This window comes from Thermobia domestica, chromosome 4 (genome assembly GCF_964235325.1).
Source record: "Thermobia domestica chromosome 4, izTheDome1.hap1.1, whole genome shotgun sequence".
Lineage (NCBI taxonomy): Eukaryota > Metazoa > Arthropoda > Insecta > Zygentoma > Lepismatidae > Thermobia > Thermobia domestica.
The window spans coordinates 297,998,956-298,287,313 of NC_137457.1; the positions used below are offsets into that span (position 1 = coordinate 297,998,956).

At 35.9% G+C, this 288,358-nt stretch overlaps 2 protein-coding genes and 2 long non-coding RNA genes across 5 annotated transcripts; 2 read left to right on the forward strand and 2 right to left on the reverse strand.

Moving 5' to 3' along the window:
- Window positions 1-53,873: 53,873 nt before the first annotated feature.
- LOC145684225 (uncharacterized) lies at window positions 53,874-66,427 on the reverse strand. Its single transcript, XM_081756315.1, has 3 exons — window positions 65,992-66,427; window positions 59,365-59,838; window positions 53,874-54,608 (listed from the first exon to the last, which is right to left on the reverse strand). Exons 1-3 carry the CDS (start codon window positions 66,176-66,178, stop codon window positions 53,962-53,964), a joined length of 1,308 nt encoding a protein of 435 aa, XP_081612441.1. The 5' UTR covers window positions 66,179-66,427; the 3' UTR covers window positions 53,874-53,961.
- Window positions 66,428-79,485: 13,058 nt separating this feature from the next.
- On the reverse strand, window positions 79,486-175,862 carry LOC145684227 (uncharacterized). Of its 2 annotated transcripts, XM_081756317.1 has the most exons (3): window positions 175,226-175,862; window positions 87,581-87,613; window positions 79,486-80,111 (listed from the first exon to the last, which is right to left on the reverse strand). In XM_081756317.1, coding segments are annotated over exons 1-3 (348 nt in total). In that variant the 5' UTR covers window positions 175,539-175,862; the 3' UTR covers window positions 79,486-80,109. The 2 variants fall into 2 exon arrangements, with proteins under 2 accessions (XP_081612443.1, XP_081612445.1); XM_081756319.1 differs by lacking the exon at window positions 87,581-87,613.
- A 308-nt stretch (window positions 175,863-176,170) lies between these two features.
- On the forward strand, window positions 176,171-203,752 carry LOC145684229 (uncharacterized). Its single transcript, XR_014131256.1, has 2 exons — window positions 176,171-176,283; window positions 203,471-203,752. It is a non-coding gene; the product is annotated as an uncharacterized LOC145684229 (long non-coding RNA).
- A 7,659-nt stretch (window positions 203,753-211,411) lies between these two features.
- Window positions 211,412-279,751, forward strand: LOC145683180 (uncharacterized). Its single transcript, XR_014130969.1, has 3 exons — window positions 211,412-211,585; window positions 219,048-219,190; window positions 279,649-279,751. It is a non-coding gene; the product is annotated as an uncharacterized LOC145683180 (long non-coding RNA).
- Window positions 279,752-288,358: the final 8,607 nt, after the last annotated feature.

Sequence of the window (288,358 nt, forward strand, 5' to 3'; positions counted from 1 at the left end):
ATGAGAAAAGTACCGATGTAAGACCAAGACTAAGACTAAGGGATGCAAGACCATGACCATGCCTGATTTCCTCATTCTATCGATACTCCACCGAAAGTCCTATCTCCTGAACTTTCCGCCAAAGGCATTTCTTAAAATGGAAGAAGCACCCACTGATTTCTGTCAAAGAAAATACTTGGCAAAGCGCTGATATTGCCGACGATTCAAAATCCACGTTCACTATTTCTGGTTTCCACTCCGGGACAGACTGAAGGTTGAGTTGAAACAAACAAATATCTGTCTCCTTATTCTTATTGGGTAATAAAGCAAAAACTACCGGATTGATGTTTCTTGATACGAACTGAAAAAATCTGCATGGATACTGTGAATCTGAGAAAACTGTTTACTAGAGCACTTGAAAGTACCACTCATGAAAAAATGATTAAAGCTTTCCAAGCTCTCTTTGCCCTTATCGCCACAAAAAATTATAATTCTATTTTCTTCTCCGCCATCAGCTAACAGAAAAGAAGTACCTCAAGCATCTTGAGTGTTTCTTCTTCTAACACCACTTCTTTAACTTGTTAGGCTCTTTTCTATTTCCTTGCGCCGCAGATCTCTGTCTCTGTAGAGTTCTTCTCAGTAGCGAGGAGGCCTATTTTCCCCCACGAAAACCTTTGGTGAAAGTAAATTTTAATAACCCACCACCGACCCTGTTTACAATGTCAGATTTCCTCGAACTAAATGTCTGACATTTCCAGGTCATTTTTTCCTTTAAGTGGTACGTTTTGTCGCGGATTAAATAACTGAAATGTTTTAATTAGTCCAGGACAGGTTGTCATTTATGACAGGTCGTCAAAAGTGGTACGTTTTGTCGCGAAAATTCAAGTGGTACGTTTTGTCGATGGTACGTTTTGTCGGGACACCGTTTGGGAGACCTAGACTCGTTGATCTTTCCCCCACGTGATCTTTCCCCTGTCATACAAGCAGTGGCGTATTTAAGGTGGGCTTCCGGGCTTAAACCCCGTCAAAATTTTATTAACTATTTTAAAGTAAATGAAATTTTTTGGTGAATTTTCACATTTCCAGGAATACAGTTAGCAAAGTCCTCCCCGTAAGTACGCCACTGCATGCAAATATTGCTCAATTTAGTGAAATGCATCGAATTGTATATGTTCCATTTGTAGACGTTTATTTTTCGTTGAGCACTAACAATATTGTAGAACTTCACTGATGTAATTTCCAGTACATCTCTGAATTTAAAATTTTGGCAGTTTATTATTATCTAGGTGGAGTATAATTGTGTAAAACGAGCAGCGCTACAAACTCGGGACGCTGTTGTCAACATTTTTCTCGTGTAAACTTTCTCTGTGTTACATTATGCATATTTTAGCATTATGTTTGAACTTGTTACAAGAACGCTGAACTCTTGTTTAGAACACAGAATAATCAGGGTTTTGACTAATATACAATTTTCTTTCTATATATATATATATATATATATATATATATATATATATATATATATATATATATATATATATATATATATATATATATATATATATATATATATATATATATATATATATATATATATATATATATATATATATACCTGCATTTTTTATCGTCTATAATGCTGAGAATTCATATATTCACACGAAAAGGAAAGTAAAAGTGTGTTTACCCTCTTAGATATTCAATTACCTTTGTACCCAAGTTCTCTCATTATGAGTTTGTAAATAACACAGTTGTTGATTGCTTTTGAACATAAAAAGAATATACACTTCTTAATAAAATTAATGCAAATGTGTATTTATTTTTCTAATGGAGAAAAAAATGCTTGAAAGTCACTGAGAGAGAAAAATTCCTGTTTCTTCTTCTTCTTTTTTCTGATGGCAGAAGGAAATGTTTGTTAGTTTTGGCTTCTTGACAAACTGTTTTTCTCAGTGACAATGTCTGTGAGAGGTCATTCAACAAGGCAATAGGAAAGATTCATAATCACACAAACAGATTTCTTTTTTTGCTTTCTTTCTTTTCTTTATGTTTCCTTTGTGTGACTGTTACGGCTATTTATTCCTAGCCTTCTCATACGGAGCGTCCGGTCCAGTCTCTTCATTGTCTCTTCATCGGAATTTCTAAACTCAAGTCAGCTCATAAAGAAAGTTTCCTCACACAGTAAACCTTGAAGCCGAACTTACTACGTTTCAGAACCCTGTCGGAGTAGAAGCTAGGTCAACCCACTCCTATTCCAACGAACTCGTATTTTCAAAATGATTGATGATGATGATTTTAGTTTAGCGTCCCTTTCATCAGCGAGGCTATATGAGAGGTGGACCTACTGATTAACGTGGAATCCGAACCACATGGGCTTCCGCCGGGAATCGAACCTACGGCGAAGGCGCGAATGCTAACTGCTTAGCCACGAGGGAGCACCTTTCAAAATGATTTCAGGATCAACGGCTCAGGGGCTGAGCCAGCAGTTTGAATCTCCGTAGCTCGGCTCCTAATTAACGTAGAGAGATGATTTAAGTGTCTTATCTCTTCAGGAAGGATGAAACTTTACAACGGTGTGCATTTCATTCACATCGGGGGTCCCGCAGCGGAAGGGTAGGGGAAAATTTTGAATGTTTTTAGTTCCCCCTCCTCCTCAGCATTTGGAGGCGGAAACTCTTACCCAAAGGAGCTACAAGCATAAAAAACAGTATCAATAAAAATAAATGAACATACTAATTAGTGATACCCTGTATATATGTAAGAACTTTTTTTCTTGCGTACGGCAAATACCAGTGTTGCCAGTGCCCCACAAACTTAAAAATGCATTCTTCCAAATATTTTAATTTTCTTCTTTTTTTACAGGTTAGGCATGGGGGCAAAAAAGTTACCACATTGGAATCTGTGTCCTATAAGCTTTCCAACAAGGTATGACTTTTGATAATTAGGGGCGTCGCTAGGGCTGCCAACGTCAGGGCAGACCAAAATATTTCGAAAAATATGTACAGGATGATTCTCGTAGGACACGCGTTCAGAATTTTTTGGTATTGAACTACCGCCCTTCATTTTTTTTTTTTTACATGATTGTACCCAATATACGGCGTACACGCGAAAATATTTTCTCCTGTGTACGATAAGTAACAGTATTGCCAGCTTCTCAGAAATTTCCAAAAACAAAAAATCTCATTTTTCTAAAAAAAAAAAAAAAAATCTTCTTCTATGGATTTGACACGGGGTACAGAAAAGTTAGCTTTTTTGAATCAGAGTTCCGTAAGCTTTACAACGAGGATTAGTTCATGTTCCTTTGACAATTAGAAAGGGTACTAGGGTCGCCAACGTAAAGGTCTATGATTTTCTTGAAATCCCTGTCGGTCCTGAAAAGGTACAGTAAATACATTGGATTCAGTGTTCATTTCAGAAAACATGTACCGGGGGAGAGGACACTCTAAAACTAAGTATTACATTTTTCTGAAGTACGCGCAACAAGACGTTCAATTGTTACTTATCTGTTCAAGGTTGGTAGTTACAGATATAAGGTACCACCTGAAGAAAAGAAAACCACCTTAAAAGTAAAGTACCACCTTAAATATGAAGAAAAGAAAACCAAAAACTTCAGCACGAGCTTCAGAACACTTGTAAAGTGCCAATATTAAAATATTTATTTATTTATTTATTGTATTCTTAAACTATTTATCTCCCACTGCTGCTACTATTCTAGTACGTATTAAGCTTATCTCCTCGGGAAGGGGGGGGGTCTGCTCCCAAGAAACAGGCCTGAAAGAAATACTGACTGGATTTTTTAGTAAACACACTGGAAATAGTTATTAAATACCGGTAATAATGTTCGAATAAAAATGCAAATTAATAAGAATAGCTGCCAAAACAGCAAAAGACAATCAAACGAGATGCTTTCACTGCAGTTTCCACTAAAACGAACTGAATGGCAAAACGTATGAGTGCCCGAACGCTGGGGAAACGTACTCCCATTGCAGTTTCCTCATTAGAAATACCATATATAACCCACTGTCAGAGTAATACAGCAAATAGGAGACATGGGCATATGCCCGAAGCTTCAACAAACACGAAAACTCCAAGGCACTGGAATTGGAACTGGAACACGCTAAAAAACTACAGTATAGGTGTATCTATATGATACACAGGAATTTGAGACGGCGGTGATATCCTTGCTATTGTTCTTATGAAATGAAAGATTTGACTGATTGCTGACAAATTATACAATTATCAACATTAGTACCTTAATGGCTTAATACCGTGCGAACTGGGATGTTACTAACAATACATACCACTTGCCATAACAGCCCATTTGAGGGCCTGAGGCGCTCCAACGCCATTTGTCATTCAGCAACCGGCTAAACCAAGGATGTTATAAAATAGAGGATCTGTCCTTACAACAAAATCTTGAAGCCATATGTCACAGTTTCGCCACCCCTACTCAGCACACTCCGACCAATAAATTCGCAATGTTTTGAACCAACAATCATAGCGGAAACAAAAGTAACCAATCAGACGATGGCGGAAATGAGAGTAGCCAATCAGACGTGCCGAATACTCGGTTGTTTTTTGGCTTCATTGATTTAATAGGATTAAGACACATATGGGTCGTTCCTCTATTTTATAACATCCTTGGGCTAAACTACGTCCAACCTAGCGACGAACACGTCAGCGCGCTGCGTCACCCTGTAACTAACCAGCATATCGGGAACGTTCTAGACCCAGTGGCCTCACGTGATTACCCAGTTTGCCTCAGGACGCTGGGAAGATGCTGAAAATTGGAAAATACCACCCGGACGTGAGTCCAAGGCTCTAACCACTATACTACGGTTGTCCCATACTAACAATACAAAGTTAAACACACACACACACACACACACACACACACACACACACACACACACATATATATATATATATATATATATATATATATATATATATATATATATATATATATATATATATATATATATATATATATATATATACATATATATATATATATATATACAACACTGACTGATCCACCTTAAACAAGAAAATTGTTTGCACTAAAAAACGTGGTCACGACGTGAGCAGTAACCAAAACAGCAAAATTTAAATTTTTAACATCCACATGGCCTATTGGTATTCTTATTTGTCTTGTACTACTACTTCCACAAATCTAACTGGTTGTTATCTGTTCGGCGTATCTGTCTTCCATGCTACTATACTCGTCGTTTTAAAAGACTGTTCTTGTGTAACAGTATTTACGGGAGCAGTACTACACAGAGCTACTGAAAATTGGACGAGTAATGACAACCCATTCTTCAAATCGAGAATGGAATGGCCAATGAAGAAAGCTGGAATAGACGATTAGCCAATCAAGATGTCCGAAACAATTCCCTATCTAGTCTCCAAGGCTTTACTCATATACTTCTATTTACTTTATTACTACGGTTCTCAGATCTCCTGTACAAAAAACGGAAACAAATAAACGAAAATCAACAGATTAACCGAAAGGGTTTCTCTAGAAATCTTCAATCAAGAATTCTATCAGTGCATTTGATTATTTTTGAACAATCAAATCCAGTATTTACTGAGATTGCGTAATGTTATAAATCAAGGGAGAGGTAGTCGTTTCTATGAGTGTTAGATATAGAAAACTTTTTCATTAACAAACATTACAAAAATGTTTATTTGTAAGTAAATCGCCTAATTGAGGGTTGTGGGGAGGAAGGGTATGTAAGAGGAATCACTGTTGTCTTCGTTATCTCTGAATTCCCAAAATCGTTCTCAACAACAATTCTGTCTCCATCGGGAAATGCTCCCTAATCATTATTAATATTAATTTTATTATTTATGTGGATATGAAATAACAAAAATAAACAGTTGTGTTTACCACAAACAAGTTGATGAAGGAAAAAATCAAAGAAAAGTAATGGCATTTAAAAATCAAGAAAGAAAGAAAGACAGAAAGAAAGAAAAAAAGAGAAAAGTACTAACTTAACTTTGCAACTCTATAGATGCTCTAAGCTGGTTTTGAATGCGTCTTTGCTTTTCTTCTGTTAAAACAATGCTGAATCTGTAATGGCGTCAAGAAACGGGAAATTGGAATTACGTAATCCACAAAATAAACCTCCGTTTTATGACAAAAACATAATAACTTAATTTCACACAAATGTTCATTTCCTATTTATGTTGTAGCCAAATCATTTCCAATTTGATTTTCCAGTTTTTAACGTTTTAAGCTGAATAGTATTTTTTTTTAATTATTATTATTCCAACAAGAAATAAGAGTGCGTTGCAAATAGAATATTTCTGGGCCAATACTTCAGGCTTACCAACCATACTATAATTTATAGTAATATACGATAATTTAAGCCTTAATGTTATATACGATAATCCCCTTGCGATAATAGGTGAATATACAATAATTTAAGCCTTAATGCTATATACGATAATTCCCTTGCGATAATAGGTGAATATACGATAATTTAAGCCTTAATGTTATATACGATAATTCCCTTGCGATAATAGGTGAATATACGATAATTTAAGCCTTAATGCTATATACGATAAACTCCTTGTGATAATAGGTGAATATAAGATAATTTAAGCCTTAATGCTATATACGAAATCCCCTTGCGATAATAGATGAATATACGATAATTTAATCCTTAATGCTATATACGATAAACTCCTTGTGATAATAGGTGAATATAAGATAATTTAAGCCTTAATGCTATATACGAAATCCCCTTGCGATAATAGATGAATATACGATAATTTAATCCTTAATGCTATATACGATAATCCCCTTGCGATAATAGGTGAATATACAATAATTTAAGCCTTAATGCTATATACGATAATTCCCTTGCGATAATAGGTGAATATACGATAATTTAAGCCTTAATGTTATATACGATAATTCCCTTGCGATAATAGGTGAATATACGATAATTTAAGCCTTAATGTTATATTCGATAATTCCCTTGCGATAATAGGTGAATATACGATAATTTAAGCCTTAATGCTATATACGATAAACTCCTTGTGATAATAGGTGAATATAAGATAATTTAAGCCTTAATGCTATATACGAAATCCCCTTGCGATAATAGATGAATATACGATAATTTAATCCTTAATGCTATATACGATAAACTCCTTGTGATAATAGGTGAATATAAGATAATTTAAGCCTTAATGCTATATACGAAATCCCCTTGCGATAATAGATGAATATACGATAATTTAATCCTTAATGCTATATACGATAATCCCCTTGCGATAATAGGTGAATATACGATAATTTAAGCCTTAATGTTATATACGATAATTCCCTTGCGATAATAGGTGAATATACGATAATTTAAGCCTTAATGCTATATACGATAATCCCCTTGTGATTATAGGTGAATATACGATAATTTAAGCCTTAATGTTATATACGATAATTCCCTTGCGATAATAGGTGAATATACGATAATTTAAGCCTTAATGCTATATACGATAATCCCCTTGTGATTATAGGTGAATATACGATAATTTAAGCCTTAATGTTATATACGATAATTCCCTTGCGATAATAGGTGAATATACGATAATTTAAGCCTTAATGTTATATACGATAATCCCCTTGCGATAATAGGTGAATATATGATAATTTAAGCCTTAATGTTATATACGATAATCCCCTTGCGATAATAGGTGAATATACGATAATTTAAGCCTTAATGCTATATACGATAATCCCCTTGTGATAATAGGTGAATATACGATAATTTTTGAACACACGCTGGTTTGCAGTTTTTGAATGTGCAAATAAATTGTAGATGTGGATTAATTAATTATAAAACACACACAATTAGATTTTTTTTGGCAGTCATTCCTGCTACAATAAATTAATAATGATTTGAGAATTAGCGAATGGCAATCCTGTATCCATTCTTTAAATTCAATTACGTTTAGGAGGGGATGCAACTATTATTGTTGCTCACAGTAGTGTTAAGTATTTTTTTTAATGGCGAGGACAGTGACGCCGATTTGGATTCGAAATCGAAGATCACTACAGACATTTATTATATATTATTGCCAGTGGCGTATTTACGATTTTGTTTCGGGGAGGGCTTTGCTAACTTTCGGAGGGGGGCTTTGCCTGAAAATGTGAAAATTCTGCAAGATATTTCATATACTTTACTATAGTAAGATTTCGGGGGGGGCTTAAGCCCGGAAGCCCCCTAAATACGCCACTGATTATTGCTATTATTAATAGTATTATACTTATTTCTACAATTATCTTGTACATAACGAATATACGATAATTATTTTTGTAATATACGATAATTTTAAAGATGAAAATCGACAATTTTGTTTTCCTGAGGTTGGCAACTCTGCAATACTTTGAAAATACTGTATCATTTATGAACCCCTTAACAGAGCTATGATGAAATAGATGAGCAGAGAATAGAGTAGTAGTAAAGTTTTATGTTTTTCTTATTGATCTACATTCCGCAAAAGTAAACTGAGTCCTTGTATTTCCAAAAACCATTGAGGCGTTTTCATTTCCAGATGCAATAAAATGTATGTACACATATCTTTGTCGTTGGTTCTACGGCCAGTCCTCAGTAATATGATGTGTAGTACGTAGAGGATTGATTTGTGTTGTTAAGAACGTAGAATACACTAAAGAAACACAGATTTTCGAGGGAATTTTTAACACTGAATTTTTAACTGCACCTAATAAACTATGGTCGTAGATGCATTGTAATTTGCATGATGTTGAATAGGATCTAAAATCTTGTGTTCAATAGAATCTAAAATCTGATGTAGAATAGGATCTAAAATCTGATGTTGACTAGGATCTAAAATCTTATGTTGAATTGGATATAAAATCTTATGTTGAATTGGATATAAAATCTGATGTTGAATAGAATCTAAAATCTGATGTTGAATAGGATCTAAAATCTGATGTTGAATTAGATGTAAAATGTGGGTTGAATAGGATCTAAAATCTGATGTTGAATAGGATCTAAAATTTGATATTGAATAGGATATAAACTCTGATGCTGAATAGGATATAAAATTTGATGTTGAATAGGATCTAAAATCTGATGTTGAATAGGATCTAAAATCTGATATTGAATAGGATATAAACTCTGATGCTGAATAGGATATAAAATTTGATATTGAATAGGATATAAACTCTGATGCTGAGTAGGATATAAAATTTGATGTTGAATAGGATCTAAACTCTGATGCTGAATAGGATATAAAATTTGATGTTGAATAGGATCTAAAATCTGATGTTGAATAGAATCTAAAATCTGACGTTGAATAGAATCTAAAATCTAATGTTGAATAGGATCTAAAATCTGATGTTGAATTGGATATAAAATCTGAGTTGAATACGTTATTGTCGCATGTCTATAAATATGTTGTTGGTGGAATAAATTTGATAACGAATTCGTCCGGTATTTCTTATAATGTTAGTATGTGTATATTTGGCAAAGACATGTATGTGGCAAATTTCATGTCAAAAGAGCAGTAAATAAGAACAATAAAACGGAAATAAAACATTCTTATCCATTTAGCAATATTTTGTTTTTATTCATTCCAATTTTCATATTTATAATTGTTTTCCTATGAAATTTACCACAAATATACATTTCCCGATTATACACATAGTATCAGTATTAAAAGTACTCTGCAAAATCATGATCAAATTATATTCTTACAAGAAGACAGTTATAGATATACGACAATCATTTTGGACATGACTGTACATATTAAAAGAAACTTCATACATGGATACACGTGTATGTGAGTTATAAATTTATCAAAGACATATCAGAATTTTTAAGTGTACAAGGGTGCCTTTTTTTCTTTTTTCTTTTTTCTTTCTTTCTTTCTTTTTTTTCTTTTTTTTTTTTTTTGGCAATAGTATCAATTACAAGAGATTTTATAAAGGTATTTTTCTGTTGAATGGAACCATGACTTTAAATTCTTCAATCACATCTTCAATATCTATGCCCACTGAAATTGACCTTTCAACAGAAAGCAACATTATGGAGTTGAGTCTATGTTGAAGCATAGTCGATCTTAGTTTGAACTTAACATAATTCATCTTGGAGAAACTCCTTTCGCACGAGGAACTAGTAACCGAAGATGCTCTGCCAACACATCCTAACTTGTTGCCAAAACGCTCTGCACTATTAAGCCTTAAGATCTCAAAAATAATCCCCTGTATGATAGCAAGTAAATTATGAGAGACTTAAGAAATCATTCAAATATATCCAGACAGGAGACAATAAATATATAAAATAGAAAGGATTATTGTAGGAAATCTGAAAATCGACGTTAATGTGGGTGCAGCTCCATCCACTGCATCCACTGTGGCGCCGCCTATGCTAAAATCTGATTTTGAATAGGATCTAAAGTCTGATATTGAATAGGATATAAACTCTGATGCTGAATAGGATATAAAATTTGATGTTGAACAGGATCTAAAATATGATATTGAATAGGATCTAAAATTTGATGTTGAATAGGGTCTAAAATCTGATATAAACTCTTATGCTGAATAGAATATAAAATTTGATGTTGAACAGGATCTAAAATCTGATGTTGAATAGGATCTAAAATTTGATGTTGAATAGGATCTAAAATTTGATGTTGAATAGGATTTAAAATCTTATGTTGAATTGGATATAAAATCTGTTGAATAAGATCTAAAATCTGATGTTGAATTGGATATAAAATCTTATGTTGAATTGGATATAAAATCTGTTGAATAGGATCTAAAACCTGATGTTGAATTGGATATGAAATCTGGGTTGAATAGGATCTAAAATCTGATGTTGAATAGGATCTAAAATCTGACATTGAATAGGATATAAACTCTGATGCTGAATAGGATATAAAATTTGATGTTGAACAGGATCTAAAATCTGATGTTGAATAGGATCTAAAATCTTATGTTAAATAGGATATAAAATCTAATATTGAATACGATATAAAATCTTATGTTGAATAGAATATAAAATCCGATGCTGAATAGAATATAAAATCTAATATTGAATAGGATATAAAATTTGAACTTTATACAAACTTCTATGTCTTCTGTCAAATATGGACACGTTTCCATGAAATAAATTTTAAATTTCTTGACTTAAAAACCAGAAGAAATTTTTGAGTATACTCTCACAAGAGAAGAAACAAATATCTGAATTACTCATACTGTCCCCCTGAAAAGAATAAATAAATAAAATGGTAATTTATTTGCTCTGATAATTTTTATCAGTATACATCTAAGAACTTACTCTTCCTGAATTTTTGAATATCTGCGATTCTAGAGAACATCTCAATTACAAGACGAACACATTACATGATCACACATTCTTCTATGTTTGTGTGTGTGTGTGTCCTCGCACAAGAGTGATGTAATTGTGAAAAAAATAGCAGTTGATCGAAAATCCATTTTGTTCCAGTTTCCCCATTTACAAAAAAAAAAAAAAAAAAGTTTTTTCTTTGTAATTTCTTTCTCTCTGTCCGACATGGAATGACGTCATAATTCAACCTTTGACCTTCTTACTAGTGCCAAGTTGAACCGTGGCCAAAATTCTCGGAAGTTGCTAATGTTGCACGTGATTCTAATTTATTAAAACCATTAGAATAAAAATAGGAAAAAAAAAGTTTAAAAAAGGAACTTACACTTCCCATTCAAGACATGAAATGAGGTAGGAAGATTTTGAGGGTGGCTTTTTTTATTATTAGGCCTATTATCATATCCACCCACAGAGTGGGGAAAGGGGGACAATTGCCCATTCGAGAATTTTTGAAGGGGGTTCAATTCTTCAAAATGTGGAAATATAAGTATTAAAAATTTTCTCATTTACAGTATAGTGTATTTACTGAAGTTATGCAAAGTGCGTTAAGTAATTGTTATTTATCATTAACTGTTATGGATATGTGTGAATCAAGGTGTGCGTGTGTGTGTGTTTGTGTGTGTTTGTGTGTGTTTATGCGCGGCTGAGCTAGTTTATCGGTCTTTCGCCGCCTCTGCCTTCCTTGCAAACAATTCTACTAGCACTACTGGTAATTATACTACCTGTAGTTCAAGTTTTATGTTTAATAACCTATTTATAAAAGGCAAACATGTCAGTGCGTTACGCTTATTCATTGTAGCAAATAGTTACGCTAATAGATGTCGCTATATGCGCTGCCTACGTCAATAGATGTCACGAGCGTGAAGGTAATTTGAAGATTTAAAACTAACCATGGCGTGACGCATATTTTCCAAATACACTCAGCCCTAGCCAGAAGGCATAAGGTTTGGGAACATCGCACGGAAACAAATGAGTGCTGAATTGCATTCTAATCCGTTCCTCCTCCTCCTCCTCCTCCTATTATTATTATTATTATTATTATTATTATTATTATTATTATTATTACTTTTGCTATGGATCTGTATAAGTACAAGGGCAAACTTATTTTAATAAAATAAGTTTAATGAACATTTTAAAATAATCGTTAAATCACTTTTTGAATATTATTTTAAATCTTATTTTAACGAAAGAAGTGTTATAAAAATTTTTAAAAATAATAAAAAAAAACTTTCCATAGGTAGGGTTTGAACCCACGCCAACAACGATTTTCCTTACTACCATGTTGTGCTAGTTTATTCGGCTACGAAGGCCGATAACATCTGTCCTTTGATTTGTGCTATATGTACGTCATGACTCGTGATCGCGATATAAATATCATTCATTTTTCCTACATTGTTGCCAAGTGTAACCCCATTCACAATGTCTTATGGCTAGAGTTCAGTGTATTTCGAAAATACGCTGGCGTGACAGGGGCCTGAGTCGCTCCAACGCCATCTGTTAGCGACCGGCTGAACAATGCCCAGCCTAGGGACGAACACCGTAGTCACTTTATCTCTAACAGATCTAGCTATCAGGAGCTATCTGGACCTATTGGCCGTCACGACTTTTATTCACGTGCCTCACGACGCTTGGTGAACGCCGAAAATTTGAGATGCACCGGCCGTGAGTCGAACCGGCGACCACGCGGACATAAGTCCAACGTTTGAACCACTAGACTATGGAGTCTCATCCAGATTTAAAACCATTGTGACAATTTATTTTGCAACTTGTGAGGGCCGTGATGACTCAGTAGAAGATTGTACACCTATGGTACATGAGGATCCTGGTTCGATCTAAACTCACGCCAAGTGGGCTTTGGGATTGGATAAATACCATGTGCATGGGATTTCATGATGTTCTCCCATTTCCTCTCACACTATTCGTAGGACGTTAAACTTAAAAAAAATGCATGTTAAATTTTATTGTTTCAAATTTATTATATATGAGAACGAAAAGTGATGAAGCTGAACATGAACGCTTTGCTGTTTATTTATTAAGAGTCTTCATCCCGGCGAAATTAAAATACCGCTAATTTTACAGTAAGTATGTGATATCTTCAAATAGATAAAAGATAATCGAAATGTGGAACAAGAGCGCCCTAGACAATATTATTTTACATGAGAAACCGTTATCACGACTCACTTATCTGCTTTAGATTTCGAGCCATTTTGAAAATCGGCATTTATTTTCGCGTTTCTAAACGGCTGAAAACGAAAAGCTACTAGGTGACTTGTGGTAACGGTACCTCATGCAAAATAACATTGTCTAGGGCGCTCTTGTTCCATATTTCAATTATCTTTTATCTATTTGAAGATATCACATACTTACTGTAAAATTAGCGGTATTTTAATTTCGCCGGGATGAAGACTCTTAAGACAAGGTCAGTAACCATATTTTAGATCGGAGCATTAATGTGTAACCGAATGTTGGATGCTGGGAAAACCAGGGAATTTTTTACACCCTCCCTGTGATAGGCGATATCCCCCCGGCAAAACAGGTCGATACCCCCTAAGGAGGGTGTACATTTTTTTAATATTATTACTATCATCAGTACCATAAGTGTAAAATATAACCCAATAAATAATCTCTTGGTGATGCTTTTCTGGTACCTGGCACGAAACTCAACAATTTAAATATTAGCTTCAATCTAAATATTTATTAGCTTCGATTTTATATTTTTATTTCTCTACTCACGAAATCGTCTGAAATGTTGCACTCAAAGAACTGCCATATAAACAATCCATGTTAGAACTGAAATCTGATACCAGAACAATATCAAAGCTGGCTCACTATAATCAGTAAAATAAAGGTGATTAGGTAACTTCAAACGAGCAGTAGGAAACTAAAAATCTGTCCGTGATAAGCTGGTGCTCTGGTGATGGCGCACGCAGGTTGTTTCATCAAGTGTAGCATTGTAAACTGCTCTTGTTTCATTCACTCGATAAATGAGCTTGAAACAAGAAATGGTGGTGTGAGAGCGTTAGTCTGTCAAATGAATGGGCGGAATAATTTTTTTTTTAAAAAAAAGTTCATCAGCGTTGTTAGTCCCTTTGTTTTTATATACACCTAAAGAACTTTCAAAAATGGCAAGAATACATGACAAAAGTAAAAACCATATATGTACGGTACAGGCTTCATTGCAAAGTGACAGTGTTGCTACTCAAGTCCATCAGCAGTTTAACATTCAGCGTGAACATATTTCCGTAGTAACTAAAGATTTGTTCAAAATCGCATATTTCCTGTTTTCCGAAGAAATACCACATATGTATATCCAAATAGAGACCCCTAGTTAGTGCAGTGGCATTGCTAGACTATTCAGGAACAATAAAGCAGCATATAAGAAACTCACCAGAGAATGCCTATCACTTGTCGCATTACTCTATTACTTCTATTATAGAATCATTTGGTGTTGTCATCATTGCATCTACAAAAGTAAAGTTCTCTAGAATTAGTAAATTCTAACTCATGGCAGACTAGTGCACAGATATGAATGGAAGAGAAATTCTGAGTACTTGTATATGTTACATAGAGGGTTGCAAAGTGAAGGAGACCTTCGTTTGTGCCATTCGAGTTCAGTCTACTACGGCAGAATGCATTAAAGAGATAATTATTCAAGAAATATATAAAGTAGGTCTTGGTACTGCAAAACTGACTACTGTGGCGTTTGATGGGCTTCAAATTTCAGCGGTGAAAAATCCGGAGTTCAGGCACGTCTCAAAGAAGTTTCGCGTAGATTCATTTTCCTTCATTGCAGAAGCCATCTTTTGCAACTGGCTTTCATAAGGGCGTGCGGGACTTCAAAAGATATCAAAAGGGTTGTAAATGTAGTGAATAAACTGTACACAGCATTTCATGGGAGTCACAAGCGGCTGAGATGTCTGTAGGAAGTGAAATCTTCAATAGACGCTAGTTCTCACAAATTGTGCAACCTGCTTCTACTAAGTGGCTTTCATATGAAGGTAATGTTTCTGTGCCAATCAAATATTATGCTGCAATATACATTGCGTTAAAGCATATCTATATTGATGAAGGAGATATGTCGTCAGATGCTGTTGGGCAGCCTCTTGCAAAATTAAGCAAATGTTTGCAGACATCAAGTGGAAATGATACGGTTACAGCACTGAAGTTGGTGGAAGATGTCATTGCACATTTGGAAGATATCACTTTTGAGGAAATTTCAGAACATGCTGAAAGTGTTGTAGGAAAGGCAAACTCTGGAGGTGTAAGAATGGAAGAAAACTTGAAACTTCAAAAACTGAAGGCTCTTCTCCCCAATTACTAATTAAAAAAATATCAGCAACATGAAGGAAAGGTTTGATAGTACTCTCAAACAGCTGTCTCACTTCTATGATGTCCTCAGAAACATCCCCGACTCACCTAGCTTAACTGAAGTGGCCAGCATTTGTAATGTCAATAAACCTGAAGTCGAACTAGAATATAAAAACAGTGTCATGTTCAGAACGATGCCGACTTAGCTGTGAACATATAAACAATTTAATGAAAACATGTATAGAAAGCTCATATATTCGCTCCGGTTTTGAAGTAGAAGAGCGAAGGCTAAATGAACTGATCAGATGAAGCTTGCAACATCTGGTTAAGGTTACTGTGCCCACCCCCTTGTCCTAGCACTTCGCCTTTTCGCCACCAGATGCTCACTTTTTCATTTAGCAATCACTGCTGGTACCTCTACTGGGAAGAACTGAAAGATCGTACCGCTCAGTTTAAATGTGTCCAGGATATCCACAATTGAAGTGGGCGGGGAGAGGAATCCAACAGTTTTTTTTTCTTCGTGCACCTGCAGTCAGTCAGAGTCTATTTTTACAAGCCGTGTTGTCCAGCCGCAGGGCAAAATCTCAACCATTGACGGGTAACAGAAATCTTTTCTTTTTGCAGGTAGGAATAGAGTTTTTGTACGAAAAACGTGAATTAGGTTGTAGAGAACTTCATTCGCATTGCGTTGACAAATTTTCTTTCGTCCGTTTATCACATGAAGCTCTTTTCTTTTTTTTTTCGATTATTACCAGAATATGAGATAAAAAACCTAAATGGTTCTTTGTATACAGAAAACAAACAATACCAATATTTTCTTACATATCAGTATTATGATTTTTTTTTCCTGAAGTGTATGATGCTTGAAAAATGGACAGAATGAATTTTGACTTTTCTATTTGTCCCTATCCTTCTGAGTAGAGAGAATGCTGCGGCGCAATTAAAGGGCCTGCGGCGCAACATTAAGAGGCCCAGAACAGAAAGAGGCCCATTTCAGTTTCGAAGTTAAACTTTATAATGTTAGGATGTTAAAAATTATGTGATGTTCCAACTATATCTCATTTTTAGCTGTGAAGACGGTAACACCGGAGCGATTATTTAGTAAATGCCAACAAAACTTATGCTGACCAGCGAAAACATTATGACCACTCGCTACTTTTTGAACGAAATCATTGTGCAGAGATAAGAGCTACAAGGCATAACACAACCGCGCGCCAAACGTGACAAGAATCTCACTCGATTAGTCAGTGTGGTGCTTGTGCCTTGAATGGGGAAGGACGACGATATATCAGGGTGAGTAAATGGCTAGGAGCTTCATTTCGGAAACAGCGCGACTTGTCGAGTTTTCGCGATCTGCCGTGCTTATGTATTTCAAAGGTGGGAAAAGGACAGTGAAACCAGCATCGAACCAAACAACAAAAAGTGGGGCGACTACACCTCATTAAAAATGTCGGATGTCGGAGACTCTCGAAGTTGGTACAGCAGAATAGACGAAAACTATAGCACAATATAATAATAATAATAATAATAATAATAATAATAATAATAATAATAATAATAATAATAATAATAATAATAATAATGTGCATTTTTTTTGCATATGAGCAAGTTGCGACTCACTAGATAGAACATAGAAAGTCAAAACTGTTCTCTGTAAATTTTACGTGACTCATGGATGTGGATAGAGGGGGTCCGTTTAACATTTTTGCGGGGAGGCCCATTCGTCCTTACGCTACTGAGAGGTAAGGTAAAATAATAACACCAATATATATATATATATATATATATATATATATATATATATATATATATATATATATATATATAAACTCCTGGCGCAACAGTCCCTTGTGATCTGAGTCTGCAGCGGGCTTATGTTAGTGGTCAGCACAACTACACCCAACGTATCCGGCTGTCTAGATTGAACTCCGCTATCTTTTAGTTTCCCAACTTTTTTCTCGATGTTTGGTCAACACAGCAATGTTTGAGTGCCACACCGGGAATTAAACCCTGGACGACGCACACCGTATCACTTTCGCTAATCTTTTGGTAAAATTCAGGTTAGGGTGGTACTGAATTATTTTTGGAATATGCCATTTCTCATAAGGTAAAGTTCAAAAGTATTGTGACATAATTAAAAAGCTCATTATCAACCACGTATTCTTGCCTCTAATATCACTAAAAGTTTTCGAGATATGTGTCAAAAATGGTTGAAACACTTGAAGTTAGTTTAGTAACTTGAAGAAGATAGTGGCCTTATACATACATAATTGCTTCAATTTTTATTTTTATTCTTCTTTCTCGTAAAGAAATACAAAATCATAATTTCAACCATCTTGGTACAATTTTCATAATTTGAAGGGCGAACAGCCGGTTTCTTTCCTTACGTTTTGAACTTGGGATTTATATTCTTCTTGTCACTTATCGTGAAAGTCATATAATGGCATGGGTCCCAAAGCTAGAATATATTATGCGACAGAGGTAATGACAATTTCATCTCTCAAGATCTATTAAATTTGACATTTATTGAACGATAGCGGTTTTATAATACGAATAAATTTTTCGCAATAAGGTGCATATAGTGGTCGTAAGAAATGACAAAAGCTACCACTGACCTTTATAGTTTGACTGATGCTTTTTCGATCATGATATTCCCCTTAAATTTTGTAAAGGACAGTATAATTTTAATTATCTTGGCCTAATTTCCTAAAGCCTCTCATTCGTACGCTAAAAGAAAGATTTCTATTTTTTATCTATAAGAATTCAGGGAATGAAAATTTATTCAAAATTCGTTTACAATTAAAGTTGGCTAAACAGATATTCCTTCGAGATTTCTGTATTTTGAAAACAAATTCACGATTTCAGTTCTTTGTCTTTACTTGTTTCCATGTTTTTTTTATATCAATATTGTATGATCAATTCCAAGAATTATTTTAGTTCCCCGGTAAATCCATTTATAACAAGCTCCAAATACTGCTATAATTTTAATGTGGTTTCAGGAGAATCTGCATATCTCATCCTTTTGTTACTCTCTATATATTCATCTACTATGTAAACAAACATCAGTGAAAGAAAGAGGCTGAGAGCTAACACGTGAGGAACGTTGTCATTCCATTTACTGATATATCTAGAGAGTCTAGTGTTGCCACGAGACAAGACGAAACTTCTGGCTGTGTCGTCTCGTCTAGAAAAGATGTGCCCGTCTCGTCTCGTATCAAATGGTTCTGTCTCGTCTCGTAGCAACACCAGAAAGGTTGAGGCCCACAAAAAGAGCTGTTATACCAAGTGGTTAAAATTACAACTTTTAACCAAGTTTTGTTTGGTAGCACAACACACAACACGACTGCAATCTTCCAGCAACGACTGCTTAGATTCGACTGAACCATAATTACTTCGATAGGAACATTTGTCAATACCGTCAGTACAGTCGAAAGGCAAGATTTCCCCATTTATTCTGATATCCTTTTTTCAGAACCCCTGGCGCCACTTCAACAAATAAGGAGGCCTATGTAACTTTCCCATTTAAAAAATGGTTTAGCTTCGAATAACATCATAAAACAATAAAAAAGATAAATTTTGTTGTCAAATCAGCATCTTTTCAAACCTCAGTATCGAGAAAGGCTGACACGTTTCTGTCTTGGTTTGGAACGAGAAAGACCATGAAACAATAGTTAGTTACTGATAAAATTGCCACTTCTACTTGTACTTCTAAAACAAGATTTTTATACGTAGATATCTCCACCAGCCCCCGGAATAAAATCTTCTAAAACACTGATGAACGCTTTACATTTGTATTTGAATTTGGAGCACTATCACAAAATAATTAAACTTGAATCAATTGAAAAATGGAAGTGAAAGCTGTTTGTAAGAATCATTTTTAAAAAATGCTTTAGGTATTCCCTGTTCTTTGTAGGATTTGAAACATTGAATCATTTCGATCATTTGAAATAATAAAAGATGGTATACATTTCGAAGGCAAATAATTTATTCCGAGTTAATAAATTTTTAAGCAAATTCAGAAACTGTGTTTGTATTTTTCGAGACACGAGACGAGACATTTCACAAAACGTTTCGTATTGTATCGTGTCTCGCTTCAAAGAGTCCTGTCTCGTCTCGTTGGAACACTAAGAGAGTCTTACGCATTCTCTTTCCAAGAAAGTGAAACTTGAAAAGCACATTCAGTCAATTGTTATCATAGAATATACTATGGGCATAGGCACTGATGTGTAGAAGGTGACACAGGCGGAATTTGTTCTTATGGAGCCCTTGGCGAGTTGGAGCCGTGGGTCTCTATTATTTGGATTGGAAACATTGGTTCAAAAATATTTTACATTTAGCATACATATATATATATATATATATATATATATATATATATATATATATATATATATATATATACGTACATGTGTGTTACATATACTTTAATTAATGTGTGGACCTGCGGACAATGTATAGTTCGCCCGCCCAAAAAGCCGCCTCTGGGGGGTGGGTTCGAAGCGCACTCCTGAAACATAGAATTATGCTAATCGTAATCTTCTGAGATAGACTACCCCCCGAGGAATAAGTAAATAAATAAATAAATAAAAATAGTTTCGGAATGTTTATCTTCCGTATACGAGTAATTAAAAAATTTTAGTGTCTCAACAATGAGAGCTGTATACAGGTGATCCTGCGTTCCTGGCAGAACTTCCCTAGTTCCGGCCCAAAATTTCACACTATACCCTCTTTCGGCTCTCTCCCCCACGGTAGTTTTAAGAATTTTTATCTATTATCTACTCCCTTGGAGTAACTGTTGCTCTGTATTTTCACGGGCTTGCAACCGTCAGAATGAATATCCTGGCTGCTTTCCCAGCTACCCATTCAGCATGCAATAGATACATGCAATAACAATCAAATCCCACACAAACTACTCTACCCATCAAATATTTTAGCATGGAAAGTTCTTTTACGCAATGTATTTCGTTTGTTTAAAATGGAATAGACCTAAATACAACTTTTTTTTAAATGTTCTTCTGGAAATTCGATAGCGAGATCGCTCACATCCAAAAATTGAGAGAATTAGTGCTCTGACAATCTGGTAGAAATACAACATGCCATATATAAACATTACTGTGATTACATTGCTATTTATTCAATGATTATTTTGCTTAGAGCTTTCTTATTCTCCAGGGAATTCTTCAAGGGTATATAATTACTCTTCACTTATGTCGCGAAAAAATATTCAGCTTGCAAATTTATTTCGAGAACTTCTCAATTCCCTAATACATGTATATTCTCTGAATTTGTACGTACAGCCGACAAACTTACATAGAATCTCAACAGAGTTCAAATGTGAGGTGTCTGCTGGGAAGCACAGGTCAGTTGTATGGGAGGGGCTTTTAGAGTGCAATTCTAGGAACACTGTGGGCTTTTAGAGTGTAATTCTAGGAACGCTGTAGGGGGCCATCCCGCTCCACCTGAGACAAAAAAAAAAATCTGGAGGCACACAACTAGTTCACACTGGTTATAAAACAGGCGCAACAAAGTTCTGAATGAAATGTGTTTATTTTTTTTCACTATTCCATTTTCCGAACAATAACATTTACCGATGACCTGTTAGCCCCTCCACCACAGCCACCATGAAAACAAATTCAATCGGAATTTGTCCAGCTCGTTTGATGTTTGATCACGAATAATTATCGTTTGATCCCAACGCATACTGATGTATTACACACAATTTGGCTAGGGCTTGTTAGCCCTTGATAAGCGACATGTATCATTCCACAGATATTTCAATCGTAAATAGGTAAGTAAAGTTTGCTTAGTTTCTGGTAGCAAGTATGGAAAATAGTTTACTGTATATTTAAAAATAGAGGCCTCCAACAATGAAACTAACAACAATATGAGAAATCGACATGTACCATTCTCTAGATATCTGAATCGCAAATATGTAAAGTTTGGTCAGCTTCTGGTAAAAAGTATGGAAAATAAAGTGAATCGTTTATTTAATAATGGTAGTCTCCAACAACGTAACTAAAACAATATGTGAAATCGACATGAACCATAGGATAGATATTTCAATCTTTCATAGGTACGCAAAGTTTGGTCAGTTTCTGGTAGAAAGTATGACAGATAAAGTTTATTGTTTATTTAACAATGGTGGCCTCTAACAATGAAACTAACAACAACAAGTGAAATCGACAGGTACCATTTCATAGATATCTAAATCGTAAAGAAGTGTGCTAAGTTTGGTTAATCTGTGGTAAAAAGTATGGCAGATAAAGTTGATTGTTTATTTAACAATGGAGAAATCCAACAATTATTTATTGAACAATGGTGGCCTTAAACGATAAAACTAACAATAATATGTGAAATCGACAAGTACCATTCCCAAGATATCTCAGTGGTAATCCGATGGGTGTGCCAAGTTTGGTCAGTTTCTGGTACAAAATATAGCAAATAAAATTGATTCTTTATTTAACAATGGTGGCCTCCAACAATGAAACTAAGAACAACATGTGAAATCAGCACGTACTATTTCCTACATATTTCAATCTTATATGGGTGTGCAAAGTTTGGTTAGTCTGTGGTAGAAAGTATGGCAGATAAAGTTGATCGTTTATTTCACAATGTAGAAATCCAAGGATTGTGTATTTAACAATGGTGGTCTTCAACAATGAAACTAACAACAATACGAGAAATCGACACATATCTTTCCCTAGATATTTCAGTCTTAAATGAGTGTGTAAGGTTTGGTCAGTTTCTGCTAGAAAGTATGGCAGATAAAGTTGATTCTTTATTTAATAATGGTGGCCTCTAACAATGAAATTAACAACAGTAAGTGAAATCGACACGTACCGTTCCATAGATGTCTCAATTGTAAATGAGTGCGCCAAATTTGGTTAGTAGTGGTAGAAAAAGTGTAAGATAAAGTTGATTGTTTAGGTAACAATTTAGAAATTCAACGATTGTTTATTTAACAATGGTGGCCTTCAACAATGAAAGAACAACAATATGTGAAATCGACACATACCATTCCATAGATATCTCAATCGTTCATGAGTGTGCAAAGTTTGCTTAGTTTGTGGTAGAAAGTATGGCAGATAAAGTTGATCGTTTATTTAACAATGGAGAAATCCAACGAATGTTTATTTAACAATGGTGATCTCTACAATGAAACTAACAACAATATGAGAAATCGGCACATATCTTTCCCTAGATATTTCAATATTAAATGTGTGTGCAAGGTTTGACCAATTTCTGGTAGAAAGTATGGCACATATAGTTGATTGTTCATTTAACAATGCTGGCCTCTAACAATGAAAGTAACAACAATAAGTGAAATCGACCCGTACCATTCCATAGATATCTCAATCGTAAATGAGTGTACCAAGTTTGGTTAGTTTGTGGTTGAAAGTATGGCAGATAAAGTTGATTGTTTATTTAACCATGGAGAAATCCAACGATTGTTTATTTAACAATGGTGGCCATTAATAATGAAACTAACAACAACATGTGAAATCGACTAGTACCATTAAGTAGATATCTCTGTGCAAATCCGATGGGTGTGCCAAATTTGGTCGGTTTGTTTTAGAAAGTATGGCAGATAAAGTTGATGGTTTATTTAAGAATAGTGGCCTTCAACAATGAAACTAACAACAATATGTGGAATCCACACATACCATTCCCTAGATACATACCTGCAATCTTAAATGGGTGTGCAAAATTTCTTCATTTTCTCGTAGAAAGTACGAAAGATAAACTTGATTGTTTACATAGCAACAGTGGCCTCTAAGAATGATACTAACAACAATATGTAAAATCGGCACGAACCATGCCATTGATATCTCAATCGTAAATGAGTGTGCCACGTTAGGTTAGTTTGTGGTACAAAATATGGCAGACAAAAGTTGACTGTATACTTAACACTGGAGAAATCCAACGATTCTGTATTTAACAATGGTGGCCATTAATAATGAAACTAGTAACAACATGTAAAATCGACACATAGCATTCCGTAGATATTTCAACTTTCAAGGGGTATGCAAAATTTGGTCAGTTTCTGGTAGAAAGTATGGCAGATATAGTTGATTGTTTATTTAAAAATGATGGTCTCTAACAATAAAACTAATAACAATAAATGAAATCGACACGTACCATTCCATAGATATCTCAATCGTAAATAAGTATGCCACGTTTGGTCAGTTTGTAGTATAAAATATGGCAGATAAAGTTGATTGTTTATTTAATAACGGAAAAATCCAACGATTGTTTTAAAATGGTGGTCTCGAACAGTGAAACTAACATGTGAAATCGATTGGTACCATTCAGTAGATATCTCTGTGGTAATCCGATGGTTGTGCCAAGTTTGATAAGTTTGTGTTAGAAAGTGTGTTAGATAAAGTGGATTCTTTACTTAAAATGGTGTCCTCTAACAATGAAACTAACAACAATATGTGAAATCGGCATGTACCATTCCATAGATATCTCAATCGTAAATTATTGTGCAAGTTTGGTCAGTTTGTGGTAGAAAGTGTGGCAGAAAAACTTGATTGTTTGTTTAATAATGAAGAAATCCAATGATTATGTATTTAACAATGGTGTCTTACAACAATGAAACTAACAACAATATGTGAAATCGACAGGTACCATTCCCTAGATATTTCAATCTTAAATGCGTGTGCAAAGTTTGGTCAGTTTCTGGTAGAAAATGTGGCAGACAAAGTTGATTGTTTTTTTTAACAATGGTGGCCTCTAACAATGAAACTAACAACAATATGTGAAATCGGCATGTACCATTCCATAGATATCTCAGTCGTAAATGATTGTGCAAGTTTGGTCAGTTTGTGGTAGAAAATATGGCAGATAAAGTTGATTGTTGTTTAATAATGAAGAAATCCAACGATTATGTATTTAACAATGGTGTCTTACAACAATGAAACTAACAACAATATGTGAAATCGACACATAGCATTCCGTAGATATTTCAACTTTAAATGGGTGTGCAAAGTTTGGTCAGTTTCTGGTAGAACGTATGGCCATTAATGTTGATTGTTAGTTTAACAATGGTGGCCTCTAACAATGATACTAACAACAATATGTGAAATCGACACATACCATTCCATAGATATCTTAATCTTAAATGATTCTGAAAATTTTGGTCAGTTTGTGGTAGAAAATGTGGCAGAAAAACTTGATTGTTTATTTAACAATGGTGGTCTTCAACAATGAAACTAACAACAATATGTGAAATCGACACGTACCATTCCCTAGATATTTCAATCTTAAATGGGTGTGTAAAGTTTGGTCAGTTTCTGGTAGAAAGTACGGCAGATAAAGTTGATTGTTTACTTAACAATGGTGGCCTCTAAAAATGAAACTAACAACAATAAGTGAAATCTGTACGGACCGTTCCATCGACATCTCAATCGTAAATGATTGTGCAAGTTTGGTCAGTTTGAGGTAGAAAGTATGGCAGATAAAGTTGATTTTTTATTTAATAATGGAGAAATCCAACGATTGTTTTAAAATGGTAATCTCGAACAGTGAAACTAACAACATGTGAAATCGATTGGTACCATTCAGTAGATATATCTGTGGTAATCCGATGGGTGTGCCAAGTTTGATAAGTTTGGGTTAGAAAGTGTGTTAGATAAAGTTGATTCTTTACTTAAAATGGTATGTTTTAACAATGAAACTAACAACAACATGTGAAATCGACACATAGCATTCCGTAGATATTTCAACTTTCAAGGGGTATGCAAAATTTGGTCAGTTTCTGGTAGAAAGTATGGCAGATATAGTTGATTGTTTATTTAAAAATGGTGGTCTCTAAGAATAAAACTAATAACAATAAATGAAATCGACACGTACCATTCCGTAGATATCTCAATCGTAAATAAGTATGACACGTTTGGTTAGTTTGTAGTATAAAGTATGGCAGATAAAGTTGATTGTTTATTTAATAATGGAGAAATCCAACGATTGTTTTAAAATGGTGGTCTCGAACAGTGAAACTAACAACATGTGAAATCGATTGGTACCATTCAGTAGATATCTCTGTGGTAACCCGATGGTTGTGCCAAGTTTGATAAGTTTGTGTTAGAAAGTGTGTTAGATAAAGTTGATTCTTTACTTAAAATGGTGTCCTCTAATAATGAAACTAACAACAATATGTGAAATCGGCATGTACCATTCCATAGATATCTCAATCGTAAATGATTGTGCAAGTTTGGTCAGTTTGTGGTAGAAAGTGTGGCAGAAAAGCTTGATTGTTTGTTTAATAATGAAGAAATCCAACGATTATGTGTTTAACTATGGCGTCTTACAACAATGAAACTAACAACAATATGTGAAATCGACAGGTACCATTCCCTAGATATTTCAATCTTAAATGCGTGTGCAAAGTTTGGTCAGTTTCTGGTAGAAAATGTGGCAGACAAAGTTGATTGTTTTTTTTTAACAATGGTGGCCTCTAAGAATGAAAGTTACAATAAGTGAAATCGGCACGTACCATTCCATCGACATCTCAATCGTAAATGATTGTGCAAGTTTGGTCAGTTTGTGGTAGAAAATATGCAAGATAAAGTTGATTGTTGTTTAATAATGAAGAAATCCAACGATTATGTATTTAACAATGGTGTCTTACAACAATGAAACTAACAACAATATGTGAAATCGACACATAGCATTCCGTAGATATTTCAACTTTAAATGGATGTGCAAAGTTTGGTCAGTTTCTGGTAGAACGTATGGCCATTAATGTTGATTGTTTGTTTAACAATGGTGGCCTCTAACAATGATACTAACAACAATATGTGAAATCGACACATACCATTCCATAGATAGCTTAATCTTAAATGATTCTGAAAATTTTGGTCAGTTTGTGGTAGAAAATGTGGCAGAAAAACTTGATTGTTTATTTAACAATGGTGGTCTTCAACAATGAAACTAACAACAATATGTGAAATCGACACGTACCATTCCCTAGATATTTCAATCTTAAATGGGTGTGTAAAGTTTGGTCAGTTTCTGGTAGAAAGTACGGCAGATAAAGTTGATTATTTACTTAACAATGGTGGCCTCTAACAATGAAACTAATAACAATAAGTGAAATCGACACGTACCATTCCCTAGATTTTGTAACGTCCATTAACCAGATTATATCCGTTTTTGCTTAATTTTTGAATTGTTCATTTTATTTTTGATTGTTTTAATTTTATTAGTTGTATATGTTAACATTGGTGACGGTGGCGCCATCTACCGTTTTAGACACAAACTATTTGGACGTAATGAATAACCTTAAAGCAACCTCACAGAAATGTGTAGATAACTACTATGCATAAAGATACGTGAAGAATGAACACAATGCAACTTTGGTAGAACAAAAGATATATATATATGAGGGCAAGTATATGTCTGTGTGCGCGTGAAATGTGTTCATACAATAGCAAACAATGCAATCCTTTGCCGAGGTTATGCTAAATTTATAATGTAGCCTATATGTAGTATTAAGCAAAGATGCGCTTAAAAACTGCTTTTTTTTTTTTTTTTTTTACATAAAACATATTACAATTTATACCCCCTCTTCAATTTATTACACGCCCCCTGAAGAAAATTTCTGGCAAATACCTTTGGGGAAACTAAAACAAATAAGAAAATAAAGAAAAACTAACTCCTTGAGTGGGACATGTCTCTGCTGGTTTGAGCAGGGATTTAAAGAATCACATAAAGATGGCAGAACTATACTAAACATAGATTCCAAAGATTACTCTCAAGACAGAGGACACACAAATCTTTTTTTTATTTTATATATATATATATATATATATATATATATATATATATATATATATATATATATATATATATATATATATATATATATATATATATATATATTATTAAGCACGTCTCTAGACATTTTCCCCGATTCAGCACTGTCTTCTATCGCGTCTCAAGATGCAAGGTTCCGTTAAAGCAGTTGAATTTAAACAATCAGAGCTATTAACCCCATGCGTACCAGTGACCTATGGGGATGTCCTGAAAATATATCCCTTGTTAAGGGTCGTATTAGTCCTGGAGATGATGAAATTTGTTAGTGGATGAAAGACACGATTTAGTTCTACTATTTCTCCTTAGGTGACAGCACTTTACTAACAGAAAAAAAAATGTTGTCTCAGTAGATGGTGGGCCTAAGGGAGCATTCAATTACAACACACATGTGTTTGTTTTGGCGATAAACAATTAGCAACTTCGAGATCGGAAAAGGAAATCCTTTGTCTTTAATCTTAGGTCAGTGTTGCCAACATAACATGAAGCAGCATAGAATCCCTTCAGAACATCAGATTTTCCCTTTTTCACAAGCCAAATAATTGTTTCTATCAGTACCGTGAATGCTCTCCTCACGCGCACACAATAACTATGCCCTATGTAAAGGTCTAGACCGTCTTTTAACAAGTAATTGAAACCAGTATTACAGAACTCACATAGGTAAATGATACGTGGAACGCAAGGGATTAATAAAGCACGATTTTAACTTATACAGTGTACAACGAGCCGAAGGTTCGGGGCAACAACTGGGAGCTCATGTGATTCGGATTCCACGTTAATAAGTAGATTCACGTCTCATATAGCCTCGCTGCTGAACGGGACGTTAAACTCACTCACTCACTCACTAGTTACAATAATTTAACATTTCATTGAGTGTGTTAAACAATCAAATCTGTTAAAATAATGTGGACAAAGCTGACACAGAATTTACTAAAAATAATTTTAAAAACTTTTCTCAACATTAAAAACATGTACGTGTATATAATAGACGAAATATACATAACATATATGAGGTACATCAACAATAATAATTTTTCCTGTTAAATATAATTTTCAAGTTTGACGTTTTCAGCACGAAAGCAATTTTAACTATACGTTTCAGCTGATTATAAATTTTCATTAATTAAACTGCCACTTGCATGTCTTAATTATAGAAATAGAGAGGGAGATATTTCCATCCTCTCTCTCTCTCTCTCTCTCTCTGTTTTCCATCCATGTCTTTTGCTTGTGCTTTTCAAAACAAAGCGTTCACAAGCTAATGACTTCGTAGGTGAAGAAACTGCCTGGGTGCTACATTAATTGGAAACGCAATAGCTCCGTGGAGACCAATCAGTATCCTAGGTTTTTTCTTGTATTATATGGTGTATGTATATATATATATATATATATATATATATATATATATATATATATATATATATATATATATATATATATATATATATATATATATATATATATATATATATATATATATATATATATATATATATATATAGAGAGAGAGAGAGAGAGAGAGAGAGAGAGAGAGAGAATATAATCACGTTTCATCAGCAGCACTGAGGTTTTTAATGATTATGGCAAGTTATTATTAAAAAAATCATTACCAACAAGGAAAAAGTACAATGAGTTTTTTATTTATTTACAAGTAGTAGGGGCGTAATTGTTAGGAGTGTCTGGGTCTGGTCACTACTAGAAGAACGTGTGTCACTGTTAGAAGAATGTATGTCACTATTAGAAGTATGTGTCTCACTGTTAGAAGTATACATGTCACTATTAGAAATATGTGTGTCACTATTAGAAGTATATATTTTACTATTAGAAGTATGTGTGTCACTATTAGAAGTATGTATGTCACAATTAGAAGTATGTATGTCATTATTGGAAGTATGTATCTCACTGTTAGAAGTATACATGTCGCTATTAGAAGTATGTATGTATCTCACTGTTAGAAGTATACATGCCACTATTAGAAGTATGTATGTATGTCACTATTAGAAGTATACATGTCACTGTTAGAAGAATGTATGTCACTATTAGAAGTATGTATCTCACTGTTAGAAGTATGCATGTCACTATTAGAAGTATGTATTATGTCACTGTTAGAAGTATACATGTCACTATTAGAAATATGTGTGTCACTATTAGAAGTATGTATTTTACTATTAGAAGTATATGTCTCACTGTTAGAACTAGAAGTATATATGTCATTATTAGAAGTATGTGTGTCACTATTAAAAGTATGTATGTCACTATTAGAGGTATGTATCTTACTGTTAGAAGTATGCATGTCACTATTAGAAGTATTATTATGTCACTGTTAGAAGTATACGTGTCGCTGTTAGAAGTATACATGTCACTATTAGAAGTATGTATGTCACTATTAGAAGTATATGTCACTATTAGAAGTATGTATGTTAATGTTAGAAGGAGACAAACAACAGCAGATACAATTCACGTAAGCAGAATAAAAGTGTTAATTATTATCAGCAGCAAACGAGACACTTTTCAGAGCCATAAAATTCATTCTTGGTCGATTTTCTTGAAAACTACTCATCAGAATTTTTTCACCTTGATTCAGCTTAATATGATCAAGCTGAAATGAAACTGAATATGATGACTTTGGCATGATCAAGCTGAATCAAACTGAATATGATTATCTTAAATCGGCTTGATCAGCCTGAACCAAACTGAATAAGATCAGCCTGAATATGATCAGCTTGATATGATTCAGCTTAAATCGGCTTGTTCAGTCTGAATCAAACTGAATAAGATCAACCTGAATATGATCAGCTTGATATGATTCAGCTTAAATCAGCTTGATCGGACTGAATCAAACTGAATAAGAGCAGTCTAAATATGATCAGCTTGATATGATTCAGCTTAAATCAGCTTGATCGGACTGAATCAAACTGAATAAGATTAGCCTAAATATGATCATCTTGATATAATTCAGCTTGATTTAGAATTTATTCATTTTTATTCAGTTTGATATGACAACTCTCACAATCTAGGAAAAAAAAACTGTTTCGTATATAGAACATACATAAGTTTTACACACGCTTACATTTATGGTCAATGTCATTATGTTGGTTAGACAATAGTCAGAAAAAACTTTAGAGGCAGGTTTAAACGGAATGCATCATGCAGGGGCGAAGCTAGTATTTTCTTGAACTGGGAGGGGCGCATATCTGGGTGTAAGTTATAAATGGTTGTGTTAGTTTCGAGATTTATAAATTATTCAATTCTCATGTAATATTATAATATTGTATATAAGTATACCTTCATTTATATCAATAATAATAATAAAAAGAATGTTTTAATAGTAACATTATGTCATAATATTACGTCAAATTTCAAGAATGTATCAAGTGACTGTTTATGAGAGAGCTTCTCATGCTTTTCTTTCATGTCGTGCTTTTTTTTAAAGTAATTTTCTTGAAAGCAATACTATTTTTTTATTCTTTAGTACGATTTTATTTTAAGGAAACCACGTTTTATAATAAATATTTATTTAATTTAATTTTTTACTTTTTATCGTAAATGAACACACTTTCTAATTTTGTAGATTTTTGTTATGTTTCCTTCCCTATATGCTTGCCGAGAATTGGCTGCTTTCAACACCGACACCCGTAATCCACATCAGCAGTTCTCAACCTTTTCGAGCTGAGCGCTCCCTTGAAGAAATGAGATTGCCCTGAGCGCACCCGTCCCCCTGTCTTTTAATCCGCCACCGACGCACAAAACTGGACTTAAGAAAAGGACGAAGCGGTCTGAGAACCAGAGAAAGGCTTTAGATCTTAAAGTCGGCCTAAAAGAAAATATATACGAGTGTACGTCCATAAAGTGACAGGAAATTTTGTTTCTATATTTTATCTTACATTACCCTTCTTTCGATCCCAGCTTGCGCCGTGTGGACTTTGTGGTGGACAAACACCGTGCTCATGGGTTTTCTCGGGGTTCTCCCGTTTCCTCCCACTTTTGTCATTTTACCATTTCATTCATTTCTCATCATCATCGTTTCCTTTAGCATAACCAACATAAGCATGGGACGTGAAACTTAAAAGAAAAGATTTTAACCTTCTTTTCACTTACTCGTAAATTTTCCTATACATCCTTTCCATAAAATGCCCGCTAAATAGTCTATCGCTCCCCAATCGGCCTTTTAGTTCCAGCACTTTCTTTGGAAACCATAGCCCCCTGGGTGGAGGACGTTAACCATGTTGAGAACCATTGGTCTACATGAGAAAGAAACTCAAAAATTCACAAAAAAGGGGAAAATTTTAAATATGGATTCAGTGTCCAAGAATAGCTTCCCTTGTCGTTCTTATCCTCTCTATTGCAACAGGAAGTGGTAGAAATATACATTTCCGGTTGCAATGACGATGGATATAGAACAAAAGCAAGAGGCACCTATAGAATGAGGCTTCACTGCCTTAACAATAAATCGTTTGTCCTTTCTTATCACAATACAGAAACCGGAAGTGCTTGAAATACAATTTCCAGCTTCCGACATTGATGTCACAAAGCAAAAATGATAATAGAAAGAAACTTCATTTTAAAAAATACAAAAAATTGAATGCTCCAAGAATTCACTTTTTGGAGCATTCACTTTTTATCGGTGGAACCAATGGCGGCCACTATAGACAGATTTCATTCTAGTTAACAAAATAATAATAATAATAATAATAATAATAATAATAATAATAATAATAATAATAATAATAATAATAAAATGCATTTGTACCGTTCCATCAAGAGAAATACCGTATTAAAAATAACTTATCTGGTATCACTGCTTGAAATGACTGCACGGAAGAGATAGAACAAGCATTGTGCTTGTGTGTGAGTACGGTATCCGATTTGGAAATGTTTTATGTCGTGTTCGCTGTCATCAGGAAATACTGCAACATGTCTGTTTACGACATATGAAATGACACTTCGTTGACAGTTAAAAAAGAATAAAATAAAATAAAATAAACACAATAGAAATATACGTATTGTTTTGATTTTTGTCCAGAACATGTAAGGTTATCTAGATACGTATGTAATTGAAAAGAAAATAAAGTTTAAAATATCAATAATCAAACACAGGGGACTCTTGATTCAGCTTTTCTACTCTCATTTTTCCCAGGATACTTTGAGGCCAGTGACGTCACGTGGAGGTATCGCGGTATTTTTCAAAATAAGTGAAATTCTGCATAAACAATAACACTACTGTTTCAAGATGGGGAAAAGTTATTTTACTTGTGCGGTAGCTCATTCTAATAACATAGGAAGCAATACAAATGAAATAATGTACATGGATTCCCTAAAAATGATGAACTTCGAAGAATATTGATTTCCCGCTGTAAGCGAAAGAAAACTTTTAATGTGGATAATGCACGAATGTGTTCTGCTCATTTTTCACCAGAGGATTATCAAAGAGTTTGAAAAACGAGCTTCTAAGTTTCCTGCAAAAGCAGTGTTTAAGATCTGATGCTGTTCCTTCATTATTGATACCAAACTGGCATGGGGAAAAATAAACTAGACACTAGTCAAGTTGAAAAACAGGTGTGTAACAACAATAATTAATTTTACTTTTATGATATTTGTTTCTGAGGGCCTGAAGCTTAAGAAGTTTATGTACGTAAAGCGAAGTGGAAGGGGGTACCAATGAGAATATAAATGTATACTCTCATACATTCTTTAGTTCAAATGATATTCGTAAGTTTTGTTAAGTATCTGAAACATTATTCTAGCAAAGTGCTCAATGTGCACTTTGAGCAGAATATTCATAGGAACCTATTACAAGCCGCACCTAACCTAACTTTACCTAATCTAACCTAATCTAATCTTGTTTAACCAAACCGTACCTGTTACGTACAAATCACATTGATTTTATTCCTTCTCGAATGCCACATCGTGTGACAAAATCATTTGTTCTGATCAAAATGCACTCTTACCATATTCTTATAATTGAAGGGCTGGCCGAGAGAGGGGGCTAAGCCACAAAAACTAAATTCCGATAAATCGAAGGGCAATGTTTAGGACAAATAACTGCAAATTATCCCCTGTAAAGGTGGTTCTTTAATGTATGTATACCACTCTATAGATATCTGTGCAACTTATAACCTGTAATACAAAATGTAAAATGTGTTATATTGAGTAATAAACAAATATTAGTAATGTAAAGGAAATATTTTGCAGTCAGGAGATCTGACAATTTGGTTAATACACACTAAATACAACGGGTTAGGTTAGATTTCTAACCTGATCTAACTTAACCAAACCTAATCAAATTAGGTTAGGTTAGATTCGGTTATATTAGGTTAGGGTAGATTAGATGTCTAACATAACCTAACCTATCCTAACACAACCTAACCCAGTGTTTCCCAACCGGTGTGCCGCGGCACACTGGTGTGCCGTGAATGAGCCGCTGGTGTGCCGCGGGAAAATCGAAACAAAATTATTAATTCTATGCAATCAAATTGCAAGACATAAGGGAAAATGTATATTCGTATTTCACATTACTATGAACCTCTAATGAATCTACAATTTTAAGTTTCATACCGTGTTACTCTTATGAATAATTTTAATGTTGAAAAAAGTATTTGTTATCATTGTTATAACCATTGTTGCTCCTTTATGTTGCAGACAATTTCGTAACCTGAAATTTTAAAATATCATTCAATACTTTCGACAAAGAAAATATGCATACAAATTACCTACATTTGTGTTTTAAAAGTAAAAGAGATTTGTTTGTCCGTTTGTTATTTAGTGATCTATCTTCTTAGTGAAAGGTTGGATACAGTTTTCGAAAAGGAAAGCGTAGTGTTGCAAACCTCAGTCCAATCATTGAATTGTTTTCTATTTTTAAATTAGAATGAAAAGTAAGCATAATGATTAACCACGAGGGAAAAACCAGTGATCGAGCTTTCTTCTCTGTGAGAAAGATCATTAATGACAGAAAAAAAAGCACGGTATTTTATATTTACAAATAATAATATATAAGAGTGTGCCGCGAGAATTCAAGTTACACCCGTAGTGTGCCGCAAGTTGAAAAAGGTTGGGAAACGCTGCCTAACCTAATTTGTTATTACATACCCGGAATCTCTGAAATTATTTAATAATGTTTGTTTTATGTATTTTACTACCTGAAATGTTCTTATTGAGAGGATTGGTTTATGGAAAGTATTTGAATTCCTTCCACCCTTAGAATTCACGTTTCAATGAAAGTGCAATGACAAAAATCCATAACGCCACCTCTTCCCCACGCCCAAAGAGGATGAAGTTGGTTTTAAATGGTATCGGAATGGTCACTATTCATTTCAATGACCCTGAAAATTATGGACTGGACACCAATTTCGGTTGTTTTTGATTATTTGTCACATCCTTCCTATCTCCTCTCATCCCGAGCGAAAAATGATAAGATCCTAAGTTAGGCCTGGCTGCATTAAAGTACCAAAAATCGTTAAAGTTGGTCGAGGAGAAGTTAGCAATCAAACATTGTTACAATGAATAGAAAATGCCCCCTCTTTCCCTTAAAACGGAAATTTTCAAAAACAATGGGACATTTTTTTTTTCTTTAAGCTTAATGAGGAGTTTATATGCCGAGTTTCATCTTTCTAACTTGATAGGTTCGTGAGATGCTGTAGTTTAGGTACAAATTTTGAACCCCTTCTACCCCTTAGGATTCGCCCTTTAATCAGAGTAATAAGGGCCAGGTCAACTCATGTACGGTACTAAAAATTATAAAAATCGATCCAAAGCTCTAGAATGAATTAGCAAGTAAACATTATATTAATTTTTATTTATATAGATAGTTAATCATTATTGACGGTATTACTGTCTCATCTGTGAGTAGAAATAACTCATTATTTGTATTTGGAAAGACAAGGAATATCATAATTATGTTTTGAATCCAGTTTTACGAATAAAGCGCGAAGTGTAACAAGCAGGCAAGCGAAAAAAATCTTCACCGATACCTCCACATGACGTCAAGGACAGGAGCCAATCAGAACGCTAATCGCGAACTGGGGCTACCTGTTATTTTATATACCTTGAATCAAACATTTTTTGATATTAGGTTATATTTAGAATTGCCATTTTATATACAAGATGGACCAAAATCCTGAAAATGTTAGTGTTGGCATCAGATACACCTAACCATCATTATTAAAAACAAACTTACCGTTAAATATTATTTATTATATCGTTAAGATAATGTTTAATCAACATCAGGGTGCAGGAGTAGTTTTGTCACACCACATTTTGGAAGATTTTCAGGAAAAAATTTAATCCTTTGAATGAAAAGACATATCTATAAGGAACAAATTTCTGCAAGCGACACAATGGCGGAGTTAAGGAAGGGCCAAGGGAGGCTAGGCCCCCTTGCTCAAATTCTTTGCCCCCCTAGCGGCCCCACACTCAGAGTGATACTGTTATAGGTCAACAGACGGTGAGTTGATAGTGGCACAAGTAACACTACTACCAAAACATCTCTCGGCAACAGAGTTACCAATTGCAGAATACCGTATGTTGCAATAGTCTGCGTTTCGAGTAAAAAGCTTCAGGCTCGTTTTTGTTTGTAGTGCAGCAAGATCTAATTCATCGAAATTTGTAAGGTGCATGCATTGACCTCACCATCTGAACGTTCCCTTTAATCTCTGTACCTATTCTGGTTATCTTCTTTATTTTCGACAAAGAATTAAAAAAAATCAAAATCAGACAGCATTCTCACTCGCATCAATGTTGAAAGTCATACAAAAATATGGGATGTTTACTTACAAATAGCATACACCAGGCACGTAGCCAAGGGGGGGTTCGGACCCCCCCCCCTTCGAGACCAGAAATGAAAAAAATTAAGGAAGGATAAAACAAAATGAAATGACAAAAAGAAGGATCAGAGTTAAAAATTAAAAAGAAAACTACAGGAAGCTTTTGCTTACTCTTTCTTATGAGGAGATTTGTATTACTTGCAATATGATGGCGAGGTAAGCGAGATATTCTGGAAGAGTCAGGGAATTTGAAATTTCAAGAAAAGTTATTTAATTCTCAGAATTTCTGCTACTAGTCAGGGATATTTCAAGCTTTCGAAATCATAGTGCCGTTGTGTAACAGCGTGAACATTTTAAATCATACTTTTTCGTCGTCGCATCCTTGCAGTATCAAACATGCTGTTTCAAGGACAATTTTCTATTGCTCCTTTAACCTGTCATTTGGAACCGACAATAGTTGACGGAATAATAAAAACAAAAATTTATGTTGAAAGAAAGTTCTGTTAGCATTTGTTTCAACAGAGAAAGAAACGCATATATTGTAAAACTAGTTGAACATACATATGCTTCGCACAGGGGCTGTATTTAGAAGTCAACATCTGTGGGAGTATCACCATGGATTTCAGCGACGGCGAAAACTATGAATTTGATACTAATATCGGTCATTTTAGGCTATTTTTTACATGTCTCGGTATGCAATCCCCGCTGACTCCCGGCCCGCATACAATTGTAACTAAATTTGCAAGTCATCGCTAATGGAAGTGTCACCATTGATTTCAGCGACCGCGAAAACTATGGATTTGACACTAATATCCGTCATTTTGGATTACTTTTATATGTCTTGGTATCTCACCCCCCTCCGGTGACCCCCCGGCCCGGAGCCGAATAGCGTGAATTTGGAAGTTAATGCAATCCGAGTTTCACCATTGATTTCTGCGACCGCGTAAATATGAATACGACACTAATAGCTCAAGTGGCAGAACGTTGGCTTCGTATTCGGGAGGTCGTGGCTTCGTATCCCGCTGCCGACCATCCTGACTGAGGTTTTCCAGGGTTTCTCTCAGTCCTACCAGGCAAATGCCGGGATGGCACCTACTAAACAGGCCCTGGCCGATACCTTCCCAAATCCTTTCCATTGTTAATGTTGTTGGATATCCAGTGTAAAATGACCTCTGAGCTGTATCTGGTGATTGTTAAATAAATAAATAAATAAATAAATATCGGTCATTTTCAACTACTTTTACATGTCCCGGTAAACGCCCCCCCTGAGACCCCCCTCATTCGAATTTCGACAAAAACGTTTAACTCTGGTCTGGAGCCTGGACCAAGGTATTCGTGACTAAAATTTGGTAACTCTCGGTCAATTTTTCTATTTCCCAAGCCGGTTCCGGTAAACGCCCCCCTGTATCGAAATTAAAAAAAAAAACACTTCGTCTTGACCTGGGACCTGGGCCAAGGTACCCCTGACCAAAATTTGGTAACTCTCGGTCCACTCGTCTGGTCTCCAGGCCGCACACAGACAGACAAACACACAAACAAACTTTTTATTTTATTTATATTAAAGATAGTTTACAAGACAGTATTGAGTATGTACTTTTTATAATAATTGAGGTCATAACGAAAATAAAATTGTTATATTTGAATAAACAGGAGAAGGACGTAAATATTGTAAAATCTTTTTCAATACTATTTTTTATTATTTTGCTCGAAATTTCTTCATAGTTTGTTATTAAAATACTTGCCAACATATCTTCATTTTATTGTCCTAACAAACCAATATATGTCGATAGTAAAGTAGTTTAGATTGATCGAGCTCCTGGGCCTTCAGAATTTCATGTTACCCCCCCCCCCCCGTTACGAAATCCTGGCTAAACGAACCAATATATGTTCCAGTAAAATACTTAAGAATGATCGAGCCCCTTTTGTGATGACCACAGTATTTCATGTCACGGACCCCCGCCCCTTCACGAAATCCTGGCTACGTGCCTGCATACACTGCAGTAAAACATTACACTTGTGTTGAACGAAAAAAGTCTTCGTATACTATTTATTATAATTCGTATAGTAAGTAATTAATTTCCATTGATTATGGCGACATAGAACAAGTGCATAGCCTTCATTAAATAATTTGGTATTATTATTATTATTATTATTATTATTATTATTATTATTATTATTATTATTATTATTATTATTATTATTATTTTCAAATAATCTTGATATCGAGTCGTCCTGCTTAATACACAGTAAAAGAAGAGAACAAAAGTTTTTATTATTTCTATCATTCTCTCTGTTGTTTGTATCCCAATCGTTCGAGAAAATTAAGATACTGAATACTACCAACACCTACTATTTGCTACTGGTTCTCCCTTTCGACTACTTTCTGATCTTCTCTCTAGTTCGTCTAGTTTCCTAACGCTCTTGGCCGTTGGTAACTCTGTAGAAACCTTCTGTTACGATGTTAATAAGCGATACTAGCAAATTCCAAGGAAAACTGAGTCAGCGCTTGGTGGACTTATACTACTAACTAGTCTGGGGAAATGTAGTAAAATCAGTGATTCTTTATAAATAAATCGTTCATAAGTATTTTCTTTTAAAAGATTTTAACTGTAGCTTAATTCCAAAAATACTACTACTAGAGAAATGTCGAAGTTTATCACAGAGCCAGTGCTATAATCACCTGATTACTATACAATAAGTAAGATACCGAGATGATACAACTTGGTCGCGGCAGTAATGCTATTTTGTGTAAAAGTGGTAGTTACTTCCGTGACCAGGTTGTATCATCCAGTTATCTGATGTTTAATAATCATATATATATATATATTTATATATATATATATATATATATATATATATATATATATATATATATATATATATATATATATATATATATAAGGAGTTTGTGGAACGGTCCACAGATATTCTATTCAGTAAGGTCAGTCAGTGAATACTCATTTTTATCACAGATTTATATTTGTTCTCCGTCAAAATATGCACTTCTGAGAAAATTAAGCATTTCTGAGAAAATTACATTGTAGCAATTATGCAGAACAGTAAATCAGTGGTGACATAAATTTTCAACAGGATATAAGAATTAATGCCCCTCCTCCAAATCTAATCTCAAAGCTAACAATATTAATTTACGATAGTAGCGTTAAGTTACTTCAACTACATATTTTAAGGCTTTGAAACATCCGAGGCTCAGATGATAGAAATGGGGGAAATGAGTCAACAGGGCAACAAAAATTTTCCTAGTGACACCGAGGAAGAATCATGGTAAACTCCTCAGTCGAAATATTTACTCACGAAGGACCGATCACACCATCTTCCGAATCTTAAGTTTATGTTCTACCGCTGAACTTTGGCCATTCGGTGTGGGTGTGAAGTGTTTGTGTATTTGAATTCACGTCAAATTCTAAAAGCTAGTGAAGGGAAACAAACGGAAGAAAGAAAAAGGCCACATATACTTCTTTTACTGTAAGGCGTCCCCATTGAAATGTCTGCGCTAACACTGTTTCAAAAAATTAGAAAAAAAAAAATCCTCTCTTTGCTTCAAACAGTGTTGACTTTTATCATTTTAATGAAGTAATGACTAATTGATTACTCAACTTTAGAGCTCAAGGGTAAAAGTAACGAAAAATAATTGAACTACGGCCAGATCAGAAAAGAGGCTGCAACCGGGGCAGTTGCCCCAGACGCCAGCAAATTTATCTGTGTGTTTATTGGTGTAGATGTAGATGAAGGGAGCACTAACAGCAAAATTTGCCCCGGGCACCAAATGTCTAGTTTCGCCACTGATTAGGCTACCATATTTTTAGAGCATGAAATCGGAACATTTTTCTGAAATTTTAAGAATACATGACAATTATTGATGACAATTTACTTTAAAGTGAAACTTAAGCTGCAAGCGCAAGGCTTAAAATTTTAAGTGGGCTAGGATGGCAAATCAGTCTCCTGTTGGAGTTCAGTTCCTGTTTCTATGCGACTTGTCCATTACTTTATTATTATTATTATTATTATTATTATTATTATTATTATTATTATTATTATTACAATTTATCCACCAAACAACTATTTGTATTATTATGTGGTATTAAACCAAATCTAGACTTGTGATATTTATTTACTTCCGTCATTCCATCCGGAAAATTAGTGTGATCTGTACAAGAGAGAATGTTTCCGGGCTGCTACAATTTGAGATGACTGCTGCCATGCTATAACTTTGAGCTTCTACTTATCGCAAGTAGATGCACACAGGTCGGAAGATTTGATTGTTGTAGATTCACTAGTTCAAACGCTGTCGAAGATGAGGTTTAGAGAATGTGACTCTCAACGAACAACATTCAAACAGATTTATCAAGAACGTTTGGAAATATGCAAAGAAAATGGTCTTGAAATTCCAGAGCCGGAAACAGATAGGCTATAGGGGTTCCTCAGGAAAACGAACTAGACATTTGCCATCGAAATATCACAAATTCATTTTGGATGCATCCCTTCCTTCATCGGAGGCAGAAAACGAATTTTCTAAAGATAATATACTAAGAGACATTTTTCTACCTATTATTGATAAGGCAATCAATGAGATGGAAAACCGCTTTGGATGATGTAACAAAATCATTCGATCAATCACTGCTCTACATCCAAAAGTAAAAACTTTCTAAATTACGAGATTGTTGAGCTTATGGCGCAGCATTATGGAAGTGATCTGGAAATATTTAAATTTGAACTCAAAATCCTCCCAAACACAATTAAATTTGTTGAAGACGAGAGAAAACCAAAGTTGATTTCTTGATGAATTTCATTGATCTTTTTTGTCTACAAGAACGCATTCCTTGAAACTACAAGCTAGATATCATCTCTGTGACTATACCAGTTTCTAAAGCTACATGCTTCAAGCATCATTCTCATGTTTGAAAAGATTAAAGACATTACGCTGATACTTTACATTAAGGAGAAAATAGCTAAACTGTTAGATCTTAAAGAAATTATTGAAAAGTTGGATACTGCCCACAAGAATAGAACAATCCTTTTTTAAGTAGACATGTACCTATAAGTTATTTTCTTTACCCCTGTAAAAGTGTATTTCTTTGCTTCCACTTAAATCAACCAGCCACACATATTTTAATCGAGATGATTAAATAACTACTTATTTATAATTAATAAATTCTTACAGTTTCACTGTAAAGGAGTAAAATTTTTTACACCCCCCATATATATGAATAAACATTTTCATTCATTGGAGATGGCCCCCTCAAAATTTTGTTGGGCCCTTCATTGGCCCCCTCCTGAAAAAATTCTAGCTACGCTACTGAAGGGACAGAATATTAAATACAAAGCAATAGTTATATTTTAGGTTTACAACTGTACACCATTACAAGTGCTTTACGACAGATAAAATAAGTGAATGCAAATAAAAGATGACTTTCTTAGATGTTATTTTCCACCGGTGGCATATTTCTGCATAATGTTCAGAATCTGTATTTTATGTTTACAAGTGTGCGTGGGTTTTCTCGGGGTTCTCCCGTTTCCTCCCACTTTCTTCATTCCGCCATTTCATTCATTACTTATCATCACCGTCTCCTTTAGCGTAACCGGCATAATCGTGGGACGTAAAACTCAAAGATTTCATTTCATTTTATGTTTACAAGTGCAGCGTTGCTAGTATGAAACCATGACAAGTACTACTGAAACTCGTATCATTGCCAAAATCCACTTCTTTCCACCATCCTCGCTAGTGCACATGCCCACCATCGATAACGCGCCTGCTCCCTTCGGACGCATCCCCGTGTTCATCAGCTTGGCATTCTCCTGACTCGCTTAGATACTATTCATGCTTTTAGTAGCAGCCTAGCACAGGTTGTTTGTGTTTTTTTGACAGTAGTTTTTATGCTACACATCCGGAAACCGTATTTATACGGAAATTGTAAAAGAATTGTAATTTTTCACCAATTACTTCTTGTAGCCCCCTCGAATTTTATTTATGACACGTTGGATATTTTCATGTCGTCCAGTGGAAACCTTTTAGGGGACAATAAGAAAAAAATTAGTAAAAGAATTATAATTTTTCAACAATTCTTTTTATTGGTGCGCCAAAAGTAAACCTGTACGCACCGTCAGAGTTACCTTTTGATTACTAGGGCCCGGCTTTTTCAAAAATGCATATGTACAGCTAATTTTTCTGGACATATCTTAAGGTACATTTTAAGATAATGATTTTATTATTCCTAACGTCCTGAATCTGTTTATATATATATATATATATATATATATATATATATATATATATATATATATATATAAACAGATAAATCCCTTAAAAATACATCTTTCTCCCATACTCTGGGTAATGGATTAGTCTTTTTTCAGTGTTTTTTTTTTTTCAAACAAAAGTACCCTTCTAACAAACACAAGTCAACATCACTACGCTTCAAGTCACTTGAACTTTTTAGGAAAGCAACTTGTTTACATTCTGTATCAGATGAAACTGGAAAAAAAAAAGAAAGAAAGAAAAAAGAAAGAAAAGAAAAGTGTCAGAGAAGTTGGTAAGGAACTTAGGTCAAAGCCAGAATCAGAAAAGACAGAGTTTATCAACTAGTACCTTATTGACCTTTCAGGTATACTTCCGGAGGAGCTATCCCCTCTTGGGAGATAAAATAAACCATGAAACTGTTTTGCATGTTAGCTCATCTGCAGGACACTTTCTTTAGGAAATAATGTCCTCGGAGAGGCCCTTACATTTTGATTTTGAACAGTCACTGAACAGCCACATGAAGTCTATTTTTTAATGGCAAGAATTCGTGACAAGTGGACACTGTTTTCATAGGAGCTACTTTCCCACACCACTAAAAGAAAAAGTTAATTTGCTCCGTCTTCAGACAGCTTAAATGTTATCGAATCAGGCCAAGTGGCCCCGCGTACCGCAGTCGCTAACGATCTCGCCTTCGGTGCGAGCGGTCCCGGGTTCGATTCCCGGTGAGGCACTCGGTCCAAAAAGAGTAAAAAGCTTTTTCAGTCCAGCCATCGTGAATGACGTTTTCCTGAGTTTTTCTCATTTACATCAGGCAAATATCAGGATGTTACCTAACAACTCCCAGACCGTATCCTTTCTTTCCCAATCCTTTATCCTTCCCTTTCTCAGCGAGGGACGTCATCCCTCAAAACATGGCCACAGATGCCGAAAGCCCAGAAATCTAAATCCAATCAGGTCAATTAATGTTGAAACGTCATTTTCGTCCTATAAACTTACTTAGCAGGTAATAATCGAAATTCAATATCAGAAAAATAAATAAATCTATATATATAAAAGAGAACGTACAATTTTTTGTCCGCTCATCACGCTAATACGGCTGAACCAATTTCTTTCATTTTTGGGGGGTTATTAGGATTTGGACCCTAGATGGTTTTTATCATATCACTTTAATTTTTAATTACCAGTGTCTTGAGATAATTGACCATTCAAGTGTCCATAACGTACAAATCCTTTGTTATTAGTTCATCATAGGTAAAAATAAACGTATTTATATGCAACCCGCATGACCGTGTCACTCGGCGGGTTAACATAAATGACAGGCGATATACAGCGGAAAATAGCTTGAATCTTCTGTTTAAAATTTTTTAATTGATTTGCTTATTTTTACAGACACTTTTACAATATGCCAGCACCGGGATGACCGCAGCGAAGCGGGGCGGGTTAAGATAAATGACAGGCGATATAATGTTAAGATTTACTGCAATCTTCTATGGTTTTTATCATATCACTTGAAAGCGAAAAAGTAAAAATTATCTAAGTAACAAAGTTTATTGCGTTCCGGGGTGACCGCAGCGAAGCGGGGTGAACGCTGCTAGTAAATAATAAATAGTAGCAGCGGCGTATTTAGTGGGGGGCTTCCGGGCTTAAGCTTCCCCCGAAATCTTACTTACTATAGTAAAGTATATGAAATATCTTGCAGAATTTTCACATTTTCAGGCAAAGCCCCCCCCCCCCGAAAGTTAGCAAAGCCCCTCCCGAAATAAAATCGTAAATACGCCACTGAATAGTAGTGTAATGAGGAAATTCATTCTGCATTCAGTAAAACATTGCAACCAAATGAACCTGAAATTACTAAATTGTTTTTTTAAGTGATTATTATTCTGTTTATATTGTATATTTTCTAACTTTTATGGAGCATATTTGCATGCATACTTTCCCGGGACCTACTGATTACAGTGAAATCTTCCACTTAGCTTAGCAAGACTTGTACTATTGATTAAAAATAGTAAATTTCTTGCAGTTTGATTTTTAAGCAAGAGAATCATGCTATGTGTTTAATAGAACTATGGTACAATTACAGGGCTGTTAGTTGTGGGAGGGGGGCAGGGGGAGCAAATGCCCTCCCCCAGAGAAGCTCCCGCTGATCGAGGGGGGCCCATTTTAAGACAAAATTTTCTTATTCCATATACGATACGAACATGAAATTAGAAATGAAGCATCAAACATGTTCACTACATTATAATACAAAAGATATGTGGCCTTATGCAGAGTCGTTGTGAAGTATGATTAGCATCATACTAAACGCCTAACTATTACAAGAAACATATGTTAGTCGAACTTTTTAGTATGACTCTAATTACGCATCAAAACGACTCTGCATAAGGCCTATGATAACTAAAACAAAAATGAGTCTTGGGCCCATTTTAGTAAAAAATACTACCCTTTAGGTATATTAGAAATAATCTTTATTCGTATGGCTTTGAGATTCCTCAATATTGTTCCCTTAATTAATTTATCATTTATGGAACGGGCCCAGGGGCGTAACTCACAGCCCTGCAGACCTTGCCGTGCAGAAGGGCCCACAGGCTCCAGGGGGGGGAGCATAAAGAGTAAGGGTACGATGGAAAAAGGGGCCCAAGAATTAGGAAAACAACTTTTCTAGGGGGCCCAAATACGTGTATTAATGCTTCCCCTCCTCCCACAGAAAAAAATCTAAGTTACAGTGCTGTACAATTAGCATGGAACAAATAGTATATTACGAACTTAAATTTTTCTGATCTGTTAATGAAATGACTGTGAGGGTTTTTTGTACACTAGTTCCTCCGTCCGTGACTGAACGTAACTTATTTCAAATTGTACGCATCCCTAACAAGTATACCTGAGGGGTACCCGAACGCCCGATTGGATTACAAGACTATCTCTTAATGTTATAGAGAGAATATATAATTTACACAACTTAACTTTTGCAATGATAACTATTACGGACATATATGATATTAAGTTCCTTTCCTTCGCGCTTACAGCTGGATGTACAGTATTCTGTTTCCTTGGGAATTGTGCACTACAATAATAACCTGTAAATAGATAACACGATTCTTGAAGATGAAGCAGTAACCTGTGTCCCTCTCCTACCCGCCCCCCAATATGGTAATTTCGACATTTTCCTTTTAAAAAACTGCCCTGCCCGTTTTCAGGGCTCTAAAAAGAAGACATATCCGGTAAAGAGGATATCTGACTATTATACTCTACTGTATGGAAGGGGCCGCGGTGGCTCAGTGGTAGAGTGTTCCCCTCTGGTGCATGGAGCTCTTGGTTCGATCCTAGTTCGTGCCAAGTGAGCTTTGTGGTGAACAAACACCGTGTTCATAGGTTTTCTCGGGGTTCTCCCGTTTCCTTCCACTTTCTTCATTTCCCCATTTCACTTATTTCTCATTATCACCGTCTCCTTTAGCCTAGCCGGCATAATCGAGGGACGCAAAACTTAAAGATTTCATTTCATTTTCTACTGTATTGAACTTTAGACCCCTACACACAAGTTCATTTGTTACTTCTCTCTCGTATACACATACACACAGGGCCAGATTTCCCAATAGGCCCGGGCCTATGGGCGCAAGCTCCCAGGAGGCGCACGACCAAGAGAAAAAAATATAAAATATCTAGAAATAAAAATAAATAGCCATAACTTGACATATTTTTTGAATTGATTAAAAGACATATTTTTTGAATTGATTAAAAACAATCAGGCTAAATAAGCATTCTGATTTTGAAGTTCATTGGAACAAATAATTGTTGGTAAAGTTCACCAATCTTTTGTTAATACATTAACGGTATTTTGTTAAGCCCAGAACCAAGTAAATTCCTCAAAAAACTTGCAATGATAAAATTGCATCGTGGAGTGGTGTTTAAGCAATTAACATATAGGCCTGATATAATTTTTTAATAAAGGTTTTTAGGAAAGTAACTTTAACCAGACTAGGAGGCGGAAAAAATTATTGGGCCTAGGGGCGCCAAAATGCTAAATCCGGCCCTGTATACACACTTTTTTCTGCTCGTATTGAATTGCATTGGTAAGCCCAGTTTTTAGTAAACCTATTTAAATGGGGCCATGATGGCTCAGTGATAGAGCGCTCACCGCTGGTACGAGAGTCTCTTGTTCGTTCTTAGCTCTCGTCAAGTAGTGGACAAACTGTGTACGTGGGTTTTCTTGAATTCTCCCGTTTTTCCTCCAAGTTTCTTCATTCCCCATTTTGTTCATTCATTATCTCCTTTAGCCTCGAAGCATAAACATGGGATGTTAAACTAAAAGTAAATAAATAAAGTATATATTTATCATTTTCCTATGTATGTAAACGTAAATTTTGCATGTGTTTATCAGCTGCTCATGTTCTGTTAACAAGGAAGAATTGGTCTGGTGCAAGCGTATTGTACCCAGAGTCAATTCAAATTGTTAGCTGAAATAGCTACAAATAACAACGATCTTCTAAAAATTTCAGTTTCAATTACGCGCATAATTGAAAAATACAGTATGTTTCCATAACATTGTTCTTAAATCACAGTGACACCTAACACGAGAAATATTGTTGATTTGAATTGATTTTGAATTTAGCGCCTTTCTCAGCAGAGACGCTATATAACACGTAAACTACAACTTCACGCGGGATCCGAACCACATAAGCTCGCGCCAGGTCTTCTACACCAAAACGCGTACGCTAACCGGTTCGCCACGAGGAAGCTCATCATTGATATTACAATAGCTATTCACTATTATTTATAATTTTGCATTATCAGAAAATGATTCCATGAAGAGAATAATTATGGAATTTTGCGGCCTGTCAAATGCTTTCAAAACCACAAGCTACTTTAATTACCTAGTAGCACACTTGATAGAGCATACGTTGGCTAATGGTTGGCAGTATGGAAAAAGCACGTTGGCCCAACGTATTTTAAAGTGTGTTGGCCAACCAACAATTCGCCGTCACTTATCCAACACTTTCGACCTCGTGTTTTCAATCGCATTATTATTATTTTCGTAGATGCTACGTTGGCATTTAAAATTCGTTGGCAAGTGCTCGGCAAAGCGACAACTTGTAACATAAAACCAACGATGGAAGTTAGTAAGCCTAACATTCCCAATATTGAACATCAATGTCTGTGCTGCTAAGTAATCATATTCAAATTTTCGCGCTACACTTTTCGAGAAACATGATCATGAAACAAGTTTCTTTATTTATTTACTTTCGTACAAAGAAAATATTACTGTTTGTTGAATGCTCAAAATCAATTGAGACTTCGAGACTTTCGACAAGGGACGGATTGAGAGGAATCTTTCTAGCGTAATCTGATGGTTGTAGTATATACTCCGACGAATGAAAATAGGCAGGTACAAAAATCAATGACAGAGCACAGCGAGTGGTGGACTGACTGACGTGGAGGTTGTATTGATGTTACGTTACGTGAGTGAGTGACTTATGCAACAGCAACGAACATTCTGTGTGTGTATGTTTGTGTAGATGGCGCTTTTTGTTGTCTTTTATGTCGAATGAACCAGTCAGTCGCTTCAATGTCAATTTCAAAGATGGAGTTAGACTGCTGTCACGAAACTTCCTCTATTGAAAGTAGGAAAGTATACGGAAAACAAAACTTTTGCATTATTGATAGAAACTGCATATATATATATATATATATATATATATATATATATATATATATATATATATATATATATATATATATATATATATATATATATATATATATATATATATATATATATATAGGGTGTTTCAAAATAACACCGACGTCTGGGAGGTAGTTCCTGACACCAAGCAAAGACGAAAAGTATAGACCAACCCGGGTGCACAAATGCTTCCTTTCGGAGTTATAGGCTGCCGAAAACATGAACAAATGAACTTTAAAGGTTCATTGCCCCAAACCTATGGGACCTACCGTAGTCAAATCAAGACTTCACTTATAGGAACTAATGTGGTACTATCGAAAAATACGTCTCATAATCCTAAGGTACTCATGCAACAAATTTTATAGAGGCAAGTTGCCTACGGGCATATAATTTGAAGTACTCCCCAACCAAGGTTATCTCTATAAAAATTGTTGCGGAAGTATAGCAGGATTCTAAAATATAGATATTTGGAGATGGTACATACTAGTTCCTAAATAAAGTATTGTCGCGACTACGGTAGGTCCCATAGTATTGGAGCTATGGAACTTCATTTTTCTCATGCTTTCGACAGCCTATTACTCCGAAAGGAAGCATTTGTGCACCCAAACGTTGTCGGTATTGTTTTGAAATAATATCTTATATATATATATATATATATATATATATATATATATATATATATATATATATATATATATATATATATATATATATATATATATATATATATATATATATATATCAGATACCGACAAACTACAAGAAGGGACTCATCACATCAAAATAAGAGAGAAACTTCAAATGACCTGCGGGTGAAAAGTGCATAGTTTCAGAACTAGGGCCGTCCAAAATCGTGGAAAATCTAAATTTCAACATGTGCTATTTGGAATTCGGGAAACCGTGGAGTGAGAGTGCATATCAGCGTAAAGCAAGCCGTACATACGCAATCAAAAATTTTAAAAAAATCATCAATATAAAATGAGTATGCAGGGGATTCTCTACAGTGTATAATTCCTAGACATTCCCTCAACAAGAATTTCCAGATATGCTCTGATTTTAAGGTGGATTCAAAGTGGGCAAAAGATAAGCTTGACAACAGTGAACACGGAATGCTTTGGCCGGAAGTCAGAAAGGTTAGAAATCGCCAGTTCTACGGTTCCTCGTGTTCAGAAAAACGCGTGCTGCGATATGTTTTGTCACGATATATTCCACGTATATTGTACCTTGTTGTTAAAACGTGTAAAGATTAGCTAGATATGTAACTAAGAAAAAAAAAAAGCTTCAAATATGAACTAATTTTTTTTCTTACTTTCTAGCGACAATAGAAGGTGCGAGAATAAAATCGTTACCAAAAAAGTGATTTTTCAGGTTCTCTCCGTCCTGATGTGTACTCACCTAGAGGCCATACCGTTCAACGTATCTGGCCCATATTTTAAACTTACAGATTTTTCTTAACTTCTCCAAGAAGAATGTTTGAAGTTTCTTTCTAACCCCCAAAATAAAGGTAGTTTACTGAAGGGTGAAAATAAAACAATGCGATTTTCTCGAAAGCAACGATTTTGTTTATTTATTTATTTTTTATAAATCAATACTTCATTTACAGCACTATAATATATAGTATTATAACTCGTCTCAGTTATACTGTACGAAGTGGCAGTTCATTTTGCGGCTGAATTATTTACGGATGATTTATTCAAAAACGACTCATTTGTTTCGCATTTCATAAACAAATGTTCTATTTATAAACCTAAAATATGATATAAGTAACTTTACACGAAAAAATCCACAAAGGGTAGTTTACTCTGGGGATGTTTTTCGGACGATCAGTTAATTTGTTTATATTTCATAACTAAACTTTTCATTAACAATCCTATAATTCATTAGTCATGAAAACGTCCACAAGGGGTAATTTATTCTTGGGAGTGGGTTCATTTTTCAGACACTCTTTCCCAAAAACTGTTCAGCTCATTTTGTACTTCGTAAATAAACATTTCATTGACAATCCTATGACGTTATAGCATAAATCATTATGTATGGGAAAGTCCCCAAGGGGTAGTCAGTGGCGCCCGAAGAAAAATTTTTAGGGGCCATCTCCCTGGTTGCTAATATTACGTTTGGTATTTTTTTTTAAATTTGTATTAAGAAAATCTTAAGAAATTTAGAAATGTACATTATACATTTTCGTGAGCCAGGAGGCGGCCCCCTTCCCCTATCTTCAGGCGCCCATGGGTAGTTTGCTCGTGGAGGTGAGATTTCTTAGATACAAAGTTTTCCAAAAACCTTTATTATCAGAGCTTGAAAAATCCACTCGTCTGCTCGCCAGTGGCTGGTAAAGTCCGATCAATCAAAGACGTGTTCTATTTCATGTCATTCCTTTTTATTATTATTATTATTTGTAAGAGACATGTTAATAAACAAAAAAAAAATGTATTGATATGTTTACTATGTCGCAAAGTGAGTTTTGTTTATTTGTATAAACACTGTGACTGCAAAATGGTCTGGCTAGTAGATTTTTTGGCTGGCGAGTACTTACGAACAAGTTTTTTCAAGCCCTGACTATTATAATATTAATACTGTTCATATTTGTAAATAGATATTTCCGTAATAACTATAATCCAATTTAAGAAGTACAAGCGAGAAAGTTTACTGCAGTGGCCCACGCCTTATAATTTATTTTAACTTCTCTTACTACGGCTGAGTTTGACACTTCGAATAAAGATAATTTTCACAGAAGTGAAACATTACAGATGTGATGGATTGACTCACAATAAAATGGCGCAGCGATAATTTCACAACGGGAATAATACATTTTCCTTTTCGTTTTAAAGGAATTCTGATGTCCGTTGCAAAATCTAACGATGAACTTGTAACATGCTGAAAATAAGATATTACTTAATTATCTGGAGCTCCATTGGAACCATAATTTAGCCTTAACCTCCTGAGACCCTACGTATTGCATACAATACGTTTTTCAAACGTCCGTCATGGCTACGAATATTTAAGAACATGCCCGAATCTCGGTTATTGTATTCGGGAAGTGTCGAAATTACCAAGGATGTTATAAATAGAGGATCTGCCCATATGTATCTTCATCCTATTAAATCGATGAAGCCGAAAAACAACCGAACATCGGCACGTCTGATTGGCTACTCTCGTTTCTGCCATTGTCTGATTGGCTACTTTCGTTTCTGCCATGATTGTTGGCTCAAAACATTGCGATCCTATTGGGCGGAGTGGGCAGAGTAGGGGTGGCGAAACTGTGACGTATGGCTTCAAGATTTTGTTGTAAGGGCATATCCTCTATTTTATAAGATCCTTGGAAATTACTGCAGAAAAGACAGCTGGTTTTTGTTTTTACCTACAGGTGGCTCTATTGTCTGCTGAAGGCGGGAAGAAGACAATTGGGGTTATGGACGCATCTGATCCAGGTACATTGATTAAATAATTTCTCAGAAAATAAAACATGACGAAGTAAATTTCAAGTTTAATGATTTACATATTTTATGCTTATATTACGAAGGGAAATATACAATTTTCCTTGTGTATTGTATGCAATACATAGCAATTTGAGATCCAAAGTATTGCATACAATTCGACCCATTACCGATCAATAGGAAAGTAGCGTAAAATGGTTTTTAAATATGTACTATTGGGTCTATTATTACCTAATATACAAAATTTCATCAAAAGTTCTTGACAAATAAATGCTCGGGTCTCAGGAGCAATGCTCGATGTCCGTTGAAGAAAAATGCTCATACAGTTTAATATTTGCATATTGTTTTCGAAGTTGAATTATCATTACAATACATAGTATGATGTTTCCTCATTGACTGACACTGATAGTGAAACAAAATGGCCGGCGCATGAATAACATTTCAGGTACAGAAGTCCATTACAATGTTATATTTCAAGTTTGAAAATGTTGCTGAAGTTCAATTCAGCGGAGGTTTGAGTTTGAAACAGAATCTCCTACACGTTTGTTACTTGTGCTCACGTGGCATGTTTGAGACGCATGGGTCGCAGCAACTGTTCGCCATTCTGATATGTGTCCGCTAACGGCAACCACTCGAGCAGCTTCAGTCATTGTATATAGATGCAGTAAACTTGTACTGTGCTTCATTGTAATATATATTAAACTTGTGGTGTAAAGGGTGTCCCAACAAAAGTGACGGACATAATATGCTTAATAGAATGACTTTTTGAAGAATAACGAACATTTCTACACAATTACAACGTGTAAATGCTCTTAAATCGGATTCTTGTAGTTTGTCTTAAAATTGGGATGCTTACACAAGCTCATGCCCACGGAGAGCCGAACCCCTAAATTTTTACTGGCCCCAAAAAATTTTCACGACAGGATTGCAAATTAACTATAATATGATTGGATCGGCCCCCCTAACTTCTACCGGCCCTCCATACATTTTTGGGCTCACTACAGGTCTGTATCTTACAAGTGACCTTATTGTGTTGATATTGGGCTGGTGGAATGATAAGATCGTACTTCTTTTCAAGATGAGGGTGGCAATGCCCTGACAGTTAGTGGAGAAACGGTAATAGTTACGTCAATATGATAATCAGTGTTTTGTAGCTCCGTTTAAACAGAATTGGTATGAACGTAAGTGGTTTTCACAGGATGACGCAAGCTCCCACGAGTCGATTGTCTGCCCAAGTCCTTATATATTTGAAGCGATGCCAATAGCTACCCAACTGTCATGTGACCTTACTCCTTGCTACTACTTCCTGTCGAAGCTTCAGAAATCTCCAAGATTAACATAAACAAACCACGAACAGTGCGAAAACTCAAGGTGGAAATTGAACGTGTTATCAGCTACATCAATGAACAAGTGTGTGCAAAAGTAATTATAAATTTAATCGAGAGAGTGAAATCCTACAGAAGAAGTCTGGGGGGACATATAACGGATGTCATCTTTCACTCTTAAATGAGAATATTGATCCAACGCAATTATATAAAAATATTTATAAATATACATTAATATATACAATACATATACAAGGGTGTTTCAAAACAACACCAACAATGTTTGGGAGGTGATTCCTGACACCAAGATAAGACAAAAAGTATAGACCAATCTGGGTGTACAAATGCTTCCTTTCGGAGTTATAGGCTGCCGAAAACATGAAAAAATGAATTTCAAAGGTTCATAGCCTCAAAACTATGCGATCTACTGAAGTCGGGTCAAGACTTCACTTAGGAACTAATATTTGCGCTATCCAAAAAATACATGTTTCAGAATTCTAAGGTACTCAGGCAACAAATTTTATAGAGGGAGTTAGGTTACGGGAATATAATTTGAAGTACTCACAAACTACCTCTATAAAAATTGTTGCGGAAGTACCGCAGGATTCTGGAACATGGATATTTGGATAGGGCACATACTAGTTTTTAATTAAAATCTTGACCAGTCTATGGTAGGTTCCATAGTTTTGGAGCTATGGACATTCAAAGTTCATTTTTTCACGTTTTTTGGCAGCCTGTAACTCCGAAAGGAAGCATTTGTGCACCCAGGTTGGTCTATACTTTTTGTCTTATCTTGGTGTCAGAAATCACCTAAACTTGTCGGTATTGTTTGGAAACACACTGTATACAGTAAACTTTCAATATTTTCTTAAGAAATTAAATCCATCGCTTTTAATGGAACACACTTTATAATAAGTTTAGGCCAAACATACACTATAGAGTTTTCTTTTGTTATATTTACAGAATATAGTGTTTGTTGTAAAATGTGTATGCATTTTTTAACAGACTCTGTGTATTAACACTTTCTACTACAAAACGTCGCCATCTGCAGAATCCTCTTCGCCTTCATCTTGACCTGAAGAACTTAGACTACTAGTCGTAGAAGAGTATATATTATTGGCAACCTTCCTATCATGGGAATTCTGTGGAAATACAGAATGAAATGAATTTTGCGGAGCGACAACGCCAGTAGGACAATAAGAAGAATTGGCATGTTGAGGAGGATTTGGATTTGACAATCTAATTTTCTTAATAATATTTAATACTTCACTTCTAAATTCTAATTTTTGGTCTATATTAAAACATTTTATTGTTGGTATTAACGAGTCAAAAAATGCTCTATCTTCATCAGTTTCAATCACAGTGCCATAGGCATTTGGATACGCCATGTTATCAACGACGCACGCTGGTTCGAAACTTCTTCGGTGTTTGGAATGCTGCTTTCTTCTTTTAAAACCACGGTGTAGAAGTTTTGATTCTACATCATATCTGGAAATATCTTTGTCTTCGTTGGCAGCGAAGTTTGACTGGATTGCTTCTTGATTATAAGTTTGCAGTAAGAAAGACAGATGTCTGGAATAAACGTACTGCTTAGGGGAATCAGACTGACTTTGCTTTCTGAGGCTCTTAATAAAATTATCTCGTATATTCCGCCATTTATGCAGATACTTCTTACCTACAAAAACAACACAAAATAGGTATTACCATAATGCATTTACCATTCACAATTCTAATATATATAGTGTATCAAAAAAACGGACAAAAAACCGAAATTTTACGTATAGCAAATGAAATATGTTACTATGTATAACCAAACAACAAATTATAAGTATAGTAGAACCCCTCTCGTCTGCCCTCGGCTGGTCTGCCACTCCAGTAGATCTGACTGTGCTCGAGACAAACTTGTCCCGACTCATCGACGATTCACGGGGTCCATTGTCGTTTACTGCCGTCGCGGCATTGTTGTTAACTTGTTACTGCATATCTGCTTTAGTGCTCCGTTATATGTATCTTGTATCGTTTCTTTCGTTGTGTATGTTTTCTGTACTGGGTAGCTTCTAGTGCTTATTTTTCGTTTGTTTTTACTGTAGAGAACAAAGCAATCATTTTTGAGTTCAGTGATTGTTTACTTTACTGCAAATCCATGTTGTTTTTTTTTTTCTGTATTTACTGATAATCTGACCTTTCTTGCGTTCCGATCGTACCCTCAGTCCCAAAGGTAACGGATTAGAGAGGTTCTACTATAGTTTAGTGAGTCACCAAATTTTTCTCACCGTGTTATAAGTGCTGTATGTGCCCTTCACCTGCCGCAAAGGTAACATCAAAACGGTAGCTGAATTCTTTCCAAACTCAGCACAGTGCCTTCTTCCACTGAATTCACTTCTGCTATGATTTTGCTCTGAGGTCATCCATATAGATTGGTTGGTAATAGAGGCACAAAAATATAGTTTTTCACAACCACAAAAAATAAGTCATATGGGTGATGTCTGGGGATCTAGGAGGCCAAGAGAGTAATGCTAAGTCTTCGGATCTTGTGCGACATATCGGAGAATGAGGCAGAGTATCATTTGAAAGTTGTCGAATCTGCCGGTGCAAATGTTGTAGTGCACAGTCTTACTGAAAAATGAGGTCATTGGACCCTTGAATAGGTTGTGGAAGAAGCTAGTTTTCCAGTATTTAATGGTAGATACAGCCATTAACTGTAGTTTTCTCGGAAATGAAAGGGTCATAAATTTCTCTTGAAGAAATAGCACAGAACACGTTTACTTTCGGAGAATCTGGATCTTGCTCTGAAACAGCACGGGGCCAGTCTTGTGAAATTTTAGAACAGAAAAAAGTTTTCTGCTGCGGAGTGACGTTTTACACAAGAAACCTTTCTTTCTTTCTTTCTTTCTTTTTTTTTTAAGTCCACAAAACCGTTTAAATTTCTATTCAATGAAAATTTAGCGTAATTGTTGCGTTCGGTTATTCAGCTATTGTTGCATTCGGAGAGACATCTAGGATAAATAATTTGAAACTCAATGACGTACGTTTTCAAGTGATACGCATGTCAATCACGGTCGACTCATGATTGCAGAAATTGAGCTTTGAAGGTGGGTCCTACCTTTTAAGGTGGGTGGGTGGATGCACTATATATATATATATATATATATATATATATATATATAGGATGTTTCAAAAGAAAACCGACAACGTTTGGGAGACCAATCTGGGTGCACAAATGCTTCCTTTCGGACTAGGCTGCCGAAAACATGAAAAAAAAAAAAAGAATTTTAATGATCTACAGCTCCAATACTGTGGGATCTACTGTAGTCGCTCAAGACTTCACTTAGGAACTAATATGTACCCTATCCATAAATGCACGTTTGAGAATCCTAAGGTACTCACGGCTTTTTTTTTTTTTTTTTTTTTTTTTTTTTACGAATGGAGTTTGGTTATGGGCATATAATCTGAAGTACTCACCAACTACCTCTATAAAAATTGTTGCGGAAGAAACGCAGGATTCTGAAACTTGGATACTTGAATAGGATACGCACTAGTTCCAAAGTGAAGTCTTGACCCAACTACGGTAAGCCCCATATTTTAGGAGCTATGGACCTTTAAAGTTCAGTATTTATATTTTCTGTGGCCCATAACTCTGAAAGCAAGCATTTGTGCACCCAGGTTGGTCTATACTTTTTGTCTTATCTTGGTGTCAGAAATCACCTTCCAAACGTTGTCGGTGTTGTTTTGAAACACCATATATATATATAGGCGCGGATCCAAGGGCTGCTATAGCCCCCTTGACTCTCAGGTATACACTAGATAAAATGGGCTTCAATCCTGCTTTACATTGGATATAGCGGCAAACTATGGTTTAGCCCCCTTGATTATATCCTGGATTCGCCACTGTATATATATATATATATATATATATATATATATATATATATATATATATATATATATATATATATATATATATACAGCACGTACACATAGTGCACTACTTATCTTGAAATGCCCTTTGTAACATTTAAACTAATACATACAATACGCTAAGATTTCGAACCATACAAATATCAATAGAAGGACATTGACATACGAGGTGTGTTCAAAAAGTATCGAACCTTATTTTTTCCCACGTAAACGAATGAAGCGCGGGAGAGTTTTTTCGCTGTAGATGTAAAGGGGATACTCAAGCACAGTTCTAAATTTTTTGCCGCCCGCGGAAAGCGTCAGTAGCTGACAGTCGGCTAACGAGTGAAGTGAGCGGTCGTCCGTTTTCACTTTTTTTTGTAAAAATACAGAAAAACTTGAGAAGCGTTATTCCATCAAATTTTACCAAAAGCTTGGCGATACCCAAACGCCAAGCGGAAACTTCAATCGGATCGGTACATTCAATTTTGAACGGGAATTTGGGCATGACGAGGAATGTCAGCGAAATGTACTTCAGGTTTTCATCCCAACCCCACCATTCCTGTGTGTCGTCAGGCTCCCTACTCACCCGACATGGCTCCATGTGATTTTTGGTTATTTCCCACACTGAAAATGCCACTAAAAAGGGCCTGATTTGAGTCAAGAGAAGATATCATATGCAGGGTGTCTATCGGTCACGAAAGTCACGAACGTCACGAAAAAGTCACGAAATCAGAAAACGGTCATGAAAGTCACGAAAAAGTCACGAAATTTAGCTTTTGGGTCACGATTTTTTTTTTAACTACAAATGTAAGTACAGATTGGAAAATTTTGTTCTACAAAACGTCAAAATTCACCACTAAAAATGTCTATGGTCGGGTTTAGACGCTACCAAATCGCAAGCAAATTATGTTTCTATTGCATGGATGAAAATTCGGCCTAATTAGCACCCGAATTCGCTCTTCAAAATGTTAGAAAATTTTATGATTTGGTAAAGAAAAGGTCACGAAAAAGTCACGAAATTTCATTTTGGAATTTTAGTAGACACCCTGCATATGGAATACAACATGGTTGCTCACCATTCCAAAAACTGCATTCCGAAAGTGTTCCCAACATTGATGGGAGCGCTGGGAGAAGTGTGTGCATTACCAAGAACACTACTTTGAAGGGGATTAGTGTTTCGAATTTCCAAATCAATAAATGTAATTTTTCCAACCAAAAGTTCAATACTTTTTGAATATACCTCGTATTCTGCAGTACCACCAGCCAACATAAAGTTATAATTTTTCCAATAGCACTGTGTCAAGTTATTACATACTTCAAATCTAAAGGTTAAACTAAAGCTTATAAAATCATATTTATCATTTAGTGTTACAAACTAAAGATGCTACAGTATCACAAATATCGAAAAACAACAGAACTTTATAGGCATCTACAACGGTATCTATGCGAGTGAGACGGATTGGGTAATGCAAATTGAAAGTATCCTAGTGTCAAACACGGGCGTCATTTGAGGAGGGGAAGGGGACAGGTGCCGCCCTTGAGTTTGAGAAATACATGCTTTTAATAAATCATATACTTACATGCTAAAAAAAAGAAGAAAAGAAAGAAAATGAAACCTTATGTCGGTCTAAAATATTGCCCCTCCTGAAAAAACCGGAAAGAAATGTTGACTCTACTGGTGTCAAACACCACAATCCCGATATAACGTAGTTCAAATAAATAGGGATAAAGTTACAAAGGATTGAAAAATTTGACATTTCTGAAAAGGAAAAATTTGACATTATTAAATAGCTTTTTTTTTCTCCATAAATATTATGTACCAATCAGTTTTTATTATGCTTAACCAAGAACTACTGCCCCGGACCAAACGTTATACCTGCATAACTATTTCAATTTAAGCCCTTGCACACAAACCTATCTACATAAGACTAATTTTCTTTGAAATTTCACTTAATTCCTTTACGATTTCCTGACAAAAATATTTATCTATTCTTCCTGACTTTAAAAAAAAAAATCATAACTATTTTATTAACAGCTATAACTCAGTTTCTGTTTTAAACCAAGTAGCAAAAATAAAATAAAATAAAATAAAAATAAAAAGTGAATGAAATCCAAACTAAATAAAAACGTTATTTTTCACCAAATTTTCCATCTGATAAAAAATATTGTATTTTAAAACACTAGTTATTTAAAGCATATAAAAATATCGATCGGTAAGGAACGGTAAATAATTTACCGTAAATTATTAATTATATGTAAACTTTGTTAATTTTAAATGACTGAAGCGAGGTAATCTTACGATAATGTTTTAAAAGCTGGTCATCTGTGGGGGGGATACAGGAAATCATTTTGGGGGCTTGACCCTGATAGGCCCCTCGTGGCTACACCCTGCAGGGGAGGATAAAATCTCATTCCGTAACAATATGCATTATACTCGTAGGTTTAGCAAAAATAATGTCCCTCCTTCTCAATTAAATTGCAAACACTCCAGCTGGCATTTTCAAAAAAAAAAAAAAAAAAAAACTACTTACTTATGTTATTCTTTTCCTCTTCAGATTTTTGATGAAAATCTTCAGTAAACTTCTCAGAAATTTTATTCCACGCTGCAAGTCTTTTGCTTCTGTCCGGATAATATTCAGAATTCATGTTCCACAATTCTGGATATTTCTGAACTTCTTGGATAAATTTGACAACATCTAATTGTTCACCTGCTGCTGATTCTTTATTACTCTGACGCTCCTGTGAGTCGTTAAGATCTTGAAATGGCTGACTATTGTCATTCGAATACAATTCTAAATACCGCCGAAGGTGTTCCTCCGTTAACTTAGCAGTGTCTTCATTACGAGTGCTTGGCTGTGTGGTTTCAGCATTCTCTTCTGATGGCAACAAAAAGGCCAGGTGCTTTGCATAGATGTACCGCTTAGCCGGATTCGATTTACCATACTTTCGAATAGTCCTGATAAAATTATCCCTCACATTCTTCCATTTATTCATTAACTTCTTAACTAAACGAGAAAGGAACAAAAACGAATTAATGTACTAGTAATTAATGACAATTGATTATTTTTATTTGTAGTACTATTGATACGAGGAAGAATAAGAAACTAAAGTTACAAAGTCGATATTTCTGGAGAATAGAAGAATGAGGAGTGTGCAGTAGTTTTAATACATGGAGTTGGCAACTGTGCAGAGTTTCATCCACTCGCCACCTACGGCGCTAGCTGTAGTTAAACACAAGTGGCGACTTGTTTGGAAAACTGTTCTCGCAAAAAAGAAAAAGCCCGCTCAGTTATTCGATTTATGTAGGCGAAACATGTAACCGCGGCTGAAATTCACCGGCAGGTGGTAGAGGTTTACGGAGAAACTGTAATGTCTTGTCAGCATGTTGCAGAATGATGTCGAAAGTTTGCGGCTGGTTGAGAAAACGTCACCGATGAGGAGCCCAGAAGACCACCACGCTGTTCAAGCAGTTTCGTTGGGACAGCATCGACCACCCTGCTTACAGCTCAGACCTCGCTCCAAGCAACTTTAACCTGTTTACGCACTTGAAAGAGCACCTAGCAGGCCGTCGCTTCAATTCAGAGGAGACTTCGTGTCAACGTGGCTCAACACCAAGTACAGGATTTTGACCGGGATAGAATCTTCAAACTCGTCCACGATGCGACAAGTGCCTTAACATATGGAGACTATATAGAAAAATAAGCTAATGTATGTACTATCTGTTGGCTGTATTGATTGTACGAAATAATATACACGTTTCATTCCAGGCTTTATAACCTTAATTTCTGATCACTCCTCGTATTTATATCAGAATATTCATTGATATACAATAATGTTAACTATTTTTTCCTCTACGAAAATTAAATATTAAAAACGAAAGAACCAGATTCTGTAATTTCCGGTTTCAACACAGGGATTAAAGTGGATGTGGAACCTACTCTTGGGACAATAAATTCACATAGAAAGTTTCTCACTATTACCGTTTTTGCTTTATCATCATCATCATAGGTATTCTTCCATTACTGGCAGGTCACTTGCCGCAGCCGAGAAGCTTCCGTGATTCACGGTCTTCCGCGCTAATCTCTTCTTCTTTTGATATCGTACATTAATTATAGTCTCCTTCACCCCTCCCTCTCTTTCCTGCCACCATACCTTCTAGCACGTCCTTCATGATACAGTTCCTTCTTAGTCAATGTCCCAACCAGTTTATCTTCCCCTTCTTAATAATATCTAAAATTGTTCTTTTCTCCTTCACCATTCCTATCCGCTCGACCCAGCTGATTCGCTTCATTCTTCTTCACGCCCACATTTCGAAAGCTTCCATTCGTTTTTCATTTTTACATAATGTCCATGTTTCTGCCCCATACAGTACAATACTCCTCACGAAGCATTTTATAAGTCTTTTTTCTCAATTCTTTATTCAAGGTCCCACAACATAGACTTTTCTTCCACCTAAAGGCTTATTTCGCCATGCCTATCCTTGCTTTTATTTCACCTTTACAATTCAAGTGATTCAATATATATAGAAACCGGAAGTGGCAGTAGTTATCTATTACTTCCGGTTTGAATAGAAGTAGAAACCGGAAGTGACCGTAGTTATCTATTACTCCGGTTTGAATAGAAATAGAAACCGGAAGTGGCAGTAGATATATATTACTTCCTGTTTGAATAGAAATAGAAACCGGAAGTGGCAGTAGTTATCTATTACTTCCGGTTTGAATAGAAATATTAAAGTCGAGATTGAACCTATTCTTCGAACTAAATTTACGTGAAAAAGTTTTACATGATCCATTGTCGTTTTTGCTCTATAGGAATCAATACTGAATCCAGAAGTGATGGTAAACTGCTACTTATGGTTTCAGTACAGGGTTAAGGGCGAAGACATCAATCTGTTTTGGGAATGCTGAATCTGCATTTAAAAAAAAAAAGTTATCTCTTACCGTCCTTCCTACCGTTTATAGTGATCAATATTGAAACCGGAAATGATATATTTCTTCCACTTTCGGTCACACATATGCTAACTGACATTCTTTACTTCACGAGTGATTTGGCCAGTGTATAGGATTTTTAGAGGGGGCAGTGAGGGGACTGAAATTATTTGGAGGCATGCCTGCCATAGGCGCTACAGTCACCCATCTTTACATATAGGCTATATAAATCAGTAAGATGTTAGAAAACTTGTGAAAAAGCTGTGAAGAATATGGGATGAAAATAAATGTGAGAAAGACAAAAACCATTGCGATTGGAAGGAAGCGATCAGTGTCTAATATAGAAATAGGAAGGAGAAAATAGAACAGGTGTCAAATTTTCGATATCTGGGTAGTTAGTGATGATATGAAGTGTGAAGGTGAAATAAAAGCAAGAATAGGAATGGCAAAACAAGCCTTTTGGAGTAAGAAAATACTATTTTGTGGGACCTTAAAGACTTGAGAAAAAAAAAATCATAAAATGCTTCGTGTGGAGTGTTGTACTGTATGGGGCAGAGAAAATGGACATTACGCAAAAATGACGAAAAATGATTGGAAGGTTCCGAAATGTGGGTGTGGAGAACAATGGAGAGAATTAGCTGGGTCGAGAAGAAAACGAATGAGAGGGTGTTAGAAATGGTGGTGGAGAAAATAACAATTTTAGATATTATTAAGAAGAGGAAGAGAAACTGGTTGGGACATTGACTAAGAAGGAACTGTATCACATATGGAACGTAGTAGAGGGTATGGTGGCAGGAAAGAGAGGGAGGGCAAAGGAGACTATAATTAATGGACAATATTGAAACAAAGAAATCGTACGTGAAGACGAAAAGGTGAGCGGAAGACCGTGGAGCACGGAAGCTTCTCAGTTGCAGCAAGTGACCTGCCAATAATGGCAGAATATCAGCGATTTATTTAAGCGGTATCTCATCGCAGTTTGCTACACAAAATTCTAGACACGCAATGCAAATGAAAATTTGTATCGCAAAATTGGATGCATCTATGATCATAATTTATTACCGAAGTAGGCTATTTTTGCAAAAGACAACAGCTTATTATCTTTCCTTTATGACAGAATGGTTCTCTTTCAATCTTACATACAGTTAAAGCTCAGTGATTAGTTTTCTTGGAAACAAGACATTTACCTTTGGTTGTCTGTTGGCTCTCAAGAACACAATCTACTACTGACTACAAATCAAGTTAATTTGAAACAGCCCGTAGAACTGATGACAGAGACCATATCCTCTTTGACACTTTATTCTATCTGTAAAGAAAGTGGCTCAATCGACTCTCCAAATCCAAGACTCGAGCTTACTTTTCAAAAATTAGATTACTATAGCTAAAATACGGAACCTTAGCAGTAGTCTTTTCTGCCCTCCTACTCTTCATATTTATTTCATAGTATTGGTCTAGAAATATATATGTATTACTATGCTCGCTTATTTTACATTGAAGTTACGAAAAAGAAATATAGGTTTATTTCAAGATGTTTAAAATATGGAAACGAATTGGATCCGAGTAGCAGTTGGTTACAATTAGAAACTGGACTTTGTGTGAAATAAGTTATTTTATTTTATAGTAAAAAATGAAGTTGACTTCGATGTGCGTAATTCCAATTACTCGTTTTTTCAAGTCATTACGGATTCAAAACTTTAGTTTATTTTTGGGATGAGTTTTTCCGGACAAGTTTTTGGAACACTGTTTAGTTGATTTTGTTGTTATGCCATAAATAAATATATGGCTTAATAATCCTATAAATTATTTTGCATGAAAAACGTCCTTAAGGTGTAGTTTGCTCTTGGAGTCTGTTTTGTTTGGTCCGAACACACCTATATTAATTCTATTCATTGAGAAGAAGAGAAACAAGCTGGTACATTGGCTACTAAGGAACTGTACCATGTGGGACGTGCTAGAGTAGGATGGCCAAAATTTTCCGGATTTCGGAAAAAAATTCAAATTTAGAAAATTCCGGAATTCAGAAAAAATCAGAGTTTTCCAAATTTCCGATTTTTTCGGAATGCAGAATTTTGCCGATTTTACTTTCCTGATTCCGTAAAGTAAAAATTCCGCAATTAGCCTTAACTATGCTAAAGGGTACGGTGACAGGAGAAATAGGGAGAGGCGAAGGAGATTACAATTAATGGACGATATCAAGACAGAAAAGTAGTACGTGAAGACAAAGAGGTTAGCGGAAGACCGTGGAAGCTTCTCAGAAGTCCCTTGCCAATAATGGAAGAATACCTATTATAATGATGATGATATTTCGTAAATGAATGTTTTGCTTTTAGTTTCCCCACCAACCAGCACCAACCAACTTCTCAAATCTAAGTATAGTTACGGCCTTGTTCTAATGATAATAAATAGCAAAGCATGTTCATATTGAACATCAGCACTATCCATTTTGAAATAATTAAATTGAAGTTCTTAAGTTACAATTAAATTGGCAAATTGCCTCCATGTTAGCGCCGTCTATTGACATTGCAATTAAATCGGCAAATTGCCTGCATGATAGCGACATGACATCGCAATTACTGGAAAATTGGTATTGACATCAACAGTTAAATCTGCAAATTGCCTGCATGGTAGCGACATCTATTGGCATTGCAATTAAATCGGCAAATTGCTGCTATGGTAGCGCCATCTATTGACATCGCAATTACAGGCAAATTGCCTCCATGATAACGACATCTATTGGCATCGCAATTAAATTCAGAAGTTAACTACATGGTAGTGACATCTATTGGCACTGCAATTAAATCGACAAATTGCCTCCATGGTAGCGCCATCTGCTGAGACATCGCAATTAAATCGACAAATTGTCTGCATGGTAGCGACATCTATTGGCATTGCAATTAAATAGGCAAATTGCCTCTGTGGTAACGCCATCTATTGACATCGCAATTACCGGCAAATTACCTCCATGATAACGACATCTATTGGCATCGCAATTAAATTGAGATGTTACCTGTATGGTAGTGACGTCTATTGGCATCGCAATTACTGGAAAATTGGTATTGACATCAGAGTTAAATCTACAAATTGCCTGCATGGTAGCGACATCTATTGGCCTCACAATTAAATCAGCAAATTGCCTCTGTGGTAGCGACACCTATTGGCATTGCAATTAAATTGGAAAATTGCCTGTATGGTAGCGACATCTACTGGCAGCGCAATTAAATCGCCAAATTGTCTCCATAGTAGCGCCATCTATTGGCATCGCAATTAAATCGGCATATTGGCTGCATGGTTACGATAGGCCTATCTATTCGTGCCCACAGTTGCAACGTTTTGTTGGTTACTCATACCCAAAATAAGTATACATCCATGAAACAATTTATTGGAGGTAACAGAAAGAAATACACAAGGTAGTGATTTAGTTGAAAAAAAAAAAAAAAAAAAGGAATGACTATCAGCAATCACACAGTTCACGAGCCAATTTGTTACTGAACTGCTGAATATCTGAAAACAAATATTTCCAGAACGACAGTCCCGGTCCAACTAAACCACTGTGCTCAGCTAGTTGGTGATTAGTTGAAAGGGAGGTTATGAACTACATAACCACTCAAATAATATCATCATTGGGTTGGCAGTGATTCCATTGGTATCAAAACGAAAAATCTTAGCGAATTAACAATATCGATGTCTCGACAGATACAAACTGTGGGTCGGAAGGGTAAAATATCATAAATAATATCTGTCGTATACTTTGTGTTTTGGGTATTCCGCCATATAATGCATCCTTCTTAAATATAATTCGAGATCCTAAGAAAATTATTCAAATTCTGGATGTCCCACTTACTTCAGGACAGCTGGCAACCCTACCCGCACGCAGCAACACCTATTAGTCACTGTTTATTATTAGGAATTAGCGCGTGTCATGCAGAGTGAAGAACTGAGAAACTTTCCTTCTAAAAATGTCTATATTTGCTTTTGTATTATTATTACTTTGTAATCTAGTGCTAAAAGCTAATCGTTGGCAACCCTTGCTTTGATACACGGAAAGGAAGTTAGTTCGCCTGCTCGCTTGCAACTCCAAAGAGAAGGTCTATTCTTTTGAAGACATTCCGAGTAGTGGTTAAGCTATGTAATCACTTACTGTTGCCGAAAAAGTAAAGTGTATTACAACACAGAACAAACTTGATCAAAATCTGGAAATATTCATTGAAATTAGATGAAAGTAGAACTACTTACCTATTTCGTTTTTTTCTTCTTGCGTCTTCTGTCCGAAATTATCCACAAACTTGTCACAAAGATTAATCCAAGCAGCAGTCTTCTTACACTTATCTCGATAATACTCGTAATTCATATCCCATAACTCTCGATGTTTTCGTATTTCATCAATAAATAATTCTATGTCTAATTCTAGTTCGCCTGCCATTGTCTCTCTTGCAGTACGGTCGACGATCAGTCTGTGAAACGGCCAATGGCTGCTCGCGTAACGTCAACGTGACGTTACGGTTGGGCGGTGCACGCATGTTTTTTTTTTTTTTTTTTTTCCTTTCTTCGCGGTTTTGCTTTCAAGTTTCAAGATCCAAGTACCAAAAGCAAGTCACCGCTTTTGTTTGTGTGCGATTGGACGATCACCCATCTTTCTCTTTCTCTGCCAGCCAGGTTCCAGTTCACACGGTCACATGCTGTGCAGCTGAAGCGCTTGGTAGATGTCGCCGCGGTACCGCACTAGCGGTAAATAACATTTTACACTAAATCAGGCTTAGAGAAAGCAGCGTCACAACGTGGCTTCTCGCGGCAGCAAATCCGATATTTCAAAGCTCTTAATAGAAAATTAAATTTACCATAATTATGTTTTATGATGGGAGACAAGACAGAGATCAAACCGGAAGTGGAAGCGTTGAACCCTATTTTCCATTTTTACAAACATCAAAAACTTTCTTATAGCATTTTGGATTTTGCTTCAGCAGAATTAATTCACCCATCTATTTTATCAATAAATTATTTATTGAAGTGCTAAACACATATGACAAAGGTCTTCATTTAAAAAAAAAAATAAATAAATAAAAATAGAATAAATATGCCTGAAAGCAAATTATTAAAATTTAATAATTAAGAGCCTCAGTCTGTGATAATGTGCTCACTTCTTGTGCGAGGGTTCCTGGTCCGATCCCAGAACAAATGAGTTTGTAGCAGTGGCGGATCCAGGGGGCGATTACCCCCCAGAAGAAGAAAGTTTTTTTATTTTTTTAATATATAAATTAAACCAATCCCTGAGTTTGGAGCTCTTAAAAGTAGCACTAAGTAGCAGTATTACAACCCACCGCCCTCCCTTTAGAAGTCCATCCTGGATTCGCCCCTGGTTTGTAGTGTACAATATCGTGTTCGTGGATTCTCTTTTCCTCCCATATTCTTTTCCCATCAAGATTCACTTGCGTTAATCATTCGTCCCTTTTAAGCTACAGGGAATTATCATGTGACACAAAACAAAGCTTTCATTGAGTCTAAAACTAATGGTGGCTTTAGGATTTTAATTTTGGGCAGGCCCGCTCCCTCGTTTATGGATACATAGGCCTATATACACATTTGATTGATTAATGACAGCAGGAAATTACTTTTACAGTAGTGGTTTGTGCTATTTGTTAAATAATTATCTACTACTAATATAAATGGTGGAAAAGTATTGACTCTTTATTGTACAATACGAATCAAAAAACCTGCAACATGAAAGTTTAAGTTCATTGTGAAACTACGCCAACAACATAGGCAACCAACCTAACGTCTTTGTGGCACTGATCACGCCAGGATAACCTTCGGCTTCGTCCCCCTGCACACTTCGTTTGGAGCAAGAAATGCATAGACCACGTGACTACAAACCACAAATTTCTCACAAGATGGAGTAATAGATTGAGGTTCTTCTCATTTTACATCCTCAGTTTTAAAGAGAGAGAAAGAGAAAAAGGTCAACGTGATAAAAACTAAATAAAGAGGAATATATGAAATATAAAGGAAAAGAAAACGTGCGCATATATTGACAAATGACACATGCACTTCAAAGGAGACCATCTCAAATTTTGTTATGAACCATATATAATAACTGTGAGAATCAGCAAACCACAAAGACATAATTACACACAGTAAGTGTTATACAACACATATTTATTTAAACAAATAAAAATGCTTGCAGAAAGCTGAAAATGTCTTTAAAATCTCAACCATAACTGAAACAAGAGATTACTTCTCTATTGTTTTTCTTCGTAGCATCCATCTACATGGAGAAATGAGAAAGAGATAAGATCTTAAGAGATTCGCACGTATACAATATCGGAAACTGCTAAATGGAAAAAAGTACCGTCTTTGGGTGGGATTCGAACCCAGAACCATAGTGTTAGAAATCCAACACTCTACCAATGTAGCTAGTCTGACAGTAATACCCTGTTCCTCCATCATTACCTATGAAAGATGGAATGGAGTCTGCAGAAAACTACGTCTAACATGTCCACGACAGACCGCCTATAACCTATGTCTAATTGGTACTTAAAAAAGCTAGTTCTACACGTGCATAGAAAAGTAAAATCAAATGAGTAGTTAGTACACATCACTTTGTCTGTCTCACTCTATCTCTGACTATAGAAATAGAGGAAGAAGAAAAAAAATATAGAGGTGAGAACACAGGAAGAACAAGCAAAAATATAAGTTGCAGGAAAATGAATATCAAGGAGAGAGAGAGAGACATAGAGACAGAGAGAAAAATAGAGGGAACGGAGCAAATGATTTAATATACATCGGAAAAGAAGATTCACAACTGTGCTATACATTTAATGTATTGAATACTCTGCAGGCCCGTATCCACGGGGGGGGGGGCTAGGGGGGCCGCCCCCCCTAAACTTTGGCTGGCCCCAATAAAGGTTTCACGATAGGCTTGCAAATAAACTATAATATGGTGATGAAGTATAATATGATTGGGTCGGGCTCCCCCTAACTTCGGCCGCCCCCCCCTAAATTTGTGGGCTGGCTACGGGCCTGATACTCTGTTTCTTCTAAATTGCTTGCTAGATGACAAATATTAATTTGTAAAAACGTAGCAAATGCCCGCGTTGTCTTGTTTTCTTACTATTTCAGTAATAGTGGAAAACGTGGTTTATGCAACATAATAAATTACTAATTTTCCCACAACAACCATGTAGATGTTGTTGATGATTTTGAGTTTAACGTCCGTTCAGCAGCGAGATTATATGAGACGTTGACCTACTTATTAACGTGGAATCCGAACCATATGAGCTGCTGCCGGGAATCGAAGCAACCATGTACTGTTGGTAAGAAATTACTAAGCAAAAGAAAAAAATGATCAGCAAAATACATAAAACGATAGTCCTGCAAACTATTACTTAAAGAGAATTTATTGTAAAATCAATACATCCATGTGGCGGTATATAGTCGTAAAGTGATTAGAAAACTTAATATTAAACTGTCGATCACATTGTTTTACTTATTTGAATTCAATGTCGTATAGATTCGGTTTTAGCTCTAGATTTCAGCGTTCTCACTTCGATTCTTAACTTGTTGGAAATATGCATTAATCGAAATTATAAAAATATACGAAATTTAACTAGCTAAAAGAAGAGAATAACATAAAAATCCGGATTAGAGTATTACAATAAACATGTGTATTTTCTTTAGGGTTTGCAAGTCATAGCTTATAGGAATTATAGAAAAAACGTTCGTTGTGAAAGCACAAGAAAAAAAAAAAACAGAGAATAGACACAAACCTCAGGTGGGTTTGAACACGAGAAGGCGGAGGTAGTAGACTACTCTACTAAACCGCTCGGCTATATCTTAATCCTCTAATACGTTTTGATAAATATTGTCTATAGTAGTTGCACTTTACTTGTTTCTGTTTTGTTGTTTGTCATATAATGTATACGAGTGGCGAATAATAGAATAGAACTGTTTTAGACGAGTATAAACAAATTTCCCGGACAAGTTGTAATCTTATATGTATCTAAATTGCACAAATAAATCAGATTAAATCTGTAAAGTGCTTCGTGGGTTTTGATGGAAGTTAACTGTTGCATAGTTACGAGTTTTTGTTTATGCCCACCACTCGATGGAAGTTATGTTCTTAAAAAATAGTAACTGCTACTATATTCTAATGTATTGGATTTAAAAAAATGGAAAATATTTTGTTACTAACAGTGAGTGAGTATTTTTGCGTGCAACAACAGTTGATTACAGGCACATCTACTTCTTCTACGCATGCCTTTCATAATACGACGTCATGTATAGCAATATGTTGCATTATCCTATATTCAAAGACGTTCTAGTACTTTTACTTTGGTGTGTAAGGATGGCGCAATATGATCATTCTGTACGCGAGAGTGTTATCGCTCTAATTGAACATGCGGGATTGAGTGTTCCTGAAGCAGGCGCTCGATTAGGCGTGCATCGTGCAACAGCGTTCAGGTGGTGGAAAAAATATGAGGAAACTGGAAGCCTAACTCGAAAATCTGGAAGTGGTCGGCCACGAGTGTCCTCACCGACACAAGACCAACGATTAGTTGATCAATGCTGTCGACAGCCTTTCATGTGTGCCCGAAAACTGCAACAGTCTACCGCCTTTCCAGGTTATGTAACTACAGTCCGACGGCGAATTCGGGCCGCAGGCTTAAGGTCCTTCCGGGCTGCTGTTAAGGAGAGATTGACAGAAGATCACAAAGTCGATAGACTGGCGTTTGCAGAGCTATATATTACTTGTCACTGGGACACTGTTGTCTTTACAGATGAAAAAATATTTTCCACTGGAAATTTTGGGCCAACACGTGTGTATCGCCCATCTGGAAGACGGTTTGATCCACAATATATGGCCCGTTCAGCGCGAATGGGTCATGTGACGATTCACTGTTGGGGATGGATATGCGAGACTACAGGTTAGGTGGTATCCATCGAATTATAGGCCGATTTAATGGTAAAAAAAATGTTGATCTTCTCGACTTTATGCTCCCTGAAATAAAAGCACATGTTGGCGACGACGTACTCTAATCCGGATTTTTATGTTATTCTCTTCTTTTAGCTAGTTAAATTTCGTATGTTTTTATAATTTCGATTAATGCATATTTCCAACAAGTTAAGAATCGAAGTGAGAACGCTGAAATCTAGAGCTAAAACCGAATCTATACGACATTGAATTCAAATAAGTAAAACAATGTGATCGACAGTTTAATATTAAGTTTTCATCACTTTACGACTATATACCGCCACATGGATGTATTGATTTTACAATAAATTCTCTTTAAGTAATAGTTTGCAGGACTATCGTTTTATGTATTTTGCTGATCAGTTTTTTCTTTTGCTTAGAAATTTCTTACCAACAGTACATGGTTGCTTCGATTCCCGGCAGCAGCTCATATGGTTCGGATTCCACGTTAATAAGTAGGTCAACGTCTCATATAATCTCGCTGCTGAACGGACGTTAAACTCAAAATCATCAACAACATCTACATGGTTGTTGTGGGAAAATTAGTAATTTATTATGTTGCATAAACCACGTTTTCCACTATTACTGAAATAGTAAGAAAACAAGACAACGCGGGCATTTGCTACGTTTTTACAAATTAATATTTGTCATCTAGCAAGCAATTTAGAAGAAACAGAGTATCAGGCCCATAGCCAGCCCACAAATTTAGGGGGGGGGCCGAAGTTAGGGGGAGCCCGACCCAATCATATTATACTTCATCACCATATTATAGTTTATTTGCAAGCCTATCGTGAAACCTTTATTGGGGCCAGCCAAAGTTTAGGGGGGGCGGCCCCCCTAGCCCCCCCCCCCGTGGATACGGGCCTGCAGAGTATTCAATACATTAAATGTATAGCACAGTTGTGAATCTTCTTTTCCGATGTATATTAAATCATTTGCTCCGTTCCCTCTATTTTTCTCTCTGTCTCTATGTCTCTCTCTCTCTCCTTGATATTCATTTTCCTGCAACTTATATTTTTGCTTGTTCTTCCTGTGTTCTCACCTCTATATTTTTTTTCTTCTTCCTCTATTTCTATAGTCAGAGATAGAGTGAGACAGACAAAGTGATGTGTACTAACTACTCATTTGATTTTACTTTTCTATGCACGTGTAGAACTAGCTTTTTTAAGTACCAATTAGACATAGGTTATAGGCGGTCTGTCGTGGACATGTTAGACGTAGTTTTCTGCAGACTCCATTCCATCTTTCATAGGTAATGATGGAGGAACAGGGTATTACTGTCAGACTAGCTACATTGGTAGAGTGTTGGATTTCTAACACTATGGTTCTGGGTTCGAATCCCACCCAAAGACGGTACTTTTTTCCATTTAGCAGTTTCCGATATTGTATACGTGCGAATCTCTTAAGATCTTATCTCTTTCTCATTTCTCCATGTAGATGGATGCTACGAAGAAAAACAATAGAGAAGTAATCTCTTGTTTCAGTTATGGTTGAGATTTTAAAGACATTTTCAGCTTTCTGCAAGCATTTTTATTTGTTTAAATAAATATGTGTTGTATAACACTTACTGTGTGTAATTATGTCTTTGTGGTTTGCTGATTCTCACAGTTATTATATATGGTTCATAACAAAATTTGAGATGGTCTCCTTTGAAGTGCATGTGTCATTTGTCAATATATGCGCACGTTTTCTTTTCCTTTATATTTCATATATTCCTCTTTATTTAGTTTTTATCACGTTGACCTTTTTCTCTTTCTCTCTCTTTAAAACTGAGGATGTAAAATGAGAAGAACCTCAATCTATTACTCCATCTTGTGAGAAATTTGTGGTTTGTAGTCACGTGGTCTATGCATTTCTTGCTCCAAACGAAGTGTGCAGGGGGACGAAGCCGAAGGTTATCCTGGCGTGATCAGTGCCACAAAGACGTTAGGTTGGTTGCCTATGTTGTTGGCGTAGTTTCACAATGAACTTAAACTTTCATGTTGCAGGTTTTTTGATTCGTATTGTACCTTTTAGCGTTTATGTATTTTTCAAAATTTTTAGGTAGGCCCGTGCCTACCTGGCTTACCCCTTAAAACCGCCACTGTCTAAAACTAGTCGTTAACAACAAAGATTTCGGCCTGCTGTACACTATAGACAGTGGCGGATCTAACCCGGGGCCGGGGACTCTAGGCCCCCAGTTTCTGACTGACAAAAATAATTGAAGCAATTATTTATCTATTTTGGAAGTTTATCATAATACACTTATGATAGTCTGGGTTCTGGCTCCCTCCTCCATTTTTATCTTCTAGATCCGCCTCTGACTATATATTAAAATTATTATGCTTAATTAAAAGCACTAACTTCTTACATTTAACAAATTTGTTAGAATCGCGCTAATGGACCTTGTATGTTAATAAATCCGTCTTTCTGTCGTTACTCCATAAAATAACTAGCACCGTCATTTCAAGTTTTGTCAGAAAGGGGGCAAGAGTGTCCATCTACACAAGTTTCATTTTTTTAAATAGTATATTATATATAATTTATTAAAAATCATATACTTTTCTACACAATTACCTGGGGCCGCGGTGGCTCAGTGGTAGAGCGTTCACCTCTAATGCTTCGGGTCTCGGGTTCAAACCCTGCTCCCGCCAAGTGAACTTTGTGGTGGACAAACACCGTGTGCGTGGGTTTTCTCGGGGTTCTCCGACTTTCTTCATTCCACCATTTCATTCATCTATCACCATCTCCTTAAGCCTAACCGGCATAACCGTTGGACGTAAAACTCAAAAATTTCATTTTTTTTTTTTTTTTTTTTACACAATTACCCTCTCCATGTGATGTCCTTGTTTTGAACGAAAGCGAATTTTTGTATTCTGTTTTTCGTAGTAGATAGATAGAGCCATTATCTAGGCCGAGTTCGTTACGAGAGCCAATCCGTTAATATGCTCACGGGTGACGATGATTTTAATGGTGACTATCCATAAACTCATTCAATCATAATTAATACAGTACGTTTCTCGTAACGCTACTATGCAAACCTCACAACATTTAAGAGTTCTGGGTTGCATAAATATCTAGGCGAAAACATTTAGATATGTTTAACCCTAATTACGTATAAAGGCAAGTCCATTCATTCATAACTGTAGGACCTAAGTCTTGCGTGATCCATTTTTTACTGTCTTTTATCAGGGTTTATTTATTTATTGAGTTTGCCCGCCAACTACTTCAAACTCCGTACCATGTTTTTTCATGCAGTTAAGGGGCACGGTGATTCAGTGGTAGAACGCTTATCTTTGGTGTGCGAGGTCCCTGGTTCGATACCCGACCAACTAAGTTTGTGTTGGATAAGACCGTGTCCGTGGGTTTCCTCGAAGTAATTCAGTTTCCTCCCACATTCTTACTCCACCGATGCTTCCATCATCATTCACTTGCCTTAATCATTCGTCTCCCTTAGCCTAAAGGACAACCTGAAAGAAAGATTTTTCATACGGATGCGCACGAGACAAGATTTGTGGTTGTCTCGTCTCGAAAATGTGCTGTAAAAGTGATGTCTCGACTCGAAAAATGTATATTTCTGTATTGAAAGAGCCGTGTCTCGACTCGAATTTTGTCAGGAAAATCCTGTCTCGACTCGCCTCGTGCGCATCCCTAATTTTTCATGCAGTTATTCAAAGACTTTGTCGTACACTACAATCTCGCAGTTAGCAATTCTATTATAGTCAGACTTGAAAGTGATAGTACACGTAGCGACATCTATTAGTGTCAGACAGCAAAGTGATAGCATCCGTAGCGACATGTATTAGCGTTAGAGAGGAAAGTGATAGTACCTACACATAGCTACATCTATTAACTTCAGACAAGAAAGTGATAGTACACGTAGCGCCATTTATTAGCATCAGACAGTAAAGTGATAGTACACGTAGCGACATCTATCATCGTGACTGTTTGCTATTAGAAATAAATAGCGTGGCACACTGAGACGTTTATCATTTATTATAAGTAACTTTCATTGTGTCCCTTATATTTCAACAACCAACATAACAAATCATTTAAGCAAGGTAGTATCCCATTCCAGGATAATATGAGCACAAACTGGCATGTTTCTTCTTTATAATTAGGATAATCCCATCTCTGAGTAATCTAACCCTATAATTTTGAGATCTTAATTCTTTACTCCAGTGATCGTCTAAGCATGTGACAACCATTATTGATTTAAATATGTAGCAGTACCGTAACAATGGGCGGTGCAAGCGGTGCAATACACCGGGGCCCCCAAGTCTAGGGGTCCCGTCGAGCCCGTTAATTATTCAGTAGGCTACTGAATACTTATATTTTATTACTCATTTCTTATGTGCGAGAGAAAATAATTGTCAATTTTAAAATTGCCGGCAATTTTAGTAATTTTTATTCCTATTTTTGGGGCCCCTAAGCCTAGAGTCCTCGCTGAACCCTTTTATTATTCAGTACTGACTGCTTATATTGTCATTCACTTTTTATATTGTTATTACTCTACTTCATCTTTTTTGGAAAAAATCATTGTCAGTGTTAAAATTGACAATAATTTTAGTTACATATTTCTTGTTTTGGGGCCCCCCAAAGCTATAGGACCATTTCTTATGTGTAAGAAATAATCATTGTGGTGAAATTCTAGATACTTACAACTTTCGTAACTTTTTTGGGGGAGGGGGTACCCAAGCCCAGGGATCCTCGCTAAACTCGTTTATTACTCGGTACTGAATACTTATTTTCTATTATTTATTTCTTATATGGAAGAAATAATCATTTTGAAATTTTAGATTATGAGTATTTTCGTAAAATGTTTTCTGTTTTTGAGCCCCCAAAACTAGGGACCCACTGACACCGTTTATTACTCAGTATTGAATAAGAACTTATATTCTCTTATTCGTTTCTTATGTGTGAGAAATAACCACTTTGAAATTCTAGATTATTAGCAATTTTGGTAACATTCTTTTCTGTTTTGGGGGCCCCGAAGCCCAGTAGCTGATGCTAACCTGATTATTACTGAATACTTATATTCTGTTATTTGTTTCCTATGTGGAGAACTATGAACATCTCGTTGGTAAAATTTTACTCAGCAACCAAATCGACATACAACGGTGCAAAGGGCAGAGATTTGATGAAGCATCAGTAATGAGCGGAGTTTATAGTGCTTTACAAGCAAGAATTAGTAATACTACTCCAAACGCTCCGTACGTTCATTGCTGTGCGCATAATCTGAATCTTAATTGCCGATGCTGCAAAAGTCTCCACATACGTTTCCATTATATATATATATATATATATATATATATATATATATATATATATATATATATATATATATATATATATATATATATATATATATATTGTAAAACTTTGTGTAGTTTTGTCTCATATATAAGGAAGAGGTAGAGCTGTTAATAAAAACAGCGTCCGGAATCGACTCCCACTACAAGTATTTTTATTATAAAAGTATTTTTACAAAAATACTATACAAATTGATTTCTCTAGAATCAGGGTGAGTATAGGTGGTCTTTGACCGTAAGGTCGCAGACAGGATTTCCAACAGAGCCCCGTAGCAGGCTAAGAGGAGTGGAACCAATGCTGCGTAGCAAGCAGAGGCGGGTTAAGTGGCCAACAGACCCCCGTAGCAGGCTAAGCCAGGAGATAGGATAGGCGTAGTCGCGTAGCAGACTAGAGGTCTCGGATTACGTTACTCCAAAAGTCCCGTAGCAGACTAAAGGAGGGTCACCAGAAAACTGGTACTGAGCTGGATTCTTCTGTCCAATTTATAGCGTCCCTTGGGTGGCGGTGGCGCTGGCGCTGCTGCTTCAATTTCGTCTTCTGCTCCGTGGGAGGGGCTAAACGTCGTCTGCAGGTGATTGCAGGTCCCCCTGGTGGAAGTTCCTCTTGATGAAGCACGAGGTGGTGTTTATAAACACTTGATGCGTGGATTTGTTTGTAAACAAGTTCACATAGGATATATATATATATATATATATATATATATATATATATATATATATATATATATATATATATATATACTCTTCAATATATTTTCCTTTTTTAGTTCTAGTGCTCCTAGATGGTCTCTTTTAGCTCTTGTTGATGAAATTGCTTCAAAATTAAAGAAAAAAACTAACAAAACAATGTATAACTAGGTGGGAAACAAAACCTGTTAGCTGCATTGAAGACGGAATTGCTGATGTTCAAAAATTCCTTACCGCATTATGTCTAAGTAAAAATAATAATAATAATAATAAAAAGACTTGAGAACAGGTGAGACATTAAAAAAAAAAGATTATAATATCAATGTATGTAACTTCCAAAAGTTTGCAGTCTTCTGGTATTGCTCTGCAGAGAAATCTGAAGAAATCACTTCAGCAAATGAAAGATCTGCGGGGAAAGTATGACGAGCTTGTAAAATCCACGAAAGACCTGTGCTCGGAATTGAGTACTTCAGAAACATTTCAAGAGAAACACAAAATGTTTGCAAAGAAATATTTTGATGAACTGGCTAAAGATAGTCGACTAGATGTATCGGAAGATATATTTCGTGTCACTGTATTTTATCCTATTCTGGTCTGGATGTATTGTTAGCACCCGTTTCCACGGAATGACTGAAGTGCTCAATAGCTTTTCTTTTCTCGCCCCAACAACATTGTTGTCTGTATCTGAGGAAGACCAGAAATCTTGATATTACTTTGCTACAAAGTACAGTAGTGATGTAAGCTCAGATTTTTCACGGGAAATACTGATATTCAGATATTATAATAGGGCTAAAATGGGTAACCTTCGAAAATAGCTTTCTTCTTAGTGGAGAATGTGTATTCTACACATTTTCCTGTTGTGCTTACCGCATATGTAATCAAGCCCGTATCTATATATTGTGCGCTCATGTGCTCTAAATGATTTGTAATTCCCCCACCCCGCACAAACTTATGACTCAAGCAAGGAAACAAGCCGTGATTTTGCAAACATATCAGCTCTTGTTGAGTAGCAGTTTAGGTATTACAACTTACAAAAGTTACAACGTAATTTTAAATGGCCTAATTTTCTCAATGATGATTACGATGTGTTCTGCCTGAAGGTAGGTGTTTGACCCAAAAATCTCTGGGGAAGGTGAACCCATGGTAGTTTACCGTTGCCTTTTATGGGATGATGATGATGTACTAAGGACGGGACCTACGGCTTAACTTGGGATCCGAACCACTTGTGTCCCCACCAGGAATAGAACTCGGCAACCCTTGATTACAAGGCAACGAATTTAACCACTCATTCATGGGGGATACATTCTCTCAACACTGACATGTAATTTATTCATGTAGGTTTTAATTTACTGTCCAAAGAAAATACATTCAATTAATTCTTAAGTAATTTTTATATTTTATAATTTCACTTGCATTATGATTGAATTTCTTAAATATTTACTCTTATCATTGTAATAATAAAATATGGAATTGTAAAAAAATCCAAAATTTTGCCGTCCCCTAAATTCTGCCGCCCTGTGCTCGAGCACAGAATAGCACTTACCTAAATAGGGCTTGTGTGTAATTTTTCTAACAAATCCAGTAAGTGTGGCTTCTGCTGAATGCTCGATCTGGAAATTCAAGTTCATAAAGATCTACTTGACTAGTAATACCTTACAAAAAAAAAAAAAAAAAAGTCAACAAATGTTGCTATATTAAAAGTAGAATGAAAACAAACTTCAAGACTGAACATAGACAAGATTGTTTCAGATTTTGCTGATGGTAAAGTTAGGAGAAAAAGCTTTCTGAAACGACTTTAAATTTTTGTTGTATTGTAAGGTACCTTGCATGTTTGAATATTTGAATCCATTACAATAAGTTTATTTTGAAACTGTTTCAGCAGTTGTGCAACAACCCTGATATTCCTTTTTATTTCTTAATCATGATGTTCGTCTCTGTAAATAACCTGTAAATACCATATTTCACTTACTTTGCACGATTGATATGGTATTGTGCTTTTTAAAAGCACTGTAAAATTATCGTAAATTGTGAATTCTATCTTATGTTATTCTATTTTTTAAGATTACTTTGGAGGGGGTTTCATGGGAGTCGCGAAGATAAGCGGAAGAGATAAATGTACTTATAATCTAATACCGGAAAATAATTATTATTTTGAATTTTGTTCTGATAGGCATATTTTTATTTTTATACATACTGTTTAGAACAACAAAAATAGGTCTATTAAATATCTTCAACAAGTGCAGAGTTGTTTAAAAATCAATTTAAATTAAAGAGGATCGGATTTGATATTTGTAATATGAGTGAACTGACCAAATTTGGTTTTAATCCATTCGCTCTTAGAGAAGTTACTGTATCCACTATATACCAAAAAAATGATCTCTACTATTATAGAAATAGATGGATATCATAAGATCTCCGCAATAGATATATTAAAAATCCCACACAAGCTTATTACAAACCAGAAAAAGGGGATCGTTGGCAAGAGGATGTGATAAAATGGGGATCGTGATAGGAATTAGATTGAGAACCACTGCTTTGAAGAAAAGTATTTCTGTGTAGTTGTGTGTTTGCAATATTGTTTGCTGCTTTTACGATTATATTGAAAAATTAGATCGCTTGTGGGGGAGTGGGGTGCAAGTATCCTCTTGCACCGGGACCCAGAAGAGTTTTGTTACGGCACTGATGTGTAGGCCTATTTTTTGGACAAGGTGAATATATTAACAATAAAAAACATTTCATTTAGTAGTACAGTATTTTCTTTAAAAAAACGTTATAATTATCCGACATATGTCAGTGTATATTTTTTTTAAAATTTCGTATTATTTAAATAAATAAATAAAAAGTAATAAGATCCTCAGTTGTATTACGTGTTTAATGCAAATAAAGAAATCCTTTTCCCATAGGTAAATGATTGGCTTCAGTATCGTTTTCACATTATATTTTCTAAATTTTGCGCCGTAAGATTTTCGTTTAACTTGTGGAACTGTCAGCAACCAGTAACAGATAAAGGTTTTAGCTTCATTCCTGCTTTTATTTTATTAAACCATAGATTTCAAAGTATTGACTTCAGGATCTAATCTTCTCCCTCGTCTTGCTTTTTCGTGAATCTTAAATCTGCCTTTTCTTCTGCATGTTCAGCAGTGGCTTCTCGGGAAATTTAAAACAACTTTCTGTTGTTCTCTTTTTCATTGGTAAAAGCCTCTACATTATAAATAAAGCTTTTTTTTTTTTTTTTTTCATTTCAGTTCCTGAATTCAGACAGACGATAGAACTCCCATCAAGTTTCGATTCGCTAACGAGAGAGAGCACTCTCAACCCACAGTTCTGGAAGAGCATAGCAATGTTGCAAGTTCTATACGATATTTTGCCAAGATTTCCTTTTTTTCAGCTAATATATCTTCTCTTTCCTCCTAAAAACAAACAACAAAAAAATTCTTTATCTATAACTGGATATTCGATCGCACTATATTAATAAAAAAGACATCAAAATACACAAAAACCACAAGAACTGGATGGAAATAAGCAATGAAAATATACTTTAAACCAAACATGTGATTATATCGCTAAAACAAATTTCTTCAACAATTCATAATTTCTTTAACAATAAAATCCACTAGAAATATGTGTACACTCTTTGTCACCCTGTATCAGGATACTAGCATTGACAATTGTTCTGAAATTTAAGTATGTTGTAGTGTTTTTTTCGGCCAACAGATGTCGACATTGTCAATTGCTGTCAGAATTACGTTATAGAACGGTTTTCCGCTCAACAGATGTCGGTACTGTCAGCACGGTTAGTGAGATAAGACAATGGCAGGAGCACTTGACGTTCGAGCAACGTAAGTACGTTTTGAAGTGTTTTTTATCAGGTTTGGGAATGTCATCGAAGTGCAGGATCAGTGGAGAGGGAAGTTTGGTACTAAACCACCAACTCGCCTAACAATCAAACGCATTGCTGATAAGCTTGAGGCGCATGGAACGACGAGAGGGTCGCTGCAACTACAGCGGTCAATGTATCAATGGAGACCTATGAACGTACCTCTGTAATCTTTTAGCGAAGGTTCTCGAGCGTCACAACTGAAAACAGTTCACAATGCCGACAATGCCGAAAAACCATACAACAACATACATAAATTTCAGAACAATAGTCAATGACGGTATCCTGATACAAGTTGACAAAGCGTATATACATTTTTCTTGCGGACCCTATTCTCAATGTAAATTTTATGAGTTTGTTTTGAATGTAAAACAAGTGATTCTCATATCGTTACAGATTTATAAATCTTTCTTGTAGTCTTATAGTCTCATAATTATTGCTCTTATAGTTTTATAGACCTTCCTTGTAGACTTGTAGTCATATAGATCTTTCTTGTAGTCTTATGGTCTTATATTTCTTTCTTATATTCTTATAGATCTTTCTCGTAGTCATATATAGATTTTTCTTATAGTTTTATAGACCTTTCTTTCAGTCTTATGGCCATCATTGATCACTTTTACATTTATCTTTCTTGTAGTCTTATAGTTTTATACGTATTCTTAAAGACTTTAGTCATATTGTGAAGTGACTGTGAAATAATGTATAATTGTGTGAATTATTGATTCAATTTGTTAAATTCAGTTTTGTTATTTTATCAAATTACGTTTATCCACAACTAAATTTTAACAGAATGATGAACTCTTAAATTCCAACGAAACAAAACTTTTATTTATGATGTACATTTCCAAACATGTATTTCTTAATGGTCATTATTGATACTGCTAATAAACACGACTAGTTCCCTTCCTGCTTTTGTGCATTCCCTTCCGCCTAGCCTGATGCTTCCTAGTTGACTGAATGTAAGACTCATCGTTTTTCTGTTAAACAAAACCACGGAGGACATATCCACAAAGGGGTATTCGTCATGAAGTTTGGATACGTGCAGGATCGTGAGAAACACAGCGCACTATAGGAGATCTTCCAACTCCATGTCTTGGAAATACCATTCTGTAGGTTCATCGACCCAGATTCACTTGAATTAGACACCTGACTAGTGGAATGGAAATGAAGGAGAACATCGTTGAAGATACATCGTGACAAGAGGACTCGACGACCCTGGCAGCACAACAGGATTGGGATCCAGTTGTTGGCTGATTCCAGCGTATCCAGTTTTTTCCAGGGAAATCCATCCATCGACTAGATGATGAGGACGACACTAGTCCAATATTAATATTCAGGATAGTGCTCATCCTTTGTTTCAAAGTTTAAACCTTTCTATCTCTCACCTCTCCTTCAACTAGTCATTCTTATAGAATTGAAACATTTGAATTTTATTTAAATTCAACCATAACTTTTACAGTTAAATACCGTGTTGGGCATCAGTTTCATTCCCAATTGTTACATTTATTTAAGTATTTAGAGATTATTCTGAGCTACAAACTGATGATTCCACGCCACGGCACATAGTGGCACTTCACGGCACAATATAGATCTTTCTTACAGTCTTATAATCTTATAGATCTCTTTATAGTCTTATAGATCTTTTTACATAGTCTTATTCAACTTTCTTATAATCTTATAGATCTCCTTGTAGCTTTTAGTCTTATAGATCTTACTTGAAGTTTTATAGTCTTATAGTATTATAGATCTTTCTTGTAATCGTATAGTCTTACAAAGATCTTTCTTATATTTTTCTTGTAGTCTTACTAGCTGAAATACCCGTTCTTCGCATAGGGAGGATAAGGTTTATCCAATATATCATATTTGAAGATGAAGAAATGAGTGAAGTAAATAAATAAGGAAGAGCAACGCCTTGGTGTTGCCCCTGTTAATATCAGTGAAATATATAAACAATGTTTGCACCACTATCAATATCGTAAAATAAATAAATAATAAAAACCTGTGTTTCCCCTGTCAATATGAGTGCAATAAATAAATAAATTCCGAACAGCAAAGCCTTCTGCGTGCCCCATGTCAGTTCCTGAATTAGCCGCCACGTCAATTCTTGACAAAATCTGGGTTTAAATATCATCGGAACTGTCACCAATCAGTTCAGCAACCCCCAAAACTATAAATTCAATACTAATATTGGTCATTTTGGACATGTTATATTTCATGTCCCTCCACCAACTACCATGACGATGGGGGCTTAAGTTGGACTTCAACGGCGTCGAGAGTTTTACTATTTATCTCCGCGATTCCGAAAAGTATTAATTTAATATTAATATCAGTCATTTTGGACATATATTACTTTTCACGCCCCCAACCCCTATGACAATGGGGGGCTAAAGTTGGACTTGAGCGTCATCTGGAGTATTCCTCTCAGCAACCCCGAAAACTACATTGAGAAGAAAATTGTATGTGGTGTACATAAAATCGTATGTTACATTTGTAATTCCTGTAGTTTTTGGTCTTAACGTACAGCAAATAATTATATAACTGAAAACGCATGTTTTATAATACTCTCTGTATAAGTGTTCCATTTGTACGTACTTTCCGTATGAAACAATATAGGAGGTCAGTACCGCACATACAAATAGACGTATATAACATACATATATGTATGTAATAGAAGGAAGGCTGTTAGATATCAGACATCCTGCAACGGCATGATGTAACACCTAAGGGCAGTGTCTATGTAGCATACGGATAACACGTGATCCGCACTGATTTCTGTAGTAAGCAAGAGGGAAAAAATGAAATGAAATCTTTAAGTTTTACGTCCCACGGTTATGCCGGTTAGGCTAAAGGAGACGGTGATGATGAAAGATGAGTGAAATGGTGGAATGAAGAAAGTAGGAGGAAACGGGAGTACCCCGAGAAAACCCACAAGCACGGTGTTTGTCCACTACAAAGTCCACACGGCGCGAGCTGGTATCGAACCAGGGACCCCAAGCACCGGAGGTGAACGCTCTACCACTGAGCCACCGCGCCCCCCAAAGTAAGCAAGAGGATTCCGTATATTTGTAGAATATACTGCTGTCCGGAGAACGGATTTTTCTCAGTGTATCAAATTTATATTAATATCAGTCATTTTGTACATGTTAGTTATCACACCCGTCGCCCACTAACCCCTCACGACGATGGAGAATAAAGTTGTGCTCGCACGGTATTGGGAGTGTTACTATTAATCTCAACGATTCCGGAAACTATGTAGTCGATACTAATATGTCATTTTCGATTATTTTTACATGTCATCCCCTTCTCGACCTGTAGAGGTGTCATACCTACACAGTATTTTTCCAAATTGTAAGTCAAATGAGTATGTCAATTTGTTTTTAGAAATGAAATTACATACCCATTGTTTGTAAGTCACCGTTGGCACAATATTTTCCAGAATGTATCTACAACCTGTTTCAAAAAGAATTGTACGTATTGCGAAGAATTATTTTGTCCAAACTATCGATCGCTGCGCCTCGGCTCGGCTATTGGAGAAACGAATACATAGTATAGTTTATATTAATAGCCGCTAGATGTCAGTTGTCTTCTGTTTTGCTTAGTAACCGTCATATGTTTAAAATGGCGACTCTGCAGCAGAAATCATTTTGTGTTCTCGAGTTTGCGAAGTGCAATTCTATGATTACAGTGCAAAGACGTTTCAGGTTGAGGTACCAAATTGATCCTCCGAATGGGTGAAACATTCGCAGATGGTATCGACAGTTTGTAGATACAGGATGTGTATGTAAAGGAAAGAGTTCTGGCCGCACTCGTGTTCCTGAAGAAAATGTTGCACGAATTCAAACTGCTTTTCAACGTAGTCCTTCAAAATCAACTCGTCGTGCCAGTCGGGAGTTAAAGTGCCGACAACAACAATTTGGCGTGTTTTGAGACGTCGGTTGGTTATGAATCCGTATACGTTACAGCTGTTACAAGCTCTGCGTCCTAATGACAAACGCAAACGTGTGGCATTTTGTAACGAGATTCTGGATGTTATTGACAATGATAACACTCTTGCACAACGCATCGTGTTCAGTGATGAAGCGACTTTCCGTGTTAGTGGTCAGTTAAACAAAAAGATGTTTGAATTTGGGGCCTACAGAACCCACATGCAGTCATTGAACATGTACGAGATTCGCCCAAAGTCAATATGTTTTGTGCGATATCCCGATCATTTGTTTACGGCACATTCTTCTTTAATGAAAACACGGTTAACAGTCAGTAGTATCTCGCTATGTTACAAAACCGGTTGTTTCCGAGGCTGCACAAAGACAACTTCATTTTTCAACAAGATGAGGCACCCCCTCACTGGAGTCGACAAATGCGTGAATATTTGAATGAAACTCTACTGAACCGTTGGATTGGTCGTCAAGGAGCTGGAGACTTAGCATGTCTCAGCTGGCCTCCACGGTCGCCGGATATTACACCGTGTGACTTCTTCTTGTGGGGTTTCGTTAAAGACAACGTTTATGTACCATCACTCCCACAGAACCTGGAAAAGTTGAAGAACCGTACTGCCATAACATCAGTGACGCAGGACATGCTTGCCCGAGTATGGGAGGAATTTGAGTATCGATGTGATATTGTTCGTGTTGCTGATGGAGGACATATTGAACATCTGTAGTTTGAACTTTGAACTGTAATTTGAACTTGAGAGGTTCGTAAATATGCGTGTAAAATTTCATATTTGTATGTCTTAAACTTTAATAAACTAGCAGCGTTCACCCCGCTTCGCTGCGGTCACCCCGGAACGCAATAAACTTTGTTACTTAGATAATTTTTACTTTTTCGCTTTCAAGTGATATGATAAAAACCATAGAAGATTGCAGTAAATCTTAACATTATATCGCCTGTCATTTATCTTAACCCGCCCCGCTTCGCTGCGGTCATCCCGGTGCTGGCATATTGTAAAAGTGTCTGTAAAAATAAGCAAATCAATTAAAAAATTTTAAACAGAAGATTCAAGCTATTTTCCGCTGTATATCGCCTGTCATTTATGTTAACCCGCCGAGTGACACGGTCATGCGGGTTGCATATAAATACGTTTATTTTTACCTATGATGAACTAATAACAAAGGATTTGTACGTTATGGACACTTGAATGGTCAATTATCTCAAGACACTGGTAATTAAAAATTAAAGTGATATGATAAAAACCATCTAGGGTCCAAATCCTAATAACCCCCCAAAAATGAAAGAAATTGGTTCAGCCGTATTAGCGTGATGAGCGGACAAAATTTTGTACGTTCTCTTTTATATATATAGATATATGCATTCGAAATACGTATATTCTTTTTGAAACAGGGTGTATTTCTGTTGGTCAACCGTTCACCAACACAGATTCAACCACATTTTTGCTGGGATAACCACTGCAATAGCTCCTTTGTATCCTTACAATTTCAAGAGAATTCAAAGCAATATTGTGAAACATTTGAAAATTGCAACAGGCATGCAGAACACGTTCTGTTTAAAGGTAATGACTGTTTGTATAAGTTTACAGATAATACCGGACTTTATAACCGCCATTATATTAAAAAGAAAACAAAAACACATCTGACAAATATAGCAGATCAAATATAGAACAGTCTGACAAATATAGAGTCCGCGACGACTTGTGAATCTTGGACTCTACATGAATCTAGGACTGCTTTCCCTCACGTGTGATGCATCGGAAGAATTGAGTTCGATTTGTGGAGCTGCCTTCCAAACCAGTGATGCTAGTTTGAGGGAAATCTTCCGTGGCTTAGGGTGATTTAGCAAAGACATTTTGAAGGAGGGAAAAAGGGAGATTTCACGAGTATGAGATAAAATGTAGGGAAATTTAGTTTTTCAACAAATGTTATGTTACTAAGCACTGCGGCTGTATGACGAAAGACGGTGGCATCTTACCAGAATTTCATACACAAAGTGTTATTTTTTTTTTCCTCGACCTGGCTTCAAGGATGTCATTATACAAGATAACATTAAAGTAATAACAGAAGATCAAAAGCATGAATGTATGTTGTGGAAATATGAGCACAATATAATAATCCGCAATAATACTCTCTTTAAACAATGATATTATATATATATATATATATATATATATATATATATATATATATATATATATATATATATATATATATATCATTGTTTAAAGAGAGCATTATTGCGGATTATTATACTGTGCTCATATTTCCACAACATACATTCACGCACGCTTTTGATCTTCTGTTATTACTCCAATATATATATATATATATATATATATATATATATATATATATATATATATATATATATATATATATATATATATATATATATATATATATATATATATATATATAATAGTGGACGATAATTAGGGAAATCTCTTTTTAAAAGGGAATTTTTGAACATTTTTAGGGAAATTTTAACTTGAGGACCTGGCATCACTGTTCCGAACACACATTTGAAGAAAAATGAAACAGCAGAAGTGCACCAACAACGTTGCAAAACGTACAAGACATAGATAACGAGCGAAAATCAATCAATCAATCAATCAAATAAAATAAAATAAAATAAAATAAATAACTAACTATAACACGAGTACTGACAATTATTCGAATTAAATGGTAATAATAATAGCAGCAAAAATATAAAACCACCACAACAACAATAACAACAAAACGAAACATAGTGGCAATTCGAGAACACTGTATCCTCAGGAGATGTTCTCCGTACAGCGCGAGACGACACTGGCAAAATGGAGGTTGATGATCGGGACACACCTTTTAGGTCAAGCTAGGACAATAGTACAACATCGGTCCTGTTAAAATTTTACCCTAGTATATTAATATTGAAAATTTATTTTTTTCTGTCTCCTAATAGAAGCATCGTTGTACTTTTAATTATTTGTTCTAATGTCAAAATTACGTCGAAAAGTAATTAATTCACGATTATTTAGATATTACAAAACAAGAAATCATAAATATTACTTACAGTACAAGTCGATTTGCCTAAAATATTGCTTACCTGGAAAGAAGAAAAAGAAAGAATGTAACATTAGTCATTTTATTTCCAAGATAACTACCCTACATTTGTTTTCCATTTATTTCCTTTATCAATACATTTACCTAGAGAACAAGATTATACATTTAGGATTTTTATTTCTGTTCTTTCGGCATCTATGGCAATTTAGCCCGTCACGTATAAGGGATGACGTCCCTCTGCGAGCACATTATCCAGGGAAAGGGAAGGAAGCAGGGGTTCCCATCCCCCCCAAAGCTGATGGCGCACTCCCCCCCAAAGTGATGCCACTTTTGAGCTGGTTTTCAGTTTACCGCAGGCCCTGGAAAATGTAATCGCACAAACAGAAAACTATACAAAATATTATCATTAATTCATTTATTATACATCATGTAGCAATTGAACAGCATTACTTATTAAGTGTCGTACATGGTATAAATAAGAAATAAATAAATGCTCCCAGCAGAAAATGGGTAAATTACCTACACAAAGCGATGAACCGACCAGCCCATCCTTTCATATAGCAACTTGCGCGGTACCGTACTTCATTCATAGTTTCTAAGCAGGGGGTAGGGGGATTCATTCTCGAGATGTAAAAAAAAAAAAAAATCGCATCGTGTTCCAATGTTATTCTGACGACAGCAAAATTACTTATTCGACATTAGAGTAAAATTCTTCCCCAATTTTTTTCTCGATGGCATAACTTGCGCCATTCATCCCTCCTGTGGGCGGCCCTTCTCTCTTAAAACGAACCAACCTTTCCTTTCATACGGCTATTTGCGCGGTACTTCATTCATCGAGTATCGAAGCAGGGGGTACGGGGGTTCACCCCGGAAAATTTTTGAAAATTAGCTTCTCAAAATCGTGTTTTAATGCTATTCCGACAGTAAAATTGCTAGTTCGAAAGTAGAGTAAAATCCCCCCCAAAATTTTTCTCAATGGGGCAGCTTGCGCCATACATCCCCCCTGTGGGCGGCCCTGGAAGGAAGAAAGGATTGTGGAAGGAAGGAAGCGGTCTGGGACCTATAAGTTAGGTACTACCCCGACATTTTCCTGGTGTGAATGAGGAAAACCTTATTCAGGATAGCTGCCTGAAAAAGTTTTTTACAATTTTTTTTGACAGAGTGCCTCCACCGGGAATCGAACCCAGGCAAGAGCGTTAGAGACTACGCTACGCAGAGCCCAAGATTACATATTTATACCTTTTCCTTATCACATATATTTTAAAGTCTATTCTTATATACTGCCTCCGACATTCCAAAAACATCTACACCAAACGTCTTTTCAATTAGCTAAGTCGAGTACTATATAGAGGATAGGAAGCACTCATCCTCTATATAGTACTCGACTTAGTGAGGATATTTGTTCTTGTCTTTTTGCAGTAAAATGTAATGTTATTCCCTACGTGGTTTTACCTGACGGTACATGCAATTGAATCTTCGAAGTAAGATCGGGACAGTCAATTTTACCATGTAGAAATTTGTGTAAAAATGAAAGATCCGTATTGTTCTTCGCTGTTTCAAAGTGTGAATGTTGAAATGTTTTGTACCATTTCTGAGTATGACTCGTATTTTGGACACACACCAGTTTTTCTCTAACTCTCCTCATATTGAATTTAACATCTGCTTTTCTTTTCAAAATTCTCCGTGCCATTCCGGAAACATTTTCATCTTGTTTCAATTTCAGAATCTACTAGGTCTCATAGGGAACCGGATGTGATGCGACACAGGGCAGAAGTCAAGTGGGAAAATCAAAATTACGTAGTTTATTTGTGAACTTGGAAAAGCATTTTGTAATCTAGAATGAAAAATAAAGCAGGGGTGCCCAGAAGGGGGGGCTATGACGCAAAGCGCGTCATTGAAATATTTGGGGGGGTTAAAAATCTATATAAATATGTTTGATGGGGGGGTAAAATTAATCGAAAAGAAGATTTTTTCATGGAAGAACACCTACGGATAGACAATTCGGGGGGTTGCGTCATGGACATAAGGGGGGTGGGCACCACTGAATAAAGTACAAAATTCTGAAGGAATTAAGAATAAATTTATATGGAGTCCTGTAATACAAATAACAGAAGGTAATAATCGAACTAAAAGAAGAGAAAGAATAAATAACAATTCAGAAAAGAGTCATACAAGGATACTCAATCTCACTGTCACCAATTTTGTTTAAATTCTGTATTGAAGAAGCAATACAAGAAATCAAGGACACTCACAGCCTAGGAATAACTGTTCATGAACAGAAAATGCACGTGATTAGATACGCGAATGATATCACCATGTTTCAAGGACACTCACAGCCTAGGAATAACTGTTCATAAACAGAAAATGCACGTGATTAGATACGCGAATGATATCACCATGTTTTAAGGACACTCACAGCCTAGGAATAACTGTTCATAAACAGAAAATGCACGTGATTAAATACGCGAATGATATCCCATGTTTTAAGGACACTCACAGCCTAGGAATAACTGTTCATGAACAGAAAATGCACGTGATTAGATACGCGAATGATATCACCATGTTTCAAGGACACTCACAGCCTAGGAATAACTGTTCATAAACAGAAAATGCACGTGATTAGATACGCGAATGATATCACCATGTTTCAAGGACACTCACAGCCTAGGAATAACTGTTCATGAACAGAAAATGCACGTGATTAGATACGCGAATGATATCACCATGTTTCAAGGACACTCACAGCCTAGGAATAACTGTTCATAAACAGAAAATGCACGTGATTAGATACGCGAATGATATCACCATGTTTTAAGGACACTCACAGCCTAGGAATAACTGTTCATAAACAGAAAATGCACGTGATTAAATACGCGAATGATATCCCATGTTTTAAGGACACTCACAGCCTAGGAATAACTGTTCATGAACAGAAAATGCACGTGATTAGATACGCGAATGATATCACCATGTTTCAAGGACACTCACAGCCTAGGAATAACTGTTCATAAACAGAAAATGCACGTGATTAGATACGCGAATGATATCACCATGTTTCAAGGACACTCACAGCCTAGGAATAACTGTTCATGAACAGAAAATGCACGTGATTAGATACGCGAATGATATCACCATGTTTCAAGGACACTCACAGCCTAGGAATAACTGTTCATAAACAGAAAATGCACGTGATTAGATACGCGAATGATATCACCATGTTTTAAGGACACTCACAGCCTAGGAATAACTGTTCATAAACAGAAAATGCACGTGATTAGATACGCGAATGATATCACCATGTTTCAAGGACACTCACAGCCTAGGAATAACTGTTCATAAACAGAAAATGCACGTGATTAGATACGCGAATGATATCACCATGTTTTAAGGACACTCACAGCCTAGGAATAACTGTTCATGAACAGAAAATGCACGTGATTAGATACGCGAACTATATTACCATGTGTACAGATAATAATAACAGTAATAACTAGTAGCAAGTATAAATGAAGTGCTAATCACCTCTTGTTTAGCAGCAAGTTCAACATGAAGATCAATAAGAGCAAAAAAGAAAAGTCATAAGATGTGAAAGAAATCACAGGAAAAATTAAGATTAAAATAAAAGAAAATGTTAGGAAAAAGGTGCAGGAATTATGTTCTTTATCGAGTCAAATAGCAAGTAATCTATTTTCTACATAAATAAAAATGAAAGTGACTATGTTTGTCACATGATTTTTATCATTTCACTTCAACGGTGCAACTTAGGATATATATAAAAATGATCGAAAATGACCAATATTAGTGTCGAATCCATAGATACTTTTCGGAGTCGCTGAGATAAACAGAAACACTTCAGATGCCGTTTAAGTCCAAATTCATCCTCCATTAGTACTCCTAAGGCGGGAGACGGTGACATGTAAAAATAATTGAAAATGACCGATATTAGTGTCGAATTCATAGTTTTTGAGGCCCCTAAGTTGATTGTCCAATATGAAACGTATTCTCCCCGTGTGAAGAGCGGTCATTCTGCTAAATACATATAAATTAGATTTAAAATGCAGAATAGTTTATTCAATTAACATATGCCCCAATTAATTTCCTCCAAAATCATGATACCCCCACCGTGAACATTTTTCTTGCTTGCTCTGCTCAATTTATTCAAAGGGTTTCTGACTGAAAAAAAAAAAATAATACACGTGAAAAACAATGCATAAATAAACTTTAAAATATGGCAAAATACAAACACAGAAATAACTAGAAAGAAAAAAGAAATAACTAAAATAAAGTCAAAATTATATCTTGTTTAAAAATCTGGTGACGTTTGTAACAAGATATGTATTTTTTTTAAAAAATCAACTGAAATACAGTAGACTTCCTGCTAGCCGATCACTACGGGACCGGGCTTTGTTAGGATAAAGGAAAAGTCAGTTAAAGAGAAACTCATTTCATATCCCCTAACTTGTATAGAATCTCTCCAATGGTTATAAAAATGGCTTACAAGTATTATAATTTGATAAATTTGACTTCGAAAAAGTCAGAAATGTCGACTGCAAGCTGTTTCTGTGACACTCAGTTGAACGAATATTGTATATTGAACAAAGTACACTAAAGAATCACACAAACCACATACTCAATTAAGGTGTATGTGTATTTATGATGTCGAAACAATATCAAGACAAAAACATAAACTCATAGCAATTACTTAAGGGATTTAGGATTTGAATTTCTGGGCTTTAGACATCTAAGGCCATTTAGCCCTTCAGGTTTTGAGGGATGACGTCCCTCGGCGCGCACACAATCCGGGGAAAGGGAAGGAAGAAAGGATTGGGGAAAGAAGGAAGCGACCTGGGACCTATAAGTTAGGTACCACCCCGGCATTTGCCTGGTGTGAATGAGGAAAACCCTCATTCAGGGTGGCTGGCCTGAAAAAGCTTTTTACACTTTTTCGACCGAGTGCCCCCACTGAGAATCGAACCTGAGACCAGCAATTACTTAATTTGTTTATTGTTGTATGATATATTGTTGTGGAAAACCGAGCGCAGTTGAGAACGAATTGAAATATGGGCTGTAGTTCGGATATATGCATCTCGCGGCCCGCCACTATATTACTCCGTGGTAAACTGTCCAATTTTGAAATGTTTATTTTCTTTGCAGATCCTCTGAGGTTCGTGGTTCCAAACAGTTAGCCTTGTTTGTCTAATCCGAAGTCCGACGCTGTTGAACAGTTTCAGTTTGTTTTTTCAACCGGAGTGCAGGTCGTATATAAAGAATGCCACCTTCTACGTGTGATGGCTCGAGCTATAAATAAGTCATCTTGTACTAAACACCTCCGATATCTAAATGGCCAACCAGAATCCTCATTTCAAACAATTGATAGTCGCTTGTCAACTCCACGTGGAGTCTTAGTTGCCACAATTCCAAATGCTGTCCAAGTCAGTGTTCGATTCCCTGTTCCCAAGACCACCTTTCTTTGTTCTTACATTCCCTGACATCTGTTTCATATTAGCCATAATATTGGGAAGAAAGAACAGACATAGTGGGTATTAAGACGTTCAACCCGCAAATATGATCAAAAGAGGGACGGAGGGAGACAGGAATACTGTTGTGAAATTCTGCATGGGAACTTCAAAGACATTTGTCGAATTGCACTCCTATTAAGTGAGTGAAATATCAGGTGTTACTTTTACAATGATATATTCCATAAAAGGGATAAATAGGTCCAGTGGCGGATCCAGGATATGATCAAGGGAAGGGCTAAAATATAGTTTGCCGTTTTATCCAGTGTAAAGTAGGATTGAAGCCCATTTTATCCAGTGTAAACCTGAGCGTCAAGAGGGAGGGGCTAGTTCCTATAGCCCCCCTTGGATCCGTCACTGAATAGGTCCAACAAAATTTAAAGAAGTATATATTCAAGTCCTAAATAACATTTACCAATATATATTTTGACAATTTTCAAATTTAATAGGTGAACCAATGTATCCCTCCCAAATTTTAAAAGGAGAGCACCAATGTATCTATATCCCATGAAAGTAAATTGACCCCTGTATTAAGCATATAATACATTGGAGCTTCACGAAAGATGATATAACAGGTAAAAAAAAAAACTCCCAATTTCGAATTTTTGACAATTTTTTACCCAAGGAAGGGGACAAGCAGTACCAATCAAATTTACAAAAATATATATTCGAGTCCTGGTGGAGAACATTTACCAAATTTCGTTTTATCACAGTTCTCAAATTTAAAGAGTGTACCAATGTACCCCTCCCAAAATTTAAGAGGAGTTCATCAATATACCTAACTTCTATGAAACAAGATAATTGACCCTGTATTCAATGATAAAACATGTTGTAGGAAAGAACATCCAAGTAGATGAAATAGGTCAATAACCTACAACATAGTAACATGAATATTTTGACAATTGTTTACCCACAGAAGGGAATAAGTAGAACCACTCAAATTTACAAAGTTTTATATTTGAGTCCTAGAGAACATTTATCAAATGTTGCTTGTTTGACAATTTCCAAATTTAAGGGGTCGTCCTACTTGGTACCCCTCTCAAAAATTTAGATAAGAACATTAATGTATCCATGTCTTATAAAAGAGAATGGACTTATATACACTCACTCATATAAGCAGGTAATAAGCCCTTAACAAACAGGATAAAATAGATCCAAAAGCTACCTAATTTTGAATTTTTGGGAATTTTATATCCATGAAAAGGAACGAAATGGATCATTCAAGCTTACAGTGATATATATTTGGGTCATAGATAACGTTTACCTAATTTTGTTTTTTGACAGTTTCCAAATTTAAGGGTTGGTCCTAAGTACCCCTTCCAAAATTTGAGGTGTATGTCAGTGTAGCCATGTCATGAATGAAAGAACATGAATCCTTGTACTTGCCTATAAAACCATAGGACAGAAACCTCCAAAATTTACATTTTTAATTATTTTTTACCCATGAAATGGAAAAAGATAGATCACCGAAATCAATAAGGGTTGGTTAACTACCCACAGAATAAGATAACAATAAAAAACTTATTAACACAATAAACTCAAGTCTTAATAAGATCATCAGTAAATACTTCAATGTTAACATCAAAAAAACAACTATAAGCTGAAAATGATAACAAACCTTTTTTCAAGCTTTGAGAAGTACAATATATGCCCCGGTTCTATACTATCATATCAAATTTTTAAATTTGATCTTTTCCAAAATTTAAGGGATGTAGTCTATGTATATCTCCCAAAATTTAGGGGTTGGGCTAAGGTATCCCTGTCAAATTTTAGAAGGGTGGTCCTACACACCCCTGGACCATGACTCCTGAGCAGGGAACCCAGGAGCTCAAAAGTTTGGCCAACTGATAATAATAATAATAATAATAATAATAATAATAATAATAATAATAATAATAATAATAATAATAATAATAATAATAATAATAATAATAATAATAATCTCAGCATATCAGAAAATTCGCAACTCGACATTTTGTATTTGGTCCTGTCTAAGGCTTTCGATTCTCTTCCACATCATTTTCTTCTATACAAACTCAGTTCTAGATTCAATATACATGGTAAATTACTTAGTCTTCTAGAAACATATCTCAGTAATAGGACACAACGAGTTTCAGTTTCAAGTTATTTTTCTTTCTTTATTCCCGTAGCTTCTGGAGTTCCTCAAGGCAGTGTTCTGGGTCCACTTCAATTTTTATTATACATGGACGATTTGCCTTCTTTGTTCACAAACAGCTCTACCAAAATTCTTCTATTTGCTGATGATTGCAAACTCTACAGACAAGTTAAATCAGAGTACGATGCTCTTGTTCTTCAGCATGATGCTTCTATTCTTCTCAACTGGTGTAACTCTCGGAAACTTAATTTAAACATCGAAAAATGTGCTTCTCTTATGATTTCTCCAAAAAAGAACCCTATAAAACATATCTACAAAATTGGTCATCAGAACATAAATCATGTCACCTCTTTCAGAGATCTTGGTGTTATCATTGACAGTAAGCTAACTTTTGCGGATCATTTAAGCACAATATCTTGTACTGCTATGAGAAAACTAGGACTCCTTTATCGCTTCACTGACATAAAAAATCCTAGTTCCTTAAGCTTATTCTATAAGTCATATGTTGCTCCCACTATTGAGTACTGTTCTCCTATCTGGTCTATGGCTTGCCCTACTCATATGAAAAAATTAAACTATGTAATTAATCTCTTTTTAGCCATTGTATCCTACCGAGTACCTCACCTTCGAATACTTCCAAAAAATGATGTTTTAACATTTCTCAATATCAAACCTCACCTAGTGAGAAACAAAATTTCTGACCTAATATTTTTGCATAAAATTGTAAATGGCTATATATCATGTGAACAGTTATTAAGTCAGATCAATTTTCGCGTACCCGCTGGAACAACACAATCTAGTGATCTCTTTTACACTCGAGCTGCGAGAGTTAATATTGTCCAAAGGTCCCTTCTAAACCAAATTGTTAGCTCGTATAATCAGATACAGAAACTGTAGACGTTTTTTCAAATGAACATACCTTCAGATCATCTATAAATAAACTATCGTTGTAATGTTGCCATTGTACTGTACTATCTTGATTTCAAATTGTTATTCTATTGTTATGTTACATAATTGTTAAAATGTTTCAGTGTAAAATGGCCTAGTGCTGTATCTGAAACCTATTATAAATAAATAAATAATAAATAAATAAATAAATAATAAAGTGTCATCTAATTTGCTAAAAAGAATTTTAAAAATTTAAGAATGTTGTCTACTTTTCCAGAAATGCTTTGTCCAATTATTTTAGTTCCACAAAATGTTCCTGTTTTTCTTCTCCAAAAATTTCGTCCTGCTATCGGAAAATTTCTTCAAACTTCCATCCCCTTAAATTGAGGCCTGGAGTGAGTGCTGTGTAAAGTGATTTCTATCGATTCCGTTCTGGATAGTATCGGTAGTTGTTGACGTCAAACAAAAAAGGAGGCAAGAGTTGGAAGTATGCAAGACTTGCGGTAAGGCGAGAGAGTTCCTTTTCATTTGTTACCTGTGCGCTGAGCAGCAGTGTGGCAGTGAGCGAGATTTTCCGCTTATTTATTTCCTTCCTTATTCCTTCCCTTTCTGACTAGATTCAGTGTTGTTGGTGTTGTAACAGTAAATATCTCGTTCGAAGACACGAAAATTTTTCGCTTAGTGTATGGTTAAATTTCTGATGCATTATCGAGGATGCGTTTCCGATGCGTTACCCCCGCAGCGAACGCGATCTAAGTGGCTATTCGGTACTTTTACTTTCGCCAGAGTTATAAATCATACTTGAGCCAAGTCAAGGTTTCCAGGCCTTACTGCCACACCCTTATTCTCATCCATGCCAATCACGAGAAATAATCCTATTACGTTACATAGATTTTTCTGTGATTAGCTCGTTTTTCGGAATTTCCTTGTATTTTTGTGAATTTTCCTTTGTTATACACGCACATACTTTATAAAAGCAGAGTTCCAATACTCTCAACAAAGCATCTTCCAAGCAGTTGTTTCTTGCTAAGATCCCCTTGCCTTGCAACATGTCTTTACTTTTTTTCCTTCCTTCAGACATCTTTTACTGATTCCGAAACAGCAGGCAGTCTATTGTTCCGAAACGCACCAAATACGCTCGATCCAACGTATTCTGCGCGTTTGCAATCCATTATGATTAGCCATCCACATTTAAATCCATGGTCAGCGTATTTCAAGCGTATGCAGAACCATAAAAACGCGTTGCGAACGCATTGAGTAGCACTGTACTTAGAAACAGAACTTCCCGTCAACTAAAATAGATACTTCTTCTGGTCATTGAAACAACAGCGATGAGTTGTAGTTTTTTTCTTTTTCTCTTCTCTTCTCTTTCCTTTACTTTCTTTTTTTCTTTTTTGCAAGGAAAGGAGTGAATAGTTGAAGGAAAGAATTATATATGTGGTCTGAACGGAAAATCGCGCTAGAAAAGTTGAGAATGTCGGAAATCCCTGTTTTCTGCCTATTTTTATTTTAAAAAAATCCTGTATGTCCATCTGTGAATTTTTCGTTTTATCTGGAAATTTGCTGCCACCTGACAACACTGACTGGATTGTAAGTACGTTGGCCCAAGAGCACCCTCCTCCATTCCACTTGATTCCACACCGTTGCATTGGAGGATATACAACCAGGGGAAGTCACGCGCATCGTATCTGTCACGTAATATCAATCTCATTTCGTCGACTCTTACGAAATGCTAGCGTGAGACCGATTAACGAATTCAATAATAATAAAAGAAAAAAAAAATACCACGTTCCTCTGACTGACCTAAATCTTTTACTTCACCTTTGCTGCCAAAAATTCTTTCTTAATTTCCGATCTATATAGAAGTGTCGATTACTTTCAGTGGACGGCATGGGATTTGCAAAACCCGAGGAAATCAAAACCAGAAGGGGGTATTAGATAGTCAACCTACAGAACTAAGAAGTAGAACAGAAGAACGTCGGAATGCTACTAATAGTATTGTATTGCCCATGAGATGATATATATATATATATATATATATATATATATATATATATATATATATATATATATATATATATATATATATATATATATAGTATTTCTTGGAGAAAGAAACGTACGAAACAGACATCACTAATATAAGATTCTCTTTACGTCTCTGATATTCCAGAAAAGTTTCGAAGAGCACGTTACTTATTGGCCCCTAATCTAAAATAAAGGGAGCTACTTGTTGACTCCCTCTTAAAACATAAATTTTGCCTTTCCACAGAAAACATAGTACAATATTCATGCACATACACAATGTTATTTTCTTCTGGTGGAGACGCTTACTGGGCCAAAGAGATTAAGTCAAAATCGCCATAGCCAAAGAGAGAGTTCAACAACAAGTGTCACTTCTATCTAACCAGAAACATAATTTACGGAGGAAGGGTGCAATTGCTACCCCTCCCCGTGAGCTTTAGAAACACATGATTTTTAAACCACTGAATACTAATATACTATTTAAAGAAACGTGAACTTTTATCATTGTAGACAATCTTGACCCCCACCAGGGGCGGATCCAAGGGGGCGATCGGAGCAATTGCCCCCCCCCCCAGAAGAGGAAACTTTTTTTTTATTTTATATATAAATAAAACCTATCCCAGAGTTTGGAGCTCTTAAAAGTAGCTCTAAGTAGCAGTATTACAACCCCCCCAGAAGTCCGTTCTGGATACGCCCCTGCCCCCACTCCTGGAAAAATCTGAAATGACTCTACTGCTCCTAACTAGCAGGCTTAACATTGTTCTAAGGAAGTAGCTGGTTAAGTGTTATATATGGAGTGTTGCAATGTATATTTCGGACACTTGGACATTACGGAAGATAGAGAAGAAATATTTAGAAAGCTTCGAAATGTGGTGTTGGGGGAAGATGGAGAAGATAAAATGGACAGAGAGAGCAACAAACGAAGATGTTTTAAAACGGATAGGCAAGAAGGGAACGCTTTTAACCAATATTCTTCGCAAGGTCAATTGGATTCGACACATTTTGCTTTATAAAAAAAAAGTCTTATTCGTAACACCATAGAGGGAAAGATGGAAGAAAGGCTAGGTGTACAAAGAAGATTAACATACTGATCAGTGATCTGAGAAACAGAAGAAAATCTTGGGAGTTTAAAGGGAAAACTGAAGATCGAGAAAAGTGAGAAAAAAATTTACAAACCCTAACGTAAAACGAAGGTTAAAAAAAAACTAATTACTTCCAGGACCTGCCAACAGGCATAATAATAATAATAATAATAATAATAATAATAATAATAATAATAATAATTTTTAATAGACAGCAAAAAGAAACACACACACATTAGAAGTGTCAATTTTGTCCGTTAGATGTCAACCGCTGGACGACATTTGCAGCTATCTACAATGACGTAACTAGAGCGGGCAAACGGGACTTGTGCACTGGCCTCCGGATTGGGAAGGTGCAAAATTGGGCAAATATTTGGGGGAGCGTTTTGGTTTGATTGGTCAGGAGGGTGCTAAGGCGAGTTCTTGCCCCGTGTGACAACTACCGTATTTACATCGCTGACTATCTAACGCCGAGAGCTTCTACTACGTTCCCCCCCCCCCAAAAAAAAGCAATATTCCGCGGTACAATTTAGTTTATTTGGAATCGAGCATCAATAGGCCTACTTTGGGATCCTCTACGCTAGAATTTTACAAGACTGTTCCAGATAAAACTCCATATTTATTATCTTCCTACAGCAATATACATGACAGTTAGTTACTTTTATTAATTACTTTCAAAATCTTCCTACATTGTCACATATTTCAGTCACACAGTTTTATTAAATACTTTCAAACTCTCATGTAAAATTTTCCTACATTATGGCATATTCCAGTCAGCAGCTTTTCCCCTATCATTGTTGATAACATTTAATTTTAAATTTTAGTCTACAGAAACATGTTCCTAATAATGACATTTTCTCAACAATGAAACAAACAATCAATATAGCGATTATTCAACTTGTTGGACGAAGTTTGAATGTCCGACTCTTGAATTTGATTAATTTAATTTGAATATTGTTGCTTCTTTCCAAATAAATTGGAACGATAGGCGACCACGGTCTGCTATCCATTGATTGGCAGCATCCTTTACATGCACCTTAACGGAAAAATTACAAGTATCGTATTTACAGTTCTTGACTTACATAAATAGAAGATTCCAAAGTTCTTTGCGTAAGTCGAAAGTTTACCATAACCTAAGATCTGTTGCAAACACGGGTAAAATATCAAAATAATAAATTAGGTAGTAATGTAATTACTCTATAAGTATAGTACAGAATCTTATATTTTTACAATTCTGATTAAAAAAAACAAAAGGCGCAGTTTTACAAAGGTGCATTGATTCATAAAATTTACAGTAATATTTCTAGAAGTAATAGAAATATGGTGTACACTTACCTCAGCGATTCATATTTACGTGGAAATATAGAAATTAAAGTCAAACCTAAAATGCACGTAATCTCCCATAAAGTAATTACAGATGGATGTATAGTTTGGGAAATGTTTATGATAAATTACAACAAATATTGTATTAGAGTAGTTTTTAAGCAATCGAAGTAGTTTATGTTTTTACGTCGAAATGGATTTGTACTTTAAAAAAAGTCAAAAGAAGTGTAACATTGTACACAAAGATTGATGTTGAGGCAGCCATAATGCACAATATATAAACTGATTGAACGTGAATCAGGGTATACGAAAAGCAAGCGTTAAGAAGCGGACCCATTGAAAGCGGACCCTGTTTAGATTTTTAGTGGTCACCTTGTTTTTTGTATAAATTATGATAAAGGTAGGAAACAACGAGCCCTGCGGGGGCGTCTAACTCCCCTTGTTTGACTATGTTTTATTAAGATAGTATTAGTTTTAGTGGCCACCTAGCACAGGTTGGTTGGTGTTCCGCAGAAGACCTGTTAAATTGAATCTGCACCCTGGAATGCAAGAGCACACCTCAAAAGTGAATGCTGAAAATACAGAAAGTGAAAGCAGAGAGAAAGAATTGTGTTTTCCATGAATTTCTGTGTGGATCCGTAGGCCTATAGCAAAACAGCACATAAAAAAGATTAACTAATTAATAATAATAATTAATTACATAATTAGTTCATGTCTTACTCACTAAATGGTCCTCAAAGTATAATTTAAAAATTAATGCTATTTCTTGCCTCAGATACAAATATAGTTCACAAACTTTATATACGTACTGGGTGTTAATGAACTATACCGACAAACTGTAAGAGGTGATTTCTTACATCAAAATAAGAGAGAAAGTGCATATGGACCTGTAGGGAAAAGTGCGTAGTTTCAGAGCTAGAGGTGTCCAAAATTGCGAGAAAGCCGAATTTAAACATGCCCTATTTCGAATTCCAGAAACTGTGGATGGTGGTTCTTAGCGTAAAGGAAGCCACGCATACGCAATCCAAAAATGCATATTTCATTAATTTTCAGTGGGTGTATAGAGTATTCCTACAAGGTGAAATTCCCAGACATGCCATCAACTGAATTTTGACTTTTTGAGATATGCTCTGACTTTATGATTGGTCCAAAGTAGGCAAACGATAAGCCTTGATAGCAGAGAACACAGAATACTTTTTCATGATGTCGGAATTGTTAAGGATCGTCAGCAGAACGGTTTCTCGTACTCGGTAAACGCATGCTGCAGTGTTTTCTATCACGCTTATAAGTGAAGGAAACATGAAATATACCATGAGGAAATACATCGCATCACACATTATTCCGAACACAAAAATACATGGAGCTGCCGGTTCTTAACACTTCCGACTTCCCTCCGAAGCATTGGATGTCCATTGTTGTCAAGGCTTACCTTCTGCCTACTTTGGACCCTCCTTGAAATCAGGGTATATCTGAAAACTCTATGAGAGCATATCTGAGAATTACACCCTGGAGGGAATACCCTGTATACCTATTGAAAATTGACGAAATATGCACTTTTGGATTGTGTATGCTCTCAATCTGCTTCCTTTACGCTGATGACTACAACCCACAGTTTCTGGAATTCGAAATAGGACCTGTTAAATTTGACTTTTTCGCGATTTTGGACAGCCCTAGCTCTGAAACTATGCACTTTTCGCCATAGGTCCATATGAACTTTTTCTCTTATTTTGATGCGAGGAATCACCTCTTACAGTTTGTCGGTATAGTTCATTAACACCCTGTATATCGGAAATGTCTTGGTAAGATTTTACGTTAACGCAGGATCTGTTTGTATATAATAAAAGAAACCTTTGATTGTCTTAAAATAAATAAGAGCACGATCTACTGTATAAATATAAGAACTTCTCAAACAAATTAATATGTTTTCCCGTTAACTAACTTAATTGGCATGTAACTCTTGTAAACACTGTCATGGTCATGTTTATCTCTGCAATCTGTCCACTTAAGACCGGATCAATACTTGCTATGGCAGCACTAAATAAATAGAAGAGGGTTTCTAACGTATTAACTAACGATATATGTTGCTATATTAACATTAACGGTGTTTCTCTGATTATTGGATTTTTATTATCTTATTACATTTAGTTATTGATTTTTGCACCTTTCTAACCGACTTTGTTTTGATTAGATTTTGATATTAATACTAGTAAAGAAGCCACAAAAACAATCGGTAATATGTTTATATCAGCAAGCACAAACACAATCTTATAATCACACCACCACGTTCTATACCGAGTAAACGTGATAAATTAAATATATACGAGGACCATCCAGAAAGTAACTCACGCCTTGGAGTAAAAAGAAGACAAGTAAAAGTAGACATTTTTATTATAAACATTCTGAAACGACATTCTTGTACTATTTTTCGACATAGTTCTCATACAAGTTTAGGCACTTATCATAACAATGAACAAATTTACAAAATTCATTGTCATAAAAAGTTACCGCCTGTGACTTCAACCATTTCCTGTACACTAGCCCAATGGATCTCAACCGATATGTCGCGACAAACTGGTGTGTCACGCAGCCCACTAAAGTGTGTCGGGAAATTATAGAATTTAATAATAATTAATTAAAACCGAGACAGAGTGTACCAGTCAACACCTCCAGCGGTAGCAATAGTGCTCAGTGCTATATAGAGTCATTACAAATAATTAATTTCACTACAATAATAATAATAATAATAATAATAATAATAATAATAATAATAATAATAATAATAATAATAATAATAATATTAAACAATGTGTCGCGAAGTACTCGACGTTCAGTAAAGTATGTCATTCAGTCAAAAAAGATTGAGAACCACTGCATTAGTCTGAAAGTCTGCGTCGTCATCAAAGTGCTGCGTTACTAACCAGATCTTCATGTGGGAAATCAAATGATAGTTACTTGGTACGAAATCCGAGCTATATGGCGGATGGTAGAAATGAAAGTCCTGTAGTAAGAGTTCCTGAGTCCGCTTGGACAAGTACGGGCGGGCGTTGTCATGAAAAAAGCAGGACTTCTGCATTCAGTTTTTCCTCAGCCTTTGTTTTGAATTGTTCTTCCCAACTTCTGTAATGTTTCACAAGATTTCTTGTTGGGGCTGCACCTCGTTTCAAAAAATTGAATAGCAGTACTCCTTTTTTTTTTATCCCAAAACAAAGTAGCCATAAGTTTTCTTGGAGACATGGTTTGCAAGATTTTTTCTTTTTGTGAAGTGGTGTGTTTTTATTTATTTATTTGCTTAAAACAAGTTCCACTCCCAGCAACGATAGATCAATAATAAAATCACCGTCTTTATTATAGGCCTCAAGGAAATTCAATATGGCTGCCATCCGCTGAATTTTGTGGCCCACTACTAAAATTTCCCGTTCCCATCTTGCACAAAACTTATGGTAGTCTAACTTTCGAGCCCCAACTTCATACAATAAGCTCCATGAAGTTTGAGGAAACTCAAGTGAAAGCTCTGTTAACGTACAACGACGATTTTCACGAATCTTGTCATTGATTTTTACGACCAGTTCATTTGTCACAGTCTTCGGTGGCCCAAATCGGTCTTCATTGTGAACGTTTGTGCGCCATCTTTAAACATGAGGTCTCAACTTCTCACTCTACTTTCACTACGATGTTTTTACCGTAAACTTCACACAGTTGTTGATGAATGCCAATCGCTTTAGTGTTTCTCGCCATCAAAAATCGTACAACCGACCTCACTTCACAATTGGCGGGATTTTCAATCGGATCACTCATGGTAACAATGTATTATGAACAGAGTAGAAGCGACATGAACTCCACACGCCCACAACTGTATGCACACTGTACGAGCGGAATTCCCTGCACAAAATGGCTACGCTTGTGCTTGTGCATAGGGGAATTCCCTGCCCCTAGCGTTACCCCACCAAAACGTGCGTGACTTTCTAGATAGTCCTCGTATTTTCTTTGCCAAAATAACATCTTTGTTGGTTATGACGAAAACAAAAAGCATAACAATGCGGAGATAGATACTGTGTCTTTCTTTATAAAAGAAGAATTGTTGAAAAACTGAGTAATCAATGACTAGAACAAACTGCTTAAGCTAGAAACTTGAAAATGTTTTGGGCAAAGGATTTGGACGTAAGTTACCACTTAGGAAGAATATTTAAAATGATAAAGAAGAGGGGAAAATGAGAATTGCTTTTATTATAATAATATGCCCATATCTGGGAAGTTTAGACATAGACTCTGGCATTTAAACTTTCCATTAAAAAATATAAACATATGTTTCAACGCTTAAAAAAAAATAGACCTATATGGGAAGAAAAGTGGATGGGTTAATTCACTAAGATGCCAATATCTCGGCATTCAATAAGTTTAAAGAAATGAAGTTCGGTCATTAGACATTTCATTCAAAATAAATAAGCACGTAGTTCAGCGCTTTTTTTTTTACTTTAAAAAAAAAAAAAGATACATTTTAGATTTATAGAAAGAGAGAACGGGGTGGAAGAAAAGTAGAACTCGATATGTTCAACCATCTCCAATCGCTTGGCACGGCAGAAAAGTTCGTCAATAATGCTTGAAATTTGTCATGAACAGCAACACACGTAGTATTCATTAAACCGTATTCTTCCCGTAAGAAGAACAAAGACTTCTACTAGTCATAGCTTACTAATAATACTGTGTTTTTCGTCTTACTATTGTCATAATGGAAAGGGAGTATCGAAATGAACTGTGTATACACCAGCATCAGTTTTAACTTAATATGTAACGTGGTTATCGTACAAAATCTATTTTTATGTTTATAAAAACTCTCGATTTTCTCAAAATCTACGCATGAGGATTTGCACTCACACACAAAAATTTTATTCAGTTTTATAAGATTTATCGACGATTGGTATAGTTCCCATACCTTTGAACATTTTTTCCTGGTTAAACGCTAATAATACGAGGGACGTGCACAAACTCTCAGATGTTTTGGCCTATCGCGACAGTAAGTGTGTGTGTGTGGGGGGGGGAGGCTGAGCCGTTGCCACATTCAGTACTACGCATCCAGCTGTGGTAGCGCTAAGACTGTGACGCTCGTACTGTACTTTCTATGGCATGTTACAATGTGCGCTGCAATTGAAAATCCCGCCTCTATGATTAGGTTTTTGTTGAAAAAAAAAAAAAAAGCAAATTGAAATCAATCGCTAACTGGTGAAGTGTACGGACATGGAATAATGAGTGAAGGCCGAATGAGGCACCTTCATTTGCACATGACCAAGCGAATTTAAGAGGTCTTGTATGGTTTTGGATGGGAGGTGTTCGATCACCCAGCATACAGCCGGATTTGGTGGCGAGCAAGGATCTTATAAAATAGAGGATCTGCCCTTACAACAAAATCTTGAAGCCATACGTCACAGTTATGCCACCCCTACTCTGCCCACTCCGCCCAATAAGATCGCAATGTTTTGAGCCAACAATCATGGCGGAAACGAAAGTAGCCAATCAGACGATGGCAGATACGAGAGTAGCCAATCAGACGTGCCGATGCTCGGTTGTTTTTTGGCTTCATTTATTTAATAGAATGAAGATACATATGGGCAGATCCTCTATTTATAACATCCTTGGTGCCGAGCGTCTACCACCTCTTCCCAGCAATGAAGACATGATTCGCTACACAACACTTTGATACTGACGCCGAACTGCATCCTGGTGTAAGGTAGTGGTTGAAATCAGGGGCGTCATTTAGGGGGCAGGGAGGGGCATTTGCCCCCCCCTAAGTTTGAGATTTATATAGATTTTATCAATAGAATAGTACTAATTCAGTGAAAAACGCGAAATTTTACTTATATCAAGGAGTTTTGCCCCCTCCCCACAAGCCAAATCTGAAATGACGCTACTGGTTGAAACTACTACGCAGGAGGCAGATTTTTACCGCGAAGGTATTGAGAAACTTGTGCCACGTTATGATAAGTGCCTTAATTTGCATGGCAGTTATGTGGAAAAATACCTTAAAAGTGTACCTTTCAAATGTATATAATACCATTTGGTTCATGCTGTTCTTTTTTATTTCAAAACGTCTATTACTTTCTGGATAGCTCTCGCATTGTAGAATTTAAGAAAATAGACTATAGAGATAAAATTGTATAAATCAACTCAAAGCTCACACTTTTCGACACCAAGTTTTATATGTATATAGTCTCCCCAACATGCTCTCGAACACGATGCTTTTTATAATTTACTCCCACCGAACTTGTATATCCTCAGCTATATAAACCCCAAATAGAATGACACCGCTCAGGCAGATCATGACATTAAAAAACGGATGGAATAAGTCTATGCCTCTGATCACGAATCCAAAGTGTTGGTTTTCGATACATCTTTCGTTCCATGTCCCTTCTTGAGTCACATAGAATACCATTCAAAAAGAAAATGCGAGAATATATATATTCCACACTATTAAAACTGAATTGTAAATTAGGGGGCGCGGTGGCTCAGTAGTAGAGCGTTCACCTCCGGTGCTTGGGATCCCTGGTTCGATCCCAGCTCGCGCGGTGTGGACTTTGTGGTGGACAAACACCGTGCTCGTGGGTTTTCTCGGGGTTCTCCCGTTTCCTCCCACTTTCTTCATTCCACCATTTCACTCATTTCTCATTATCACCGTCTCCTTTAGCCTAACCGGCATAACCATGGGACGTTAAACTTAAGGATCTCATTTCATTTCATTTGAATTGTAAATTATTCTAATTTTACAAAGAAGTACTTATGGTTGCTCTATATACAGTGAAACGACCGTTTAATAGACACCTGTCGAAAACGGATTATTATTTTTTTTTTCGGCAAAAATGTATGTATTATTAGAGGACAGAACCCTCCCTTTTAGGGACAACCTTCATTTTCCCACCGTTTTGCAACCTTTTCATACCGGATAGGATTTATTCTCAACTCATACGAATTTAGCACAGCAAACCAGTATTTTTTTTTTTCATAATACTGTAAGCAGGGGGAGGGGGAGCAGAGTGTAGATACTTGATAGATGTATAAACAGTTTGCTTGAAATTTTTAAAAATCCTATTTGGAACCCTGCATTTTACAAACATAAAAGTGAAAGATCAGTCAAAGGAAATGAAGGAAAGATCCATATTGAAATTGTTTTTATTTCAATCTTGTCTATTTAAGGCTAAATTTTACATTTACTAAAGACCTACAGTATACATTATTCCTCAGACGTAATTCTGAAGAATAATAGCTCTACCACACCCAGTAACTCTCAGCAGCAGGGCATAAATATTACATTAAAATGGTTGCTACATTGATTTTTTTTAAAGCTCATACATGGTTTCCCACCATATACGGGAGGATTAAATGAACACTGTTCGGAAGGAGAGATCTTGCACATATTGAGATGAAATGACGTTACAACGTAGATGCTTATTTTGTATTTAAGTGATCGTTATAATACATAAAATTTTTAATAACTTGTAATAATATATTTGTTACAGAGGATGTTTTTAGAAGAACATAAATTATTCTGAATAAAAATTTTATATAATCATATCTGCAATATTCCTAACAGATATAGTAATACAAAGATACAAATTTGATGCATAAAGGTTGTGCTCTTACAGTATTGATGGGCAGTTTGAACGATCTACCCTTCAGGGATAACTCAATTTACATGTATAGTCTGATGGTTTAGAAATGTAGAAAAATTCTTTTAAAAAATGATACGTGTATTAGATTCGTTCTATGTACTTTTCCCATATTCTTCCTCTAAACTGCAATTACGTTTTAAGGAGCAAGGGGGAGATGAAGATTTGACTAAATCTAAACTAGGGATGGACAGAAGCGGCTTTTAGAAAAACGAACACGGAAAACCGACATTTCGGCTTTGTCTGAAACTGGTTATGTTTTTCGTCGAAAACCGCCTTTTGATAGAAAACTGAATTATGCTGCCTTCTTACGTGGTCACTGAGTGACGTGACTTAGTTGCATTGCGTCACTGCTTATGAAAAGAAATACAAATCAGGCAACCGGCAGCAGATACCGAGGCCTCTCGTCCTTTTCTGTTTTTCCCTCCCTTTTATTGCCCAAATTATGTACGGTGTTGGCAGGACACATGGAAATACACGGAACACGCAGAAACACACATATAGCCATTCATGGTTTGAGATTTCAGTGTTCATTCGGCGACTGTCCACTTCATACGGTTCGTAGAATCATTTCTACCGTCTCAAGTTATTTCACTTTGAGAAATGGCTGTTAATAGTAAGCAAGCACTTCTTATTTTGCTGCTCAAAAAGAAGAATATATGTGCATCCTATACTATTATACTTTGTATCATGATCTGTGCGCAGACAAAATGAAATTCTTCAACTACTTCCGTATGTCGAAACCTTCATTTGATGAACTTCTGGAGTTATTACGGACATATAGGGATTGACACAGTGATGAGAACAAGTATTACGCCAGAAGAGAAGCTAGCTGTATCTTTAAGGTAAGAACGACGAACACAGACGACATACCATAATCGCTCCACATATTCATTGCCAAAACATAATATAAAAATTTGCCATTTGCCCAAGAGTAATCGTAGGAGTAACAGACGGACGTACTAACAGTACAATATTATATGTCCCGCTACGTGATAATAATAATAATAATAGTAATAAATGTAGACCTAGAAATGATTCATTTAGCATTAGTGGTGGCTGAAAATATGATTAATATAAAGGACTAATAGCCAAAGAACAAAACATAATAGACGACTAGGCAGGGTTGGATTTACCACTAGGCCCGGGTCTAGGGGCGCAACATTTTAAGGGAAGCAGTTTGAACGAAAATTTAATAAGCAAGACGAGAAAAGTGCAAAAGTATAATAATAATAATAATAATAATAATAATAATAATAATAATAATAATAATAATAGAAGTCAAATTAAACACACTTCAAATAATAATTGATTTAGCAAGTCTATTGGCTTCAATCATTGGTCGTCGAAGCTAAATGGAATTTTAACGTTACGAAGAGACCGGTGAGTATTGTGTACGTCATTTTCCTCGCAACCCTCCTGTGCATGTTCTTTCCTCAGCACCTTGTCATAATATCAATCTAGTTAAATTTCAACAATCCGATTATTTTAATTATTTTAATGAAATTCTTAGTGTTTGAATATTCAAACTTCTTTATTTCAATTATAAGTAGCAAAACTAAAGCTACATGATAAAAAGTATGACATATTTTCTTAAACATTAGTTATAGCATATTTGTTCCAAAATAAACATCGGACAGCTTGACAACAATATCTTTCGGGTCTTTAACGATTTTGAGCAAGAAAGTCAAATCTGTAGATAATGTTGCTACCACTCCCAAATTTACCGGCATTAGCCATGACTTCCTAGAATTTATATTTATCCAAACTGGATTCAAAACGTTCTTCATGAACATAGTCAAAGTGGTTGTCAGCCTCCTAGGATGTCTCTACTTCCGTCTCATTGTGTGGTATAGAAGAAAAATCTCGTCCAGTTCTTTACCAGGAGGTAATGTGCCTAAGATCGATGACACATTCCCGCGCTGGATGGCGATGCTGATACGTTGGAAAAGGAATGCAGTTGCTTGGGGGTCACCAGTTTTGATTGCTATTCGATGACCAACCTCATTAATGAAATTAGATCCTTCGTGACCCCAAGACCCACTGGTTTCTATTGCTACTGTTACAAACCAATATTTGTCCAATAGGTTTGAGTATTTTAGTCTTTTGTCTGATTCCCTGTGAGCGGCGACGAGACCTGCCTGAATTGAAGAATGGGATAAGTTGGAAGGAGCAAACGTATCGGAACATGTGAAATCCCAGACTAGTGCCTTTCCATTTTTCCACGGTACCAAAGTCATGCCATCAGGCCTTTTACCATCAGAGCGGCAACAACCATTTGGTTCTTTTATTGAAGGAACTCCCGCTGAAACGAGGGCTCTACAAATAATGTCGTTTACAATATGATGTCGAGATTGTCTTCCCGCACTTTTTTTTTACATGAAAGACCATGTAATCCTTTATTATCAACATATGCGTTGCAAGCAGGACAAAAGTGAGACTCACAGATATTAGCACCTAAGCGCAGAGCTGTAGCAACACGAAAGCTCTCATTAGAAAGGTGTAGGCCGAGTGTGTGAGAAGGTAGGGCTTGAAGCCATGCTCCGTTTTTGGAGGAGGAGACAGCTAACAGCCTGGCTTTGTCATCTGGGTATATTCAAACTATTATGGCCGAAAATTCAAATCGAATTTCTTTCATTATAGTACCAATGAATATTGTAAAACTCAAACTCATCATTCTCTGTAACTTTATTTAAAAAAAAAAAAAAAAAAATCGTGAATTTGCAGCAATTCAAGTCTTTCTTCACAAAATATGTAAAATGAAAATTCATTATTATTTATAGAAAAGACGAAATAAAGGTATTCATAAAATAAGTATTATCATTATTATTATTTGCAATTGTGTTAAAAATTTCCCCCATCGGGGAGGAGTGGAAAACCCGCGACTAGTACAGGACCAAAAGGTCTAGTGTGCACATTTTCGTCTAATCAGCATTTTTTAAAACATACATTGGCATCAACATACTCTGGCAACCTTGCGCAGTGACGGTTACTGCAGTGTCCCCACCCCATACGAAGGCTACAATTTAAAGCAATGCTTTTCCTCAAGTGACGGACACTGAGAGTTGCTCGAGACCAGTGATTCCAATTTAGCCTATTTTTGGTTACATCTAGCTTATTTGGAGAGGCATTTAGCCATACAAATCTACGAAGTGCTTATAGCCTTAAATATAGCTTATTTTATTAAACCCTTTTGCCATTTTTTACTTTTTATTAGCCGTTAAATTAATCCTAAAAATACTTTTTCTTTGAAAATAGAGTGTATTCTTTTTTTTTAAAAAAAAAAAAAAAATACGCTATTTGTCATTATACAGTATATTATCATATTAATTGATTTATCTAGACAGAGGGTGTTTTATTACGCAACAAACACTTGCTTTTCATTCTTCTTCTCTCTCCCCACCCACGGATTTACAACTACTTAACAATACTTACCAACTCAAAGAATTTTGATGTCGCTCCTGTAACGGCCCCGTTTGCTACTTTTTAATTATTTTAATTTTCGCATTTCATTGCAAGAATGAAAGTTTTCTAATACAAATTTAGTAAACTATTCCCTTCTTCAAGCCACAGAGATTGTTTTTTGTTTATTAAAGGAAACAAATAGGATATCTAATTAGTTGAAAACTCTCAATGCAATGATTATTCATGTGCGTGTACGGAGAAATAAGTGTTGGTAAGGACTATGACATGCTGAAAGAAGTTACTGAAAATTGGGACAATGACAGTCTACACAAACACAACTAATCCACAATCTAACCATGGTGCACCCAGTTCCAGCGCCTTGGCTAGCTGCGACGTCATTGACAATTACTTACTGTATTTCAATTCAAGTGATAATATGGCTGTTGACTTTCAGAAATTAGATGAGTTGTTGATGAATTTTATTGTTATTTAAAGTCATGTATGTTGCTTCGAATAAAATTCAACATTTCAAATTTTACTATAATTCACTTATAATCCTACACACAAAAAGGTTAGCAGTTCAAAATCTAGCCATTTTTGCGTAAAATAAGCTTATTTCTGAAGTTCATCTAGCCTATTTTCTTCAGAGGTTGTTGGCAACACTGCTCGAGACAGTTGCGCGAGAGCGGTCGGTGACGGCAGCCGTTTTAGTGACAGCAACTGCAGTTGCCTCGTACGAATACTACAATTTAAATCAATGCTTCACAAGCAGTTGTATCACTGAGTTGCGTCACACAGTGACTGCGTATGAATAAGCAGTTAGCTTTAAAATGGAAACCGGTTTTTAATAGGAAACTGAACTGGTTTTAAAACTATAACCGGTTTTAACAACTTCTTCTACTACTACTACTACTACTACTACTACTACTACTACTAATAATAATAATAATAATAATAATAATAATAATAATAATAATAATAATAATAATAATATACTACATGCTACATGAGAAGGCAATATGGAACCCTCCAATTGAGGCTCCTGCCGAGGCCCTATATCCTCTAGCCCGAGACTGCTCACGATGCTAGGTCATCACCGGAAATCAAACCGTAATCAAAGTTTTATGATTCGGCCACGAAATTTATTTGTTTATGAGATTTGAATTTATGCAATACAATATTCCATACTGTCTGTTGTCTTCTTTAGAAGAAGGATTACATCATCAGTGAACGATACATTGTAATTCTCCTCGATGCTAAGCTTCAAGGACTAGGGCTCCTCTGACGTCAAGAAAAGACCAACAACTTATATTGCTTTTAAATATTGAATGTAATATGGCAAACACAACATAATCTAATCTTTTGAAACTGGAGTTAACATACATTATTAATAAGTTACTGTAGGCTTTGAGTTTCAAACAAATTTGGGTATGCGATTTTTACAATGCAATTACGTCCCAGGAGAATAACTGTGTCAGACTGAAATAGCAAAAAAATGATTCTCAGTCCATTGTTGCACTTTTCTTTTAGAAAAAAGAAAGAAAGAAAGAAAGAGAATCTCACGGAAGTAAATGCAAGTACGCTCTATTTTTAGTGTTATCGTGTGATTCCATAAACAGGGAATTGATTAAATAAATTCATCTCGTCGATATTCTGCCCGCACAATGATAAATCATGATAAGTTTTTCTTAGAGCTGACAAGTAATGCACGACATCTCTCTTCTAACCAGCTGAATTGATGAAGTATAACGTTATTACGATAGATGAAGCTAAAATGTAGTAATGTTACTCGTTGCCAATAATAACCGATATTTTTTTCTGTTGGAGCAGATTTACTATTTATGTGTATATATAAGAAAAATATACGCTCTTAATTGTTGTTCGTCTTTTACTGACGGTGACACACAGTATATTCTGCTTTTATTAGTTCACAGTAGATTTTGTTCCTGACACCAGTATATTTTTCTTTTATTAGTTCACAGTAGATTTTGTTACTAACATCAGTATATTCTGCTTTTATTAGTTCACAGTAACTTTTTATTCCTGACATCAGTATATTTTGCTTTTATTAGTTCACAGTAGATTTTGTCCCTGACACCAGTATATTCTGCTTTTATTAGTTCACAGTAGTTTGTTCCTGGCATCATTATATCCTGTTTGTATTAGTTCACAGTAGTTTTTGTTCCTGACACCAGTATATTCTGCTTTTATTAGTTCACAGTAGCTTTTTATCCCTGACATCAGTGTATTTTTCTTTTATTAGTTCACAGTAGCTTTGTTCTTGACATTAGTATATTCTGCTTTTATTAGTTCACAGTCGATTTTGTTCCTTACATCTGTATATTCTGCTTTTATTAGTTCACAGTAGTTTTGTTCCTGACATTAGTATATTCTGCTTTTATTAGTTCACAGTAGCTTTTTATTCTTGACATCAGTATATTCTGCTTTTATTAGTTCACAGTAGATTTTGTTCCTGACATTAGTATATTCTGCTTTTATTAATTCACATAAGCTTTTGTTCCTGACATCAGTATATCACAATCGATCAACATTGCAATATGATCGAGATAATGTTGACAGACGAGAGCTAAGTTGCTAAAGTCAAATAATTCTTATTCATATGGCTGGGGTGCCAGCTAGTAGGAGGTTAAAACGGAACCTGTTACATATTTTTTATGTGAATACAGTTATATCGTTGGGTTGCGTTCTTAACAGTGTACAGGAAATCAGTTCCTGTGATAAATAAATAAATAAGTCACTAACAAAATCATATAAAAACACATTTTACGGGTAAAACAAAGACGTATAATGTCACATGTGCCAGAAAAACGTAAAACTTAGGTGGAAAATGTAAAATTTGGTTTTTGATTTGATTTAGTTTAACGTCGCACGATTAACCACTTTAGTCGTTCAACTGTACCCCCATCGGGAATAGAACCCAGGACCATGCGAACCGAAGTCAAGCGTACCAGCCACTAGATGAGGAAAACATAAGATCTGCAAACCCTAGAGATACAGTAATGCAATAGTGTAAGTAACGTAAGAAATTCAGACAATTTATTTTTCGTTCGAAATAAATTCTCAGTACGATTCTAAATGGAAGTCAAACACTGCCCCATTAAAGAAATAATTTTTACAAAAAGGGGGAGAAAAGGAAGTTATTCAGAAAGATTTATTAAGAATCTTTTGGTATGTACAGTACGAGTGCCTGGCAGAACGTCTTCCTGTGCAATGCAACACTTCGGAACTTAAAAGGAAATCTCTACAGAACAGATCTGTGATATGTCATGTGAGTTTGTTTGATTTCTTTCTTTTCATATGGAAGTGAATTACACTTGACATCAATATAGCAATTCAGTTTGAAGGACGGAAAAAGAAGAAAAAGAAGAACACGTTGTTACAGCAATATTTCTTCTTCCCTTGCTAACAACCCTGCATTCACCAAGAAGACAAACGAAGAAGGAAGAAGAAAAAGCAGGCGGAAAATAAAACAAAAGAATAAATCAAAAGCGCTGCATAGAATCATTTGTTCAGGAACGACCTACATCCGTCAAAATTGAGTTTTAAAAAATATTAATTTTTGCCAGTATTAAAGATCGTCAACTTTTTTTCTTCATCTCTTCCGTGCTACAGATCGAAATGACGCAAGCTCGCAGCAGTGTAAAGGGCTTGGTTTCCTTTCGTCTCGTTCACACACAAAACTCGGGAGAATGGTCTATATAGTTGGCCAGCGTTCTACATTTGCACAGCTCCCCAACGAGATTGTAGGCCAAAAACTGCAGCCAATCGATATCAGCCAACGAATGGGAGGTGGTGGACAAAAGGAGAAACTAACTAGCTTTCATCCACTTTATGAATACTTGAGTTACGATCACCATTTGTTACTCTTAGAATAACAAGAACTATATCTAAATTTCTTTTTGCGTGATACTCGAGACACGTTCAGTAAGAATGGAATGAGATACTATTCTGTTCAAGAACTTAATGAAAATCAAGATAAAGTGCGTGTTGGTCCCCTAATATGCGAGCTGAAACTAAGAAAGTTTCATTCTGAGAGGCTTTAATTAAAACTTGTTAAGACGAAGTTTTCTTTTCTTTTTTTTTTTTTTTTTTTTTTTTTGTCTCACCGTAATTATTAAAATTCATAACATTATTTTAGCCATTTTATTTGTTTCAGTAAGACCGAAAAGTTTTGTAGTTTCTATTATTAAATTTGTCATGAGACAAAATCTAAAGCCATCGTGTCTTTGGGACGAATTTATGAAAGTCACTCCAGCATGCTCTCTCTCACTGACATAGAGAAGGAATCTTTGGTGTAAAAACAAACCAGTGTCACTTCTCAACATAGTTTCCTTGAAATGTGGATGTAGTATTGCAATTGGTGTTTCTTTTCTCCCGTAAACTGAAAAAAATAAAAAATATGCAGAAATAGATCAGTTTATGTATTAGTGACGATTATGGGTGTGAAAATATTCCATCACCTTTTATTTTAATCATTAAAATCTGTTTTACACTCGAATTTTTTAAAAAAATGAAGAGCAGCTATTTTTACATAACTACTTGTATCTACGGCCACAGTGGTCATTTTGTAAGCCATCTGAAGTGAGGATTTCCTGTTTCCACAGTAGACAAATGGCAGGATGGTACCTAACATACAGGCCCCAGGCCGCTTTCTTCCTTCCCCAATCCTTTCTTTCTTCCCTATCCCCTGGTAGTGTGATCCCGAGAGAAGTTATCCTCATACGTGACAGTCTAACATGGCCATAGATACCGAGAATCCAGAAATCTAATGTCTAATCCTAATTACTGGTGTGGGGCAGGGGGCGCAGTGGCTCAGTGGTAGAGCGTTCACCTCCGGTGCTTGGGGTCCCTGGTTCGATCCCAGCTCGCGCCATGTGGACCTTGTGGTGGACAAACACCCTGCCCGTGGGTTTTCTCGGGGTTCTCCCGTTTCCTCCCACTTTCTTCATTCCACCATTTCATTCATTTCTCATCATCACCGTCTCATTTAGCCTAACCGGCATAAGCGTGGGACGTAAAACTTAAAGATTTCATTTCATTTTCATTTCCTAATTACTGGTGTATAGACTTTCAAAATTTGGGTGTATGCAATACAGTAGCATTTTTAGTTCCTAACACCGAATAATAAATCTGGTATTGAAAGTTTTTGTTTAAGTGTAGATATTGTTGAAATAGGGGTATATGTAATAATCTGACGTAGTGCTACTTGAAAAGGTACAACTTTGTTTTTTTTTTAGTTTAACGTCCTACGATTATGCACCGCCCTAAGGGAGACGGTAATGATGGGATGGATAATAATGGTGAAATGATGAAAGTAGGAGAAAACGAAAGCAGCCCCCCAAAAAAAACACACACACGATGTTTGTCCACCACAAAACCGACTTGTAGGGAGCTGGGATCGATCCAGGGATCCCATGCACCAAAGATCAGCGCTCTTACCTTTATGTTTGGTTGGTAACAGTGTTAATCTGGCAGTATTGCATACTAACCAACTAACCACAGGCATGACAGCTCTTATGGGCCTAAGCCGCTACAACGCCATCTGTTAGCAACCGGCTGAACTACTTCCAGGCTAGCGACGAACACGTGATCAGGGCCTGCGTCACCCTGTCTCTAACAGGCGAATCAGCCAGGAGCTTTCTAGATCTTGTGGTTGTAAAGTCTTTTGTTGTTCAGTGACTCCCCAGTTTGCCTCACGACGCTGAGTGGACGCCGAAAATTGAGAAGCACCGGCTGGGAATCGAACCCGGAACTACGCCCTCACCGCTAGACTACGGTATGCCTCACTGCATACTACGTCAAACAACTTTTTTTTTTATATATATATATATATATATATATATATATATATATATATATATTAGCTTCGTAAACGTGTCAAAGTTTTCTATTAGTTTAAAAGTTACAAACGGATTTAAAAATAAATGGTGCACCCTGTACATACGTATACACAAAAAGAAGAAATAAAGGAGACGAAATTATACTTGCTGTTAAAGACTCAGCATTTAATGTATTGCGTGCCAGCTTGTATTGCCGTTCCCCTTCTCTTTCTTCGTGTTGCGGCCTTGATTAGTAGTATAATATATATCGATATACATTGCATGTTGTTATCTGCAGCACAGAACCTATTCGTTAAAGGTAAAAAATACTCCGCTAGTATTATTGATTGATATTTGTAGTAATGTACTGTATATAGATAACCTAAATTCCAAGCTGCTAGTTTCTTTATATATTTCTGTGCAACTACAGAAATGGTGAATTTTACGTTGGAAATATATACAATTTTTACCCCTGTAGCTTATTGCTGCTTTTTACAGTTAAAAAATATTTGTTAGAACAGTCAAAAAATAAATGACGGCACATATACATATGCTATGGGACACATTGGCTAAGTGGGCTCTCTGGTTCAATGTCAGTCCATGAGTTTATGGTAAACAATATTCTTTCTCGGAACGTTCTCAGGATTCTCCCGTTTCCTCCTACTTTCTCATTTTACCAGTAACCGTTCTCTTGCATTCATCATTCGTCTCTGCTAGCAAGGGCGCCGATCCTGGGAGCCCGGGGACCCAGGTCCCTCCAAAGATCGTGTGGGCCCCATGTATTTTTATGAATATGTATTTTTATATGTATTTTTTCTTGTTATATGTATTGTTATATGCAATTGTTTATGAATCCCCCCTCCCAAAGTTACAGACAAATCGACGCCCTTGCATGTTAGTACGTAAAAAGGGAATGAGGCTTGTAATACAATAATACGAGTAATTATAATACAGTAACACGTGTTGGCCTCATTTTTGTGAACATTCATTTTCCCATAATATACTGTATATACATTATGTACCGATATATATTTGCCAATGCCCTGGCCATAGCCACACTGTAACACCATTTGTATAGTGTCTACGAGGGCTCGTGAAGCCTGCTCTCCCTCACGTCTCACGTGTGATACATCGGAAGAATTCGGCACGATTCGTGCAGCTGCCTTGCCAATGCACAGACGAGAAAACGTGAAACAAAGCACCATTCCCAGCGCCAGCAATGTTGCCAAACTTAAAAGACACGACGAATGAGTGACTGAAAAGCAGTACTATAACGCGAATACTAACAATAATTCGAATTAAACGGTAACAATAGTAGTAGCAAACATATAAAACAACTGCAATACGATAACAAGAAAAATTAACAAAACGAAACTTAGGGGAAATCCGACAACACTGTACTCTCAGTTTTCCGTATATCGAGAGAGACGACACTAAGAAAGTTTCATGGATGGGTGTTGACGATCGGGACACATATTCGCATTCTATTGGATGCTGGAATTAGTATATCTAGGTCAGTGGCGTAACTAAAGGCTTGGGAGCCCTCCCGCAGATAATGTGGACTGGGGTCCCCTTCTCTACGTCCCACATCCCGACTTGGGGCCCCCTGATGGCTTGAGGCCCCCCACAATGCCGGGTCTGCGGGGCCTTACTTACGCCCCCTGATCTAGATCAAGCTTCACGAAACCATGTGATCACTAAGCCAAGCAGTGCCGGGTATGGATCAGAGAAAGATAGGTATTCACCGTTCGTACTCACCAGATGGCGTTAGTATTGTGGTGTCCGCCCAGTGTTGCAAGGTTAATTGGGGAGCTATTTGAAAGAAAGAAGTACCGAACTCCAGTCGAGAAAGCCAGCATTCACGTCGAGGGAACCAATGTTCTGACCACATATCACCTCAAAGGCTGATAGGCCCTGACCCTCTGAGGATTGCTGCGTCAGGAGGTTTTCGGTGTAAAATCTTGCCTCCCCCTCCGAGCTAAACAATAACTGGAATGTCGCTCCTGATACAATAATAGCCCTATACGTGAGCTTTCATTTCTTACGTAATCTTTCTCGTTTTGGAAGAGTGACTTGTTCCAAAATACATTAGATATTGGTACAGTTTATTGCTTTTCTCTTGTCGGAGTGTGAGAACAGATTTGATATCATTCATATTCTGTAATTTCAAGATACATAAAAGTGTGAAATATGTTATGCAACGTTTTGGTTTCGGGAGCTATGAGCGGTCAAATTTTGAGTCAGATTTTCTCAAACAAAAAGTAATACGCCAAACTCATCTGATCGGGATCAAGATTGGCACAGGGGTGTGTCATAACTTGATATAGAAGCAAACTTTTGGTTCTCGATTTATGGGCAATCAAATTTGTCACATTTTCGAAAAGAACACCGAACTCATCCCAACGAAATCAGACTTGGAATGCTGTAGACTTTGACCTGGTTTATGTTGTGATGTGCAGTTTTCTGGTTTCTAAGTTATGAACAATCAAAATTCTTCATCAGTTCATTTGACGTAATAAAATCTTAATACTGTTTACACTGTTTAAAATGTATACGAGGACTCAAAAACAAACTGCATTAAAAGCGCGTGACCGTTCCTAAGCATAGTAGAGAATTCTCCTGCTAGGTGGATCTAAACGGCCTGCCAAACATCTTGGCATTTGAAGACGACGCTCCCAGTTCCCTTTAAATGCTGCTAGCAGATGAGAGTCCAACGGTATTGCCACATTTATTTTGTACACATCCACGTCTATCCTCTGCCACCTGATCGCGCTGTAGTTCGTCTGCTTAGCCATAGCTACACCCCTTAGCACTCGGCAACATCGCGTCAGAGCTTGCGTTTTATTCGTTTAGCTGAAATGCCAAGATGTTTGTCACAGGCTTTAGTACAGACATTCTCAAATGAGTTGCCCAAACTGCGTCTGGTAGGAGGTTAACATTTGAATGTAGTGTTGATTTTTCTCGTTTTTCGCCTACGAAATCGTGATGGCAGATTTAATGGAACAAAGAGTGTGTTTGAACTTTTGCTTCCAGCTTTTAAAAAAGATCGGCAACGAAAGCTTACCAAATGCTTCAACAGGCTTTCAAGAAGGATGCTATGAGCCGCACACAATTTTTCGGGTAGTTTAAGCGCTATAAACGTGGTAAGATGAGTGTTGAAGATCACACTCATTCTGAACGTCCTTCAACATCTCGAAACAAGGAAAACATTAAGAAAATCGTTAAAAATTCAACGAGGATCGTTGTTTTACCATCGACGAAATTTCAGAACAAACAGGAGTAAGTTAGAGCTCGTGTTAACAGATTTTGACTGAGGATTTGCAAATGTGGTGTGTTGCCGCTAAGTTTGTTCCTCACCTGCACACACAGGATCAAAATAATATTTGTCTGAATTTGAGCCAGAACTTGAAAAATCAGATTGAAACCGACGAAAACTTTTTGACCAAGGTCATTACAGGTGATGAGAATTCGTGTTACGAATATGACCCGAAACCAAGCAAAGATCTCTATCCAGTGGAGGGCTCCCAACTCCCCCTCCCTCCCCCCCAAAAAAAGCAAGACAAGTGAGATCGAATGTTAAAACGATTATGATTTTTTTTTAAGTTCGGGAAATTATACACCTGGAATTTGTCCCCCTGGTCACATTGCTAACCCGCACTTTTATTTGAAACCTTTAAGACGTTTGCGGAAGCATGCACGGAGGGAACGCGCTGAACTCTGGAGATTTGGTGACTGGTTTCTTCACCGTGACAACGCTCCTGTACACACGGCCTTGTCTGTGAACTGCTATTTGGGCTCTCAGGGTTTCCAGCCCTCCGTATTTGACAGACCTAGCTCCGTGTTTTTTTTTTCTGTTCCCGAGAACGAAAATGAAAATCTTAAAGGAAAGCGCTTTGATGAAGTAGAGGCTGTAAAAAGAGCTTTCCAGAGGGTACTCGATGATATCAAAGCTAAAGAGTTCCAGAGATGCTTCAAACAGTGGGAAAGAAGACTGAAGGAGTGCATCGCATCTAATGGAGAATACTTTGAAGGAGACTGAAAGGATTTTGTAAAATAATAATAATAATAATAATAATAATAATAATAATAATAATAATAATAATAATAATAATAATAATAATAAATTAATTTTTTAGAACAAAAGTCCGGTTTCATTTGAGTCCCCTTCGTATACTGTTTAAAGAGCAATTAAAGGTCAATCTTGGATAGAAAAAAATTAAAAGAAGCACGATATTTTACGGCTATGTGTATTTAATTTGTTATGAAAGATTTATACATATTGTGTGATATTTAAGTGTTTTAAAACTAAAATTTAAAACACTCAAAAAATATAGTGTTTTATGTAAATTTTTAGTGATAATTATTTGTTATTGCAGTAAGATCACTGTTTGATCGTTTTTCTTTAAAAGACGATCATTACTTTAAAAAAAATACTTTTTTCGAAAATGATTTTGCATTATTACCACACAAGTGGGAAATATTTTCAAGTTTTCCAATGGTGTAAGCATAATGTATACTTATGCAACCTTGAAACAATTTTATATGTCGCTGACTGAGCGTTGTATTTATGGCTGGCTACATCAGCTGGAATTAATGATAGAGCATAGCGCAAAACACAAGAAAGGAAAGAATTCACTGGACAAATGCCAAAATGAGAAAGATTAAAAAGAAATGTGGGGTCTGGAGAATCTCAGAATGTTCTCATGTCTGTGTCAGATATTACATGAAATCTTCTTTGCTGCTGGTAACATTTCAAGAGGGACAAACTAGTTTCAAAGTACATAAAACCTAAAACAGACACGTTTTGGATCCATTTTTTAAAATCCTTTCAAGCGCAGTGGCATCAGAGTACATGTTAACGACTTTCGTTCAAACTGAAGTGGCTAACTATAGTAGTAATACGCAGAAAACCAAAATACATCACTATGTAGTTTAGCTGTGTAATCACGATACCTGAATTTATAATTTGGTTCTAACAGAGATCTCACAGCAAAGGCGCACCCATGGGGGCTCCACCGGGTCCAGAGCCCCTACACTTTGTGACCCGAAATACATTTTTATACTTTATTGTAAAACCATAGAGCTCCCTCGTGGTTAAGCGGTTAGCTTGAGTTGATTTTGAGTTTAACGTCCCTTTCAGCAGCGGGGGTTAAGCGGTTAGCGTACGCGCCTTTGGTGTGGGAGACTTGGTTTCGATTCCTGGCGGGAGCCCATGTGGTTCGGGTCGCACATGAATGATAGAACGTACAAGCCTTTGTCCTGCCGGAAAGGATCTTCCGGAAGGAGTTCTGTACTCGAGCCGCTAGGACAGCCGGCAGGACACCTCCTCAAAGGAAAAAAATATGAGTTTGTTCTTCCGGAAGGACGGAAAAGTTCCGGCAGTGCGCATTTTAAAATATACAATAAACAATATAAGAATAGGTTTGGGTATAGTGTTTCCCAGTTATCACCGAAATTCGCTCTACTACACATATGATTGGTGTTTGGTGGATCAAAAAAGGAGCGTAAACGTACCCACGATCACGTTTGCAAAACATACCAACCACCATTACTGAACTATGATTTAACAGTCGTACCAACAAGATTCTTTTCTGCGCTAAAACTAGAGTTCATGCTCTTTCCACCAGAAGTTCATGCTCTTTCCAGGAGAAGTTTCTGTCCTGCTGGACATGTACAAAGTACTCTAACTTATAGATAAACATGGTAGGACTTTTAGGACTGTACATTCTAAGGTTAAGCTGTAGGTCCACGCCTCATATAACCTCACTAATAAGGTTGCCAGTTGCCAACCGTCCAGTATTTTACCGGACAGTTCGGTTTTTGATCTCCTTGTCCGGTGTCCAGTACGACCTTAAAACCTGATATTAAATGTCCATTAACTTTTCCTCTTACCAGTCCTATTTTCAGTTCTATTCAGATTATTTTGGAGTGACGAAAGGAATCATTTGTCAATGAACTAATTTAAAGCAGAGCTTATAATTGCCTTTGGTATCGACCTGTCGTGCGCGGAATCAGCTGAAGAGTTAAAAGACAGGAAAATTTACTGAGCTTATCAAAACTACTAAAGGTCAAGTACAATTTCAAGAGCACAGCTAGCACTGCTCCATCTTCAGCTACATTTTTCAATTAAATAATGCATCCAGATCCAGTACGCAAAAGTATGTAGGCGTTATGAGACATTATCAGCCCTAGCGAAGCGGGAAGACTTAATTTTCAAGTATATTTCGTGCATGTTATAATTATACTGTCAACTATATTTGCTTTTGTGTTTTAAATACGATGTATTATTGATGATAATCTAGAAAAATTATAAAAATTATTATTAAATTAGTCGATCAATTTTATGTGAAATAACTACTTTCAGCTTGTTCATAGTTTTGACGAGCGATGATGTTACAATCTTAAGAGTATACGTACTCCAGGAGGGTGTCGGGAATTTCCATTTTCAAACGTTGACAACGCTACTCGCTGATGAAAAGAGCGCTACACTGAAAATCAAATAAAACCAATAAAACTATACTTGTTTAGCAGAGAAATGATTGAGGTAACATAAAAATTTGATCTTATTTTAGGCATCCTATAGGGTATGTCCATGGTAACTCACGTTACGTAATGACGTATATTTTGAAGAATACTAACCACAAATTTAAAAGCTCCGCTTAAAAAAAAAGAAAGAAAAAGAAAAAGAAAAGCTGTCATATTTATACAGATAATTACCAAATATCGTCATTTTATATGATACAGCAAACATAGGAGAAAAGAAAATACTATAGTAACTCACGTTACAAATTTTTTTTCCCCTACATTCAGAACCTGTGATTTTTCAGTACATTTTCTTTTGTCCTGGCATAGCTATGTGCATGAAATTACTATGTAAGATAGGACACACATAATTTAATTATGGCAAAAATATTAAATTTTTATTTACATTTTATGACTATTTATTTTAGTGGAATATGCACAGAGTCGGGTAACTCACGTTACATTTGTCAACGACCTTTTATTATTAAGTATAAGCAACATACATTTATAATAATTTGAAATAAGCACAGTTTAATTAAGTTGAACATTGAACTTTACTTTAAGAAAAGGTTTCATCAGTTATATGAAATTTTACTTGGGAAACCGACAGAAAAAAATAAGACCTATGTAATCATAAATAAAGCTTGTATAATATAATCAACATTATATTTTTTTCAAAAGAACAACTTGACTAAAAATTATATTTCTTTCATGAATTTTTGTCCCTGTTTCCGTGGACATGCCCTATATTCTTCTTATAAAAACAATCTAATTCTATATTTTCAAATATGAGTAGTCAATCATTTAGAACATCTAACCCTGTTTTTAGGCTTGGTCCAATTTCTTCATTTTACTCCACCAAAAGAAAATAAAAACTTTTGTTTGTTTGTTTGCTTGTTTAATTTTCCAATATCTTTCTCAGGTAGACTATAGTGTCAAAAGACATTGAATCTCGCCAAGCATCGAGCATATATAAAGGGCAAAAATCTACAACGATAGAAAAGTATTTAATTACGACTAAAATGCTGAACATAAAATATGTATTTTTAAAAAAATGCTTTCTTGGAAATAAAATAAAATAAATGAACAAACGTACTAAAAAGTAAAAAAAAACGAAAATTGATTTTAAAAAATATTTTAATGCGTGAATAAAAAGAAAAAAACATGGGGAAACCCTCTCATATACAATCAATTTGTATATTATTTATTCTCATGTAATATTATATATAAATACCTTAATTTATTATATCAATAATAAGCCTGCCATACTCCCGTAAAAAACGGGACAATCCCGTTTTTAGAACGAAATATCCCAATTTTAGTCCCGTCTAGTTTCTGCTCTCAATATCAGCTTACCGTTATCAATATCAGCAAGATCTAACGTTTAGTGTTTAAGATAAGAAACTTATAATATGCAAAATTTCATGTACTAATTTTCTTTGTGTGAAAACCCCATTGTTATTATCACAATCATTTTTTTTTCTGTAAGAACAACACAATTCTCTTGAGTCATTCCAGAGTGAGCAAGTCCATGTAGGATATTGTAGGTTAATGATTTTCTTCCGTCTGCTAGATTTTTGAATAACATATTATTTGGGTAGCATTTTCAGATTTAAAAAATCTCATTTAAATATGTAGGATATTGTAGGTTGATGATTTTCTTCCGTCTGCTAGATTTTTGAATAACATATTATTTGGGTAGCATTTTCAGATTTAAGAAACCTCATTTAAATATGTAGGATATTGTAGGTTGATGATTTTCTTCCGTCTGCTAGATTTTTGAATAACATATTATTTGGGTAGCATTTTCAGATTTAAAAAAAACTCATTTAAATATGTAGGATATTGTAGGTTGATGATTTTCTTCCGTCTGCTAGATTTTTGAATAACATATTATTTGGGTAGCATTTTCAGATTTAAAAAAACCTCATTTAAATATGTAGGATATTGTAGGTTGATGATTTTCTTCCGTCTGCTAGATTTTTGAATAACATATTATTTGGGTAGCATTTTCAGATTTAAGAAACCTCATTTAAATATGTAGGATATTGTAGGTTGATGATTTTCTTCCGTCTGCTAGATTTTTGAATAACATATTATTTGGGTAGCATTTTCAGATTTAAAAAATCTCATTTAAATATGTAGGATATTGTAGGTTGATGATTTTCTTCCGTCTGCTAGATTTTTGAATAACATATTATTTGGGTAGCATTTTCAGATTTAAAAAACCTCATTTAAATATGTAGGATATTGTAGGTTGATGATTTTCTTCCGTCTGCTAGATTTTTGAATAACATATTATTTGGGTAGCATTTTCAGGTTTAAAAAACCTCATTTAAATATGTAGGATATTGTAGGTTGATGATTTTCTTCCGTCTGCTAGATTTTTGAATAACATATTATTTGGGTAGCATTTTCAGATTTAAAAAATCTCATTTAAATATGTAGGATATTGTAGGTTGATGATTTTCTTCCGTCTGCTAGATTTTTGAATAACATATTATTTGGGTAGCATTTTCAGATTTAAAAAACCTCATTTAAATATGTAGGATATTGTAGGTTGATGATTTTCTTCCGTCTGCTAGATTTTTGAATAACATATTATTTGGGTAGCATTTTCAGATTTAAAAAATCTCATTTAAATGCAAAACACTCATAAGAATTCTCCAGAAGCATAACCTTTCCTTAGAACAGATTGTACTACAAATTGATCCTTAATTCTATGCATCCATTTCAAATAATGCAATGAAAATGTTTCCATAAAATATATTGTGTTGTAAAGTTTAAGGGGGTGTTCAAAGATGTCCCATATTCTCATGAGAAAAATCTGGCAGGCTTATCAATAATGAAGAAAACAATGTTATGTTATAATAGTAACATTATATGATATTATAATACTAGGTCAAACTTTAAGAATTTTTGGGTCGATTTTATGAGAGCGCTCTTTATGCTTTTCTAAAAATCATGCATAAATAGCATTTTTTTTAAATAAAAAGAAGTAATTTCCTCGAAAACAGATTTTTAAATTTTTTAAGTACAATTTCTATCATTTTATTTCAAGGAAAACATGTTTCAACAAAAATTTTAGGAATGGTCCAAAAATGCATCAAAAAATGGCAATCTTGGCCAATAATTAGTTTCTGGATCACGGGCCACAAAATTCTTGAATGGCCCCTAAATCGAGTTTTCGTATTTTCTACGGAATAGGCACATCATCAGTGCCGTATATACGGTCTTGTTTCAGGAACTGCTTTGCTAACTTTATTCCTGGAAGTGTGAAAATTCTTCAAGATATTTCGTTTACTCTAAAATAGTAAATAACATTTCGGGGGGGCTTAAACCCGGAAGCCCCCTTAAATACAGCACTGCACCTCATACTGAGTTAAGTGGTAGTTTGGGTTTGGCTACACTGCTTGTAGTTCTCCAGATATAAGGCGTACAAGAACATTTTTTATGAAATATATTGGCTCTTTTGATTCAAAAAATAATTATTTTATTTTGTTATATGCGAATAATATTGTACATAGATTTTTTTAGTCAATGTAGTGTTTTAGCCTTTTGACATATATTTTCGCATTTTGTATTTTGCTGTTTGTCTCTCGGCGATAGTATGGCTGTGATTGCGAAGATAAAGAAAGAAAAAAAGACCGCTGTTAATGAGAGGTAGAAAACTACTATAGTATGTCATTTGATATTGTTCTATTTTATACCTTCCCACAACGCCATTATGACGAAATGCACTATAAAAGATTTGGCTTCACTTAACATGGCTCTGCCTACTAGCTTAGCTGTATCTAGATATTGAGTAACTGATTTATTTCAACTGTTTCCGACAGACTCAACGAACCAAAGTTTGTTTCTCTACTCGAACGAAAATAATTTGTGATTGGCTCCGCTTCCTCTTCGTTCCGTATTTCATAAAATGTGATTTCTCTGTGGGAGAGAGACCTGGAAGTGTGTAGGAGGTCGCTCGTCTGTTGATGGAATTCGAATCTCTTCTTGTTTTATATAGAAGAAAAGTCTCATCCCCCAAGGCTTGTAAAAGAAACTAACAGCAGCGATCCTTCCATGCTTGTGTTATCTGGATCTTTTCTTTCCTCTGCTGGAATATAACGAAGCCAAAAGCTGAAAATCGTAAATAAAATACGAAAATAAAATAGCTTCTTGTATATATTAAGCTGAACCAATCTGTAAATACTCTGTTGGTATTGGTCATAAATTATGATTTTTTTTATAGAATTAACTGTAATAAAGAACGTTCTGGAGAAGAATCTGATAGCATCGAAAGTTTTATACAGTGTTTGATCATATACGCTTATAAATACCTACTTAAATAAATCTAAACATTGTGGTATTTACAAGGAGTTTAGTTGATTTTAACGTTCCGTTCAGCGAGGCTATACGAGACGGGGACCTACTGATTAACTTGGAATCATAACCACATAAGCTCCAACCAGGAATCGAACCTAGGTCTCGCGGGCGAAAGGCGCGTACGCTAACCGCTTAGCCACGAAGATCATATTTACAAGGAGTATACGCATCGCTGTTGGGAATGTATGTATGTATGTATGTGTGTGTGTGTGTGGCATTATCAGGGAAAAACAAACAAAAGATGCATACTGATATTTAACAACATATACAGGGTGATCATAAATTATGCACTTGGTTTTAACCTTTATTTTACCCTTGTCAGTGCACTACCAGAAGAGAAAATCCGTTCTTTCCCGCGTGTCACTGTACTGACACAGGCGAAAGGTCTACTTTGACCCCTGAGCACACCGATTGAGAACCAACGTGTTTGGTTCCTTTCACTATGGACTATTTCTTCATACAATAAGGCGAATCATTTTTAAAAAAATATGTGTGCTCGCGGGTCAAAGTAGACCTTTCGCCTGTGTCAGTACTGTGAAACGCGGGAAAGAACGGATTTACTATTCTGGCAGTGTACTGACAAAGTGGTAAAATAAAGGTTAAAGGGAAATCTGTCAATAACGATTAGTACAATATGTTTGTGCTAATGACGAAATGAAAGAACATATTTGAAACTAATTTATCATATTCGGAACTTTCGGTCTTGGCGATAGATAGCAGCACTAGCTAGTTTTCAAAAGGGCATCTTTATAACGGAAAGAATTCTATGTTTTGCAGGGCCGTATTTCCAATTAGACGAACTGGACCCGTTCCTAGAGCGCAATTTTTAAGGGGGGCAATTTTTTAAAAATATTTTTTTAGTTCCGTGTAACGTGGGTTCCTGTCACCACGGCATGGCGCGTCCTCAGGTTGCGGATAGAGGAGAAGGCCTCTAGATATAGAGGTTAGCTGCGAATATACTGAATAAGCAGTCGCGGACAGACGACTAGGAGTGGTCCTCCAGCTTGGGGGTTTGGGTAAGGCTAACACCCTCATCCTGTAAAAAAAGGTACTTGTTCAGAAACATTCACAAAAGCCTCGGACAAGGACTGATAACTTGGCACGACATCAGCAAAAGAAAATGGACATGAGATTTGGAACATGGAATATTAGAAGTCTGTATAGGGCAGGCGCGTTAAAATCTGTAACGAGTGAGTTAGAGAAATACAGGATGGACTTAGTAGGAGTTCAGGAAGTTAGGTGGGAAGGAAATGGATCTGAGAATTCCGGAAATTTTACGTTCTTTTACGGGGAAGGAAATAAAAATCACCAGTTAGGAACAGGGTTTTTCGTTCACAAACGAATATTACCAGCAATTAAACGGGTTGAATTTGTTACTGACAGACTTTCTTTCATTACTCTTAAGGGACGGTGGTGTGATATTATTGTTTTAAATGTACATGCTCCAACTGAAGATAAGGGTGACGATATAAAAGATAGTTTTTACGAAGAAGTGGAACGGATATTTGACCAACTCCCGCGATATCATATGAAGATTCTATTAGGGGATTTCAATGCGAAGGTAGGACGAGAGGATATTTTCAAACCGATTATAGGGAACGAAAGTTTGCATAAGGAAAGTAATGACAACGGTGTTAGACTCGTGAACTTTGCAACATCCAAAAACCTAATCGTGAAGAGTACAAAATTCCCACATCGCGACGTTCATAAATACACTTGGACATCACCAGACGGAAAAACACATAATCAAATTGATCACGTTTTAGTAGATAGAAGAAGACAATCTAGCATAATTGACGTCCGGTCGTTTAGAGGGGCTGATTGTGACACTGATCACTACCTGGTAGTAGCGATAATAAGAGAGAGATTATCGTTGAATAAAGGTAATATTCAATGTCCGAAAACGGAGAGATTTAATTTAAAGAAATTAGAAGAGAGCCAGGTAAGAGAGGAATACCAGATTGAAGTTTCGAATAGATTCGCGGTTTTAGAAGATTCGGAGTGCACTAGTGTTGAGGATACTTGGATTGAAATTAGAGATAGCATTAAAAGTTCAGCAATAGAAAAATTGGGACACGCGGAAATACGTAGGAACAAACCATGGTTCGACCAAGAATGCATTAACTTAGCAGAGAAGAGAAAACAGGCAAAATTACGGTGGCTACAAAATCCGAATGAAACAACTATACAAAATTTCGCAGATATCAGGCGGGAAACTTCCAAAACTTTTAGAACAAAGAAACGGGATATTTTGAAAGCTAAAATTAAGGAACTTGAAGATAATAGTAAAAATAAAAATATTCGGGACATGTATAAGGGGATCAGCGAATTTAAGAAAGGCTATCAACCTCGTGCTTATATATTAAAGAAATCTGACGGAACAGTTCTCACCGATACGGATAGCCTCTTAAATAGATGGAAAGATTTCTTTGACGATTTGCTGAACACGCAGTCAAAAACTAATGTGCGTGGAGAAAAGGAGATACACACCGCAGAACCGTATATTCCAGAACCCAATCGAATAGAAGTGGAAGCCGCTATAAAGAAATTGAAGAAACACAAATCTCCGGGTGTAGATGAAATTCCGGCTGAGTTAATTTTAGCTGGAGGCGAAAAATTGTGGAACAAGATACACAAACTCATTCTCCTTATCTGGAAAAAGGAAGAATTGCCACAAGAGTGGAAAGAATCAATCATTGTTCCAATTCACAAGAAAGGCGACAAAACTGACTGTAATAATTATCGAGGCATCTCTCTTCTGTCAACATCCTATAAAATCCTTTCAAATATTCTGTTAGCAAGATTGACCCCATACGCAGATGAAATTATTGGAGATTATCAGTGCGGATTTAGACGAAATCGATCAACTATCGACCAAATATTTACCATTCGCCAAATACTCGAAAAGAAGTGGGAATACAATACCCCGGTACATCAACTATTTATTGATTTTAGAAAGGCTTACGACTCGGTTAGGAGAGAAACATTATACAACGTTCTTACAGAACTTGGAATACCGAGAAAGTTAATTAGATTAATTAAGATATGTTTAAGTGAATCCCAAAGTAAAGTCCGGGTAGGAAAATTTTTGTCCACGAGCTTCCACGTCGAAAATGGCCTGAAACAAGGAGATGCGTTGTCGCCATTATTATTTAACTTTGTGCTGGAATACGCCATAAGGAAAATCAAAGATAGCAACCAGGGCCTAGAGTTGAACGGCTTCACCAGGTTATGGCATATGCTGATGATGTAAATTTAATAGGGGATGATAGGAGAACAGTAGAAATAAATGCAGAGATATTATTAAACGCTTGCAGGGACATGGGCTTAGAAGTAAATGCAGAGAAAACTAAATACATGGAAGTGCGTCGGGACCGTAATACGGCAAATTGTGGAGGCGTTAAAATATTAAATAATGCTTTTGATAAAGTGGATACTTTCAAATATTTAGGATCAATATTAACAGACGAAAATCATATTCACGAAGAAATTAAATGTCGACTAAAAGCAGGGAATTCGTGTTACTATTCGGTTCAAAATCTGTTGTCGTCGCGAATTCTATCGAGGAATTTGAAGCTTAAAATATATAAAACGATAATCATGCCTGTTGTTCTGTATGGTTGTGAAACATGGTCGCTTACTCTGAGGGAAGAACATAGACTGAAAGTATTTGAGAACAGGATCCTGAGAAGAATATTCGGACCCAAGAGGAACGAGAATGGGGAATGGCGGAAGCTTCATAACGAGGAGTTACATAGTTTATACGGTTTACCCAACATTGTTAGGGTCGTCAAGTCTAGGAGGCTTAGGTGGGCGGGTCATGTAGCTAGAATGGAAGAAAGTAGAAACGCTTTCAAAGTCTTGACTGGTAGACCCATAGGAAAAAGACCATTAGGAAGACCTAGGCGCAGATGGGAGGACAATATTAAGATGGATCTCGCAGAGATAGGAATACAAAGTAGAAACTGGATGCAATTAGCTAAGGATAGAAGTCATTGGAGAGCTTTTGTGAACGCGGGACTGAACCTCCGGGTTCCATAGGCCATAGAGTTAGTTAGTTAGTTATTTTTTTAGTTAAAAATTTTGAAAGAATAAGAGCAAAATGGAGCAGGTATCCCTAACGTTTGATAGAAGAGTCGTCCATTTCGAATCTATGTAGTAACAAATACGAGAACAAATGCTCTTCTACATTACCATAGAGGCGCCCCGAATCTATGCAATGATGATACAGCACGCGTCTCTTTCTCTGCTAATTAGTTTGCGAACGAATGGATGGAGAAGAAAGGAAGAGGAGGTGATTGATTTGTGGAAGAGCGCCGATGGGAAAAGTGCCTACAGGCGCAGAAATCCTAAATGCGGCCTGGTGTTTTGGAATATTTGACATGTTTTTGTCTGTCTTTACTGTATAACATGGATCACCTTTTGATGCACTGAAACATCAGCAATGTTGCCAATTCAGTGTTAATTTATGAAAACCACGATTTCCCTAGTTCCTCCTTACAGAGGCCTCATCCGGTTAGTTATCAGTGGAAATGAAAAATTCTTTCTTCTGCTTCGTAGTTTACAAGTTATTCCAACTAAATAAACTGAAAATGAACGGCTGAACATCCATACGTATGAATTGTCAATTTACATGTTTTGCAAAAAAAAAAAAAAAAAAAAGTTTTATACCTTCAGTTACATCTGGCAACATTGTGTGGTTCCTGGTGCACTTCAATCGTTGCTGCCTAGTTTAAAAATATATGCATGAACAAAGCTTCATTTTGGTATAACAACTATTTGTGTGTCGCTTCAGGTTCAAAAGTTTTACTATCTCAAACTCCGGGTTGCATTGTATATTGGACACCCTTTACTATTAGGATTATGCAACTGAGATTTAAAAGTGTATTGTTAGTACGTCCGTCCGTTGCTTCACACAATAAGTTTTGAACGAAAGTGATTTTTTGAATTTTGTTTCTTTGTAATATATAGCTAAAGCGATTATCTCGACCGAGTTTGTTAATGGAGCCAATGCATTAACAGCTTCGGGTTCGATTCCCGGTGGGGACACTTGTTCGAAAAGTATAAAAGCTTTCTTCAGGTCAGTCATCTTGAATGAGGTTTTCCTGGGTTTTTCTCGTTCACACCAGGCAAATATTGGGATTGTACCTAAATAGGGTCCCAGACGGCTTCCTTCCTTTCCCAATCCTCTCCTCCTCCCCTATACTCGGATAGAGTGATCACTGAGGACCCGGGACCTTACACGTGAGGGCATAGCGTGGCCATAGATGCCGAAAGCCCAAAAATCTGATTAGTAATTCCCAATCCATTAACATTTTGACAAGTCTCGATGGCTTTAACGCTAGCTATTCATATCCCATTATTCACTTCTGAAACAAAGATGTATAATTATAGAATTCTACAAGTTACACACTGCGCCAATAGACGGCAACACACATACTCCAGCGGATGACATCTACCGGACGAACTTGATACTTCTGTGCGTGATCCCCTTTAATGTCTTTAGCAGAATTTATTATGTGTACAACCACAATCAAAACTAGTAATTATTTTCTAGAATGAAGAGGGGACGAAGTCGTCCTTCAACGAGTTTTGGCAAATGGTAACGTTGCTCACTGAATTTGTAGTTCAATGAATCCACAGCAGGCTTGTGAAATGCAAGGCGTGAAGTCAGCAGGGCCGGATTTCTATGTTTTATACCCATGGGCCCTAGCTAAATTGCCGCCCCTAACCACACCAACGCATTATTCTCCAAAGCTTTGATTCTCCTGGATCCAATTCTTAAAATATTACTTTAACGTTTGATCGTAATTTATAATTGTTACTATTACTAATTATTACTATTATTAAGTATTACTATTACTAGTTATTACAGCTGTAGAGAGAGGGGCTACCTAAGTACGTTTCACCACGTCAAGAATGTCTTATCTTTTATTTTAAAGAGCAGTGATTTAAATAAATGTAACTGACTTTTCTTTCCGAAGCGCAAATGGTGCTAATATAGGCCGTACTGCTTCAAACCGAGCAAAATAGCTCTGTTGGTAAAGGGTTTGGTTCGCATTCGGAAGGTCGTGGGTTCGATCGTCACCGCCGACCATCCTAGCTGGGGTTTTCGCTATTTCTTTCCCTTATTTTTTTAATACCCAGTGTAAAATGTCCTCCGGGCTGTATCTGGTATTTGTTGAATAAATAAATAAATACACGCCAATTTGTCAAAGTACGAGTGTCGAGTTGCCTACTGCCGCCCTTTTCAGCAGATTCACCGACAACTGATCAAACCACCATAATAATCAACTGCCTTATGACAATATTTGCTACGACTAATCTGCTACAATATTGTCCTAGTCACGACCATTTTTAAAAAAGATGTCTTTCGTTTATTTTAATGAGTCGTTGATGAAATATGTATTTTGAATAGTTTTATCGTTTTTAAAAAAAAAATTTAAAAAGCTGCCCCTCAAAATTCGCCGTCCTGGTCCCGGGCCCATGTGGCCCAAGCCTAAATCCGGCCCTGGACGTCAGATAAGGTGATCTTTAGCAAGTCAGATAAGGTCAGACAACAATATAGATAACAGTTATATTGCTAAAGGTTTGGATATCCATTCCAACAATCCAGCCATTTCAACAATGAAGAAAATTCTAAATAAAAAATCGGCACGGATTGTTGCCTTCGATAGGTTATGAAGTTCCTTCTCTAAAAAAAAAATTGAAGTCTCTAGGTAAGAGGAATTGTAAATTTTCGTGAAAGGTAAAAAATACATGAGAGATATACGAAGACTGTAGTGACATCTATTGGCAAAACTTGTCCCTTTACATCAACCTTAAAATATAATTTTAGCATTGATCTGATAATGAAAATTCACTGTCTATGATCTCAAATTAATAATGTTTGTTGTCATCACAGAAATTCAGTCACATGTCCAAACTTTATTATTATTATTATTATTATTATTATTATTATTATTATTATTATTATTATTATTATTATTATTATTATTATTATTATTATTATTATTATTATTTAATCGCTTTATTCAACTTGCTGGATACGATATCTTGACAGTACGCTCTGCTTTGATCCATCCGTTTTCCATTAATTCTTATTCTAAAAAGCAATTTAAATTCTTTAGTTCGTGAAAATTTTAACCAAGTTAAAATGGTACTTTTGATAGCCAATAACTCGTGAAACAAAGGTCTCAACAAAAATATTTCACAAGTCAAGCTAACCTTCTACACCAAGTTTCGTTCTACACCATTACTGAAATAGGGCTCAGATTACATTTATACTTCTTAGGAAAATATATTTTGTTTAGATAACGGGTGGACATCGGATTTTTATGCACTTAAAATTCACGAAATATGTATGCAACTATGCAGTTAAATGTGTTAAAATATGCATTTAGAAAAAATAATATGCCCTAACAATGAAATAAAAAGAATATTTTCAGACATGCAAGCATAGTTGTGGCAAAGCTTTGCAGGTGAAATATAACACCGAAAGTGTACTTTATCTTTCAGGGATTTCTCTTCAGAATTTATTTTCATGACATGCTCCCAACTTTTTAAAACACAAATTATGAGATTAAAAGAAATCCAGTGATATAAGAACACAATTTCTATTTTTTTTTCTTTCACATTTATGTCTTGGAGTTCATTTACTTTATACGAAATAATACCCGCCTCGCTTTTTACATGTTTCAACTGAAGAAAAACGTTTTAAGGATTTCCTCCTTGCTGTAATAGCATTATAGTATATCCAAGATGCTTCTCTTCATGTTTTGGTGACAATCTGGCTTGATCTGATATTTGTAGCCAGAGAGTCACCTGTCAACATCAATAGGTGTTACTGAACACTGTTTATAAAGAGGAGCAAGTTTAGTATATAAATTTCCTGACAAGTTAAAATTTAACCTTGAAGGTATTTCCAATGGCTTCAATTGAATCGTTGAGTTCGAAAACAGGTCATCTCCATTGAAGCTAATTTGCGAGAAGTAACAAACAGAACTAAATTAATCAATATGTACTGACATATAGGGTTATTTTCACTTTTGGAAAGTAGAAAAATGTCACTTGTACGGTCCGAAAATGACAATAGAAGAATAAACTTCATAAATAATACAATTCATATACGTTTTGTCACTTTCTTAACTCAGTTTAATATCCACTCATGAGAAGCGTACATAACAAGATGTCTATCTATACACACACTTATTTATTATGTTTCCATAGCAACAACTCTTTTTTTTCTAATTTTTGATTACAAAAGAATAATCTCTTGATATCTCTATGTATCTTTCTTTTCTTTTCACATAATACTGTTCCACTAATTCGCCTCTGATCGCCTTTTTAAAGCTGGCACAGATTGCCAATACTACATACAACAACATAACAACGTTATCGTTGTAGAATGTCGTCCGAACGGGACTTCTGTAATAGTTTCACTATGAAGGAAAGAACCCTGGGTTAATGTTCATGAAACATCTACCTTTTGAATAGCCCTCGTATATACTCAATATTATTTTTAATACAAATATTTTACTCTTCAAATATATAATATATTATAACATTACATTTATATATATATATATATATATATATATATATATATATATATATATATATATATATATATATATATATATATATATATATTAATATGTCGATTTACAATTATCATCAATGGGCCTATTCAAAATTGAAATCTAACTAATAGTTTCCTTCATGTTCAAACAACATTAATCACAAATAAAGATCTTTAAAATGTTAAATATTAGTAGGATCAGAAAGCATTAGAACATATAAACATATGAAAAATTAAGAGATTCGATATTCATTATTCATATTCTTTCCATAAGTTGCATCTGTTTTATATATCTGTCATTACCTTGATACGTTTACATTAAAATTATGATCTTTTATTTTTACATATTTATAATATTCATATAAGTAATTATGAGAGAACTTACAAAAGACATGAAACACAAACTAACATTTCCTCAATTAAAGCTATAAAAGGAAATTGCAACAAAACTGTAAGGTACAAATTCAATAATATTTTCAGTTGACTGCCATGAATTAACTTCGTCAATATTCCGTAAATGATTTGCTTTTTACATATTTAACAAGATACTTCATAATTACATATGCTTTCAACGTACATTTTAATAATAAATCGACTGAAGAACATATTAACCATAGACGTAAGCAAAGGTCAATTTAATACAAATCCATCGGACGCCTTTTTGATAGTTCAAGTTATACGTTCGAAGGGTTCATTTAAGCAACATTGTATAGCACAATCTTGTGTACATTCTTGTCTTTCATAGGATGATACTATATTTTGATTCCTATTTACAGAATTCCTGCCATCTGCAAGTTGATTTTGTGAGAATCGGCGATAATTATTACTCCTACTGAAATTCCTGTTGCTATTTCTAAAATTCCTAGCTCCATTTCTATGATTGGGTTGTGTTTGATTACCGGTACGATTATAAGAATTTATTCTATTATTAAAACTAGGCACATTGGAATTATGTTCAGGTTGTACATTTACATTACGAACAGAAGCATATTGTGGCTGATTACGTCCAGAATTACCCTGACCTCTATCTTGTATTCTATTATTCTGTATTGCTGACTGACTTTCATAGCTTTGAATAAGCATAAATAAATGGTTAAAGTTGATGCATTGTGCCGACATTGTAATCGGAATGTCGATCGATTACAATGTAATCGATTACACAGTTGTTGTAATCGGAATGGCAATAAGATTCTAATGGAAGCTATAATACGAGATTCCGGATGATTTGGATTTAGTGATCTCAACTCATTATATGTAGATACTACAAATTCCGTAATACTCCTATGCAATTTTGGATTTAAATGCTTTGTTCTCAAGATGGCATCTCTATTCGCTGTCATGAAATCATTTTCGTAATTGGATAATAGAGCATTCTTAAAATCAGAATATGTATGAAGACTACCCCTGATAGCCTTAAACCATGTTAAACAGGGTGGTAACAATATATGCGGCAATAATTTTAAATACTGCGATTCATCTACACCTATAAGCTCGCACTCATCCTCAAATTTTTCAAGAAACTCCCTAGCGGGTACATCTTCCAGTATGCCACTGAATTTGGTAAGTGATTTAACTTCACTGAATTGTATGGGTTTACCTGTTGTAGTCTTCATATACCTGTTGGAGCTTCGCCGGAGTGACTGCCTCACTCTTCTTTCCCTATCGATACTTTCCTCTCCACAACTTGAAGTTTCATTAGCTTCCAGCATCGTCCTAGGATGGCGACTAGGTTCACGAGTATTAAATGCAGGACCCACCATGTTCCTATATCCACCGTCTTGCGTTGCACTCTCGGAAACACAATTTTCTTTTATAAAATTAACCTCCTCCTGTAATAGCTTGGTGTGGGTATCATGGGCGTTTAATGTTGCCTCTATGAGATCTACAGAGTTTTGGAATTCCGTGACTCTCTGTGATACTCTCTCCATCTTTTCGTCATATTGCTCAAATTTGACTACAATATGCTGGTTCATCTGTGAAAGTTGACGTTGAATAGCTTCCCACTTGTTTTCGTTGCATTGTTCTAACTGTTCTAGCTTTTCTTCAAAATCCTTCGTTTGTTGGCTTATTTTCCGGTCTAGTTTTTCTTCAAGATTCCTAATTTGTTGTGCTATTTCTTCATTTTTTCGAGCTTCTCTTTCGTCAAGATTCCTAATTTGTTGTGCTATATCTTTTAAGATGTCGTTCGTCGTATGTTCGTTCTAACAACAGCCCTATATGTCAGATACATATTGATTAATTTAGTTTTGTTTGTCACTCCTCTCAAATTAGCTTCGATGGAGATGACTGGTTTTCGAACTCAACGATTCAATTGCTTTATACTCGGAGTTTCTCGCAAGAACATCCATCAATTTCTTTCCCACAGAGTGCCTGAATTTACCAGGAACTGACTGTAGCTCGTGTCGAACTTTTTCAACTAAAGCTAAAGCATTCACTGAGCAGCATTCCTGGCGTCTCTTGTTCTGAATTGATGTGGACACGATGTTACAATGAGTCTTTGTCATTAGCAAATTTCTCTTTAACATTTTGGCAATTGTAAGCATCTCTACTCTGCTGATCGGTTGCTAACATTATTGGTTCTCTATAAACTAGACATTTTTCCATCCTTCCATAAAAAAAGCTGCTCTGTTGCATCGACTTGTAAATGCATTGAAAGTACAAACTAAAATTGGATTTGTGCCATGCTATAAACCGTATATCAGAAATAGAAACTTATAGAATATGCTGAATATGCTCCTAAGCACTAATATATGCTCTAACCTTTGAACTATGCATTTCTATGCACTATAAAACTTCAAATTCGAGCTGTGTTATTCTTATTAGAAACACCTACCAAGTTTAACAGAAATGCATATAAGCAAACAAAATATGCATTTGCATAAAAATCTGATGTCTAATAATGGGGCAGCAGCAATATTTTAAATTATTATTATTATTATTATTATTATTATTATTATTATTATTATTATTATTATTATTATATTTCCTCTTTAACTCCGTAACGCCCAAATCTCTGAACCATACAGTACAATATTCCTTTGTCCTTCTTCCTTTGTCCAATATTGAGGCTGCTAGTTAAAAGTGATCTTTTCTTGTTGAATGTCCTTTAGCTCTGGCAATTCTTGACCTGATCTCTTTGGTGCAGTAAGCGTCTCTCGTCAAAATACTTCCCAGATACTTGAAATTATCGACCTCTTCAAGTTCTCTTTGCTCTACTCTGATCCATAACGGCGCGTTTCTACGTGATATTCTCGTGATTTTCGAATTTTCGATGTTGATTTCCATTCCCAGCGTTAACTATTTTCTCAGTATAGAAAAATTGATAGATTTTTAGGTGCTGAGGAAAGAAACTTAATATCTCCGTAATCTGAATATTGTAAAAGTTCAGTTGTATAAATTATACTTTTTTTACTATGCCACAAAGAGATTTTTCGAGTAATATAAATCTCTTTGTGAAATCAAAGTATCTCCTTTTTTTTAAGTCACTGATATAGAAACTCTAGTTTCCTCTTACATTCACATCCCACTAATTCTTTCCTAATCATTGACTTTTATTCGTCTCTTTTAACCTAAAGGATATAATCATGCGACATTAAATTGTAATAAAAATATACCAAAATATTTCTATATAATACGAGGAGAAATCAAAAAGTAAAGGGACCTGCAATTTCTCGCACTAGGCTTTTGTAACACTGCTAGTATCCAGCGCTAAATTAGTGTCGTTTGCAACACTTCTATGCAACGTGTCACTCCCCGCGTTAGTCATTGGAGTGTAGCAGACTGTTAAACATGGCAGCTCCATTGTCAATCTGCACCAAGGAGGAAATGAGGGTAGTGATTCGCTTTTTGTTTGCGGAAGGTCGCGCGAAGCAAGATGTACGAATGGATAGAACGTTTCAAACGGGGAAGAATTTCGTTATGCGACGAGGAAAGATCGGCCAGGCCATCGACGTCAACGACTGCGGACAATTTGAAAGTCGTTGAGGGTATGGTGATGGAAAATAGACGAATTACAATGGGCGAAATCGCCAATACTTTACACATCAATCATGGTTTAGCGTATTCCATCTTAAACGACAAGAAGATTTGGAACCGATGCAAAATATATTGATGTGGTGCAAAAGTGGCTGCGGGTGCAACAGAAAAACTTTTTTTTTTATTGACGGAATAAAAAAAAAACTTGTGAAACGTTGGGAAAAGTGTGTTGAAGTGCAAGAAGATAATGTAGAAAAATAATGTATGTTTCAGTTTTCTATCATTAGAATAAATGTACCTTTTCTCTGAAGTTCCTTCACTTTTTGACTTCTCCTCGTATTTTTTTTTTTTTTTTTAATTACAATGACAAAGCACTGGTTGTGTTGAAATTGGAAGTTGCTGCACGTTAACTACATGACATTTGTCTTCAGTTCGCGTCGAACCCGAGTCTTGTTGACACAGATAGAATAATAATTACAACACATAACAGAGGGACATACAAAGTATATAAGTCCAAGCGACAACTGGTTTCTCAATAGCTTAGTGGAGGCGTTTACCAAAAGAAACGAAAGTGGCCATGTAGTATAACATAACGTTTGTTCATGGTTTGCATGTAGGAGGCAGAGAACGCAACAAACCATAACAGAAAAAGATGTAAACATTAGTACAGCAATAAACAGAATAATGTTTAAAACACAAATATAGGTCTCTGGGACAAATTTTTTAAACAATAAAAGAAGTACGTAGAAACGAAACAAAGAAATGAGTAAAAACAAAAACAAAATAGACATTTTTATGGGCTTAGTCACATTGCCCTGTTTGGATGACTTCGAAGAATAAGTATTTGGCAATAGTGAAAAGAAAGAAACAAAAAAGTAGCAAATACATGGCAACTGGACGACCAGCGTACATATACCCACTCAAGTATTCTTGTCAAAGCAAGTTTTAAAAGCTTAATGCATGGGAGACTATTTGATGTCCTCCATAATAGGCAGTTTCTACTGGAACACGTTTCCGTATGGAGATGATAAAGCTCTTGGAATAATAGTTGAATAAAAGAAAGAAAGAAAAAAAAGCAGTGAAAAAGCAGAATGCATGTGTGGGCAGACAACAGAGACCTTGCTCGTCGCTGGTTAAGTGATGGATGCGATGAGTTACACAATTTTGTAACAAATAAAAAAGATCCCTTGATTGAAAACGTTGATAAGCTTCACAGAATTACATACCGTACATTAAAAAAAAAACTTTTTTTTTTTTTTTTGCTTTTGAACGAAAATAGGAGAGAAGAAAGTATGGTGATCAGGAAAAAAAGAAACCGAATTCGAGATTTCAACGTACAGTATTTACTCGTTCCATGACTCCTACACTCCTGTGTTTTTGAATGCCTGTCACCATCCTACAGGCCATAACCTTCAACTTGTCCAAGCCAAATTTTAAACGTAAAATTTCCAATAGATTTTCCAGAGAATATTGAACTTTCTTCCTACGTACTTTCTTCCTAGAAACCATACCTTAGGGGACGGTGGCTCAGTGGTAAAGTGCTTACCTCTGGTGTGTGGGGTCCCTGGTTTGGGAGTACTCCCATCTCCTCCCACTTTCTCATTCCACCAATCCATCATCATTCACTTGCTTTAATCATCGTAACTATATCAATAAACATATTTGCACAGAAAACTTGCCAGTTCTGTAATATTTATCTATTTCGTGATCCTTTGAACGTTGAAGGACATTATAGGTAAATTGAATGTAAAATGGGGGCGCGGTGGTTCAGTGGTAGAGCGTTCACCTCCGGTGCTTGGGGTTCCTGGTTTGATCCCAGCTCGCGCCGTTTGGACTTTGTGGTAGACAAACATCGTGCTCGTGGGTTTTCTCGGGGTTCTCCCGTTTCCTCCCGCTTTTTTCATTCCACCATTTCACTCATTTCTCATTATCACCGTCTCCTTTAGCCTAACCGGCATATCCGTGGGACGTTAAACTTACAGATTTCATTTTCATTTTTTAATATAAAATTTAAAGCAACCAGGTCAGAAGAACTGTATGTGTATATATAGGGTGCGGAAAAAGTCTCGAAACGGTCCAGTATCTGCGAAATATACAGATTAGCAAAACAGACAAAAGCACATGTTAAATAGTTTTGAAAAAGATAACGAATGATATCAAACGCAACCTCCTATTTACACCCTTTTTGGGAGTAAGGGAGTAACTGTAAAATTTTAAATGAGAACCCTCATTTCTTATTGCACATTAGGATTCTCCAGAAAAGGGACAATGATTTGACCCAAAATTAAATATAGTGCCTTCACCGATGGCGCTTGAATTGACATACAAAAAAGGGGGCACCAAAACATTATGAAAATGCCAATTGATAGTCCCGTACTCTGTGGCCATAGGGTTAGCGTACTGAACTTAGGAGTGTTTTTGTTTGTTTTCCTGATCTGTATACTTCAGAAGATACTGGTCCGTTCCGGGACTTTATTTGCATCCTGTATAATAAATTGAATGAAAAATTTAACGCAACCAGGTCCACACAAGTGTATATATAATAAATTGAATTAATGCAACCAGGTCCACACAATTGTATATATAATAAATTAGCATTAGTTACCCGCTTTACGGGGTTAATTTAAGAAAAAAATGTAATATGATCCGTTAGTCAGTCACTTTTTACTATTACTAAAAGAGCTTTTTGGCGTCGGTCATTTTCGATGATTTTCATACATGACCCTCCCCTCCTCATGTTGCAGGGCATCCGAAGTGTCATTGCTCATCTCAGCGACCTCAAAAACTATAGATTCGACACTAATAGCGGTCATTTTCGACCATTATTAAATGTCCCTCCCCCTCCTCTCCTTTAAGTTACACCGCCAAAGTGATATGACAAAATACATCTTAGGTTCGAACTTCATCTAGGTTGAACATTTGATCGAAATTGGTTGGGTGGTTCAAGACTTATTAAGTTTTATTTATTTTTATTTATCTCTCCCTTCCATCTCCCTCTCCTAAGTTCTACCTTCAAAGTGAATAGAAAAATACCATTATAGGCCCAAACCTCATATATGTGGAAAATTTGATCGAGATCGGTCGGGTGATTCTAGAGCGAGGAAGTTATAAAGACTTCGTCATTTTAATATTTATTTTTTACTTATATTTCCCCCTCCCTCTCCCCTACGTTGCACCGTCAAAGTGAAATGATAAAAAAAAAGAAAACATCCCAGGCACGAGCCTTGTCTATGTTGAAAATTTTACGAATTGGTTGTTTGGTTCAAGAATTATTAAGAGTTATTTATTTTTTATAACTCCTCCTCCTCCCTAGCCCTGAAGTTTTACCGTCAAAGCGAAATGATAAAAACACTCCCAGACCAGAACCCCATCCATGTTAAAAAATTTGATCGAGATCGGTCGGGTGGTTCAAGTGATTAAGAGTCACAAACAGAGTCACTTTCGATTTTATAATATAGATTGAATACAAAATTTAAGGCAAAAGTAAACACAAGTGCATGGTAATAAATTGAATGTAAAATTTAAATAAATCAGGTCCACACAAATTAATACAAATAATAAATTGAATCCAAATTTAAAGCAACCAGGTCCGCATTAATAATAAATTGAAAGCAAAGGCAGTAAATACAAGTTAGATAATGTAAATTCTAAAATGATAGCATATAAACAAGCTTGTAAAAATATTTTTCTTCTTTGAATTCAAGGGGCACTTTCACTTTAAAATCAATTCAATAAAGTGCACTCTAAAGAGATTATTTAGGAAATTATTCTTAGCTGGAAAATGCCCAGTGGAAGAAATTAGCTACTACATTTATCACGTGGAATTAGTAGGGAAACGATGAAGACAGTGGGATGAGGGAGAGAATATCTGTCTGCATGATCTAGTTTTACAGCAATGCAGTGTCGAGGTAGCAGAGAGTGGCTTCCCATCTCCCAGACTCCAACTGAAGCACTTTTTCTCCCATCCATTTGGTGAACGAATTCACGTCACAGCGGCGGGATGCTTACGTAGGATGACGTACTTTGGAGTCTCCCTCCCACCAAGATAACAACATGCTCAATACTTCTGTTTTTTATTTTCCATCTTTTGGCTTTGTATTTTTTTTTTTTCTCTCATTTCAGTTTCACTCTCACATATACGTTATTGTCAAGTATACACTCGTACACACATAGATACACATGACAGCTCACAAAGTTCCGGAAGTCATCTGTTTCTAGATAACATATTTCACGTGAATCACAACTGTGGTTGTTGAGGAACAAAATCCTATTGTTACGTTACCATAATTCCATCTCAATTGCATGACTTTTTACATTGTTTCTGTTGTTTTTTGTAATAGGCCTATTGTTGATTTTCAGAATTGAAGATATAGGTGTAATATTCGTTTCTAATTTCTTTATTATTTTTAGCCTTTGTTTAACTGTATTCGAAATATCCGAATTCTTAATTGTTAGGTAGACAATGATAGAAACGTTGTTGTATTAATATAACAACACACGAGTAGCCTGCACGAAGGCAACATACCTTTCTCTTTCTCCGGTCTTTAATATGTAGTACTTAAGATGAAGATTGAATGTTGTCACATTTATGCATACAGTAATATATTCAGGGGGTATGGGTAATGGGGAGTCCGAAACCACCGATTTTTTTCTCTAAATTTAGTCTTAATTATTTTATTGGGCCAAAAGATCAAATTCTTTATTTTACGTAATTACACTGTACAATACAGATTTTTGACAAGCAAACTACAACTGTAATACACCCTTCAACACGGAAAAAATCTTCATCACACGTTAATATACATACTTTTTCAGGAACTTTTAAAGAAACAGTAAATATCTGGACAGGTTTTTGGTACAAATATTCCTCTGTGCGTCTTTTAGTAGTAACACATGCAAATTTTAATATCGTTTTCCTAGCGATAGAAAAACAGCAAAACAGTAAGCAAAACAGCAAGAAATAGGGAACCAGACATGAACAATTTTACGCACAGAACCCACTTTGCATTAAGTCCGCTGGCAAAAATACAAAAGATTACATTCCTTGAACAGTGCACAATTTACATTTTACAGAATATCAAAATATAATTATCCACTAATACACGTTATTGTGATAAGCCTCGCAAGAGCATCCTCAAACCTTCGCCGAGATTACAGACAAAAGATCTCCTCCAGTTCCTTACCAGAGGGTAGCGTTCCCAAAACTGATGCAACGTTCCCTCTTTGTACTGCCATACTGATGCGTTGCAGTAGAAAAGAGGTTGCTCTAGCGTCTCCTGACGATAAATAAATGCGCTGACCAACTTCTTTTATAAAATTAAGGCCTTCAGGACCCCATGAACCACCCGATTCGACAGCTATAGCGACAAAAAGATCAAATATATTTCAATCAAAATTTTTCTTGTACGCCTTATATGTGGAGACTACATGTAGTGTAGCCAAATCCAAACTATCATGTAACTCAGCATAATGTGCTTATTCAGTAGAAAATACGTAAACTCGATTTAGGAGCCTTTCAAATATTTTGTGGCCCCTGATCCAAAAACTAATTGTTGGCCAAGATTGCAATCTTTTGATCCATTTTTTGGATCATTCCTAAAATTCTTGTTCAGGGATAATATTGCGACTTTTAGTATAATTTATCCTCATATTGAATTTTGACCCCGAAAAGCTTTGATCTTCCCGGAAATAAATTTCTGCATACGTTTCTGTACATGTGCATACATAATATGCCCTGGTTAATTATCACTACTGGTAGGCTGAACAATTAACTTCTCCTGTTACAAACAAAATTCTAATGGATGAAGTGCAATAATTTTACCAGCACTCTAAAGTAACGGTGACACGGTGGATAAAGGTGCCACAAATGCTATCTAGGATAGTGGTTTCCAACCGTTGCGTAGCGTATTTCTACAGGGCGCGTCACGAAATTCTAAAATTTAAAAATCATGAAGTAATTGAGTATTAGGTAAAATCAATCAATTTTGAGATAGACTGTACCAGTCAACGCCTCTAGTGGCAACAACAATGCTCACTACTTTAGAGAGTCACTACTTCATAGAAACTTACAGGTTTGCACTATTATAATTTATATTATAATTATTATTAATAAAAATTGTAAAAGTGTGCCGTGATGTCGTGGGCTTACAGCAAACTATGTTTTCAGTCAAACAAGTTTGGAAACCAGGATATCAGTTTTTCCTACATTAGTTTTATAGCGGACAAATTTGATTTTCAACTGATAACAAACTAATTTATTGTAATAAAATAATGTGTAACAATAACAACTACTAAAAAGCTGGGTGACTTCAAATATAAGTCTTTATTTAAAACAACTAACTTGATAACCTTTTTGCTTTAGAATTTTTTATGCTTATTTGACCGGCCCTAGGGAATTTATCGCCCCGTGCAATTACATCATTTGCCGCCCCCTTTCTTCCGAAAGAACAAATCTTAAAAGTCACGATTTTAAGTGTGTTACCTCCATAATGAATAACGAAGGGGAGAGAAAAAGCACCGACACTCAGAAAGACCTAAACACAATCTCGTTGTCTGATTTTATCTTTAAATAATAATCTATTATGTTAGTGAAAGATAAACAAACACGTCTGCAGAGGAAAGATGGTAATCCTTTTTATAGAATTCAATATCGAGCTTGAATCTCAATATATAAGTTTGCAATTCCAGTGCAACTAGCTCTTTTATCATTATTTCTTGATTTTTCCCATCTACATCTTTAAACCATTAAAAAAAAATGTTTCCACCTTCAATGATAAGGAACTTGTTTGTGATAAGGACAAGACTAGTCTCCATATCAAAACTGTGATAACTAACTAAATGGAACAGGTGTTCACTACTGTTCGAGAATTGAGTGTTTTGTATTTGACAACAATCGAGAAATTGCAACTTGTTTGGCCAGTTTCCTTAGCACTGTCCATGTAATATTAAATCAATGCAAAAGTAAACATGATTTATGAATGCAATATTCAAATAGAAAGTCAGCTTTTAACTATCATCATGACGTCTGTTTCCAATAAGAAATATTTATTTTAAATAATATAGTTATGACAGATTTTTTCGCCCTCGAACCTTGCCGCCCTACGCAAATGCATGTGTTGCACATATGGTAGAGCCCGTCCTGGTTCTGAGTTCATATCCAGTGGGCAATCATTCTAACTGATGTTTACCCATGTGGTCGGGCAAATGTCAGGATTGTACTACAATGCTGAAATGATTTATTAACTAAATGAAATGTCTAGTACACTGTTCCACGAATATGCCCTTTAGACTAAAGAAGACGAATGACTTACGACAGCGAACTTGTCTTATGAAAGAACTGGTAGAATGAGAGTGTCGAAGGAAACGGAAGAACCTTGAGGAAATCACGCTCATTATGTTGTCAATGTCATACTCATATGGCCTGGGATGGTGTCAGCGTGCGCTCTATCGCTGACATACAACGAAAAATAATAATTAAACTTATAACTATTATTTTTTAAAGAATTATATCAATTGTATATACATAACTGAAATAATTTTACGAGAGGCATGATGACTCAATGATAAATTAGTCATATCTGGTATTAAGGGATCTCTTAGTAGATTCCAGACGATATGACCTACAACTAAATTTGGTAGCAAAATTACAAAATTAGCAACTATGACGGCTGGATCTAGCGAAGGTAGACGAGGAATACTACACAAAGATAGGACTCTATAGAGAGATTAGAAATCTAAAGGCGGAATAAATAAAATATTATTTAAAAAATATAGATTTTGTTCAAGAGCTTTGCTTTGACACTCTTGGGCGACGTCTGATAATACTAGATGGAGACAGGAACGCCCTTTATAGTCAAAAGTGAACAAAAAGTATCTAAAGACTTAAGAAAAGATGACACACCTTTGCGATCTGTCTTCATGATTTCGTTTCTTTCTCACGTTTGGGTCGTACCTTGCGCGTTCAGCATGCGTAATACTCTGCGAGTGTAATGGGATTACTCAGTCTCATTTGATGTATGAAGTGGCTCGCCTTGAAAAGCATCAACACAGAATAGTGATCCATAAAAGTGTTACGATCTGTGATAACAGTCAAAACATATTTTGAATATTTATTTCGGAGGATTTGAACCCAATATCGAACCTCACTTAGCCAAATACCAGTTCATGAGACTGAGTTTGAGCGAAGATTAAAGTGTCAAAGATATCGAGGTTTAGTTATAATAATAATCCTTATCCTTACTAACCCATATTATAAAATTGAAAGTGACTATGTTTGTGACTCTTAATCTCTTGAACCACCCGATCGGTCTCGATCAAATTTTCAACATTCATGAGGTTTGGGGCTGGGAGTGTTTTAATCTATTCGCTTAGATGGTGTAACTTAGGGGAGCGGAAGGAAGGGGAAGTATAAAAATAAGTAAAACTTAATCAGTCTTGAGCCAAACGACCAATTTCGATCAAATATACGAAGCCATTTTTCGATTTTGGGTTGGTGGACTGGTGAGTCACACATTCTGGAGGTTCAAAAAATATACTCACTAGCCCTTCAAGATAGACAACCCGAATTACTTTATTGTGTTGCGGGTTGTATACATTTCAGTCGAAGTGGAAAAACTGGCACTTCTGCTAGTATAGAAGAAAGAAGTAGAGAATGATTTTAAAGTGGAGATTTAGCAGATGGTCTAAGATAAATGTTCTATGTTTTAACACAACGCAGTGATGGACATTTTTCTAAAGGAGGAAGCGAAAGGAGAAAGAAAGCACTTTACGCGAATCAATATTTATAATTTATTAGAAACAACATTGCCAACCAGTGCCTTCATTTGCCATATTAGGAATCACGTCGCGATTAGAACTTTCAGGACTGTAGTTTCCTTATTGTTACCCTAGGAGCACAAACAATACACCCAACAGTTGAAAACGGTAGCGAACCAACCATCAACCTTGGGCCTATCTCATAATTGGTCGCTTTGCCGAGCATTTACCCACCAACTCAATTATCAACTGACTGACCCATTAAAAGAAATAAAATTACGATTGGGAGTCGAAAGTGTTGGGTAAATGACAACAAATGATCGAAAGGAAATGAAATCTTTCAGTTCAACGTCCCACGATTATGCCTTTTAGGCTAAGAAAGACGATGATTAAGTCAAATGAATGATGATGGACAAATGGGTGGAATGATAATGTGGAAGGAAACGAGAGTACTTGGAGAAAAGCCCATGGACACGATGTTGTTCACCACAAACTTACTTGGCCGAGAATCGAACGAGGGACCTCACACTAGAAATAAGTGCTCTACCGCTGAGCCATCATATTCCCTATTCAAATGATTGGTTGGCTAGCGTTTCTAGGTATGCTTTAATGAACATTGGGTCAACTTAGTTTTCTATTTTATTCATGGAATTAGCCAACCGTGCTGATCACTATCCGAAGTATCGATGTGGACAGCTATAGATACCCAAGAACTCCCTCAGGGATTAAATGCTTAACACTCCTGTCATTGATAAAGGCAATACTTGCATTGTTCCATGTCTTCAGGTTTTATTGAGATGTTATAATAATGTCTCCACAAATCTGACTCCACAAATATATAGTACACTCTTTTTTCTCGACCGCGCGTTATGGCAAAAGTTCGCATGGAAGGGTTGATATGTTTATACGTATCAAACTAATATACGCCTAGAATAAGATTAATCCAAGGATATTGAGATGTCTCCATTTTTGTAGTGAACGTCCCATGGACAAACGTGTAGAAACCCGTATATCTGCGTATGTCCCAGAAACACGGCTTATAGTGGGACATTTCTCGACTCTTCGCGGGTTAATCCCAGTACGACTTTCGGAATCTAAGTATATTCCATTGAAATTTAAGGGAAATCCCCTGAATATTTCTATTATCCTTAACGTTTCTATTGTGATAAACACATCCCATTGAAATCCAAGGGAAATCACATGGATATTTCCATTATCCTTAAAGCTTCTACTGTGATAGATACATACCATTGAAATTCAAGGGAAATCTCGTGAATATTTCCATTATCCTCAAAGCTTCTACTGTGATAGATACATCCCTTTGAAATTCAAGGGAAATTCCCTGAATATTTCCATTATCCTTACAGTTTATACTGTGATAGACACGTCTCATTGAAATTGAAGGGAAATCTCGTGGATATTTATCCTTATAATTCCTATGAGCCTGAATATCCCGCCGGACAGATACGGGACCTAGATATATTGTGCTATCTGGAAACTGATCAAAAGATTCGGGTTTTATGTAACTCTCTCCTCTTGTCAGGAATGATATTCAGGTTAGATGTGGTTGGTTGTGTTGGAGTTTAGCTTCTATTTCGGCAGAGAGACTATTTGAGACATGGACCTACAGCTTACGTGGGATCCAAACCACATGAACTTCGGCCGAAAATTAAACCAAGATCTCCCTCGCCCAAGATGCGTACGCTAACCTTATAGTCACGAGACAACTCGGCTTGAGATTCAAGTCTGAGATATAATTACTTACTTATTCAAAGAAATAAGTATTTATAGTAAATAAATGTGACAGAAGTGAGGTTTTATACCGATACGACCTTTTGATTTCAACTCTATGATTAATACTTAGCTATAGAATTAGAAGAAATATTAAAAAGGCAAAACCAACGGCCATTTTTTAAAGTAAATTTGAATAACAACGAAATAGAATTAGCAGTAGTATCAGAGTTTAGCGCCCCTTTCAGTAGCGAGGCTATATGAGACATAGACCAACAGCTTATGTGGTGTCCGAAAAGGTGAGCTCCAGCCGGAAATCGAATCCGGATCTCTCGTGCCAAGGGCTCGTACGAAATTGGAAAATTATAATTTTGGGTAGTAGAAAGTTCAAACATATAAAATGCTATGAAATACGTAAGTTAACAATAAGTCAACCCTCTATAGTATAGAAATTTAAGTAGTAAATAATCACGAGTCATAAACTGTTATTATTATTATTATTATAAGAAAAGAGCTTAAATATTCAAATTATTGTATTTCATATAATGATGTAGATATTAGACAACAAAAAGTGGTTTGCCTAATAATAAGGCAGACAGGGGGCTCTGTAGGGAGCGCACAGGCTAAGCGTATCTTTGATGTTTGACTAAATCAAGGCTTAACAATATATTGGTCTGTCTGCTGAGTTGATGATTTGCATGTGTTTAGTAGGATGTACTAATCCTTACATATAGTGTGAACCAATGCAGAAATAGCTTACATTATTCTAATAATGCCTCCTTGCTTCCCAATGCTACAGATATACCCTTAAAAGAAGAAGAAATAAAAAAACGAAATGAAATCAAATCTTTGAGTTTAACGTCCCACGGTTAGGTGCTTTAAGCTAAGGGAGACCAGGGGCGGATCCAGGGGGGAACAATCCCCCCCAGAAGAGGAAACTTTTTTATTTTATATATAAATAAAACCCATCCCCGAGTTTGACGCTCTTAAAAGTAGCTCTAAGTACCAGTATTACAACCCACCGCCCCCACCAGAAGTCCGTCCTGGATCCGCCCCTGAGGGAGACGATGATTAAAGCAAGTGAATGATGATGGAAGAATTGGTGGAATGATAATGTGGAAGGAAACGGGAGTGCCCCGTGAAAATCCACGACCACGACGTTGTCCACAACTAACTTACTTGGACGGGTATCGAACCAGGGACCCTACGCACCAGAGATAAGCGCTCAAACACTGAGCCGCCGTGCTCCCCAAGACGAAGAAAAAAACAGAAAGAAGTGTGTCCCGGCGAAATTAAAATACCGCTAATTTTACAGTAATTATGTGATACCTTCAAACAGATAAAAGATAATCGAAATGTGGAACAAGAGCGCCCTAGACAATATTATTTTACATGAGAAACCGTTATCACGACTCACTTATCTGCTTTCGATTTCGAGCCATTTTGAAAATCGGCATTTATTTTCGCGTTTCTAAACAGTTGAAAACATAAAGCCACTAGGTGACTTGTGATAACGGTACCTCACGCAAAATAATATTGTCTAGGGCGCTCTTGTTCCATATTTCAATTATCTTTTATCTATTTGAAGATATCACATAATTACTGTAAAATTAGCGGTATTTTAATTTCGCCGGGATGAAGACTCTTAAGTGATGTATTCATCTCGACAATATTACGTAATAAGCATCTTAAGTTTTACATGGAATTCGAACCACGCAAACCTTTTGAAGGGAGATCGTATAATTACTATTTGCTCCAAAATCATGGAACCGTCGACGGTTTGGTTTAAACAATTTAGAAAGAGAAAGGGCATACGAAATCGCTCCTTTGCGTACAGTTGTGAGCGCATACAGTCTTTCTTGTCCCTCTCTGTAAAAATACGAACAAGAAATGTTGATATGATAAACTTTTCTTTAATGCGAAAGCGGCAGCCAAACCTTTTTAACCCTTTAATTGGCAAGCATTGATAGCAGTACCATTAAAATATTTAGTTTGCTTTATGGTTGAACCATGTCTTCCTAATCACAATTTCGTAATTTTTACACTATTTTTGTACTTTGGTTACAAAATACAGGGTGTTTATTTCAAAGCAACATTGCCATAAAATAGGTCTTATGTGTACCTACTGAGCAGCATTGCCCTAGATGGTCAAATATCGTAAGAATACTCTCAATAATTAGCAGCAGTTTCGTTGAAATATTTTCCTACAGAGCAAGAAACAGCAAATAAAAAAAATGAAGAAAGAACTTTCGCGAAACGTAGAGATAAAGTTTCTACAACACTAAATTTGACTGACCTCTGTTGACGAAGATTAGAAGTATCTAAAGAAGCAACCCGCAAAACATGTATATGAATATTGTATGAAAGCAATAGTACCAATTAAATTATCACTTGCTAATAATGCAATAGAATGTGATGTTGCTTCAGAGCAACAGTGCTAAATAAAGGGTTAAAATAGCTGATCTTTCAAGATTGGCTTAAACAAGTATAAATCATCACGTACTGTGTGACAAGATGGAAATATGACCTAAATTTGCTCTTGAAATCCATTATGCTTTTTTCTTTTCTCTTACTAAAATAACTACTCTTCGCTTAGCTGATGTTTCGTTGTGTAAGAAAGCTATTAGTACTTCTATGTATATACCTTAACGCGCGCATGTGTGTGTGTGTGTGTGACCTTGCTCCAATGTTAATAACAACAGAATCCATCCAAACCCATTTTCTGTCCGTGACTGTATTTTGTGTATCTACTGAGACAAGGGCGGAACGCTCATCCATAAACGTCGTAGGAAGCAATACCAAATATAACCTTGATAAATGCAATTTGAGGTGGAGTCCCCTAACAACCAGGAACACTTAGGAAGCTGCAAACCGTTACAGCAGTTTCTTTTAAAAAAAATAGGAAATCACGCCAACGTAACTGATTTTTGTGTGTGTCATGTACCCAGGCAGCAAAAACAAGTTGTCTTCTAATATAAATTGTCAAAACATTAATATGCGTTTAACACCTTGTTTCAGTGGCACTTAACACTTCCGTTCTTTTCTCTTGGTTTCCTTAGACAAACGAAAGCAAAATTTCCGCCATTTTGCAAATAACTAAGACAAAATCTCTGCAAGGATAATTATGTCTAGTTAAAAATATTAACAACAATAGCATTGTTTTTCTTTGTGTATAGATTTAACTAAAAACCAGTTGAGAATGCTCCAAGAGCATTGCCAGAACGAACTTAAAAAGAATGGAGAGATGGAGCGGGAAGGATAACTGTCATTGTTCCTAGATATAAAGTAGATCTTTTTATCCGCACCTTCTTCTCTTTCTCGCAAAAATTAGCAAAATATCATCTCTCTACGACTTACAGTTCTCGAAATATGGCTATATAAATATTTGGTAATTCGAACTTTATTGCCCAATATCTGGGGAGCGGTGGCCAGCTGGCCAGTAGACAGTTAACCAGTGGCCACCGGTTACTGTTTGTTAGCAAAATGTTCATCATCGTCTTAGATATTGATCAACACCAATATGATCTCTATGTGACTTCCACAGTGGCCACCGGTTACTATTTGATACCAAAATATTTACAATTCTCTTAGGTATTGATCAACATCAATATCATCTCTCTACAACTTATGGTCCCCGATTTATGGCTCTTTAAATGTCTAGAAATAGGCCTTTTTTGACCAATATCACGGGAATGGTAAGTCATAGAGCATGGTAAACATGTTGGTATCGATAATAATTGGCGGCCACTGGCCATTAACCAAACCAGTGACCAGTTGGATAGTGGCCACCGGTTATTATTAGGTACCAAAATATTTACATTTGGTACTGATCAACATCAATATCATCTCTCTACAACTTACGGTTCCCGAGCTATGTATCCTCAAATATCTAGAAGTTGGCCATTTTTGGCCAATATCACGGGAACGGTAAGTCATAGAGAGATGATATTGGTGTTAATCAATACCTAAAAGGATAGTAAATATTTTGGTGCCGATATTCATTGGTGACCACAGGCCAACTGGTCATTGGCCAAGCCAGTGGCCACCGGTTACAGTTTGGTACCAAAATATTTACCGTCCTTTTAGATATTGATCAACACCAATATGATCTCTCTATGACGTACAGTTCCCGAGCTATGGCTCCTTAAATATCTAGAAATTGGCCATTTTTTGGTCAAAATCACGGAAACGGTAAGTCATAGAGAGATGATACTGGTGTTAATTAATACCTAAGAGGATGGTAAACATTTCGGTACAGATATAATTGGTGGCCACTGGCCAACTGGCCATTGGCCAAACAATGGCCAATTGGACAGTGGCCACCGGTTACTATTTGGTACCAAAATATTTACCATCCTTTTAGATATTGACCAACCTCAATATGATCTCTCTATGACGTACGGTTCCCGAGATATGGCTCCTTAAATCTCTGGAAATCCGTCATTTTTTGGCCAATATCTCGGGAACAGTAAGAGTGACGCGAAAAATATCATCACTTTCTCTGATAGTTTTTGATGCTCTATCGTATTCAGGGTTCAACATTGAAAAAATCGCAAATAACAGACAGACAGACAGACATAGAGACTTCAGTAACAAACTTTTTAAGTTCGTTGAATATTATTGGTAAACTGTACGGCGAAGTAATCAGGAGTTCAAATTTAAGAGAATTTCAGTTAAGGGACCGCTGTTGCGGAGAAAGACATCGGTGAAAATTTAACTTTTATTCCTGCAAGCTAAAGGGAGAAAGATTACCCAATGCACTAGTTGCTGTAAAATCTACAATTTTCTGAAGCCGTATGATGTTCTCTTCTCTTCCCAGAGAGGGTAAGAAATGTCAGGGCAACAGGATGAAACACTCTAGGTGTCATTCGATAAAGCTCCTGATAGTCTACTCAAAACTACTTTCAATTTCATCCTATTCAGTTCCATTTCAGAGTTTTATCGAATCTTCTGGTTTATCTTATTTGCCATATAAAAGCTTGTCCTTGCTATTGTGAGATAGTGAACAAAAAAAGCTATGAAAAGTTCGTCAAGGACATATCAAACGAAACAGCATCAGAAGATTCTGAAAATCTTTTGTTTTCTTACCTCTGAGGTTCATTTATTGTCTAGGGAAAGTTGGCAGAGCGAATAGCCTTTGATAAACCTACTACGATTGAAAATATACCTAAGAACATGACCCCTGTCTGCCAGCCATGAGACGTGTTTGGTTTCGGGCCTCGGACAACCCATTTCAAACGACTGCAACTCAATTTGTATTTGAGCATTGAAGGCTTTCGAATATCTAACCGTACCAATGAAATCAATACGTTTTCCATTATTCACCGCATTATTTAGGCTTATATTATTATGCCTACAGTACGGCCTTCTTTCGGATGGATAAGCAGGTTTCCTTCACCATCGAAATTCGGTTTTAAGATTGGTGATAGCCTTGTACGTGTTTGATTCTCATGGTGTAAGAAATACTTTTGTCTTACAGTAAAACGTAAATGATGTTGGAGCCATTTGAAATAATCTTTCCTTTCCAAGGACCGAAACTATACACGTCCCATGGCTGGGAGGAAGGGATCATAAATTCTTTGGTATGTTTGCAATCGAAATAGGTTTAATCATCCCACTCTGCGAACTTTTCTTTGTAAGTAAATAAACCCCAGTGATCAAGAAAGTTTCGTAAGTTTATTTCTTCACAATCCCATTAGTAGTAGCGGCAAAGACAATGTTTTATATATAAAATAAAACAAACCAGAAAATTCGATATAATTTTGGATTATTGAATCTTCTAGTGAAATTTTCTCTACTTTGTAAATGGTGGTCTTTCCACGTATACAACAATCGTGTACTCCTAGAAAGATGCATTTCATTATGTGGTAATAATAATAATAATAATAATAATAATAATAATAATAATAATAATAATAATAATAATAATAATAATAATAATAATAATAATAATAATAAGAAGAAGAAGAAGAAGAAGAAGAAAGTTCTAACCAGTTTCAAAAAGGAAACTAATCAGGTCATAATTTCTAATACCATTCCATAGCAAAGACATAGTACAAAGTAATTACATAAGTTTCCTTTTGGTTGAGACAGAGGCGCACCAACGTGGGGATCCATTGGGTCCGGCCCCTCCCCCCAAAAAAAAATCGTAACTCAACATACACTTGTACACTTTCTTAGTAAAACTATAATTTTTTGGCAGAGAAATGATTGATGCAGCGTAAACATTTGATCTACATTTCATCTATACTCTTTCTTTTCTTATAAAAGAATCTAGTTTGTATGTTTTCTTCTGAGAATATAGATATTTAACTATGGTACTTGTACCGATTATGGCCCAGGTCCCTAATATGGGTTGTTATTACTAGATGAGAATATAAACTATGTGCTCTGAGCCGCGCAAATATGTATACGCTTTTCATGGGGACATAGTTTATATTGTCATCTAGTAGCACCAACGTAAATCTGCAGAGATATGGTGGGTGGGCCATATTAGAGACCCGGGCCATAATCGGTACAAGTACCATATTACCTATCGTCTTTGCCTCTCTCTTCCGCAAAAACTTTGGATCCCTTCCCAACAAAATGTTTCGGGTGCGTGTCTGGGTTAACGCAACATAATTACCAAAGCTAATTACCAAAACTTGTACACAAGTACCCTTTTTGCTCCTGTAGAAGCGCCGGTGTCGGTGGCAATAGCAAGATGTTGGGTGTTAGGCTTCGGATCATGAAACGCAATCCACTTGAGATTCGACTTCCTTTGAGGAAAATCTTATCTGAGGATTTTTATCTGTCCTCGATCTTTCTATGTTCTTGTCCCTGTCATTAAGGTTTGATTTGATTTGATTTTGGGTTCAGCGTCCCTTTCAGCAGCGAGACTATATGAAACATGGACCCATAGCTTAACATCGGATTCTAACCACGTGAGTTCCCACCGGGAATCGAACCCGGGTATCCCACACCAAAGGCGCGTACGCTAACCGCTTAGCTGTGAGGGAGCTCTGCTGTCGTTAACGTAATGGTAAAAAGTGAACTCAGTAAGAGTGTGGTAATTAGGCAAGTACAGTAACTGAGAAACGTTCGGTTAATCAGTTTATTTTTTTTAAATTATGATTTCGGTGCACAGGTACTTGGATTCAATTCCCGGTGGAAGGGCTTTGAAATATTAACACATTATGGTGGTTCCACCTTAAAGTCCACGTTTCATATATAGCTTCGGTACTGAAAGGGACGCTAAACTTCAATCTAATTTTAATCCAATCTAATTCTACATAAATACCGTCCAGTAAGCAAGAAAGGAATTACATTTGTTTCTTTCTCACACAAACACATTTGGAACCGAATCGTGGGTGAAAGGTGGGTCTTTGCCAAGATCTCAAGAAAGGAAGACATCAGATGAAAGTGGGGAGTATTGTGGCATATTGATTCTCCTGCATACAAGGCAGAAGACAATAGAGCTTTAAAGTTCGGTCTGCAACACAACTTGACTATTTCCCAGGAATTTGCTAAAGAATTAAAGCTTATGCTACTAATGAAAAGTAGATTTTTAATTGCACCTTTTATATTAATTAGAAGACGCTGAATCTAATGCAACTATTTTCAAACATATCTGTCCATGGAGTTGCGAGAAAATATCCCCAAAATTTAGCTTATATTCCTTTATATAATAAGTTTAAATTGTGTGTGTGTGTGACCGTTATGGACGGACGCGTATATAAAGGACTGATAGTTTCAGGTAGAGTTGATTTCCCCCCAGCCACCTGAAAGATATGGGCCTGATGTATATTTAAAAAATAAATAAATAAATAAATAAAAATAAGCACCCATGAACATAACTTGTTACTCTTCCAAAAGTATAGTTTAATGCTATATGAAACAGTATGATGTAAATTTTAGAGAAATGAAAAGCAGCAGACCTGCCGATTTGTCTTGTCAAAATGGCGGGTTTTTCTTTGTTCGACAAAGAAGCTTTGGTTTTTCTTTGAGCTATTCAGTATGTGCTATCTTTAAACATTTTTCTGCATATATTTACATTATATGCAGATGAATACGATGTGTTGACAGTAGACAAACAAAAATGTGTTCTGAATATTACAAGCATTTATCATTAGAAAACGATTAGGTGCTGCCATCTTACATTACATAAGACGTTAATGACAAACTGCAAAGTGTATAATGTGAAATATTAGGGCGGGGAATGAAACAGAGACCAGAATTTAAGATCATTATAACCTGCGCTCTTGACTTTTTTATTATGCACCAAGGAAAACTGGTTGTTGCTTTGAACATTAGAGGGCGGTTACAGGTTGTCAATGAACGACTTGCGTTATAAGGAAGGAAGCAGTCATAAATAAATATACACATCACGTTCATTGTACAGTATGTGTATGCCTTATGAAGGTTTTCTTTACGTTATTTTGACTAATTTTAAGGTCAGTTTATTCGTAAGCTATGGACATAAGGAAACTGAATGTAAATACCTATATCAAATGTGTTAGTGTTGTAATTTTTCCCGCGAATACAATATTGTGACGACGCCATAGCTTTCTTCCTCGTTACGTGTCTGCCTGAAAAAGTATATTATCATGAAAATAACAATGTCAAGGTCTTCTAAAGCAAGGTTTCTAAAACTTTTCTTGGACAAAATAAGAAGAATCGCACAGTAAATGACTTGGTTATTCAAATAAAAAAAATAAAAAATAAAAAACAACAGGGTTACAGCCTCGAAAGGGGTCGCATAAACTGGTACAGTACCACAAAAGTATAGTAAAGCAATCCCACAGTGCATGGGCGCCCGAAGAAAATTTTCTAGGGGGGGCTCAAATCCCTGGTTGCTATATTACGCTTGGTATTTTTTATTTGTATTTAGAAAATATTAAGAAATTTAATACATTTTCGTGAGCTAGGGGGGATTTGGACCCCACTCTGCCCTCCCTTTCGGGCGTTCATGCCAAGGTGCTATGTTGTTATTTGTAGTGTGCACAAATTTCAACCTAATTAAAGCAAGCGTAACCAAGACTACCATATCTTTTGACTCAACATTTGTTTTTATACATTATCATCAGTCTGTCTACCTGTCTTTTCCACGATATTAACTTCCATAAAATTTCTATGGCATTAACTTTGGTGAAATTTATGCCATTTTAATAAAACTTGGTGTGTGTCTAGAAAATTCTGAAATATTGTTAGCGTGTAACGTAATAAATACCCAAAGATTATACCAGGTGGTCCACTTGCGCCGTACAATACGTATATAACTTGTACTAACCATACTTATGTGAAAAAGCAGTTGCCTAGCTCTACGGCGAACCTAGGTTGCAAATAATAACGAGAGTAATTGAAACTGTGTGTGGTCGCTAAATGGACCTTCTTTATTCCTTCTGATTCTTGAATAAAGATATGGTAGTATGATAGTCATAGACTACACTAGTATTGGTAATGAATAGTAACTGACTTCATTTGTGAGATAGCTGGTGTTGGAGATGTTTTTACGAGAAGTACACGGACAATATTCTTAGGCTACTTTTAGACGGAAGCGTTTATCGTAGCATTTCTCGTAGCAAAAATCGTGTCATCGATATCCTACCGTGTACAGATACATGTTGTACAATATGCATGACACATTTTTCAAAGTAGTACTTTTTCAGGAATATACTTGTTTTGTTGCACACTTCCACTGCATGTTTAACACACTGGAATACGTTGATGAATTTGTTCCATTCCGTTTGCGTTAGATACATCATGTTGCGAGGGACATGCAATGTACTCTTTTTAACATCACCATCTTCTCTTCAAGGACTGTATGCAACACCACTTCATGATTTGAGCCTAATGATTTGACTATGGTCACATTTAGCTCACCATGAAAATAATCAAAAAAAAATTCAAACAAAATTCTGAAACAAAAAATTCAAACAAAAATTTGAAAGCAAGAATTTTCAAACAAAAAGTTTCAAACTAAAAATTTTACGTTTCACGGTTAACCGTTAAACTTTATCCGGTTTTTAACTATTCGATTAACAAATAAACGGTTTTGATCATATTTATCAGTGAGTGCAAAATGTTGAACGAAACCAAGATTTTTAAATGTTAAACAAAACTTAAAACTGAATGCAGCAAAGATTTGAAAATCATCAACCAATCAGATTGCACGAAAGATAGTGATCAACCAATCAGATTGCAGGAAAGACAGTGATCAGCCAATCAAATTGCATTAACAATAACTTTGCTAGTGTCAGATTACATCACCTTATGATTAAATATCAAACTGTTGTAGCATGTATTGCCTTTCGTCTATGAGTCATAAGATTCAATAAGGTTAGCTATCAGATTTCTAAAGCTCAAGGTCAAATCAATCACCACCAATGATCTTAGACTATGAGCTGTGACTAAAGTTCAATGTATTGTTTCAAATTTCGCGCCTTATGTTAAAATTCCTTTTATCACCATTCCCAAATTTAAAGAATACTTCTCTTGATATATCTAAGTCTTAGAGTTAATCATATCATTATATGTTCAATAAGGTCAATAATGTCCGTCAATTGTTTACCTGAGTAGAACCAACTGCTTTCTAGAAGTGCGTGTACTCAAACTTAAGAAGTACCACAACAAAGGAAATGAATCCCTGTACACTACCTCATCAAGGACAATCACGTGGTACAACGTCTTGCTTACGTTTATATTTGGCGTGAATAATCAAAACCAATGACGTAATTTCATTTGACAATTCTCAAATTATCCTACAAAATTTCAATGTACCAATGTCCTGGACTCCTAATCCCATCATAGGTCAATAACTGATCACGTGATCATACTCATATTTGACAATGATTTACCCAATGAATGAGATACTATCCAATTTTAAGAACAATTACCAATTATTGATACGACAATAAGAAATGTACTCCCTCCCAAAATTTAAGATTGGTACACAAATACACCTGTGTCTTATGAAAAAGTAATAAATCCTGTACTTATTCAATAATAAAGCCGGTCAATAACATTTAAATTTTGAATATTTGGCCATAAGAGGAACACCAACATCTACAATGGGTCCTAGAAAACGTTTACCGAATTTTGTTATTTGATAATTCCCAAATTTAAAAGGGAACATAAACATATAAAGGTAATAAACCTCTGTACATACCCATATAACGTGCTAAATTCTTATCAGACGGGGTCAATAACCTCCAAAATTCGATTTTTGGTAGTTCTTTACCCATGAAAGGGAACGATGTGGACCATCCAAATTTATAGTGGTACATATTGAAGTCCTGTACTATGATACCAAATGCTTATATTAAACAATTTCTAAAACCGAGTGGATGAGCCAAGATACCCCTCCCAAATTTTTAAAGGGTGCGTCAATGTACCCATGTCTTATGATAAGAAATGAACCCATATACATGACCATATAACCATATAAGGTAATAGAACCTCATCAAAGGGGAGAAATTGGGCCAAAAACCAAACACGTGGTACAACATATTGCTTATGTTTATATTTTAGCAATTTTTACCCATGAAAGGGAACAAGTTGGACCACCCAAATTTATCATGATACATGTTGAGGCATGTACTATGATACCGAATCCCCTCCCGGGGTGCATCAATGTACCCATGTCTTATAATAGGAAATGGACCAATATACATGACCATATAACCATATTTGGCAATTTCGTACCCATGAAAGGAAACGAGGTGAACCACCCAAATTTATACTAATCTATATTATGGTCCTATACTATAATACCAAACATGTAAAAGGGGCAATTTCCAAAATTAAAGGGGTGGGCCAAAGTACCCCTCCCGGGTGCACAAATGTACCTATGTCTTATGATAGGAAATGAATCCCCATACGTGACCATATAACGATATAAGATAATAGGACCTCATCCAATGGAATAAATTAGGTAAAAAACGAAACACGTGGTACAACGTATTGCTTACGTTTATATTTTGGCAATTTTGTACTCCTAAAAGGGAACGAGATTATAGTAATATATATTAGGGTCCTATACTATTATACCAAATGTTTAAATTGGGCAATTTCCAAGATTTAAGGGGTGGGCCAAGGTACCTCTCCCAAATTTTTCAAGGGGTGCATTAATATACCCATGTTTTATGAAAGGTAATGAACCCCTGTATACGCCCATATAACCATATAGGATAATAACGCCTCATCAAAGGCGATAAATTAGGTCAAAAGACCAAACACTTGGTTGTACTAAAATTTGGCAATTTTGTACCCCTAAAAGGGAACGAGGTGGACCACCCAAATTTATAGTGATACATACTAGGGTTCTATACTATTATACCAAATGTTTAAATTGGGCAATCTCTAAAATTGAAGGGGTGGGCCAAGGTACCCCTCCCAAGGGGTGCACCAATATACCCATGTCTTATGAAAGGTAATAGATTCCTGTATACGCTCATATAAACATATAAGGTAATAGGACCTCATCCAAGGGGATAAATTAAGTCGAAAACCAAACACGTGGTACAACGTATTGCTTACGTTTATATTTTTGGCAATTTTGTACCCCTAAAAGGGAACGATGTGAACCATCCAAATTTATCATAATACATATTAGGGTCCTGTACTATAATACCAAATGTTTAAATTGTTCAATTTCTAAAATTTAAGGGGTGGGCCAAGGTACCCCTCCCAAATTTTTCAAGGGGTGCATAAATGTACCTATGTCTTATGAAAGGTAATGGACCCCTGTATACGCCCATATAACCATATAGGGTAATAATACCTCATCAAAGGGGATAAATTAGGTCAAAAACCCCCAAAATTTGACTTTTTGGCAATTTTTTACCCATAAAAGGGAACGACATAGACCCCCAATACTGATAGAGGTACATACTATGGTCCTAGGCTACCATACCAAATTTTTAAATTTGGTAATTTCCAAAATTTAAGGGGGGTGGTCCTAGGTACCCCTGCCAAAATTTAGAGGGGGTGGTCCTAAGTACCTCTAGGTCATTGACCCTGGGCCAAGGTCATTGACCTTTGACCTATGACGTCACTAAAATTTTTGCTGACTCGGCGAGATATACGGGGACCCCTACTACTATAAATAAAACCGTTTATCTTTGATGTGGTTTTGTAAGGACGCCTTATGTAAAGGGCGCACTGCATCTTTCACGGGTTCTTTACTAACAGTAACACTATGTATTCATTGTATAGAACTGTGCTATACAGAAGAATAAATAAAACTGTTTATCACGGGTTCTTTATCAATAACTGTAAGAATTTATTATAAAATATGTAGGCCTACCTTTATTTATAATGTGATTCTTCGGAGGGCGCACCGGGACATGTCCCGGTGTCCCGGTGGGCCAGCACGGGCCTGCCGTCCTATCAAGTGGTACGTTTTGTCGCCTGTCATTATTTGATGGCTGATTGGCAGACTCTTCGCAAGTAGCCCTCCAGGCAAGTGGTACGTTTTGTCGCTTGTCATTATTTAAAATGTTTTTAGAAAACCCTTCATAAGCAGCCCTCAGGGTAAGTGGTAAGTTTTGTCGGTGGTACGTTTTGTCGCGTATTCCGCATAGCTGCAGTCCTGCAAGTGAGTATGTTTAATAGTGGAGTATTTTGTCTACAGTTGAATAAATTTTTAATATTGATGCAATTTTTAAAGCATTATTTTTTAAAAAAAAAAAAAAAAAAAAAAGAGAAAGTGTTTAATGTACAAAATTAATTTCATTTACTGTAATGGTTTACTATTTTGAGATTGACGTTATAAGAAGAAATGAAATTAAATCTTTCAGTTCTACGTTCCACGCTTATACCGAGGGCGCAAAAGGAGATGGTGATGATGACAAATAAAGGAAATGGTGGAATGAAGAAAGTGGGAGGAAACAGCAGGACCCCGATGAAAGCCACGCACACGTGTTTGTCCACCACAAAGTTTACTTGGCGCGAGCTGAAATCGAACCAGGGACCCCAGGCACCGGAGGTGAACGCTCTAGCATTGAGCCACCGCGACCCCTGTTATAAGAAGAAAACAGGAGAACAGAGTACTGTTCAAAAATCACGAGATCACGCGGGCTGCCTAATGGAAACTATCACAGTAATCGAAACCTCTAAGAAGAAACCATGTGCTTTTTTGATCAGTGTTTTCAGTACAGACAGCATAAAAATTTCAAGAACAGGAACATAACTTGAAAGAAACAAATATTGTTCCTTTGATCTTCGACCTGTTACCACCAAGAGATAGTGTGTTGGAAAACATATTTTTTGAAAAAAAAAAAAAAAAATGGATAAGACAGACATACACTGAACTGTGTTATTCAAATCATATACTATTTCAGTGGGGGAATGTGTTGGAAAACAGATTTTTTGAAAAAAAAATGGATAAGATAATTGGTGCTTAAGTGAATTTTAAGAAGGTGAACTATTAAAATGTTTTTGTTAAAATAATTTGGCCTAAGGGACAAAATTAACAAATGAACAAGACCTCTTAATTGTTTAAAGCGTAATAAAGTTGAAAATATAAGGAGGATCCAGGCTGGCGAAGGGGTGGAACGGAGGCAGCCATAACAAGTGAAAAAGTCAATCAGCCATGTGGGTGAGAGGACTCCACACATTCATGTAAAATCATTTCCTATTTGTAAAACTTAACTTAAAAAAAAAAAAAAAAAAAAAAAAACTCTAAGCAAAGAAAGTTAGATCTCCTTACAAAATCAATTTGGTAACCAAAATTTATATTTTATTAATGTTCTCTCATTTTTTGTATATCTTAATAATTCATTCTGTGTAAATAAAATTAAAAACTAAATATTTTTTTGCTAAATTAAATTCTTTTACTAACTTCCATAAAAAATTAAAACAAATCCTCAATAATTATATAACAGCGTAAAATACTATCTACCAATACCTCAAAAAAATTTGTACTATCATTTTTATTAATCAATAGTAAGACATATCAGAGTTTTTCAGTTTGGTGAAGGGTATTATTAATGATTGGAATCCGAAATTAATCAAATTGGATTTCGAGCAAGCAGCAATAACATCTCGAAGAACACTGTTCCCACTGGAAACGCACATTACTATGTGTAATTGCCATTTTAATCAGTGCTTGTGGAGGAAGGTTAAGCAATTGGAACTTATAAATGACTATAAATCAGTTCCAGAGGTGAGGCTCTGCTTTAGAATGTGTTCTGCCCTTGCATTATATGTTACTGTTATATGTTTATCTCTAATGTGCTAATTGAACTCTATTACAAATCATTAAAATGAATTACTAATTCATTAAACGTTAAACTTGACTTTGTCTCTTACACTTATTCCGAGCTAGATCTAACCAAAAATCCTTAAATATGCTCATAACAATGAATAACTGTGTGCAAAATGAGTGACGTGATAAATTACTCCGCAGGCAAGTTGTTCTTTGTATAATTCCGTAATACTTTCTCGTAATTAGAAATATCTCAATATGTTGAAAACGAAGAAAAAAATATATTTCAATTTTGAGTAAACACAAGCAAATAGATATTAGAAAACTGTTAATGAAACCTATGAAAGAAAACTAAAAATATAAATATTTCTAGAAGTTCCCTTTAAATATCATGGACGGGCGTTTGACCAACCACGGATAAGGATTTGTTTATATTTTTTTTTCAGTTTTTACCAATCACAAATAAGCATACGTTTACATCTTTAGGATGTGTCTACCATGTATTCTAGTAATTGTTTTTTCACTTTTCTGTATAAGTGATCCTTATATTTGGGTTTACCTGTTTTCACAAGGGAAGATCTTATATTGAAAGTAGCATTATCCAATCAACCAATGCGCAATCGATAGAGGAGTGAAGAAAAGTGAGAAATTCAAAGTTTTACGGGCCGACACCCAGAAACACAGGAGATACAGAGGAAAGAAGGATCTAGAATAATGTGAAGATAGCACTGCAAAAGATACAGAAAGAACTTCAAAATGATTAAAGCAATCAAAATGACACTTACACAACAGAATAATAAGCAAAAATTTTACCCACAGTCATGTTCAATAACATCATATGCAGTGCAGTGTTGCCAACTGAGCACAAAATGAAGTTATATTAAATTGCACGGATTATAGCATCTAGCAAATCTAGATGTGAAGTCGTGATATACAATGTTGCCAACGTTTGAAGATAGGCCTACATGAATTCCTATATGAATCTCGGATGTAGAAGAGTACGTACAGTACACGATTGAAACTAGTTGAAACCCGTATATGAGATCACAAACAAGAATATAATCACTGAAGTACTAAAATAACGGACGAAGTACAGTGTAGAAGCAGTTTTGTCAAAGGAAAATGTCAGAATGCTACCAAAACACAGCACATGAGCTGAACTGAGCCATCCCTTGGATGACCAAGTTGTCCGTAGGCTCGCAGCTGGTGCACATGTTCGATTTCCTATCCTCAAACGTTGGCAACATTGTACATCAAGACTTCATAGGCATGTCTCTACTCATAATTAGATTTGCTAGATGTTATAATTTGTGTTCTGTGCCACTTAACAAAACTTCATTTTGTGCTCAGTTGGCAACACTGCATTACATATGATGTTATTGAACATGACTGTGTGTACAATGTTTCCTTACTATACTGTTGTGTAAATGTCATTTTGATTAATCATTTTGAAGTGTGTCTTTTGCATTGATATCTTCACGTGATTCTAGATCCTTCTTTCCTCTGTATCTCCTGTGTTTCTCTGTGTACACCCGTAATTCTTTTGATTTCTCACTTTTCTTCACTCCTCTATCGATTGCGCATTGTTTGATTGGACAATGATACTATCAATATAAGATGTTGCCTTGTTAGAGTTTCTGAGAAAAGTTTGTACAGTACAACCCCTCAAATCCGAACTAATTGGGGATGAAGCCTGTTCGGATTTCTGGGGGTTCGGATTACCCGGGAAATAATATTAGTACTTATTTCGTCACTGAATTGGCGGTAAAACAACGACTGAGGTTAGACAGGGTGACCCAGTGGTCGAAAGGGCAGTGACCTTGACTGGCGGGTGTACACTCATGTCCAAAATGATTGTCGCATATCTATAACTGTCTTCTTGTAAGAATATAATTAGATATTGATTTTGAATAAGCATTAAGTCTAAAAATGTTAAAACCTTTAAAAAAAACTAAATTTGTGTGATTAAATATATTTTTTTTTATTTTCCAGCTGTAGTTATTTTTTTTTTTTCCTGAGAACGTGTTCGGATTTGCCGGGTTTTCGGATTTCTGGGGTTCGGATTTGAGGGGTTGTACTATATGTATGTGTGGTAAGTTAATAATGGTTTTATATTCTGAAAGAAGGTTTTTAATCTCATTTTAGTATGCAAAAAGGCCTCAAGTCCCCTGAAAAAGTTATGTTATTCTCCTCTAGAAAAACTTACTTGCTGCACCAATGTTGTAAAATTGTTCTTCGTATAGCAATTGATACTGTGTGCTTATCCTCTAACTGAGCACCCGGAAATATCCTATCTTAACTTGGAGAATGAGAAGATATTTTGAATAGTACCGCAAATGTCCCAGTAGTATAAATGTCGATAGTCGAAGTATCGCAAATATCGCAGTACCGCAAATGTCGATATCGCAAGTGTTGCGCTTTCAAATGAAAGAAACCGTGTACGTGGGTTTCCTCGGGGTTTTCCCGTTTCCTCCCACTTTCTTCATTCCACCATTTCATTCATTACTCATCATCACCGTCTCCTTTAGCCTAACCGGCATAATCGTGGGACGTAAAACTCAAAGATTTCATTTCATTTTCAAATGAAAGAAAAATAAAATTTAAGTGAACTGCATACCATACACTATAGTTGAGAATTTCAAACAAACATAGTCATATAATTACATAATTTATTAACTTAAAGATTAAAATAGAAACATCTTCTAATAGCTTGTATAGATACACAAGACCGCCCATATTGTTGCGGGCCTTATTTTGCGTCCCCCTGCGGCTTTCATATTGTAGTTATGTTTTTGGTTTATTTATGAAATTTTATTTGGGATGTATTGTGAGAGGTTTTTACTAACCTAAATATAACTAAACTTGTTTTCAAACTTTTGATAGTAGAGTTTTATGATAATTAAATTTGATGATTGTAAGAATGAATAAAAGATTAAGCTTTAATGTGTAATTAATTTAATGATTTTGATTGTTTGTTGTTACGTGTTGTTTGTGAATTGTTTATGTAATGTGACATGCACGGCAGAGTGATTGTCTTACAACTTGGTTACCTTTAAAGCACAATGTTAGTACGAGTATTTAATTTAGTAAAAATTTGTACAAAAGACTGCTGTTTATATTAGTAGTAATTGTTACCTTTTTAGAGTTTAGAATGTAATTTTACTTCTACTGCGATATTAAAACAATGAATAATATTGTTCTAAATTATTTTGAAAGTATTTTAAAGCTTTATGCTATTACTTTGGTTAAAGTTGTTACCCAAATTACCCATGGTTATGACTTAGAAACATGTGCTCGAAAAACTGATCTAAAAATTTGGGTTTATGTACATACAAATTGAAATTTGGTTTAGGCGACGAAGTCTGTCAATGCAGGATTTATATTTTAAAAAATATTATATAAGTTAAGTTGTCTTTGGCTCATAGAGCAAATTTACAGACAAAATTACACAATAATTTTTAACATTTTATAGTGGATTTTTTAAAATATAAAATTATGTGTAGGAATCTTTTTTTTAAAAAAAATAAGTAATATTAAGTTTATAATTAAAGTACAATAAAAATAAAAGTTTATAATTAGCTGGTTAGAATACAGAATTCGTCTGAACAACTCGAAGTTTCGCACGAAATTCGAACACCTCGTATGGGCGTATCTTAATAAACCACCCCCACTCCCTTTCTCTTTCATTCTAGGACAAATATCAAAAAACTTGAAACACTTGTTGAATTATTTTAAATCATAAAGTTCAAATACCAAATATATGTCTAGCCTTAAGAGATTCCAAGGTATGGAAATGTTATTATAATAATTGCAACCTCTTCTACGTCGAGTTTCCAAAAACCTTCCTTTGTGGTGCATTAGGTCTGCACATCGGAATTTTATGCAAATGCATATTTTATTTGCTTACATGCATCTCCGTTAAACTTTGTGGAAATTTCTAAGAACAATAATATAGCTCGAATTTGAAGTTTTATAGTGCATATAAATGCCCATTTCGAAGGCTAAAGCATATATTAATACTTAAGAGCATATTCAGCATATTCTGTTTTTATTTCAGATATACTTAGAGTATGTATTAAATTCTATTTTAGATTGTATTTTCATTGCATTTAAATGCCTATGCAACAGAACGGTTGTTTGTGTGGGAGGGTGGAAGAAATGCTTAGTTTATGAAGAACTAACATTGTTAGCAACCGATCCGCAGAGTGAAGACGCTTTTGATTCTCAAGACGTTAACAGAAATCTGATAATGATAAAGATTTATTGTAATATCGTGTCATCATCACTTCAGAAACAAGAGACCAGTGGTGGATCCTAGGGGAAGGCGATCGGGGCGTTCCCCCAGAAAAGAAAACTTTCTTATTTTATATAATATAAATAAAACCAATCCCAGAATTTTGACCTCTTAAAAGTAGCAGTATTCCAACTTACCGCCCCCCCCCCATAAATCCGTCCTGGATCCGCCCCTGCAAGAGACACGAGGAATGCTGCTCAGTGAATCCTTAGCTCTAGTTGACGAAGTTCAGCACGAGCTCCAGTCAATTCCTGGTGAATTCAGATGTTCTGTTAAAAAAAAAAAAAAAAAAAAAAGTCGAATGTTCTTGCCAGAAACTCCGACTGCAAAACAATTAAAGACATGGGAAAATACGTTGAAGGTTTATATTCCAATTTGCCAGAAAATATAGATACTGATCTTGCACCTCTCTACAAATGTTGTCCAGTAATATCTGTTTGAAGTTGGCAGGCCATTTTCTGGTTACAAACGTCACAAACTGACAGCAGAAAACAGAAAACGTATAGAGATCTCGTGATATATTGTAAGAGTGATTACGAGAAAGAATAAATCCTTAAAAACAAAAACTTATTTTCTGTACATGGTATGCATGTAGAAAAGTGAGGCTCGTATTGTTTCGTGTAAAGTAAATTGACTCTAAAATATAATTGTGAGGAAAAGATAGAAATTGTGTTATCATAACATTGTGTTGATTTTAGTCTCATAATCTGTGTATACTTCTAAAAATTTAGGATGTGTAAGCTATAAATATAATAAATTCTGAAGAGATGTCCCTGAAACGTAAAGAATAATTTCCGTATTATATTTCACTTACAAAATTTCTATCACAACTTCGCTGCATGTTTGAAAGTGTTCTCTTTTATTGTATTGTTAATGCATATTTTAACACATTCAACAGCGTAGTTGCATGCATATATCATGAATTTTAAGTGCATAAAAATCCGATGTCATGTCACAACACCTATGTGGTATCGGAGTTTCAAGTTCCTAGCGTAAGCAGTTTGGCCTAGGCTTTAATAAGTCAGCCAGTTAGGGCTTCTTTTATGTAGAGAGTTATTAAATAATTTCCTTGATAGCCTGCAACTAGCTATAAGGGAATTCACTACAGCGAAATTAAACTACCGCTAATTTTAGAGTTTTTCTGTAATATCTTCAAAATAAATAAAAAAAAATATAAAAGCAGAAACGTAGTGAACTAGACAATACGATTTTGCATGTGATACCGTTATCACAACTCACCTATCTGTTTTCGATTTGCAACTGAAGATAGATTTAGCATTTTTTGCGGGTTCTGTAAATAGCGGTATACCAAAAACAGATAGGTGAATTATGGTAAAGGTATCACATGCAAAATCGTATTGTCTAGTTCACTACGTTTCTGCTTTTCCAATATTTTTATTTGTTTTGAAGATATTGCAGAAAAACTCTAAAATTAGCGGTAGTTTAATTTCGCTGTAGTGAAGACCCTTAAGAGAAACTAAAGTGTTTCCTAAATGCTAAAGTATTAGCTGAAATATTATAATTGTTATCCATTTTCTGTGAGATCCTGCTTTGTGTGTGATCCGTTACCTTCATGGCCTATCTAAAGTCTGTTTTTTTTTTTTTTTTTTTTTTTAACAGGATGTTCTACTGAAACTCTACACATGTCACACATACTGTTCTATTCTCTTTAATTGACAATGCTGTATATGGAATGGTTTCTGAATATTCCGATCAAAAAGAATTTTCCACTCTGATCTGATAGGATTTGGCAGTAACGCATGGGATTAGGAATTAGGAATGAAATTACTGGACTTTCGGCATCTATGACCATGTTATCCCGTCACACATAATGAGGGATGACGTCCCTTGTGGAATGGGAAAGTAAGAAAGGAATGGGAAAGAAAGGATGCGGACTAGGACTATAACGTTAGAAACCATCCCAGCATTTGCCTGGTGTAAATAAGGAAAACCCAGGAAAACCTCACTCAGGATGGCTGGAATGAAAAACTCAATACACCTTTTAGACAGAGTATTCTCACCGGAAATCGAACTCAGGACCGGCAGTAATGCATGGTTAAAAATAATGTATGAAACTTTTACTTTAAATCTTTAAGTTTTGCCCTGTGAACCAAAGGAGGTGAGTAATACGTAATAAATGCATAACAGTGGCGGGTCTTGGGGAAGGTCACATCGGTAACAATTTAAATCTAAAGGAAGAAAAGTTCATATAGTTTCAAAGGTTATGTAAAAAATTAGGCAAGCTCTCTTTCTTTAGTGCGTACCGATAGAAATAACATTTTTGCCAGTAACACTTTTCTCAAGCACTGTCAAACCACTCCAACTAATTATACAACTCCTGGAATGAGAACGTGATAGGAATCAGAAGAGCCCCAAGCAAACCATCCATGTTCACCACAAAACTCACACGAACGGCAATCGAACCAAGGCTCTCTTCGCGTCAGAGGTGAGCGTTCTAGGACTCAACCACTAGTTCTCCTCAATGTTCAGAGTAATACAGGTCGTAACTCATTATGTTATGTAACAACTCTTTCACTGAAAAATCATAGTTATTTGTGGTCATCTTGATGGGAAAGCCATACTTCTTGGCTTATTGCTTTGTCAGTTCCACGTTCAAACTCTGCTGTCTTTTAATACTGAGGTTATTCCTCAGTTGCACTTAGTGATCATGTCAGAGGTGTCCAGCGCCCGTCAGTGGCGATGTCTGACCCTGAAGACATGATTATTTTAATGTAGGTCAAGTAATATAAAACTATATCTTTTTCGGTATACAAAAATATTGTTGTTTCCTAAAACGCCTCTACCTTTCCGCTTTCCCCCCACAAGAAATTAAATCTGGCGTCGTTGCTGGCTCCGTTAGGTGGATATTCGGATATCGTCCTCAAAGATGGGTCACGACTTACTTACTTCTACTTTTTTCTTACTGTTATTATTATCATCACTATTGATTTATATAATAATTGTCCTTGCAGACATTTTGGTAATTAAATAATTAATATCATGGCTTATGCAAATACACTGAAAAAATCCGTTATTCCAACAACGGTATATTGTACAAATATACGGAATCCATATGTTTACTACGGAAATCTGCACGGAGCATACGCAACCCATATGCTGCACACGTACTGCCTTTTTATCGCTTAGATGTTACATCATGCCGCTGCAGGATGTCTGATATCTAACAGTCTTCCGTATATTACATATGTATACGTATAATACATACGCCAGCCATATGTTACATATGTAAATCTGTATGTTGAGATTCTTACCGCTGATACACAGTTCTTTTTTTCATACGGAAAGTATTATAAAACATACGTTTTCAGTTATCCATTTGCTGTTGAATGTTATAGTTGTAGGTTAAGTCCAAAAACTACTGGATTTACGCATTTAACCTACGTTTCTACGTACGACATATGCGTTTTTTCTCTGTGTATGAGAAAGCTATGGATTATTTATTATAAAAAATTGACGAACCGTAGTTAATTAAGCCAATACAGTATCTATAGAGACAACAACAAGTACTACTACTACTACCAATAATAATAATAATAATAATAATAATAATAATAATAATAATAATAATAATAATAATAATAATAATAATAATAATAATAATAATAATAATAATAATAATAATAATAGGGAATACAATAGGAAATGAAATGAAATTTCCAGCTTAATGTCCCACGTTTTTTGCCCTTTAGCTAGGCCTACATAAGGGATAATTAATAAAAATACATGATCATGACAGAATTGGTGGAATGATAATGTGGGAGGAAACTGGAGAAACCCGAGAAAACCCACGGATACGATTCTGTCCACCACAAATTAAATTTGCTTGGGTTCGAACCAAGAGCCCTCATACTAGAGGTGAGCGTTCTACAACTGAGCTACCGTACTTGTACTACTTTTAAAGTAATTGCTTTTTTTTTTTTTTTAAATAATTCTTATTTCCTAATTTTTGCTGATCGTAATTTATTGTATTCAGTTTAATCGAGTCCAGTATTAAATCTGACTATTCCAGTGAACCTTATTGATTTATCACAGGAAAATTTCTTACTAAATTTGTGTCACACAAAGAAGCAAGTCAAAACATGTTTTAAAAGGGCATTGAAGTATATTTTACGAGTAAATTTTGAAAACAAGTAATTACTTATCATATATGTATGTATGTATATGTGTGTTAGTAATCTGCTTTCACTTAATTTCATAAACCTCATGCTTTCATTTAAAGGTATTGAAAAATATTGGTTAATGTTTTCTAAATTTTTGTCAGAGAAACAAAGAGAGAAAGAGAGAGAGAGAGACGAAGCTAAAATCATTAAATCTTTTTTTTAAAAGACCATGGAAGAATGTAGTTAATAAAAAGAATGCAAGTACTTACCGTGAGTTAGAATGTTGATGGTCTCGTTGTGTATGTAGAAAAGGCTAATGATGCTCCCCCACACTGTAAGCATTGGCCTGTATCCAGTGAAAATATACGGGTTGAATTGCAGATGGGGCGGCATGTCTTTCCACTGCAAGAGGCTGTTCGAGGGAGATGGAGATAGGCGATCAGCATGGATCTTCCTTGGATTCAATCCGTCAGAGGCACAAAAGTCATCATCGATGTTGTTGCATTTGGAATCATTACAGTTTTCCTGTAACAACAACTCCCGTTGCCTCGCAACGGAAGCATTGTTTGGCGATTGAGGCATTTTTTTTTTTGTTTTAAAAAAGGTATATATATGTATTTTATCCTACAAAAACATCGATACACTTAACCGGTTATTATTATTATTTTAAATAAAAAAAACACGAAGCGGCCTACATTTTGTCACCGGGCGATAATGGTTTCCATTATTCTTATTGTATAGCTATAATGTAACATTATCTATTAGAGTCTCCTGAAATCTAAACACAGCCACACATTACAGTATCGGGCTTTTTGCAGTACTAGTGTAGACGTGGTTGGTGCAGCGGGACGATTGAGGGGGCTGCAGCACCCCCCAGTGTCTAGAGACACCACGCCGCTAGCACTAGCTCCGCTTACTGAGAGAGATTCGCGTCGGAGCCATACTGGCTACGTCTATGCACGATGCCGACGCATGTTTCTCAGCTTAGGACAGAGGTGAAAAAGAAAAAAACATGAAAATCTGTTCCCATAGCAACGATTATCGATTTATGTTATGTGCAAAACATTTGACGTACATGGAGAAAATTTTCAGTTTATGAACAGTTTCCACATAAAAAAGAAAACTATTTAATTTTATTTCTCAAAATTATGAACTAATTTTAGGGAATATTTATATATATAAACAATATAAATTTAAATTGATAATACACTGAAGAAAATACTGTATATTATCTTTGCGCTTGCGCGTGTACATGAATGGGGTAGTTCTTTACACGAAAACATCACACATTATGGCGACGAGAAACAACACTGCAGGTCGACGAGAGGTAAATATACCTTTAATTCCTTTTACTTTTTGCACACGGATACAACCACACAAGCTTTGTTACACAACAAGCAAAATAGAAGTATACGTTTGAGTACGGGAATACATTGTCTGCTTTGGCAAAAGTCCCTCTAAACTGAAGCCAACCAACTTGTTCCGTAAAGAAGGAACGAATACTTTTTCTCTCGTCCAGTTTCGTCTTCCTGGTAAGATTTCTTATCTGTGTTCATAACTGACAAGCATATTTTAACGCATGTATTCTAAAAATATCTTTCGAATAAATATTCATAATCATAATTGGAGTTAATTGCATAAGCATAGGTGAAAGAATTACGTCAGTCGTCTTAGGCGTATTTTAACGTAAGTTTTACTGCATTGCTGTACAGTACAAACACCTTGCATGTTTATAAATAAATTTCGTTCGTTTAATTTTAAAAAGAACATGTCTTATGACCACATAAGTAGATAGCATACATTTTACATAAAATTTATTTTACATGTGTTATCATCGTACCTATTGCACTTGCTTATATACTTTTCCCTTTTAAAGTGTATAACTACAATTAATTTCTTCACTTTTCTAGAAGTTTATCAAAATTGTCATACCATTTTCTTTCTTTGGTAGACCACATGCTGGATATTGTTCTTACAAATAATAATCTATATACCCCGTATTAAAATGCTAGGTTTATATGTTTGTGGTCAGGAAAAGTTTATATGTTTGTCTTCAATCCTTTCGACAATGAGATCTCGAAAACCACAAGTGCTAGAGAAACGCGTCGTTTTTACTGATCGATTCCAAATTTTGTATAGATTGTTCAGTTCTAATTGAATAGTTTTAAAATGGCCGTTATTTCTTTATTACTTTCTTTAGGGATACACTGGAAGTATTGAAATAAAAAAAAAAAATCATATCATATGAGTTATACATCCCAACACCACACATTTGTATGCAGTTAGTATATTTCTCCGGCGTTTGTTTCATGGCCAAATGATAATGAAGAAACGAAGGATAACCATTTCTCCAGTCTAAGATGAATCTTTATTGTTTGAGTTTTACCCAATGAACACCATATTTCACTGACATTATAATTAATTGTGTATGTAATGTATTTGCAAAATTGTGCATGCTTATTACATACTGCATGCAAAAAGAAAGAAAACACTGATCATACATGAATTAGAAACTCCAACCGGAAGTAGGCTCAAATCTTGCAAACGGTGCGAGATATTGAAAAAAATAATAAAAAAATCTCCCCTTTATGATACCTCTTGCCGATTTTTTTTTAAAATCAAGATGTGCTTCACTTGTGTCTGTAAAGGGAGATGTACAGATATTGTAAGGAATGACAAGGAGATTCATACTAATATGTAAATGATACGCTGTGTAGAGAGCGCAGGTTCAACCAATGTTACTGAAAATTTAAGGTGTGTATACAATTTATACTCTGCATTTCAGCTCTGACTGTATAGTAGCACAGCGATATAGCCAGTAAATTCGCCTAATCGGGATTGGGAACGTGCTTTTACATGCTAAAACCGAAACGTTTTATAATGATGAATGATTTAGAATTTATCATCCTTTTAACACCGAAGCTACATGAGACATGGACCTACAACTTGTGGTATTCTAACCACATGAGCTCCTGCCGGGAATCGAACTCAGTGAAGACGCGCACGCTAACAATATAACCACGATAGAGTTCTACCAAAAATGTTGTATCAAAAATGAAAGCATTTAAAGCTAATCATACACACACACCTACATTTCCCCACACACATTATATATACTTACATACATATACCAATAAACTATTCACAAATAAACAAAAATAGTGTATATAATTTCTTTTGTTTTACTTCATTTACATGGGTATGAACGGTAAAATAAATAAAATTTTGAAGGAAGAATAATATCAATCTTAGGCAGTGTTATGAAATTAAATAGTTTAGTTTTAACGCCCCACGGTTATAACATTTAGCCTAGAGAAGACGGATAATTAATGAAAGTGAAATTAATTTTTTGTGCTCATCTATCTGGAATCGACAACTGGACAACGTGCACCAAAGGAACAACATTGAGGACTCATATACTGTTACACAATAGTAAGAATGCATTCTGTGCAAAATCCAGGTAGGCAACTTGGGTATACATTATATTTCTTTTATATTTTATTAAAAACATTCTTCATTTCCTGTAAGTATTAAATTTTTTTTAAGAAACACATTTGGGGGGAGGAAAGATTTCATTTGGGAGGGCAAGTCCCTATTTGTGCCCCGTGGCTATACTCCGTCATAGAAGTATAAGTAAGTAATGTCGCTTCTTAGAATCTGACCTGGACAAAGCCGGACAGGGCCAAACTGTAATTTTCTGTGCAATATTATTGCAGAATTTTAAAGTCGATTAGCGATATCAACTATTAGAGCTCGAATATTCGTATATTTGATATTCTATGAGGCATTATTTCTTAATCAAGATGCTCTGTTTTGAATATTTCAAATATACATTCATGTTTATTTATCTTCCCATTTATTATTATTATTGATATCGATATAATAGTAGTAGTATGTTTGGATCTAGAGTATTGCTTAAATTTTACACGAAATGTTTTACAGACTTGCTCACCTAGACGTTATTTCTCATAACAAAAAATTAAAAAAAAACAACAACAAAAAAAAAAAAAACATATACAGCTTTTATATTCTGTCATTCTCACGGGTGTAGACTATAACAGCACTTGCAGCCAGGGCGTACGCGGGAATTTATTTTTAGGGATGTCTAAAATTTTCCAAAGGACCAAATTCAATATGCGGATAACTTATATTAAAATTTGTAAAATTGATCCTAAAATTAGACTAAATTTACAGAATAGTCGGGATTTCGGATGGGGATTTGGACTCCCAGGACCCACACCTTTTCGTACGTGCTCGCAGTTATATTTCACTAGAATACTTGACAGACACATACGCACACAACAAAAAAGTAATGATAAATTTAGTGAGAAGAGAAAGAGAGAGAGAGTATCATGGTAGTTAGAATTGCGTGAGAAAATCAACGTTCTGGCGTATGACGAAGTTTCATAGTCTCTGGATTACATCGAATCTGTCCAGGTCACTGGCTTATAGTACTCGAAGTATAATACGTTGTTATACCCAGTGCTGGATTTACGTATAAGCTAAACAGGGCCCCACTCGCTTGCGGGCCCGAAAATTTAAAGAAAAAACTGATTGTAATGTAATTTCCAAATAAGAAGAAAAAGCAAATAAGATAAAACGCACATACAACAATTGTATTTTGTATTGTTATGTACTAGGCTTTTATGAGGCAAGTAATAAGCCTCTATTTCTCAGCCCCACTTGTAATGAGGCCCTTGTTATCCAGCTCCGCTTATAATGGAGCCCATGTTTCCCAGCCCTGCTTGTAATGGGCCCTTGTTTCCTTTTGATAACCATTAGGTCCATATTTTTAGCATAGCACATATTCAAATCTAAAAAACAGCAACATTTTGTCGCTGAAAAAGAAAATTTGACGCATAAAGGGCCCCTTTCAATAGCTTAGGACTCCATCAAACCTAAATCCGGCTCTGGTTATACCGGGTCTGTTCAGTCAAGTTCACGACTCGTTCCATCAGTGTCACTAGACTTTGAAAATCGGTTGAAGTGCTCTAATTCATAGCCACAGCAGGCTCCACTGAGGTATGGGGTACCCCTAGGCTTAGCTGTGGGTCCTGAGATCCTTTCTCAGAAGATTTTGAAAATTACCACTCTGAAAATGCAATTTTAGATATTCTCTAATGAAAACGGAGGTTTTTTTTGTTTCTATCATTTTTTTTTTCACAGTGGAAAATACAATGACAGTATCGTGACGTAACTAAGCAGATTGAAGATTCTAATACTTTATCTTTGTTCTCGTCATGTCAATTAGAACGTTAACCTTTTAGATCTACAAATTTTACAAGAAAAAAGAAGCAAATAAAAGTTTAGATTTACACACATCTAACGTCATATTTCTGTGCATTTCCCTGAAACATATCTTCAGGGAAAAGTCATCCTTATAAAATTTTACTCCAGAACTGCAACCTTTAGTTTTGGAAAGAAGAAATGTTTCAATTTCTTTGAATTGAGTCATAGACAGAGTTGGCGTGTGTCAATGAGAACTTGACCCTTTGACCCACTGACCTACCACTCACCGTGACTCAGGACCCCATGAACCCATGACCCACCGTGATCCATTCTGACCCAACCACCAACCATGACACGTCTGACTGATCATGACCCATTCTGACTTACCACCCACCAAAACTCATCGTCATTAACTCTGACCCATGATCCACGTCCTCCTCTCCACTGACTAAAGAGTTTACAGTTGTAATAGGAGAAGGCTGTGAAATTATCACTAATCGGTATTTCAATTTCTACGGTCAATCGCTCAAGCACTGCTCTGTTACAATAAGGTGGATGTGACCTTTACAATATAAAATGGTAAAGAGTTTGTCATGGGCAATATTACGATGAATTTCAATTTAATTATCATATATAATTAGGCCTATTTCCTTGTATGAATTATAGATACTTTTCAGTGGAAATCAGGATGAATTTTGAAAGTCTGAAATCAAGGCAAAGTAGGCAAACGTAAAGAAAGAAAGAAAAAGAAAGAAAGAAAAAGAAAGAAAGAAAGAAAACTAAAATCGACTGTGTCTTTAAAGCCAAGTAGTAAGTGCTATTGCTATTATGAAAATTACAAATATCAATACCCGAAAGTGCCTGAAGTTCTATTTTTCACTTAGATATACTCATCTCAGGTAAGTAAATAGAAACGAATGAAAAGAGAAGAAAAATTGAGACCTTAAGAGTAAAACGTATAGACTAAGTGTTCAGAGGATGCTGTATGCAATATACTGAACAGAATGGTTCGGTAGATCAGAGTAGATCGATGGGTCAGATTGGTTCATAGTTGGTCGGTGGTTCAGTGAGTCATGGGGGGTGGTGGGCAAGGGCGCCGATTTCTCTGTAAATTTGGGAGGGGGCATTGAGATGCAGAAGGCATATATATGAGAATTTTAAAACAAATTGCATTCAAATTATGCAAAATATTGTATATTCATAAATACAATGCGGGGGCCTACATTAGCTTTGGGGGAAGCCTCGGCCCCCCAGGATCGGCGCCCTTGGTGGTGGGTTACAGTGGGTCACGTCCTGTTGATCCACAACCCACTGACCCACTCACAAATCTTGACCCACTTGATCCACGACCCACTGACCCACTCTGGTCATAAAAGCTTTAGACAATGAATCATCGAGACCAGGGTTTAGGGATGCGCACGAGACAAGATTTGTTGCTGTCTCGTCTCGAAAATGTGTTGTAAAAGTGATGTCTCGACTCGAAAAATGTATATTTCTCTATTGGAAGAGCCGTGTCTCGACTCGAATTTTGTCAGGAAAATTCTGTCTCGACTCGTCTCGTGTGCATTCCTACCAGGGTTGGCTGGTTTAAACCAGGTGTTTTTTTAAACAACTCGTTTTACCCCCCCCCCCCCAATTAAAATGCTTTAAATCGTGTGAACTTCATGGTGACGTTTCCACATATCAAACCATCTACATTAGTTTTGTCTACTTTTCGCCTTTTAATAAAGGGGTCCCGTGTTTAATTCTTAGCCGAACCACAGCCCTTTTTTCAAGTGTAAACGAAGTAGTTGTCCGGGTGTCCCTTTAAGCGAAAGACTTCTCCTTGATAACCTCGGTATTTCGTAAGTATGTTAAGCCTAAACATACGAAACGAAACCAAATTGTATATTTCTGCTTGCCTGAATGCTTGTTGTTTTATAAAGAAGCCAAAGTTGCTTAAATATATTGATAGAAATTGGCAAAATTTATCGACCGACTACGTAACTTCCAACATTAGCTTGGATTGGACTTTGTTTTAATTTGATTGAATGATGTCTACATACTAAATTTGCAATTTAATACCTCAGTTTTTGCGTACTGATTATGATGCGTTGACCGTAAAATTTTACATGCAAATAGCCTACATTTAAAGCAGGGATGCAAATAAGCAACAAAATTTTACTTGCCCAAGAAAAAAGCTACTAGCACATATCCCACAATAGAAATCATTTACTTACCTTCGGTAAGATATTAAGTACTCGCCCGCAACAATGAACCACTCGCCCCGGGCGAGTGGTTATTTGCATCCCTGATTTAAAGTAATAACAAGATTTTCCCAATGGAGTTTCCCGATTTATATATAATTCTGTACAATGTTTTTACTTGTGTAACTGTTTATCTCTTTGTTCTTCTGAAATGACTTTTGAGAATTATATTAACAAGTAGGCCTACGTACAGATCAGTACAACGTATTTTTGTCAGGAGTCATTCGTGAGTGAGTCGGCAGACTCATCGCATTTGTGGCTAATTAGTCCCGGTTTTGTGTTCAAATGGACAATTTCTCTTGGATGTAAGCGGATGAAGCGGTTTGGATTCCGCTTTAAGCTTATGTGACCTCTTCCCTGTTGTTGCATATAACACCAAGGTTAAACAAACTTATTACTGTCCATATGTAATATAAATACATAGAGCAAATTATTTAAACCAAAATATCTGATTTAAACAAAAGACGTTTTTTTTTTTTAATAAAAACTGTTTTTTGCCAAACCTGATCGAGACAGTTAGGGATGCATTCGAGTCGAGTCGAGTCGAGATTTAAGCCTGTCTCGACTCGTCTCAAGAAAATGTTGTCTCGACTCGTGTCTCGACTCGAAAATATGTTTCTGTCTCGACTCGTGTCTCGACTCGACAGTCTCTGTCTCGACTCGACTCGAATTCGAGTCGAGACGTCTCGAAATTCGAGTCGAGACAAAATGTACGAGTTAAAATATACGCACACATCAGCCAGACCATCATGACTACCTACCTAATTGTCAGTATGTCGACTTTTGGCATGGATAAAAACGGCGACACGTCTTGGCATACACGCAATGATCCTTGATAGGTCGCTGGAGAGAGCTGGCACCACATGTGCTCACTCAGGTCACCTAATTCCCGTAAATTCCGGGAAGGGGGGCGATGTGCTCTGACGTCACGTTCAATCACATCCCACAAGGGACATCACTCAAATGTCCGGCTCCAATTTCAATGAAACTTTTTTTTGCTGATAGAAGGCATCTATGCATCATTACTTGTGATGTCAAATTTTTGCCATGGTGCATGTTTTCTATTTTTTTTAATAACTTTTAAGAGTTGTGATGTGGTTATTAGAGATTACTACAGAAGTCCCTTACTACCCTTTGTAAACGGAGCGTTAATGAAGAAAAGTGAAGAAAAACCATGTGGATACATATAAGTCCTGGGGGAAGTCGTATGGTAGATATGACCTTGATGGCAGCCATCTTGAAATCCACCATTTTGAATTAAGGTCAAGTTTACAAAATGGGAATAGGGTAATATGATACATAATTTCGGGCTAGAATTTAATTAGAAAAATAATGGTGAGGTTAGTTTTAAGATACACCCATTTGGGGGAAAGTTACAGGCATATTAATTGTTTTTACTTACTGTGTGCGTAAGTCCCTTCTTACTTTCGTCTCAAGAACTGTAAATCGATCGCAACGGCAGAGCCCGGTTTCGCACTAGTGTTTAGAAATCTTTAAACTCACTTGAGGCAATATTTGTGGATTATTGTATTTTGCCATTAATTAAATTTGAACCCACTTCATGATCTTGTGTAAAGTATTACTAAAAGAGAATTTCTGTTTTTATGGAGAACGTAAGCATGGCAATTATAAAAGGTGAGTAAGGTGCGTATGTATTTATAAGAAAGTCTTTTGTGGTTAAGCCAACATATTCTTTAGTTGTTTTTTTCAAAATACTCATATCTAATAAATAAAAGAGCTATTACAAAATCTCTTACCACTATTCTTTAATACTTATAAAATTTTATTTATTGTAAAAGCACTGGCGAGATATTTCTTAACGCCCACTAAAATTATGGTGGAGCTCCTTCGTGGCTAACGGTTAGCATACTTGCCTTTGGCGTGGGAAACCTGGGCTTGATTCCCGGTGGGAGTTCACGTGGTTCGGATTCCACGTTAATCAGTAGGTCCACGTCTCACATAGCCTCGCTGCTGAACGGGACGTTAAACTCAGAATCAATTTAACTCAAAATTATGGTTTTGACTTTATTATGATGTCATTAGTTTAAACGCCCAACTGCCCAGTAATTATAAACATTGACTACATTATAAAATTGTAATTTGTGACGACTAAAATATCAGAAATTAAAGATTATTCTGATACAACACACCTTTTGGATTTGTCATAACATGTCTTACATAGCTTTGGTTCGATTCTCAACACGGACTGCAACTACCCGTTAAATTGTGCATCCGAAAGGCACTCTTTGTTAAACCTCGCTTATCACCGCTCATCTTAATAATATATATAACTTCACCGCGAAGCAAATGTTGCATTTCTCTCTTTCATCCTAACACAAAACAAAACTAACCACAGCTGTGACACGAAGGAGCTATTTCGAAAAGAAACAAGCTGTGCTTCATAGAGATGTGTACCAAATGATAGAAGTATAAAGTATTGTTTTCTTTCCTGTTTATTGATATCAGTTGGTGTTCTTAATGAGTTTACTCATTAGTTTAGAAAGAGTATATATGGAATTTGGACATATGTTGTACGTATTCTCCTGAGAAATTGATGAGACCAGAAAAGTTATAAGGACAGATGGAATAGGTTTAAGCGCATCTACGTGACTTTATCAAATATTTATTCTCCGTAATGGTACCACGCGGAAAACTTGGTATAGGCCTACTTTTATCTTTGCCTCCCTCTGTTAGCTGTTTCGTATCATATATATCGGATGGTTTTGATATTTCTTCTGATCATTAAAACGACAATGGTACCTGTGTGTGTGCAGAAATGCAAAAGCACAAGGTAACTTCCTATTTGTTTTGGAAACAACAAACCCATTTCACGTGTGCGAGAGAAATTGAGCACAGCGAGATCGGGTATTTACTCACGATCAGTTCGCAGCAGGAGTCCTTGGTAAAAGATTTGGCTATCTCGAAAACACTCGCCAAACCTTACAAATACAAAAGACTGCGCTTCAAAGAAAGTTTAGACACAGATGTTTCAATTTTCTTTTAGCATCTTTCTTCAGCAAAAGAGTCGGTTCATTGTATTCGAAAAAGGGAAGGGAGAAAGGGTGAATTTATATTTTATGTGGGGGGGGTAACGTTGTAAGTAGTATAAACAATACATACCGCTTCCGACTCTGTACTGAAGCACTTCCTTTAGCGGTATATCACTAGATCTATCCTGACCCTCATCCCACCTCAAGTTGTAAAGTAGAAAGGGACAGAAGTATTTAACATGACTGCGCACTTGTGTTTCAGTTCACAATACGAAAACCAGTGAGCAAGTAAACAGTCTTTTGTAGGATCGTGTTTTACTTCTTGAATTTATTTTTGAACATTTCTGTAAATTCAACAACAGAACGCAGTAGAAATACGGACTAGTTTTTACTCCAACCATTACTTTCGCTCCAACCCAGGGATGCCACATTTATGATTTCGTACTAGATTTAGTGATTTTACTATTGAACTAGTGATCTAGTACGTACTTTGGGTAAATAGGCACATTCTAGTGATTTTTTGCATTTTTTTCTGATGCAGACAAATGAGAAGGAAATGGTTCTTAAAATAAAAGGAAGAAGTATATTGCAGTTCAAAACAAATGTAGAAACCTTAAATTATTTTTTCTTTTCCCTCTGACTGAATGAAACCTCTGCTGTGTAACGACCTTAGGTAAACAACGGCTATCTTTGGTCCGCTACCTTCTTTTGTTAGCCGACATGAGATGGGTTACTTTTTTTCTGGAAGAAAGTGAAGAAATAATTATCCAGTACATTTACGTTTTGTCAGGCACACAGGCGCAGTCTGTACTTGTTTCCTAACGAATTTTAGCAACATAACATAAATGAAACATATGTACCAGAAAATAGAGGCAGTACAAACGTAAATTTTCATCTGTGACACATTTGATGAGAAATATAGTTAGATGTCACGTGCAAGCAATCTAAACATGTCCTATCCTGTAATTCTATTCGTATGTTTATGTAGGTGAGACTGAGAAATCGAGAAACAATAATAACTGGTTTTCTTCCAGGGGAAAAATCTAAATGTGAAGGGGTGTTACACTGGGACTTTAATTGCGTCCTTTGTGCAAGATTAACAAGTAATAGCAATTTTTTAATTTATTTTAGTTCTTGGGGAGAGGAAGATGGAAGTGAACCCTCGTAAGGACCTCTGCAAGGAAACATGAATACTATCCGCCACTGTTAGTTACATTACACAAAATAGTTTTATATATATATATTGAGTTTTAGTCAGGGTTTTCATTCTGCAGGAAAGGGGGGATAGTAATACCTGACGAACATTTTCTATTCTCAGAGTGTTGCAATGATAGCATTTCCTCCATTATAACTTGGCCAAGCTAGTTGCATTATATGTAAGGATTAAGTTAGCCTAAAAAGCTTAAATTTCTATGGCTGTTTTACTCTGTACCCATGTTTCTCATTTTCGGTCTACGGGACTCTGTGTCCGGAAATTTTCGATGGCTTCCAAGTCGGAAAATAAGTGTATCAAAGGCATATATATTATATCTATGGTTATATGAGGCATGGATCTACAGTTTAAAGTGGGATACCGGTAACAACTTCATGAGCTTCCACCGTAAATCGAACCAGAGTCTTCTGCGATCAAGGCGTATGTGTTAACCATACAGCCACGAGGAAATTCACATAAGCACACACACACATATATTGTTGAGTTGATTTTGACTTTACCGTCTATTTCAGCAGCGAGGATATATGAAATGTAGACCTACTGATTAACGTGGAATCTGAACTACATGAGCTCGCGCCGGGAATTGAACCCGAGTCTTCCACGGCAAAGACGCGTACACTAACCGCGGAGTTCACACACACACACACAGAATCAGAGTCCTCACACATCAAGGGTGAGAGCTGTGCCACTGAGTCACAGCGGCCACGGGGCTAGGTCGAGTCCACTTTATGTTCATAGTTTCTTAGTACATAAATGTTACGATTATAAAATAGATTTTCCTTAATGAGCTGCATAAAAACAAAAGCTTTCGAAATGCATTAAACAATTAGCTCGATTTGAGTGTGAACTTAAAGCTATATCAGAGTGTAAATACGGATACGCACCAAAGCTCGAAAACTTAATACACTATTTCTCCTATATAGTCAGCATGTATCAAGCAATCGTTCAGCTTTCATTTGAGAGGATGGAAATCGAAGGCCCCTGAACAACTATGTTACTAATGTGCGGAATGTATTTATCTTACAGTGAACTGCTTTGATGCCAAGTGGCCTAACTCCAAAATTGAAATTTTCCAGGAGTGAAAGTTGAAGTTCAATATCTCATGAACAATCCATATTTCTTTTATGTTGGGAACCAAAACCATAACTACTGTATGTAGTTCATTGTTTTATAACTTAGTGTTTACAAAAATCCTTTTAAAAAATACCTATTCATAGAAGTGAATGGTACTTATCTGTACTAGTTCTTGGCATCCAAGCAGTCCATTTATTGTAATACTAGCTTAATATACCCATTCTTCGCATGGGGGCTGTATTTGGAAGTCAACACCTGTGGAAGTATCACCATTCATTTCAGTGACCGCGAAAACTATGGATTTGACACTAGTATCAATCAATATGGGCTATTTATACATGTCTCGGTATTCCTCACCCGCTGACACCCGGCCCGCATACAGTAGTAGCTGAATTTGCAAGTCATCCCTTATGGAAGTGTCACCATTGATCACAGCGACCGTGAAAACTATGGATTTGACATTAATGTCGATCAATTTGGATTACTTTTACTACATGTCTCGCTAAACGCCCCCCTGAGACCCCCTGGTTCCAATTTTGACAAAAACGCTTCGCCTTAGACTGGGACCTGGACCAAGGTATCCGTGACCAAAATTTAGTAACTCTCGGTCAACTTGTCTGGTCCCCAGGTCGGTCCCAGTAAACGTACCCCCCGAGACCCCCTGGTTCGAAATTAAAAAAAAAACGCTTCGTCTTGATCTGGGGTCTGGACTAAGGTACCCGTGACCAAATTTTGGGAACTCTCGGTCCACTCGTCTGGTCCCCAGGTCGCACACAGACAGACAGACAAACACACAAACAAACTCTTTATTTTATTTATATTAGATAAGATATACTATGTAAAATAGTCTCGTATCATAATATGTGATTTACAACAAATGTTACATTATATATTATCCGTAGCTCGTGATATGCTGCAACATATTAAAGCCTCAGAATAGTTGGGAAAGCGAATAATCCAGAAGTTACGTAACCCTATTGCGTTCATGGGAACGAAAACACAATAATTATAACTATGCTAAATTACTATAGACTACCAACTGCTCATTCAGAGAATTTATGAAGTTCACTTTATCGCAATAGTTTTATACAAACTAGATTTAGACTACGGATAATAGTTTTATACAAACTAGATAATCAATTATTATTATTATTATCATTATATTTGCAGTACAACCAAATACAATGACATTAACTATTAGTTCTAATTAACTGAATTGAGCTGAAAATTAAATCTTGATCTTTAAAGATTAACTATTAATTTTATGCGTTCTGTACCTTTCTGAAGGAATAAAAGCTGGAATTGGTTTCAAGGCTGTTTCTGAGTGAATAGTTTCTTCAAAATAATATTAAAAATAATAGAAAGATTTTCGAGACATTCGAGTCGAGTCGAGATTTTTAAGAGCCGTCTCGACTCGACTCGTGTCTCGACTGGAAAATTCGAGTCGAGAAATACGTTTGTCTCGACTCGTCTCGAATTTTACAAAGTGTGTCTCGACTCAAATCTCGACTCGAATTCGAGTCGAGTCGAGTCGAGATTCGAGACATGTCTCGACTCGAGCGCATCCCTAGAGACAGTTGATCACAATATCTAAAATATCGGAATAAATTTCCCGGTAATAATCACGGGACTGGAAAAAGCGAAGAGTTGAATGTCTTCAAGTCTTAGAGGAATTCTTCGAACTTTTCGAAGTTTCGAAAATTCGACAGCAACATCTTTTGGTCAATCCCAAACAAGAGCTCTAAATTGCATTAATGTTTATCAGTTCGAGATAACTTCTCGGAGACTGTCAATATGTCTCATCGCTCTTTGCGCCTTTAAGGAGGAACTGCAGAAATATTCAAAATTTCGACTGATTAAAATTTGCCTAAAAAGCTTAGTGACATTTAAAGAGTACATAAATTTTAGGAAACCATTTTCAATTAGGACCGCCATTATATTTTTCGAGTTCAGATTCCTCAAAGAATATTACTTCTTCGTAATTCTGAAAACTCACTTGTGATGTAAGAAGTGTGAAAATTCTGACAGAAAATAGCGCAGAGAAACGCTCATTCAGTTTCTCATTTAAAAAGGAATCGTTGTCTCGTTGGCAGAGAGAGAAAAAGGATTTTGCCACTTTTGATCCTCAGCACCAATATCAAGAATGTTATAAAATTGAGGATCTGCCAATACAACAAAATCGTGAAGCCATTCGTCACAGTTTCGCCACACCTACTCTGCTCGTTCCGCGCCACTAAGATCACAATATTTTGAGCCAACAAACATGGCGGAAACGAGAGTAGCCAATCAGACGTGCCGGCTCAGACGATGCTCAGTTGTTTTTTGGCTTCACTGAGTTCATAGGATGATGATACGTATGGGCAGATCCTCTATGTTATAACATCCTTGACCAATATTTCTGCATTTCATATATTTTTCTCCCTGGTAAAGTATCTTCCTGCACTATATTTTCCCTCTTCTTTGCTCTAAGAAAAAATCAGTCTATGTCATAAGAAGTATGGCGAAAGATTAGAATTTTACCCTTTTTCTTTCTTTCTTTTCCTTTTCTTCTTTTCTTTCCTCTTTCTTATTTTCTCTCTTTCTGGTATGGGTACTGAGTACCTTAACAAAAATTCTGGGGGTGCTCGAGCACCGGAGCAGCCCGGACTCGGCACTCCTGCGTTCTATCATTGAAACATAAACACACACATACACTACGAGACTTCGAATAAAGTTTCGTAAATGATAGCACATGATCTAGCGGACTAAGGCATTTGGCTGGCGATCATAAACTAATTCCTTCTTAGTTATTAAAAATGTTTATTACTTACTTCTAGTTATTAGAAATGTAAAATAAAAGGGATGATTTTAATGTGCTTCATTCTAGTTATTAGAAAATAATTACAATTCTCTTAATATCTAATGTCTCCGAGCTTAACATTCTAAATCACCTTAAAATTACTTAATCGATAATCACAAGGATGGGTTTGGGTTTTAAAATATCTCTACCTGCACGTTAAAATGGTCTTGAGGAAAAAAAAAAGCGTAAGCGTCAGAATATTTTGAATTATTGGCTAGAGCTGATGAAATAACTAAATTTAGCCAATGTAGAACCATTTTTCTGGGACCGAACAGTGGGCGTAAGGAACACAATAAACCTCCACCATGTTAAGCTACATGATTTACATAGAACGGGACATACGGGAGAGGTATCTTAGTCATAGCAAAAATCAACTTGTTCCTGGAAATGTAGTCATTGATAATTCTCACACCAATATTCATGATCATTCTTTTCCTATTGAAATGAAAGAAAAGAGTTTTGGGGGAATGATTTTAATGTGTGTAATTTTATGTTCATTCGTGTGTTTAAACTTCCCAAGTACCAAATCATTACTAAGCATTAACAAATATGAAACGAGTACCTACCTTAAATTTATAGATGATGGTCTAATAGAAGTCCAGTAGATGATACACTTCTGTATATCCCTAATGTTGAGATTTGCTCCAAAGTTTGATACGGAATCCTCTTCTTGTTAGTTCAGTGTCGCAACTATTCCCGACTTTGGAAAACTAAGTAGTTTTGATTCTCGATTATTCTAAAGTCATGCACTTCCTGTACTCGTTGTGAAATCGTAAGTACGCATACCTACGAATTAGAGACCTGCACGGGCCGAATTTTTCGGCCCGAGCCCAATCCAGCCCGGACCCGAAACGTTTTGGAGATTTTCGGCCCGAGCCCGACCCGACCCGATAATTTTTTTAAATTCTTGGCCCAAGCCCGGCCCGGGTCCGATAAATTTTAAAAGTTTCATTTTGTAACATTTTTTACGGACACACTTCTTCGTTTGCCTATATTCTAATTATCGTTTAACGAAAGTCAATAATTATCAAAGAATTGCAATTAATCGGCCCCGGCCCGGTCCGGCCCGACCTAAAGAGAAATCAGTGTCGGTCCGGCCCGGCACAAAGAAATAACAGAGTCGGCCCGCCCAAGCCCGGCCCGCGGGCCGGGCCGGGCTTCGGGCCTCAGGTTGAGCCCGGTCCGTGCAGGTCTCTACTACGAATATATTCTCTCGTCATATTTGTTAATGCATGAACTTATATGATGATTTGTGTAAGATAGATGACTCCAGTACTTGAAAACAAATTCAAAGACAGAACTACATAGCAGTTTTTTTTTTTCAGATAAAGAATTCATAAGTTAATAACAATTAGTCTTGAAATATCCAAAGTTTGTTTCGCTGTTCTTTGTAAGTCATTTGAATAGTAATGAACTAGAAGTACAATCACGGACAAAAGTTTAATAATTGAGTTGAACAGAGTCTGTGGCATTAATGATAGGCATTTCGTCTGCCGGATATACGGCTCTGGCGGTTAGTAACTTATGTCGTTCTGATATTTCTACATATCCCCCCCCCCCGAATCCATTCTAGGCTATATGTCTACCAATTTTTGAACTTCTGCTCAGTGAGGTGCCATGGAAAATCAGCGCCCGGGGCGAGAGTCTATGACGGCGCCCCCGTACATATGAGTGAGGTTGACAGACCAGCCGCGAAGCACCAACATGACTGGCGCGAAGCGGAAGAAAATTTTCAAAAATAAACCCTGCTTTTCCTTGATTTTGAACACTTTTATTACTTTTTTCCTTCTATTTTATATACAGGGTGTCTCAAAAGTCCCTGACATAGGGTAACTGTTATTATCAGTTACAAGAAAATGTAAGACGGTAAAATGTCTCGAAAATGATGTTTTCAATCTAAAGTGAAGGATTTTTTTTTAATCGGACGAGCCGTTTGGGCTGTATATTGTTTATGGGCCCAATGTTAAATGAACTTTACATTGAAAACACCATATTTGGAGACGGTTTTCCCCTCTTACATTTTGTTGTAACTCTGATAATAACAGAGTAACCTTATATCAGGGGATTTTTGAAACACCCTGTATATCTTTTCTTTTCCCTCCCGAATTTTACGCCCTCTTACTTCGGCGCCCGGAGCCGTCGCTCCCATCACGACACGGTACTGCTATTGCTGCCGATATCTAACCCCCAGAAAGCAATGCTAATTCTCCCACTTCTTGCCCTCTTTACAATGCAATCTGGCGAATAACGAGTGCAATTGGGACGCCACAGATGGATGATAGACGAAATAGTCAAGTGAATGATGAAATATTCAAACGCGAAACGCAAAGGAAAAAAAAATCAAAGTGGGTATACCGGATAAAGGAATTTGTTTTAAAATTGATTTTCGAATAAATAGAATCTTCTACTTTCTTTTTTGAACTTGTATCAACTTTTTTATTCATATGAAAATGTTTGTTTAAAATTTTGCAGTTACATATGCATCTCGAAGTAAAGAGAGCACAAGCAGTATTAGTAAGTTATTTTCTTTATTATCCTGTGATAGGTTACGGGTTCAATTTTATGTAAGATGGAAATATTGACCAAAGATTGAATGAAAATCTATTGGCAATTATGCGAAGCAATGTATTCTACAGATTTTCACAGTTGTTTTATACGGAAATCATTTAAAAGTCTGTATCATAACCAGTTGACAAAGAAACATACAGTTTGCACTATATATTCATTTCATAATTCATTTTTCTACTTGCAAAAGACAGTAATTTATATACTAATACAATATACAATATTTCTAGGTAGCGCGTCTGGTATTGACAACATTCCCAGTGATGCGAAATGTCATATTATCGTCTGTAACAAATTGACAACACCACGAACTGCGGTTGGAGAAAACAGCTTGCTCAAGGCCACGTAACTTATCACTTCAAAATAGCTTTTTAATATAATGCCAGTTCTGTTTACTGCTCCATAAATTGATAATAAACGAATTGACGTTCCAACTCCAGTGGCTCAGTAAGATTAAACGCTTATTTTTAGGAACTCATAATGACTTCTGGTATTCAACAGTTTAAAAGACCTATTGTACGACTTATAAAAGTGCCGTCTCTAATTATATTGCACAAATGTCAATTTAAGCTACCCCATATCTGGGCTCCGTTTAACTTGTAATTTTCTTCTAAAGTTTTAACTAGGGTTGCCATATTTCAAAAAAGCAAATCCGGGACACTACTAAATTACAAGAATCTTTGAAATGCTTAAAATGAAAAGAAGTGTTATATACTCGTTTATTTTTTTCCATTAGATACAGTTGTTCAAGTATTACGTCATTTCACATATTTTTAGTCATTTCACTATACCTTTTCCCTAATTAAGCACACATAAGTAGATGATTTACTTTCTCTCCCTAGTAAGCAAAGTTTTTTCCCCCCTCAGGATCTGTTATGTTTTGTGGTTTTCAGAGTCTGTTTCAGCCAATGTTTCTTTCAGAAACTATGTTCCGGGGGTAACACTTCGTATTCCGGGGGACACTGCTGGTACTATTCTACATATAGACGTATTATTTTGGTCTCCTCCGGGGAGCAAAGCCCCTCTAAAAACATACCTAGAAGAAAGCTCATTCAAGGTATGTTTCCTTTCACACGTTGTATATTTTTTTTTAATATATAAAACGGTTAATTCATTGGAAATATGTTCTGGCGGAGTTTGTTATATTATATTCCCTTGTAAGCAAACTATAATATTCCCTTCTTTTCTTTTTCGCTGAAATCAGGGACATTTAATCGTCCCGAGAAATATTTTCGGGACGACGGAACGCAGATCTCGATTCCATGACGATCCTGGATTTTCCGGGACGAATGGCAACCCTAGTTTTAACGTGTCTTCAGGAGTATTTGTGATATAGTAAATGGAATTGCGGTTTGTCTACCAATCATTATACCAGTTGAAATATCCTATGACTGTGATCTTCGTCCTATTTTTCTCGAACCTTTCATGAAATATTGCAACTATTGTCCTTCTCTTTGTTCAGTATTATGTGAAAAAAAAGTCTTTCGATATCAACCGAGTTCTATGTGCAGAAAGATCCCGGATTTCTTAACATGTAATAATTTTTAGAATCTTATTTTCCTTCTCGAACTATTTGTAATATTTTAACATATCAAATGGGTATGGATTAAGAATATTGAAATTTATCATTTGAATATAGGACATACTTTAATATTACTATGTTCAATGATAAACTTCAACGAAAATGTACCTATATGTTTTATCAGTGTTTCTACATTTTCCAACGTCCATGAAACTAATTTTATTTTAGTTCAAGCACAACACAACAGGCTCTAGGCCCAATAATTGTGTTGTCTTTGACAACGAAATACATAACAATACAAAACAGTGAGATATATAAATGATTAAAAGAAATACACATTACAAAATAGACAATTTAAAAATACACATTCATATTGGCTTTAGCACATGTGCTCTTTATATGCCGTTTCCAAAACATGCCTGTTTAATTATTCTTTTGTACACACTTTCCAACATGCTAAATATATCAATATTGAAGTCTTTCTCGACCTCATTGTGGAAAGTGCTTATCCTCCATATAGGAGATTTCCGAAGGATATTTGTTCTTGCCTTTCTTTGATAAAACGTAGATGTGTTTCCTATCCTCGTTCTGGTTGATGAGACTTGGAAACAAAACAACGAACGCAGCTCAATAGAGTCAATCTTATCATGTATTAATTTATATAAAAATATTAGATCATTGTATCTTCTTCTTTGGTATAAAGTGGGTAGTTGATAATTTTCCAGTAACTCTCTGTAAGATTCGTATTTCGGGTAAAGCCCAGTTTTTCTGTACGTTAGAAGTCTTAGGAATTTTTTCTGTATTCCCTCAATCATATCACAGTATTTTTGCATATATGGTGTCCAGTCCACACAACAGTAGCATATTCTAATTTTGACCGAACGTAAGTGAAGTACCTAATGATATCTTCACTTGTTTTAAGTTTTTGTTTCTTAATATTCACCTACCTCAATAAATAATAATTTCACCTAGGTATTCTCCTGCATATTATATGCTGCTGATATTATAGAATTTCTCCTACATATATTGCCCACTATGTCATCAGTGGATTTGAATCAAGAAACCAAAGAATCAAATTCAAGGGTATACTTATACTATATAAGCACACTCGACATGTCTGAATTGTAATTACAATCAACTATTGAGGATCCGAAATGATATCATTCGACCAAAACTATATTTTATTATCAACGTACATGATCTGGAGTTTGACTCCTGAATTGATTGCCGTTCAATTGGACAGAAGGCTAGGATGTGCGGGCAAAGGCTTCAGTAAAGCTGATCGTAATTGGAATCTATTTATACTATAAAAAAAGGTAGCCAAAACCAAGTCAAGAAATGATGTGAATAATTTATTTATCTGGAATGCTTAAATGCTTCTTGCATGCTTAGTTGGTGTTAATTCTTATGTTAATGTTAACTTCTTGAGCAGTACTTATCTTATGGAATAAAGATGCTTTAGGAGCGCCCACTTGCAGGATTGTGGAGGATTTAGCCAATCTGTATAAAAATCCACATTACATGGATAATTATTTGTTTTTTTTTTTTTTTTTTTGGTGAAAGTCATATTCTCAATTGCCACATAAACAAATAAAACATGTTTTTCTAGTAATCATGTAAAAAAACAAAACGGGCCTTTGCAGAGTTATTCTGACGTGTGATTAGTGTCATACTAAAAAGTTTCATGTTTCCTGCAGTCGTCAGGACTTTAGTATGACGCTAATCAATAATCAAAACGACTCTGCATAAGGCCCAACATGTTTTCCCAGTGATCAGATAAACAAACAAAATACTGTATGTATCTAGAGTCTCGATGAGTGCACACAAATACCACTTCATTCCACAAAAGTAACAATATGGATGACGATTTCAAATTATGGTGTCATCGGACCCTGTTTAATCAAAAATAGTCAGATTTCATGTAAATTTACAGACATTCTATGATCTGCATGATTTCGTTTTCAATCAGCGAGTTTTTCAACAAGACAGAGGCATCATCCACACAGACCAGTGGAATTAAACTGTTTCCAGAGGGACTGACTTTTCCTCTTTTTCCTAGAAGTCCAGTACTAACGATATGTGATGCTTTCCTGTGGGGAAGGTCAAAAGAGAAATGCTTCACGTCTGTTCTATGAACTGTGGAAGATCTTCGTGAGAACATTCAATCAATAATTGAGGATATAACCTCTGAACAGTGTTCCCGTGTGTTGTCAGCATGGAATATACAATTAATTATTCATGACGAGCGGCATGTAGAATATATCATTGTGGAATAAACATAAATAAACTAAATATATTCTATACTGTAACTATTAGGGAATACCCTCCTTGACCCTATAAATGAGAGTCCTAATTCAATGGTACTTCCGAAACTTTGGTATCGGTGCACAAAATGAAGTTAGTTCAAAATTGATTTTTAGAAGTTCGTGCAATTTAACTTGACCCATTTGACACGACCAACTGTCTGCATATACAGGCGCCACAAAACAATTGTGTTATTCAAACATACAACAGCACGACAGTAGGCTACTAGGTTGTTCATTACTGTAAAGAATGCTGTCACACTTTTTCCAACATGTTTACTCCATTATTCTGTAATTCTTATTTTAATAATTTTTGGTTTATTGGAATTTTTATTCCTACTACATCCGTCACCTGTGTAGCTTTTAATTACACAGGTGAAGTAGTTTGTGCTTCACTCCTACGAGCACTCTTAGGAGAAAATAGTTTGCAATATATAGTCTATATGAGATCATATATAACAGTTTTCTACCTAGTCGTGCACCGGTAACGTTTATGAATACAGTATTTACCAGTGTTGCCAACAAGTTGATAAAAAAGTCGCTAAATAGGAGATGAAATGACTCCAATTTTGGTTGAAAAGTCGCTAAAAAAATTTTCGTGGAGTTTTGCCTCCTTATATATATATATATATATATATATATATATATATATATATATATATATATATGTGTCTGTATATAAAATACGTGATCAATTCAAGCCATAGTACTATATACGCTAAATGAACGTATATGAAAGACTCATATACAGGGCCGGATTTAGGGTGGTGCAAAGGTGCACGCGCACCCCCCTCCCTTCGTTGTAAATATACACTACCTAAAGCGAGAAGGTAGCAGTGAAAATAGCAACACTTTCCAAAAATTTCTGCTGTCATGTTTCCGTGTGGTCTTAAAACAAAGGGAAGTTTTGCAAAATCGATAGTTTAAGTCAATTTTCTAAAAGTTGAAAGAAAAGAATTTACCGGGAACAGACACTTAGTATTTCCAGGGCATTTCCTCACTCACACTACAGATGCCTAAAGGCATTTAAAAAATTCCAACTCAATTCAAATGTACTGGTATTTATTGGCACATTCCCCCTCAGAAAATCCTAGATCCGACCCTGCTCATATATAACTAACAATAATTTCACACACACACACACATATATATATATATATATATATATATATATATATATATATATATATATATATATACAGGGGTGCCCACAAGGGGGGCTATGACGCAAACTGCGTCATTGAAATATTTGGGGGGGGGGTAAAATCTATATAAATATGTTTGAGGGGGTGTAAAAATTAATCGAAAAGTCTTTTTTTCATGGAAGAACACCTACGGATAGACAATTGAGGGGGGGTGCGTCACGGACATGAGGGGGGTGGGCACCACTGAATATATATATATAAAACTTTATGATCAATTTTGCTTCAACAAAATCAAAAATAAGATTAGAAAAACGAACAAAATTCAAGGTCTAGGAAAAATCTTACTTCAGTTCTACTCACGCTTCTACAGATAATCTGTTTGCTATTGGGAATGTATTATTTGTGCCTCTAAACAGAAGCTCTGTAAACTAAAGGACATTAACAGCTGGAGTTAGTTCCCGTTAGAAGGTAAGAGATAACAGCAATCAAAGCGGGAATATAGAGATAAATATTATGTACTTTCTCAGCTCGTCAACATCTGCACTGATTCAAATAAGCAAAAGGAAAATAAACATATATCTGAACTCATTCGAGCTAATAGTAGGTACTTATTTTATGACAAATTGTTCGTAGTACAAAAGTCGCTAGATTTGTAAATAAGTCGCCAAATCGTCATTCCGAAATCACCAAAAAAGTCGCTAATCGGAAAAAATATTTTTTGTCGCTATCCTGGAATGCGAATCCCCTAGATTTAGCGACTTTTCCCCCAAATTGGCAACACTGGTATTTACTTTCAGGGCAACAAGGATAGTAGTCCAGTACCTTATGATAACAAATGTTGTCGTCAGACGTGTTTAAACTTGTTTTCTTTATGCTGTTAAAGAGATAAGTGAGGAAGCCATAGTTAATGGAAGTGTCTTTAATTTCCACGAATAAGGAAACAAAGTTTAAAAAGAACAAAAATAGTTTAATTTATTGAAATAATTATCGTAGTAAGTTTTGGTAGTTATTAAAGTAAGTTTAATCGAACTGGGACCGCAATATTAAACTGTTTCTATATATGTGTGTTACATGCAGCTTCTACAATCTGCTACTTGACAACGAACGGAGGGAGGACAACGAATATATTTATACGGGGGGGGGGGGACGAATATATTTATACGGGGGAGGGCAACGAATGACATCCCTTTTTGTGTCATAAAAATATTTTTTCTAGGTTTTCTTAAAAAATACCCGTGAGATTTTATCCGCAAGCATCTCAACTTATTTCAACTCATGTGATAATATGGATTGATGCATACTTTTTCTTTACCAATAATGTAATTATAGCTATATATGGCGACGTGTATCAATGGACATTATAACAGAGGGGAGAACAATATATCTTACCGTGCACCCAGACATTTTTGTTGGAAGCAGGAGTATAAGTGCGGGAGAACGCGGGGGGATGCCGTCTCCCAGTTCCTAAAATGTTACAATGGGCAAAAATAGGCAGGGAGACGGCGGAACGTCATGCCGCTACCTACCGTCCCCCTACTTTTTCAGATCCACTTTTACCCCTGGTTGAAAGTAGTTCAAAGTTTGGGGGGCGTCCAATACTACAAGTCACTATGTAGTATTGAACCCAGGTAATTCAACACCTGAAAACTCAATAAGTAATTGTTAAGAACTGGTACCTATATTCTGTAAAAGAAAAAAAAAATAGTAAAACTAGATTGCTTCTATAAGAAAAGAAAGACGGTGGGGTATTCGGTCGAAGAAGTGTTACAAGCTTTTTCAAGTCAGCCACCCTGAATGAGGTTTTCCTGGGTTTTTCTCATTCACACCAGACAAATGCCGGGGTGGTACCTAACAAATATGTCCCAGGCAGCTTCCTTCCTCCCCCAATCCTTTCTTCCTTCTCTTTCTTCAGATAGTGTGCTCGACGAGGGACGTCATCGCTCAAATATGACGAGCTAACATGGCCATAAATGCCGAAAGTCCAGAAATCTAAATGCTAAAATCCTAAGAAAAGCAAGAGTACATAGTGAAGAATAAAGTCAAATCTTTGTTATATCTATAATTTCTATTCTAAACAAGTATAGTTCTACTAGCATATATTACCCGCTTCGCTGGGTTGAAATAAATAATTTAAATGCACACTGATACTGCTCATTTTGAATCATTTTAATGTATGTCACCCCTCCTTCAGGGCTGAAAATGGACTTAAACAGCATCAGAAGTGTCACTGTTCATCTCGGCAACCGCAAGAACTATAGATTCAACAAAAATATCTGTCATGTTTGACCTGTATATATATATATATTTCCCCCACCCCCATGTTGCGGGCCATGGCATCGAAAGTGTCACCGTTCATCTCAGCGACCTCAAAAATGTGGATTCAGCACTAATATCGGTTATTTTCGATTATTTTTAAATATCTCTTCCTCCCCAAAGTTGCGGGTTTGAAATTGGATTTAAACGGGATCGCAAGTACCACTGTTCATATAAGGGACCCAGAAAACTATAAATTCAACACTGATAGTGGCCATTTTCGATCATTTATATATATATATATATATATATATATATATATATATATATATATATATATATATATCTTTCTCCCCCTCCCCCAAGTGGCGAGGCTGATTTTAGATTTAAATCGGATCGGAAATGTCTGTTCATTTGAATGATCCCGAAAACTATGGATTAGACACTAATACTGGCCATTTTCGATCATTATTATATATAGCTCCCCCTCTCCTTCCTCCTTGCTGCGGCACACGGCATCAAAATTGTCACTGACTCCTAAAAATATGGATTCAACACTATTATTAGTCATTTTCGACGTTTATGCCCCCTCCTCTACGTTGTACCCTCCCCTTCCCAACCATCAGGGCTGAACTTGGATTCAAACAGTATCAGAAGTGTCAGTGTTTCTCTCATCGACCCCGAAAACTATGGATTCAACACTAATATCGGTCATTTTTGATCATTTTGAAATTTCTCTCCTCCTTCCCCTTCCCTACGTTGCATCGTCAAACTGAATAGCCTAAAGCAATCCCTACCCCTAAACTCACGTATGTTGAAAATTTGATTGAGATCGGTCGGGTGGTTCAGGAGTGATGAAGTCATTTTAATTTTAATTTTTGAACATATATCTCCCCCTCCACATCCGCTACGTGGCTCGTCAAAGTGAAACGATAAAAAACACCCAAGACCCGACCCTCATATATGTTGAAAATTTGATTGAGATTGGTTGGGTGGTTCAAAAGTAAATAGGTTTTATTAGTTTTTATTTATACGTCCCCCTCCCCTAGGATCTACAATTAAAGTGAAATTGCAAATATGTTTTCAGATCCGAACCTCATGTATCTTGAAAATTTGATTCAGATCGTTCGGGTACGTAGTTCAAGAGTTATTAAGTTACAAAAATAGTCACTTTCAGTCTTATATAAATTGATTTTTATATATCTCCCTCTACTTCTTCTCCCCTACGATGCTCCATCAAATTTAAATCATAAAAACGACGCCTGAACCTCATCTATGTTGAAAACTTGATCAAGATCTGTCGAGTGATTCAGGAGTTATTAAGTTTTATTTATTTTTTACACCGCTCCCTCTACCCCACCTCTCAGTCCTACCACCAAAGTGAATAGCCTAAAACCAGCCCAGCCTCAAACCTCATTCCTTTTTTCAAATTTGATCGAGATCGGTCGGGTGGTTCAGGAGATTTACAGTCACAAACATAGTGATTTTCAATTTTATATATATAGATTAAGTAAACGTATAAATGCATGTTGAGTTTCAAAGTATTTTTGGAGAGTAAGGAGCTGGTGAACCTCCATGGGTGCACCGTTGGTCCTTTAAATCATACTTGCACTATTATTTTGCAAGTGTCAGAATGAAAACTTTGATAAGAGTATCAGTTTCAACTTCATTGATAACATTGTGATCGTACAGCATGAATTTTTAGAATTGCAAACAATCCATTTTTCGATTTTCTCGTAAACCACACATGAGGTACACTCAGGGCCGGATTTAGCATTTTGGCGCCCCTAGTCCCAATAATTTTTTCCGTCCCCTAATCTGGTTAAAGTTACTTTCCTAAAAACCTTTATTAAAAAATTATATCAGGCCTATATGTTGATTGGTTAAACACCACTCCACGATGCAATTTTATCATTGCAAGTTTTTGGAGGAACTTGCTTGGTTCTGGGCTTAACAAGATACCGTTAATATATTAACAAAAGATTGGTGAATAACTTTGGTTTTGTTCAATTTAGCCGTTTGGGAAAATAAATAAATAAAAAAAAACTCTGTAATACATTATAAAGTAGCTTTAATCTCAGAAACACAGCTTACATGAAGTATTTTGATAACGTGGCACAAAAACTGTGTTTTAAAGTAAAACTAGATATTTTGTATGTACAAATAGTAAATTGTACTACGCTCAACGACATCCCTACAGCCAGTTCTCCCGTGTTTGAGATCAATGTTGTAACGAAGTTGATGCATAATGTTGAAAAATAGTTTAACTTTACCAACAATCATTGTTCCAATGAACTTCAAAATCAGAATGCTTTATTAGCCTGATTTTTTTTTTAAAAAATATGTTAAGTTATGGCCATTTATTTTATTTCTAGATTTTTTAATTTTTTTTTCTCTCGGCCGTGCGCCCCTTGGGAGCTTGCGCCCATAGGCCCGGGCCTATTGGGAAATCCGGCCCTGGGTACACTTTCACATCATTTTGTTTAGTACAATGAAATCCATTGAATTTTATAGCTATCATCTTTGGGCAACTATTATTATTATTATTATTATTATTATTATTATTATTATTATTATTATTATTATTACACGCATGGGGAGGGTCCTTGAGGTCTGAACTCCTCCAAATCCCGACTCTTCTGTAAATTTAGTCTAATTTTAAGGGTGATTTTTATATAATACATAATATAATTATATATTATATTATTATATATTTTTAGTATTATTTTAATTGTATTTATTTCTCAAAATTAAATTATTTTCAAAACTTGTCATTACAAACTACAAATATCATTTTCGTACATACCACTTAACAATTTGAAATTTACAAATTATAGAAACAAATAGAAATTTGAATATAACGTATTCACAACAATTAGTTATCCATTTTTTGATGAAAAGGCTCGGCTGAATATATGATTGTTTACAACTTGTTAAAATAATAATAATGATCTTAGTGGCACAATAAATAGACTATAGAAATAGAAATAACATAATGGAATCTCTAGAAATATAAATAAAATGGAGCATATTTGTTTTGGATTATGTTACAAGAATTTTGTGAAATCACTTTTACATTAAAAATGTACTTAACACTTGTAATTATGATATTGTTCCTTGTTTCTGTTATACTAGAGAAGAAATATCTCCTCCAGTTCCCTTCCAGGCGGCAACGTACCAAGAACTGACGAAACGTTGCCACGTTGGACCGCAATGGATATACCGCAATGGAAAGATGCTGAACGAACATCTCCAGAAACGATAGATATGCGTCTGCCTACCTCTCTGATAAAATCAAGGCTTCTAGAACCCTATGCTCCACTGGTCTCGATGGCTATTGGAGCAAAAATAAATTTGTCGAGGAGATTGTTGTATTTCTTTTCCTTTTCTGTCTCTCTACGTCTAGCAACTTCTCCAGCATTCATAACAGTAAATGAGAGGCTTGAATGGGCAAATGTGTCCGAACATGTAAAATCCCATAATTTATCCTCATACTTAATTTGCACCTTCCCCAATAGCTTTGGACCCCCTCCCGAATTAAATTCCTGCATATGTGCCTGGTTGTAGCTTTGAAATAAATTTATTCGAACAGCCATTCAAATAATGGTTTTGTTAGATTAAATAACGAACATTTGAAGAATATATTGTTCGAAAATTCTGAAATTGAATTTGGAATTCATTGTTCAATATTCATGTTTCTTTCTGAATTTTCCATTTATTATAGCTTTAAAAGCTTGGATAAAAATGTAAATCATATTGTAGAACTAGCTGAAATACCCATTCTTCGCATGGATCAGATAAAGTATCTATGTAAACAAACTGAACAACGAAAGGAAAAAAATATCGGTAATTTTCTACTACTTTTAATGTCCCGGTAAACGCCCCCTCTCCCAGAGATCCCTGGTTCGAATTAAAAAAAAAAAAAAAAAAACGCCTCTGGCTTACAGTCAATGTGGCTGTATTTGGAAGTCAACACCCGTGGAGGTATCACCATTCATCTCAGCGACCGCGAAAACTATGGATTTGACACTAATATCGGTCATTTTGGATTATTTTTACATGTCTCGGTAAATCCCCCCCGCAGGTGATCCCCGGCCCGCATACAATGGTAGCTGAATTTGAAAGTCATCGCTAATGGAAGTGTCACCATTGATCTCAGCGACCGCGAAAACTATGGATTTGACAGTAATATCGGCCAATTTAGATTATTTTTACATGTCTCGGTATCTGCCCCCCTTCCTCCGTGACCACCGGCCCGCTGCTTAGTGGGGTGAATTTGGAAGGTAATGCGATCGGAGTTTCACTATTGATCTCAGCAGTAGCGGGAACTATGAATTTGACAGAAATATCGGTCATTTTTTACACTTTTAAATATCCCGGAAGTAAACGCCCCCCTGAAACCCCCGGTTCGAATTAAAAAAAAAAACAAAAAAACGCTTCGTCTTGGTCTGAGGCCTGGACCAAGGTACCCGTGACAAAAATTTGGTAACTCTCGGTCCACTCGTCTGGTCCCCAGGCCGCACACAGATAGACAAACACACAAACAAACTCTTGATTTTATTAATATTAGATAGATGTGTCCAGGTGCCTAGTAGAAAAATGAAATAAAGTTTTACGTCCGACGAATATGTCGTTGGGGTTAAGATTAGGAGTTAGATTTCTGGGCTTTTGGCATCTATGGCCATGTTAGCCCGTCACGCATGAGGGATGACGCCCTTCGCCAATCATACTATCCGAGAAAAAGGAAGGAAGGAAGTGGCCTAGGACCTGTATGTAGGTACCATTCCGGCATTTGCCTGGTGTGAATGAGAAAAATCTCACTCAGTATGGCTCGAATGAAAAAGCTCTTACATTTTTAAGACTGAGTGTCCCTACCGGGAATCGAACCCAGTATCGCTCGCACCAAAGACGAGAGCGGTAGTGACTACGCTACGCAGGTTCTCTCAGGGTTATGTCGTGTAACCATCGTTAAAGGAGACAGTGATGATCAGAATTAATGAAATGGTAGAATGAAAAATGTGGGAGGAAACGAAAAACCCGAAGAAAAATTATGCACACGGTGTTTGCCCACCACAAAGTCCACTTGGCGCGAGCTTGGATCAAATTAGTGACCTCCAGAGGTGAACGCACTACTACTCAGTCATTGCAACCCCAAGTCAGTGGCGGCGATACAGGCTGTTTCAAAACAACACCGAAAACGTTTTGGAGGTGATTCCTGACACCAAGATAAGACAAAAAGTATAAACCAGCCTGGGTGCGCAAATGCTTTCTTTCGGAGTTATAGGCTGCCAAAAACATGAAAAAAAAAAAAGAAATTTGAAGGTTTATAGCTCCGAAACTATGGAATCTAATGTAGTCAGATCAAAACTTCGCTTAGGAACTAGTATGTGCCCTATCCGAATATCCAAGTTTTAGAATCCTGCGGTACTTCCGCAACAATTTTTATAGAGGTAACTTGTGAGAACTTCAAATTACATGTCCGTAGTCAAACAGCGTCTACAAAAATTGTTGCTTGCGTATGGCTTAGGATTCTGAAACATGTATTTTTGGATAGCGCACATGTTAGTTGATAAGTGAAGTTTTGACCCGACTACAGTAGGTCCCATGGTTTTGGAGCTATGGACCTTCAAACTTCATTTTTGCAAATTTTTCGATAGCCTATAACTCCGAAAGGCAGCATTTGTGCATCCAGGTTGGTCTATAGTTTTTGTCTTATCTTGGTGTCAGAAATCACCTCTCAAACGTTGTTGGTGTTGTTTTTAAACACCCTATATATATTGAGAGTGGGCCTCATCAGGGATTCCTCCCTCCTGCCCTGGCCAGTCCGAGCTTGATAGTAGTGAAAACATTGTTCTTCCTTTGATTTTTATTTTTTGTAGAACTTAGGAACGAAAGATCTACATATATTTCATAAGCTTGCAGAGCAAGTCCAAATCGCCGCTTTTGATCGCTTTTGATTTATTTTTAATCAACCCACTACTAATTGCCCACATATAGATAGTGCCCCCATAAAAGAAGATTTAAAAAAGTGCTAGGACACGTTCTGTTTCTTTTTATAAAGAGTTACACCGAATTTCAACTCCCTAAGTGGAAGGCTTCATGGGATATTCAATTTTTCTCAGAAATTTCGACTCCCATTTCCCCCTTAGGATATGTATTATAATGAAAGCATATGATAACACCCCAGTTGGGATTGGGGCGTAACTATATATCAAACGTCATTTCATTTGACTCTGCTATTTGGCCGTGATGATCGCGCACACATAGTTACATTCATTTTTTTTATACTGTACAGCGGGGGACACTTCTAAATGGTACACCTTAGCCGTAAATCTCCATATGGCTGTACCATTTAGAAGTGTCCCCCGCTGTACAAGTATACAGTACAGTAAGAACTCAGAAAGAACTTCAAAATGATTAAAGTAATCAAAATGGCACTTACATAACAGTATAGTAAGCAAACATTGTAATCACACACATGCTCAATAACATCATATGTAATGCAGAGCACAAAATGAAGTTTTGTTAAGTGGCACGGAACACAAATTATAATATCTAGCAAATCTAATTATGAGTAGAGCCATACCTGCTAAGTCTTAATGTACAGTGTTGCCAACGTTTGAGGATAGGCCTATGTGAATTTCTATATGAATCTCGGATGTAGAAGAGTATGTACAGTACACGACTCGAACTAGTTGAAACCAAAATATAAGACCACAAACAAGTATATAATCACTGGGACGAAGCACACTGTCGAAGCAATTTTGCCCACGTGAAAAATCAGAATGGTATAAAACTAAACACACAAAACTGAAATGATACATGCGCTTGGATTGACAATTGAGTAGCAGGCTCACTTTTCTGATGCACGTAATATTGTATCACCTCACATATTATTAGTTTTGTTATAATTTATGTTCCATGCCATTTAACGAAACTTCATTTTATGCTCAATTGGCAACACTGCATTACATATGATGTTATTGAGCATATCTCTGGATACAATACTTACTATACTCTTGTGAAAATGACTTTTAATTATTTTAATCATTTTGAAGTTTTTTTTCTGTCTGTGTATCTTTTGCATTGCTATTTTCACATGATCCTTCTTTGCTCTGTGTCGCCTGTGTTTCTCTGTGTCGGCTCATAAAACTTTGGTTTTTCACTTTTCTTCACTCTTCTATCGATTGCGCATTGTTTGATTGGACAATGCTACTATTAGAGATGCAAGGGCTCGGAAAAAAAACGGCTTTTTGGAAAAAAAACTCGGTTTTTTCTGCTTTGCTTTTTTGCTTGGGAAATTTTTGGGCTTTTTTCAAAATACTGCTTTAAATTGATAAAACAGACTTTGTATCGCTTCTCTATAACACAAAAAATCATTTAATTAGTGGTTGATGCTGATAATAATATAACACATCGAAAATGAACTATGAATTTCAAAAAAATATTTCAAACAATTTTTCTTCAACATATTTACATTATGAATTCCACAGGATTAACGAATGTATATAATAAGAAATTTTTAACCTCCTATATACAATAGTAAGCAGAGTTGGCGAGAACCGTGGTTGTTTTTGAAAATGCCAAAAACCCGTTTTGGGGGGGATGTTTAAACCAGGCTTTTTTGGTTTAAACCAGGCTTTTTTGGTTTAAACCAGGCTTTTTTGACTTAGATTTTTTGCTTTATGTATTTATATTACATATTCACAGAAATAAGTTTGTTTCGCCTTGATGTTATTATGCAACAGCGGGGTTATGCCGGAAGAACTCCCATAAGCTTAAAGAAGTGCGGTCAGTAAATTTCTTAAGTTGAGAATCTCCCGCCCTAGCCATTGGGAAAGTCCCGTCATTACTTGAAATGTAAGACAATAACGGGAAAATCCTGTTATTGCTTTGCATGTAAAATTTAAAGGTTAACGTACCATAATCAGTACGCTAAAACTGAGGTATTAAATTACAAATTTAGTACCGGTACGTAGATATCATTGAAAGTCCAATCCAAGCTAATGTTGGAAGCTACGTAGGCAATCGATAAGTTTTGCCAATTTCTATCAATATATTTAAGCAATATTGGCTTCTTTATAAAACAACACGCATTTAGGCATGCAGAAATATACAATTTGGTTTGTTTCGTATATTTAGGCTTAACATCCTTACAAAATACCGAGGTTATCAAGGAGAAGACTGAGTGATTAGCTTTTGAGGCTTAAACTGACATCCGAACCGCTACTTGGGTTACGCATGAAAGAAGGTTTGTGGTTCGACCGAGAATTGAACATGGGACACCTTGATTAAAAGGTGAAAGGGAAATAAAACTATTGCAGGTGGTTTAATATCTGGAAACGTCACCATGAAGTTCACACGATTCGCATTTTTCATTCTTTTTATTTTTGTGGTTTAAACCAGTTATTAAAAAAAAAAAGTTGGTGTAAACCAGCCATCCCTAAAAGTAAACACTTTTTTTTAAAGAATACACAAATAACTAGCAAAATAGTATGTAGTATTTTTACTTCAAAATATTCCATACCCTCTATTTGAAACAAAATAAAATTAAAATAAAACATAAGAGAAATACTTAGATTTATATGATACACTTAAAGGCTGCACATCTAGAGCTTTTGGTTCTGTATATTCTTGAAATTCTACAGTTAAATTTTATAGAACCACCATCACAGTTTACCCAATCCTCAAGTTTTCTGAATTTTTAACAAGAGGGATTCAACATATCATTACGGAACTCCCCCCTCCCCCCAAAAAAAGACTACGGAATATATTTAAGTTAAGGTAAATACAACTGCACAAGAAACATGACTGAGTGATTAGCTTTTGAGCTTCTATCGGGAAGTCCGGGATTCAACCAGCATTCGACCATTCTGACAAAGCTTTTCTTTATTCCATCTTTGAATGTAGAAATAGTGCGTATACTGTGAGTTGGCCGACTTCCTTTCTTATTGTTTTTAAATAGTTATTATTACTAATTACCAGCAGTGACGGTTTTGCGAAGGTTAAGGGGGCGGTCTTTCGGACTGAAGCCCGTTCCCCAAAGTTACGGAATGTCTGCAACAAACGAAATATCTATTATTTATGCCTTTACTCATAAACTTTAAGCTCCCGTCAAATAAAAATTACGAATGTTTATAAAAACTAAACATTAGTAAGAAACCCTTCCCAAAATACTTTTCTAAATCCGCCACTGATTCTCAGTATGAAATGATTTTTAAAGTTGTATCCGGAAGATTATTGCTAAACATATAAAAGAAACGAAATATTAGTTATGCCTGTACTCATAAACTTCAAGCACTTCCCAAATAAAATTAGGACTTTTTAGGAAACGAAACAATCGGAAAAACCCCTCCTAAAGTACTTTTCTACATCCGCTACTGATTATTTGTATAGATTGGTATTCAAGGTTGTGTCAGGAAAATTATTGCTAAATCACTTCACAGCTACAGTATAACAGAAATGTGGAAGTACGGTGTGACGGATATATTGAAAAACGTACGCTTTGACGGATAAATAGAAAAACGGGCAAGTTTAACTTTTGTGCTAGAAGCTAGAGTACTAAAAGCTCTTAGAAATGAAACACGGATGACAAACTAAAGAAGAAAAAAGATGTCGATAACTCAAAAGTTAAAATAAAGCTAAATAGCCTCTAAAATTACCCTCAAATACTACATTCTTCATGTTAGCTTTAATTCGTAAAACATGTGCTCCATCCATCTTGATGGTGAATTTCAGAGCGAAATATCACATTCAGGTCATGGAATTCTTATCTAACTATAGAATATACTATAAGAAAGCTATTTAGATAGAAAAATCATGAAGTTGAAAAAAGCCAAAATTTCCAAAATTCTCGTTTTTTTCCCAAAAAAGCCGGCTTTTTATGTGAAAAAAACCATAGATTCAAAAAAGCCGGCTTTTTTGCATCTCTAGCTACTATCAATATAAGATGTTCCCTTGTGAGCAGAGTAAGTCGGTGGGTCAAAGTTGGTCAGTGGGTCAGAGTGAGTGGCGGGACACTTTATGTTGATCCACGACCCAGTCCATCTCAGATATTTATCAATAACGGAGGTGTGATGTAATTAAATACTTCTGATGTAATTACACGAATTCATTATATGCTTTCCTGAATAATAATAATAATAATAATAATAATAATAATAATAATAATAATAATAATAATAATAATAATAATAATAATAATAATAATAATAACAATAATAATAATAATAATAATAATAAAACTGCATTTGTAAGTATCCCACCGGAAATACGAACCCGGAACCTCGCGCGTTTAATCACTTATGCTACACAGGCTTTGATAATTTCATGTTTTTACCAAACGAGAAAGAGTTTTGGAGGCAAACTTTGTCATCTTACATTCATTCATACAAACCAACGGACATATAAAAATTTCGGGACGCTTAGCGTTGTTAACGTCAGAAAGGCAAGAGAGGCGAGAGGTCCCATGACGGCTACGATACCCTTAGTATATATGCTTTTCGGTGCACAGAAAGTAACTTTCCTTTAAAAATATCTGCCCATCCGCTTTCCCCCCATAAATTAGAGGTGGCGGAGTCGTTATCGTCCTGACACTGCGCTACGGGCCCGTTTATAAGGTTTACACTAAATAAAACGATCATATTCTATATAAAGTAGAATTTCTATTCTTCTTTTTTAAAAAAATAATTCCTTTTTCGTTTTTTAATTGCCCGTGATTCAACAATATTACTTTCTCTGAATAAAGAAAGCATTGATTTATGACGAGGGGACCGTACTTCTAGATCTTGTAAATCCAAGGTACGAAGCAGATAATTACTTATAATTTTGAGTCACTTGTCACTTCGTTTCAATTTTATTACTTGTGAGACTTCATTTGAAAGTTTTAAAAAATCGTAGTTGCTTGTTACCTATTATTTGTTTTTGTTTCTTTTCTTTCTTTCTTTCTTAAAAAAAATCGAGTGAGAAGGAAGGAAAGCACGTATTTATATTGGACAAATAACTGGGGAACGGAAAATAGGTGAATATTGCTTTTTGAACAAGGAACGTTCTTTTGTCAAAGCATCCACCATCTTAAGGAAACTTTACGCGAAACAGCCAATCAGAGGCAGTGTTACAATGACCTACGTTTGCATGTTGAGCGTTGCTTGACGTAGTTGTGTGAGGAAGCGATTTTTAAGTGCAGTAAAGATATTTTTGAGCATTGTGGACTTTATTTGGAATAAACTAAGCAGTTTGAGAACATTAGCTGTGAGTATAATATTTTTGTGCGTGAAATATTTAATGAATCCTGTTGACCGAGAACAAATACAAAGATCTCGATACAATTTTGTGTAATTCATTGATTGCATTTCAAGATGGCCGTTAACGGGCATGTGCATTGTGCAGTAAAAGTAATGCGATAAATATGATACACAGAGAAACAGTACTATCCTAAAGACTTTCCAATTTTACGTACATACAAAAGACATGTATATTACTTTACGTGTCAAATGTAGAAGTATATATATGAATTTTAGAATTGTGTCATCCAGGAAGTCGACATTTCTAGAAATTCTTAATAAGAAATGATTGCAATATTTGTCAAATAATAAATACTTCATTCGTTTGAATTGTGAATTGAATCTACTGTGAAATGAACAAACACAAAGCATTGCAAGTTCAAATCGTACATGTAAAATCCATATCAAAAACTTGTATTATTTTGGGTCGAACTAGTTACTTTAATAGGAATGCTAAACGCCATTTTGAGTAACAAAATGCTGGATTATAATCCATAGGTTCAAATTACTAAGAAATAGCCTAGCTTAATGAATATAGATGTTTCATCATCTCCATTTTAACCATGACCTTGAAATTATCAAGCATGCGGAACCATTTTAAGTTTTTGGATTAGCAGTAGTTAATATACAAAAGTGTGTTCTGGGAATATATTTGTTCAGTTATTTTACTGAAGTCAGTACTACACATGCAGTGTATCTCTGTGCAAAGAGCGATTATTCGCTTTATTTATCTTTCTGTACGATAGGTTAAGTTAGTTTCGAACATTTTATTATTTAAAAAAAAAAAAAATTGGGGTCGTGCTTTTTTGTGCAGCATGATAGGCTACAAAGCTAGGGATGGTTGGTCGGTTAAAGTCAAGTGAGTACACTAATTCTTCGTAAATTCCACGAAACACTTAAATTCAGCTCTGAAATTGCTCAGATGTTTGTTGTTCATTTTTGAAGTTACTCGTTTCTATTGTTATTGATGATTTGCTGCAAAATAGTTTGGGTTAAGTGCTGTATCGCCGGACGAAATTTTACCGGGTTAATTCGGGAATTTATTTTGGTTTGTGAGGAAGAGTTAGTAAAATAGTTAAAGTGAGGGGACTTAGTTGAGGTTAAGAAAGTTATTGTTGTTGGTTGTTTTTGAGGGTTAAGTTCCAAAGTTGGGCGTCCGTTTCCATGAAAATTTTTAAAATTTACAGGAAAGATATGGATAATTTAATCGTTTGTGTGCTTGATAATATATAAGGGTCTCGAAAAATCTTTTTATTTGTTATATATAAGCGGTTATAAACATGGGATTATACGGCGAGCGGAGGAAACTACTTGGCGCAAGGTAACCGAACAGTTGCATTGTGGGAAAGTAACGAGCATTTATGTAATCAACATGGCGAATGTACAAGGGCAATGAAGTAACAGTTTTAACATTTGTGAAGCAATACGTTGATAACGAGCAAAATCTTTTAAAAATTTGTGAAGAGCACGGATTAATGAACCTAGTAACAAATTGCAAAAAATGTAGAAAGGAGATAACAGCGAAAAAACGTGACGAAAGCGGACGCCCAACTTCGGAATAAATGCCGTTTTTGATATAAGCAGCGCTATGTGAATACGTAAGGGACTGTTTAGCGGAGATGTACACTTACGATTTAGTCGCGGGAAAGGCAGTTGGAAAATTACATATAGGCTTACAAGATTTTCTTCTCAAAATTGGAAAATTTACACGCCTCTATTTTGAAGGTTTGTAACCTAACCAAATATGACCTACCGATAATTTATTAAATTTTGGTAGGCCGACATTGGATGACATTTGGTATCTTTCCGAAAGCCACATTTACCGGTAAGGTGTTTTATGCCACACACTGTTTCGTGCTATCCTCGTTTATGTGTATAACCACCATCGCTTACCCGCCTGCTTTCTAGGGACGCACCCTCTCGCTAATGTTAAGCCCTCCTGCTGCGCTCCTGCCCCGACTTAGTTTTCGTGCTTTTAAGTGACCACTTAGCACGAGTTGGTTAGTGTCTTTTGCACAGTAGTTCTTGTCGCGTACAGGCATTGAAGTTGTCCTAAGGTGAATCTGCGCAGAGGAATGCAAGTCCACATCCCCATCGACGCCTCCAGAGCTAGTACTTAAGCCAGTCATTACGAAGTAATTTGGGGAGGAACTAAATAATACCCCACTGGAAAGTTTACACGGTTGTGTTTTGAAGGTCTAACCCAATCTAATATAACCATATTTAGTACATTTCTTACCTAATTTCATACATTTACATCAAAGTGGAAAATTTAGGCTTATGATTAATGCGTATTTACATTATAAGAATTGGGTCATAATTGTTTTCGATACTATTCCATCGGAAATCGAACCCAGGACCTTATCACACTTGGTTATTCATTTACGTACCGGTACCCAGTATATTCATTCAGCTGTTAGCTTATTCATTTTCGTTTACGTACTTGTACATTAAAGTAGGGGTATGTTGGGTTTTGAGGGAGCAGCCTTTTTTGCGAAAAAGTGTTAAAATTGTTTTAATTTTAGATTCTTTTGTGTACGTTAAGTTTAACCATTTTCGGCCAGTACTTCACGATTTGTATAAATCGGACACTGCCTGTAAAAAAGTTGTGTCCGATATTCTGCTATTGAACCGAACATCTGAATAAATACTCAGGCAAATAACTCTCCATGTTCTTCATTTTTCCATAAACAAGCTCAGAATACTTCGCCCAACGCCACCTATCAATTGTTTGAGTGTGGACAAACACTTGTTCCACATTTAATATTTCCTTGTTCTTTTTGTACACCTTTCCACTTTCTTAACTGTATACAATTTTGAGACAGTCCCTACTGCCTTTCACATATCTCACTTCCATACATTGCATTTTTGTTCCATTGGCCTTTCATATAGCATACGAATCAATTAACCTTATGTAACAGCAACTCGTTTCTTCTGTAGGCGCCGAAGTGGCTCAGTGATGGAGCGTTCACCTCTAGATCATGAGGTCCTTCGTTCGATCCCAGCTCGAGCTTTGTGGTGGACAAACACCGTGTGTGTGTTATCTCGGGGATTTCCCGTTTCATCCCACTTCCTTAATTCCACCATTTCATTCATTTCTCATCACCGAGTGCTTTAGCCTAGCCGCGAGACGTAAAACTTATGGATTTCATTTTTTTTTAAATTTCTTCTATAAACTTTTTTTTTTTTTTTTTTTTTTTAACTCTCGGCAAACAACCCTTGAAGTATAATAAGCAAAATACGGCTGTTGAGAAAAAGGGCGAATAGTAAACTTTATCTATCTAATCTAATGTTTGTAGATGAAAGGACCAGCGCTAAAGAATCATGTTTGGTAAGAATCTTTAAACCAATGGGACCTCCATGCTCATCTCAAGTTGTGCTAGTGACGGTCATTGCTTAATGAACATTATTACAAACAAATCTTATGTAGCCTACAAAGAGTTGTCCGTCCTATATATTGATCTGAAAGGAAGTAATCTATCTCCCTTTGACTAGCTTCAATATGTTTCGAATTAATATGGAGATTATGATGATTTATGAAATGATCATTTGTTTCTTTTATATATATATATATATATATATATATATATATATATATATATATATATATATATATATATATATATATATATATATATATATATAAAACCATAAGGAAGGCTACGGGACTTCTATTATCTTCGCTGCTAAGTTAGACTTGAACGTACGGTTTTAATTGAATTCGAACGGCCGTAATGCGTTTAATGCCTTCCCACCGGGAATCTAACTGGGGACCCATGTACTAAAAGGCACGCGGGCTAATTTCTAGACCAGTTAGGAGAAGAAATTACTCTGAGCAGATAACCACTTAAATTACAACATATTAAACATTGTTACCACAAGTTAGTCATTACAACGCAAGGTAACAATTGACGAAGATAAGCTATTTTCACGCGTATTAAAAGTATAAAAAAAATATGTTTATCTGATTCTATCTGGTATTGTACTCTCGAGGTTGTGTAACGCCCATAGTCTGGCGGACTAGCTATATCTGGTCATCCCGTAATTAATGCATTTTGCACTATGAGGAATAGAACGATATCTTACCTGAAACCTGAGGAATAGAACAGTGTTTACTACCATTAGTGAGGAGGATGTCTTCATAACACATTGCCATCCGTGCCTGCACTGAAAGAAGTCACCGGTTATGGGGGCGAAGAACTACATAATTAGTTGTCACACGTCATCATCTTGCATTGTTTTGCAGGAAAGTGGTTTTTCAGGCTGCGAAAGAGTAATCCGTTGGTGCAAGATCCAGTGAAAACGCCGGATGGGAGATTTTCTTCCAGCTACATTCCTCGTTCTTAAAAGCACAGGTCCTTGTATGTGGGCGCACATCCCTGTGTATGAGCACACCCTTGTGATGAACCGGAGCAGGATGTTTCTCAAACAGTGCAGTCCGTAGGCGTTCAGGCTGCTGACAGTAGGCATCTGCATTGATCGGCTACGTGGCAGGAGCTCAGAATCTGTTTTCTCTTAGGTACCCACTGACGTTCGTGTGTAATGTTATGGTAGGGAACCCACTTTTCATCCCATCGTTCTGTCCAGAAGTGACTCACGTCTGTTACAGATGAGCAAGGAATTGTAGATTTTCAATCGCTGCTCTGTCTATTGATGCGTTAACGGATAAGTGTTCGTATTTACCAAATTTCGATGCGTACCCAGAGTCTTCTAGATGATAAACTGTCGAGTGGGGAGTTTGCTGTCCAATTTCTCAACAGTTTGGATTAAATTTGCGTGCACGTCTCCTCGCAGGGCATCGTTGTTCAGCTGCACAGGTCTCGCTTATAGCATATCGGTGAGGCTGGTGTCTACTGATGAAAATTTGAGAATTTTCCGATTCATAAAAGTGCGTGATATAATTCCTAAAGGCGAAGATAATCTTCATATTCGTTTTTTTAATTAGTATTATTATTAAATAAGTGACATTTTTTTAGTATTTGTACTTAACATTGGGGGCGCGGTGGCTCAGTGGTAGAGCGTTCACCTCCGGTGCTTGGAGTCCCTGGTTCGATCCCACCTCGCGCCGTGTGGACTTTGTGGTGGACAAACACCGTGCTCGTGGGTTTTCTCGGGGTTCTCCCGTTTCCTCCCACTTTCTTCATTCCACCATTTCATTCATTTCTCATCACCGTCTCCTTTAGCCTAACCGGCATAATCGTGGAACGTTAAACAGATTTCATTTCATGTACTAAACATTTTTTAAGGTATCAGTTTTCCAATATAACTATGAAAAGTGTTGAATTATATTATGGTCGAAATTATTATTAATACTATAATAGTAATCGGAGCCTGCGTATTTCGTTGGGCAAAAAACGAAATTCAGTTACACCAAAATGTTTGTTCATCCGAGAGCCTGATATACTAAAAATAATACAAAACTTACCATTTTTCTTTTGCTTGGTTTCCATAAGTGAAAGGAGATAAAGAAATGCAACTTACTACAATCATAGATAAGTTATTGTACAAAAGAAAATACGATCTGGAAGAGTTTTCAGTGTTGTCTTCCGTAGAAATTACAGTGTTTCCGGGATAACATTTCCCCCAAAATCTTAAGGCAGCAACTAAAGGAACGAACTTAACTGCCTTTGATTACGTATCATGTTTATATTGGTATCCTGTGAACTACTTTTTAAATAACATTTAGTTAATTTTAATAACTGTATGTTCAGATTATTTGGTTTATTACAAACTAAATACAACTATTTTTTTAAAAGTAGTTCACAGGCTTGTAGGATTACGTATGTAATAAGACGCATTTGAGTTCGTTCCTCTACTAGCGGCTTAACTTAGATTTTGGGGGAAATTTATTTTGGCAACACTAATTTCTATGGATGGCAACATAATGAAAATTCTTCAGGTACAATGACATTATCTATGATTGTGGGAAGTTTCATTTCATTAGCTCCTTTTGTGAAAAAAAAAAAAAAAAAAAAAGAAAAATGGTAAACTTTGTATTAATTTTAGTATGTCAGGCTCTTAAGTCTCGTTGGCTTGTTAATGGAAGTGAATACTTTTTTAGCACATTGATTTATATGGCGAATTTCCTTTTTTTTTTTTTTTTGTATGAACTGGAACTTTAATATTTTATTAATTTCTTAGTGTAATCGAATGAATTTACTCATTTGGCCTAATTCCCATTTTGCATAACATATTATTAGCTATCAATCATAGGTAAAAATCACATCCACTATTTTAGGTGAAATGCCAATTCTCGTTTGGCATAATTCCCATTACGCCTAACAATCATATCACGGAGGAAATACCCCTATATAGAAGATGTGACAGTGTTTCCATACTTGACACAAATGAGTGAACACTTTTGAATCACACATGCACATAATAACGTCTATATAAGAAAATAAAGAAAATTCTTCGTTTCGTAATCTGTCTTTCAATATATTGATCCTGTCATTCAGCTTTTTCCGCTTTCGTTCTGGTGGACCCCACGATTGCCAACCTCCAACAACTACATCGTTTTCTCATTTTCCATCTGCTCCGACTGCATTTGCTGAATAAACGTGAATATATTGGTGTCTGGAAAAGCGCTTGTTCCATTTGGACTTCCCGTGGTGTAGCCACCAAGTAGTTTTAGTAATTTCTTTGATGTAAGTTATTTTTTTGTAAGAAATAATGTTTACATGTAGAAGTGTGGAAACACTGTCAGATCTTTTATATAGGGGTATTTCCTTCGCGATAAGATCGTTAGGCGTAATGTGAATTAGGCCAAATGGGAATTGACAATTAACCTAAAATGGCGGATGTGGTTTTTATGTGTGATTGACAGCTGATAGTGTTAGGCAAAATGGGAAGTCACCAGTTTAATGTCCCTTGGATTTTCAAAATTAATTTACATCATATATAGTTTAATATTACTTCAGTTTGAACATCAAGTAGTGAAATTATGACAATTTGATTTTCACGAAATGAGGAACATCTGAAGAAATCAATAAGATGAAACCATTGAAATACCAGTTCATTTTGAAGAAAACAGAAAAAATAGTTATCCATATAAGTCAATGAGAAAAAAAAAAGATGGCGCATGCATTCAGTTTCATTAGTTAAGTCGTTGCATTCAGGAGCGTACAGGAAACTATTAGATCTCAAAGTGTTTTATTTATTTACGGTATATTTCTCCCTGAAAATTTCCTGAGTAGATACTTCGATGTTATTTATCAGGCGATTAAAATTAAATAAAAACAGCGATCAACATGAAGCACGTGCTATATTCAATTGGGATTCAGTGGATATTTTGGTGGTCAGTTACCTCATCTTATAATTTAGTTACTAAAGTAAAAGAATAAAAACTGTTCAGTTGTTTGGGTGATGCTATTGTAAACCTCTGGTTACTACTTTAGTTATATTTATGTAGATTATTATTATTATTCCAGATGCCACGGTCAAGAAGGCGTCACCGTACAAGATCTCGATCACGCTCTCGTTCCAGAACCTACTCGTACAGTAGGGACATAAAAAGACGACGTCTCGATTCATATGACAGTTATCGTGGAAGCCCATATAAAGCATCGTACAGGTGAGTTTTTACAGTGCTTTTTTTCTCCTTGTTTTACTACAATGTGAAATCATAGCAAAAGCTTCTTAAATCCGATCAACCATTTCATTTGGTCAGGTAAATTCTTCGCACTTGTGCCTTTGGATATCAAAAATATTTATAAATGTTCGCCGCAGCACCTTCAATTTGCGCATTCAAAATTTCGAAGAATTTTATTTACGTTATTTACAGACAGCGAAGTATAATACTCTCGCCTGTTCTTGCTACAATCGTTTGACGGAAAACATGCGTTTTTTTGTAGACGCTTACAACGTTCCGGTATGTATTATGAACTGGAAAGCCAATAAGAGCGAGGACTACGGTTAGAGCAATCAGATTCTTTGTTCCAACCTGCTGTTATTGGCATATGGTAGTTTACCTACTTTTCTCGTTGTATTTCCTGAATATCTCATTTTTTACTTACACTCTTGTACCCCTGGAGGAAATGTAGCTAGCCACCGTACTTGGTTATCATTGACCCCCATCTTCGTTAGTGGAAGAAGTTACAATGTATCTTTGGACAGAACATTCAATACAAGATTAAAAATCGTCCCTGGTTACCACAGATCTATAGAGTTAAATGGATTAATCAAAATTCGGGAGCTGTTAAATGGTATGTCGTCACTTAAAAATAATCTTCAAAATTGCCATGCTTTAAAGTAAGACCCATTAATTGGAATTCTTCTGTGCCGAATGTTTCTTTTAACATTGGATGCCAACTCATTATTAAGGACTAAAACTGAACGCCCGTTCTTCGTATAAGGGAAATAAGTTTGAGAAATATTTGAAAAGTATGAGATTTCTCCCCCTCCCTCTTAGGAATCGTATTTTGGTGGAAACGGAATTGTGAAAATTCAGCTCGACCTAATATGTAAGTGTTCTAAAGTTCATTTTAATTGGAAAGTTTAAGCATTATCTCCCGTGGGATAGACATTTCAATCAAGGTTTTCAGATTGCATTGGTGTTATTATTGCTCCTCTGTAATTTCTTTCCCCCTGGTTGCTGTCATTCTTCTTTCTCTCGTTGTCTAACCTCTCCTGTGTGATTTATTCCTCCTGTGATATTTCAAGTCTGTCGTTGGACATAGCATGCCTGGTTTTCTTTTAAATTTGTTCGTCTTCTCACGGGTATTATAATTTTTTTCTTAATGCTTTCGGGTTATAAATGGTGAAAGTCATAGTAATTGAAGCCAATTTGACTATATCACTGAGATTGATATACAGAAAAATTAAAATTGGACATAGTTCAAAAGTTGCAGCATAACCAAAATGACCCGACATGAATCAAAATAACCTGTTTTAAGTTGTAATGTTTAAACTAGTATATTATTGTTAATGGCACCTGACACTTTAAATTTGCGCTATGAAATATAAATTTCATAAAATACTAATTGTGTAAAGTAAAAAATATTGTAATGTATGAGAAAATTGAAATTGGTGGTAGTTTGACTCTCTAGCAGGTAAATCATTGATCCCCTCACGTCCCAGAACATGGACAGCATCACTTTGGGGGCACACTTTTGCTTTGCACCTTTGCCTAGATGAGGGAGGAGGGATATTTCCATTGCATGTTCATTTCCGTTGTTTTTGGGTCATAAAGTTATATACCTAACTTTAATCCATTGTGACTAGTCGCCCGAAAAAGTTTTAATTTTCCTCACAGGGATTCATCATTTCGCTTGACTTTCCCTCTTATTCTCTTCTGGAAAGGGATAAGCAGAAGTGATATCCACTGCACTGACTGTTTCTGAAGATACACTGGTTATGAATTATATTCCAGATGGATCCATAACTGACAGAGGTTTCAGCCAAAACCTTTCAGTGGTTATCCTCGTGTCTTCCAGTATGATCTTCACTATGTCCGTCATGACGGTATCATCTATGAAAGACGGTGGCCCATATATAGCGGTTTCTAAAGTGGTTAAATGTCCAGTTTAAAATTGACGTTTCCATTTGAATACTATCTCATAGGATAGACATCCATTCCATAAATTTTTAATCTTCTCGTGAGTTTATTGTAATTTTCCCTTGAGGAACGTATCATGCCTGAGGCGTGTCAATCATTGCAGATTTGAGTGATTTACGTAAAAGAAAAAAAATATTTTTGATACATTCTCGTACAATGGATTTATTCGAATCAAAACAGTAAAGCATTAAGTATAAAATTACGTGCAGAATGTATAACAGCATATTAGTTACGATAGTAAAGTAATTAAGTAAAAGAGAGGTAGAATGATAGATTAGTCTTTACTGGAGTCACGCGCATTTGCAACCTGGCTGTTATGAAGTGGATAAAGTAATTTCTACTATCGTGGTACGTTACAACATAAGCAGGCAATTCATTTGTTTAATTTTGTAGAACTGGCATTAGGATTTCTTAACGACTGTTTGAATCGGAAAAGATATTTATACCGTCTTTCGTGGTTTTGTGTCAGTTTGTTCGAGGTAGCAGTTCGCCCGCAACTTCGGAGTTGCATAATTAACGAAAGCTAAATGGCAAGTTACATTACGTTTAGGTATGAGTACTTCGACTTTAGGGAACACAAGTGGTGCTTTATAGGCATTGCACGGACAGTGCAATTTTGAAAATCCAGGAAGCCTCGGGTCGAACCTATGGCTCTGACCGTAATGTATTCTGTTCAGTCTGTTAATTATAAAATTCATTACTTTTTTGATTTTTCTCCCGATTGTCTACGAATGGTGGACCAACTTAAAAGTTTCCCCTGTCAGGACTTCCTTTTTAAATTGTTGCTTTGTAGGTGCTGCTTATTGAAATGAAATGAAATGAATTCGTTCAATTTTACATCACACGGTTATGCCGACTAGGCTAAAGGAGATGGTAATGATGATGATGATGAATGAATGCAATAGTGGAATGAATGAAGTGGAAGAAAATGGGAGAACCTGGAGAAAATCCACGAATTCGGTGTTTGCCTACCACAAAGCCCACTTGGCGCGAGTTGGGATCGAACCAGGAGTCCTACGCACAAGAGATGAATGCTCTATCACTGAGCCACCATGCCTCCAGGTGCTTCGTGTTATTCAGCTAGTTGAATAAAAGGTTTGATGATTTGATTAATTTTTTTAACAAGGAGCATTTTATTTAATATTGTAAGTAGTAAATATGCTAAATTTTAATATTTTAATGGAATTTAATATTTGCCATACTTTTGACGCCTTCAGACGAACAGATTTTTTTTTTTTTTTTGAACAAACTGCCAATTCTACAATATTACTAGGGCAACCCAAAAGCATGGTACCTTGAATATGGTTGTGGTTGTCTAAGGGTCCAGAAAAAACTAATTTTAAAAGCATAATTTTAGAAAGTAAAGCATAATTTAAAATATATAGCAAAATTCTTGGAAAAACCTGCTTAACTGCAAGTTTAACATACTGTGTTTATATTTTGCATTGTAATCAATATTTACAATGCAAAATCATTGAGAACATAACAATGCAACAATGAAAACCCTATTTTTATTTCTGTAAACTTTTCTTTGTAATCCTTTAATGTGGAGAAAACGAAAAAGGAAAAGAAGAGACCGTTCCGCGAACAATAAATAATACACAAAAACTCCACGCTATTGTTACGTGTACCTGTTGAGCACTTTCTGTACTTTTTGATGGCATCTTTTACTTTCCCTTTTTATATATATGCACCTTTAAAGCGCACACAGGTGCTAAAAAAACTGACTCGAGTAAAGCAAATCTGTTTCCAGTCAATAAAGTAGAAAGTTCATTAAATATGAAAGAAACTGGTTGCATAAAATATTAATAGATAGATCAAGATATTTAGAATATTTAATGTGTAGTAAATATTACACATTATACACGATTAATGTAAAACAATGATTGAAATTAACAATAAAGCATAATGTTGGTTGTTCTAAATATTACATTAGCATTCAACGAAAAAGAAAAAAAGTCCAAAGACGAGTTATATACTAATCAATAGATGAGTTATATATACTAATCAATAGATGAAATTGAGACGAACGAAACTATATATATGTAACCCACGCTACCTATTAAGGTGAAACTGATGCTGAAATATACCTTCTTCATTATGACTACCAAGACGATAGTACATAGTATGGTTAATGAGAGAAAGCCTAGAATTATCCTCAACTTTTTAAGCTGTAATTTGTGTTGAAATAAAATATTTGCCAAAGGTTAGTTGATATATAAGATCCAACTGAAAAGAATGAAGTCATGAAGTCAAGAAAGTCTAGGAAAATGAATTTTTATTGCACTAAAGAGCATGTCGGTCGTTGTTTACCTGATGATGCACTTGATAGTTTTTATTTTGTTGAAACATATTATTTATTGTGCATGAAATATATACACCGTTAACGATCGGATTGTATCAATTGTTCATCGTTCATCTTCTATCAATTTGATTCACATAGTAAATGAGTACTTCAATCGAATATAAGAAGCTTTTGTAAGGATTTATATAAAACAAGGGATATATGAAGTTAATGAAAACATTTGCTCACTTACTTTGCGCACCCTAATTTTTGAAGAATTATTTTGAACTTTATTTTTGCTTCATGTATTTTACGCGCTTTCTTCTTCAGTATAACACGAATTTTTCATCTCTTAAGTAACTGTATCTAAGCAAATATGATAAGATGGTTGTTTTGTGTAAGATTATAAAATAATGCATATCTATATATATTTTTGTGAATAGGGCATATAAGGAATAATTTACATGTAGTGACAAAAGTACTATAGTCTTAAGAAAAGTGGCTTATCTTGTGCCTCCGTGTGTTACTTCGCAACTGAATATTTCTTCTGGAAACTTTACTTCAAAAGTTCGATCTAGACACACTTCCTCCATTTGAAGTTAAATTGTCAGTTGAAAATTATTTTGCAACTTCAGACTTGATGCCAAGAAAAAAAGTATAAAACTAACTTTAATTAGAAATCTTATTGACAATCTATACAAGCCAAAATAAGTATTCAACCACCTAAAATTCTCAAAGTTTGTGAAGTATTAAATCTGAGTGGAATTAATGTTCATAACAGCCAAAAATGAATTTAGAAACAACCACATAGAGTAATAAATTAGACATTGTGAAATTTCGCATAAATTATCAGTAGAGGCCAGATGTTCAGGCATGAAAAACCTGGAAAATAGGCACTAAAGTGTAACTCGAAATAGTGAAGATAAATATTCAATACAATACAATAAACAAAAATAAAAATAAAATAATAATAAAAAAAAAAGTTCGTCATGGATGACGTTCAAGAAATATAGAAACATACCTGTTCGTTAATATCTTCTTTCATTGTATATATAAAAACGATGCGTGACATGTATTCCATATATATTTGGTAAGTACATTCTCTACACTACTTTATCAACACATAAAAGTCCAAATTTTATACACTTGATCAGTACATACACCAGTCTGAAGTTTTACATCTTATCGCTACAGACAACATTTATGTTTGTCGGAAGAGGCAGAATCCTAAACTAAACTAGAAAATTTCCCCCCATAAAGTCTTATTTTGAAGAAAATGCATAAACTAGGTAACATTAGGCACTAAACCAATTGTTTAGACAGGGATGGGCGAAATAGGCAGAATAGGCAAAAGAAAATTGGCTTAAATTGAATTGTAATTCCCATATAAACTTCAAAACGTTATTTTTTTTTATCATATCTTTAAAGAATAGGCATTTTGCGTAACATCCAGTCTGATTATCAGCTACATCAGGTATAATCCAATAAACCTCTCTTTTTAGCATGACAAACGTCAAAAACAAGAGTAAATAACTAACATTCAGTATATAAACACAACACATTAAAAATGGAACAAATACATGTTAACACACTACTTTAAATGTGTTTATTTCTCACACAGTTCTGTTTTGCGGTCTCAAAACAGAGATAGAGATTCCCAACAGTTCCTCATAACACATTTTAGGTACGTTCATTTAACTTTAGCAATATAAGTAATGTAAAATGTACTTTGCGCTAATACTACCAATCTAAAGAATACTCCAAATTCTCCTTAATCGAAAAAGCTAAGTTTCAAATTTAATTTTAAAGGAGTTGATAATATCAAAGTTGATAATACGAATAGGGTTTTCAGGAACAGTTATTAAGGGTAATCCAAAACCGAAATTCTCACGGAATACTCTGCACTAGTTGTTCGTTAGAAAAAAGAATACAATGAGAAATGTAAAAACAAGGATCCGTGACAGTAATGAACATGGAAACTCTAGGTAAGTCACTTTTGTTATGAATATGTGCTCTGTTACTTGTATAAGTAGATACTGTGGTCTGTATTGCCATATGCTAGAATAAACGAGATCAGAACCTCTAGTAGAAAATCAGCATACTTTACTCGCGTTCAGTGGCCGAGATAGGATTACAAAGATGCGCAGATTGTGTGAGCAAATTCAGTGTATATGTAGTGTCGTGAGATTGTGATGTTCAGTTATATAATTTGTAGAGAAATATTGTAGGATGATGCAACACTGTGTGTAGATTTTCTGTTGAGATTGTTCCTAGCCATTTCGGACTTAGTCTGTTCGGTTTATATGGGAAAATGTTGTTCTCTGTAATGAGGACAACATAATTTTCAGATAACATAAATGCGTTTACTCTGTAATGCAATGTAAGTAAATTTGTTAGACAATATCTGTACAATAGATCAGGTTAAGAAATTGCAGTGACTAAAGAATAACAGTTCCTCTATCGAAATGTAAATCTTCTTAGGAATGTTGTAGTTCTAAACCTAGCTTAATCTAAATTTTTTGTAGATACATTCGTAGTCACGTGTACTTGAGCTATGCAGGTAACGAATAGGGTTTGGACAAGAATGAGTTTAAAATTCAATGAACATGTCTATGTCATCTAAATGTCGTGAAGATTTTCAAAAGATAAAACTGAATGTATCAAAAACATTTTAAAGATGTAAGCTTAGCCTTACTTTCGCTATGACAACTTGGTCATTTGCCTGGACGTGTTTCTGAAGCTATGAAGAAAAAAAAAAAATACCATGTTATACAATGCTATATGGGACTACGTTACTTTGAAAATTATTGGAGGAAATTAAAATTAAGTAATAATGAAATAAAGTGCAGTATGTGGCATATACAAAACATTTAGGGTTTCAAAATTTATTATTATTTATAGCGGGAACACGGTGGCTCTGTAGTAGAGCGCTTACCTCTGGTGCGTGGAGTCCTTTGTTTGATCCTTGGCCAACTAAGTTTATGGTGGATAATATCGTGTCTGTGGGTTTTTATCGGCTAGTCCTGTTTCCTTCCACTTTCCCATTCCACTAATTCAATCATTCACTTGCCTTAATCATCCGTCTCTAGCCTAAAGGACATAATTGTGGGACGTTAAACTAAAAAATTTCATTTTTCACACGGTAATTAAATTCATTACAGATTTGATATATCATGTGCTATGCTATCACGAATTACCTGGATGGACGTGGCAACAAGTGCTTGTGTCGGTAACAATTTCCCAGAAAAAGCATTGTGCACAAAACTCACGTTGCATTATAGTCATAAAACACCTCAAAACGGAGCACAGAATGCCTTCTTGTGCTGCAGTAGCTTATTCAGGGTGTCTATTTTTCACGAAAGTCACGAAGTCGTCACGAAATCAGAAAACGGTCATGAAAGTCACATAAAAGTCACGAAATTTAGCTTTTGGGTCACGATTTTTTTAAACTGTGCAAATGTAAGTACAGATTGGAAAATTTGGTTCTGTAAAACGTCAAAATTTACCACCAAAAATGTTTAGACGCTACCAAACCTCAAGCAAAGTACGTTTCTATCGCATGGATGAAAATTAGGTCTAATTCGCTCTTGAAAATGTTAGGAAATTTTATGATTGGGTAAAGAAAAGGTCACGAAATTTCATTTTGGAATTTTTGTAGACACCCTGTTATTGAAAACTGGCCCCACAGTATGTATTACCAGTTTCCCCTTTCGTTCATCATTTTGCTTAATATGTTTTGCATGCGTGTTAATTCTTTTTTGAATTATTTCGCGTGCGCATGCACGGCTTTCGCAAAAATACTTGTCCTGTGTTCCTTTAATTTCGTACGTCAACATTAGTGTTCATGTCTATATTGCATAATATGCATTCAGCGGTGTTGGACAGTTTCTTCCTTTGAAAATGAATGTACCGATACGGACATAGAACAAGGGACGTTACGATTTGTCCTGAATTAGATAATACATTGTTGTATCGTATGAACAAAGCGTGAGTGTAAGAAGAAATTACTAACCGGAACTACAGTTAAACTGACGATATCGGTTAGAAAATATCGAGAAATTTAGTATCCAAATGGTGGTGAAAATTAATCATGGAAGCATTTCAAAAATAATAGTGTGACTAAGATTACATTTGTGGAAAATAATGTAAATAAATGACAGTTCTGGCTTTATTCGATGTTGTAGTCCAGTTGTATTAGTTGGCCTGTATTTTATGTAAGTGTAGAATTGCTTTAGTGAAGAAAACTACGGGAATTTAAAGATGATATATATAAAATAAAAATGGCCGCCAGAGAATAGAAAGTTATCCCACAGTTTGTTCCCTTCGATTGTACCCCATTATATGTTCCACTTTTGTCAACAGAAGTATTTTCTCGAGGTCTGCTCTTGTAGTTCCCTTAGAACAAATAAAATAATGATAATAATAAAAACTACATATTACGCAGTACAGTTGAAACTCTCATATAGATTAAACAAATACTGTATTGTACAGTTTAATGAAGATCATACAAATTCTATAATTTTTATATAAAATATTCTTAATACCCTAAAACTTGAGAAAAATGTTCTTGATAAAAAAAAAATCTTGTAATTTGTCCCATTAATACCAATATAAAATTAACGTAATTATAATTAGTACTACCTGTAAGTTAAAACGTAAGCATACTGGTTATGTAGTCAAAATGTTAAATAATAATAATAATAATAATAGCATCATAAAATGTGAGAGCAAGTGGAGAGTACCGATGTTCAGAAAGGTGGTCCCACGTAGCGTAGTCGCTAACGTTCTCGTCTTTGGTACGAGCGGTCTCGGGTTCGATTCCTGGTGGGGGACACTCGGTCAAAATAGTATAAAAGGTTTTCCAGGCCAGCCATCTTGAATAAAGTTTTCTTAATTCTTACCAGTCAAATGCCGGGATGGTACCTAACTTATAGGTCCCAGGCCGCTTTATTTCCTTTCCTCAGATCATGCGATCGCCGAGGAACGTCTTCCCTCATACGTGACGAGCTAACATGCCATAGATGCCGAAAGCCCAGAAATCTAATTCCTGTATCCTCCTACAGTGTTCAGAAAGTGGCTTATTACCAGTCATGGTAGCTCATTGTCAATGGCAGCCTTATCAACTGATGTCTAATGTTGAATTGTAGGCTGGGCATACATCTTCGGCGAATTACCAAAATTATTATACATCATAGTGATTTTTGTAATATACTGTTTATAAAAGAGAAGATTTTGTAATATAAACTTGGTGGTGAGAGAAAATGATCCAGACGTAAATTTGCTCTATGTAGCGGTGACTGAATTATAGCAGTATGGCTGAAGAATTTATTTATTTTTTTTTTAAGCTGAGTATTTAAAGAATATAGAAACACCATATTGTAGGGTGACCAGACGTACTGATTTTCGCAGTACAGTACTGTTTTTCAAAGAGCTGTCTTGTGTGTGGCGAAGAGGTCTAGAAAATCGAGAAATGTCCTGAGTTAACTTCCATTCTTCTTCTGAATAATGAACTGCTGTGTTTTTTAATACCTCTCAAAAGATTAGGGATGGAAAACAATCAACAAAGTACTGTTTTATAATACATTCTTTTTACTGACAAGGAACGGCTATGAACGTATCATCCGGACATCCGAATCAAACCAAGTCCATTCGATAAATATAACAAAGATATGTTCATGTACAAAAAATTAGGTGCCATAGACAACAGAGTAACCCTATTAGTATAAAGAAAGAGTGAAATGGCTATTGCATTAATACAGAATTGGTAAGAGCGGAAAGCGTATATTGGTATACAAGCTTTTCCCTATTATCTATTCCGTCTATCAATACAAAACTTGGTACAGTCATTTCTTATCCCCTATAGTATTTTTGAGATACATTTGGAATGTGTGCTTTTACCCGGGGTCATTCCCGAGTTGATGGGAGGGATTTTTTCCGACCTTCTCCCAATTTTTCCTGTTCAAGTATGTTCAAGTATACATAGAGACACGAATTTTTGGTGACACGCGAAATTTATCAGTTTTGTATGTAAAGGTTGTGTACCCGGAATATATATATTTTTACTATATGTTAGGCCATATCATGCTCGCGATTAAACGCGAAATTCTGTAGAGTTAGCTAAATTTGCAACAAGTCTCGATATTCCACGAAATTGACGCAAAAGTGACAATTTTTCGACGCTTTTATGATTTATTCATTACCATTATTTGCTAATTATTAGCAACGTGATGAAAATTCCCATTTTTGAGAAAACAGATCACCATGAATTTTTGAAATTTTATATACAGTTACAAAATGAGCTCCAAACGGTATCTGCTGGTGAAGTGGGTAGTGTGGAAGGAGTATTGCGGGGCATGTTAGATGAGCAGTCAGAAATCGCTAGAAAGTGTCTCAAATTAGTGTACATATCAGTTGCGAATGTTGATGTGAGGAGGGCCTCTCTCTTACAATGACATACTGACAAAAGAAAAAAATTAATACAGAAAACATTAAAACAATACTTACGGGTTATTTGCATAACTAAACTGCGAACACTAAAGTTACTTTTTTCTAATAATGTTCTCTGTGTGTGTTTCTACTTTTATTCAATGAGGATGCTTAGTGTTTTTTTTTTTTTTTTTAACTCAAATATTGTTTAATATAGTCATGCTATGAGCTCATGTCATGATGATTGATGAGTGAAAATTAAGGTGAAATAAAAGGTAAGTAATTGTAATTGCTAAGGAAAATAGTGTTCTTACAACGAATTTTTGTTCACCGACTGTATCCCGCTTTATACATATTTTTATAACGAAATTACGAATTCTTATTTACCACAAAATCGTGTCTACCAATACATAGCATCTTTGGAAATCCTGTTTCATGTTGAAGAGAATGAACTATAAACCATGACTTTCCAATAAACAGTCAATGCAATAGCTATTTCACTGCGAGTCCACGATTTTCTTTATACTAACAGGGTTAATGGGCCCCAGGGACTCACTCCGTTGTCCATAGCATCTAATTTTTTGTGCATGAACATAATCTTTGTTACATTTATCGAATGGACTATGTTTGATTCGGATGTCCGGATGACACGTTCATATCCGTTTCTTGTGAAAAGGGCTTGTTGAGATATCGGTAAAGTAGGGAAAGTTTCTTTTCCAACTTGTGACAGTGATGCTAACGAAGTTGAGTAGAAATTCCGTCGTGCCGGTTTAAATTTTCTCTCATTCTTTAAAATATATCGCGCCCCGAAAATCGATAAAAAAAAAAAAAAAAAAAAAAATATATATATATATATATATATATATATATATATATATATATATATATATATATATATATATATATATATATATATATATATATATATATATATATATATTTATATATTTATATTTATTTATTTATTTATTTATTTATTTATTTACCGGAACACGGTTTCACTGTACGTTGATAAAAATAAACCACTTTGTAATACATCAAAGCATTTGGAGATGTGTTGAGTTCCTGGACTACTTTTGTTCAGTACTTTGCTTTTTAACAAAAATGAATTAAGGTTAACGTTAAATGAAATAAGGACATGCGTATTGCCGACGCAGTAAACTATCATATACTATTATACTTGTCCCCTCTTTTCGCTTGTCAGAATCTGATCACCCTACTATATTGGGTATTTAAACACAAATGTAACTACAGTGGATAAGAAGAAATTTACCAGCATTAAATAAAATTCTGCACGTGGTTTTACACCTGGAAATTGTTCTAATATTTAGAATTTTAAGACGTTTTCTGGAAATGGCTATAGGAGCTTCAGTGGTCAAAGTGCCTTGCTTAAGGCAGTCTTTCATCGATATTGGGTATATGAAATCTGTAAAAATGTGATCTGGATTGAAATTAAATTAACGTAAAACAAAAATAAGGGCTGTAGAATTATTAGAAAAGAACTGTTTTATGTATACGAAGAGTGTGTCAACTCGTTAAGTTGTTTTAAGATACTTTCTACAGCTGTTTCTACTGTAAAGGAAAAAAAAAAAAAGTAAGATTGCAACAAAGGCTCGAACGAGGAATATTGAAATTTGAATATTACGGTGGTTCGGATTCCACAGTAATATGAAGGTCAGTGTCTCATATATAGTCTTTGTGCTGAGAGGGACGCTAAACCACAGTTCAAGCAACGAATGTAACGAGAACAAAAGAAAGAAAAAAAAGTGTTGAATATAGAACTTAGAAAATGTTGAATATAGAAAAGTATTTAAAAGTAAAGGCTACATTGCTCCATTTGTATAGTGCCGTTGATATATACTATTAGTTAACAAAACAGTGGGTACACCCACGTATTACAATACGTAATATTTGTGAGCTATATTGAACATTCGCAATCTGTGATTGTCTTCTGTTAGTTTTGTCGGATGATAGCGATATGGTGTAATATGGATTAATTTATACGATGGGTCAGACACTCGTGATGCAAAATGAGAGACCTATCTAATTTTCAGGGAGTGGATTTGCAATAGTGTAATCATCATCTGGAACGATCTGTTTCTCCTAGAACAGTCCGATGAGAGCTACGTAACCTCAGAATGTCTGAATGGTGCCAAAAATATGAAACCTGGGAAAGTCAAGAAATTTTAAATACAGTTTTACTACTAAGAACCAGTTGTTTTGCTACAGCAGCCATTTTTTATAAAATAAGTGCCTGAAAGAGATGGCGATTCTTGCAGTTAAAGCCCGTGGTTTAATATTCACACACTTAAAGAGGGCTCTAGATCCCCTCTTCAAAGCCAGAAATGAAGAAAAAAAAAAAGGAACGATGAAACATGGATAGAGAGGAGAGAGAGAAAGAAAGAAAAAAATAAAGAAGTTACAGTGCATGGTTTTCATAGATGGTATCCATAAACTTATTTACTTTCGTGTTTCGACATTGGAATGTGTAGTTACTGATTTTAGGCCTGGAAATGTTTCCTCCACGTTTTTCGATCTTCAGCTTCCTCTTTTAACTCCCAATATTTTCTTTTGTTTCTCAGATCATCTATAAGTTGTGTTGTTCTTCTTATTCCTCGCTCTCCTTCTATGACGGTATGAAGAAGACAATTTCTTCGCAAGACGTGTCCAGTCCAGTTGTTCTTCCTACGAAGGATGCTGGCTAGAAGTGCCCTCTTCTCTCCTATCCGTTTTAAAACATCTTCGTTTGTAGCCCTCTCTGCCCATTTTATTTTCTCCATCTTCCTCCAACACCACATTTCGAAGCTCTCTAAATATTTCTTTAACTTCCATAATATCCAAGTCTCCGAACCATACAGTCCAATCATATATATATAAACTTTAGTCCCAGGACCTGCCGAAAAGCAGAATACTTATTATTATTATTATTAATAATAATAAAGTTACGAGCCTTTACATGCATTATGTTGTAGCGACAGTTCTAGAAGTTCGTGAACAACATTATAGCGAGCAAAGCTCTAGCAAGGTTTGTGTCTCAGAGTGGATAATAATGTGAACCGTTATAATTCGAAAATTGTACTTTCCCCCCCTTTTTTTTCCCTTTTATAACAATACTTGAATTGTAGGTCTACTAGATTTGTTTTTGCCTGACTTTGCAATTTGGTAGGTGATATTTTATAAAATAAAATTTGTTTTGCAAAACTTCTCTACCTACATGCACAAGGATAGTAGATAGGAGCTAATATAGTTGCTTGTTGAAATACAGACGTCGAAAGGTCAGGGAATTCGTTCTCACCAAGTAAGTGGGAACCCTGCACTAGAAAAGTTAAGTGGATTCCCGGCAGGAGCTCATGTGGTTCGGATTCCACGTTCATCAGTAGGTCCCGTCTCATACACCTCGCTGTTGAAAGGGACGTTAAACTCAAAATCAACTCAACTAGAAAAGTTACGTGGTTCGATCAGCTACCTGTCATTATTTCCAAGTAGGTCGATTTGTTTATGACGAATTTCCAGTGAGGCTTATGCACCACTACTGAAATTCTAGGGTTTTGTGAGGTCGCAACTTTCATGGTTTTCTGTTTGTCCTGTCATTACACTCAGACGAATAACTGCCAGTGACTGTGTGGATATTTTAGGAGAACAGATTCATATTATGGTACAGATATTCCCTAACAAGTCACAACCCTCGAAGGTCAAATGCTATTAAGTATACATTGCTTGACACACAGTGTACAGGTACCGGTAGTATAGCCGACTGGGGAGGAGTGTATGGTTAGACGGCACAATGTCGCAGTTCTAGCAACGCGTAAAGTTCATTCATGTGCAAATTGGGGAAATATACTTCAGAGACTTTCATAGCCTTAAAAACGGTTTAGCACCATCGAATGTTTTTCTTTTCCCAAAGCCAAAAAAAGGCCTCAAAGTTAACCGTTTCGTCACCATAAAAGATATCAAAACCCACGGGACGACTGAACTTCAGAAGATACCAAAAGGGGAAGTCATCGGTATTCCAGCAATGGCAGGAGCGGTGGGGCATGTGTGTGTTCCGAAGGTGCCTACTTTGAAAAGACCTACAACAAAATTCCAAGAACTTTTTGACTGTTCCTCGTATATATATATAGAATAGGGAAATTGGGGTATACAAAATGGGATAGTTCTTCTAGCATAATACATTTTCTCTTTATGAAATTGTGGAATCACGCTGAGAAATTCTTCATTGTTTTTTTTTTATTTATTATTTTTTTTTTTATTTTCATTCGTTTGTAATTCGATTTGGATAAGAGAGAACTACCTGTGATATCTTAGTATGGCAATTAATCTTGAGGAACGAGATGTTGATCTTCAAGCTGTAAATAAATTCATGTTCGTCCGTCACGTTTAATCCTTTACATTTCCTGAGACTGTAGAGAGAGAGAGAGAGAGAACGCTGATGTCCGTGATTAACTTTGTTTTACCTTGGTATATTATAATCCTTTCTGGGTCATTGAAACTAATTTAAACTACAACCTTGTTTGGCGCTAACATCTGTTAGCTAATTACAAGGGTAGTATTAAGTGGATGAGCCTAGGAATATCATCGAGTCTTGAAGACGGTAATTAAGTAGACATTGGATATGCACTACCAAAGGTAGTACAGTAAAAATGACAACTATCCTGAAAGTGAAATATGTGTCGCACCCAACAGGTCGTAGCGCTGTTTTCGGTTCTGCTTGATTATTCAGTATAGTAAGAAATATATATTTGTGACTCGCAATATAGTTCTCGAAACGACTGTAAAAATGGAAGCAGTCGTTTGCTGCCTATCTAATTATTACGTGCTATGACCAATTTTAATTCTGGAGATAACGAAAATTAACGGAAGCTAATAGTGGACACTGAAGCAGTACATACTTCGTCCAACTTGACACTTTGGAAATTGTATCGTACAACGTCAGTTAAGAGTCTTGCTTGCGTTTTTAATCGTTAACAAAATTTTGAAACTATTCTAAACGATCTCCTATTTTTTTAAGGGGGGGGGGAGGAATGATTCTTACCAGATGAGGTGCAAAACGCATATACCTTTCAGTAAAATGCGATGGACTTAGTTTGTGTGAATGACATTAACTTCACCTATGAGAATATCTTAAGCTGTGTTTACGTCACAGACATAACTACCAGTTTCAAGGACTCCACATAATTTTCGAAAACATTCTTGTGATTCATGACCTCTGTGCCGTGAACAATTTGATTAAGTTGTTACAGTAGCAGTTTTACCCAATTTGCAACAAAATTTCATATTAGTGTGTTGTTCTATCTGGCAGTTCTTACACAGGTCTTAAAATATTCTCATTTCATGAACCAGATACCAGCATCGTCCGATTTTGGTAGTAAATAGCTAAATTCGGCACTTGCAGATTTTTTTTTTTGGCGGGACACGGTGGCTCAGTGATAGAGCGCTTAACAGGTGCATGAGGTCCCTGGTATAATCCTCGGCCAAGTAAATTTGTGGTAGACAACATCGTATCCGTGGGTTTTCTCAGGGTACTCCCGCTTCCTCCCACATCCTCATTCCACCAGTTCTTCCATCATTCACTTGCCTTAGTGATTGTCTCCCTTAGCCTAAAGGGCATATTCGTGGAATGTTAAAACTGAAAGATTTGAGAAGATTTTTGTTTTGTTTGAGACCCACCGTGTAATAGTTAACATTTATTAGAGCGAAATTATAAAGTTGAGATGAAATTACTGTTGTCGGTGTTTTAACAGGATTGCCGTAAGGGCTCATTTGACTCGGATCCTACGTTAATCTGTAGGTCCACGCCTCATATAGTCTCGGTGCTGAAAGTTACGCTATACTCGAAACCAACCAACGAATAACATGGAATTTCGCAAGTCTATATGAAGAATATTTAAATGAAAGGAGGATAGACCAATGGGAGGGAGAAACTAGGAATGCTGTCAGCAGTTTCTTTATTAATTCCCATTTTCTTCCTTGTTGAACGCGCTTCCTATTTCCATATCAGTATTACATGTAAAGGTAACGGTAATTCGATCTTTTCTGTTTGTCTTGGAAATTTTTACCTGGTTCTTTTTGTAATTTTTCTTCTCTGTAAAGAGTGATTCTGTTCAAACTCTAAATAGTTCTGTTACTTTTTGTGGAAAAATATAATTCACCACTAATTCATATTTTTGAACTTTCAATTAGAATAAAAAAAATACCGAAGTTGTAATTTTAAAGTATTCTAGCACTTCAGCTCGCAGCACTTGATATTAACGGGCGTTTCAGTTAAACAACGTATGTAAAATTATAAATTGCTTGTTTACTTGTTAGTTCTAGTTTAGCATCTCTTTTCAGCACCGAGGCTATACGAGACGCAGAAATAGAATTTAAGGTGGAATCCGAACGATCGTAATGCGTTCAAATTTCAAAGCTCGCAGCGGGAATCGAAACCGGATCCCGTGCACCAGAGGTGCGCGCGCTAGCCACTACCCTGTTTCGGTTCATAGATTGAATTGTGACACTTTACCGTTCCTGGATATCGGTTATAAGTCTGTTTACTTTGAACCTTCAAGAATGACTTGGTAAGCGTACTGTTTGGATTTGGCTTGAAATGAAAGTAATTAACTTTAAAGAATCATATCTGCATATTTCCATTATAAACAAGAAAACTCTGCATAGTATATATTAGGGCGACCAATACCGGTACTCACAAAGCGAATTTATTTATGTAAAAGAGGAAGTCTGAAAGGGCCAAGAAGTCGAGTTTTCAAAGATGGGAACTACCAAATATGAGGCGAATCCATTACCAGTTTCTTAGTTTGCGAAGTTTTATCAAAATCTCTATCTTTCAGTACTCTTCGGCGACCTAGTAATGTTCGACCAGTGTGGCAGTGTTACCTTCCGTCATGGAGATCTGGTTGTGCACTTTGATCAAACTAGATAACTAGTTTTTCCTGCTACTACTGTTATACTAAGAGAAGCGAGAAATAATGTAGTTCATTGAAACAACTGAATATAAAGTACATGTTTACCACAAAAGTGCCAAATAAATGTATTCAGTTGACTGTGCTAATACAAGAATTATTTTTGTAGAGTATACTTTAATGATGATGTCAGAGTTGTTGGAATCATTGCTTTTAGCTGTTACAAACTTAAAATAAGTTTTTTTTTTTTTTTTTTTAAATCTGTTCTCCTGGAACAATGTAACATCTTGTTATAGTACTCCTAATCTGAGTCTTCAACTGTGCCAAGTAATCGTAACAGCGGGTATACCATGGATGCCATCTATAGATCTGAAATTTTTAGAAACAAAATGAAGTACATTAATATATTTTTGTTTCTTCGGAAATGATTCGATCAATATCTGACAACATTGCTTGTAAGTGTAATTAGTAATATCTATTAACTTCTGGCATTTGCGAAGTGACCAATGTGCGAAGTTACATAGTTAAGAAACCAATGTGTGTTTGTTTTTCCTGGCAAGAGCTCTTGTAATTCGGATCCCACGTTAAGCTGTAGGCCCACATCTCATATAGCCTCGTTGCTGAAAGGAACGCAAACCCCAACTTACGTAGCTAAAAACAAAGAAAAAACTTAAACGATTTTATCGTAATACCAGAGGAAAATCTTTAAAAATCACAAATCACTCATTTACAAATGTTCTTACAGAAATATCTCAGCGAATACGGCCTATTTTGATTCATTTGAGAATAGCTATATTTTCATAGTTGAAACCAAAAGAGCTTTATCAAACTTGTTCTGTTCGTGGCTTGTAGCAGCAAAATGTTACAGAAAGTGTGATGTACTATGAGCTGGGAACCAAGCAGAAATATACCTAATGACTATAGCGGAGAAGCGTGAAGCGTTAAACAAAATATTTAGAATTTGTAAAGCTATTTCAAGTAGCTATTATTTTAAATTAAAATAAGTAGTAAGTTCATACAAAGTTTGTTTGATATGAAGAACATAGTGTGTGTGTGTGTGTGTGTTGTGTATATATATATATATATATATATATATATATATACACACTACATGCATACACTACTGACTATCAGAATGTTTAACCTTCGGTCAGTCAGTATCTTGCTGCGTGAATATAAATGCTTGAAGAACAGTGCCTTTAAAGGTAAAGAATCAAACAAGATTTTTGAAGGACACACAGAACGAGGGTCATGGTTACGTCGGGAGAAAGCAGCTTCGATTTATCCTTTTTGTCTTCATTACAGTTTTAAAAATTCTCTTCTGTTCTTTCCCTGTTGGCTTGTAAACAGTAATTATTATTTCATCTATTCATGAAATTGTGTCCAGGTGAAACTTTCACAAGGTAGTAAGTTAGCTTTTTTGTTTTTTAAAGTAGTGTGGGACCTAGTTTAATTTCTTAATCCTTTTTGACCCAATGAATATTGTGTCTATATTTGTAATTATGGTGTATTTATAAATGTAGGAGAATCCATTGACGAGCTTTTTCTTTCTTTCATTAAATTTTAAAACTAATTTTTCCACTGATCGCATAACTTGTGTATCGACAGAATAGTAACGTTACGTTCAAATGTTGCGGCTAAACATTTTTTTCTTCATAATTTTGATTGTTGTGCATTTGTATTGAGTGAAAATCGAACTCGGTGGCCTGCCCCACTAGGAATCGAATCCCGGACCCCACACTTAGAAAGTGAAAATTACTTCAAGCGTGATCATCTTGTCACGTAATATTGTTATTTCAGTGTTGATTTTGGAGACATGTTCTCGATACTCGGAGGTAATTTGTTATTTTATGCTAGCTACAAGGATCGGAGAAAGAAGAAAGAAAATATTTCAAGAAAGAGAAGTTTCAGATTTTTCAAAATTCTTCATGAGATTAAATTTGCTAGCGCACAAACCGCATTGGAATCTCTCTTCTCGTGAGATCGGCGAAGTTACCAGGGCCAGGTGTGCTCAAAGAAAAAGATGGGTGAGCGTTCATACACACCATGTGATGTTCACATTGCGGCGTCCACCCAACGCTCCTTAACGGTACTTGTAAGGAAGTAGCCAGGGTGTCTATCAGTCACGAAAGTAAGGAAAAAATCACAAAATCAGAAAACTGTCATGGAAGTCAAGAAATTTAGCTTTCGGGTCACGATTGTTTTAATCTGTACAAATAAAAGTACAGACTGGAAAATTTTGCTCTATAAAACGTCAAAATTCGCCACCAAAAATGTCGATGATCGGTTTTAGAAGCTATCAAATCGCAAGCAAAGCGCGCTTCTATCGCATTCATGAAAATTCGGCTAATTCTCTTCCAAAATCGCTTTTAAGAATGTTAGGAAATATATGGTTTGTTAAAAAAAAAAAAAAAGTCATGAAATTTCATTTTGGAATTTTAGTAGATACCGTGGTAGCGAACTCCGATCTAGAAAGCATCATTAATGGCGAAAGGAGCCGATATGCTGTCCAAAGTGCTACAAGGCGGCTAATAGGTCCTGACACCAAAGGGATATTGCACAAAGTGTTTAGTTTGTTTCACAATTTAAAACAAATACGAGTAATTACGAATTCACTTATATAATACTGTATATGTTACCTGAACAGTTTCCATAATAAAAAATAAATCCCGGTCCATGGTGTCTCAGTGGTAGAGTGCTCACCTCTGGTATGTAAAGTCCTGGTTCTATCCAGATCGTGCCAAGTGGACTTTGGTGTTCTTATGCTCTAAAACCATGGACATTGGTGTTCTTATGCTCTCTATTCATTCCTTCATTTCTTTCATTATTATTATACTCCCTTAGGCTCAGTGCATAATAGTTGGACGTTAAAAAAAGAAAAAGAAATAGTTTCAAAGAGGAAATCAGACTTCAGTTGTGATTCTCTTCTCTTAATTACGCTCTACTGCCCCCCTTCCCCTAGAACTTTGCTTGAAGAATAAACGATTGAGAGCATTGGATAATTCTTATAGGGAATTTTTAGAAGAAATCAACCATGTTCTTTTCGATAGGCACGATACCAACGCGCTAGAGGTCTGCACGGCCCGGGCCGTGAATTTATAATGTAAGGCCCGACCCGAGTCCGAAATATGTTTCAGCATTTAGGCCCGAGCTCGTGTGATAACCAAATGAGCCCGAAATAAGCCCGATTTACAGAGACTTTATAACTTACGCAAAATTGTATTTTTATTTACAGCAATTAAAAGTTTATTTTTGCAGCTGTGCTTTAAAAGTTCTCCAGAAAGAACGGTCCAGACGTCCAATAAATGTCGCTGTACAGTACATTTACAAAGATAGGCCCGAAAAGGCCCAAGAAATATGGTTGTATATTTAAAAATTTAGGTCCGAGCCCGACCAGGGCCCGAATTGATATATGCTTTGTAGGCCCGAGCCCGTGCAGACCTCTACAACGCACAGGTCTCCCGGTATTTGAGCACATATACAGTGCGACCCAATTTCGGGTTCCTAGTTTTGATTTGACAACACTGGCGTCAAACTGGAAGGGGTGAGTGACATGCCTTTTGCTTATCCAGACTAGAGATGCAAAAAAGCCGGCTTTTTTGAATCGATGGTTTTTTCACATAAAAAGCCGGCTTTTTTGGGAAAAAAACGAGAATTTTGGAAATTTTGGCTTTTTTCAACTTCATGATTTTTCTATCTAAATAGCTTTCTTATAGTATATTCTATAGTTAGATACGAATTCCATGACCTGAATGTGATATTTCGCTCTGAAATTCACCATCAAGATGGATGGAGCACATGTTTTACGAATTAAAGCTAACATGAAGAATGTAGTATTTGAGGGTAATTTTAGAGGCTTTTTAACTTTATTTTACTTTTGAGTTATCGACATCTTTTTTCTTCTCTAGTTTGTCATCCGTGTTTCATTTCTAAGAGCTTTTAGCACTCTAGTTTCTAGCGCAAAAGTTAAAGTTGCCCGTTTTTCTATTTATCGGTCAAAGCGTACGTTTTTCAGTATATCCGTCAAACCGTACTTCCACATTTCTGTTAGGCCTATGCTGTAGCTGTGAAGTGATTTAGCAATAATTTTCCGGACACAACCTTGAATACCACTTTATACAAATAATCAGTAGCGGATTTAGAAAAGTACTTTAGGAGGGTTTTTTCTGATTATTTCGTTTCCTAAAAAGTCTTAATTTTATTTGGGAGGTGCTTAAAGTTTATGAGTACAGGCATAACTAATATTTCGTTTCGTTTATATGTTTAGCAATAATCTTCCGGATACAACTTTAAAAATCATTTTATACTGAGAATCAGTGGCGGATTTAGAAAAGTATTTTGGGAAGGGTTTTTCTTACTAATGTTTAGTTTTTTTAAACATTCGTAATTTTTATTTGACGGGAGCTTAAAGTTTATGAGTAAAGGCATAAATAATAGATATTTCGTTTGTTGCAGACATTCCGTAACTTTGGGGAACGGACTTCAGTCCGAAAAACCGCCCCCCTAACTTTCGCAAAACCGTCACTGCTGGTAATTAGTAATAATAACGATTTAAAAACAATAAGAAAGGAAGTCGCCCAACTCGCAGTATACGCACTATTTCTACATTCACATATGGAATGAAGAAAAGCTTTGTCAGAATGGTCGAATGCTGGTTGAATCTCGGACTTCCCGATAGAAGCGCAAAAGCTAATCACTCAGTCATGTTTGTTGTGCAGTTGTATTTATCTTAACTTAAATATATTCCGTAGTCCTTTTTTTGGAGGGGGGGGGGGGAGTTCCGTAATGATATATTGAATCCCTCTTGTTAAAAATTCAGAAAACTTGAGGATTGGGTAAACTGTGATGGTGGTTCTATAAAACTTAACTGTAGAATTTCAAGAATATACAGAACCAAAAGCTCTAGATGTGCAGCCTTTAAGTGTATCATATAAATCTAAGTATTTTTCTTGTTTTATTTTAATTTTATTTTGTTTCAAAAAGAGGGTATGGAATATTTTGAAGTAAAAATACTACATACTATTTTGCTAGTTATTTGTGTATTCTTTTAAAAGAAGTGTTTACTTTTAGGGTTGGCTGGTTTACACCAACATTTTTTTTTTTAATAACTGGTTTAAACCACAAAAATAAAAAGAATGAAAAATGCGAATCGTGTGAACTTCATGGTGACGTTTCCAAATATCATACCACCTGCAATAGTTTTATTTCCCTTTCACCTTTTAATCAAGGTGTCCCATGTTCAATTCTCGGTCGAACCACAAACCTTCTTTCATGCGTAACCCAAGTAGCGGTTCGGATGTCAGTTTAAGCGAAAGTCTTCTCCTTGATAACCTCGGTATTTCGTAAGGATGTTAAGCCTAAATATGCGAAACAAACCAAATTGTATATTTCTGCATGCCTAAATGCGTGTTGTTTTATAAAGAAGCCAAGATTGCTTAAACATATTGATAGAAATCGGCAAAATTTATAGATTGCCTACGTAGCTTCCAACATTAGCTTGGATTGGACTTTCAATGATATCTACGTACTAAATTTGTAATTTAATACCTCAGTTTTAGCGTACTGATTATGGTATGTTGACCTTTAAATTTTACATGCAAAGCAATAACAGGATTTTCCCGTTATTGTCTTACATTTCAAGTAATGACGGGATTTTCCCAATGGCTAGGGCGGGAGATTCTCAATTTAAGAAATTTACTGACCGGACTTCTTTAACCTTATGGGAGTTCTTCCGGCATAACCCCGCTGTTGCATAATAACACCAAGGCGAAACAAACCTATTTCTGTGGATATGTAATATAAATACATAATCTAAATCAAAAAAGCCTGGTTTAAACCAAAAAAGCCTGGTTTAAACATCCTCCCAAAAACGGGTTTTTGGCATTTTCAAAAACAACCACGGTTCTTGCCAACTCTGCTTACTTTTGTATATAGGAGGTTAAAAATTTATTATATATTTGGTCTAGGAATTAATTCGTGCGGTTGGTACGCACACATTGAAGCTGTAGTACAAACACAAAATACAGAAATGCCTTAAGAAAAATATTGTCCATCGCTAGCCACCACTTTCGCCCATCTGTCAGGCAATGTACGGATTCCGTGGCGAAAGAAGTCCTCATCCTTGGAAGCGATCCAGTCAGAGACCCATGTTTCGATATCTTCTGAAGAAGTAAACCGCTGTCCATTCAAATCGTTGTTCATGCAATCGAACAAGTAGTAGTCCGAAGGAGCAACGTCTGGTGAATACGGCGGGTGGGGTAAAACTTCCCATCCGACATTTTCTAAATAGGTTTTGACCGGTTTTGCGACATGTGGGCGAGCGTTATCATGTTGAACAATAAGTTTACCATGTCTGTTCTCCCATTCTGGTCGTGTTCTGGCCAGAGCTTGCTTCAAACGCATTAATTGTCGTCGATAACGTTCTCCATTCATAGTTTCACCCGGTTGCAGCAGCTCATAGTACACCACACCTTTCATATCCCACCATATGCACAGCATAACCTTTGCACAGTGAATATCTCGTTTTGGTTGTGATGGACCTGGTTCACCTGGTTTCACCCAGGCCTTTTTTCGTTTAGGGTTCTCGTAATGGATCCACTTCTCATCACCCGTAATAATTCGATGCAGAAACCCCTTTCTGCTCTGTCGTTGAAGCAGCAATTCGCAAATGGTTTTTCGTCTTTCAACGTCTCTGTCTTTCAATTCATGTGGAACCCAATGTGACATCTTTTGAATCATTCCCATGGCTTTCAAGCGTTTTGGAGACTGTTGTTTGATCAACGCCTAATGCTGCTGCAAGTTGTTCCTGCGTTTGACACGAATCCTGCTCGAGCAATGCTGTCAATTCTTCGTCTTAAAATTTTTTTGACTGTCCAGCTCGCTCTTGGTCTGCCAAGCCGAAATCACCACTTCTAAACCGTGCAAACCACTTCTGACACGTTCGCTCAGCTAGAGCATGGTCACCATACACTTCCACCAAAATACGATGACTTTCAGTCGCACTTTTCTGCATGTTAAAGTAATGCAGCAGGACACCCCGCAAAAACACTTTATCAGGCACAAATTGCGCCATGTTCACTTAACTACAAACTGGTGTTGTTGAGGCTTTAATCCACTGCCCTATACTACGAACGATACGCGATGACAGGGGTTTGCAACACATGTGTGGATACACGGAACTGTGGGACGCTCCGTTCGTTGCGCCATCTCTTGTCCACCCGCACGAATTAATTCCTAGACCAAATACATTGGTTAATCCTGTGGAATTCATAATGTAAATATGTTGAAGAAAAATTGTTTGAAATATCTTTTCGAAATTCATAGTTTATTTTCGATGTTTTATATTATTATCAGCATCAACCACTAATTAAATGATTTTTTTGTGTTATAGAGAAGCGATACAAAGTCTGTTTTATCAATTTAAAGCAGTATTTTGAAAAAAGCCCAAAGTTTCCCAAGCAAAAAAGCGAAGCAGAAAAAAACCGAGTTTTTTTCCAAAAAAGCCGGTTTTTTTCCGAGCCCTTGCATCTCTAATCCAGACTGTGGACTGTTGGTCTTATGGGAACAGCGATGCCAAGTTGAGCATTAAAAACAAATGCAGAACAGATCGCGCTATACTGCCGACTGATGTTGCCAACTCGACATAGTAAAAAAAGAAATCCACACCACAACGATTAATAAATAATAATAAACAACTTACCACATTGAATCAATCGCACTCCAAAGAATCAATTCCTTCCATATCATCATCATCATCCCAACCCAACCCAACCCAACTTATACTTTTACTCGGTTTTTTCTGCTTTAAATAATTAAACACGTTCATAACAATAGCCTTTTCTTTGCTCTTCAACACTTGACCACTCTTACGCTTAAAAGAGGTGCTGGCTGTAATTTCTTCCATTTTGATATATTAACACCCACTCACGCACTTATGCACACATAGACAGCGCGATTTTGTTCCCAGAACAGGATACCGTCAAATGGGGTGAATAGAAACATGGGGGTGAATAGAAACAAAACTCCCAGATTAGTTTTGGATTTATCTGGACGATAAATTAATTAAGAAAACTGAAATTTCTTAACATAGTCTTATACGGCTAAAGTGTCCAGGGCAGAGACAAAATGTTTTACTGAGTTGGGAACACTGAGGTAGACAGCAGTAGCATTAATGTGTTACTGAAATCTTACACGGTATTTTAGCGCTCCTTAAACTTTTTTGGTAAGTATGACATTTTCATATTTGTTGCATTTGAACATATGCCTATTTTGTAGTTTGTTGTTTCATTTACTGACGTTCATAGTAAAAGTTTTCCTTTTGTAAATTATTTTTAATCAAAATTTAACTTTACTGGGTTATTGTTATGATTTTTAATTAGTGGGGTGAATAGAAACACTTCTTGGGAAATTCTTGAAATTCCTCAAGGAGTAGAAAATTCTTGAGGAGCAGAAAAAAGGACCTGATAGGAATGTATCAACCACCTCTAAGAACAAATTTCCAAGTCTTCTGAAAAAAAAAAAAAGTGTGAAACTGAAGGAGGAAAATATTAGGGCTGGATTTGAAAAGTGTAGAATTTTTCCCCTTTGTCGAGACCAAATACTGAGGATGTTGCCAAAAAAAAGACAATGAACGAGAAGAAACAGAACAGCAAAAGTCATCTCAGACTGTAAACCGTTCCCTTATGGATCTTCTCAGGAGCATGAGAGAAGATGAAAAAATTAAATAAGGGAAGAAGAGAGTACGAATAGATGTTTCTGGTAAGAGTTTTGGTTTGTTTTCTGAAAATGATACATTTTCATCAAATCACAACGAAACTCAACCTACATTTGTATTGTCGGAAGAGGAGAAAGACAACACTCCAGAAGACAACATTCCAGACGATCACGAACTAGATGATGGTTTTCTAAAGCTGGTGATTTTGCTGTGGTAAAATGAGAAGCTAAAACTCGATGAGACTATTCAGCACCCAAGTGCGAAAATGGGAACATGATGCATATGTGGGAGTATTTTATAAGAGAGCACATAAACAATGAAATTTTCAGAACGAAACTGTTGGGTTTTATTAGGAGTTCGTCAGCACGCTTTAAGTATATGATAACTTTCGAGCCCCTTCGTGGCTAAGCGGTTAGCGTACGCGCCTTTGGCGTGGGAGACCCGGGTTCGATTCCCGGCGGGAGCTCATGTAGTTCTGATTCTACGTTAATCAGTAGGTCCACGTCTCATATAGCCTCGCTGCTGAACGGGACGTAAACCTCAAAATCAACTCAACTCATGATAATTTTCCCTGATGATTTCAGTGGTTTAAATCTTATTCAAATATCATCAAAACTATATGGTCGTTTATACCTATATTGTGCATTGTATTGTTTTATAAGTTTGTAACTTATGTAATACTGGTAGAGACCTGCACGGGCCGAATTTTTCGGCCCGAGCCCAATCCAGCCCGGGCCCGAAATGTTTTGAAGATTTTCGGCCCGAGCCCGGCCCGGCCCGATAAGTTTTCTAAAATTCTTGGCCCAAGCCCGGCCCGGGCCCGATAAATTTTAAAAGTTTTTGGCCCGACCCCGGCCCGATAATTTTTTTTAAAAAAATAGCTCTAGCCCCAGTCTTTCTCAAAATTTAGTACTAAATTTGACCTAACCCTCAGAAACATTTTCTAAACTCTGGTTCACAACCTGACGCTTGCCTCCCGAATGGTACCATTGCCTCCTAGAACTTTGTCTGTCATCGAGAGAACAAAAACTCCATTCCCTGTAACAAACATCTAATTTAATTGATTTTTAACATAAAGTGAAGATGGCAATATTGTTTAGCGACAGGCAAATATTCCCACCCCTTCTTGTTATATTTTGAGTTCAGTGAAGGTCAAGATCAGAGCTCAATTTACCGCATAATGCCTGCAATCCTCTATAGTGAATTGGAGCCGCTAAGCAACACAAACTGTAAATAGTTATTGCATTCTTTGTAACATTTCACACACACACTTCTTCAACATTTGGCTTTATTTCAATTATCGTTTAACGAAAGTCAATAATTATTAAAGAACTGCAATTGATCGGTCCCAGCCCAGCCCGACCTGAAGAGAAATCAGTGTCGGCCAGCCCAAGCCCGGCCCGGTCCAAAGAAATAACAGTGTCGGCCCGCCCAAGCCCAGCCCAAAGAAATAAGAGTCGGCCCGCCCAAGCCCGGCCCGCGGGCCGGACCGGGCCGGGCCTCGGGCCAGGCCCGGCCCATGCAGGTCTCTAAATACTGGTCCTATTGAACTAATATCTTGCAGGTATCAAATAAATAGTTCGTTTCAACAAATACGCTGTTTCTTTTTTACCTTTCCAATAGTATAAAAGAAACAACAATGAAAATAAAGTAATTGTTTCTATTCACCCCATGGGTAGGGGTGAATAGAAACATTAAGAAAAATCAAGGTGAAGAAAAGTGGAGTTGATAAATTAATATGACGTTTACTGAAATTCATTAGCATATTAAGACCTTTCTTTCGGAATAATCTGATACGCGAAATCTTTAACATTACCAGACTTATATTCTCATATAGCCAAAAATGTGTTTCTATTCACCCCATTTGACGGTAGTAAGTAAATGAACACAATCAAGAAAATGCCAAATGTTCAGAGATCACACTCCGCCGCACACTGCACAATAGCCAAGACACAACAGAAGAATTTCGTCTGGAATCTGACATGAGTCATCTAGCGCGACAATAGATGATACAGTAGGTAAGCTATTGGCCCCACGCATCGCACCAAACTGTCTCCCTGTTTCCTGGTGTAGTTTCTAAAACCAATGCTATTATGAAACCCAACAGAAATCACAATCAGTTATGAACTCCCTAAGAAATTGAAATGCACGAAAGATAAAAGAAATATGAAATGCGTCCTGCAGCAACTCTCGCTGAAATTTCCTTCCCGACGAAGAATACATAGGCCTATATATAATTAATAAGCGAACTCAGATGTTCCGAGAAACACTTCATGAATCAGTGTTTGGCCTAAAAAGTTTTACACTTAGCGTTTATATTTAATACAAATAAGTTAATAGTTATAGAAAGATAAGAATTATGGCTGTAGCTTGGTTAAATAATAATAATAATAATAATAGACCTAATAAAACTGAAGTACTTGAAAAAAAAAAAACATCCCGCAGATCATCCCCTGAAATTTTTACTGCCTTTTTATTCAGTGTGCCCCCGTGAACGAGTGGGGACACAAGTTGTTCGAATCTCGCGTTAAGCTGCAACATTTCCGCTCTCTTTCCTCTTTTGATTAAAATATTTTTCTTTGGTTGAGATAGAAAAAAAAAAAAGTAGATGGAAGTAACATTTTACTTTTTCTTAAAATCAGAGGGATTTCATTCAATTCTTTCTGGCCGTACTTTTATTCCTTTTTAGCTACCTTTTTTCGTACTTGAAATCAGTGGAAGTGATAATATTAATGAGCGCACGAATGTAGGTTGACACTACGGTGAAATTTCTCGTCAGTTGGCAATGGTATCTTTGAGCAGACAGTTTTAGTCACGTGAAAATGCATTGGCAACGTTTTAACAGCCGTTACGCTTATCGTGTCTTCCCCTTTCGAGTTTAAAAAACAAAACCTAGCCATTAAAAGCTAATTAAATACTTACATAAGCGCATGTTTTGTGTAGAATTTAGTGTAGAAAGCGTGAGTCAATCGTGTTCTTGCAGCGAGCATTCATTTGTGCATTTGGTGACCAAGGAGGCTATGGGGGTTGTCAAGTCATACTTTTCGATGAACGTGAGCAGCTTGTTACTGTGATAGCGGAAAGATAAACACACGTGTTGACAAATTTTCTACTCCCACAGCTACGACAGAAAAATGTTAATCTGGAATGTGTGTGGTTTCAATAAGATGATGCAACAGTCCATACGGAAGGCAATCAATAGAAACAGTCAGGGCCATGATCCCTGGGAAAGTGATTTCGAAATTTGGGTACACTCCATGGTCTCCAAAATTTCCGGATTTGATCGCCCCTGCATTTTTCTTGTGGGGGCATTTAAAAGCGAGTATATAGAGTTCGGCTGCAGCCACTGGGGGAACTGAACGCACAGGACTCAGAAGGAAATTTCCGCCATTACTCCGGATCTCTTACACCGAATCATGGGCAAATTCCGTGAACGACTGACCAGCTACACTCGAAGGGGTGTAGAAGACTTTTGTAGATGTTATATATATAAATCCAAGTGAGTATTGTAATCATCAAATGTAATTATGTTCATTTCTCTAAGAAAGTCTGTTGTATTTCAACGTGAAATAGAAGGGAAACCAAACGTGGACCACCCGGTATAATGGATAAAAGTGTGGAGTAAAATTAAGGGCTGCTGAAGTCAACTAAATCATAGAACCTCTCTGTTTGAAAGGGTCAAACATATTACATATTTAAAAAGAGCGTTTTGAATAAATGTTCCTAATCTTGATTGGTGAGCAGTATCAGTGCTGGCAGTGTTGACTTAAGTTTAATATAGTTTTTTTTTTTCCTAACGCGAAGAAATGTATACTATATTTGTAATTGAGGTTTACGAGTTGTTATCTATGTTCTCGATCAGCTTGCTGACATTTTAATAGAAAGCGGTCGCAGTTTTCATTGTTGGAGCTGTTTAATCTGATCGATTGAAATTCAGTTTCCAACGCAGAGATTGTGTAACGCGCATGCCTAGATTTTAACTTCAACTTTAAATTATATGTGCGTGTGGACTTTGTGGTGGACAAACACCGTGCTCGTGGGTTTTCTCGGGGTTCTCCCGTTTCCTCCCACCTTCTTAATTCCATCATTTCCTTCATTTCTCATCATCACCGTCTCCTATAGCCTAACCGGCATAATCGTGGGACGTAAAACTAAAGATTTCATTTCATTTCATTTTTAAATTATATGTGGTCATTAAGTAAAGAAAGCAACATATTTTACGTACAAGTTGGATATACAATATGCTAGTTTCTTTTGTTGTAGGCTGCACTACTATTAGAAATGAAACTTGTGAGTCTGCTTTCAGATAAGAATTCTAACATTGTAGTCACGACAAAATTATTAATTTGTAGAACTAGAATATAAAGTTTTTGTTAACGTGACTTTCAGTCGGAATGAACAAGAACTTAACCTCTTTCATAATGATAGTTTTTTTTTTTTTTTTTAAACCTATGGATCGAAATATGATTCAAGAACTTAACGCTGTTAAACGTATTTTTGTATGTGCTCGTTGCTCTAGATCAGTGGTGTCCAATTATAATGAGCCTAAGGGCCATAACCGTCTTTGCTAGTAAAGTGGAGGGCCGCAGCTAATAATAATAATAATAATAATAATAATAATAATAATAATAATAATAATAATAATAATTATTATAATTATTATTATTATTATTATTATTATTATTATTATTATTATTATTATTATTATTATTATTATTATTATTATTATTATTATTACACTACAAAAGAAAAATATAAAAAAGGTATTTGAAATATTACCTATTCAATCTCTGACAAATGAGGGTGACTAGCAGCGTTTACAAGGGCTGGAATATCTACATCCCTTCCTATTGTTGCGAGCCGCAGGAGATGTAAAGAGAAGAATCTCCAAGGCAGTTTCTGAAGCGATTCTTCACAATTTTCATGGTAGAGTAAATGCACTTTCACACAAATTTATACTATCAAACATTGACACTCTTTTCCGAACAAACTCTCAGTTTTTAGGGAAAGCTGTTGCCGTGGATGCCCGCGCCCTATTTGTTGTACAGAAACGCTAAATGGATGCGTTATTTCGTTAGAAGAGTAGACACATTAAACGAATGAATAAATATAAATGAAAATACTATCAGTAGTAAAAATCGTGAATCGTGAAAGCTTTGAGGGCCGCAGAAAATAGTTTGGCGGGCCGCATGCGGCCCGCGGGCCGCCATTTGGACAGCGCTGCTCTAGATCCAAATGTAAATGGCACTTTCGTGAGGTTGCTTTGTTTCTAGTTTCGTATACATATTCACTAGTATTGGATAATAACAGCAGAAGGTTTGATGTACCGAGTCAAGTAAGTTCAATTACTGTACAATCATTGGTACCTTCAGTTACTTGACATTATAGTCTTGGAGATTTATTTTCAATAAGAACAAAAATGTGAGATTTATTTTCCATTTTACATAAATTCTTGTGCGCATGTTGAAACATTCATTCTGTAACAGCTTTCTAGCCATAACTTGAAACTTCGTGCTGCTGATATAAGCTTTGAACGTTACCTTGAATTTCAATTTACATATGAAAGTATGTATACGTTGTTCTTTAGAACAACTCATTCGGAACGAGAAAGCTACTTATTGTTGCATTCCAATGAAATTAGGTGTTTCTTAAACAGAACAGCATAGCTTTCAAGCTCTCATTTATTAATGAGATAATCTTATAATTTTCTGACGTCATATTGGACAGCTACATGCCTTCCTCGTGTACGGAAATCTTTTGTATGTCAAATTTGTGCCTAGTGCACTACCTGCTATATATATATATATATATATATATATATATATATATGGAACACAATTGTAAAAGAACACTTTCTTCACGATACAAAGAAAACTAACAGTTTTATGTATGATACCTTGAATAAGTAGCAATGTTACGTGTACACCACGTGAAAAGTTTAGTTTGTATGGCATGTTATTTTCCCAATATTGAAAGTGGAAGTGGTGGTTTTAGTAGAGATTAGAGTGGAAACAGAATATAGTCTTAGGTAGTTAATTGATTGCGGAAAACTGCTTTTCGCTATTTGAGTTTTTACGCTATTGCGATTAACGTTAAACTGGAAGTGGTTGATTTGTCACTTCCGGCTTGAATAGAGGGTTGAGAGAGAGAATGGCATTTATTTTTAGAACGCTAAATCGATTAGGAAAACTTTTCCACTACCCCTACCTTTTTGTTCTATATAGATCCGTATTAACACCGAAATTGATAGTGGATTTCTACCACTTTCGGTTTTAATAGTGAGTTAAGAATGAAGATGAAATAAATGCATTCTCGAGACGCTTAATCGATTGCAGGAAACAACTCCTCTTTACATCTTGACCAAAATTGATGGTGGTCCATCATCCGGTTGGACAGATAGGATAAATAAAGGAGTTTTGGTTGGTCTCGGAAGCAGGAAAGTTAAAGTTAATACTTAAGTTTTGATATATTCATCTTGAATTTAGCCAGATGAGAGGAGGTTTTTTTTTTTTTTTTGTTGTTGTTGTTATTATTAATTTAGATTAAATTGAACGGACAGACTGCAAAGTGTGTGCGCGCGTTTTGTGCTCAATGCTCCTTGGTGGGATTACCAAGCCGACAAAAAACTCAATGTGTGGATCTCACTTTACACAGTAGGTCCAGTTTTGTGTAGTTGCTGGACGAAACCACCACGTCTATACATATCAAATACAAACATAAACCAGGGTTGATATGTTTAAAACAAAATGTTTAAAACAAGTGTTTAAAACATGTTTAAAACGAGGGCTGTTGTTTTATTCAGTTTGTTTTAAACGTTTTAAACAAATTGTTTTAAACGTGTTTTTTTTTCGATGCTGGTTGGACATGTTTAAAACAACTAAAATATCAGATTGAAGAAGCTAATTTAATTTTCTAACAAACAACCCATCCTCCGCAGGGTTTGTGCATGGAGTAAATTACAAGCAGAGTTATATTCTTATTATAACAGCAATTACTGAACGAAATTCTGCACATCAGTGTGCTTATAACTAAACCAACAGAAGTTCAAGTGAAGTATTTGAACATTTCATGAGATATACACCATTGAAAAGCTTATAGACCACAACTTCCAACGAGATAATATGCGTCAAATTCCCGCCGTATTCGTAGAAAAAGAACAGACATAAAAAATCATTAAAAATATGAAAATATTGACTTTGCGGGGCCCTGGCAACCCTTGCAGTTACCTGCGCTGACAAAATGATGCTAATGTGTAGGCCACATATTTGTGACAATAATATAAGAAATGGTAGCCATTGCTGCCATTGCGTAATGAATTCGTTTTATGTAGGAAATATTTTTTTAAAAAATATGCGCAGAAAAACATTCATTGAATTAGACATTCTCTCCCCTCCCCCACTATAGTACCACGTCCATATGCAAATCATTTTTGCTGCACACATCATGTATACGAACAAGAATTATGCTTCTAGACCACTTCAGTGAAATATATCTTGTGTTATACGGGACCGTCCCGAAAATAAATGTAAATTAACCAAATTTGACCCCCTCTTCCTCTATAAACAACAAGTACACATACAGGTTACTATCATGTAGGGGACTACTTCATTGCTTCACATACCAATTTTTATGGATGTACCACACAGAGGGGAAGAATACCCGCCAAAACCTGATGAAAAAAAAATTGATGGAAAAAAAATTCATCCTCCCTCTCTCGGCCGTACATACGTACCCCGTATATACATAAAATGCAAGTGACGGAAAGCTTTATCTCTCAAAAATACTTTGGTACCAAATCACCTTTCTAGCTTAATTAAGGACTGAGCTATTGATGTTTGTTGTAAAAATAAATGTAATTTACGTCAAAAAACTGAAACTCCAAAAATTGGCTTTGTCCCCTCCCTGCTCCCCATAATAAGCAAGAAGTACAAATCAGGGTTGGCAAAAACCATGGTTTTTATTGAAAAAAAACAAAAAAAAACGTTTTTTTGGTTTAAACCAGGTTCTTTTGGTTTAAATAATTTGCTGTATATATTCATATCATATATGGACAGAAATAAGTTTGTTTCGCCTTGATGTTATTATGCAACTACCGGGTTATGCTGGAAGGGATCACATAAGCTTAAAGCGGAATAAAAATCGTTTCTCGAGTTACATCCGAGAGAAATTGTCCTCCATTTGAACTCGGAACCAGGACTAATTGGCCACAAATGCGATACGTCTGCCGACTCACTCACGAAGGAATCCTGATAAAAATACGTTGTACTGATCTTTACATGCTTCTTAATATAACTGTCAAGAGTCATTTCAGAAGGACAAAAAGATAAACAGTTGCACAAGTGAAAGCATTATACAGAATTACATATGGACAATTTCAAAGTACTACGGAGTACAGAAGAACTAATTTAGTTCGAGTTAGTTAACAGCAACTTTTATTGGTCCAAATTAAAGAAATACAACGACTTAATTTGCATATTAGTAAGAAAAGTGAATAAAGATACGAATTATTTGAGTCCACTTTGGCTCAGACTCATTTATACATAAATAAATACCAAAGAGACTTCTCATTTCACTAAATGTCTCTCGTGGGGTCTGACCCCCCTCCCCCCACACAAAAAGTACGGCATTTCGATGTATTTTATCAATAGTAAACATTAAAACGAAACAATATTTAGAATTTTTCTTTGATTGCAATTAAATAAAAACAATAATAACTACAAAAAAAATCACAAAACAAACATTTATAAACTTATATATATATATATATATATATATATATATATATATATATATATATATATAAAGTTGCTTATGCAGTATAATCTTTTTGAGTAATGAATGGGGAATTTAGGTCTGAATATAATACGAATAATATACGGGAGTGAAACGTGATAACCCACAAACGTGTGTTCATCAAGATTTTACAAACACTTACACTTTTAGGAACATTTTTCGTTTTTTGGTTTAAACCAGCCAACCCTGGTACAAAAACACGATATTACCATGTAGTAACCTACTTCATTGCTTCATGTAACAATTTTTATGAATCTATCCCCCAAGAGGGGGAACGGCCCCCAAAAAACTGTTCAAAACAAAAAAAAAACACGATATTTACCCTCCTCCCACATACATAAAATGCACACCAGGAAAGTTGCATCTTTGAGGAATAAATTAGTACCAAAACCATCTTCCAGCCTTAATTTGAGGTTTAAGACTGAGCCATTGAGGTTTAAAGCCCTGACACAGCAGTTGCGTCAATGGGAGTTTAAAGATGAAGAATGCAGCCGACCAGTAGAACGTAACACAAAGAAACTAAACTACATATTCTGTGAACGGAGATCGGGAAAATCCCGATTTTTTCTCCGGAATTGAACATTTGGGCGGATCGAGATTAGGGAAGTTCCCGAAATTTGATATAGCGGTTGAATATAGATGGCAGGCAGTACCTAAGAGTGTAAAAATGTAATATATATGCTTATGTAGATTATTGTTTTAAACAAAATAAACGTTTTAAACATGTTTTTTTCTTGTTTAAAACAAAGTACTTTGTTTTAAACGTTAAAAACGTTTTAAACAAAAAAAACATGTTTTAAACATAAAAAACGTTTTTTATGATTTTTTTTAAAAAAACATGTTTTTTTTCAACCCTGACATAAACCGTAACAAATTATAAATGTAGGAAAATCCAACGATGTGTGCATTTGGGATGTAAAATCCAACACTCATGTAAAATGAATTAAATACAGGGCTCTTCAGCGAAAATGAGTATTTTTTTTATTATTTAGCTGTTCTCCTTGACTCATCATGATTGTGATGATCTCGGGTGCAGTGCATCTGTCCCAGAGAATTTTGCCACTCATCAAAGGTACGATGGTAGGCATTCTCAGGCAAGTTTTTTAGTACCTACTCCATAATCTTTACCTCTGTCTTCTAAAAATGTTTCGTCAAAGGTTTAGATTTGGAATAGAAAATATCGCACGTGGTCGTTTGCAATATATGAAGGATGGAAACATTTGTATTGTTTCTTTTAATCGGTAAGAGTATCATGCTACCACATAGTTTGACATTATGATGCATTATTCGTGTGACGTGACTTGGCTTTTTGCACGTACAGAAAATTAAGAACAGTAATTTAGGAAGGAAATGAGTCAAATAGTATGTTCAAAACATGGTTAAATAAATTCGTAACTGGTACCATAGTACTTTCGACCAGAAATATGAGTGCGCAGTTTTAAGTGACCCAGATAGTGGCGGAAGTTTTCATATTGCATTAAGAGCATTGTTTGCTCTTTCGGTCAAAATAAGGCAGCCACGTTTCACATGCTGTTACCATGTTTGCAATCTTCACTTTCTTTTCTTTAATATCCTTACTTGTTTTTAAAAAAAAGTAGATTCAGAGTGAATACTCTTAGAACTCACTAGAATAATCACGTTATTTACTAAAATTTTGAGAAGTGGGGGTGATCATAATGAAGATTGCACATTCTTTTTGAAGTTTTTATTTTAAATTTAACCATTTTCGAACTGTAGGCACAAATGAAATCTCCGATTTTTTTTTTTTTTTTTTTTTTTTTTTTTAATAATTGAAACCGTCAGGTGGAGTATATTGTTGTTGCCAGTTACCCTGATTTTAGAACGTGTTCTCTCAGTTCATTACAATTTCCAGAGATGATAGCGGAAATTAATTTAAAAGAGCAGTCATTGGGTGGACATAGATTAGAGGCTCAAAATTCAGGAAAAAGGATTGTATCTCGAGCTTGGATTACTAGAAAGATGAAGATAGGATAATTTACTTTTTCACTATTGCCAAGAACATTGAAATTTTGCCTACACCGGAAATGACTGGAAACTCATTTCCATTGTCAGCAAAAGTACACTGTTGTAAAACAATATTTATGGTCTCAAACAACAGGCAGAGGGGAAAAGAAAAATGTCAAAGTTGTCGTATGCTAGTAAGTCTTAGAAAGTGCAAAATAACGGTTGGAATCGGTACCTACAGAAGTCAAACATGCTTGACCCATCTATGAGGTGGGGGGGGGGAGACTTTAGAAAACAAAGTATCCATCTGGCGTTTCGGATTCCCGTTTGTGTCACTATCTTCTTTTTTTGTAATCCACTGGCAGTATTATCCATCTAGTTTAGAGTGGAGGGTATAACAGATAAACATAATTTCATTTGTAGCTGAATGGGTAGAGAGAGAGTGTGTGCTTGTGTCTGTGTGTGTTTGCGCGTGCGCGCTTGGTCCTGGTTCGATTCCCACTGGGAGTATAAACATTTTCGGTACTGACAGAGCGTCGTACAATCATATACTATAGAGTATAGTTTAGGAAGTGTGACAGTTGGATAGATAAGAAAGAAAAAGTCCGGTAAAAGATTACTTTTTATTGAAATTTTCGAAATTTATAAATACTGATATCTGTTAACCCCCGAAAAATGCTAGTAACTGGATAAACTATTAAATCATAAAAGTAAGTTTGTATCAAGAAATTTAAGGGAAATTAAATTATATTGGTCTTGTATACGGAAGAACAGGACGTTGTTGCATGTTGGGGAAAAGAATCGTAGAATAACGAAGAATGAGGATAACTATAAAGATGAAATCGAGAATTATTCTATCATTGAACTCAAAGCGAACGAAATTTTAAAAGTATAAATTTAAGTACTCTCTTTATAAGACATTTTCTATTAGAATTTTGGATGAATGTAGATTTGTCTGGAGGGAACAAGTAAACTGCTTCTTTATACATTATGTCAAGATTACATGCCAACCTGTTCCTGGGCAAGGTCACATTTTTATTATTTCAAGCTTTGTTTCACAGTTCTTCATAGGTGTACTAACACAGAACAGGGGTATAAGTATCCTACCCTTTGATATTTTTAAAAAATCATGTGGAACTACAATTTTAAACAGATCACGTTTTTGCTGTCAGTTCACCAATAGGATTGTGTGGTCCTTCGTCTAGTTGTAATATGAGACCCAGTTATATATTTTTTTAATGCTGATAATCTTAAACAGATGAGTGACATGTCCTACAACGGTTAGTCACTCCGAAGAAAAAACTAAATTTACATATAAATAAACGGAAAACAAGTTACAGAGGCAACAATAAAACAGTCTTGTACTGTTGTATGCGTCATCATAAGCGTCTTCTCAAGGTAGACCTCAGCGTTGACCTTTCCTTTCTTGAAATGAAGGAGATGTGTTGAGGTTAGATTCTGGAGCGGGAGACCACTTTCACTGGGTCGTTCCTACAGCCAATGAGGAGAAGCGTTAACTGGGCGACTACCTTTTTGTGGTTCTGCAGCTTCACTGTTAATTTGTTGCGCTAGGAACAAACATGTGTTCGTGATGTGATCTGTGCAGCTGTCTGCACATGTGTGGTTTGCTGCTGTGTATGTGTGCTGGTGGATGGTGTAGAAAGTGTTTGCGTAGTGTATGTATTGTGTTACAATAGGCAAATTTCAATGCATAACGCTTTATCGTAGGATTTGTACGAGTCAGGATATTTATTGTTTTCATAACGGTACATAGGGAAATACTTGCTTTTGTTGGATATTGATATTTTTGTTTGAAAAGTTCAATGGTGTGATGCTTCATCTTAGTTAAAATCATTGTGCGGGATTAAATAATTAAGTGCTGCTTAATTTAGAACATATGTTTGTTATGCTATATTGATAGTAGTTAGCAGATTACTTTCATAAATTATACATAGTTACTGCAAAGAAGAGTCCAATGCTATATATTTCCATGTGTGTAATAAGAGTAAACCGTTTTCTTCATATGGTACTAATTCAAACAACATATTGCGCGTGTATTTCTCAAATTTTGTATTTGAGATGGATACCAACATTTCGGTTTTCAAACCATTTGCTGGAAGGTACTGAATTTTATAGTGCCGAGTTAAAAGGTAGATAAGAGCTTATTATTTTCTGTGTATTTATATCTACAGGGGATGGTGTAAAGGTACAGAGCTTCCTGACAAGATGGGTTGCGAAGAAAACTTTGAAGAGCTATATAAGCCTATCAGAATATTACACAGTGTATCAAGTTAGATGACAAAGAACATTTCATAATTCCGTGTATTAACAATTGCCTTAGGTTATTTAGACTTAATCCATAACTATGCGTAGGACATAGGTAGGAGTAGGTGGTGATTGAACAGTATTGTTAATTTTTTTCTCTGTAGTTGTTTACTAGTTCAGTATTTAGGCCTCTGTGTGCTCTTCCGTGTTATAACAGTGGTTCAAGTAGTAAATTAAAAAAAAAAAAAAAAATGTAATTTGTTCCCTCCTGGAACTTGTCCAGTTCATTCGCATCCCGTTTACTGCGTAGGAGGTGACATAGGCTGATGACCGTGAGGCGGAGACATTGAACTGGGGTAAAGAATTGACTGACTGCTTGAGAATCATTGTTTTCGTTAATATGATATCCAGTCTTAGCGAGTTGAGTATTCGATTTCAAGACATGCTACAGAATATTAGACCTAAAGACAAGTTACTTCATAACAGATCGTAGTCTTCTCTTTTTCTAATTTTACAAAATTAGCCCGAAAATAAATCTTTTTACTGCTTCTGACAAGAGTACGGTACAATTTTGTTCTCAAACTGATCAGAAAAAAAAAAAAAACTATTGTAAAATTCGCCCATTGGATGCGATTGAAACAGCAGTACTTATGTAAATAGATAAGCTGCTGACGAAGGTGAGGGTACTCATTGAAAATTCCTGAATTAATGAAAATTTAGACGCATTCTTGAGTTTCATGTAGTACTTACAGTGATATCAGTTTAGTTTTCAGTATTTACTTTTGCGATATTTGTGGACATACTTTCGCTACTTCAAAAATAATAAGTTTGTCCAACTGTAATGTATGTATTTTATCCAAGTGTTTTCTTGACCTGCGTGCAGTTAGCCCCCCCTCATGCTAAATTTAAAATTATTTTTATGTCAATCGTTTGATCATCGTTTGATCAGGTATGATCAACAATTTTTAACGTTTGATCAGCTTTACTAACAGAAATATAAGCGATATTTAGTAGGGGGGGCTAACTACACGCTAGCCCCCCCTTCACGTCAGATTCGAAATTTTTTGATGTCAATCGTTTGATCATCGTTTGATCAGGTTTGATCAACAATTTTCAACGTTTGATCAACTTTAGTAACAGAGATATAAGGGTTCCAAAATGGGGGGCCAGCCCCCCCTTCACCTCCGATTCGACTTTTTCTTATGTCAATCGTTTGATCAGGTATGATCAACAATTTTTAACGTTTGATCAGCTTTACTAACAGAAATATAAGCGATATTTAGTAGGGGGGGCTAACTACACGCTAGCCCCCCCTCACGTCAGATTCGAAATTTTTTGATGTCAATCGTTTGATCATCGTTTGATCAGGTTTGATCAACAATTTTCAACGTTTGATCAACTTTAGTAACAGAGATATAAGGGTTCCAAAATGGGGGGCCAGCCCCCCCTTCACCTCCGATTCGACTTTTTCTTATGTCAATCGTTTGATCATCGTTTGATCAGGTATGATCAACAATTTTTAACGTTTGATCAGCTTTACTAACAGAAATATAAGCGATATTTAGTAGGGGGGGCTAACTACACGCTAGCCCCCCCTCACGTCAGATTCGAAATTTGTTGATGTCAATCGTTTGATCATCGTTTGATCAGGTTTGATCAACAATTTTCAACGTTTGATCAATTTTAATAACAGAGATATAAGGGTTCCAAAATGGGGGGGCCAGCCCCCCCTTCACCTCCGATTCGACTTTTTCTTATGTCAATCGTTTGATCACCGTTTGATCAGGTATGATCAACAATTTTTAACGTTTGATCAGCTTTAATAACAGAAATATAAGCAATATTTATTAGGGGGAAATCGGCAAATCACGCATTAAACATGTTCATAATTTTGTACACATTTTGTACATCTTTTAAAAACATTTGTACACCCATGTGTTTCCACAAATTTGCGATCAAAATTCCGCACTCCAACTTGACGTTCGAGTGCGGAATCACCAGATTCGAGATTTAGGTAGCTAAAAATAATATGCGAATTTCGTACAATTTTGTACACCTTTAAAATAATTTTGTACACTTCTGTGTTTCGAGAAAATTACCGTCAGGGTTTCTAACTCAACGATCACGTTGGAGTACGGAGTGTTCATATGAAAGACTTAAGTAGACAAAAATAATCTACGAATTTTGTATACTTTTTTACACCTTTTAAAAAAATTGTATACCCCTGTATTTCGAAGAAAATGTCCTTAAAGTTGTGGTTTCTGTGATAGTGTTCCAGATTCAATTACAATGTTAAAGCATTCATCGACTCATGCGGAATTATTGCATTCTACAAGTGTAAATTTGTATTTATTATTATTATTTTAATGAAGATAAAAGAAAACCGGTTCTACTGTAGATGTTTATATTTCTGACACACTGCTGATCTTTGTTTCATCCACCTGGGTCAAAGTGACTAGCATAAAAAAGGGTGTGAGGAACCCCCTGCTTGGGTGCCATGATAGTGAGAACGGCTTGCATTGTTTTTTATCTCTTCCAGGGGTGTAGCCACGGGGGGCTCCCAACGGGGCCAGCCCCCCAAATGACTTCCTTCCCCCCCAAACGACAGCTTTAATGCTTATATATAAATAATAATTTTCTGTTTCTCTTCATCAGATTTCCTTCAAACTTGGCACTTATATATAAGACCGAAAATAAATCGACACGTTTTTTTGTTTCTTTCGGGAAATAGGTTGAAGGGGGCAAAGGACCCCATTTCAAAAAAGGGTTCCCCTGATTAAAAGGACCACTTTAAAGAAACTAAACTCTGCCCATGCAAAGATGACTTCAAAGTAGGGAATACCGGTATTGTCGTTTTTGCGAGAAAAGGGTTATAGGGCCAATGCCCAATTCGAAATGACAAAGGACCCCGCACAATCCTTACGAAAATCGGATTTTCGTGGAACTGCTTGAAACTGTGATATGTTGTAGATATGATATTTCTGAGAAAAAGTCTCAATGGACACAACCACAAATCACTGACCCTTTGGCCACTACAGGGCCACTTTTTTTAAAACAGCCTATGATAACGACATTCTGGATTTCGGTAAAAATGACTAAAACCGTGATATGCTGTAGATATTGTGATCCTGAGAATAAGTCTTAACGAATATAACCACAAATCACTGATCGTTTGACCACTGCAGGGCCATGTTTTTAAAAGCAGCCGAATATCCTGATATTGTGGATTTCGACCAAAATGACTGAAACTCTGATATGTTGTAAATGTTGTGATCCAGAGAAAATGTCTCAATAAGCACAGTCAGCAATAACTGACCGTTTGGCCACTACAGGACCACTTTTTTGAAAACAGCAGAAGGTAACGTTATTCTGGATTTCGGTGGAATTGCTTGAAACCTTGATATGTTGTAGATATTGTGATCCAGAGAAAAGTCTCAACGTACGCACCCACCAAACAATCACGATGATGAGATCTTCAACATATCTTAGTCTTACTCAATCTTACTGAAATCCAGAACATCGTTGTACTCAGCTGTTTTCAAGAAAGTAGCCCTGTAGTGAACAAACGATTAGTGATTTGTGGTTGTGTCCATTGAGACTTTTTCTCAGGATGACAATATCTACAACATATCACGGTTTCTGTCATTTTGACCGAAATCCAGAACATCACTATTTTCGGCTCGGCTGCTTTCAAAAAAGTGTCCTCGTAGTGGTCAAACGGTCAGTGATTAGTGGTTGTGTCCATTAAAACCTTTTCTCAGGATCACAATATCTATAACATAACACAGTTTTAGTCATTTTCACCGAAATCCACAATATCAATATTTTCGGTTGCTTTCAAAACAGTGGTCTCGTAGGAGCCAAATGGTCAGTGAGTGGTAGTTGTGCCCGTGAAGACTTTTCCTCAGGGTCATAATATCTACAACATATCACGGTTACAAGCAATTCCACCTAAATTCAGAATACCGTTACCTTCTTTTTCCAAAAAGGCGACCCTGTAGCAACCAGTCAGTTATTGGTGGTTGTGCTTCTTGGCTTGTTGAGACTTTTTCTCAGGATCACAACATCTAAAACATATCACAGTTTCAGTCATTTTCATCGAAATCCACAATACCACTATCTTCGGCTGCTTTCAAAAAAGTGACCCTGAGTGGCCAAACGATCAATGATTGGTGGTTATGCCCATTAAGATTTTTCTCAGGATCACAATATCCACAACACATCACGGCTTTAGTCACTTTACCAAAATTCAGAATGTGGTTATATTCGGCTGTTGTCAAAAAAGTGGCCCTGTAGTGGCCAAACAGTCAGTGATTTGTGGTTGTGCCTATTGAGACGTTTTCTTAGGAATATAACATCTAGAACATATCACGGTTTCAAGCAATTCCACGGAAATCTAAATTCCTAAGGGTTGTGTCCTTTATCATTTCGAAGGGGGCCATTGAACTCTATAACTCTATTCTCGCAAAAACGACAAAACACGTATTTCCTATTTTTAAGTCATCTTTCCATCAGCAGAGTTTCCTTCCTTTAATGTGGCCCTTTTAACCAAGGAGGCCCTTTTTGAAAAGGGGCCCTTTGGCCTCCTTAACTTATTTCCCGAAAGACACAAAAAAAGTGTCTATTTATTTTCGGTCTAGTATGTGCCAAGTTTGAAGAAAATCCGATGGCGAGAAAACCTTCTGAAGCTATCTCCTTTACACTCTCACTTTTTGGACTTGACGAGTTTTTGCCCCTAAGTCTTCAATTTACTGCGATTCATATTTGACAGTTTGAAGTCAAATGTTTTAACAAGGTACTTCAAATACTACCATTAAACAACGGTACTAAACTAATTAGAAACGATATTATATATTTTTATATGTAACTAATGTTTTTTAATTTTTTTATCAGATGGAAAATTTAGTGGAAAATAACGTTTTTTTTTTCAGTTTTTCAGTTCGGATTTCATTCGCTCTTTTTAATGCTACTTGATGTGTAACAGGATATATAGCTGTTAATAAAATAATTATGTTTTTTAGTGACGAATAATAAATAAATATTTTTGTCAGGAAATCTTAAAGAAATTAAGTGCAATTCCAAAGATCAGTCTTATGTATAAAGGTAGCCAAGAATGTTCTGTCCCTTTTTGTGGAGGTATGTGATCCATTGGCCCTCACACCGTGAGTTGAATGCGAATGGAGATAAGGCGAAGGTCAGTTGTTGGTGTGGGTATATCCAACATACTACCTGGTTGTGACAGTTCAGTTATTCCGTGAACTTGTGTAAGGACAGAGGGAATATGGGACCTCCACAGAATCATAAGGGCGTGTATGCTGTACGAGTTCAAACTGGGGTCAAATGACGCTGCAGTGAAGTAGAAGATATGCCAGGTCTTTTGTGAGGGTGTCGTGAGTACGCGGATAGTGCAGTGGTAGTTTAACAAGTTTAAGGACGGTGACGAAACACTCGAAGACGCATCACATGCTGGAAGACCAACACATGTACAAAATGAAGATCTCCAAACAGCAATTTAGGCTAACAGTGCCAGACGTGTGAGGAACTGGGACTACAATTCTATATAATTGAAGAAATCTTTCGGCAGCACCTCCATCAACTGTGGAAACACTACAAGTTGGGTCGATGGATCCCACATGATTAAACTCCGGGCCAGAAGGCAACGCGAACAGACACCTGTGTTTCTTTGTCGTCTCGTCTGAGGAAGGAGCCATTTCTGAACAGGGTGTTGACATGTGATGATAAGTGGGACCTGTACGAAACTCCACGGTGCCGCCTTCATTAGTTAGCATCCATGAACCAGTTTCAAAACAGTCGAAAGAAGCACTGCACCAGAGAAAGTTCTCGTGTGTGTTGGGTGGAGTGCTCGCTGCATCGTGCATCTTAAACTGCTACCAGTTGGTCAGAGCATCAATGCAACTGTGTACTGTCAGCAGTTGAGCCGTGTCCAAGGAAAACTCAAAGATGTGGAGCCAGCAGTTCTGAATCACAAGGGGGCCCTCCTGTTACAGGATAACGCTAAGCCCCACGTGGCAAGGATGACCCGGGACACCATTCTACGCTTTGAATGGGAAACACTATTGCATCGGCTATACTCCCCGGACATTGCACCGTACGATTATCACCTGTTGCATCCCTTGGACAGTCACCTTAGAGGATGCCAGTTCAAATCCCTAGTAGAGATACAAAATTCACTTGATATCTTCTTAGCTTCACGCTCCACGAAGTTCTACCGCGATGGAATCCATGGTCTCCCAGAACGTTGGCAGAAGATCGTCGATGCTAATGGGGACTACCTTTAATCTTCCAGGTAGTCTTAGCCAGAGGTAATACATCGATGTTCGAAGGTGTTGGGTGAAAAAGCGATATAACTTTCTTGGTAACCTTTATAGATAGGTTGTGTGTCCAAGGGCTTAAATTCAAATAGTTATACACAAAGGTATAATGTTTGGTCCGGTTCAGTAGTTCTTGATGAAACATAATAAAAACTACCTGGAACATAATTTATGGAGAAAAAGCAATAATAATAATAATAATAATAATAATAATAATAATAATAATAATAATAATAATAATAATAATAATAATAATAATAATAATAATAATAATAATAAGCTAAATACCTGTGTTTTTACTTTTCCGGAAGGAAACAAAAATTTTCCGATTTTTCAGGTCTCAAAAAACACTAACTTCAACACATGTTTTTTTTTTTTTTTGTTTGTTTGTTTTATACATTGTAGCTGGCCCCTCTTCAAAAACGAAGGGCCCCTCCTACTTAAACCTGCTGGCTACACCCCTGATCTCTTCAAAAAAGTTACCTTACTTTTGCCTTCGAAAAATGTTAATCATATATACAGGTATTTTAAAAATAGCTTACACGGGAACCTGCGGCTGCTTTGTACGTCATGGCGATCACTGGTGTCCTTATCAAAGAAAATGCCGTCGGACGAACACCGTTACAAATAAATAACAATTAAATATATTTTAGTTCTTCCCAAGTAAGCTAAACAATGTCCTAGGTAGAGGAGAAAGTAAAATTGATAGCGGTGGCGGCTCGTAAGTGAAAGATATGATGGTTTGCACTTGCCACACTTAACATAGTGTATAAATTATAATACACTATATACCTATATATACTGGTAGAAGTACTCGGCTTAGCACGAGAAGAATAATGTTTATGTAAAATCTTTAAAAGTACAAAATGCATAAAAATATATACCTCTGAATAACGCCTTCGGCATTGCTTTTGTATTACAGTAGTGCAATCTGATATAAATTACATACATCAATATGAAAGTTAAGTTTTGAAATAAAATAGCAAAGATAATAACATGTATTTTCGTTAACATATAATTTCCAATGTTTGTAGAAACTTGCAAACATAATTATTAACAGATACTAAGAAAGGTGTAAGTTTCATCAAGGTGAGGGCACCGAAGGGGGGGGGGGGAGCAAGCGACGTCGAAATATTTGTCGCCTAAGGTCTCGAAATGTCTACGTCCTTGGACACACAAGTATCTAAACGTTTAAAGTTTGTTAGCAGTCCACACAAGGAAATTATACAGAAATAAGTAAGAAGTAAGCAAGAGTAGATGTACAGTCAGAAACAATATTAAGTATAGGTTGGACCTATTGTTTCTTATACCTCTACCTTTACTTATTATTGTTTCCGACTGTACACGAAAGAGCACAATACGATACTTACCGTAAATTGATGCATGAAGATGCTTCAGCTGTTATTTGATGTTGCTGATTCAGGAGTTTCTTCACTACTCCATGGTCCAAGAGAGTTAAAAAAAAAAAAAAAAAAAAAAAAAAACTTTTCATGTTAGTTTTACATACCTATCTTGACTCCCTTTGTCTCATTATTGTGAAACAACGAACAACGCGCTATTTGAATCACGTGAAACGAAAAGAAGAGAATTTATACTCTCCATCTTTCTGCACTCATTTTCCTTCAGGGAAGAGATTTTTATTGGTCCATCATCTTAGCATACAGAATTACGATTTACTTTAATTTTCTGCATAGGTAGATACATTGGCAAAACTCCGGGGGGATGAGTCCCCTCCAATCTTAGAACTGAGGCGGACTGTTCCCCCAATAATTCGATTTGAAATGTGTTTCGGGGAAAATATGATTATTTGTGTCCGATTACCACAAAGGAAAGTGAGAAGAAATTTAAGTCCTCTCAGAATAGCCTCAAATCTGTCCCTGCAGGTCTCCCAATGTTGAAGACAATTAGCGATGCCTGACAAAATTCGAGTAAAGACACGGCTCTTCCAATAGAAAAATATACGTTTTTCGAGTCGAGACATCACTTTGACAGAACATTTTCGAGACGAGACAGCCACAAATCTTGTCTCGTACGCATCCCTAAAGACAATTCTAGTTTTCTGATACTCCACAGCATTGTTTTTCAACTTCATAAACATTTTAAACATCTTAAAAAAATTGCTAACGGTCTTATCCGTCACTCCCCCCCCCCCTATGTTGAATACAGATTTGCGTCGCTGGGTAAATAACCGAATGTTTCCCCTGGTAGGTGGCAATTTATCATTGTTTCTTTCTCAAACTTATCTCACTTTTATAGCTCTGTTAGTAAAGTTGATCAAACGTTAAAAATTGTTGATCATACCTGATCAAACGATGATCAAACGATTGACATAAGAAAAAGTCGAATCGGAGGTGAAGGGGGGCTGGCCCCCATTTTGGAACCCTTATATCTGTTACTAAAGTTGATCAAACATTGAAAATTGTTGATCAAACCTGATCAAACGATGATCAAACGATTGACATCAAAAAATTTCGAATCTGACGTGAAGGGGGGGGCTAGCGTGTAGTTAGCCCCCCTACTAAATATCGCTTATATTTCTGTTATTAAAGCTGATCAAACGTTAAAAATTGTTGATCATACCTGACCAAACGATGATCAAACGATTGACATAAGAAAAAGTCGAATCGGAGGTGAAGGGGGGCTGGCCCCCCATTTTGGAACCCTTATATCTCTGTTACTAAAGTTGATCAAACGTTGAAAATTGTTGATCAAACCTGATCAAACGATGATCAAACGATTGACATAAGAAAAAGTCGAATCGGAGGTGAAGGGGGGCTGGCCCCCCATTTTGGAACCCTTATATCTCTGTTACTAAAGTTGATCAAACGTTGAAAATTGTTGATCAAATCTGATCAAACGATGATCAAACAATTGACATAAGAAAAAGTCGAATCGGAGGTGAAGGGGGGCTGGCCCCCATTTTGGAACCCTTATATCTCTGTTACTAAAGTTGATCAAACGTTGAAAATTGTTGATCAAACCTGATCAAACGATGATCAAACGATTGACATCAAAAAATTTCGAATCTGACGTGAGGGGGGGCTAGCGTGTAGTTAGCCCCCCCTACTAAATATCGCTTATATTTCTGTTAGTAAAGCTGATCAAACGTTAAAAATTGTTGATCATACCTGATCAAACGATGATCAAACGATTGACATAAGAAAAAGTCGAATCGGAGGTGAAGGGGGGCTGGCCCCCATTTTGGAACCCTTATATCTCTGTTACTAAAGTTGATCAAACATTGAAAATTGTTGATCAAACCTGATCAAACGATTGACATCAAAAAATTTCGAATCTGACGTGAAGGGGGGGGCTAGCGTGTAGTTAGCCCCCCTACTAAATATCGCTTATATTTCTGTTATTAAAGCTGATCAAACGTTAAAAATTGTTGATCATACCTGACCAAACGATGATCAAACGATTGACATAAGAAAAAGTCGAATCGGAGGTGAAGGGGGGCTGGCCCCCCATTTTGGAACCCTTATATCTCTGTTACTAAAGTTGATCAAACGTTGAAAATTGTTGATCAAACCTGATCAAACGATGATCAAACGATTGACATAAGAAAAAGTCGAATCGGAGGTGAAGGGGGGGGCTGGCCCCCCATTTTGGAACCCTTATATCTCTGTTACTAAAGTTGATCAAACGTTGAAAATTGTTGATCAAACCTGATCAAACGATGATCAAACGATTGACATCAAAAAATTTCGAATCTGACGTGAGGGGGGACTAGCGTGTAGTTAGCCCCCCCTACTAAATATCGCTTATATTTCTGTTAGTAAAGCTGATCAAACGTTAAAAATTGTTGATCATACCTGATCAAACGATGATCAAACGATTGACATAAGAAAAAGTCGAATCGGAGGTGAAGGGGGGGGCTGGCCCCCCATTTTGGAACCCTTATATCTCTGTTACTAAAGTTGATCAAACGTTGAAAATTGTTGATCAAACCTGATCAAACGATCAAACGATTGACATCAAAAAATTTCGAATCTGACGTGAGGCGGGGCTAGCGTGTAGTTAGCCCCCCCTACTAAATATCGCTTATATTTCTGTTAGTAAAGCTGATCAAACGTTAAAAATTGTTGATCATACCTGATCAAACGATGATCAAACGATTGACATAAGAAAAAGTCGAATCGGAGGTGAAGGGGGGGCTGGCCCCCCATTTTGGAACCCTTATATCTCTGTTACTAAAGTTGATCAAACGTTGAAAATTGTTGATCAAACCTGATCAAACGATGATCAAACGATTGACATCAAAAAATTTCGAATCTGACGTGAGGGGGGGCTAGCGTGTAGTTAGCCCCCCCTACTAAATATCGCTTATATTTCTGTTAGTAAAGCTGATCAAACGTTAAAAATTGTTGATCATACCTGATCAAACGATGATCAAACGATTGACATAAGAAAAAGTCGAATCGGAGGTGAAGGGGGGGCTGGCCCCCCATTTTGGAACCCTTATATCTCTGTTACTAAAGTTGATCAAACGTTGAAAATTGTTGATCAAACCTGATCAAACGATGATCAAACGATTGACATCAACAAATTTCGAATCTGACGTGAGGGGGGGCTAGCGTGTAGTTAGCCCCCCCTACTAAATATCGCTTATATTTCTGTTAGTAAAGCTGATCAAACGTTAAAAATTGTTGATCAAACCTGATCAAACGATGATCAAACGATTGACATCAAAAAATTTCGAATCTGACGTGAGGGGGGGCTAGCGTGTAGTTAGCCCCCCCTACTAAATATCGCTTATATTTCTGTTAGTAAAGCTGATCAAACGTTAAAAATTGTTGATCAAACCTGATCAAACGATGATCAAACGATTGACATAAGAAAAAGTCGAATCGGAGGTGAAGGGGGGGCTGGCCCCCCATTTTGGAACCCTTATATCTCTGTTACTAAAGTTGATCAAACGTTGAAAATTGTTGATCAAACCTGATCAAACGATGATCAAACGATTGACATCAAAAAATTTCGAATCTGACGTGAAGGGGGGGCTAGCGTGTAGTTAGCCCCCCCTACTAAATATCGCTTATATTTCTGTTAGTAAAGCTGATCAAACGTTAAAAATTGTTGATCATACCTGATCAAACGATGATCAAACGATTGACATAAAAATAATTTTAAATTTAGCATGAGGGGGGGCTAACTGCACGCAGGTTTTTCTTGATGTATATCTTAAATGTTACCTAGAGTGTATATATATATATATATATATATATATATATATATATATATATATATATATATATATATATATATATATATATATAAAATAACGATTTTTTATAATAGTATATAATATTCTTTGACTTGATTTAGTAGGATGCATGTTAAATACTTATTGTATTTACCCAATGACGACATCTCTTTATTCATCTGTGTACGTTTCGGCAAATGATAATACTCTCTTGACACAGGTTCATCAGAAAACTACTATTGCTGGACGAAGTTTGGATGTAGGAATAGGTGATCAACGGTGACGTAGTTCAAGCAATAGTACTATATATACTCGAATCTAAGACGCATCCCCATTTCTGAACTTCAAAAGTTTTGTCACTTTCTTGTAGTCAGTTCTAAGACGCATCCTGGATATTCAATTGAAGCAACTCAGAATTTGACAGTAGAAATTAAATCGTATGGGTTTGTGATAAAGTGCATCGTAGATTCGAGTATATATGGTAGTTTTCAGAAAGGACCTGTGCTGAGGATGGTAATAACCATTGGCCAAAACATACACAATTTTTGTGTAAGTACAGTTTTGTAAATAATAATAATAAACTTGGACAGTAGTTTATTGATAGTAGTTATTTCGTAAGAGTGGTAAACTTTCGTTGGATGAAAATAATACGAATATTTCTTGCTGCAGACATGAATTTAAGTATTTTCTTGTATTAAAGTATCTATACATAGTTTGCCTTAGACGAGAAGTGGCTAACTTTTTAGGTTTAAGGGCTAATTTTCATTTTAAAAATTACTGCCGGTCTACTTATATAGCCTGCTAGAGTGAACTAACAGTGGTCAGTGCAGACGATATATGACAGACCACTGCGGCTGTCTCTCACGAGCTAGACGAATTGGTAAACAGCTCACTCAGCTTGCAGCACTGTTGGTTGGAGTTCAGCGTCATCTTTCAGCACTAGGCTATATCAGACCTGCACTACAATTTAAGGTGGAATCCGAATCGCTGTAATCTGTTCAAATATCAAGATTCCAACCAAGAATCGAACCCAGGACGGCGCACCAAAGATGCCCGCGCTAGTTGTCAAACCAGCGTGGAGGTCTTTTAGTACACTGAAGCGCCCAAACTGGAGCACAGAAATTCTGATACTCTCGTATTACCGGTTGGAATTGTAAACATATTCAAAAAAGTTGCGGCGACACTGAATGGAACCCGCGAAATATTCTTGTTACCCATAAATATATTAAAATATGATAGACAATAACGCTCTATTTAAATTCTGTTATAAATCAGTGTAGCTAATAGTTGGTAAGTGATGTTGCGTGATGATGCTTCCGGTCCTTTTTTTTATATATATATATACAAATAATAGAAGTTATTAGACATTCTTGAATATTATTTATACTTAATTTATTTTTGTATTATGTAATGAGAAAGTCTTACCTTTTTATTGTGCGACATCGCTTTTAAGCACTTCATATAATCAAATATTCATTTGTTCTTTGGACGGTGTATTCTTGCTCAGCGTTCCAGAACAATTTTGTTATTTATGGTAAATCCACTTTTGCATTGTGATCTTTTTATTATAAATATTTGGTTTACATTTCATGCTTCGCGTGTGACGTTCTTTCTTTTATTGTTTCAAATATTTTTGTTGTGATGAGGGCACTTCATATTCAGTTTTATTAGTCGTATGTGCGTGATGCACGGCTGCACATGTGCTACAATCCAATGCGTCTTAACAGTGAATTGGATTGTATTGTTTTAATTAACTATACTGGTCCTAAAGTCGAATTAATGTTGATATTAATAATTTTATGTGATTTTAATATCTAACTGTGCTAAACAGCAATATTTCATGAGGGAAAAATTTTAAAAGAAGTGAAAATTGGCTCAGCTTCTTTTCTAATGCAGAAATGTATTTTAGCGTATTAAAACCAGAAACTGGTGGAATTCGTAACAAACCTTGTCTTGCCACTCACATTGTTAAAATCTTATATTTGTACTCTTACAATTAAGCCAAATGGTATTCTTCGGTCATAATGAGATCTTTATTCTAAGCTTATTTACAAACATTTCGTACGTCTGGTTGCAAGAAGTTGATGACCAATTTCATAGATAAAACTTTGCAGTTCTTGCTGAATCTGGGGTATAAATAAATAATAATAATAATAATACAGTATAACCTCGTTAACACGAACTCGCTTAAACCGAACACTCGGTTAGGACGAACAAAATTTCGGTCCCGGCATCGCTGTACGTTATCTTATAGGAAGTTTTATCGGTTAGCACGAATTTCGTTTAGCACGAATTACGAACTAATTTTTAGTCCCTTGAGTCAGTAAAGGTTTTGATTTAACACGAACCTTCAATCCTTTGTTTTTGTTTTCAGATCATTTTTCTTATTTCAGATTTCCCTCCAGATTAGTTTTTGTCATACAGTATTTATACAGACGAAAATTGCCTTGTAAATAAGAGAAAAACCAGAAACAGGAATCTTTCCTCTGTTATGAGGTGTTGATTCTGTCCTCCGTCAAGCGCTGAACATGCAGGTGCTTGGCAGACGAGTTGACGACAGCTCGAGACAAAACATCTTCTCTCCCCTCTAACTCCAAACTGGTGACAGCAATCATAAATACCTTTCCGTTACTAGCGGTACTCACCCTGCTAACGAAGTTATCAATTTTATAACTTGACTTGGATTTTCTGCGTGGAAACTTTTTTTTTTTTTTTTTTTAATTTTCGAATATAGGATAATAAACTTACTGTAGTGTTTTCACTTTTCAGAGGATGGTACCGAGACCGAAACTAGCCTCGATCTCGATCTTAACTCGAATTTGAGACCGAAGAGTGCTTTTCGAAATCGAGACGAGATCGAAACTCTCAGTCTCGTCTCGATACAATTCTGTGGATGGTATCAAGACAGAGAATAATCTTGGTCTCGTCTCGAATTTGGAACTGAGACTACTCAGTCTCGTCTCGATACCATCTCTAGTGTTTTCTATGACAAACATAATATACTGTAGTGGTATGTATAGTCTGTATACTGTAGTGCGTATGTATGGAGAAAATGTATTCGAATAATAAAATTTGGGTCCCCGGTTAACACGAATTCTTTTAACACGAACTCCTGACTTTTCAGTCCCTTGGAATTCGTGTTAACGCGGGTTTACTGTAATAAAATCTACAACAATGAACACCGGGCTAAATGCTTATACCATTGTATTGCCTCTCGAAGTGAGAAATCAGCTTGATTGCACTGAATGTTGAACAGTGTTTTTATTATGTATTTGAGCTAATTTTGCTTTCAGGTGGAGGAGATTAGTTTTCCATACCGGTAGAAGCTCATGTGAGGATCTCACATTAAAAATTAAATGAAATGAAGTCTTTTTATGTTCCACAATTAGTCGTATATGCGTGGCTAATTGTTTATTTACTTTACATTATGTCCTATAGGTTAAAAGAAATGGATAATTAATTAAAGGAATGGTTGTGAAAGGATTGGTAGAATGAGAATGCGGGAGGAAACGGGAATAGCGTGAGAAAATCTATGGACGCTATATTGTTTAGCACAAACTCTCATGACTTACAAGGAAACATCATGTATTGATAGTAGCATTGCCCAATTAAACAATGTGCAATCGATAGAGGAGTGAAGAAAAGTGAGAAATCCAAAGTTTTACGGGCCGACACTCAGAAACACAGGAGATAGAGGAAAGAAGAATCTAAAATCTTGTGAAGATAGCAATACAAAAGATACAATGACACAGAAAGAATTTCAAAATGATTAAAGTAATCAAAATGACATTTACACAACAATATAGTAAGCAATCATTGTACCCATAGACATGCTCAATAACATCATATGTAATGCAGAACACAAATTATAATATCTAGCAAATCTAATTATGATTAGAACATACCTGTGAAGTCATGATGTACAGTGTTGCCGACATTTAAAGATAGGCCTATATGAATCTCGGATGTAGAAGAATACATACATTACCAACACACTGCGGAGCGCTTTATCAACAGTAATAGTGAAAAATTGACTACAAATAATGTGTGAGGTGATACAATATTACATGCATCAGAAAAGTGAGCTTGCTAATCAATTGTCAATCCAAGAGCATGCATTATTTCGATTTTGTGTGTTGTGTTTGATACTATTCTGATTTTCCACTTGGCCAAACCTGCTTCGACACTGTGCTTTTCGTGCCCTTATTTTCGTGCTTCAGTGATTATATTCTTGTTTATGGCCTCATATTTTGGTTTTAATTAGTTTGAATCGTGCACTATATGTTCTCTTCTACATCCGAGATTCATGTAGGAATTCATATAGCCTATCTTCAAACGTTGGCAACACTGTACATCATGACTTCACAAGTATGGTTCTACTCATAATTAGATTTTTTACATATTATAATTTGTGTTCCGTGCCATTTAACAAAACTTCATTTTGTGCTCAGTTGGCAACACTGAATTGCATATGATGTTATTGAGCATGTTTGTGGGTACAATGATTGCGTACTATACTGTTGTGTAAATGTCATTTTGATTACTTTAATCATGTTGAAGTTCTTTCTGTGTCATTGTATCTTTTGTATTGCTATCTTCACAAGATCCTAGATCCTTCTTTCCTCCGTATCTCCTGTTTCTGGGTATCGGCCCGTAAACCTTCGGATTTCTCACTTTTCTTCACTCCTCTATCGATTGCACATTGTTTGATTGGGCAACGCTACTATCAATATAAAATGTTCCCTTATTAGAAACGTTAAGTTATAGGTACATGTGTGTTTGCTTGAGCTTGAGGCTTAAAAGAAACATCAAGACTAAGTAATTGTCAGTTACTGATAAGGAAATTTAATATGGAACAAAGTGCAGATTTGTATTTTACGTACAGAATTCTTTCATGTACTAAAATTACCTACCAGTTCGTAGTAAGAACCTGAAATATGAGCGAAAAACAAAAGCCAGGATAAAGTATGAGAGAAGCGCGTTGAGGAAAAAGTATTGTAATATTTTAATTGTTATTGAAATAATGATTTCGGTAGGAGATAGAATGATTAGGTGTATACGATTAGCAGATGATATGGCGCTTGTTGTGGAATGTGAAAAGAAAAAGTAATTATTCGCAATATTTTATATGGGATAGAAATAGTTAGGAAGGTAAAACTCATGGTGATTGTGACGAACCTGTCGCTATTAGCTGTAGAAGTAACGAAGGGGAAGAGTCAAACGGATGACTAGTAGACTTGGATAGTATTGTGACAACATGAAGTGCGAGTGTGAAATAAAAGCAAAGATAGGAATGACGAAAGGAGTATTTCAAAAAATGGAGAGTTATTCTATGGGTCCTTGAATAAAAAAAGAAAGAAAATAAAATGTTTCATGTGTAGTTTTGTACTCTAATGGGCAGAAATATGAGTATGGAGAAAAATATAGACGAACGTAAATTGTTAAAAATAACAAAGGAAAAAAAATTAGAAAGAAAAACTGTTAGAACATTGGCTGAGAAAGAAGTGTATCATGAGGAACGTGTCAAAGTATGGTGACATGAGGAGAGGCTACAGTTGGACTGCATTAAAGTTGAAAATTTGTACGTCAAAACGAACATAGTAGCTGAAGACCTTGCTGTATGGAAACTTATTAGTTTGCAAGTGACCTACCAATAATGGTATAATACCTATGACGGTAATGATCAAATAAAGTTGCAAAGAAGACTTGAAGAAACTAATTGAGTGCACTATTAAAAAAAGAAAAAAAAACGTGGTAGACGGTATACTGAAAGAAAAAAAATATGGAAAGTTAGATAACGATTATATTGCATAAACTATACAACGGCAAATAATTCCTATATTAAGAGGGAGGATTAGCCCAGATCCGTATGCTTGGAAGCTTCTGTGGCAAGTAAAAATCCAATTATAGCAGAGTACTGATTACGTCTATGTATGTGGTGATACTGCAGATTAGACTTGCACGTACGAGTGACAAGAATCTGGAGTAGCTTGATTATCTAAAAATATTTCCTTTGGCGAATAACTAGCTTTACCATAATTTTAACTCAAGTCAGTATATATTTGTACCAGAGAATATTTGCTTCGACGTTAATTCGATTAAAAATTTGTAATTTCTGGTGTTGAATTAAGCTTTCCGTTTCTTTCTAAACTTCGTAGTGTAGCGCACTGCTGATTTACATAAGTTCTAAAAGAAGTGTATTACTATAAAGGTGGACGGTTGTGCTTGGTAGGAAGATTAACTATTGAATAAGGCAAAATTCTACTTAAGCAATGCCTATTTTGTTCTTTGTCATATTAAATTATTATATAGGATCGTGTGTCATGTCCTTGGTCGAGGTTGTCACTGACAGTTAAGTAGGCACCGCTGTATGTTAATGGAACTGGTTTTTCGTTTTTATTAACTTGAATTTCCGAATCGGGATTTTGCATTTTAAACTGGTTTCGGTAAATACAAGATGGCATTGACATAGAACGATATCGAAAATTGTGCTCATTGTACGTATTGATGATAGGTATGTTTTAACATTTACAATTACGTGCGGATTGCGTAATGTATAATGTTCACAGTTGTAAAAAGTAGTATTGAAATTGAGTGAAAATGCGTGTTTGTGTTTTAGGCAAGGTTAGGATGCTTATACAGTCCGCAGTAAAAAACCTGCGACACGAGCATGTAAGTTTATTGTGAGACTACGTCTAACACCCCAGGGAATCGACATAACGTCTAAGTGGTACGAGTCAGGCCAGGAGAAACCTCGGTTTCCTCCCCTGCACACTTATTTTGGAGCAAAAAACTTCGTCGTTTCGCAATAAACTTACATGCTCATGTTGCAGGTTTTTTGCTGCGGACTGTACAGTCAGCGACAGAAGTTCTTTCCATGTGGTAAAATTTATTTTGGGAATAACGGTGGATACACAGTTCCACCAAGTTTCAAGGCTTTAACGTGCAGAAATTACATTCTTTTTAATTTACCGAAAACTTAACCTTCCATTCTGAACTTACGTACGAAACAAATTTCATCAAACGGAAAGAACTTTGTCGCTGACTGTCCAGTAGGTAGGAAAAATGGATACTCGTATACACACATTTGCTTGAACACCCTTTTGAGTGAATGGCAATACCAGTATCGTTTGTTGTAACTGGGAGAAAACTGTCATTTGTATTACAATATATACCCAAATACTTACCTCCACTTCCACGTTATTCATGAAAGAAAATTTATAGGCAGATTAACACGAAGATGTTCGAATAATTTTTACAGTACTAGTGCACATTACCTAGCATATTATTCAAAACAGTATCGTTTGTTGTAACTGGGAGAAAACTGTCATTTGTATTACAATATATACCCAAATACTTACCTCCACTTCCACGTTATTCATGAAAGAAAATTTATAGGCAGATTAACACGAAGATGTTCGAATAATTTTTACAGTACTAGTGCACATTACCTAGCATATTATTCAAAACAGCCTGGAAACAGAATTGAACGTATTTTACAAAACGTATAAATTTGTATAAATTTAACTTTTGGCGAATATATTGTTCTGAGCTAATGTCGCAATCAGATTCTAGTTAGTTTCAACTATGCACCTAATAAATGGAAGTTCATAGTACTTTGGGGCTCATTCCGTAACAGTTTGCGTTAACGCAACGCAGAATTGCGATATTAGGCATAGCAGTTACAATTTATTTTTAATGTTTTGGGCTGCGTTACGCCCTGCAATTTTTTTGTGCTGAGACCGTTACTGAATGAACCCCTTATGTTTGAGTAGTTCCTTATCTCTTGAGCATGCGTTCCCTTCCATTTTATAGTTTTATTAGTTATTTCATCTTCATTCTTTGCATTAGTTTTCAGCTTTTAAGTGGCTTTACTAGTTTATAAAGAGAATTCATTCGAGGCAAGAATTGAAAAGTAGTTACAAGGGAAACCAGACTCCCAAGTAGGGGAACTTAGTGGTAATGCGCCTGCCTCTGGTGCATAAGGTACCTGGTTCGATCCCTGGTCAAGCAAGTTTAGTGAACAGCATCATGCTCATGGGTTTTCTTTATGTATTTTCGGTTCTTCCCACTTCTTCATTCCACCAGTTAAAGGGCTTAATTGTGGGACGTTAAACTGAAATATTTAATTTCATTTCAGACTCAAGTATATGTAAGTACGAATTAAGCACAGATTTTGATATCAACATGTAAAGTAATATTTTGCGAATTCATTTCCAATGTCCAGAAAACGGAAATACTAATACATGAACAAAGAGGAAAGTACAGTTACTGAAAAAGAATAGTATTTGAAAAGTGCTGGTAGTTTCGATTTTACAAAAAATGCTATTTGGTCCTCCACCAATATCATACTTTTGACATTAAGAATTACCACTTTTAATGGTGTCTATCAAAGATTTCCAGCATGAAATCATGTACGATATTTTGTTTGTCTCGAGTATACCGTTTGCATAACTTTGTCAGTCTTCCATCGAATGAGTACAGTTATTGACAAATCAGTAGGTGTAAGTTCTGTTGTCGAATCTCAAGTTTATATCGTGTGACAATTTGAGATTCGAAACTCATTCAGTAAAATTATAAATTCCCCATCAAGGTAAAGAGAACATTAATTCGGATGACGATTTAGCAAAATTTTACTTAAATTTCAGCTCTAATACTTTTGAGCGGGATCGTACAGAGCTTATTTAAATCGAATCCATCGTTATTAGTAGCTTCTGAGAAAAATATTTGAACATGTAAATTTTAACACTTTCAGGATTCACTAAAAATTTGCTGTTATCAAAGTAATAATTGCGATGGGTGATAGCTTGAAGAAAATTTATGCTTCACTTACCAAGCTTGAAACCACAAACGTGAAATTACTCTTTCTGCTGTTTGAACGAAACATGTAATACTCTCTCAAATTAATCTTGACTCAGTATCATGGTAGTTGAGCAGCCAATTCTGGCAAGGCGGCTATATTAGGTGATGTATGATCAGCACAAGAACTCCCATCGTTACTAATTTTGCCTTTCTACGCCAGACTTGATTTAGACTTCCATAGCTTCACAGTATTGAGTGACAAAATTCTGTTCATCAACCAGAAATCAAGTCGGGGGTCCATGCTTTTGTCACAGGCAATAGGGAGTATTTGCATTCATGAACGCAACAAATACGTAGTTGTAGATTCTAATAGCGATCTGAATTGGAATTCCTTGTGGCTGATTTCCTGATTTCTATAATCCTATCAAACTAGTTAGAGATAGTGTAGTGATTGGCTGGCGCATGGATACTTCGTAATTATGCATTGAAGAAATGCATTCCCAAATTGTTGAAAACACCATTAAGAGAGGAAAATCTAATGTATTGCACCATGATATTTGTATCGATTGGGAGATACACATCTTAGTTGATTAGAACTATAGAATAAGCAAAACTGAACTAATTTATTTTCAACTTACTTAAAATTGAGATCGAAGCATCACATGCGTAGCTAAATTTAATATTGAAATTTGCCTATTGTATCGATACTGTATGAATTGTGTGTGAACGAGATTACCTTTTTATTTCAACTCGCAAAAGTGTAAAGGTAAGATGTATTGTACCTTTCCAGTACATGGCAGAAGCAGCATAGAAGAATGCCTGTTTTGGCTGCTGCGTCCCCATGGATGACAAGACGAGTGTATGTATATTTTGTATTTAAAAATCAAAAGTGATGTAATTTAAATATGTAATTTTGTTTGGGTTCGGGTTTGTTCAGTTCTGGCTGATGAAAGATTTCGCACAGTACTGCACCTAAGTTCCGTCTTTATCACGTATACCAGCTCTTATAATACATGCTATAAGTTTTTGCTGTTCTAAGCATTTGCTTGCATTTGGTGTTGGGGCTTGGTTTAGTAAATATTTTTTGGTAGGGCGGGGTGGGGGATATATATGCAACTATACAAATTTCTTTGTCCATGAAAATAACAGAATTGGTTATCTTAGTCATAGTAGTGGCAAACAGGAGCACTTCGGTGCTTAGTGTGCTAGCCTAACTCGTGTTCATGAGAACGTTGGAATAGGTAATATATGCTTCCTTGCAATTTGTTGTCCTCGTGTTCGATCCTAAGTTTTTCCTATCTTGAAAAGTAGTTCAACACCAGTGAGTGTTGGGTAGTAATTTGAAAATATTGGACGATGAACTATTCCAAATTGCAGTTAATATAATTGTTAGGTCCATTCATCCTAGTTCAAAGCGTACAAGTTCTTTTTCATTAATTTTAATTCATGGGTTTCTAAAACTTTAGGTAAGTCTTACTAGTATAGAGCAAATTCAGGATATGTGATTGCTTGTTCCCTTCATATATATATTTCAAGCACTTTGCTTTTTTTATGCTAATTTCAATTTTATTGTGCACCAGAATTTTTATTTTGCCTGTCGTTTTTCATACTGTGGTTTTAACGAAACCTTGCAGCCTCCAGTGCCGAAATGTTGCCGATTAATAAGAAATGAAGATGCAAAACTGAGGCGGAGATTAAAAATGAAATTACGAGGGCCGTTCGGAAAGTAAAGAACGATTGCGTATCCCGCCCGAAACCTACTTCCCACCATTGTGATCGACTGCGCGGCAGTTAGCTCCTTCCTCCACATCAGTTTGAGCCGAGTCTGAATGCTGTGCGGTCACGCTACTTGTTTTTGCAGCGATTCAAAATGCCAGAGCCAATCGAAAATCCCGCCAAATATTAAGTACGGAGTTCATGGCAAGAGGAACAACAATAAGCTCAGAAGCCTATTATGAAACTCTCCAATGACTTCGACGTGTCATCCAAAACAAGAGACGTGGAATGCTGTCGACAAAAGTTTTGTTGCTCTATGACAATGCCCAGCTTCATGCATCAGCACGAACACAGCAGGAACTTCGTCTAAAGTGGGACATCTTTGGACATCATGCTTACCGCCCTGACTTGGCACCAAATGGTTTTCACTTATTCCCGAAACTTAAGGAATTTTTGGGAGAAAACAGTTACCAAGCGATGATAAACTCAAGCAAGTAGTGACAGTCTGGCTCAAATCTTTGGCGGCAGATGAGTATGACATCAGCATTGAAAAACTGGTCCCACGCTATAACAAATGTTTTGACAACTATAGCGATTACGTAGAAAAGTAGAGTAAGGTCATGTTGCTTTGTAAACAAAGTTTTGTGCTGATATCTTTTATTTTCATTTAACCATGCCAAAACGTTCTTTACTTTCTGAATGACCCTCGTACATTCATTGACAAGAGGACCAGAAGATTTTTTTTTCCTCTCCTGAGTCTTTTGCAGTAGTATATAAGTAAGCGTTAGACGTACTATGTCACAGAGTTCACGACAATGGTGCAGAAGTTAGTTTGCCACCACTAAACATGATTTTTTCTGTCAATGTTCGTGGTAGCTGCGGGTCCCACTAGCAGATCTATTAAAAATAATGCACACTTGTAATTTTGTTCAAAATATTAAGTTCCTTGTACAATACAGTACTTCAGATCACACCATTAGAGACGTGTGAATATTTGAAATAAGTAATGCTTTCTATGAGTGTATATTGCATAAGTGATTCATTCGTATATTTATTATCTTCTGAATCTATAAATACCCATAAAATATTTATCGAGTCCTCTTAAGTTACCTCTTTCATTTGATATCCTACAGCAGCGTTTCCCAACCTTTTTCAACTTGCGGCACACTATAGGTGTAACTTGAATTCTCGCGGCACACCCATATATATATAAAATATTATATATATATATATATATATATATATATATAATATTATTTTTAAATATAAAATACCATGTGATTACTGATCTCTTTCGAAAACTGTATCTAACCTTTAACTAAAAGGGAAGATCACTAAACAACGAATAAATAAACAATCTCCTATACTTTTAAAACACAAATGTAGATAATTTGTATGCATATTTGCTTTGTCGAAAGGATTGAATGATATGTTAAAATTTTAAGTTACGAAATAGTCTGCAACAATAAAGAAGCAATAATGGTCATGACAATGATAAATACGTTTTCCAACATTAAAAATGTACAGAAAAGTAACACAGTATGAAACTTAAAATTGTAGATTTATAGTAGAGGTTCATAGTAATGTGAAATACAAATATACATTTTCCCCTATGTCTTGCAATTTGATTCCTATAGAATTAATAATTTGTTTCGATTTCCTCGCGGCACACCAGTGTGCCGCGGCACACCGGTTGGGAAACGCTGTCCTACAGAAAGTGTTTACTTCATATACCAACATCAGTCGAAGACAATGATTGCTTTTGATATCTCATTCATTGAATTCTATAAACGACGTAGGTTCTATATAGAAATACGAAATACAGAACGCATCAGGCAACCAAAATAAGTTCTTGTTTGTGATCGTCAGAAACATTTTGAGCACGTGGTATTCACTGTTAGGTCTCAAAAAGCACCCTTTGTCTACGTTCCTGCAGCTGCGCAATGCCCAGGTGATCAAGCTGCGGATGGGGGTTCTTGGACGCAAGGAAGTCCGAGTTTGTGCCGCAAGTCTACCTCAGTGTCGAAATATTTTCAACGGAGGTGGTTGTACAGGAACAGAGCAAGTAGTAATATTACGGCACTAGGTCCGGCGAGTATGATTGATGACGTCTTCTGGTCAAGTCGCTGAATGTCGTTCTTGCCGCGTCTGGTCTCGCTGCACAATACACATATGCAATTAAGCAAGGCTGCCTCCTGTTGCAATACATGATGCACCCGTTGGAGCTGCTGCGAGTACAGATCCACAGTGATAGTGTGGCCTGGTGGAAGGAGCTCGTAATGCACCACTTAGCGATTAGTCTAATAGCGTGACCGTGCCGTGAGTGCAAAAGTGGTCTTGGTGTGAAGCAAAGTGTGACATGGTGCAGGTAAAGTTTCGCTGTTTCCCCGGATACCTGAAGTTTCGGCAGATTCATACGTTAGACTGCTATCCTCCTGTATGTGTCTGCTTTCAGGGTCTCGTCATCCATTACTTATAATTGCACAGTACGGAGTTCATCACAAAGGCCCAAATCTCCCGATCTGAACTTCTGGAACCAATGATGGCCGTGTGTTCGTCCACGGCATCCTTCCCAAATTTGACATATTGGACGTTTTGATTCGGCTGCTGACAGGCAAGCTTGAAATCATACAGCGTAAACCGCGAATGAGTTGCTTCAGTACATCCATTTTTCGACTCAGGGCGAGCTGTGATAACTAAATATCTGCAACGTGTCAGTATTGGCGAAGATCAGTCACACTAATCCCATCGCTTTCCCAGCGCGTAAGTCGTAGTTCCTCTCTGAGCGCATCAAGTGGGACGTTAAAAACAGCAAGAATTTTTCTGTTACGTTGTACTGCGTACAGTACCTTCCTTTAAAGTTTGTCGTAGCCGGGTAAAAAAAGACAAAAGTTACCAAGCTTCCAGTCCTACGTTATAACATTCTTGCATACTAATGTAAAGATACCTTCAAATGTTTCGATAATCCTGAAACCGAATATTTATTTTTTACATTACTTAATATTCACCTTACTTAGTCGCTTTTTATTTTTACATACCAATATATGCATTATTACACGCCTTCTGTACCCTACTACTTGGTAATTGATCACTGGGGTGGTGAAATATTTTACCTTTTTAGTTATTTATTACTAGTTTCTATCTTATAAAAGTCTATAGAATGAAGAAATATTTGAAATTTACTACTGCTTCCGGTTTCAATACTGATTTCCATAGAGCATAAGCGGTAAAAGATATCGAAGAGTTGTTTTCTTTTTTTTTTAATCGATTCAGTATCCCAAGAATAGATTTCATATCCTAGGCTAATTCTCTGTCCAAACCGGAAATAAGTCAACCATTTCCGGTTTATCGCCATAAGACAAAAACTAATAGCGACTAGCTGTTCTTTTTTTACAATCTGTACAGCGTCTCAAGAGAACAATTTTGTCACCACCTGCAACATTACTAAAACCCGAAATGGTTGAAATATACTAGTACTTCTGGTTCAAATATTGATCTCGTTAGAGCAAAAACGTTAAGAGATATCGAGATGCTGATTTTAGTCAATCGAATCTGCGTCCAAAGAATAGGTTCCAAATCTTCCGTTAACCCTGTATTCAAATCGGGAGTTGTTAAAATCAACCATTTCCGGTTTTAACGTTGATCATCATAATAAAAGAGCGGTAATTGATAGCGACAAAGCTGATTTCAGCAATTGATTCAGCGTATTAAGAGAACATATTATTACAATCCGTAACACTGCCAGAACCGGAAGTGATTGGAATTAAATGTTGCCGGTTTCAGTACTGATTTTCATAGAACGAAAATGGTAAAGGATTTTAAAAAAAAATGACAGATTCAGCGTTCCAAGAATGAGTTTCATCTCGAGTTTTATCCATCGATTGAAATTGGAAGTAGTAAAAATATGTTCAATTGCAACAAACAATTGAGAAAACAGAAATAGTTAGCAGATTTTGATATGTATTCAGAGTATGTTTCGTGTGAGAGAGTTCTTTCTTTTTTGCAGCCGGATGTGACATCAGGTACACTTCCGTTTTTAATATTAATCCCCATAGAGCAAAATCAGTAAGAGAGCGTGTAATGGAGTTTTGATACGGATTCAACGTCCGAGAAATACAATCTCTTTGATCCGTAGTTTTCTGTTGCAGTTAATAGTTATATATGCACTCCCTGAAGTTTGAGCATTGAATTTAACATAGTTTAAAAGTTACCTTAATTTCACACTGAGACGAAACTAACTCACTGGTATATGAACGTTGCAGCCCAGTTTTCTGAAATTGACGCACCTGTTTTGAGTACAATTCTAAGTTCGTGTGTCACTAACACTTAAAGTGGGTTGCATGATGTTGATTCTCTTCCATAAGGAAATAGGTCACACCAGATTTCTTGTATTATTTGTATTTTTGAAGCATACTAAGAACATTTTCGATTCAACTAAGTGCACAATCTATGTGGATACTTGAGACAAGATGGAGATCGTCTTTGGAAGAGAGTAGAATTATATTGGTTATTTTGTCGTATATGAGGATAGTGTGTGTTTCAGTGGGGTGTAAAGGTAGTGGTCAATGTCGCAACGCTAGGATTATGTATATGCTTGTAACAGATATTGTGGGAAGCAGACATGTGCTTTTTGAAATAAAGTTCCGTCTGGCAATCGCTAAACGCATGTGGATGAAGTGATATAGCATTAAAAATGAAATGAAATCTTTTAAGTTTTACGTCCCATGGTTATACCGGTTAGGCTAAAGGAGACGGTGATGATGAGAAATAAATGAAATGATGGAATGAAAGTGGGAGGAAACTGGAGAACCCCGAGAAAACCCACAAGCACGGTGTTTGTCCACCACAAAGTTCACTTGGCGGAGGCTGAGATCGAACCCGGGACCCCAAGCACCGGAGGGATATAGCATTAAGTTTAGTTTCTAAATTCTGCAGAGAAGCGTGAAAACAGTAATAGTTTACTGTGCTCCTAGCCTACTATAATTGGAGTAAATAGTTTGTGTGTGTGTGTGTATGTGAGAGAGAGAGAGAGAGAGAAAATTGCAGCTAAGTGGAGTGAAATTTATACCATTACGTGACTCTACAGAAATAATTAATTTTGTGATTGTAAAACTCGAACTATGATGAATGGTACAGTGTGAGGTCTGCGCGTGCTGCAATCAGAACCTTTATGCATCGTGGCATCAGATCAAACCGGTAATGGGTGTGTTTCTGATGGATCACCTACGCTGCCTGTATGCGAACCCATAAAAACATCGACACAGTCTGCAGAAGGACTGTGATGAACACACCATACCTCACACACGTTAATAGGCCTACGGCAGGTGTGCAGTTTAAGGAAGCAGTACCCGTCGTATTCCGAAGAAGGCGTGTACACTCCGGGATACATGTGGCCGGACATTATCTTGCTGAAATACGGCGAGCAGAATTGTCTGATGAAAGGGTATGATCTTAGCGTGTTGAACTTTTCTGATGTTGCGGTCAGTGGTGTGATTGTTCTCTACAGCAGCTACGTAGATTGTGTTGTACTGAATAGCATCCACACCAAGCGGTACCAAGCAGTCTTGAGTTTATGCATCAGAGGAGCTTTTCCAGACGAACACTCTCCTTGTTATTTGGAAAACATTGTAGCTGGACTCATCTGAGAATATTACTTTTTTTTTTTTTTTTGGCCATCCAATGTCCAAATTTTATGCTTCTGGCACCACCGAACCGAACCCGCTTTGCTGCATTTGTTCTACTGACTAAAGGTTTCGGTATAGCAGCCCTGCATTATGCAGGTATCGACGGACTATTTTCGTGTACAAAGGTTCTATGGGATGTGTATTCACTTCTTCGGTGATGCTGATGCAGTGTTTTTTCCATTTTGGTGCAACAATCCTAGTCGATGTGATGACGTCCTTTTTAGACAACTTCGTTTTTCCCTGCAGTTGCTTCTGGATGTGATTCGTCCTTCCTGTTCATATGCACAGATCACCTTTAAACTGTAGCTCGTGAGACGTCACAAAGTGTTGCAGTTACAGATGTACTTGCTAGATTCGCCCTACGATCTGTTCCTCTTTTGAAGTCGGATGTGTCTCCTCATTATACTACTCTACACACACAATTTGACGTTTACTGACGAACTTCTACTAGAGGAGTGACTATTAAGGATCCGCACATGTGACTCATTACCCAAAAGTACGATGGCTCTAGTAAGCCCCGCGAACAACCTATGCTATTTGCGCAAGTGTTTGAGTTCGTGTCAAATGTTCCAATTGTTAACGGTATTGAATACATGCACTTTTTGTAGCCCGTTGATTTATATGGGAAATTATTTCTGTTTTCTTTGAAATAAACTTTAGTTTTAATGGTTTGATTTTACTACTTGCTTCAGATCATCTTTAATATCCCTTGGTGAAAATTAAATTTTGTTATACATAGTTTTAATATTTAATAGTCAATATGTAATGCAAATTCAATTTAGAAAAGCGAGGAATATTTATATTTAACTCAACTTGAATATAAAATCATATCAGTAAAATTTCACTTCATTTCAAAGAAAATAGAAATAATTCCCCATATGAATCAATGGGGTATGCACTTAACACCATTAAGACTTTATTAAAGCCCGTGACAAACATCTTGGCATTTCAGCTAAACGAATAAAACGCAAGCTCTGACGCGATGTTGCCGAGTGCTAAGGGGTGTGGTGGTAGTTCAACCTTTGTCTTCAATATGGATTCGTGTTTCTTTTTTTTCTTTCATTCTAAATATTATCTTTACGACAGCTGTATCTGTATACAATATCATTCTTCCCGTGTTTTCAGTTCTTCCATTTCTTACCCCTCCCCCATGTAGCCTTTCCCTAGCGATGTCTGTTTCTCTTCGAAGTTATATTTTTAAGCCTTCTACACATGCTTTTCCCTACTTTTGTTTAAGATTCTTCCACTTCCTTTCGTACTGGTGTTTATACCAACCACTTCTACTGCTTTAATTTTTATCAATTGATTCTCTTTATCGCTTGTTCATTTTGACATGTCTTCTAATTCTTCAGCTTTTTCGACCATTCGTGATTATATTAGGTATAGTTTTTCATTGCCTTTCTGACTACTTTCTTCAGGGTAGACTGAATTTTGCCACTATGTAGTTGTGGTCAGGGTTTACCCGCTTCTAAATATGGCCTTCATTTTTCAGGATTAGAACGCAGTTAATTAGATACTTTTCCTTATCAGTCATTGATATCCATGTCAATGTAATGCACAGAAAATTATTTTATATACAAAAATTTACCAACCCCTTACTTCGATTTCTTGTACCTAGTTCCAGTTACCATGCACCTCCCTGTTTTTTCTTTACTGACTCCCGCATTCCCGTCACCCATAATGATAGTGTAAACCGTCGAGTTTCTCATAGCAATTATATAACTGCAGACTTCCTCTTTATTGATGGCAAACCTTTACCACCAATCCTTTTTTTTTTTTTTTTAAGTGTGAGAAAAGAAAATATTCGAGGGGTCTAAATCTGACGAATAGGGTACGTGAGGAAGCAGTTCGTACTTCAACTTAGTTATTTTGGCCAAAGTGATAACGGATGTGTAAACTTAATGCATTGTCTTCATGAAACAGTACTTTCTTTTTCGCCAAATGCGGCCGTTTTTTCTTTATTTCATCACTGAAAACACAATAAATTTCAATAAAATACTCGCCGTTGATTGTTTTACTTGTTGAAGATAATCAATGTAAGTTATCCCAGGCGCATCCCAAAAAACCAACGCCACGATTTTGTCAGCAGATGGAACTGTC

Coding starts and splice junctions, on each gene's coding strand:
- LOC145684225 (XM_081756315.1), bottom strand. CDS start 66,178: ATGGCAGGCGAACTAGAATTAGACATAGAATTATTTATTGATGAAATA. Junction 59,839..65,991: donor AGAAGAAAAAAACGAAATAG/GTAAGTAGTTCT, acceptor TTTCTCGTTTAG/TTAAGAAGTTAATGAATAAA. Junction 54,609..59,364: donor AGAGGAAAAGAATAACATAA/GTAAGTAGTTTT, acceptor TTGTTTTTGTAG/GTAAGAAGTATCTGCATAAA.
- LOC145684227 (XM_081756317.1), bottom strand. CDS start 175,538: ATGCCTCAATCGCCAAACAATGCTTCCGTTGCGAGGCAACGGGAGTTG. Junction 87,614..175,225: donor CATCAACATTCTAACTCACG/GTAAGTACTTGC, acceptor TCTTCTTTCCAG/GTAAGCAATATTTTAGGCAA.